General features: G+C 37.5%; 6 protein-coding genes, 3 long non-coding RNA genes and 1 pseudogene across 97 annotated transcripts, besides 12 other annotated features; 4 read left to right on the top strand and 6 right to left on the bottom strand.

Annotated features, from left to right (window-relative positions):
* On the bottom strand, positions 261–93,440 carry PMS1 (PMS1 homolog 1, mismatch repair system component). Of its 24 annotated transcripts, none has more exons than NM_001321045.2 (14): positions 93,297–93,440; positions 92,419–92,544; positions 85,949–86,100; positions 81,939–82,121; positions 72,136–72,238; positions 59,710–59,873; positions 33,810–33,926; positions 25,113–25,235; positions 23,808–23,951; positions 22,762–23,651; positions 13,662–14,147; positions 9,961–10,091; positions 4,234–4,394; positions 261–618 (listed from the first exon to the last, which is right to left on the bottom strand). In NM_001321045.2, exons 3-14 carry the CDS (start codon positions 86,078–86,080, stop codon positions 454–456), a joined length of 2,799 nt encoding a protein of 932 aa, NP_001307974.1. In that variant the 5' UTR covers positions 86,081–86,100; positions 92,419–92,544; positions 93,297–93,440; the 3' UTR covers positions 261–453. The 24 variants fall into 24 exon arrangements, 23 of the variants coding, with proteins under 23 accessions (NP_001307974.1, NP_001307977.1, NP_001307976.1 ...); NM_001321048.2 differs by having other exon boundaries at positions 93,326–93,440; NR_110332.2 differs by lacking the exon at positions 33,810–33,926 and having other exon boundaries at positions 13,916–14,147; positions 93,326–93,440.
* On the top strand, positions 13,262–25,419 carry LOC105373796 (uncharacterized). Its single transcript, XR_001739151.2, has 3 exons — positions 13,262–13,359; positions 15,712–15,931; positions 25,033–25,419. It is a non-coding gene; the product is annotated as an uncharacterized LOC105373796 (long non-coding RNA).
* Positions 14,535–14,792: a silencer, noted in NCBI's record as "fragment chr2:190727824-190728081 (GRCh37/hg19 assembly coordinates)". NCBI's record gives its function as "represses an EF-1alpha promoter that drives an FKBP-Casp9 reporter gene in an ReSE screen in K562 erythroleukemia cells {active_cell/tissue: K562}" and the evidence as "EXISTENCE:reporter gene assay evidence [ECO:0000049][PMID:32094911]".
* GNPNAT1P1 (GNPNAT1 pseudogene 1) lies at positions 54,790–55,789 on the bottom strand (annotated as a pseudogene).
* Positions 93,023–93,072: an enhancer, noted in NCBI's record as "active region_16857". NCBI's record gives its function as "activates an Ori minimal core promoter by ATAC-STARR-seq in GM12878 lymphoblastoid cells {active_cell/tissue: GM12878}" and the evidence as "EXISTENCE:reporter gene assay evidence [ECO:0000049][PMID:35858748]".
* Positions 93,378–94,264: an enhancer, noted in NCBI's record as "NANOG-H3K27ac-H3K4me1 hESC enhancer chr2:190648352-190649238 (GRCh37/hg19 assembly coordinates)". NCBI's record gives its function as "activates a minimal SCP1, AML or CMV promoter by ChIP-STARR-seq in naive H9 embryonic stem cells {active_cell/tissue: H9 hESC(naive)}" and the evidence as "EXISTENCE:reporter gene assay evidence [ECO:0000049][PMID:30033119]".
* Positions 93,433–93,482: a silencer, noted in NCBI's record as "silent region_12173". NCBI's record gives its function as "represses an Ori minimal core promoter by ATAC-STARR-seq in GM12878 lymphoblastoid cells {active_cell/tissue: GM12878}" and the evidence as "EXISTENCE:reporter gene assay evidence [ECO:0000049][PMID:35858748]".
* ORMDL1 (ORMDL sphingolipid biosynthesis regulator 1) lies at positions 93,551–114,031 on the top strand. Of its 13 annotated transcripts, NM_001371386.1 has the most exons (6): positions 93,551–93,621; positions 94,767–94,876; positions 95,288–95,468; positions 102,174–102,325; positions 105,988–106,116; positions 110,502–114,031. In NM_001371386.1, the coding sequence occupies exons 3-6, from the start codon at positions 95,295–95,297 to the stop codon at positions 110,521–110,523; spliced, it is 477 nt and encodes a 158-aa protein (NP_001358315.1). In that variant the 5' UTR covers positions 93,551–93,621; positions 94,767–94,876; positions 95,288–95,294; the 3' UTR covers positions 110,524–114,031. The 13 variants fall into 13 exon arrangements, 12 of the variants coding, with proteins under 12 accessions (NP_001358315.1, NP_001358313.1, NP_001358314.1 ...); NR_163942.1 differs by lacking the exon at positions 94,767–94,876 and having other exon boundaries at positions 105,988–106,182; NM_001371384.1 differs by lacking the exon at positions 94,767–94,876 and having other exon boundaries at positions 105,988–106,093.
* Positions 93,623–93,852: an enhancer, noted in NCBI's record as "active region_16856". NCBI's record gives its function as "activates an Ori minimal core promoter by ATAC-STARR-seq in GM12878 lymphoblastoid cells {active_cell/tissue: GM12878}" and the evidence as "EXISTENCE:reporter gene assay evidence [ECO:0000049][PMID:35858748]".
* Positions 93,863–93,922: an enhancer, noted in NCBI's record as "active region_16855". NCBI's record gives its function as "activates an Ori minimal core promoter by ATAC-STARR-seq in GM12878 lymphoblastoid cells {active_cell/tissue: GM12878}" and the evidence as "EXISTENCE:reporter gene assay evidence [ECO:0000049][PMID:35858748]".
* Positions 94,013–94,092: an enhancer, noted in NCBI's record as "active region_16854". NCBI's record gives its function as "activates an Ori minimal core promoter by ATAC-STARR-seq in GM12878 lymphoblastoid cells {active_cell/tissue: GM12878}" and the evidence as "EXISTENCE:reporter gene assay evidence [ECO:0000049][PMID:35858748]".
* Positions 112,334–115,110, bottom strand: OSGEPL1-AS1 (OSGEPL1 antisense RNA 1). The gene is made up of 2 exons (NR_102429.1): positions 114,898–115,110; positions 112,334–113,035 (listed from the first exon to the last, which is right to left on the bottom strand). It is a non-coding gene; the product is annotated as an OSGEPL1 antisense RNA 1 (long non-coding RNA).
* Positions 114,423–115,169: an enhancer, noted in NCBI's record as "H3K27ac hESC enhancer chr2:190627447-190628193 (GRCh37/hg19 assembly coordinates)". NCBI's record gives its function as "activates a minimal SCP1, AML or CMV promoter by ChIP-STARR-seq in primed H9 embryonic stem cells {active_cell/tissue: H9 hESC(primed)}" and the evidence as "EXISTENCE:reporter gene assay evidence [ECO:0000049][PMID:30033119]".
* Positions 114,692–131,230, top strand: OSGEPL1 (O-sialoglycoprotein endopeptidase like 1). 29 transcript variants are annotated; one of them, XR_002959323.2, is made up of 10 exons: positions 114,693–114,725; positions 116,230–116,470; positions 122,330–122,717; positions 123,545–123,749; positions 123,826–123,974; positions 124,911–125,041; positions 125,166–125,237; positions 127,234–127,340; positions 129,809–129,955; positions 130,722–131,230. XR_002959323.2 is itself a non-coding variant. In NM_001376101.1 (10 exons), the coding sequence occupies exons 4-9, from the start codon at positions 122,706–122,708 to the stop codon at positions 127,310–127,312; spliced, it is 648 nt and encodes a 215-aa protein (NP_001363030.1). In that variant the 5' UTR covers positions 115,098–115,205; positions 116,230–116,470; positions 122,330–122,510; positions 122,608–122,705; the 3' UTR covers positions 127,313–127,340; positions 130,559–131,230. The 29 variants fall into 29 exon arrangements, 25 of the variants coding, with proteins under 25 accessions (XP_024308808.1, NP_001341276.2, XP_024308809.1 ...); NR_164768.1 differs by lacking the exon at positions 114,693–114,725 and adding an exon at positions 115,098–115,205; NM_001376101.1 differs by lacking the exons at positions 114,693–114,725; positions 129,809–129,955 and adding an exon at positions 115,098–115,205 and having other exon boundaries at positions 122,330–122,510; positions 122,608–122,717; positions 130,559–131,230.
* ANKAR (ankyrin and armadillo repeat containing) lies at positions 114,831–203,220 on the bottom strand. 24 transcript variants are annotated; one of them, XM_011510676.3, is made up of 23 exons: positions 203,060–203,220; positions 200,799–201,434; positions 187,926–188,363; positions 185,472–185,635; positions 184,713–184,816; positions 182,729–182,909; positions 181,521–181,740; positions 172,666–172,867; positions 170,744–170,952; positions 166,737–166,841; positions 158,077–158,318; positions 157,103–157,271; positions 149,793–150,067; positions 149,470–149,623; positions 149,069–149,230; positions 147,289–147,395; positions 144,661–144,783; positions 140,049–140,207; positions 139,208–139,325; positions 136,439–136,548; positions 134,416–134,615; positions 133,102–133,148; positions 114,831–115,129 (listed from the first exon to the last, which is right to left on the bottom strand). In XM_011510676.3, exons 2-23 carry the CDS (start codon positions 201,397–201,399, stop codon positions 115,047–115,049), a joined length of 4,173 nt encoding a protein of 1,390 aa, XP_011508978.1. In that variant the 5' UTR covers positions 201,400–201,434; positions 203,060–203,220; the 3' UTR covers positions 114,831–115,046. The 24 variants fall into 24 exon arrangements, 22 of the variants coding, with proteins under 22 accessions (XP_011508978.1, XP_011508983.1, XP_011508979.1 ...); XM_011510677.3 differs by lacking the exon at positions 114,831–115,129 and adding an exon at positions 116,571–116,792; XM_011510673.3 differs by lacking the exon at positions 114,831–115,129 and adding an exon at positions 131,240–131,510.
* Positions 115,456–115,615: an enhancer, noted in NCBI's record as "active region_16853". NCBI's record gives its function as "activates an Ori minimal core promoter by ATAC-STARR-seq in GM12878 lymphoblastoid cells {active_cell/tissue: GM12878}" and the evidence as "EXISTENCE:reporter gene assay evidence [ECO:0000049][PMID:35858748]".
* Positions 202,835–203,094: an enhancer, noted in NCBI's record as "active region_16852". NCBI's record gives its function as "activates an Ori minimal core promoter by ATAC-STARR-seq in GM12878 lymphoblastoid cells {active_cell/tissue: GM12878}" and the evidence as "EXISTENCE:reporter gene assay evidence [ECO:0000049][PMID:35858748]".
* Positions 203,145–203,564: a silencer, noted in NCBI's record as "silent region_12172". NCBI's record gives its function as "represses an Ori minimal core promoter by ATAC-STARR-seq in GM12878 lymphoblastoid cells {active_cell/tissue: GM12878}" and the evidence as "EXISTENCE:reporter gene assay evidence [ECO:0000049][PMID:35858748]".
* Positions 203,605–204,770, top strand: LOC105373793 (uncharacterized). The gene is made up of 2 exons (XR_923692.3): positions 203,605–204,059; positions 204,497–204,770. It is a non-coding gene; the product is annotated as an uncharacterized LOC105373793 (long non-coding RNA).
* A 2,288-nt stretch (positions 204,771–207,058) lies between these two features.
* Positions 207,059–216,431, bottom strand: ASNSD1 (asparagine synthetase domain containing 1). Of its 2 annotated transcripts, NM_019048.4 has the most exons (6): positions 216,280–216,431; positions 213,936–213,989; positions 212,439–212,514; positions 210,294–211,849; positions 209,945–210,126; positions 207,059–207,449 (listed from the first exon to the last, which is right to left on the bottom strand). In NM_019048.4, the coding sequence occupies exons 4-6, from the start codon at positions 211,755–211,757 to the stop codon at positions 207,164–207,166; spliced, it is 1,932 nt and encodes a 643-aa protein (NP_061921.2). In that variant the 5' UTR covers positions 211,758–211,849; positions 212,439–212,514; positions 213,936–213,989; positions 216,280–216,431; the 3' UTR covers positions 207,059–207,163. The 2 variants fall into 2 exon arrangements, with proteins under 2 accessions (NP_061921.2, NP_001340426.1); NM_001353497.2 differs by lacking the exon at positions 213,936–213,989.
* On the bottom strand, positions 211,489–216,431 carry ASDURF (ASNSD1 upstream open reading frame). 2 transcript variants are annotated; one of them, NM_001353493.2, is made up of 4 exons: positions 216,280–216,431; positions 213,936–213,989; positions 212,439–212,514; positions 211,489–211,849 (listed from the first exon to the last, which is right to left on the bottom strand). In NM_001353493.2, the coding sequence occupies exons 1-4, from the start codon at positions 216,367–216,369 to the stop codon at positions 211,779–211,781; spliced, it is 291 nt and encodes a 96-aa protein (NP_001340422.1). In that variant the 5' UTR covers positions 216,370–216,431; the 3' UTR covers positions 211,489–211,778. The 2 variants fall into 2 exon arrangements, with proteins under 2 accessions (NP_001340422.1, NP_001340423.1); NM_001353494.2 differs by having other exon boundaries at positions 212,439–212,468.
* Positions 216,184–216,373: an enhancer, noted in NCBI's record as "active region_16851". NCBI's record gives its function as "activates an Ori minimal core promoter by ATAC-STARR-seq in GM12878 lymphoblastoid cells {active_cell/tissue: GM12878}" and the evidence as "EXISTENCE:reporter gene assay evidence [ECO:0000049][PMID:35858748]".

Raw genomic sequence — 243,793 nt, 5'->3', positions numbered from 1 at the left:
TACCCCCTAAATTGAAGTTAAAGGAAGGATTTCTGGTTTTCTTCTTCCTCTAAACTTCGTTTTCTCATTTTCTCCCACTCTGACTCTCCATTGTACTTTAAAAAATATTGACACTGTTTGTCAGATATGCCAGTATGTGTGATGTTTGATTTCTCCCTGCACAGAGGACCTAGTAAATAACCACCCAAAAATACTACCTATTTTCCAATTTTGAGCCTACAACTCATAATTATGATGATGGTTGGTTCTTGAGAATCAAATGAATAGTCTATATTAGTTTATTTACGTTTTCTACAATACGTGGAACTTTTTTCAATATAAAAACAAGTCAGTGAATCCTCATTTAAAAAATAACCATGTGACACATAATACAAAGATAATTTAAAACCAGACTCATGCTGTTTTATGACAGAACCAATTTCAATGGTAACTAATCTTCTTAAACATATTTAATCATGTAGTTTCTGGAAGATAGGTTAAATGATGAAAAAATGGGCGACCATGAACACACTCTTTAATTTCATTTCCAAACTGGTGCTTCATTCTGTAGATAATGTCTTGGATGTCCTCTTTTGATAAGTACATGGGTAATTGTCTGGATAGACGCACTGCTTCTCCCTGTCCAAAGGGAAAGTCACACATTTTACCATGATATACCCTGAAGCTGAAAACATGTTATCCTGGCAAAAAGGAAGACAGAATCTTGATTATTTTCATTTTATGAATTCACTCAACAAATATTTATTAAGTATCAACTATGTTGTCAGCTCTCGGGATGTAGTGGTGAACCAAAAAACAAGACTTGCTCTTGTGCAATTTACATTCTAGTGCAGAGAAACAGAAAACAGACAAAAGACAGAACATTTTAGTCAATAAATAATGCGTAAAATTAAACTGGGCCACATGATAGAGTGATTGTAGAGTTGGAAAAAGATTACTTGAGGAGATGACTTTAAGCTTGAATTTAAATAAGGAACCAGGCTGGGTGCAGTGGCTCAGGCCTGTAATCTCAACACTTTGGGAGACAAGGCAGGAGAACTGCTTGAGGCCAGGAGTTCGAGACCAGCCTGGGCAACACAGTGAGACCCAGTCTCCACAAAAAAAAAAAAAAAAAAAAAAGTGGGCACGGTGGGGCATGCCTGTAGTCCCAGCTACATGGGAGGCCGAGGCAGGAGGATCACTTGAGCCTGAAGGTCAAGACTGCAGTGAGCTGTGATCATGCCACTGCCCTCCAGCTTTTGAGCAAGACCTTGTCTCAAAATAAATAAATAAAAATTAATAAATAAGAAACCTTAATGGAAAGATCATGGGCAAAGAAAAGCATCTCACGCAGACAGAAGAGAAAGAACTAAATGTTCAGTGTGGGTGCATCATAGTTGTTAAAAAAAAGAGGAACAAGAAAAGGAAATTAGGCAGAGGCCAGATCACCCTCTAGGACAGGGTGAGGAATTGGTGTTTTGATTTACCCTTGGACAAATTCTACTGAGCATCGTTGAGTCATAAAACTGTCCTGGCTGGATCCAATACAAATGTTAACTCTTAAGATCCCTCAGTGACACCTGGAAATCTTCTTATTCCTCTCTAATTAACCTTCTCTTATAGTACCTACAGCTCTTATTTTCAGATCTTTGTTACTGTACTAAAATTACCAACTCCTTCCCACAACCCCTCCACTCTCAGCAGGTAACTTCTACTCTTTCACCACATATATCAACATGACTTCTCTCAAGTTCCCCTAAAATTTCACAGGTTCTAATGATTAAGAAATTTTTTTTTAAAGTTTACGTAAAAATATTATTTTCATTTTTCCCCTTTTCTGTTTTCTGCTCTTGATTCAGTTTCTTCTTTCTAAACCTTAAATTCATATCCTATCTTCCCTCTTGCCTTTTGGGGAACATTTCCCCTGCAATTTTTTTTTTTTTTTTTTTTTTTTTGAGACAGAGTCTAGCTCTATCGCCCAGGCTGGAGTGCAGTGTGCGTCCTCAGCTCACTCCAACTTCCACCTCCTGGGTTCAAGCAGTTCTCCTGCCTCACTCAGCCTCCTGAGTAGCTGGGATTACAGGTGCGCACCACCACACCTGGCTAAATTTTGTATTTTTGGTAGAGACGGGACTTCACCATGTTGGCCAGGCTAGTCTCAAACTCCTGATCTCAGGTGATTCACTCACCTCAGCCTCCCAAAGTGCTGGGATTACAGGCATGAGCCAGTAAGCCTGGCCTCCTCTGCAATTTTTTATTGTCAGTCTTCCACCAGTTCAACACAGACATGTTTAACATACTCTTTCCTTCCTTTCACTATTCACTATCATACGACTTGCTGCCTACTTTTCCACTACTACACTCTTTAACTACTGGCAAATGTCGTCTATTCCTACCACAGCAGACCCTTGAACAACACTGGTTTTAACTGTGTGGGTCCACTTATACATGGATGTTTTTCCGACCCCAACTGTGATAGAAAATACAGTACCATGGGATGCGAAATCCATATATACGGAGGGCCAACTTTTCATATATGTGGGTTCTGGAGGGCTGACTGCAGGACTTAAGCATGCCTGGATTTTAGTATCCACAGGTGGTGCTGGAACCAATCCACTGAGTATATACAAGGACAATTGTACTTTGCCATTACGATTCTCTTCAAGGTTACCAATGTCATCTAGTAGCCATATCTGATAGTCTTCTAGCAATTATTACCCTATACAGAACATGATACTACTTATTCTTAAATTTACTTCCTTCCTTGACTTTTACATCCACCCCTCTCTTGGTTCTCCTTTCACTTTCCTTTCTCTCTGATTCATCTTATTGACCTTAAATGGAAGCATCCCCGTGGTTTAAGTTCTCTCTTTTTTTTTCCTAGCCCATTTTTCTTAACACTTATACCACTATTACCTTAACATACTGAAAGGTAAAGTATTAGCAAAAAAATATTTAAAACCAGTCCCAATTTACTTTATTCCTGTTATTTCTGAACTCTTATTTCTCCCCACATGGTTCTTCCAACCCACAGCTCCCTCAACCTTTAAGTTCATACTAACTCTTTCACAAGAAAATATTCCCTTGAAGTCTCTAGAAACTATCAATGTTAAGCTACCCGCACAATAGGCTGGGAATTTCCACATGACAAAGTTCCTAAAGGATTCACAGAACATTACTGAATACATTCTTCAGAAGGTTTAACAAGCAGACTTTCCTGTTAAGGAAGTCCGACCTTCAGAATACAGCAGGCACACTACCAACTGTAAACAAAAATGGCTCATTTTTAAAAAGGGAGAAAAACTTCATTAGAGTTCAGGTTTGTTTTTTAAATAATACCAATCTTGAGGGATATCTAGAACAAGATATATAGATGGAAACACTATTGTTTTCCTGCTACTATCTTATATTTTAAAGTTTATAACCTTCCTTAATCCTTTTCTTTTAACCCACTCTTACATTTCTCTTTTGTGGTGAATACTGTCACAAAAATGAAAATTTCCGCTTATTCAAAGATTCCCATCTTTCACTTTCCTTCCCTTCTACTCCTCTTGATGAGATCAGGACTTAGAATTATATTACAATACTTTTTAGACAAGTATGTAATATAAAGGTAGCATTAGTTTAAACCCCTTCTGAGGGGATTATTTATGAAATGTTTTTAAAAAAGAACTTCACTGCAAAATATCTCATTTATAAAGTCTTTCCTCAATATGTACCCAAGAAAATGTTATGGTAAGAATCCATGATAGAGTTTACCACAGTCAGTCTATGATGTGAAACTTAATAGAGTGTTCTTTTTTTTTTTAATAGTGTTCTTCTTGCAAATACATAATAAAACTTACAGATAATATTCTACTATTTGGAAATAATTTACTATTTTAAGAAATAAGTATCTTAAAGTCTGGCCAATCTATAATACCTCTATATATAGAATCAGCAGCAGTCCCCAAGCTTTTTGGCACCAGGGACCGGTTTTGTGGAAGAGTTTTTCCAGTTGGCGGGTGGGGATGGTTTCAGGAAATTGTTCCACAAGAAGTGCACAACCTCGATCCCTCGCATACACAGTTCACAATAGGGTTTGTGCTTCCATGAGAATCTAATGCTGCCACTGATCTGACAGAAGGCAGAGCTCAGGTGGTGATGCCCGCTAGGAGGCCGCTCACCTCCTGCTGTGTGGCCTGGTTCCTAACCGGCTTGGCCCGGGAGTTGGGACCCCTGTATACAATAACATATATATAAAATAATGCGTACCTCTAAATAACTTATCACTTTGCGAGGTCTACATTCATAAACTTCCTTTGCATTTCTGTTTAATATAGCATTAAGAATTTCTTTTAAATCTGCTACTCCATAGAATGGGAGACAATTAGCCATTCCTTCTATTTCCAAGTAATTTTCAGTAATTGAAACTCCTGAAAGAAAAAAAATAAAAACACATAGTTAAGTTCATATTCCAGAACATGTCCATTAAAAACAAAAATTGCTGTTAAAACATTTAGTGAACCCTCATTCAAATTTAATACAGTCAGGACAAAGTTTTGTTCCTTAGTTGGAGAACAAATAGTAATTTCCCATAGGGTCTCACATTAAGTCATAAGTGCTCACTGACACCACATGTGCTTTATATAATTTAACTTAATCCCAGTTATTGCTGTTCTGTTCCTTAAATTTGTTTAGATCATTTCTTGCTTTGGAGAGAAAATGGAGTCCCATGATATTTATGAAAATAAAACTGGTTTAAGTGTTTTAACAACTGCTGCTCTTCAAATTCTACCCTACCATTTCAATATCTAAACGCCTGAATTATTTCTGTGATTTTAACTTACGAATTATAAAAGCAGTCACATAGTAATTTATGGAGATATTATTAATTAGAAGAAAATACTGTTTGTTCAAAATATTTTAATAGGACAAATAAAACTGACATGTTAACTGTTACTTAAATTACTCTTAGTAATTAAAATAAAACTAAATGGCTGGGCATAGTGGCTCACACCTGCAATCCTAGCACTTTGGGAGGCCGAGGCAGGCAGATCACAACATCAGGAGTTTGAGACCAGCCTGTCCAACATGGTGAGACCCTGTCTCTACCAAAAATACAAAAAAAATTAGACGAGTGTGGTGGTACGTGCCTGTAGTCCCAGCTACTAGGGAAGCTGAGATGGGAGGATCACTTGATCCCAGGAGGCACAGGTTGCAGTGAGCTGAGATCGTGCCACTGCACTCCAGCCTGGGCAACAGAGCAAGACTCCATCTCAAAAAATAAAATAAAATAAAATAAAACTAGAAACTAGCTAAAGGATTGGATGTATAACTGGGTACATAATCCATAACAGCACATATTTCAAAGCATCAGATTTGGCTTTAGAATGCATATTTTTGGAACATAGCAAAGATGTGTCTTCTTTGGCTGTATCGGTGTAACAGTGTTCTTTCATGAAGTCTACATAATGCTACCTGGAATTAAAGGAAAAGAGACAGTCCAATCTTGGATAAGTAGTAGCTATCAATGGATTAATTTAAAAAAAGAGATGTGATATAACTTGAAGAGTTTCAGATCCTGAGACTTCAATAATCCAATCCCTTACCTGTTCCCAATTACAGACTACATCCTTGACCTGGTTGGCAGATGCAATGCTGGTAGACTACAGAGATGGTATCCTAAACATTTTTCCCAGAGAACAACTGGAGAATAATATATAATATTATATTATCAAGCATTAAGGGATGAGATACAGAGTTCAATGAAGTGAGATGCTATGGTTTAGATGTGTGTCCCCTCCAAATCTAATGTTGAAATGTGACCTCTACTGTTAAAGGTGGGCCTAGTGGGAGGTGCATTGGGTCATGGGGCAGATCCATCATGAATGGCTTGGTGCCATCCCCATGGTAATGAGTGAGGTCTCTGTGGTAGTTCACACAACAGCTGGTTGTTTAAAAGAGCCTGGCATCTCTCTCTTGCTCCCTCTTTCACCATGTGACATGCTGGCTCCTTGTTGCCTTCTGCCATGATTGTAAGCTTCCTGAGACCCTTACCAGAAGCAGATGCTAGCACTATGCTTCATGTACAGCTTGCAGAACCATGAGCCAAATAAACCTCATTTCTTTATACATTACCTAGTCTCAAGTATTCTTTTATAGCAACACAAACAAACTAACACAGAAAATTAGTACTGAGGAGTGGGGCACTGCTATAAAGATAACTGAAGATGTAGAAGTGGTTTTGGAGCTGGGTAAGAGCAGAGGCTGGAAGAGTTTGAAAGCTCAGAAGATGACAGGAAGATGAGGGAAAGTTTAGAACTTCTTAGAAACTGGTTAAATGGTTGTGACTAAAATGCTGATAGAAATACGCAGAGTGAAAGGCTCACAAAGTCTCAGATGATATTGAGGAATTTATTGGAAACTGGAGTAAAGGTCATCCTTTTTATGTCCCCGCAAGGATTTTGGCTGCACTGTATCCATGCCGCAGGGCAAGCTTGTCTAACCTGTGGTCTGTGGGCCACATGTGGCCCAGAACAACTTTGAATGCAGCCCAACACAAATTTGTAAATTTTTTTAAACATCATGAGATTTTTTCTGCAATTTTTTTTTTTAAAGCTCATGAGCTATTATTAGTGTTAGTATATTTTATGTGTGGCCCAAGACAACTCTTCCAATGTGTCCCAGGGAAGCCAAAAGATTGGACACCTCTGCCCTTAGGATCGGTAGAAGTTTGAACTTAAGAGTGATGACCCAGGTCATCACTATTTAATTTCACTATCTAGCGAAAGAAGTTCCTAAGCAGCAAATCATTCAAGAAGTGGCATGGCTACCATCAGAGCAAAGAAATGACTTAAACTTGGAACTTATATGTAAAAGGAAAGCAGACGCTGGCACTATGCTTCATGTACAGCTTGCAGAACCATGAGCCAAATAAACCTCTTTTCTTTGTAAGGAAGGCTTGTGGTCATTTCTTTTAGTCTCAGGTCTACCTGAGTCTTACACAGTCTCAGGTATTCCTTTATAGAAACACAAACGAACTAACAGTGGAAACGAAATGAGTTTGAGCAATAGGGGAAACGTAAATGAAACTCAAAACTGTGTGTGGTAGGCAAAAAGCAGTAGCAGAATATTCTAGTTCACATCTCTTTTAACTATTTATATAGATATGAAAATTGCCAAAAATATCAGTCTAAGTGATTTTTCACTATTGGTAGTTTTAAATCTTTTACAGTATGATTAGAATGAAAAGTCTAATACTAACTACATTTGCCCTGGAAAATGATACACATTTCACAGAATTACTAGTGGAAATGGGTAAAAGGTACTTGGCAACGAATAAGGAAATTGAGCAATATTTTAACTTCTGTGTTTGTAAAATTCAGATATGGAAAAGTTAGAGACATTGGAACTATGTAACAATAACCCTTGAAAAGTTTCCATAAAATACTGTGAAATGCTTACCAATTTTCAGGGAAAATACATCAAATGAGTAAGTGGTTTGACAAGTTTTCACTTCCTAAAATATGGAATTCTTATTGATGCAGGACAAAAAGCTATTCCTATTAGCATGCAAAGTTCTTAGAGTCACATTGAGAATCTTCTCTCTCAAAGCCAGATGTATTCCTTCTCTTTCAAATGTTTTTATCCTTATCCAAAGAAGTACTGTGACTACAGGCAAACTGTTGATTCAAAGTTAGTAAAATACAATACTCTCACACAAGACAGAACTGTTAAGAAAATACAACCTAATTAAAAAAATAAAAAAACAAAGAAATGAAGAAAGAAAACATAAATATCTTTAACTTGCTCTGTTATTGACAAGGGAAATAATGCTGATGATAATCTAAGTAAAGTTAATTCCAATCAAATCAAGTCAGTTTACAGGTGACTTAATCATTTTTGCATCTTTGATGCTATGGAAAGTATTAGGCATTCAATAAGATTTAAAAAAATACTACTTACAAGCTAAGAGCTGAAAGCATCTGTGAGATATAAACTTACTGGGTAGTTAAAAAAAAATGCTCTTGGAATTGAGTGGCAGGTAAGAAAGGACAGTTATCCTTAAAACAACAACAACCTGCAGTTTAACATCTTTTTTTTTTTTTTTTTAAGATGGAGTCTCACTCGGTCATGCAGGCTAGAGTGCAGTGGCGTGATCTTGGCTCACTGCAACCTCCACCTCCTGGGTTCAAGCGATTCTCCTGCCTCAGCCTCCCAAGTAGCTGGGATCATAGGCACCTGCCACATGCCCGGCTAATTTTTGTATTTTGTAGTAGAGACAGTATTTCGCCGTGTTGGCCAGGCTGGTCTTGAACCCCTGATCTCAGGTGATCCACCCACCTCGGCCTCCCAAAGTGCTAGGATTACAGGCATGAGCCACCGTGCCTGGCCTGTTTAATATCTTTCATGAAAAAAACCAGTACCTGCCACCAACGCCATATAATTAGAAAAACAGATTAAGTTGAGAATAAAACACATATACCCCCACCCATCCCTTGCTTCAAGTAAATTCACTTCACATAAATTTTAAGATGCCAGGGACCCTGAGCAAGAAATATTTCTAGGAAGACTAAAACAGATGACTGCAAGCCTGCTAAAGGGGGCTAATGGATGGTAAGAAAAGAGAATATGTGAGCATCTCCCATTGCCAAGTACCATGCTCACTGATTTAATTGTTACTTTGGTTAATGCTCACCAATACTTCCTGGAGTAAATATCTAAATTTTGACAGGAAGGCAATATAATAAATGAGTTAAGAGCTAGGCTTTAAAGGCAGATTGCCTAGGTTCAAATTCTGGTTTTACCAATAACTGTGTCCCCTTGAGCAAACTTAACTTCTGTGCCTCAATTTTTCCATCTGTAAAATGGGGACAGTAATAGAACCTACTTTACAAGGATATTAGGGAGATTAAATTAATACATTTAATACTTAGAATAGTGCCCTGTACATAATAATTATTCAATAATTATTAGTTGTTTTCAATGAAGACACAGTGAGGCCAGGTGACTTTCCCCAAAACACATTGTTTTTAAATGGCAGTGCTGGGATTTGGACTAATAGAATTGAGGTAGGAGGTAAGAAGCTTAGGTTAGGTATCCTTAAAAATCACAAAAATCAAGTAAAATTAGTTTATGTTTGGGACACCAAAGTATTTTCTGTATATACCCAGCTCCATGCTTTTGTACATTGTTTTTACTTATTTTCATATCTCAGTAAAGCATTCCTTTAAAAATCTTCAAACACTATTTTGGTCGAGCTCTGTTTTTCTATACTTTGGGCATGACAAGTTTAGAGGCAGGAAGGGAGACAGTGGAGTCCTTCCTCATGGTTCCAATGTACCTCTCTGATACCAGATGAAGAGAAAGTAACAGAAGATAGGGCAGAAGGCAGTTGAGTATGGAAACTATAAAGGAACAGAGAAGGGGCCAGCCAGGAAAACTGAAGTCTCTAGCCAGATGGATTTTCTTTTTTCTTTTTAAATCCACCCAATGAATTTCCATACTGAGCAAAGAGGGTTATCAGTCTTTTACCAAAGCCATGGAACCAAATCATCCATTCTCCATATAGTACAACTGCTGATGTTACACGTCTAATTGGCAAAACAAGCAAATGTTTTTTGAAAAGCAAAGATGTCCATTTTTGTTAGGCAATTCCAATATCCTACATGTTTGTGTTTTATCATTTAAAGGAGTATTTTAATAATTTAAACAAAGCAGGCAGTTTGAATATTGTGTCAAAGGATGACAAAAATTACAATAAAACTATTTGATTAGTTATGAAAATGCAAATGCAAAGCATTGGACTGAAAGAGATGCCAAACTTACTTGTTTCAGGCAGAGGTGATGTTTTGAAAAAAATGTTTTAACATAGCTGACACTGTACTTATAGTGAGACAAAAATATACCACCATATCTGTAAATCATGAAACCCAAATGTAACTCTTGGAACAAGACTAATTTTTCCACATCAGAAAATATTAAACCACACTATCATACCTGGTATCAATTTTATCTTGAAACCATTCGCTGTAAGACGAGGATCAGACAGGTAAGTTGATCCACTGTATCTTTGGTCATCTGCTGTCATTTTATATAAAACGTCTAAATAATGAGATCCATTAAAAAGACTGAAAAAGAAATTATGGCCCTTTAACTTATTAAAAACACAAAATAAGGGGGTTTACGGGAAAAAGTTAATCCTAGGGCCCTTTGACAAGTGTTATCATCATTAACCAAAATACAAAGGTATAAGTAGCCCTATGAGAAATCACTGTTTTACATTTCTGTTAATATTTTATTAAATACCTACTGCACACAGTATACAGAAAGAAGATAATCTGTCTTCTAGAATGTTACAAATTGAATGTGAAATTTTAAAAATGGCTCTCTCTAATACAAATGAAAACTTTATAAATAATTCCATTTTATTCCTTCAAAACAGACACAATAATACACTGTCAAGTTAGGTGGTCCACCCTGCCAAATTTTCAACTGCTATTCAAAGTTTCTTCTGTAACAAAAAGATAAACATGTAATCTCTTTCTTCTAGGAACTAATAAATTAATCAATTTAGAGCTTGGGAGAGCTTCCTTCAGTCTACTGCAGGTCTGGCATGTTTGCCAAAGGTGGTATATGAAATGATTCTGAGTGGTGCAAAAACTTGAGGAAGCCAAAGATCACCTAGGGTACAAATCAACCACACATATTGGTTTTAGGCTTGGTCAGGACGCGTTATAGTCATTGCAAAAAGGTGTCTGTCGGGGTTGATGTGAATAGTTACCATCTTGCCACTCCTTCAATGAATATTTGAGTGCCTACCTTGTGGCAGATATTGTCCTAGGTATGTATGCAAGGCACTGTTCTGTGTTCCAGTACGCTGATATCTTTGCTTATCAGCTCTGAATGGTTGAAGACCCCAATGGCTGTGAGAGCTAATATTATAGAGAAGAGAGCTTTGGCTATATATCACATGTACTCTGTTTCATCTAACCAATATCCTAAAAATCGATCTGAGAGACAGTAGGGATGGTGGTGGTGGTGATGATTATGATACTGTATAGCAATTAATGGTGCAGGCTCCACAGTTAAACTGTCTAGATTGTAATCTTGGACATACAGCTTATTTACTGTCCGTGTGAGCCTAGTTAAGTTATTTAACCATTACATTTCAGTTTCCTCAGCTATAAAATGTGGATATTATCTACCTCATAAAGTTGATGTGAAGATCATGAAAAAACTTTGCCAAATTCCTATCATACAGTAAATGTTCAATAAATATTAGCCATCATTAAGGTTATTGTTATTGAGCCCTTACTTTATAGGTACCTAAATTATTCCACTTAGAGGTAAGTTACACAAACAGCATTAGAACTCTGGCAAGAAAACTGAGCCCAACCTACAATTACCCTGCCCACATTGTCGCATTGTGGGATAAACTAGTCCCTGACTCAGTTTTGAAAAACTTACATCATTAACTGTGATGGGGATGCCACATTCCAAAAGAAGGAGGAAAAACTATTTTGAATTAATCTTTATTCCTGTTTATGCTCAATTAAGAAAGATTTTTTTTTCAGGCCAATATGGTCCCACAATAATAGTTTTTAATGTATTTGTTTTTTGAAGAACAGAACATCACATAGAAAAATATTTTTAAAAACCTATCATTTGAAAAAGCTCAAAAAGATTTTTGAAATTTAAATGAAGTTTACAAAATGCCATTCAGAAAAGCAGTCAAGTCTAAAAATTCAGATGTACCCTAGCTCTTTTAGGTAAGAAAGAGAAAAGCACCATCAGATGTTTAAACTGTTTGAATGTAGCCTAAGACACTATTTTCTAATTGTTCCTCTGACAGTTTCCTAAGCCAATCTCAAGAGAATACTATGAAACATACTGGATTTTGGTTAATGTGGTTGCTGTTTCCTTATTTAAAAAGACAGACTTAACAGATGTTTTTCTGTGTTCTGTCCCTGTTTTTTTCTCCTCCAATGATGGCAGTGTCTTTAACAAGAGTTTTAACACATTTTATAAATGATTTCTGCTTTATTCTTGGAAGTTCTGAAACAGAATTATCTAACGATGTGTCCTAGGGAACAAATTATCTTTTTAAACTTCAGGTTTTTATTATTTTTGTCATGATTCTCTTCTACCTGTGTCTGACTGAAAAAGAAATATTAAGTTAAAAAAGGGAAATGTTAATAGGTTAGTCATTATTTATTTTTTAATCTTTTTTATTTTTGTTTCCCCAGGCTTTGTCATCCAAGGTTATTTATTTTTACAGAAAGCAATTTGCTCATATAGAATAAGAAAAGGAAATACCCTATATTACAACCAATAATAAAATTATTTCAGGCAAAAATCATCAATGATTGGCACCATTGCATGGAAAGGTTGATGGGAAACTTTCCAGTGAAAGACAGGCTGTCATTACCTGAACCTAGTGATAGTGCCTTTTGATGTGATGAAATATGAAGCATATAGCCAACCTATTAAGTAGATTCATCAGAAAATAGAATCTAAATCTATTCAGCCCTCCATGTTTAATTAACCCCCAATTAAACATAGGGGAGAGAAGTTGAACAACATAAGAAAGCAAATACAGACAACAGAACATTCCACTGAACAAATGACTCAGAATCTACAATAATAGAGTGATTTTTAAGATATATAAACAAGATAACCAAATGTAGTATGTGGATCTTGTTTAGATACAAATTAAATATAAATTTTTTAAAAAACTGGAAAAAAAGGTATTTTGAGATAATGAGGAAAAATTCCAAGGAATTATTATTATTTAAGGTATGAAAAAGGTATTGTGTTTAGTTGAGAAAACAGCCATTTTTTGAGAGAGAGATATTGAAAGATATAGGAGGGGGAATTGTTCTAAACTAATTTTGCGAAGGAAAGAAAATGTACGTGTATATACTGTATAGAAAGGTAAAGCAAATGTGGCAAAGTCTTGGATAATTACTGATAAAGGTATGCATCGTATACTTCTATTTTATTATGTGTTTGAAAATGTCAAAACAATGAGTACATAATGGAATAAAGACATGGCAATCTAACTTCAAAATTACCCTAGAGAAGTCACTAATGTACCAGAGAAATGAGCTTCATACTTATTAAATGTAGAAGTGAACTATCTAGAGTATTCTGATACTATTTCTAAACAATTCCATTAAAGATTAGAAATCATATATATATATATATATATATATATATATATATATATATATATATATTTTTTTTTTTTTTTTTTTTTTTTTTTTTTTCTGAGACAGACTCTTGCTCTGTTACCCAGGCTGGAGTGCAATGGCACCGTCTCAGCTCACTGCAACCTCCACCTCCCAGGTTCAAGCGATTCTCCTGCCTCAGCCTCCCAAGTAGCTGGGACTACAGGTGCGTGCCATCACACCCGGCTAACTTTTGTATTTTTAGTAGAGACAGGGTTTCACTATGTTGGCCAGGCTGGTCTCAAACTCCTGACCTCGTGATCCACCCACCTTGGCCTCCCAAAGTGCTGGGATTACAGGCATGAGCCACTGCGCCCGGCCTAGAAATCAAATGTTTAAAAGATTAAAATAAATAAATACCACTAATCCTTACTAGGAAACATTCCCAACCTTCTACCTTCGATTTTAATCTAGTATGAACTATTATAATAAATATTTTTACTCTTAAAAAGTATTGTATCATCATACCTCTCTGTTAACATAATTGGCTTTTCCAGTGGCTCTGCAGGAAGTTTATGATTCTCAAGAAGTCTTTTAAATAGCAGGGCTTCTTCTACTCTATATGGATTTAATAACATTACCTCTGTTTTGGATGTCATTAGCCATGCATCAGGAAACCTGAGATTGTGGATCAAGCAAGGTTCATCCTTCTCTTCTAAGTCAACTTTGTTTTGTTTCTTAAAATTTATTTTTAAGTTTTTCATAGAAAAGGGGATCTGTACCATTTTAATATTTTGACTCCTTCTTTTTTCAATTTGGGACTGAAGGAGTTCATCAAGTTTTGGTTGATTAGATAATGAGGTTTTTAACTTGTGCTTCTGGGCCAAATTCCATGCGCTGGTGGGTTTTATCTTTTTTCTGCCATCTTTTAGTGACATTTGTGACTCCTGTTCAATGGCTCTCTTCATTTGACTATTGTATCGTTCCAAGTCTTTAGTAGCCTTCTCTTCATATCTAAGAATAGAAATAAAATAGAACTAATGAGATCATAATCAGAAATATATTAACCATCTGAAGTAAATTTTATAAAAATAAAGTACTGGTGTTCCAGATATAGTAATGACAAAGGAACATGTATTAGACTAACTCTCCTGCATATAACTATGACAAACACTGAACAAAATATAAAAATCAATTATTGGCCGGGCATAGTGGTGGTTCACACCTGTAATCCCAGCATTTTAGGAGGCTGAGGTTGGCAGATCACCTGAGGTCAGCAGTTCAAGACTAGCCTGGCCAAAATGGCGAAACACTGTCTCTACTAAAAACACAAAAGTTAGCCAGGCATGTTGGTGTGCACTTGTAGTCCCAGCTACTCAGAAGGCTGAGGCATGAGAATTGCTTGAACCCAGGAGGCAGAAGTTGCAATGAGCCGAGATCGTGCCACTGCACTCCAGCCTGGGCGACAGAGCAAGACTCTGTCTCAAAAAAAAAAAAACCAAAAAAAAACACCAAAAAGAAAAAACAACAACAACAAACAAACACACAAACAAACAAACAAAAAACCCTCAATTATTTAAAGTAGGCACTGAAGAACAGCCAAAAGCAGGAAGAAATTAGAATGGATTCACTCCTTGAGGGGTGAAAAAAATAGAGACCCACATTTATAGGACTTTTAACCAGAGGGCAGTCCTCAGTATTAATGGGGAGCAGGGTGGCCAGAACTCAGTCAGAAAGTTGCACTCTTATTAGCCTGAGTCACCAGGACACAGAGCTGTCTGCTTCCAGAACAACTGAAAATTGAGAAAGAAAATCCCAGAAAATTCCATGTGTGGGAACCCAAAGAAAAACAACCATTAGAAGGCTAAATGAGCTGAACAGAGATTTCAGCTGCTGCCCATTGCAGGGAAACAAAGTTTGGAATCTGAATTCCACAGTTTCATGGCCGGGTGAACACTTTGGGCTTTCAGTTAAAACTGGAAGAGGGCCACATCTTAGGATAAAAAACCTACGTCCTAAACTAAGGAAGTTGCCCTGGGTCCAAGAACAAAATTGAAACAGCTTCTCCCTAACAAAATATAAAACAAAACCTCTACAAGCTCAAGGTGATCTGTCAGTAATTTAAATACCTGGTAGAACAAAAATCAGCACTTTTCAGAAGAAGATAACAGAATCCAGAGTTTTAAACATATCACCCACAATGCCTGCTATACAATCAAAAGTTATCACTCTAACAAAACAGGAAAATGAGAGTCATGGTCAAAAGAAAAAGTGGTCAGTAGAAGCCAACCTCAAGATGACCCAGATGTCAAGATTACCAAAAAACCACTTAAAAACAGGTTTAATAAATGTTTAAGGTCTTAAAAGATTATCATAATGAGAAAATAGAAGGGGGAATCTCAACAGATTAGTGGAAATTATAAAAAAAATACAGTGGAAGTTCTAGACCTAAAAAATACAATATCAGAAATTAAATATTCACCGGGTAGGCTTAACAGCAGATAAAAGATGGCAAAAGAAAGGGTCAGTAAAGTTCAAGACAGATCAATAGAAATGATAAAATGTGTTGTTTTTACAGAAAAGTGAAGACAACTGGAAAAGCATTGCAGTGACCTAAGGCAAAACAAACAATCTAATATATATGTCATTGGAGTCCCAGATAAACAATGGAAAACTGGGAAAGAAAATAAAATGTGAAGAAATTAGGGTTGATAATCAGCAAATTTGGAGAAATACAACTTACAGATGCAAGAAGGTCAGCAAACCTCCAAAGAGAATAAATGCAAAGAAATTTACAGGTAGGTATATTAGATATATTTATATCTAATATACAGGTAGGTATATTAGATAAATTTACAGGTAGGTATAATAGGCTGAAAACCAAAGATTAAGATAAAATCCTGAAAATAAAGAGGAAAAAAACAGTACAAATAGGAAACCGCAAAAATAATGGATATTGTAAAGAGCAATGCAGAGCCAGATGACAGTGAAATCTTTTTTTTTTTTTTTGAGACAGAGTCTCTCTGTCTCCCAGGCTGGAGTGCAGTGGCACGATTTCAGCTCACTGCAACCTCTGCCTCCCAGGTTCTAAGCGATTTTCCTGCCTCAGCCTCCAGAGTAGCTGGGATTAGAGGGGTGCACCACCACCCCTGGCTAATTTTGTATTTTTAGTAGAGATGGGGTTTCGCCATGTTGGCCAGGCTGGTCTCAAACTTCTGACTTCAGGTGATCCACCTGCCTTGGCCTCCCAAAGTGCTGGGATTACAGGCATGAGCCACTGCGCCTGGCCAACAGTGAAATCTTTTCAGTGGCAAAAGAACCCAGAATTTGGCTATATCATTAAAAAAAAAAAAAAAGTCCTTCAAAAATGAAGATGAAATAGATGTTTTCAGATTAAGATGAGAATTAGTTGCCAGTATATGTGCACAATTAAGGAAAGTGACACCAAATACAAGTGAAATTATACTTACAGGGTTTTTACATTAACTCCAAGTAGATTATAAGGATGCATAATGTAATCACCAAAGCAAAAACTAATGGAAACTCAATAAAGAAATTAAAATTAGATACTGAAATATATTCTTTTAACCCTAAAGGGCTCCTCTCCCCCCAAAAAGGAGGAACAAAAGAACAAAATAGAGCTAGGACAAACAGAAAACAGGAAAATGGCAGACCTAAACCCAACCATATCAATTATTATATTACATGGACTAAATATTGCAATTCAAAGGCAAAGATTATCAAACTGAATTTAAAAAGTAACAACGAACTTTGTCTACACTTTAAATGTAAAGACGAGGATAGTCTAAAAGACTGAAAAAAAGATATACCATGCAAATAGTAAGCATAAGAAGCCAGAGTTGCAACAGTATATACTCCTCCCTCAGTAACTGACAGAACTAGAGATCCTCCTCCTCAAAAAAAAAAAAAAAAAAAAAAAAAAAAAAAAAAAAAAATTCCTCAAAGATATAGAAGATTTTAGCAATATTATCACCTACTTAAGACTTAACTGACATTTTGGAACACTACCATCTAGCAACTGCAGAATCCTGATTCTTTTTAAGTGAACATGGAACATTTGTCAAGACAGAACATATACTGGGCTTTAATTCTCATTACTTTTCAAAAGATTGAAATCTAACTTAGCATTTTCTCTATCCATGAAACACTTAAATTAGAAATAAAATATCCGGAAAAGCCCCAAATATTTGGAAAGTAAACAACACAATTTTACTCATAATAGCCCCAAACTGGAAACAACCCAAATGTCCATCAACTGGAGACTGATTAAACAAATTTTGGTATATTTATACAACTGAATATTATTCTTTGATTTAAAAAAAAAAACTACTACACATAGATTCAACAACATGGATGAGTCACAAAAATATCTTTGTTGAGCCTAAGAAGCCAGATATGAAAGAGTATACATCACATGATTTTATACACATGTGAAGTTCAAGTACTGGCAAAACCAAACTAGTGTAACAAAACTCAAAAGAGTGGCTGCCTGTGGAGACTGGCTGAGAGGTGGCATGAGGAACCATTCTGGGATGATGGAGATGTTCTCTATTTTGTTTGGGGTGATGTTTATGTGTGTGTACACATGTATGAAAATGCATCAAATTACACCATTAACATCTCTGCAATTCACATTAGGTAAATTTTACCCAGTTAAAAAAACCATTTAAGAAAGTGTGGGGCCACAAACAATCAGAAAAAGAGAGGATGAATAAAGAAATGGATCAATTCCAGATCTGAAGCATTCCTTATATATCTGCTTTAACATCAACATGGAATAAACAATTTCCTGAACAACATTAAGGAAAATTTTTTGTATATAATACTTCATTTGGTAACTGCTAGTGAAATTATAGTCACTACAATAATCACAAAACAGAAAGTATGTGATTAGCTAATTGTTAGTTTTTTTAATTCTCATTTTAGTCATCAATGAAAAGACAAATTTGGATAAATTAAACACACCCAAACCATCTAATTTAACTCAATTTCAAAGGTAGAAGATAATGGATGTTCGAAAAATTATACTGGATAGATTCTAAGAACTCAAGAATAAAAAAAAATTACACTGGGTAGAAAGTTAAGAGATCTTTTTGTCAACAATATGAGAAAAATGAAACTTCCAGGGCCAAAGACCTAGCACAGCGGTTATGTCACCCCTTTTCTTAAAAAGTGATACCTGGATCCCATCCTCAGAGCTTCTAATTCTCTAGGCCTAGGTTGAGATTGGGCAGCTGCTGTCACAGAGCTCCATAGGTGATTCCAGTACATACCCAGAATTGGAAACTACTGTAATTTGTTCAGCAAAGTGTGGTGATTAATAACACAGACTCTGAAGACAGCCTGGCTTGGTTCTGCCATTTAGTAGTTCTGTAAACCTATGAAAATTATTTAATCTTTCTGTGTCTCATGCTCAACTGTAACTTATGGATAATACACATCTACTTCAGTTTTGTTGTGAGAAATAAAATGAGTTAAAGTGTGCCAAGTACTTAGAATATTACTTAGCACAGAGTAAGTGGTGATAAATGTTTTGCTCTCATTATTTTCTACCAAGAAACACAAATCTCACAACAAAGGGGCGAGTAATGGTTGGAAATTAAGTAACTTTGCTAAAAGATTACTTTTTAAGAAAGTTTTAAACTTGGGACTAGAGAATTAAGGTTATTTCTAGTCTCATACTCTTCAAACACTAACTGAATTTCATTATCTGCATATAATAATCTCAAGGAAAAATATGGAATGTGAAGAAATAAAAATATTATTGAGAGAACAGTGCTGTTAAAAGTGAGATTTAAAAGACAGGAGATCACAGCATGGCATGTAGTTTGTGCTCAGTACCTGTCTGCTGAATGAAGAAATGTTACCTGAATAAGAGTGTTAAAAAAAGACCTTATTTCACTGTAAACTACATTAAAAAAATGGCTCCTTTGGTTACTTACCTTGCTATATTCACAATTTTAAAGTTATTTTCTACTTAGAATCTGAGGTTCTGGATTAGCTATACAAAACACATGATTTTCAATAGTTTACTTTCAACAGGTCCTAGAAATAGTATTTTTAGCTCTTAGACATTCAAATTAAAGATTTTTCCTGTGCAGTGGTAAAATGAGTTCAAAACAAAGGTCCCCATTTGTAATTAATTATAATGTGCAAATTTTCACATATGGTACTCATCTTTGGGAAATATAAAAAGTTATGTCCAAAGGAATATTAAGTAAATGTTAAGTAAAAGCAGCTGCTACTGTTGTACTTAATGTCAAGAAGGGATTTAGTAACTTGAATGGAAAATATTAATCCTGATTTGACCAGAAGTCAAGTCAAATAATGTTCTTGCGACTAAACATTGCATTTAGTTATAAAGTTTATCATTTTCATAATACCCTAGTTGCAATTTTTTTTTAGTTTAAATAGCAATATATTCATAACTACTGCAAATGAAAAGTTCAAGCTAACGTCAACTGAGTGAGACCCCAGTGGTAGGGCACATGGCCCAAATCTGGATTTTAATCCACTAGAAGAAAGGCGAGGAAGGAAAAAAACAAAAAACAACAAACAAACTCCAGAAAGGAAGAACTAAAACAATGTCAGTAACTCCCTGACTCCAAAATCTGTCCCAAGCTCTCATCAGAAAACTGAACAATCCTGATCCTACTCCTTATTCAAACTCTTTGTTATAGCTTTGAGAACCTTCCATTATCCATCCCTCACCTTCCCCCAACTTTCTTTACACATACTCCCTCATATTCTGTTCCTGTCATAGAATCTTATTTCCTTAATAACACCATGTTCCTTCTAGCTTCTGGGCCTTCTCATATACTGTTCCTCCAACCTACACAATTCCCTAAAATCCTTCTGGCTAATTTCTATGCAGGGAAGCATTACCTGTCCCACAGATAATATTAAGTCCAACTGCCAAGTTTTCCCCTAATTCCTTATATTTAAAACTTGTATCTTAAAGCTCATCACATTCTTGTTTAACTGAATCTTCCTTACTAGCCTACACCATTCATGAGTTGGGAAAGTATGTTTTATCTGTGACTAGCTAGAGTACCTCAGGCCTTATATGCAGAAAACCCTTAATATTTCCTAGTTGAAAGAAGGGAAGGGAAAGGAGGAATCGAGAGAAGAAGAAAGGAAAAGGAAAAAAGGAAGAAAAAAAGAAGAAGGAAGAAAAGGATGGACTGAAGGTCTATAGAAGAGGCGTCTACTCTCATATCTCTTAATATACCTTAGAGAATTTAGGATCATGGACAGAACTCCAAGATAAAGACAGGAAGAGAAATGGTAGCTAGTACGATTCTTGGGTGTTGTATCATTTTTGCTCTACCTTCTCACTAATCATGATGCAACTAGACTCAGCTGATCATGGTCCCAGGAACCCTGGCTCTGAAAGGTTCTAACACAGCACTCTGTGACATACAATTAGAACTCTGATCCCAAGATACCTATATTTTCTTCATAGGTTTCTATTTCTGGCCTCCAAATTCAATTTAATCTTGACTCAACAAATGAGAAATGTTCTTCTCAACAGAAAAATTCCCTTTCATAGATTAAAAACTGATCATATTGACATTGTGAGCAATCATTTACTATGTGTTAGTAATTGATCTTGTATCATAACACACAATATCTTATTTAATCCTCACAACAATCCATGAGAGACTGTCCACACTTTTAAATACAAAGCTAACAAAGAACTGTGATTAGAATCCAGGTGAAGCTTCAGAGGTCTTGACCATCAAAGCCTCTTTTGTCTACTTTATGGCAATGTGAGAGAAAGTAAGCTTGATTCCAGAATATTACCTGGAATATTCCGGTAATTGATGGTAAATGGATTTTTAGATGAGGCCTATTAATCATAATCCTAGTAACCTGACACCTTGGGACCCACAAGGAGAAACAATGCAGACATTCCCCAAAAAGCAACTGGAATGATACCTGCTGTTGTGAGGCTGCAAAGGAACAGTCAGCAAGATAAGTTTCCATCATAAGCTTGTACACTGTCCCTATTTCCATGAGAACTTGAAACATCTATGGTTTTTTCCTATTCTCAGACAATTCTCAATTCATTTCCCTGGGCAATGCAATTCAACTTTTGTGGGCTTACTGTATTTAAAAGTTAAGTCCCCTCACCTTTAAACTGCATAGTTGTGTCATTTAGGTAAAACTAAAGACAATCACAATTGTGTGAACCTTATTTGCATCATAATTCAAAACAAATCTTTAAAAATCTGACATTTATGAAACAATTATAAATTTGAACACTGAGTATTTGATATATTAAGGAATCTATACCTTTAAAAAAGTTATGACAATTATGGTTATGTTTAAAATATGAATATCTTTATCTCTTAGAGATACATACTGAAATAGATGATATGCCTATGATTTGCTTCAGAATAATAAACAAAGGGAAAGAAAGTGAATGGAAGTATGGATGAAACAGGACTAATAGGGCTGACTATGAGATGATTGGTGGTGAAATGGGGTAATGGCTTTATACTTCAAAATGTCTACTTTTGTGGATATTTCCAAAAGAACAAAATATAATAACCATTCCCACTTAAAAAAAAAAAAAGATGACAAAAAAGGCTGAAGAGAAAAGCTTTATGGAGGCTTTTCATTTTGGTGTTAATAGTGGTCTTTATCATTTTAAATTGATATTGTTTTTATAAGACTGAATAAGCTAAGGAAAGAATGAAAAAAAAAATTGGTCAAGTATCTAGGTAGTTTATCACCAAATATAAACTCCAGATGATGGATTACGTTTAAAATTTTTTCCACACATTTGACATAATATTGAGATACTCAGATACCTGTATATGATTGGAGGTATAATTTCACTCTCATTTTCTGCTGGATTAGATCACCAGAACATAATATTTTGTGTTTATATTAAGTGTCCTAAGTCAATTAAAAACATTCATCATATTATTTTGGAACATTTATTCAGAAAATCTAATTTAAATATGGCAAATACTATTTTAATCAAAGACAGATCAAATCACCTATTTATGTAATAAAAATACCCACTATAGTTTATAAGTTATAATAAATAATACATCTTAGAAGCAAGCCTTAAGTTATACTGAATAGAAACAGTATAAATGAACAACACTAAATTGAATCGCCAATAATACAAATTTTTTTGTGTTGTATTACATATTTTGGAGACCAATTTAAGAAAGGGAATAGTTAAGATATTAAAAACACCAGTTACAACTGTTCCAATGCAAAAGCTTTTTTAAAAAGTTCTACAACAGAAAAGTTATTAAACATAAAACAAAAAAAAAATAGAAGATAAATGGTGGTTTGAAATTGAGAAGATGAATGGAAAACCTTTAGCAAAAAATTTAATAATATCAGAAAGCAGTTAAGGCTTAAACAAAAAAAAAACAAAATAATACAAGCCCCCGCCCCAACAAAAAACCTAAATTAGCAGAAAAAAAAAGTGTTACCAAAAAAGGTACTCTATCCAAGCCAAAGGTATTTTCTGATCTGCTTTTCCATAAATAAGAAGTGAAAAAAATTCTTTTTAAACAGTGAGTCATATAGAATGGAAATAGCTGAACATTCAAGTCACATGCAAGCTCTGGAAACTTACTTCAGTTTTTCCTCTTCACTCAATGTCTTCCACAGTTCTTCAATTTGTAGTGTTGCATCCTCTAAACTAGTCTTAGGATTTTCTATGAGAAACTGAGGACGATGATCTTGAACAAAAAGAGCACTTGCTGACATGGGTTTCTTGATTACTCGATTGCTAAGTAAATCATAAGCTGTAACTTTTCCAGATTTATTATCTATTACATTTGATTTTTTGTTACATGAATCTTCATTAAGATTCATTTGTTCAGGGATTGGATAATTATTATTACTTACTTTACATGGTAAACTTTTTTCAGGCACTAAAATTTTCACAGGTTCAATATTCTCTCCCACTGAATTTTTAAGTATATTTCCCCTGCTCCACTCATCTGCAGAAATTTCCGAAGAGTTTTCAAGACCTGCTTCTTCCTCATTTTCCCCACTCTCATCTATATGGTCTTTATTGCCATTTTCTGACTGGGTGTGCTTAACGGAACTTATAAAACAAGTTTTACTATATTCCGTCTGAGAGTTCTCCCATGATACATTACTCATTGAAATGTCCTGAAATGCATTCTTAGTGTTTTTATCAATGTTAGAAATTTCACTACTACAATGACCATAACCAAAGTCACCAATACTTATCTGGTGATTTAAACAATCATCAGTGTTTTTTCCAGATTCATCATTATGCATATCATTTTGGAATGGAATGACTGAAGTATCAACATTTGAATAATTCTTTCCAGATGATTCCACTTTATTAAAAAGCACATCTGTTTCTGCTGTTTTACTAAGAACGATGTCAGCTGCGGAAACATCTGTTTTATTATTTTCATAAGAATTTGTACTAGGTAATGGTCCATAACAAGTCGTCATCAGATTTTCAAGAGCAATTAAAACAGATTCCTAAAAATACAAATTAACAAATGTTAGGGGAAATTATGAAAATAATAGACAAGATTTTAAATAATAAAAAAGATAAATATAAACAAATCTTTTTATATGAAAACAGTAATATATGTTTATAAATAGCATAAGAAAAAATTATCTGAAAAGAGTTACCTTATTTTGTAATAATACTTGGCTTTTATCTGGTGTTAAATTTACATCAACATCAGCTGTAGGAACATCGATTTTCAGAAAGAAAACAGGATACAAACGAGTAGATTCCTTTAGGCATTTCAGATTGTAATGATGTCGGATTAACTAGAAATACATGTAATAAATAAAAGAAAAAATAATATGTAATTAAAAAGTACAATAAAACCCAGCAAATTCAACTGAGAAATTGAGTAGATGCAACTGCTTATTAGGAAAAGCATTATCATGACCCGGCACAGTGGCTCATGCCTGGGATCCCAGCACTTTGGGAGGCCAAGGTGGGGGGATCACTTGAGGTCAGGAGTTCAAGACCAGCCTGGCCAACATGATGAAACCCCATCTCTACTAAAAAGTACAAAAATTAGCCGGGCATAGTGGCAGGAACATGTAATCCCAGATACTTGGGAGGATGAGGCAGGAGAATTGCTTGAACCTGGGAGATGGAGGTTGCAGTGAGCCGAAATCATGCTACTGCATTCCAGCATGGGCAAAACAACAAGGCTGCATCTCAAAAAAAAAAAAAGAAAAGAAAAGAAAAGAAAAGCATTATCTGTAATACTCCTTTGGAGGCCTTGAACCTAAATGAAGCACAAGCATTCAAAACAAGTACAAACATGCAATAAAACTGGCTTAATAATTAAACATCACAATGTCATGGAAGTTCTGAAGGCTTAGGGTTCAAATCAAAACTCTGGCATGGTGGCTCTGGCTTGTAATCACAGCACTTTGGGAGGCCGAGGTGGGCGGATCACTTGAGGACAGGAGTTCGAGACCAGCCTGGCCAAATGGTGAAACCCCATCTCTACTAAAACTACAAAAAAAATTAGCTGGGCATAGTGGCGGGTGCCTGTAATACCAGCTACTTGTGAGGCTGAGGCAGGCGAATTGCTCAAACCCAGGAGATGGAGGTTGCAGTGAGCCAAGATCACGGGACACGCCATTGCAATCCAGCCTGGAGAGCGAAACTCCATCTCAAAAGAACAAAAACAAAAACAAAAAAAACTACTAACTCTCTAATTTCCTGGCTATGTGGCCTAAGAGAAACATTGAACATTTGTTTCCTCACTATAAATGGGGATGATAATGCAGTCCAGAATTGCCAGGAAGAATAAGAGAGACATCATATGTCTTTCTATCATGCATAATGTTTAATAAATGACATTGTATTTCTTTTTTTTTATTTTAGAGCAAATTCTTGGAAGCAGTCCTTGTTACAATGTGACAAATTTCCAATTCAAATAATTTTTTTTTTCTAAAGCATACTACCTTTAAGATATCTTTTTGATGTACTGGTCGACTGTTTATGAAGATGAAACTTCTTTCTGGTGTTGAAAGACTAGTGAAAGAGTGGTCTGCATCACACTTTGGAAGAAATCCACTGAGATAAATCTATATAATAATTACAGAATATGCAATGTCAACAATGTAGTTCCACGGGTCTGGCTATATATAACACTTTGAAAGGTATAAAAAAATTAAAAAACAGATTTTCATCTTAAGGTCTAAAAAGCCATATACTTCCTGATAATCATGTCTTAAGTATTAACTTTAAATAAAATAGTAAAGCATGCTACACTGGTGCTGTCTGCCTCTTTTTGTTGGCAACTCTAAGGAAAAATTGGCATTTATAAAATCTTCATGAATGGTTATACTTTCAGATATTTAACTGTCATAGGACATAGAGCATTCAATCTATACTCAACCTTTTTTCTGTCTTTTAAAAGTTTCTTTCCTCACATTGTGACTTTTCTCTGGCTGTTTGTCCTTTTGTCTTTAACCATCTTTTCCTATAAAGAAGTTGCTGTTTCTATCTTCATTCTGAGTATGCTATATAAAGCCAATCTTACTGGGTTTTCATTTCTGAGTTAAAAAAAAAAACTCTTTTACTCTGTATTAACTTCCTCAGGGCTAAATACTGATTGCACTGTTGTACTTTAGCTTCATTTTTGTTCAGAAAACTCTTCTATAAAAATTTTACTGAATATTTATATGCTATCTTTCTCTACTTTACAAATGTATAAAGAAGAAAGAGAAAATGAAGAAGGATACTAGAAAAGAATACCAGAGAGAAGAGAAAGATATTGAAGGGATAGGAAGCAGAGAACATGCTCCCACTTTTATCTTTAGTTAATGAACACAGCTAAAGACAACATCCTATACTGTTAAGAATATAAGACAGAGCCAGATTGACAAGGTTTGAATCCCAGTTCTACCACTAGCTATGTGATTTTTGTTAAGTTATTTAAAATATAGGCTTAAAATCTCTTATCAGAAACAACTAGAACTAGATGTGTTATTAATCTGTCAAGGAACACTCATAGTAAAATTTTAGCTTAGGTTGAGAAAAACAAGCAAGTCACTGGGGGTACTATTTTTAGTTAAGCAGGAACCGTGGGGCTCCTTATTAACATAGCCTGTAAGCCACCACCTATGTCTATGGCTATCCCTGCCCTTGGAAATAAGTGTTTAAGGAGATGCATTACCAGTTTTAGAACACTAAGTGCATTATTGTCACAATGCCAAATTGTGCCAATTTGAAAAAATAAATTAATCTGTATAATCCATTATAAAATGATACTACTTAATTAACTGCAAAACTTCACAGCATTTAAAAATGGTTGTATAATTTACCAGGTAACATGAGACCCTTCTTAAAGCACCTGCTGGGCATCAGGGAGAACCTGTTTAGCCTCTGAAAGACTTATTGGGTTTGTGACTTTAAAAAAAGTCTGCCCTGAGAGGATAAGAATAAATAATAAAATGAAGAAGAAATATGTAATATTGCTAGTGATTTCCTTTCACACCACCTTGGTTGGCCACTTAATAATTACTATTCTAGATACTGAGCTTTAAAAATGGTTTAGGATAATCTTAAGAACAAACTATGTTTAAGTTACATGGCAAAGTAAAATAAAACAGTAGACTCATAAAATGCTGTAAAAAGTGAAAATCAGGCCAGTTCATGGAAAAATAACTTGAGACACCAAATCAGTGCAACAAAATTGAAAATTAGATAAGACTTTACAAAATTCTGTACCCAAATGTATTCCTCAATTTCCTAAAAAGCATAACAAAAATTGAAGGCAAAATACAAATACCTCTCCTCCCTAATTGCTTCTCAACTATGGTCCGCCCCTCTCTTCCCTTCATCTCTAATCCCGTATAAGCAGGCTTCTACTTCAATAACCAACTCCAAGGGACACTAAAGGGACACTACGCAGCCCTTCTCTTATTTGACTCCCTGCAGCCCGACACCCTCACAATTCTCTCATCTGGGAAGTGTCTCACTGAATGAATTTGTTTCATCCTTCTCCTTTGGTCTTTCTGCTTCCTCTCTAATGCCTCCTCTTCATTCTGGTTTGCTGGTTTCTCTCCTTTTCCTTATCCCGTATAAATGATGATGGTCCCCAAGTTCCATTATCAGCCCCCTTTTTCCTGCTCTCTAGTTACTCTTCCTAATTTCATTCACACCTATAGTTTCAACAACTACCCATACACCAGTGATGCTAAGATATAGCTGTATAGCTGCTATTTATTTCACTCCCCAGTGCTTACCATCTTCAACTGGCTGTCACAAAAATATTCTCAATCTCACCACATTCAAAACTTGGTAAAATATTTCATCCTACTTCTATCCTGCTAGCTCATCCTATACTCCTTTACTATGATAAGGGCTCTGCCAGCTACCTAGTCTGTTAAACCCATCTCCTCTTCTTAACCCTGATTATATTGATGTAACCCTGGCTGGTCTCCTAACACTAATCCTTCTCCTCTTTCAGTAAACCTCCACAACACCAAGAAGTTACATTTTTACAGTAGTAATTTAAGCACTTTTGTTCAGGACAGTGAAACAAGTTCATGTGAAATCCCCTTCTCTGCCATTCCAACTGCAAATATATAACAGTGATAGATAAAATACAAATTTTCAAAAGGCCACCCACATAAAAGTAGTTAAAGATGTTATGACTGCAAAACATTTAACAGGGAGTGACGGCTAAGGTCAAATGTCCTATGTGGTCTAGGATCAGAAACAAGATGTGTCAGCTGGAAATTAAATTCTGGTACAGAAATAAGGACTGAAAACACCCCATTCAAGACAGGGGACTGAAATCTGTCTTTCCATTTAAAAAAGGGGGCTCATATAGCACCTCTTCTCCAAAAAAAAAAAAAAAAAAAGTTTAAAAATACCGTGGCCACTGTCTGGAGCTGCTTGCCAGAGTCACAAGAAAGAACAGAGACAACTCCAAACCAAGAACAAGGCTGAGCCAAACTGGCTAAGAAAAGGGGCCTGTAAAAGCTTGGCAGGATGAGGCATGCATTACTAATATGATACCTGGTGTCAAATTGGGGCTGGCGAGTGAATTATCTGCCAAACTATGGGAAAGAAGTGGAAGTTGGGGAAAGCAAAAACAAAGCAACAAAAACAATAAACCTGCATTCAAGATGATTTTGAAATTAAATTTTCAAAGCATATGAAATATCAGAGAATTAGATAATTTTGTCTCAAGAAAGCAGAAATGATAGAGCAATATGAAAAGGACTTTGAAATTATTAGTATATGTAACATGCTTCTTAAAAAAGAAAAGTAGCGTACACTTAAAAAAAGGTAAAGAAATTAGAATTGGTAGCTATAAATCAAGTTTAGAAGAGAAGAATATGAAAACAAATAAATTGTAAATCCTAGAAACAAAATATATAGTTTTGAGAATTAAAATCAGGCAATGATGAGGAATTTATTCAGAACTTAGCATAAACTAATGCAGAGATGGAAATTTCAAAGAGAAGACAGATGTCAAAAAGGATAACTTCAGGAGCTCCATCAAGCCCACAAAGTCACGATGGGAAATGCCTCACAAAAGCCACCAGAGCAGTGGCCCTGTTGAGATCACCACCAATAATTAGTTCTTCCCATGTGGGGTCCCTGCAGGAGGAAAAAAAAAAAAGTTACCCTCACATTATGGGAAGAGATATATAAAGATTCTCCACATCCAAGGTTCCTTAATGGCCAATAGCACTGTCATCCCAGACTAGTCAAGAGGCCTTGGTGGCCAAGTTGCACAACTTAAAGGCATATAATGGGGACAGAAGTGAGGTGAGTGAGGACAACCACTAACCAGCAGTGGCAAATAACTTAAGATTGCTTTTGGCCAGGGATGGAGAAAGGGCTCAAAGAAACTGTGATACAGGACCATTCTCCTTCAACCATATAAGCCCAGAAAGAATGGAGTGATAATGGGTAGCTGGTGGCAACATAAATACAACACCTTAGACACACAGTGCAATAACAGAAGAGGGATTTGGTTAGATGATCACTCTCACCAGAGAGACACTCAAAAGTTTATCATTCTGACAGCCCATGGAACTGGAACATTAACACATGCTTACCAAATTCCCTCAATCCACCATGAAAAAAAAACCACATAGAGGTGCAGCAAAAATTCTCATATCTATGATGGATTACTAGGACTCTTTATGCAATTCTATCTGTGCTTGCCCATTGAAAATAAAAATTCAATGGGTAAGCACAGATCTGGCAACACATCTCAAAACAGATGGGAGGAAAAGATTTCCAAGTACAGGACTGATTCATGCAATAGTCTCGTTCACTCATGAAATCATAGCTGACCAAAGTCTAGATCAGTGCTTTTCACACTTGAATGTGCACCTGGGGACCTTGTTAAAATGCAGATTCTGATTCAGTCGATCTGGGATGAAGCCCAGGATTCTTTATTTTCAATAAGCTTCCAGGTGATGCCAACACTGCTAGTCTTCAGACTAAATTATGATAGCTAGAATATCCAGGGCATGATGGTAAAGGTATCAAGTCTAGATCTCCTGCCATAAGCTGCCTGGGTTACCACTGTAGGCAACAAAGTACCACGAAGCTACGAGGAATCCAGCAGAATTCAGACAGTACCCTTGCCATCCCAAGTCAGCGACCGTAACCAGTTTGAAGTAGCACTGGAGTGTGTCAAAACTAGAAAACAACTCTTCAGGGAGCTCTGAAAAATAGGACCCATGTCACATCATGGCTAACACTGTAGCTGGCCACTAAGGTTGGCCTGAATTTTCCCCCGGCCAAGAAAATCCCAAGCATTACCTGAGTACAAGCTTCCATCCAAGATTTTAATAAAATGATAAGCAATATTAAGAACTCAATACTACAAAGAGAATGGGAAGGGACATAGTAGCAGAGGAGGTTTCAACAAATTATGAAAAAAAATGGAAGAGAAGAAAAGAAGCCAACTGCTTAGCACAACTCCAGGAACAGAATTAGGACCTTAATTACTCAACACTCAAGTGGAACCTGACAGTGAATAAGCCCAGCCACAAACACCCTGTTCCCAATTAGATTTCCTATTCATGGAGAAAGACAAGAGAATTAGAGGACTGGAGGAAAAAGACCTGACAAGTAAAACAAAACTGACCTCCTAATAAACAGAAATTATTAAAGGAACAAATAATTTAAAAACAAAAACAATTATCTTTAGAGAGACCCAAGTTTTGTATCCATAAAACAGTATGTATAAAAAAGCAATAAAAAATACTCTTGGAAATTAAACATAATTAAAAAAAAATCCATAGACAGTTTAAAAATCAGATCTCTCAAAACTTATGGAAAAAATTAAAGACGGGAAACCTGAGAAAAAACAATAGGAGAAAATTAACAGGAGGTCTTAATAACAATAGGGAGGTTCATAAAAAATAGAAATTATCGAAGTGATAATGGATGGAAGTATATAACCTGGGGCTGAGAAAGAAATGACCCTTCAGATTCAAAAGATCCACATCAAATGCTCAGCACAATAAACAAATAATAAAAGACACACACTTAGACACATCCTTGTAAGGATAAAGGACAGATCCTAAGAACTTTCAAATAGAAGAAAACATATCATCTAGAAAAAAAGAAATGGGCGCTTTGGGGGGCCGAGGCGGGTGGATCATGAGGTCAGGAGTTCAAGACCAGCCTGTTCAACATGGTGAAACCCCATCTCTATTAAAAATACAAAAATTAGTCGGATGTGGTGGTGCGCACCTGCAATCCCAGCTACTCAGGAGGCTGAGGTAGGAGAATCACTTGAACCCGGGGGGCAGAGGTTTCAGTGAGCCGAGATTGCACCACTGCACTTCAGCCTGGGTGACAGAGCAAGAGACTGTCTCAGAAAAAAAAAAAAAAGAAAAAAAAGAAGTGGAATGTATTGTTTCCCATTAGCAAAAATGGATAGTAAAAAAATACTCAAGACCTCAAAAATTAATTTCAATCTAAAAGTCTATGTCTGCCAGACTATCAACAAGCGAAAGTGCAAGATGAAATCATTCTCAGGCATGAAAATTTGGACTTATTTTTTACATTTGTTTGTTTTGAGACACGGTCTCTTTCTGGCCGAGGCTGGAGTGCAGTGGCATGATCATAGCTCACTGTAACCTTTAACTTTTGGGCTCAAGGGATCCTCCCACCTCAGCCTCCCAAGTAGCTGGGACTACAGGCACGTACTACCATGCTTGACTAGTTTGTTTTTTTTTTTTGAGACGGAGTCTTGCTCTGTTGCCCAGGCTGGAGTGCAGTGGCAAGATCTGGGCTCAATGCAACCTCTGCCTCCTGGGTTCAAAAGCAATTCTCCTGCCTCAGCCTCCCAAGTAGCTGGGATTACAGGCACCTGCCACCATACCCGGCTAATTTCTGTATTTTTAGTAGAGATGGGGTTTTGCCATGTTGGCCAGGCTGCTCTCAAACTCCTGATCTCAGATGATCCACCCGCCTTGGCTTCCCAAAGTGCTGGGATTACAGGTGTGAGCCACCACACCGGGCCAATTTTTGCATTTTTATTTTTAGAGACAGGGTCTTACTATGTTGCCCAGGCTGGTCTTGAGCTTCTGGCCCCAAGTGCCTCAGCCTCCCAAAGTGTTGAGACAGGTGTGACCCACCACGCCCAGCCACAGACATGAAAAATTACCTCTCATGTCCCCTCTTTCTGTGGAAGTTACTTAAAGATATGCCTCAGAAAAATGAGCATGGGGCCAGATGCAGTGGCTCACGCCTGTAATCCTAGCACTTTGGGAGGCCGGGGTGGGCAGATCACTTGAGGTCAGGAGTTTGAGACCAGCCCGGCCAACATGGTAAGACCCCATCTCTATTAAAAATACAAAAATTAGCCGGGTGTTGTGGCTGTAGTCCCAGCTACTCAGGAGGCTGAGGCAGGAGAATCATTTGAACCTCGGAAGCAGAAGTTGCAGTGTGCAAAAACTGCGCTACTGCACTTCAGCCTGGGTGATAAAGCGAGACTCCATCTCAAAAAGAAAAAAAAGAAAAATGAGTATAAGTGCCAAGAAAGAGGAAGGCATGACATACCAGTAATAATGCAACCAACCATCATTCCTATAAAAAGATATCTGAAGATGAGAGTTGTGCAGAAGGCCTAAGATATGATCCAAATAAGAAATAAGTGGGGTCTAAGAACAATGACTTCAAAAAGACGTAATGAACTGGATTACCAACTACAGTTAGGATGACTAAGAGTTGGATTTTATTGCTAACATGATGAAGAAAACTTTTTCATTAAAAAAAAACTTTTGAAAATCCCAGAAAAAGCGAAAAACTACATAAGATAGTCCATTTATTAAGCAAAGAAAAACATGATAAATTTTGAGCAACTGATGGGAGTACAAGAACAGAGATTCCATTTAATCAGGGCTCTAGGAATATTCTCATTTGCATGGCATAAGAGATACAACAATGGATCTTTAGAGGTAAAATGTAATCCCACTACAATACTGGGCTTTTAACGAAGATTGTTTTATAGTCCATACAAGTTTTCAACTTTTAGAATCAATCTTCAGACAAAAGATAGAAGACTTAAAAAATGGCTACATAAGAAATTATGAGGCTGGGCGTGGTGGCTCACGCCTATAATCCCAGCACTTTGGGAGGCTGAGGCAGGCAGATCACCTGAGGTCAGAGGATCGAGACCAGCCTGGGCAACATAGTGAAATGATGTCTCCACTAAAAATACAAAAATTAGCTGGGTGTGGTGGCATACCCCTGTAATTCTAGCTACTAGGGAGGCTGAGGCATGAGAATCACTTGAACCCAGGAGATGGAGGCTGTAGTGGGCTGAGATCCCACCACTGCACTCCAGCCTGGGTGACAGAGTGAGACTCTGTCTCAAAAAAAAAGAAAGAAGAAAAAAATTATATATATAATTAAGCTTGAAAATATAAAACTATTGCTGATATGACTGAAAGAGGAAGGAGTAAGAAGAAAAGTTTGAGTTAAGAACGTCATCCAGTATTAGGGAGTAAAAAAGTACTATCTAAACTGATAGATCAAGAAAAAGTTTTAAGTACATATTTGGAATGGGAAAGGTGGGGGAAAACAGTTTTTTTTTTTTTTTTTTTTGAGATGGAATCTCACTCTGTCACCCAGGCTGGAGTGCAGTGGTGCAATCTCGGCTCACTGCAACCTCTGCCTCCTGGATTCAAGTGATTATCCTGCCTTAGCCTCCCGAGTAGCTGGGATTACAGGCATGTGCCACCACACCTGGCTAATTTTTGTATTTTTAGTAGAGACAGGGTTTCACCATGTTGGCCAGGCTGGTCTTGAAGTCCTGACCTCACGTCATCTGCCTGCCCCGGACTTCCAAAGTGCTGGAATTACAGGCATGAGTCACCATGCCCAGCCAACTATTTTTCTTTTATAGTAGAAAGTAAACAGAAAAGATTCTAAATTGAACATAATTTTTTTGAAAATCAATGTAAGCAACAAACAGAAAAGATAAAAAGGGAAGCAGGGCTGGGGAAAGAGGTTTAACATAAGCTCTGTATTGACTGTTTTACCTTACACACATATTTGATTAAAATATTAAAAGACTAACCTCTTGCCACTGTAACTCCCCCAAAGGGAAATATGTGAACAGCTTCATGAGTAAATCAGAATTATCTGAGAATGTTTTTGCAGTATACCTGAGATTCTTCAGAGTGGTACTGAAAGGATTCCATATTGTTCATAACAGCAGTCCCCAGAACTGACATGAGAGCCATCTTGTGATCTGATACTCTGCTTTTCTGCCAAATAACTGCCTAGGGACAAAAATGATATAGATAACTTTTAATACAATTTAGATTTACTAAACTCAAGAAGTCAGTATTTTATTCCTATATTTTGCATTCATCCTCAGCTTAAAATTTCAGTATCACTTAGAAGAGATTCATGAGCTATGAGGTCTGACAGAAGAAACTCTGGTTCTGAATTTTAAAAGCTGTATATGTTGCAGTGTACCATCTATTTAACTTCCCTTTACCTTGGTTTTCTCCTCTTTACAAGATTTCTCAGAGTTGTTGGAAGATAAAAATCCATATGGAGACAAGCACATATGCCTGTGCCTGGCATAAAACAGTTTCACTAAATATCGATTCTCTCTCCACCTCCAATCCTCACATTCAAAACATAGACTTCCGTGTATATTTAAAAACAAATTGCTGCTTCAAGTAAGGTATTACTGTTTTACTGAGGATGATCAGCTATGTTACAGGATTTACATAAACAGTCAAACAGGTATAAAAATTTCGGAAAGAGCATTCTTAATTAAATCATAATTTAAAATTACCTTTGTACCTTTGAAATAGAGAATTCACAAAATGTTAACTGAATCTGTAAACATAAAAGCTGAATAATGAGGCTGGATTTTTTCACTGCGAGTATGTTGGAGATGAGAGAGAAACAATAGGTTGTTTGCAGTGACTCACACCTGTAATCCCAGCACTGTGGGAGGCTGAGGCAGGCGGATCACTTGAGGTCAGGAGTTCGAGACCAGCCTAGCCAATATGGTGAAACCCTGTCTCTACTAAAAATACAAAAATCAGCTGTGTGTGGTGGCATGCCCCTATAATCCCAGCTACTTGGGAGGCTGAGGCAGGAGAATCATTTGAACTGGGGAGGCGGAGGTTGCAGTGAGGCGAGAACACGCCACTGCACTCCAGCCTGGGTGACAGAGCGTGACTCTGTCTTAAAAAAAGAAAATAAGAAAAAAATATATATATACACACACACATATATGTGTGTGTGTATATATATATATATAAATACTTTGTATCTGCAAAATGTGAGCCCTTTTAAATTATCAGGCCCAGAGAGGCATTAAAATGATAGTAATTTCCCCCCTTGAGCTAAGTATTTATTGAAAACTGCTTGCTATTGCCACAAGTAGCCACTGACCTAACAATGCCACACACCAGACACCATAATCCATGCCCTATAGCTCAATGATGTATAGCTAATTACTAATCAAAATTCCTGACAAACAACTCTATCAACTCACTCTTTGTCTCCCTTTTTGCTTTTAAAAACCTGCTTGTAACAGAAGCCTAATGGAGCACTCCCCAAAGTAATTTGGAAGTGTGTCTGAGGCAGCTGTCCTCAACACTGGTTCAAATAAACTCTCAATATTAATTCTGCCTCAGCTTCTTCCTTTTAGGTCAACATGGGGTAGATTTTAAGACAATCATGGTCCAGAGAGACTAGACCAAGGTTTGGCTGTGAAGTACATAATCAGATTTGACATACTGCAATTTCTTCAGTTCAACAAGGTCCAATTACAGTCAAATCCCTTGAGAAATCATCAGTACAGGTAGAATTCAACAAATTCACTTAGCAATTCCTAAGTCTGGAGGAAACTGTCCAAAGGGCTTGGGAGAAAACATCAATATCAGCATTAAAGGGGCAGGCACAAGAAGAAAAGGAACCTATAAGGAGTGGTCACAGAGGCAGAAAGAGCAGCAGCAAAGTGTGGTACACAGAATAAGGACGTTTTTGAAGAAAGTAGTCATCATATGTTTCCAATGTTGAGTGAGTATGGTAGGAACAGACGTGGCTGGCTAAACGGCAATCAAGAGTGTGAGAACAGTTCTAGAGAAGTAAATGGAACCAATTTGGATAGTGACTATGGGGAGGATATAAAAAAAAGGACTTTTCTGAAACAAGTGTTTCAGAAAGTCTGGCTGGGAAATGCAAGCAGACAGGGAAATAACGAGGCAGGAATAGGACACATTTGACCAGGAAACTGAAGGGGAAGAATGGGTACACTAGCAAGCAGGTTTGGAGACTCAGTGGCTGGAGGCTGAGACAGCTCCCCTTTGTTCTAAAATGCAGAAAGGAGGTCTTTTGTTGAAAGCAAAATAACAGTGATTTAAATATTTGATGATTATGGAGGAGGTATAAAATTCTGCTTCCCATTCTACATGTGTGAAGTTGCATTGTTTAACCATTTGAAAACCAATGATGTCCAGCACACTCTTGGGAGAGTCTTGTTTTCCTACAGTCTAAAAGAGGCAGAAGTCTATAACAGAGAAAGAGAGAGGAGACTGGACCAAAGGATTCTGGCCAAAGGAACTCCTTAACCATAACCAGGAATCTATGTAGTCAGGAAGTAGTGGTAATGATATTACGTATAATAAGATGAAAGGTGAAGTAAACAGACTCATGTTCTCTAACTAGCACATCAGGAATAGAAATGAAGGAATGCACTCTCCTGGAAAAGGTGACAATAATCAATGACTCTGCTTGCTGATCTGTGCCATCTGCAAACCACTTTGTTTTTAGAGTCTCAAACAGCAACCTGCTTGGGAAAGCAGAGATAGTGTAACAACTACTCAGTAAGACAAATAACTCAACATTTAGTTTAACAGGAAGATCTTTTACCTATTCCTAGAGTTGTATTGATACCAATCAGATAAGAGCTGAAATTTATGAAAACCTTATTCTTTGTTAGGTACTACTGTTCTAGAAACTACTGTTTATTTTCACAATCATTTCAGGTAGGTATTATTATCTCATTTTACAGATGAGGAAACTGAAACTCAAAAGAAATTGTTACACCCAAAGAAACAAAAATAGTAGGTCATGGAACCAAGATCTATACTCAATCTTTTTGGCTCTAAACATTCACTCCTTTTACTTTGCCAATATTTATCCCCTGTCTAGTCAATGACAACAACAATTTAGAACCAACTCCAGACTCTAATTGGGAATTCTCAAAAAGTAAAGGGTCTGACTGACAAATGCATTTTTCATGTATGATTATCCCCCATGGCCTTGTGATACGCTGTGTAATCTCCAATTGAGGGTACCAGTGAAGACAAAACAAAATTATTTTTATCCTATTCAAATAAATAATCTGCTTTTAGGAGGGCAAGGAGTACACTGGGGTTCTCAACTCAAAAAAAGCACATTAGAATAGTAAAGTCCAAAAAGATTGAAAGCTACTATTCTAGCATCCTAAAGTCTGAATATTTTTGAGAATATAGTTCTTGGTAACAACCTTAATCATATTATGCAGATCCTTATACCTAAGGATTTATAAATTCTCAAAAATTTGCATTCATTTTCATACAGATATGCAATAATTAGTATCATAATGCACAGCAAAATAGCAGAGCTAAAAAATAATTCAGGTATTTCTCCATCCTAAATTTCAACTTTTCACTATTATTGCTTTCAAAGTGACCTGTATAAGAAAAAAGACATAAAGTATGTTAAATTAAGTTTAGCCTAAAGTTGCCTCCTTGTATATTTTACATTTGGCCTATAAGTTTCTCCATACATAGTGAAATGTAACCTAAATGGATGTGTCAACAGGCTGTAACCTACTCTTGTACCAATCACAAAGTTTCGGCCAATCACAGGCAGCCAGTTGTTCAAACTGTGTTCAAATAAGGCAAACACTAAGTTATAACCGATCCAGCTGTTTCTGCACCTCACTTTGGTTTTCTGTCCATCACTTTCATTTTTTTTTGTCCAGAAATAACATCTGACCATGCAGCAGCCCTGGACTTGCTCTGAAATTACTCTGGCTCTGGGGGCTGCCTGATTTGTAAACTGTTATTTGCTCAAATAAACACTGTTAAATTTAGTTTATCTAAAGTTTTTCTTTTAACAAGTATATGAAATCAAAGTATAAAAATAAATTGTATACAATTTTAAATATAAGGTATAGGTTCAATGTGTATATTGCATTTCTAAACAAAATTATGGTGTGTTTTGTTAATTACATTTCAAGGCCAATGAAGTAGACTATTTAAATTTGGAATTGCTCCAGGAAATGGGATGTAGAGTCACCATAAGCATATTTTAATCCCTTAATTTCGTCTCATACTATAACATATTTTGGTTAAATAAAAAATTTTAAAGTAACTAATTTTGAGTTTGTTCAACAAATACATATTGAGCATCAATTTTGTTCCAGATTCCATACTAAAATCTGGGAATATAAAGATAAAAGGACAAGGTCCCAGCTCTAAAGGAGCTAAAAATATAAAAAGAAAGCAAAATCTTAAAATAATTATAATACATTATAAAAACTACTATTACATAGCACAGTGGGAGCATCATAGAAGAAACCTAAGTCAGTTGCACAGAGAAGCCACAAGTACAATCAGACTTGACAGGAGTTTGTCTCTAAGACAAATCACAAGAAGTGCATTCCTGACAAATAGGATAGTACATGCCAAATCATGAACATATAGAGAGAATGCCTTGCTAGAGATGAAACTAGACAGATAGGGGCTAAATCACGAATGACCTGGCACATCGTGCAAAGGGGTTTATAGTTTCCCTTACGTGCAATGTAGAGTCACTGGATAAATCTAATTGGGAAAATACCATGATCAGAGATAGATATTAGAAAAAGATCTTTGGCAAGAATGACTTAGTGAGAACTGAAACTATAGCAATATGATTTTTATAAAATGTGATCATAGGCCAGGTGTGGTGGCTCGTGCCTGTAATCCCAGCACTTTGGGAGGCCAAGGCGGGTGGATCACTTGAGGTCAGGAGTTCAAGACCAGCTGGCCAGCATGGTGAAACCCCATCTCTACTAAAAACAAAAAAATTATCCAGGCATGGTGGCGGGCACCCATAATCCTAGCTACTTGGGAGGCTAAGGCATGAGAATCACTTGAACCCAGGAGATGGAGGTTGCAGTGAGCTGAGATCGCGCTACTGCACTCCAATGTGGGCAACAGAGAGAGAGACTCTGTCTCAAAAAAAGAAAAAAAAAAGTGATTGTATTCCTCCAACTCAGAGACTCTCAGCTTTTACGAAAGACATGCAAAACTGAAAGTTCACATTCAAAAAATATTCCGATAGGTGACCTGAGGACTATGTGTAATTAATTCCTAATATACTAGCTATCATGCTACAGCTTTCTCTTCCTCTTGCAAAAGTTCGGTGGAATGCAAGTCAGTGAAACTGATGTTGACAGGATTATTCCCTTAGGTTTTTTTCGTTTGCTTTTTAAGATAAACCATTTGCAAACTTTGGTACTTTACTAGTATTAATATACTGCGGCTGAGAATTACTGGGCTGTGTTAACAGAACCAACACTCTGGTAGGAGGAAAAGAGAAAACGGACAGACTAAAGGGTACGAAATGGGCTTGATGACTGACTCCATGTGGAGAGGGAATAAAAAGAGAAGAATCAAGAATGCCTCCCAGATTTCTGACCTGGGAAACTGGAATGGTGGTAGTAACACTCAACAAGATAAGAAACTCAGAAGAGCAGGATTGGTGGCAGGAAGATGATGAGTTCAGCTTGTTCAGTGTTGAGTGTTGAGTCTCTGGTACCAAGAACAGTACCAGACACCTAGTAAGGCCCACTAAATACTAAATACTTTCGTTAAAGGAATGAGCAAATAAACACATTTTTTTTTCCCTAGGGAAAAGTAACCCCAGTAGAGTTGAAAACTAGCTCTTTGTTTTCAGAGATAAGGCTGCTAGTTGTCACACCACCATACCTGTTAAAATTACACTTTTTGTCTACTACTTGACCTAAGGAAATCCAAACCAATCTTTGCTTTTCTTTCCTCTTAACATAACAGTTTAAGGTATAATTCATATACTCTACAATTCACCCACTTTAGATTTATAATTCAATGGTTTTTATTATTCACAGAGCTGTGCAACCAACAGCATGATTTAATCTTTGAACAATTTTATCAGTCCAAAAAGAAAACCTATATCCATCATCAGTGACTCCTATCCCTTTTCAATCACTAATCTATCTTCTCTCTATATAAAATTTGCCCACTTAGGATGTTTCATATAAATGGAATCATACAATATATGGTCTTTGATTGGATTCTTTCACTTAGCATAACCTTTTCAAGTTTATTTATATCAGTACTTCATTCCTTTTAAATGGCTGAATAATATTCCATTGTAGATAATACATTTGAATTATCCTTTTATGAGTTAATGAGCATTTGAGTTGTTTCTACTTTTTGGCTATTATAACTGATGCTGCCATAAACATGCATGTTCATGTTTTTATGTTGGCATATGTTTTCATTTCTCTTGGGTATAGATCTATGAGTGGAACTGCTGGGCCACATGGTAGCTCCATGTTTTTTGAAGAACTGCCAGACTGTAATCTTTGCGTGCACATGCACTCTGGAAAGGCAAACTACTGGCTTCTGCTATTATGGCTCTAGTTTTAAGCCAGCCAACAGCTAATAATTTAAGGAACAATGTTCAAAATTAAAGGAAGTAAATAAGGTTCTGAATAATCTGCAATTACAGGAAATGAAATGTCCCCTGCTTCATACTTTCCACATCAGAAGTTCCTTATGACAAAGAATAGCTGAACCATAAAAACTTATTCACAAGGCTAAGGTGGGAGGATCACTTGAGGTCCGGAGTTCAATACCAGACTGGGCAACATAGTGTGACCCTGTTTCTATAAAAAAAAAATAAAAAATTAGCTGGGCATGGTGGCACATGCCTGTAGTCCCAGCTACTCAGGAGGCTGAGGTGGGAGTGGCTCACCCTGCACTCCAGCTTGGGTGACAGAGCAAGACCCCCTCCCTAAAAAGAAAAAAAAAAAAACACCAAACTTATTCACAAAAAGTGTACCTCTTTAAAGGAATGCTAACTCTCTGATATTGACATTTTTAAAATAAAGCATTCAAGGAAATATTTCAAAAAACTAATGTTTTAAAATTCCTGCACTGAATATAGCTAAAAAGCCTGCAGTGTTACTAATGTAAACATCATCTTGTTTATTTTAGTTTATATTAGATGCCTTAGATACAGATATAAATCTTAGCTGCTGATTAATGCAAGGATGCTATTTCACTGCCTGACCTGCTGAATAGTTAGTATACACAACCGTAAAAAGATCACTTCAGGAAATCGGTCCTAGAAAAAGCTGTGAAACATGAGAACTATGCAATGTGATTTCACTTTAAAGTAAACATGCTAGGAGTCTGGGAGCATTATTTCACACTAGGCAATTTTTATTGCATCAGATCGAGGGGCTAATTTAAGAGCATTTTCTAAACTAGTTACACTTGGGCTAGCAATAAATAATAGCGGTCTGCCAACAAGTAAAATCTTCTCATTGGGCAACTAAGATTCATTTTCAAAACAGGACCCATCACTAAAAAACTAAACTATAAAATGTGATGAATAAGAACTGGGAATACTGGGAATCCAGAATACAGTATTCAGTTTGCTTTCTCTACCGTTTCATCAATTCTATGTTATTTTCAAAAACAGAGATTTTCTTTTCACTTCCTGAAGGTTTTTGTAAATCTTGCCCTTAGGCCGAAAGCTTAACATGTGCTAAAAATACACACAAACCTCCATATGTTTTCTATCTAGGTCACACAAAGTTGGAGCACCTGGATGTGCCAACTAAGAATCTGACTCTAGTCAGTATGATGACAGTGCAAAAACACCTCAAAAATATATTATTACATGCACACCATCTTAGGTTTGAAGTTAGCCAAATATATCTTGCCCCTAATTCCTACCTCACTGACATACGCTACTTGAAGAAAATGAAGTTAGATGAGAATACTCGATATTTAATTAGTAAACCTCAATTGTTTGTAAAGGCAATTTGTGATAAAGAGAAATGTAGGCTGCACACAGATGATGCATAGTTAAGTGAATAGTACAATGCTAAAACTGCTTGAGCAAAGTCAACTCCTTCTAAATAAAGAGGATATATTATTGGCCTAGACTGCAGCCAAAATTCTTGCAAATTGTAGGCACAGATGTACTAAGCTCATATTTGGATTTTTTTTTTTCCACCAAACAAGAAGCAGCACCAATGAATTTTTTTTTTTTTTTTTTTTTTGAGACAGGCTAGAGTACAGTGGTGTGATCATAGTTGACAGCAGCCTCAGCCTCCTGGACTCAAGGATTCTCCTGCCTCAGCCTCCCGATTAGCTGGGACTACAGGTGCACACTACCACGCCCAGCTAATTTTTTTGTACGTTTTGAAGAGAAAGGGTTTCACCATGTTGCTTAGGCTGGTCTTGAACTCCTGGACTCAAGCGATCCTCCCACCTTGGGCTCCCAAAGTGCTGGGATTACAGGTGTGAGCCACCATACCCAGGCAAATTTCTTAAGTACCATAAGTTTACTTCTAAGATCTTACAAGTTACTATAAATAGATCTATATCTATTATTATTTACTCCTGCGTATGTACTTGCACTGACTCTGACTCCAAAAAGTACAGAGGCACAAACACAATATTTAAAAGGTTGTTTTATTTCCCACATTGGCAACACAGGAACAATATGAGCCACAGCAGCTTACCACTAAGACACTGCTAAATGTTTTGAATTCAGTATAAAATTATAGATTATTCCATCACAGTATCAATACTACTGTTAAAAGAACAAACCACATTCTACTGACATAATAAACATTAATATGAATTGATTATTGCTAAGCAGCCTCAAACTTTCAAAAATGATTGTCTTGGTAAAATTTATGCAGTATAAATGAGTTCTAAAATCTCTTACACTTATTTAATTTTATATTCTTTTCTTGAAAGAGAACATGCATAATTATTTTTCCTGAAGGTTGCAAAGAAATTAATAGACATTTTACCTAAAGAAGGGGCAGTTTATAGGAGCTAGGCAGATGAAAGATAAAGAAAAGAATAATTTTTTCATTCTACCTTTTCATACATTTTTGGGTTTTCAACCATGTAAAGGTATGATCTTTTAAAAAATTAAATAATAAGCTGGGCATGTTGGTTCAGGCCTGTAATCCCAGCACTTTGGGAGGCTGAGGCAGGAGTTCAAGACCAGCCTGGGCAACACAGTGAGACCCTGTCTCTACAAAAAATTAAAAAATTAGCCAGTTATGGTGGCATGCACCTGTGTTCCTTGCTACTCAGAAGGCTGAGGTAGGAGGATCACTTGAGCCCACGAGTTTGAGGCTGAAGTGAGCTATGATCATGCCTCTGCACTCAAGCCTGGGCAACAGAGTGAGACCCTGTCTCTAAAAATAAAATGAAATAGAATAAAACATTAATAAAAATGTAAAGGTATAAAGTTAATCTCTGCATAACTTTCAAAGGGATATTGTTGAGACTCATTTCTTTGCAGTCTTTAAAAACAAGAAAGATTATTTCCAATTCGTAATCAAATCTTATTTACATCGGAAATATTTTTCTTGCCTAGACCCTCTTCTCCATTCCTTGTGTAACTTGCCAGACAACGAGATCATTTTCCACATTCTTAACAACAATTAAACATAATTTAGTCCATCCTCCAACTGCAATGAGAATTATCTTATTTTGTTAGTCTCCTACTGAAATGTCTCATTTAGTTCCCTCTTGGTCACTTCAACAAGAAGTACACATTCCCATGTAAGATACACAAGGTCCTTCAGAATCTGGCTCCAAGCAAGCTTCGTAGCCTCATCTCATTTCTTAGACAAGCTTTCTCTGACCTCTGATGACTCCCTGACATTGCACATGCTGTTCTCCCTGCTTTGAATACCTCTGCCCACATAGTCTTTCCGAAGAACCAGTCTTAAGGCCACTTCCTCTAATAATCCTTTTTGACTCTAATCAGATTTTAAACAATATTCACATCAATAACAATAGCAATTAACCTCTACTGAGTACTTATGGAGCAGGCGCTGTGCTGTGAATGCTCTCATTTAAAAACCTTACTCTGTAAGGTAGGTACTATTATTCCATTTTAAAGAGACAAAGAAATTGAAGCCTAGACACGTAATGTAAGCCAGTTAGTGACAATATGTAAGGTCAGAACTGGAAACTATGCTCCAGAGTCTATTTTATTGATATGTAGTTAAGTAAGTTCTTCCTAAGGATGAAAGGAAGATTGTGGTGGTCTCTGAAAGTTCTATAATTTTTTCCTCAAAAGTAAAAATCTTGAAGATCTAAAGCACTTCCTATAACAAATAAAGGAAAAAAGATTAATTAAGAATTATTCTCATCCATCAAGACAAGTCTCCCACATAGTGCTGCTACAGGTATGGTTTCTTCCAGCAGGGAAGTAGGGGGGGTTCAGGTTTTTAAAAATAATCATATCATTATAACATTTAAAGTTTATAAGCAAAGCCTAATGAAAAAGTATCAGTTGGTATATATGAAATATTTAATTACCCAAATGAAAATGAATTTACTTCTTTTTTGTTTTTGAGACAGTCTCACTCTGTCACCAGGCTGGAGTGCAATGGCGTGATCTCAGCTCACTGCAATCTCTGCCTCCCAGGTTTAAGTAATTCTCCTGCCTCAGCCTCCTGAGTAGCTGGGACTACAGGCGCGTGCCACCATGCCCAGTTAATTTTTGTATTTTTAGTAGAGACGGGGTTTCACCATGTTGGCCAGGATGGTCTCTTGACCTCATGATCCACCTGCCTCGGCCTCACAAAGTGCTGGGATTACAGGTGTGAGCCACTGCACCCGGCCATAAATTTACTTCTTATATTAACTATATTTAAATAACTAATGGAAAGCAAATTTTGTTTCTTATACTAGCCAGCTCAAGCTTTAACTTAAATATAGGTCACTGCAACTACGAGAAAAGGTCAACACTATTCTATGAGAAGCAAATCAACAGTAAGTTTACTCAAATTTCACACAGAAAAGGAAGAAGAAAAAGAAGTTAATGTGTGTTTTTAGACATTGGGGATGAATTTTAAAAACGTACCTTTTAGAACTCTCTTGGCCCACTTACCACATTAAAATGTGTAACATTCTGTTTTCAAGAACAAAGCTGGCAGAGGGAGATGGTTGGTCTTGACACTAGTAATAATATTCAGGAGCTGTTCAATACAGTAGTATCCATTTTGTATTTTATTATTTAAAATACATAATAAAATGATTTAGGAATAGGAGACTACTATTTAAGTAACAAATATTTCAATAACTGGCCTTCTAAAGTTCACTACCTACCTTTCAAACAGCACTAAAGTTAGGTAAATACGACAATATTTGAAGCTCTCTTCTCTGCCTCTATATTATCTGTACTTCTTAATACTGTTTAAAGAAAACGTGACCAGGTGTGGTGGCTCACACGGTCAGGAGATCAAGACCATCCTGGTTAATACAGTGAAACCCGGTCTCTACTAAAAATACAAAAAATTAGCTGGGCATGGTGGCACGCGCCTGTAGTCCCAGCTACCCGGGAGGCTGAGGCAGGAGAATCGCTTGAACCCAGGAGGCGGAGGTTGCAATAAGCCGAGATTGTGCCACTGCATTCCAGCCTGGGCGACAGAGTGAGACTCCATCTCAATAAAAAAAAAAGAAAACCCTTCTGGTCAGCCTTGCTGATAAGTTCTTCAGTCTTTGAACCCTGAGGCAATTGCTCATTTCTAACATATTTGACTTTACAGAAAAGGTTACTCACAAATCAAGCTGCTATTGCTTTGTAACAACATAGCAGTATTTGATTTCAGCCTTTACTATTTTCATTTAATAGAACACCCTATAGATTACATTGTTTTTCATTCAAAATGAAGCCATCCCAATCATCTCTTCTGCATTACAACTCCATCCTCTACATGATTCTTAAGTTATTCTCCTTCAAATTAAGACCAAACACACAGACACTGAGCTTATAACACTCCCATCAGCTAGCTCCCTGGTACCTAACCAATGTTATTTCCCTTCCCATACAACCTATTTTGTTCAGGCAAACATCTCAACAATATGGTTCTTTATTCTACTTCTGGGCCTTTTTTCAAAACAAGCAACAAGTTTTAAGGGTAACAAATAACATCCACTGGGAGGCCGAGGCGGGAGGATCATTTGCGGTCAGGAGTTTGAGACCAGCCTGGCCAACATGGTGAAACCCCATCTCTACTAAAAATACTAAAAATAACCAGAAATTGCTTGAACCTGGGAGGCGGAGGGTGCAGTGAGTTGAGATCATGCCACTGCACTCCACCCTGGGCAACAGAGCAAGATTCTGTCTTAAAAAAAAAATTTTTAAATTTTAAAAAATAAATACTATCCAGCCTAGAGCTGATTAGCTTTTCTCTCTGAATTGACTAACAACTCTCTACTGGTGCAGTAATGATTTCACTTTAAAAGTTTTGTTTCTATAAGCTTCTTTTAGGAGTAAAATCAAAATTATGTCAGTGTAATTCATGAAGGTAATACATTATAGGAGAAACTCAAATGTGTGCATTCAGGGTTTAAAAAAGGATGCAGTATTATTTCCTTAGGCATATAAGTTAAATAAATCAGTTATCTTCAAACCTTTTCTGGTCCTTTGCCACTCACAGCTAGTCCCATTGATTCTTCCTCATAATAGCTATAAAAGAAAATAGACACTTTGTGCTTTTCACACCTAATGTGTTTGTCTGAATTCAGGCCCTTAAAGCCTACAATTTATAGCAGCTTCCTAAATGTTTATGGTCTCCCTAGCTCCTCCCTGTAGAGTACTGCCAAACTGACTTTCAAAGGTAGCAGCATCTTGATCATGTCAATTCCCTACTTAAAAACTTTTAATGCCTTCCAATTTTCTCATTTAAAAAGTTTAAATTGCTGGATTTATCTTCCTCTATTCTCTCATATTAAATACCAACTCATTTAAAGAAACTTCTTCACTGCCTCTAAATGTGCTCTCCTGCCTATGTATTTTATGTTTAAACTATTTCTCTATCTCTACTTAGAATAATCTTGACCATTTTATCCACATAACCAAATTCTGCTGTAACAAAATTTTCCTATAACCCAACCACCTGGGGGTCCTAGATGAAAATCACGTTCAGAGTTGTTCCTACTCCACTGAATGAATACCACCCACCTACCAAGTGGCCAGGCTCACCCCTCCCTTTTTGGTGACTTTCTAGAAGTCTCCCAACCAATAGAAGTGGGAAGTGTCTAGAGTATGAGAGCTAATACTTGCTGTTTTGCTATCTCTCTGTCCAGTTGTTACCTTTAATCTACACTGATACCATCTGCTTCTGGATCTCAGGTGCTTTAAGGCCTACGCTTACAGTCCAGCTGGGCTGGTGCCACCAGCATAATGGAGTGCTCCTGTTCTCAGCCCTTGATCCTGTTGTCAGCCCTCATTCATTTGACATGTTTTTTGAGCACCCACTTGAGGCACTACTGTAAGCACTAGGGATATGACAGTGAAAAAAGAGCCAAAGTCCTTCCCTTCAAGGAAATTATATTCTAGAGGAGGAGAGAGAATAAATCAAGACAAATAAAATATATAGCATATTGGATACTGATAAGTTCAAGAAAAATAAAGCAGGAAAGTGGGGAAGCGGGGGGACAGGGGAAATGGTTGCAATTTTAGGAAGGCTAAAGAAAGCCTCACGGAGAAAGTTTAAGTGAAGACCTAAAAGTTGAGGATTGAACCAGTTACTTGAGGGAAAATGTTCTAGGCAAAGAAACTACAAATGCGACAGTCCTGAGCTGGAAGCATGACTCGCAGGTTCCAGAAACAACTGAAGCAAAATGAGCAAAAGGAAAAAGATTAATGAAATCAGAGGTAAAGGAGGCATCAGATCTACGGAGGTCAGCAAACTACAGCCCATGGCCTTCCTGTTTTTGTAAATAAAGTATTATTGTTTATGGCTACATTCACACTACAACAACAGGGCTGAACAGCTGTAAGAGAAACTATACGGCCCTAAAAACCTAACATATTTACCATCTGACTCTATACAGAAAAAAATATACTGACCCCAATAGAGAATTCACAGTCCGCTTATAAAGGCTTTGATTTTACTCTGAATGAGATGGGAACTAATTAAACATGAGTTATATGATCTGACACATTTTTACAGAATCACTGAGCTGAAAATACACTGAAGAGGATAAGAAGTAAGCAGGGAGAGTCCATTAGGATACTATTACAAAAATCCAGGTGACAGATAATGGTGGCTTGGACCACAGTGGTAGTCACAGACATGGTGAAAAGTCGTTAGATTCTGGATATATTTTAAAGATAGACCTACGGAATTTACTCTGGAATCAGATTAGAGTGTGAGAGAATCAGTAGCGAAGAATAACCCTAAGGCTTCTGGTTTGCTGACTGGAAAAACAGGAGTATGACTGTCTGGCAGCATGAAGATTAATGCTCATGAATTTACAGAGGCACTATTCAGCATGGGTGTGGGTTTTCTTCCCCTACATACTGGCTCAGATACCAAAATGATGACCAGATGGATTTAATCAGGATTTAGTCAAACAAGTACAATTAAGTGAGAAAGGACCAAGAGAACTGACAGAGTGCCCAAGAGAAGGATGATAATGATGGACCACAAAATTTAAGCAGGGTAAGGAGAGAACCAAGGACACCAGGGGGCAAGAAACAGTTAAAAAGCAGTAGGAACAAGGGATCACAGGTCCAACAGAGTCTAAGGATTGTTGAAGAGAGTAAGATAGAGAGGCATCAGGTAGTGATTAGAGAAGGAACACATTAACAGTGAAATTATGGAGTGAGTGTGGTTTTGGGCAATGACAAGGTCTACGGTATATTTATGTTATGTTTACACACTTTCACATCTTATCTCCTCATTTACATCGTAACTTTCTTCAGAGTGCAAGCCATCACTTAACCCTTCCAAAGCACCTACTCAGTACTCTGAGTATAGTTGGTGGGAGGAAGCTACAGTAAGGGAGGATGAATGATGCATTAAAAATTAAGATATGTGAACTGTAGTTCATCCTCTACTATATTCAATGTTTAAGTCATTGGGCAATCCACTAAAACTCTTGGGGTCACATAAAGGTAAAAGGGGAGGTGGACAGGATTAAAAACACTATTTGCTAAAAGATTTGAGGCAGGACAAAAAACATTTTCAGTGGTCTTTTCAGATGTAAAGATCTAAGGATCCTTCTACGTCCTCTTTTTTTTTTTTTTTTTCAGAGACACACTTTGAGCTGCTTTCTCACAGTGAATTAAACTGTTTACCAATCAGTGAACTCTGTCATCAAATGTTTAGAACATGCTTTCTAACTATGGTTTTGACCATTGCGACTTATGGCAGAGTTTATATACAAAGGTTGAAAAGCTAAGTTTGGGCATGTTTCTTCAGAGATGCATTGTGAGCTTATTTATTACAGTGAACTTAATGTTTACCAGTAAACCCTATAATCTAGTTTTTTCATCTAGAGCATGATTTTTAACTATTTTAATTTTACCACTGTGACACTGTGAAGAGTTTACATATACAGGTTGAAAAGCTAAATCTGAGAATGTTTCTTCAGAGATACATTGTGAGAGATGCTTTATTACAGTGAAGTATTTACCAGTGAACTCTGCAATTGAGTGTTTAAAGCATTTGATTTTAAATTTATAATTGACACACAATAATTACACATTTATGAGGTACAATGTGATGTTTTAATGCATGTATACATAATACAATGATCAAATCGGGGCAATTACCCTATCATTTCAAACATTTCTCATTTCTTTGTGATGACAACATTCAAAAGCTCTTCTAGATATCTTGAAATACACAATACACTGTTATTTGCTATAGTGTCCCTACGGTGTGACAGAATATAAGAACTTATTCTTCCTGGGCCGGGCGCAGTGGCTCACGCCTGTAATCCCAGCACTTTGGGAGGCCAAGGTGGGCAGATCACGAGGTCAGGAGATCGAGACCATCCTGGCTAATATGGTGAAACCCCGTCTCTACTAAAAAAAACAAAAAATTAGCCGGGCGTGGTGGTAGGTGCCTGCAGTCCCAGCTATTCGGGAGGCTGAGGCAGGAGAATGGCGTGAACCCGGGAGGCGGAGCTTGCAGTGAGCCGAGATCACACCACTGCACTCCAGCCTGGGTGACAGAGCAAGACTCTGTCTCAAACAAACAAACAAACAAACAAACAAAACCTTATTTTTCCTAACCATAACTTTATCCCCATGGACCAACCCCTCCAGTTTTCCTCCTTCTCCCTCCCCTCCCCAGCTTCTGGTAACAACTATTCTGCTCTCTATTTCTATGAAATCAACTTTCTTAGATTCCACATATAAGTGAGATCATGTGGTATTTGTCTCTCTGTGCCTGGCTCACTTCACTTAACATAATGTCCTCCGAGATCATCCATATTGCTGCAAACGACAGGATTTCAGTCTGTTTTATGGCTAAATGGCATTCTGTTGTATATACAGTGGATACACATGATATTTTCTTTATCCATTCATCATTTGATGGGCATTTAGGTTGAAAATCAGTATGTCAAAGAGATCTGCATAACCATGTTTATTGCAGAACTTTCTACCTTTTATTATTTTATGATTTCATATATGAACTCAGTAGAACTTCTAAGTAAAAATGTGAAATTCCAATTTTCTAAGAAAGAAATGAAGTGCTCAAGATATACATATGTAAACATCCTTAAAAATCAAAGAGTTTTAGAGTTAAAAAGGGCCTTAGAGATCATGTCATTGACTTTCATTGGCCTAATCTCAAAAAGCTACATTTGTACAGGATTCTCTGGGTATTATTGTTTGGAAGAGAAATCTACAGTGTTGGAATAGAGAAATGTGTGTTTGGGTTAATAATAAGTATATAAAATGTATGTGGTTAGAGGATCAGTAAAGGAACAATTATGTTGTTCTATTTGACTGTTAATAGCAACAAAATACATTAAATTGACAGCTCTTAGAGACTGTCCATCAAGTGTTTCCCCTCAACTGCCCCATCCATGCAGTCTTTATATGATTCTTTATTAGTTCTAAAGAAGATGTATCAGTGACTTAGCTTCCAGGAAGGGCAATGGACTAGAATTGTATATGTGAATACAAGTGAAAATATACTCCCTAAATACATAAGAGGTCACCAAGGAATTCAAAAGAATGAATTTTATTAATAAATATTATGAATAAGGTCTGAGAGAGGCCAGAGTGTTTAAAACTAGTGTTTCATACACTTACTATTTTGGCTTTAACACTACCTAATTAATTTAATATTCCATCCTGTACTATGCACTCACTATTAAGGGGAATATAGATGAACTAGATGCAGCCCTCCCTCCTATAAAAGGCTGTCAAATAGGAAAGAAAGAATGCAAATCACTGCCACTGAAGCAAAATGACATAACAGAAATACGTGGAAAACAAAATGAGAGCAGTTGAGGAATAATGTCCTACTGAGGGATAATGGAAGACTTCAGAGACTCCTAATAGTGCTTACAAACATAAAACTACACTAAAACTTGACTTATATGTCTTTCATCTTTTCTATATTTCACAAAATTTAGGTGAAAAGTAATCCTTAACAAAAGAGGAACACATGAAAACCATTTAATAAATTTAGTAATCATTAATTTGTAAGTAGCAAAAAAAAAAAAAAGACCCCAAACCAAACCATATTGATAATCAGCCCCAAGCTAATCTTAAAATATATCTGAAAAGATGTCCGCCTTCTTTAATTAAAAAAGAAACAAAAACAAAACACACCCAAACTTTCCAGATTGGCACTGGAATAATTCATTCCTAAGGAAGGGGCATTTGAGCCACACTCCTGAATTAGAACCTCTCTCTGATTATACTGACTCCACATTCCTGGCTGGGATTGCGGGAGGGGAACTGACCCTTAACATTGGTCCAAATGCGGCAAAAGACTTTTCTTTGATTCCCCATAGCACAGGCGAAACAAACCTGGGACATTCAAGATGATCACGTAAAAGGTTAGAGAAGGATAAAATGACCATGGAGAATATCATGAGTGCAGGGGATATATATTATAGGGCATCACTTATTTATCTTCATCTTATAAACCAAATCTTCAGCCACCACTCACTGCCAAATCTCCACGGCCAGTTTTTTGGGTCTCTGTTCCTGGTTAAGGGCCTGCATCTTCCCAGATTAACTGAATTCAGAGATATTCAACACTTCGGAGCTGACATCATTCTTACAGAGCACAAAACATACAAAGAAACAACAACAACAACAAAAACAAAGACAACACTGAAAACCAACATCTCAATAAGCCTTAATGCTCATGTGATATAGAAGTGGGAATAGGAAGGAAAACATTCTTTAATTCATGTCTCTCTTTCGTAACAGTTAAAACCTTCTTTTATCAATGACATCCAATTCAGCTTTTGCAATACCAGTGGGCCTCTAATTATCAAAACAAAATTCAATCAAAACAATTCTTAAAACCACAAATAATATTTTTGGAAAAGCAAGTACACACACAAATCAGCAATTATAATGTATATAGGAGTAGCCCTTATTTGAAATCATACATTTCACATTATGTTCTGAACTAGTGGTCTAGGAAATTATGCATTGTCATATGAAATAGCTAAGAATACTAAAGTGGTTTCAGATACTATAATATTGAGAAAAAACTGTTAATTCTGCAAAATAACTACTTTATAAATAAAAATATTTACAGTAGGACCTCACAGGGATTCAGTTATTACAACTAAAGCTTCTGTAGTGCTCATCTAAGGAATGGCTCTAGCAGTTCTCCAAATAATATCTACTTTAAATAAACTCACTGAATCCACTTGTAAATTATTTCCCTTTGGCTGTGTCATTATTCACTATGCTTTCAAGGAACATGGTGATGAAAGAAGAAAAATACCTCTTTCTAACATAACCATACTGGCAAGAACATCAACATTATCAGTATTCAAAGAATGTCTTGGCAGGTTAAACCTTCATAAAAAGAAAGAACACTATCTAATCCAAGTTATCAAAATAGCAATAGTACTTCTCGTATTATGCGCAATATGATTGTTTGTCTCTAATGCAGAAAAAAAATAAAGACAACAATATCGTCAGGTTTAAATTCTAAGCAGACAAAAAAATTCTTTACAAAAAAGTACATATAGAATGATGAAAGTAGGCATGCTTAAAAGAAAAAGGCTAAGAGCAAAGTAGGACTCAATGTTCAAAGAGATTTATAGTAACATGTCATTGCTATTTTGGGAGGTTTAACAATATATTTTAACATTTTAAAGGTGCAACAGCACTATTAAGAAATATAAAAATAAAAAAATCTACTATGAGAAAAAAGCTTGAACATAAATAGCTTGTTCTAATTCAGTCCATGATTTCTCTCTATAATAGCTAATACTTAATTTTACAAAAAGACTTTTAAAAACTTTATATTACTTTCACAGTATAATCATTTCAACATACTCTCCAGGATTTGAACTGCATCTGAAATTACTGAAGGCTATAGAGGAACTTGTGTTTGCTAAATATAAGTTCTGATACAGTGTCCTCCGAAAATAATAAAATGTAGTACACTATAAATACTGCTTTCCAATTTCTTTTATTTCCTAACAGAAAATTACTCATCATATGAACAGGTTTAATGTAACATGGAATGCAAAAAATTAGAACCATTAAACTATTTAATTCTTCAACTTTAAAAAATAATTAAAATAAATAAAATAAAAACAGGATAATGACCAGAATAGTGCCATTATAATCACACTAAAAAGTAAAGCTTCCATCAACATTTTATGAATTTGACAAATCTGGTACAATATATTTTTAAGTATTGTTTCAGTATTGTATTTCACTCAATTTTGTGATACTCCATTTTTGAAAAACCTGTTACTCAGAAGGGAGGCTTCAGATACCCATGAAAAGAAAAAAATCAAGGTAGAAACACATATGCTGAGGTTTGCTAATTCACTGTTTAAAAAGTACCTTAGATGTCCCACCATAATTGCTCTTAGGTGTTTTTAACAAAGGAACAGTTATAATTCACAGATAAGACAAGTGGTACTTTTTATCTACATAGACCTATATAAACTTTTAGTAAAACATTTAAATTGTTTTACTTTTAATCTTGTCAAATAATTTTCATTTCTTCTACTTCTTTAAAAGGCTGACCAGGTTATTTGCCTGTATTGGGATCAACAAATGTTGGACTACACTGTGTTTAGTTATAATAACTAATTTATCCAGCCTGACTTTATATGTGGGAAACGATACACCCCTAAGTGTACTGAGATGTTTCTTTGAAACAAAAAGATTAAATTTTATGCCTGTGATAAAAAACAGCCTTATTCAATAAATACTTTATATGTGGGAAACGATACACCCCTAAGTGTACTGAGATGTTTCTTTGAAACAAAAAGATTAAATTTTATGCCTGTGATAAAAAACAGCCTTATTCAATAAATACTTTTTTTAAATGAGCAACACGGCAGACATATAACTCCTTATTACCCATACTCTTAACTACCAAGAAATGAAGCCAAACTTTTGGAAAAATACAATGCAAGAAAAGATTCAAGTTTAAAATATATTCCCTTGGTTAAAAATCATCCCCTTAATCGAACAATGAAAACACTTGGACACAGGGTGGGGAACATCACACACCGGGGCCTGTTGAGGGGGTGGGAGGAAGGGGGAGGGATAGCATTAGGAGATATTCCTAATGTAAATGACAAGTTAATGGGTGCAGCACACCAACATGGCACATGTATACATATGTAACAAACTTGCACATTGTGCACATGTACCCTGGAAGTTAAAGTACAATAATAAAAATAAATTAAAAAAATAAAAATAAAATCTAAGCAGAAAGCAAAACAAAACAAAAAAACAAAACAAAAAAACCCAAATCTGTGAGTTTTTTCAGTTAAATTTTAGGAGTAACGGGGTATTTGTTTTTAAAGATCCAAAGTTTTAAAGGTGACTGCCTAGTTTTAGAGATCAAGACATGAATTATGTAAAATAAAATAAAAAAAGAAAAAAGAGATGAAAAAAATCCCCTTTATAATATTCATTTGTAATCTAAATTCACAGCATTTCCCACCAGCCCAAAGTAATCTCGTAGATGTCATTATACTTGTAGTATTACAATGTTTTCTCAGTCTACTATTTATGGAGGTCACTCTGCTGCAGCAACAAAATATTTTAACTCTAGGAAGAGTGGAGCCTTGTAGCATTAGCTCCTTTGACAATTTTCTTATAAGATTTTTACTCTAGAAACAGACACATGTAGTTTTCTTCAGATACAGTATATCCAAACTTTTTATAGAAACCAACATTTTGTGGTAGACATTCAAGGGTAATCTTGTAACAGTTCAGTTTCTTGCTTAGCAAAGTAAGGGTTGATACTAACAATTAGCCGAGCTGCTTTCCTCTGCATTCATCACTAACGACAACATCTTCTACTCTTACTCTCTTAGCACAGGAATGGATGAATTTATGTTCTATTATCAGAGTTGCTGTAGCAACAATCTGTCCTAGAGTCACATCTTCTACAACTGTAACATAATCCCCAGATTTCTTCATATACTCAAAAGATTTCATAAACTGTTCAGGGCTGACAACTCCAGTCTCGATCAGCTGACCCAATACCTTAAAAAAAAACCCTCTATTTAAGTCAGCAGTACAAAGAGGCCACAAAATCAAGCCTTCTCCAGGATGTGTTGGGGAAATGGCTGGAGAAAATGTAGCTGTATTCTGCCTCCAGTCCACTTCTTCGAGTAGACTTGGGTCAAACATAAGAGTTTCATCAGGTTTCATCTTTCTAGTAAGGTCGGTAGAGGCCCCGCAGTCGGTGCTCCTACCCAGGCGCATCGGACTCTCCCCGACCAGGGTGCACAGCAACGGATCCGGATCCGACTTCAGCGCCAGCCCCGCCTCCTCCTCCACTGCCCGCGCCACAGTCGGCAACCGCGGCCCACATGTCCCGTGCCAACGCCTCCACCCTGCCTCTGCCCTCTCACGCAGGACACGCGCAGGCAGGGGGAGGTGGAGGCCCGAGGCGCCACCCGCCCCGCCCGGAGAGCGAGTGGCGGGGCGCCTGCTTTCCAATTTCTAAAGAAAATACCCACATTGATAATCTTACATTGGTTGGGAAAATGATATAAACCTCTCAAAAAAACTTAGAAGATACATATTTGACTTGAAATAAGAACTCTGTCATTTCAAATATTTCTAATATATTCATTTTTATCACGTGAAGTAATAATCTTGTTTTTACCTATTATTTATTTATTTATGTTTTGGAGATAGATTCTCACTCTGTCGCCCAGGCTGGAGTGCAGTGGTGCGATCTCGGCTCACTGCAACCTCTGCCTCCTAGGTTCAAGAGATTCTCCTGTCTTAGCCTCACAAGTAGCTGGGATTACAGGCATCTGCCACCACACCCGTCTAATTTTTGTACTTTTAGTAGAGATGGGGTTTCACCATGTCGGCCAGGCTGGTCTCCAACTCCTGACCTCAGGTGATCCACCCACCTCGGCCTCCCAAGGTGCTGGGATTACAGGTGTGAGCCACCGGACCCAGCCTTCACTTATTATATTTTCTAACTCGAAAGATTTCTCTTCCACTCACTTTTCTTTCTTTTTTTTTTTTTTTGAGACGGAGTCTCCCTCTGTAGCCCAGGCTGGAGTGCAGTGGCGCAATCTCGGCTCACGGCAACCTCCCTGCTTCCCGGGTTTAAGTGATTCTCCTGCCTCAGCCTCCTGAGTAGCTGGGACTACAGGCGCATGCCACCATGCCTGGTTCATTTTTGTATTTTTAGTAGAGACAGGGTTTCACCGTGTTAGCCAGGATAGTCTCGATCTCCTGACCTCGTGATCCACTCACCTCAGCCTCCCAAAGTGCTGGGATTACAGGTGTGAGCCACTGCGCCCAGCCCACTTTTCTTTTACAAATATATAATTCCTATTTCTCTTTATATTTTACCTTTTTCATCTATTTTTCCTTCCTAATTATTATGTTCCTTCTGATGTTGGTCTTTTTTTAATTTAGGGACAAACTTTTTATTACTAAATATCCTCTGGATCCAGAGGTCATAGGGTTATTTTTATTAATAGGATGAGCCTCCATCCATCAACATCCTAAGGAATCATAGCACGGTGGCACTGGAAAGGATCTCAAGGTATCATTTGGTTGAGCTCTATGCCAACAAGAACAGGTTGCTATTCTTATTTTAAATGATCAAAGATTTTGATCAAAAACATTCTACCATAGCTTTAATAAAGAATCTTCCTGACAATAAGAAAACTGGATCAAAAAGGGTTCTGACCTCAGCACTATTACTGTAAAATATAAAACAATTCCATTAGTTGCTCTGAGCTTTAAGTTCCCCCATATAAACAGAGATAATGCTTTCTATCTCACAAAGTTATTGTAACTGTTCTGAAACATGGGAAAAAACTATATAAATATAAAGTAGTATTAAAATAGGAAAAAGGGCCAGGCATAGTAGCTCACACACCTGTAATCCCAGCACTTTGGGAGCGTGTATTGCTTGAAGAGGGTGCATTGCTTGAAAGCTCAGAAGTTTGAGACCAGCCCAGGCAACATAGGGAGACCCCCCATATCCCTACAAAAAAAATTAAAAATGAGCCAGGCATGGTGGTACACATGTGTAGCCCCAGCTACTCAGGAGGCTGAGGTGGAAGGGATTGCTTGAGCCTAAGGCTGCAGTGAGCTGTGATCGTGCCACTGCACTCCAGCCTGGGTGACAGAACGAGACCCTCTCAAAAAAGGAAAGAAAAAAAAAAGGAAGAGAGCATGGTAGAGAGCAAAGCACTCTGAAGGCATGTTAAGTTTCAAATCCCATCTCAATTTACTAGTCGCACAACAATGAGCAAAGTATTAAACCTATCTGAATTCCATTCAGAGAACAACTGCAAAACTGATATAATCCCTACATCACTTGGTTGTTGCTGTGAGGATTACAGAAAACTAATACACCTAGCACAGGTCCTGGCATTGTGTAGGCCCTCAATAGATGTTAATTCCCTATTTCCCATCAGGTTTCCACATTGCTGTGTAGTTTGCTTTCCTGCAGGATACCCATGTGAAATTTCATTAGATAAACAGAATAATTAGAAAATATATAAACCTTTCTTTCCTTTAAGATTCACCAAGCAACAAGATGACTACCTTCTCTTATCGGCGCTTTGAAAAATGGAAAGAAAGCTGGAGTTTTCCTTAAACTCAAAAGCTTCTGCACAGCAAAAGAAACAATCAACAGAGTGAACAGACAGCCTGCAGAATAGGAGAAAATATTTGCAAACTCTGCATCCAACAGAGATAACATCCAGAAGGTATAAGAAGCTCAAAAAACAAAAACAAATAATCCCATTAAAAAGTGGGCAAAGGACATGAATTGACATTCCTCAAAAGAAGACAAAAGGCCAGCAAGCATATGAAAAAATGCTCAACATTACTAATCACTAGAAAAATGCAAATTAAACCACAATGAGATATCATCTTGCCTTAGTCAGAATGGCTATGATTAAAAGGATGAAAAATAACAGATGTTGGTGAGGATGCAGAGAAAAGGGAACATTTACTCACTGCTGATGGGAATGTAAATTAGTATAACCTCTATGGAAAACAGTATTTTTAGTTCTAAAAAAACTAAAAATAGAGCTACTATTTGACCAAGTAATCTCCCTACTGGGTATCTACCCAAAGGAAATCATTATACCAGAAGGACGCCTGTGCTCATATGTTTATCACAGCATTATTCACAATAGTAAAGATACAGAATCAACTTAAGTGCCATCAACATATAAATGGATAAAGAAAATGTGTATGTATACACAGTGGAATACTATTCAACCATAAAAAAGAATGAAATCACATCTTTTGCAGCAACAAGGATGGAAATGGAAGTCATTATCTTAAGTGAAACTCAGAAAAAGACAAATACTGCATGTTTTCACTTATAAGTGGAAGCTAAACCACATGTATGGACATAGAGTGTGGAATGATAGACAATGGAGACTCACAAAGGTAGAGAGGGAGGAGGGTGGATGATGACAAATTATTTAAAAGGTAAAAGGTATGTTATTCTGGTGATGGATATACTAAAAGCTCTGACTTCGCCACTACACAACATATCCATGTAACAAAATTACACTTGTATCCTCCTGACACACACACTCTTCCAAAGAATCAACAGTGTAGAGGGTGAAAAATGTCACTAAATTGTGAAGTCTTTAAAGGAAAAGAACCAGTCTTACTCATTTTCATATTTTGAGAATCTATCACAGCACCCGATAAAAGGAAGCACTCAAGCCATTTCTTAGATGAAAAACGTCTGCTGGGGGAATCCCTGATTTCAGAGATTAAGAAATGAAAAGTTCAATCAGATCATATAGATATTAGGCAACAAATTAAAGACACTCTTTATGTAATAAAGATAAAACTAGATAAATGTGGACTAACATTTTGAAAAAAAGACTCTTTACATGTTGTCTTTGGGCTGCTATAGCAAAATACCATAAACTAGGTGGCTTATAAACAATAGAAATTTATTTTTCACAATTTTGGAGGCTGAGTAAGTCCAAGATCAAGGTACCAGATGACTTGGTATCTAGTGAGGTCCCACTTTCTGGTTCATAGGTGGTGCCTCTGACTATGTAGTGGCCTCCTCACATGGCAGAAGAAGGAAGGCAGCCCTCTGAGGTCTCCTTTATTTTAAGAGCATGAATTTCACTCCTCAAAGGCCCCATGCCCTAATAACATCACATGGTGGTTAGGTTTTCAACAAATAAATTTTGTGAGGGCACACAAACATTTAGTCATAGCCCATATCTAACTGATTTATAAAGTATACATTGTTTATTATATCATATACCCAGAAACTTATAAAGATAAAATAATGTTTACCTTGTTATGTACAAAGACAATCCTTAAGTCAGGTTTAAGGATACCAAAGCTCATGAGGAGATCTTGGATCTTTTTTATTTCATCTTTACATTTTTTTGCAGTTGAGTAAAACTGCTTTCTTACAGGTAGATTCTTAAATAATCTTAAAGCAGTTACAGTTGTACCTGTTGGCAGACAAGAGAAAAGCACATTTAGATTTGGAAGGAACGTCACAGATCTTCAAATCCGTATACAATTTGTAATTAACCCCTTCTATAACTGAAGGTCTCCTCCTCCAATTCTAGAAACCCAAAGGCTCAACTTTGCAAACTACTCTGATTCCATGCTAGACTCTTCTATTTGTAACAAGACTGACCTACGAAGTATGACCTCGTCTATGTGGTCTAAAGAAGTATAATCTTACTTCTATCACTGCGTAGAAACATGGGCTTACAAGAACGCAGTATCATAAGAAATCTGCTGTGCTCAAACTACCTGGGAATGGTGCTTATTCTGGACTTTAAAATATAATTTATAGGAGATATAATATTACAGTTTATATAATAACCTTATGTTACTGGAAATTCTTACCTGAAATAATATCTGGTAACCTAGTTAAATTTACCTCATTTTCAACAACATTCAAAAACACAGGATAACCTAACAAAAGAATTTTTTTAACTTATAGTTTAACTGGAAAGCTGAATAAAGGTGCAAAAATTATACTGCTGAACTATCAGATTAACCACTAGCTTTTACTCAAAAAAACACCACTACCACATAAAATTAGGACTGAATGTTTGTCATAGCCATATACGATAGGTACATAGGTACATATTTTTAAAACACTGAAGAATGAAACATTTAAAAACTACTAGTCACCAGTTAATCTGAGTTATGAAATCAATCTCCCCATGTGATTCTTATGAATGTACAGTCAGAGTAGAGAATCATTACACTGAGGAGTAATGAAATAAATTTATAGTGTAGTGCTTCTCAACCTTCGCAGCATTGACATTTGGCCAGGTAATTTGTTGTGGGGGACTGTTCTGTGCATTGTAGAATGTTTAGCAGCATCTCTGGCCTCTTACCCACTAGATGCCAGTAGCATCCTCCTTAGTTGTGACAATCAAATATCTCCAGATACTGCCAAATGTTCCCTGGGAAACAAAGTTGCCTTGGTTGAGAACCACTGATTTAGTATTTAAAAACTACCATCTTTTTTTTTAAAAATAAAATAGAATAAAAAGATAGAATAAACTAGAAAAATAGAGTGCATCACCTATAGTTAGGATAAATATTATGTCATGACATTTTGTTTTGATTAGCTGTGTGTGAACTGGGTTGCTATGTAAAATATATTTATTACCGTGAATCAGTCAAAAAGGCTGAAGTTGCTGCAATAGGTCAATTTTTGTCCTACTGCTTATAACACAGAGCAAAAACACAAAGAAAATGGCAATCATAAGGAACGTATAAGACTTTGAAACTGTAGTGTAAAATTTTACGTAGTTTTAAAGTTCCAAGAGGAGAAAAAGAAATTACTGGTAGTTTTAAAGTTCCAAAAGGAGAAAAAGAAACAAATGGAGATGTAATTAAATAAATACTAGAAGAAAATTTTTGAGTTAAAGGCTTAAGTGCAGATTTCAAGAGCTTACTTCATTATAAGGAGAAATATTTTAGGAAGAAAAAAGAAAGTACATTCTACTGGAAATCCTAAATTTTGAGGACAAGAAAAGAATTTTACACATTGTCATACAGAAAGAACAAGTTTCTTACAAGAAAAGACTAACATCAAATTTCTCACCTATAACACTAGAAGACAAACAATTTACTAACTATTAAGAAGAAATTAAGAAATTGACACCCAGTTAAGATAGGTATAGGGCAAAATGAAGACATTTTTGGACTTGCAAAGATCCAGAAGTATAGCACCCAAATGTATTTGATGAAAATAATGGAAGATAAACTCTAACCAAATGACTATAATATCAAAATAGAGATTTCACCAGGTGTGGTGGTTGCACCTATAATCCCAACTACTTGGGAGCCTTAGGCAGTAGGATGGCTTGAGCCCAGGAAGTAGAGACCAGACTGGGCAACACAGTGAGACCCTGTCTTTAAAAATAAAAAATTAGTCTGGCATGGTAGTATATGCCTATAGTCCTAGCTACTTGGGAGGCTGTGAGAGGATCCCTTGAGCCCAGGAGTTCAAGGCTGCAGTGAGCTATGACTGTGCCACTGCACTCAAGCCCGGGTGACAGAACAAAACCCTGTTTCTAAGGGGGGAAAAAAAGACATTTTGTGACAACAAGATGAGAAAATAAATGTGGTGTGCAAAGCATCTTAAAAGTTTGACTGTAAACAGAAGATGCTAATGTGGGTGGGCTTTGCAACATAACTTAAATAAAGATTCATGAGATATAATGTAAGTCTGAGAAGGCCTAACAGTAGCTTGTAACTCAATGTTACAAACTGTTATCAGTAACTGTATTAGTCCGTTCCTTCTCACACTGCTATAAAGATATTACCCTGGAATAGGTAATCTGTAAACAAAGGAGGTTTAATTGACTCACAGTTCCACATGGCTGGGAGGCCTCAGGAAATTCACATTCATGGCGGAAGGGGAAGCAGGCACCTTCTTCACAAGGCGGCATGAGAGAGTGTGAGTGTATGAAGGAGGAACTGTCAAATACTTATAAAAACCATTGGATCTCGTGAGAACTCACTATCATGAGAACAGCATGGGAGAAACTGCCCTCATGAGCCAATCACCACCTTCTCTAAACACATAGGGATTACGGGTCCCTCCCTCAACACATGGAGATTACAATTCGAGATGAGATTTGGGTGGGGACACAGAGCCAAACCATATCAGTAACACTGGTTAACTGGAGAAAAGGGGTGGGAATTAAAGCTTACACTGTCCTACACAACCTGTTCCATGGCTATCTTCTCTCCTACCGATGTCCTTCCTTCTGTTCCTAGAGGACATCAGAATTGTTTCCACCTCAGACCCTTTGTACATGTTCTTCTGTCAACCTTTCCACAGCTAACTCTTTCAGATCTCAGCTTGAGTATCATATCTTTTTTTTTTTTTTTTTTGAGATGGAGTCTCTCTGTTGCCCAGGCTGGAGTGCAGTGGCATGATCTCGGCTCACTGCAAGCTCCGCCTCCTAGGTTCATGCCATTCTCCTGCTTCAGATTCCTGAGTAGCTGGGACTACAGGAACCTGCCAGCCCGCCTGGCTAATTTTTTGTATTTTTTTGGTAGAGACGGGGTTTCACCATGTTAGCCAGGATGGTCTCGATCTCCTGACCTCGTGATCTGCCCACCTTGGCCTCCCAAAGTGCTGGGATTACAGGCGTCAGCCACAGCGCCTGGCCCAGAGTATCGTATGTTTTGAAAATCCATCCTTAAATGCCCTATCCAAGGCTGCTGCTTCTACAGTGGAACTATGTTTTCTTTCTTTTTAGAAAATGTCACTACTTGAAAAAACTTTTGTCTGCCTCGCCTCTTAGAATACAAGTATGAGAGCAAAGAACTACCATGTTTGCCATTATATCCCTAGCACCTTAAACAACAATGAATAATCTGTAGGCATTTAACAAAAAAGTCTTAAATGAATACTTAAAGAAAATAAGAGAAAGTAATAAAGTTTGTATTTGTCTGAATTATTTATTTATGGAAGACACATAGTACTTGCAATTTTTGAAAGGAAATTTACTATAAGAGAAAAATAAAAGAAGATTGGGGGGAAAAGATTTTTGTGGAAAAAGACTAAAGGAAGTGCAATATTCCTATTTTGCTCACACTTGATGTTTTTCTGCTTTTTTCTTGATCTGGTGCCTCATTAGCATATAACATTACTAATGATTTTTTTTTGGGGGGGGGTCTTCCTCTATTTTTATATAGAGCATTTCCTTGGCTTACCTGCATACATCACTTCCAGAGGCAGGATTAAATTCCTTGGAACACCATGTTCTAACATGGTGAGAACACATAGTTCTCACTAGTAACACTTTGGTGCTACTATTCTTTGGCGCTACTATTCTTTGGCTTAGGAAAGTAAAAAGGTCACTGCCAAATTTTGGAGCAAAAGCTGATGGAGATCAAGAAATGCATGCATTTAGCAGTCAGAGCAGGTATGCATTCTGCCTCTACTGCTAAATGGAAAATACACACACACCAGAATCTATACCAGATCCTATTCACAGAGACCTCACTTCATTCTTTGTTCCCCTAGATGTTTCCTCCATTCCCATGTCTTCAACTACTACCTATATGCCAATGATTCTTTTCATGGAAGTTGTAAGCAGCACCATACTTTTATAAATCTCTAAAAAAGAAAAAAACACTTCCAATTAAACTATGATACACTGCCTTAACAACAGTCCCGTGTAACACATGAAATGGACACATCAGCCTCTCATTCCTTTGAAATTTCTTTACTCCCATGAATATGGCAATTTCTTCTGGTGCCATCAATTTCAATGCTTTGCATATGACAGCAATCCTTTGGCACTTAATGCAGCTTCATTTAGTTGTGACTATTTCCCTTTTTAACTCTCATAAAGCAATTGTTGCAATAAAATATGAAGTTGTTTATTCCTCCAATCAACACATGAATTATTAATATTGCACAAAATTCAATTGATACAACAATAAGAACATCCAAAACTGCTGCTTTTCCAAAAAGGATTTTGGGAGGCCATTAATTATAAGCCACAATCTGTTTCCAGGGACGTCAAGTGTGACAAAATGTGCATCTTAGAATTGGTTAACTAAGACACATATCTGAGACCTACACTACTCTTTTAAGTTTTATAGACAGATGCTCACTCATTAACTCCACCTGGCTATCCTCAAGGTATATGAAATCGACCACACTCAGGCTGGAACTCATTATCTTCTTCCTTGGGTTTGATACTACACCTAACCTTCCTTTCTCATATAACACCAACATCCAATGGTTTCCAAAGGCAGATACTACAGAAAGAATTGATTCTTCCCTCTACTTCTTACTGCAATATTGCATAAGTCTTATAGGTCTATCTATTCTATCCTAGGAGTCTCTCCAATTTATGTCAAGTCCTTTCCCTCCCCTCAAACCCTAGTAGTTGAAGACAGTATCTTACAGTAAGACAAAATTTATAGTAGAAATTACCAGTTAATCTTGTAAATAACATATTAATCCTACTAGTTAATTTTGTAAATAACATGATATCAATCGTCTGCCTAAAATAAATTCCAGTGGCTCATAATGGTAAGGTACAAACTACCTGGTATGATATAAAAGGCCCTTCATAATCTAACACCTACGCTACCACTTTCTAAGCTAAACCTCCTGCTTCTACTACTCCAAAATCCTTACACTGAATTCTGTCATGTCATTCTCAGTACTCCATTTTATATGCTTTAATTGGCTTTTTAGCTATATAACTTTGTATTACTTTCAGTGAGTATAACATATATTCTTAAATTATCAGTTTACCTTGATTACCATGAAATAAATTATATTTCACAATGTAACAACTTTGTAATAGTGTACCTCATTTACTCTTACCTTTTGTAAAGTTTTTGTCATGCGTTTTACTTTTCTGTGTGATAAACTCCACAATATACTGATTTTGTTTTTGTAAAATAAGTTTTTAAAATACTCGTCTTTCCATTTTTTCCACACATTTTCTAGTGCTTTTCTTTCCTTCTTGCAGATTCAGGTTGCCATGTAGAATCATTTTCCTTCAGCTTAAAAACCCTGTTAGTATTTCTTGTAGTGCATGGTGGGAGATTCTCTGTTTTATTTGTATGAAATTGCCTTCACTTTGTACTCATTCTTTAAACATTTTTACTGGTTATAGAAGTCTAAATCAAATTTTGTTTGTCTTTTTGTTTTGTTTCATTTGAGAGTCTAATTCTGTCACCCAGGCTGGAGTACAGTGGCGTGATCTCGGCTAACTGCAACCTCCGCCTCCTGGGTTCAAGCAATTCTCCTGCCTCACCCTCCCGAGTAGCTGGGATTACAGGTATGCACCACCACACCCAGATAATTTTCGTATTTTTAGTAGAAACAGGGTTTCGCCATGTTGGCCAGGCTGGTCTTGAACTCCTGACCTCAGATGATCCACCTGCCTCGGTCTCCCAAAGTGCTGGGATTACAGGCGTGAGCCACCGCACCCGCCTGTAATTTTAAATTTAAAAACTTAAAAGATGTCATTCCATTTTCTTTGGACTTCTATGTTTCCAATGGGAAGTCAGCTGTCATTATTTTTATTGTTCCTCTGAATTCAATGTATTTTCTCCTCTGGCTGCTTTTAATATTTCATGAAAGCTGTAAATAGCGCCACACTTTTATGAATCTCTAAAAAAGAAAAAACACTTCCAATTAAAGTATAATACACTGCCTTAACAACACTCCTGTCCAACACATTACTGGTTTTCGGTAATTCAATTATGATGTAGTTAGCTGTGGTTCTGTTTATTTTTTTTCCACTTGGTTCTGTTCACTCTTTGGTATGTGGCTTTGTATCTTTTCAAAAATCTTGAAACATTCTCAGACATTTTCTTTTTTCAATCTTAATTATGTTATTAGTTTTTTTTGTTGTTGAAGACAAGAGTCTCACTCTGTTGCCCAGGCTAGAGTGTATGGCACAATCTTGGCTCCCTGCAACCTCTAATTCCTGGGTTCAAGAGATTCTCCTGCCTCAGCCACCTAAGTAGCCAGGATTACAGGCATGCGCCAAAACACAAAAAAATTGGGTAATTTTTGTATTTTTGGTAGAGATGGGGTTTAACCATTTTGGCCAGGCTGGTCTTAAACTCCTGACTTCAAGTGATCTGCCCACCTTGGCCTCCCAAAGTGCTAGGATTACAGGTGTGAGCCACCGTGCCCAGCCCTCAGACTTTTTTTTTTTTTTTTTCAGATTTTGTTCTGCCCCATTCTCTCTCCTGAGATTCCAGTCACAGGCATGTTAGACCATTTAATGTTGCCCCACAGGTCTCTGATGCTCTTTTCTCATTCTACTTCCGTGCTTCTGTTTGCATATTATTTTTACTGACCTGACTCCAATAAGTCCAACCAATTAATTCTTCATAGTACTTTTTGTTCTAGAATTTTCATTTAGTTTTTTAGTTTCCATTTCTCTGCTGAAATTTGCTACCTTCTTACCAGTTTTGACCATCTTTTCTTCTAAATTCTTTAACATAAGTTTTTTTTTTTTTGTCTGTTAATTCAAACATCTGGGTTATTGATGAGTTTATTTACACTATTGTTTCTCTTGATTACGGATCCCATTTTCCTCTCCTCAAGTCTCTCAAAATTTTTATTTTTGCTAAACATTGAATATAAAAGGATACTAAAGAAGAAAATATTTTCTCCCAGAGAAAGTGCTTTGTTTCCTGCCAAGAGTAGAGTGAAGAATATATCTCTTCAATCTAACTAGGAGTTTATCTGAGTTGAACCTTTTAGTTCCAGTTCAAATGTCTTTGGTTTCAAATGTCTTGAAGATGGAATCAGGTCTCTTTCTCTAGCAAGGTTTTAAGATCCTTCTTTCTCTAGCTCAGTCCCAATTTTCTTAATCACTTTTTACTCAACAAAAGTCCTGCTGAGATTCAGTGTGGGGGTTGGACTAGCTCTGTTTGAGGATCCCATATTCTAATCTGTCATGTCTGCCCACAAGTGGCTATAAAAGTTCAGCTGGTTTCTCCTTGTACCATAAAAGCTCCCTTATTTGTAGAAGACTTGTTCCTTTATCTACCTATGACTCAGTTAATGCTCCCAGGGATGCAAATGGCCACCAGGCACTTCTTTTCTAGGAGGATGTAGTGTTTCTCTTGAGCTTTGTTCATTTAAACTTCTCTGTGACACAGGTCTTCAATGAGTTTAAAGACTACAAGTTTTTAAAATTATGTTTTTTCCCCTCATTGCTACGCAGATAGCAATGGTCTCTTGAAAATCTGTATCCATCATTTTTCTCTTGCCGAAAGGTTACACTCCATGTCTTCTTATCTATCATCTTCAAACTCCTACCATCTTCAAACTCAAACGTCATCTTTTCTGAAAAACTTGCTAACCTCTCTCTAGGCAGTCAGTGGCTTCATTTTGTCATTATTCACTCACCTGTGTTCCCCACTAGTCAGTAAGTTCCTAGATGACAAATATAATGGCATGCACTGTAGCTCTAGACAGAAGGAAGACAGAAATCAAGAGGGCAAAATATAAATGTGTATATGAAAGTAAAAAGAGATACCTGTTGATTTTTAAATATATGTATCTAAGACCACATTATACCTAATCTGTATATTGATAAATTATTGCTTCAGCACCTCAAAATATCCTCTGAAAGTAAAATGAGAATTATCATTATTTTGAGATGGAGTTTCACTCTTGTTGCCCAGGCTGGAGTGCAATGGCACAATCTCGGCTCACTGCAACCTCCGCCTCCTGGGTTCATGCAATTCTCCTGCCTCAGTGGGATTACAGGTGCCCGCCCCCATGCCTGGCTAATTTTTTGTATTTTTAGGAGAGACAGGGTTTCACCTTGTTGGCCAGGCAGGTCTTGAACTCCTGACCTCAAGATCTGCCTGCCTTGGCCTCCTAAAGTGCTGGGATTACAGGCGTGAGCCACTGTGCCCAGCCAATTGAGATTAATAAGAATTATATGTTTGAATAAAACATACTTATGGAAAAGTCTTTTCTGATTCCAAATGAACCCTGTCTCAAAAAGCAAAAAAAAAAAAAAAAAAAAAAAAAAAGAAATGTGCTTCCTTAAAAGCACCAAGTAATATTGGCCAATAATAGGGAGGAGGCCCCATTATACTATCATGTTTTACAAGAAAATCATTCAGCTCTCTAACTTTAGCACATCCTACAAACACCAGAATTAAACTGCAGTGTTGTAATATGCTCCCTGTTATATTTTTACATGACCCTATGGTATGCCATTTATTATAATGGCAGCTATTTATATTCCTAATGTAAAGGTATGGTTGCTTGAATATATCAGAAAGTTTTCTTAAAATATTTAAGGAATAAAAGGTCCATTCTTAAATTAAGATGAAAAGATCTTTTAATACACGCACAATCACACACCGTAGGAATTTACAAAGAACATGATGTTCTGAAACTCTAGTAACAGGGTAGGAAAATGATCACAGCCCTTTAAATACTACTTTTGATATATGAGAAATTTCTAAGGCAGAAGTACTGGAAGATCTTAAAAGAATCTGACTAGGAGGGTAAATCAATTTGGAAAGCTTAATACTGATTATCTAGGGTAAAGGGAATAGAAGTGATGACAGAAAATGATAGGACTAAAGCTATTAATTTACTCCATGTTCTTGGTACAATAATTTAAAAGATAGAGATGTATTTCTATTTTTCTTTTTAGTTTAAAAAAATGCTTTAAAATGGAAGTGAACAGAAGGCAAGGGCAACTTAGGGTGACATACTGTTAAACACATAAATCATTTTAAATGGCTGAATTAATCCATAAAACAAATATACACCTAGAAAAACCAGAGCTGGAATTTCTAGTAAACTATTTTTAAACATTGTAAAATATGTCTTTTAGGCTGGGCACAGTGGCTCACGCCTATAATCCCAGCACTTTGCGGGGCTGAGGAGGGCAGATTTCTTGAGGTCAGGAGTTCGAGACCAGCCTGGCCAACACGGCAAAACCCTGTCTCTACTAAAAAAAACACAAAAATTCGCCAGGTGTGGTGACACACACCTGCAATCCCAGCTACTTGGGAGGCCAAGGCACAAGAACTGTTTGAACCTGGGAGGTGGAGGCTGCACTGAGCTGAGATCACGCCACTGCACTCCAGCCTGGGCGACAGAGTAAGACTCTGTCTCAAAATAAGAATAATAATAATAAATTACGTTTTTTAAAGGGGTAACAAATTTTCCAATGCCTAAATAAAATTATGTTGTAAGTTGTTCCCGTACCTACAATTATGCCACCCACAGGTATCATTATATCAGATGACATGAAGAGTAAATGCTAAGCAGGGATGTTCACCTCACAGCAGAAATTAGTCCAAGAACCCTACATGTACAGGTATAAATTAGGATGGTTGAACTGTAATTTTATCTTACGCAGAAAATATTTAAATGGAAGCTAAATGACAGCTGGTGAAATATGAGTATGTGATTCAATCACTCAAAACCTATCAGCACTAAGGCAATATAAACATAAAAGGCTTTTGAAAGTGTTTGTAGATATATATAATATGTCCACCAAGAACAACTTAAAATTAAGACTTTAACTTTCTGCTGTTTTCCTAACCAATCAACTATAATTAGGTGAAAAAACTGAGTTATGAAAAGCAATTAGTAGTTTTGCAACTACTGATCTTCTAAGTATTTATTCTTGTTTCTTGAGATAAAAGAAATATACTAAAGAAAGTAAAGTTCATTTGTTGACTACAGAAATTCCTTAATATGCATACCTGGTCTCACTTACTTAAGGTATAAGACTGAGGTCAGCAGGAAAAGGAAAATCAACAGCAAAAGGGCAAAGATCAGATGGATTCCATATCTAAGGATTGTTATTTCATAGTTCCCATGGAGATGAATAAAGAAAAGCATGAGAAGTATGAGTGATGCAAAGCCATTGGCCATCCAGATTAGACTGGTCACTACTAAGACAAAAATAAATTCCTTTAAGTTTTATAAGGCGACTAGATTACTTCAAAGTACTCTACTGGATAGCCACTCAAATATCTCCTAATGGTGTCCTAATTTGAACTCGTAAGAACTGGGGTCAGAGTATTTCTAGAGAGGAGCCATATTTTAAAAATGCCTTCTGTCTGTCCTAACCTTTGATATACAGTAAAAGAATTATAATCTATTATTTTTAATTAAAACATATATAATATTTGTATCATTCTACATCAAATAAAATAGCTGTTAGACTTGAGCTCATTTTCATTAACTGAATAAATGAGGAAAAAATGTGCATTGTCTTAGGAGTTTCTATTAACTCTCTCCTTTATGTGGAACAAAAATATCAATTCCTAATGGGCAAAAGTAATCAGTAATTAAGCTAAGGATTTACAAAATAAGTGAATGAGTGAGAGAATTTGGTACCAGTATTAAAATATAAGAAATTTATATTTTATACATGAAATGAAGACAGAAGTCATTTGAAAAAAAGAATCCAATAATTTAATATTAAAACTGAAGGAAAAAAACCACAGAAAATATACAGAATGTACTTTGATAAACTGCAATGAGGGAACACAAAATTAAACATGAATTTACAACACAAATTGGAGAAGCAGAAGGATAAACAACAACAACAAAACCCACAAGTCCCTTTTCAGATCTAATAATTATTTTGAACATGACTCTAAAGAGGTAATAGCTTTAATAGTCTCTTAATCATCCCATCACTAGAAATTATTAAAAAAAGATTAAAGGAGATATGTGAAACTGAAGCCTAAAGAGATCTTTTTTACCTTTATAAGTAAATAGTTTTTAGAGAAATTTAAACACTTATCAGCTGAACACAGTGGCTCACATCTGTAATCTCAGCACTCTGGGAGGCCAAGGCAGGTGTATCGCTTGGGCTCAGGAGTTCGAGGCCAGCTGGGCAACACAGCAAAACCCTGTCTCTACTAAAAATACAAAAATTAGCCGGGTGTGGTGGTATGCACCTGTAGTCCCAGCTACTGAGGAGGCTGAGGTGGGAGGATCACTTGAGCCTGGGAGGCAGAGGTTGCAGTGAACCAAGATGATGCCACTGCAGTCCAGCCTGTGTGACAGAGTGAGACCCTGTCTCAGGAAAATAAAATAAAATAAAATAAAAAACATAAGATATCAATTAAAATGTAATAATATTACATAAAAGTATATAAAACACTAACTACATTACAAGTAGAAACAATACGTATTTGCTTCAAAGTAATATAGAAAGGGAAGAAATGGGCGAGGGTATTACATGAAAGAACTTTAGCAATGAATTGATAAATTATTGAAACTGAGTGATAAGTACAGTAACTTCTTATGCATGTTTGAAGTTTTCCATCAATTAACAAATAGATTTTAAATTATTTAATCATATCTTGATGGTATCGTTTATTTCCACTATTACCAAATCAATTATGTTTTATATGTTTCAATAAAATTTTAATCTTCTTCATATATGAAGATGACACTGGTAATCCAGCACTGGTAAAATAAATACTCTTAGTTTTTACAGAGGAGTAACTAGTCCATGGAAGTGTCCAGTCTCTCATACAGTTCCTTTTGAGAACAATTCTAAATATTTAAGAAATTGGTGGCTAGAATAAAGGCTGAATGTTTACTTGGAAGTTAACTAGCCTTTATCAGGACCAAGCCCAAAGCAATATATTTGTATTCACCGAGTAACTTTTTTTTTTTAAACCAACAATTAAGACAGAAAAGGTAAAGAATGTTTGTATACAAAGCTACTTTCTTACCTTGACCAAGATGTGAAGGTTTCTGAGAAAGTATGTGGCCACTGCCATCTAAAACATACTGGGTGCTAAAATTATCAGCAGCCGTTCTTGTTGTAATTAAAACCTGGGGGAAAAAAACATCTAATAAAACTAACACTTTAGATATTGCGATGGGTTCATTATCAAAGATTTGAAATGATTATTGCATAATATATTTACTCAATAGCGTATTTTACCTAATAAACATTTGTGACCAGTTCTTTTGTAATATTCCTTAGAGTTACACAAATAAGCAACAGGCCAGCTTGTATTTTTTTTATGTTGCAAATTACTGTTTTGAGTATTTCACTTTATTAAAACACTCGTACACAAACAAGTATACCTGAAATGCCATTTGTATTATATGCATTATATGACTTATGTCTGTAAAAGCAAGTACTTCAACTGTATTAAGGGAACTTGCTTTTTAACAGACTATTTCCATAAATTTGTTGGTAAATGAATAGTTCTTTGGTAAAGTGATCATTCCCTCCCCCTTCTTTATTATGTGTAAAACTGCACTTCTGTATTTCAAGATTATGGTCCAAAAAAAATTAAATTATATATATATTTACAGATTTTTTTCTTAAAACTGAGCTTTAAACTCATTAAGGCTAAATTTTTTATTAATTAAAAAAATTTAAAACATGTAAGCATAAGTGAAGAAGACATTTCATTCAGCATGAAAATATTTCCTCAGATGTTAGTCATAGAAACACAAATTTTGAAGTGTCTGCCCTCTTTTGAGCTAGCTTCATCCTCAGCTTTCTATTTACTTACCCCATGAGGTAGGTATGAAAGTACAATAGTAAAATATGCCATTGTCAGAAAAAAAACAAAAAAAAAGTGGGGAGTGGGGATGCTGGCAAGGAAAGCATTGGGAAGAAGGTAGCCTCCTCACATGTCTGGTGAGCCAATGATGACCCAAAATTGGGAGTAATCTTTCTTGGCCATCTTTATACGAAGAGCTGAATATTCTAAAGTAAATCTATATAATTTAGACACCATAAGAATCCAACCCCACTGTTGGAACTCATCTGAATCCAAGTGGGTCTATATTTGAAGGTTCTGTCACCCTGCCCTAACCAAGCAGATTTACTGTAGGGCCTACAGCTCTGTGGAACATGTTGGTAGCATGCAGGGAATATCAGAGCAACAAAAAGAAACGGCTTCTCCAGCTCACAGTACCAGCAGAGGACGTTAGATTCTCTCTGAAAATGAAGTCTATGAAACTCTTACTAGGGGCGCTATGTCAAGCTATTACTGTGATACTATCCCCCAAAAAAGCAGAACCTAAAACAAAGTTGGGAGTTTCTGAGTACTCTTAAGGGATCTACCTCTTCCAAAATACATTCCATGGTTCAAAAATGGTGTAATTTAGAGGACAGAAAGTGCTAGAGATTTTCTTTTCTGTGGCTCATTATTCCATAATTATCCCTTTGAAGACAATTCTACATTTAACCAACTGATTTTCCAAAATGCTAAGGTCAACTGAATTCTATTTCTCTACTCCAAAGAACTAGCCACCTGACCTAAAGTTGGTGTCACTGAGCAAAGGCGGCCCTGGAACTCTGAGTTCCAGGACTAACCCTGCCAGTGGCTTCTAGATGGTCCTGAATAAATGATTACACAGATCATCTTTAAGGGAAGGGTGATGATAAGATGAAGATGATGCTAATACTTTATAAGGTTACATGGGATTTTGTTTTAACCACTTTATCTTACAAGATATTAATTTGCTCATCCTTTAAACATATATACTCCAGTCTAGACGAAGAAACTGAAGTGCTAAAAAGCAAAATAAGACCTTAGTGCTCATAATGTAACATTTATGTTAAAGTAAAAAAAAACCCTCTATTTTCCAACATTAAAATTTTGTAAAATTACAATTTGTAGAATACTACGAAAACGTATTTAGATATGAAATGCTTTGCAATTCATGGCTAAAGACAGTAAAGCATAAAGCAAACACATAAGTGTACTTCATAAATTTATGAAATACAGTGTGTTCCACAGAGGAAGGAAAGGGAATTGTATTTCGAGAGTTTGTTTCATCATATGACCCTGTGTCTGGAGCAGGAAACTTTTTTTTGGACCGGGCACAGGTTCAGAATTCATTAGCTGTGCAGGAGCTAGCATTTGAGCCTGCAGTAACTCCACCATCAGGAGCATCTCTAACAGTACACACTATTACTGGTGATTCTTACTAGAGACATTGAGGAATGGTGGCAGAGAGTGAACCTAGTGGTGTCAAGAGAAGAAATAAAGAAAACCAGTATTTTAAAAGGAAAAGTTTTACAAGTCCTTAGAGGACCTTGGAGGCTATATTAGTTATCAGTTATTAAAAACTGACTCTCTGGTCCAGTTTACTGAGTTTCAAGAAATCGCAGTATCATTACAAAATTAAAATTACATAAAAGCATTTAAACTTCAGATAAACATAGTTTTTCTTCAATGTTTAGATAAAAAGTAAAGAAAAAACTTAGAATATATCCTGATAATTCAGGTAAAAATCCTCTTGACAAAAATTCATTTAAGGTAATTATGATAAAGCCTTTTGAGTTTTTGGGGGGGCTAAGTTTTAGATGAAAACTGACACAAAAACGAGTTGAAAACGCACAGTCTTTACGATTCAGGTGAAATACAGACTTTTGCCTGAATGGCTGAAATGTTTTCTTTTCTGCATGTGAGTATGCCTGCCTGCCTGTGCAAGTATTGTGCACTAATTAAAGTACTCTGACTGCAGGACTTGTTCCCAGATACCCACTATGGGGAGCCTAGCAACAGGGAGATCTTGGCCCTGGCTTTTCTCCTTTCAATAGAGTTCCATCACCTGTGATGAAGCTGCATTTAGGAAGTAAAATATTCCAACTGCTTCAAAACTTCCCAGACGTATTTTGACTAAAGCTCCTCCATCACAGCTATAAAAAATATACGAGACAACCCTACACTGTGGAAAAGGAGTCAGAAGTCCTTGGTTTAGAACCATCATAATGACATTAGGGGCTTCCCCTGACCCTTTTATAGTATGTGGGCCCACAAATAAGTGAGTCCCAACTTCCATCTTCAAAACAAAATGACTCAGCTTCTCATTCTGCTCCTCTAAGCCCTGGAGGCTTAATGTGAGGTGATACAAAAACAAACCTACAGATCCTATATTATCTCATCACAAAATTATGTACAGTTGACCCTTCCACAACACAAGTCTGAACTGTGCAGGTCCACTTAACACACAGATTTTCTGCCACCAGAGACAGCAAGACCAATCTCTTCTCTTCTACCCTTTCCTTAGCCTACTCAACATGAACACTTAATGAACAGCTTCCACTTAATGAATAGCAAACATATTTATTTTCTCTTATAATTTTCTTAATAACATTCTTTTCACTAGTTTATTATAAGAATACAGTATATAATACATGCAACATACAAAATATGTTATCTTCCGGTCAACAGGAGGCCGGTCAACAGTAGTTAAGTTTTAAAGGAGTCAAAAGTTACATGTGAATTTTTGACTGCATAGCGAAGTGGTGGGGTCAACTGGGTGATGTTCAAGGGTCAACTGCATAATGAGCTTGATAAGGTGAGAATAATATTCAGTACACTGTAACCATTTAAATGGTGGATGAATGAATCAATAAATGTAAATGTTATGCAGAGGATGACATTTATTCTTCTGAGGGAAAAACGAGAGAAAAAAATGAACTAACACTACGGGATGAAGACATTTGGTGAGAATTAGAAGGAATTTACCTATGAATGGCTATTACATTTTAGAAAGGATTTCCCCAAAATGTGGAATAGCATACATAGAATGCGGAGGTGAAATACTATTTGCAGAGGGGAATAAGCAAGTCTAATGATCTTATCCAGATGCATACTACTTTTCACATACAAGTCCAAAGTAGAAATAACTTGCATCTGTATGTACACAATATTCAAGACACTGTAAGATGTATTATTGTATTTGACCCTCACTTGATAAATGAAAAAAAAAAAATTCTCAGAAAACTTAATCTGACTTTGGCCTTTGGCCAGGTCTCTTATTCAAACACTCAGGATTTAGAATTAGGCTTCTGACTCCTACTTCAGAATTTGTTCTTTAAGAAAAAAAATAAAATAAAATAAACTGTTCTGTATTTCTAAAACCAGCCTCCATGTAAAATCCAGTTCAAAAATGTTGTTAGTTTCTTAAACATTTCTTTGATAACACATATAAAATATCAACCTAAAAAGAAAAATATTTTGTGTTTTTTATTATGTGATAGGAATAATATACACAATCTTTATAAAAATTTTTATGAGACGGTCAAGACAGGATTTTCACTCTCTCTATTTCAACCCAGTCACTGTGCTTAGTAATTAGTACTAGTAATTAAACATTGAAGATGACAAATTTCTCAAAATTATTGCTCTACAAACAATAAATTTCAAGAAGTTATGCTTGCTGTTATGATTTTAAAGAAAACCATTACGAGTAAATTTGTGTCAGTTGCTGATATACTCATCACAGATCATGAAAGCAATAATTCCATTTTAAAATACCAATAGTTTACTCTGCAGATATAAAAAGAATGCCTGCAGGGCACAGTGGCTCCTGCCTGCCAGCAATTCGGGTGGCTGAAGCAGGAAGATTGCTTGAGGCCAGGATTTTGAGCCCAGCCTGAACAAGAGAGTGAGACCCTATCTCTACAAAAAATTATAAAAATTATAAAACAAAACAAAACAAAAATAATGCTTTACTTCTTTGGACTGTTTAAGGTTGGAAGTTATTTTATAATTGACAAATTAGGAAAACTGACCATTCAAGTATATAAATAAAGAACAAAGAATTAGATGTATTTTAGATTTCTCCAGCCAATTTTGCTGAAAGTCTAACTTAATTTTTCTTCTTAATAACATTTTTTAAATAAACAGAAAATAATGTCAACAACTAGAGTTATAGGTGATGGCTGTTTAATAGTGTGCCCAATTACATATCGATCCACTGAGCCTAGGATGGTTTACAACTCTATGACTTTAAAATTATATGCATCAGTTAGTTTGGTAGATAAAATAACCAAATTACTAATTTTTATTGCATTCACTGTAATTTTCATCTAAAAAGTTTCAAAATAAGCTAGTCTTGAAAATATATTTTTTCTATATATGAAACCTCAATTCTTTCTGAGTGCTAAGGAATATTCCTTAAGATTAAAAAGTGAACTCCTTTCCCCCAAAATGCACCCATTAAGTCTTATTTAAAAATATTTATTTTTAAATGTAACTGACTTCAACAAACATACATTACTTCCTGTTTTTCTCAAATACTATTCACAGTCCTCACATATAAGTTTCAACTCACCTACTCCTAACAACTTATCTATTGAACTTAGCACTGCAGGCCTGGGTATATTTGTAAATAATTTAATATTTAATATGGAAGTATTTTTAAACTTTATAAATACATTTCTAATCATGCTAGTAAAGAGGTAATATAACCTACCACGGAAAATACATTACTGAAAGGCATGAAATTAGGACTGAATTCTGGGCTTTGCCTTGAACACACTATGTATACCTGAATAGGTTACAAATTTCATATTTCACTGTGTACAATTCCTCTGAAATCAACTACCTAGTGCAGCACCCTGCATGCGTAGACAATGAACATTACTTGAGTTATTAGAGACAGTGTTTTGAAGTTGGGTAAGAAGACTTGGCATTTGGCTTCAAAAGACCTCAGTTTCCTCATCAGTACTATGAAGAAACTGAAGCACAGAAGACCTACATTGTAGGCTGGCTAATCCATGAAGCTCATTCTGAGATGGAGATTAGTGAGCAGTCAGTTTATTGGGGGGTTCTTTGGGATGATCACCAGTGGGCATAGGGCAATGTTGTCCTGAACTGGGACGTTTATAACACCTCAACCAGTCACTGGATTCATTGGATGCAGGTTGCCCTGCATGACTTGGGTAAGGCAGCTGTCTTCAGCTGCGGTAAGGGCAAGCTCCAGATGGAGACTCAGGGGTGAGTCACCAACACTCTTGGCAGCTGGGGGCTGACTGCTCAGTCCTGAAGTGGGGGATCTAGATGGTGTACTAGGGTCCCCTACTACTATAAAAGTTCCTTCCAGCTAGCTCTGTATTTCCTTTAGTTTTCAGGTACAATCAAACCTAAATCATCATCAAAAACTCTGTGCCAAAATAATACATACCATATGATTTCATTTATATCAAGTTCAAGAACATAAAGAACTAATCTGTGTTGACAGAGGTCTGAATAGCAGTTACCTTTGAGAAGTACTGACTGGGAGTGGGTATGAGGGAACCTTCTGGGGTTCTGATAATGGTCTAAATCTTGATCAGGAGTATACATATGTAAAAATTCATTGTGTTGTTAGTGTAGGTGTGTGTGTGCATGCATACACACACACATCTATATGTGGTTTTCCCAAAGACTTGTAAGAAAGGAAACTCCATAAAATACTGTTAATATTTTCTAAGATAAATGCTTGGCATTGCAAACATTTTTTTAAAAACTTTATAGTTTTCCACTATTGTGATACTTTGACAATTCTTTTGTAATTCTGATGAGCAAAATTATTTTATTTATACTCAAGGCCACTTGAGTGCCTCAAAATAAAACAAAGACAAAATGATAAACTTGCCTATCAAGTGGGTTTAAGTAATCAAATAAGGAAACAAGATAGAAAGTGACCAATGGAGAAAGACTTACAAAACTGCCATCTAAACTCAGAACTACAGTGAAGATTTGAATAAATCATACAGCTCATGTGAAACCTATTTCTAAAAACCAAGTATAGTGCTGCCACCTAGTAGGCAAAGCTAATTATGACTAATTTCAGCTCTGAAGGGTTACATATATATCTTGCAGAAAATACAGAAATGCCAAATTATCTTTTTGATAATCTACCAAATAAAGCTTAAAGCCTATCTGTCAAGTTTGAACAACAGCTAAAAAAAAAAAAAAAAAAAAATCAAATACTTATGCTCTAAAACAGAAAAAAAAAAATGACTTCTAGAGTAGTCACTGACAGCTAAATAGTACTGGCAGATTCAGAGGTTCCCTGATGCAAACCTCGTGCAATTTTAAAGACAAACTCTTTGTACAAGATCCAGGGTTGTGGATTCCCATTTATAGTCTTGAGGAGAAAAACGGACAATGCCCAATTGAACCCTCTAGTCCCTCTTCCCCAAAATCTATTTGAAGGCTCTGTGAACTCCAAATAAAGCGAGTGCTGAGGAAAATAGAGAAGTACACAGTGTGCTAGATTTTGGACAGCGGTTTTAAGAGTACACATGACAATTTCCCTTTAATGATCTCTAAACATCTGGATTCTAATAAGCAAGGCCCCCTAGTCCTCTATGCTCCAACAGCAAAATCTCCCACTTAAACTTCATCTCCTTTGCAATTTCTCTGGCCTACTTAAGACATGTTACACAGCCAGAAAAGCCCAAAAGTAAAAAACTGAACCCAGAGGGTCACCAATTTAACAACGGTGCTACTTAGGATTTTTCGACTTTACAGTGGCGCGGAAGTGATATGCATTCAGTAGAAAGCAGTGGATAAGCTAGCAATGCTGAGGCAGTGACCCACAGCTCCCAGTCAGCCATGTGACGATGAGGATAAACAACAGATCCTCTCCAGTGTACTATGTTGCCAGATAATTTTGCCCAACTGTAGACCAATGTAAGTGTTCTGAGCATGTTTAAAGTAGGTTAGGCTAAGCTGTAATGCTCAGCAAGTTAAGCATATTAAATGCATTTTCGATTTACAATATTTTCAACTTACAAAGGTTTAATCAGGAATGTAATCCCCTCATAAGTCAAGGAGTATCTGTACTGAGCTGGAATCCTAGCCACAAAAAATGGAGAAAACCTACACTATCCTATGCCAGCACTTCAAAAACAGAAGGGCTGAGGGAAGACCACAATGAACCTAGAGAATATATCATTATTCTTGGCAAGACTGGACTACTAAACAGATGTCCAAAGACCAGAAGGGGAGACAGCAACAGTATCTCATTTCTGTGCCACTTTTCCAGAACAACAAGTATGAAGTCCTATCATTTTACTGTACTGGAACATTCTTGCCTAAATAGGGTCTGCCAGCCTAAGCACAAATGAAGGATTACATGGCTACTGGGCAAATTTCAATAACTCAAGAGACCCTCACAATCACCCTGTCACCTGGCACATAGATACTGTCACACAATAAGAGCCCAACATCCACAGGGTAATAGTATAGTACAAAAAAAGTAGTACAGAGTCACGTGATCAAACACAACTGAGATAACAGAAATGAAGAGATCAAGGTTCTAGACGGGCTTTGCTACAAACTAGTTATAAGATCTGGGGCAGAGGCAGCGTAGTATAATTGGTACTATGCAAGTGAATGTGCCAAGCACTGAACTCAGGAGTTCATAGACACTGAGCACCTAACTCACAGTCAGAAGAGTAAAGTTCTTAAATCCAATCTGCCCTTAACTAGTTAAGGTTTAGACCAAGTCAATTCACATCTCTAGAGCGTAATCTCACTAACTGTACCGGTTAGAGTGGTATTTCTAAAGTGTAGTCCACAGAACAAGCAAACAAACAAACAAAAATGATATGCTTTCTCAATAAAAGAATTTCATGGTCAAGTAGGTATAGGAAAAAGTGCGTATATAAACCACCAACCTTAGAGATTTACAATGTGCTTGAATATAGTAAAGGCTCTGAGAAGTGCTATAGTTAAATATCTGCTTAATTTTCTTAATACAATTTTTAAATGCAAAACACACTTTGCTGCTCCTCAAAAAATTAGACACAGAATTATGATATGACATAGCAAGTCTACTTCTGGATATATACCCCAAAGAAGTAAAAGCAGGGACTCAAACAGGTATTTGTACACCAATGTTCACAGAAACATTATTCACAATAGCCCAAAGGTGGGTGAAAGTAACCCAGGTGTCCACCGATGAAAATGAACAGATAAACAAAATGTGGTATATACACATGATGGAATATTATTCAGCCTTAAAAAGGAAGGAAATTCTGATGCATGTTACAACATGGATGAACCCTGAAGACATTATAAGAGAAATAGGCCAGATACAAAAGAACAAATATTTTATGAGTCCACTTATATGTGATACCTAGAATAGTCTAATTCATAGAGACAGAAAGTAGAACAGTGAGTACTAGGGGATGGGGGGAAAAGGCATTATTGTTTAATGGGTACAGAGTTTGAAATAATGAAAAGGTTGCGGAGATGAATAATGGTTATAGATACACGACAATGTGACTGTAGCTAATGCCACTGCCACTGAATTGTACATTTAAAAATAATTAAAATGATACATTTTATGTTATGTATATATATATTTTTTTGAGACAGAATCTCACTCTATCTTGCCTAGGTGGGAGTGCAGTGGCATGATCTCGGGTCACTGCAGCCTCTGTTTCCCGGGTTCAAGCAATTCTCCTGCCTCAGCCTCTCAAGTAGCTGGGACTACAGACGTGAGGCACCATACCCAGCTAATTTTGTATTTTTAGTAGAGACGGGGTTTCACCATGTTGGCCAGGCTAGTCTCGAACTCCTGACCTCAGGTGATCCACCTGCCTCAGCCTCCCAAAGTGCTGGGATTACAGGCGTGAGCCACCTCGCCCGGCTTATGTTATGTATATTTTACCATAATAAAAATAATTAAAACCATACTTCACCAAATACTGGGTTAGTTTTAACTGTAATGTTCAGTGAATATGAAATCACTAAAATAACCAATATAATTACCTTACCTCAGCTATACAACAAATTGACCCCAAGGCTTCTCCACGAAAACCGTAAGTTGTCAAATTTTCAAGATCTTCATGACTATTTATTTTTGAGGTGTAGTACTTCATTGCCATTACAGGTGCATCAACAGCCTTGATACCCTCCCCGTTATCTCGCACCTCAATTTTATCAAATCCATAGTTCTCCTATAAAATGTCAAAAAACACTTTTAATATGTAAAAATATTAAACTGTTATCACACTTAGAAAGAAACACAAGTGAAAGAATTTTGACATTTATTTACTTTTATGGAAGCATAGCATTATGGATATAAGAGTTTAAATTCTTCAGCTCTACTAATTTCTAGTTATGGTGCAACAGGCAACTCCCTTGTTTTCTCTGGACACAGATTCAACTGTTGAATAAGGAGGTTAGGCTGATCTTTAAGGTTGCTTTTCACTGTTTCATTATCATGGGTATTTACAATAAACAATAATTTATGTTTAAATTTGACTAAAAAAATTCTTCTGAATTACATACACCTTTGGTATGCATGGCCCCAAAACAAAACAGAACAGAACAGAACTCCATCAGCGACAAAGTAACACATGTTCTAGTCAGGCAGAACCTAGCAAGTATCATTATTCAACCTGATTTTTATTTATTTATTTTGTTTTTTGTTTTCTTATTTTGCTTTTCTATGGCAGGAATCAACCTAATATTTAATACTTTCTCCCTTACATAAAAATCTATGTTTACTACATTATAACTTTCTAAATCTTTTTCTGCAAACAGCCATCTAACAGGAAACTGCTGAGAAAACACATCTAATTTAGCAACCACAGTAAGTTTTTAATTTGAAAAAAAATCAAGACTTTTTTTAGATACTTTGTCACTCAGGCTACATACAGTACAGTGGCATGATCACAGCTCACTGTAGCCTTGAATGCCTGGGCTTGTGATCCTCCCACCTCAGCCTCTTGAGGTGCTGGGACTATAGCTGCATGCCACAGTGCCTAACTATTTTTATTTTTATTTTTTGTACAGGTGGGGTCTCACTTTGTTGTCCAGGCTGGTATCAAACTCCTGGCTCCAAGCGATCCTCCTGCCTCAGCTTCCCAAAGTGCTGGAATTACAGGTGTGAGCCATCATATCAGATGAAAATCTTTTCAAAATCTCAATTCATAGCTTAGTTTTATATTCTTATACTAAAAATATACATATATAACAAAAACAAAATTTAAATTCCCATAGTGATCATACTTTCTATGAACACCATATTCTAAATTTGGCAGCCAACTTCCATAATAAATAAGTCTGACTTTACTCCACAAAGTCTTATGTGTATGACCACAGATGCAAGTTACAAAGGGGGAAATAAAATCTTTCTATAATTATACTGACTCTGGTATTTAAAATAAAATCACATCTTTTTAATAACCTAAAATGATATAATACTGTATATGTCGGCAATTTTTAGATAAATTAGATATACAAAACATTGGAGAGAGATGCCTAAGATTTTGTTCCTCACACCTCTCTCAATCTAAAATTCAGTTTGGCTGGGCACAGTGGCTCATGCAAGTAATTGCAGCACTTTGGGAGGCCAAGGCAGGCAGATCATTAGAGGTCAGGAGTTTGAGACCAGCCTGGTCAACATGGTGAAACCTCGGTCACTACTAAAAATACAAAAAATTAGCCGGGCATGGTGGCACACACCTGTAATCCCAGCTACTTGGGAGGCTGAGGCAGGAGAATCGCTTGAGACCGGGAGACGGAGGTTACAGTGAGCTGAGATCGCACCACTGCACTTCAGAATGGGCAACAGAATGAGACTGTCTCAAAATAAATAAATAAATGAATAAAGTTAAGTTTACATTCTGGGAACTGTCGGTCTTCTATATTTTAAAGAAAAATCAGGCCAAGTATGGTGGCTCACGCCTGTACTCCCAGCAATTTACGAGGCTGAGATGGGTGGATCACTTGAGGTCAGCAGTTCGAGACCAGCCTGGGCAACATGGTCTCGAAATCCCGTAATAAGAACACAAAGATTTGTTTAAATGTTCAAAATAGTACCATCACGTTTAATTAATTATGAAAACATATCTAGTCAGGATAGCTATTATAGCATAAAACCATAATGAAACAGGTCTTATCATGTAGAGCCACACATTTAAGGTGTATATCTTAAAATTCTACAAAGCAAATACTGGTAAATGTCAAGAGACTAAAATTTACAGCCAGATTAAAATATTTAACTTAGTTTATACAGGACTTCTGTTGGCTTTGTAACACTGTTTTAAAAACCAGTTTTTCTTCCAGAAATGTTTAAGAAAAAGATGTCTGCCTGCCAAAGATTCTTAAGTGAAGTCTGTCAGATATAACTATCTAATCCTGTTTAATTATTATCAATTATACTCTAATCAGACTGAACTGACTATATGAAATGCCTAAGAAAAACAAATTGTCTTTCTTTGGGTATAATTTAATATACTTGTTTTCTCGTTTATAAAGCTTATAGTGTATTCAAAACAGAACAGAGGTTTGATATAGAAGAATGGTTCTCAAAGTGTGTTCCATAACCCACCAGCATCAGCATCAATTAGAAATTTACTAGAAATGCAAATTCTCAGGCCCCATCTAGACTATGAAGTTGTATGAGTAAGACCCAGTAACAGTTTTAACAAACATCCTAAGTTATTCTGATGCACCCAAACATCATGAGAACCACTGGCACAGAGAGAAGATCAAGAATGGGTTTTAAGAGTCAGAAAGACCTGGATTCTAGTCTTAGCTCCACTACTTACTAATTATGAGACTTTGGGAAACTTCTCAGAACATTATCTGTAAAATGGGTATAGTATGGCTGGGCATGAGTGGCTCACGCCTGTAATCCCAACACTTTGGGAGGCCGAGGTGGGCGGATCACCTGAGGTCAGGAGTTCAAGACCAGACTGGCCGACATGGCGAAACCCCATCTCTACTAAAAATACAAAAATTTGCCAGGCGTGGTAACAGGTGCCTGTAATCCCAGCTATTCAGGAGGCTGGGGCAGGAGAATTGCATGAACCGGGGAGGGAGAGTGCAGTAAGCTGAGATCGCGCCATTGCACTCCAGCCTGGGCGAAAAAGCGAGACTCTGCCTCAAAAAAATAAAAAATAAATAAATAAATAAATAAAAAATAAAATGGGTATAGTAGTAGTTAAGTCACAGTGTTTTATGAGAAGTGATTTATAGAAGGGATTTTATTTTACATATATATATATATATATATATATATATATATTTGTGTCCATATATATATACATGTTTATCTCATAGAATCTTATCTGGTAGATAAGAAAAAGTTAGGTCCCTTTCCTACAAATATATTTCTATCAGCATTGTTTCTAGTTCTATAACACTAGAAATAGCATAAATATCTGATAATTAAGAGATTTTAAAAAATGTATTCTTACATTCAATCAGATTTATTTACCTTCCTAGTGCATACTAGGTACTAGCCAGGTACAGAGGACACAAAAATGAATAAAATAGACCATATCTCTATGTGTTAGCAATTTAGAACAGGGGAACTAGTCATGGAAACTAATTGCAATAAATCATAATGAGTGATATAGGCCATATTTACTCAAATGATTTAATATACAGCACTTAAATTTTAAAATGTGAAAAAAGTAACAAGGGAAATGGTTTGAAATTAGATTAGATGGAAAAAATAAAATGCAAAAGTAAATCCCTAAAACAAGGAAATATGAATAACCAATATTTGTAGAAAATACAAACATTAGATGTCTTAGGTGATGGAGACCTAAAGAACATGTTTTCTTTTATATTTCCTTTAGTGTTACTATAATGTTAATTTAAATTAAAATTTATTTTTAAGGATTTACTCTTAAGACAAAGGGTCCAATGTCCTAAGAATAATTTATTGGTGTAAAGAAATAAAATAAAGGTAACAGTTTAAGGAGAAAACATGTGTCCAGACCCTTTTCTTTGTCTTAAAGGTATTTGGGTTCTCAAGGACACTCACCAGTTTAACATCTACGCTTGTGGCACCAGCATCCAAGGAGTTTTCAATAAGCTCTTTTACAACACTGACCACCGAAGTGATGATCTGAGAACTTGAAAGGAGTCGAACTGTTGCCGCAGGCAATTGTTTCATTTTCGCTTTTAACAGAGCAGCTAGAAGATAAAAATGCAACTTGTAAGAATTGTTAAGCATTCCTGACCAACAGGACAAATGGCAATAATAATGACAGATGAAAATAGATCATCTTCACTGAGACTTACTGTATGCTACGCTCAACTGTTAGCACATACAATATTAAGTCTTCTATTTCTTCTTTTTTTTTTTTTGGAGATGAAATCTCGCTGTCACCCAGGCTGGAGTGCAGTGGCGTGATCTCGACTCACTGCAACCTCTGCCTCCCAGGTTCAGCCACCCCTGCCCCAGCCTCCAGAGTAGCTGGGATTACAGGTGCCCACCAGGACACCTGGCTAATTTTTACATTTTTAGTAGAAATGGGGTTTTGCCAAGTTGGTCAGGCTGGTCTCAAACTCCTGACCCCAACTGATCCGCCTGCCTTGGCCTCCCAAAGTACTGAGATTACAGGCGTGAGCCACCACGCCCAGCCATAAGTCTTCTATTTCTTATTATTACCCTATGAAAATAGGTGCCATTATCACCTCAATTTTATAAAACTACTAAGGCATAAAGAAATTAGAAAACTTGTCCAAGGTCATCCAGTTATTAAGAGGCAGAGCTAAGGCAAGTCCTTCAACAATTCCTCTATTGATACCTAATATATGAATACATATAAATGCCTATGAATAAAAATAACCAAAAATGGGTTCAAAAAATCCACAATATTCTGCCACAAGCACCTAAAAAAAAAAAGTCCACAATAACATTAGAGGAAGAAATTGCTTTTTTTCTAATTTCTTCCAGGATTTTGTGTGACTAATTATATTCTGACTTTTCTTGCAAACTCGAACTCTGTATTTCCAACTGCCTGCTGAAATAATCACTAGCTCAAACTCCGGGTATAATTACCAATCCCTACCCTAAACCCACAACTTTCCTACAGGAATTATCCATTCACCCTGACTCAAATCTAATCAACTCCTAAATCCTATCAATTCTTTTCTCAGTATTTCTCACATTTAGTTCCCAATATAATTTCCTAATTAGCCTCAATGACTCTTCACCTTTGGTCACCCAGTCTATACTGCCGTTTATTAAAATGATGATTACAATAAGAACAGCAACTACTACATTAAATATATAGTATGCTAAACACTTTACATATAGGATTGCATTTAAACCGCTAAACCATAGAAAGTAGGTACTATGAATAAAACATTATACTTATTATTATGGACATTTAAGAGGCTGAAAGCTGAGTAAGTAACTGGGCCCAGGTACTTTTGAGATTTTTATTTCAAATATATTTCCTTAAATGTCTGTGCCAACTACATCTTGGTCCAAACTCATTACAGTAGATCACCGAAAGCTCACAGATACTGGAATCAAGACATGCATGTTCTAAAAAGATTTCTTAAAAACAAATGCTATGGTAATAACTGAATAATGATAAGAACAATTGTGCTATAATGAGTGTAATGTTGGCTGAGAATGACCAAGTGATAATATAACTTTGGGAAGTGGATAATGACAATCAGTTATGTGCCTTACCAACAGTCTCATTTAAACATCATTAGTCATCCATACATTCTGATGAATTATAATGTCTTTTTCAATCACTGAGCTCCTTTAGAGTTAGGATTACTGTTAATCTGAACTGGTCTCATACCAGACATGTCAGATAACTATCCTCTATATTATTCTGCCTACGACATTATTTTAATCATGTGGCTCCTCAAAGCCAATAATATAAAGCTCAAATCTCTAAGTTGGCATTTGAGGTCCTTTATAGATCCAACCTGCAGATCCAAAATCTCTGTTGGTAACTGGAAATCCTTTGTTCAAACAAACGAAAAATCCAAAAACGTCCTATGGAAATTCCATCTGTAAAGCATGCAGGGAGGGGGGTGCTTTTTGCATCTTATTGCCTAATTTCAGAAAAGATTACAGGAAAATAAGCACAAGCTTGACAACATGCAATTCCTCTGCAGAATCAAGATTTTATTGGACCAAAAAAAATGGGGGCTGGGGGTGGACTCAAGGTACTTTGTTTCCCATGACTAGTTACATGCTCCTATGATGATTTAATCCTATGCAATCTAGGTGCAAATAAAATAGCAACACCGAAAACAAACACAACAAAAAGTCATCAGTTTAGGATTATTTCTCAGGCAGCATAAGACAAAGACATGTAAAGAAAGACTCAGTAATTGAGTAGGAAATGGAGTACAGGCACTATAACAATTACACAGGAGTTTAAGGAATGCACTTCTGGGAAGAGGCCGACATATTGGGTTCTGAGAGTGTTAACTGATCACAGTTCATAAATACAGTATATTTTGCTATATAGAAGGCAAAGGTGATTGGCACAATGAAAAAAATGTAACAGACCAGAGCCTATAAAATAGGTATTGGGGGTTCACCTTTATTACACATAAACTCAGCAAATCACTGAAATCCCTCCATAAATCAATTTGTCATCTATAAAAATGGAGCAAATCACTCAAATCCCTCCATAAATCAATTCATCATCTGTAAAGATGGAGCTAATACCTCACTGGTTTACTGTGAAGAATCAAATAAGGAAGAATATATAAAGTGTTGTTCTACAAATGATAAGGCCTTATAAAATGTAGAGTATTATAATAAGAGATCATTATGTAAAGGAATGCTGAGAATTCTTTTTAAATACTAACTACCCTCTAATTAATCTATATATTTGATTTAGTTTTGGGGTACCCAGTTCTCAGGAGAGCAGCTGTGAACAACTACCTTTCAATAGTTGTTTTTGTTGTTCTCAACAGCTGGGAGGCTTTCCTGTCCCAATCAAGCAGGGAAACAGTGGACTATAGGCTACTCCATCATCATAACATTCACACAAATTAGTGCTGTCACAAGCAAAAGGCACCTCTGCACTTTTCCAAAGCTTCAGAATTACCTCGATCTAAGGGACAGATCTGCACTGTCCAATATGGTAGCCATCAGTCATATGTAGCTTACTGAACACTAGAGCACTAGAAACGTGGGTAGTCCAAATTGAGATGTGCTAATACACACTCAATTTCCAACTCAGCATTAATAAAAATCATATCAATTTTTTACATTGATTATAGGATGAAATGATTTTATCCTATTTGGATACACTAGATTACATAAAATATATTATTAAAACTAACCTTTTAAAAAATCTGTTTAATGTGACTACTAGAAAATTTAAAATGATAGATGTGGCTTATAGTTCCATTGAACAGTGCTGGATAGAGCAGTGGTTAAAATGGCAGGCTCTGAAATCACACTACTTTGGTTTTATCCTAGCTCTTACACTAACAGATATGTAACACTGAGGAAATTAAACTCTCTAAAATGCAATCACCTAATCTATAAAATGGATCTAATAATGATATCATATGATTGTGGTGAGAAGTAAATAAAGTAGTATATATAAATAATGTATTACAGTGTTTGGCATATAAGTGCTAAAAACATCCCAGGATACTGGGACTAAACTGAGCTCCTCTAAACCCCTAAATGAACAATCCCCCCACCTCTAACCCCTACCCCAAAGGGGCTCACACATTAGGCCTGGGTTCAAGAAGTCTTCCACCTCAGCTAGGAAATCCCAAGGATCTAAGAAAAACACTGATCAACAAAACTTTGGGGTATAAACTTAGACTGACTCCTTCTGAGCAGTCTTAATCTCATCATCTTTGTCTCGTTTCCTATAATACCTCATCTCCTACAATGCCAAATCCAAGATCTTTTTTTTTTAAATCTCTATAATTGCATCCCAATATTCCTCATTCTTCTAGTTTACTAAGATCATGGCAATTCATAGCATGAATTCTGTCACACTTTATCTACCCCATCCCATTGCATCCTCTGGTCTTAAGATGTCTGCATCTCTTTTCATACTCTTCTTCCATGTCATGTCATCTTTCTTCTCTCCTAATTGCTACAGTCTGAATATTTGTGTCTCTACCAAATTCATAAGCATATGATATCTGTATTGTCTCCATTTTATAGATTAGCTGATTGAGTTTTAGAAAGTTTAATTTCCTCAGTATCATATAGCTGTTAGTAAGAGCTAGGATAAAACCAAAGTAGCGTGATTTCAGAGCCTGCCATTTTAACCAGTACTCTATCCAGCACTGTTCAACAGAACTATAATGTACATACATCATTTAAAATTTTCTAGTACTCACATTAAAAAAGCTAAAAAAAAAATAAAAAAGTGAAGTTAATCTTAATTACGTATTTGGATAATCTAATATATTCAAAATATCAAATATCATTTTGTCCTATAATCAATGTAAGATAACTGTAAAGATTAAATTAATTAAATTGTATAATTAAACCTACTACATCTTTGTCCTGAACTGTAAAACTTTTTTTTTCCTGCTGTACAACTTTTGAATGTAGGAAATTATGTATTATGTATCTCTGGATGCCAGGCAGAACAATCAAATGCTTCACCCATGGCAAGCCCTTCACTTCATGAATATTAATGAAGGACCACTAAATATAATTTATCAGCATCTTTCTTATGCTAACGCAAACATTAGAAAAAGTATCCTCCTTCCCTTTATATACATAATTTCAATTGGCTTCCACACCATCCTCCAGCTCACCTGTATCTCACACTTTTTTTCTGGACTTTAGGGCCTTACTTCCATCTACCTTCTAAATATCATCATTTAGATGACCTGAAGGCAACCTAAACATAACATGTCCCAAACTGATCAGAGAATCTTTCTCTTTCTTTTTTTTGAGACAGAGTTTCAGGTTTCGCTCTTGTTGCCCAGGCTGAAATGCAATGGCACAATCTCCGCTCACTGCAGCCTCCACCTCCCGGGTTCAAGCGATTCTCCTGCCTCAGCCTCCCGAGTAGCTGGGATTACAGGTGCCCGCCACCACACCTGGCTAATTTTTTGTATTTTTAGTAGAGCCAAGGTTTCACCATGTTGGCCAGGCTGGTCTCAAACTCCTGACCTCAGGTGATCCGCCCGCCTCGGCCTCCCAAAGTGCTGGGATTACAGGCGTGAGCCACCACGACTGGCCTCTAATCAACTTTCTTCCTATATTTCTTGTTTGATAATAAAAGTAATAGCCAACATGAGAATTTTATATATATTATCCTATTTAATCCTCACAACAACTCTACGTATTCTATCATCCTTTATCACCAAATAGGATTTAAAGGCATGGTAACTTGCTCAAGATCACAAAACTATTAAGTGGCAGATGCACACCTTGGCATGTTTGACTCCAAAGGCCATGCTCTCAAACACCTTCCATCCAAGCACATAAAGCAAAATTAGAAACCTTGAAGTCATCCTAGAAATTCTACTCGCTCTCTACATCCTGCCACCCAGTCATCTCTCTCCTACTATCTAAATGTTTCCCAAACTAGTCCTCTCCTCTTTGTACTGCCTCCATTCGGCCTTTCTCTCCTGAACTACTGCAATAACCACCTAATTGATATTTTGACTCGAATCTCAACCACCTATAGGGTTCTTTCTGTATTTAAATTTCATCATGTTGCTGCCCCACTTAAAATTTTTATAAAGGTTTCCAATTGCCAACCAGGTTAAGTACAAACTTCTTAACAACTGGATTTTTGCCTCCTCTCCCAGTCATCCCATCGTTGCCCAAATGTGCTCTAGGGCGATCATACTGCACAGCTCGTCTTTTTTTATTTTTTATTTTTTGTGACAGGGTCTCACTTTGTTGCCCAGGCCAGAGTGCAGCGATTTTGGCTCACTGCAACCTCTGCCTCCCAGGTTCAAGCAATTCTCCTGTCCCAGCCCTGCAAGTAGCTGGGATTACAGGAGCGCACTACCACGCCCGGCTAATTTTCGTATTTTTAGTAGAGACAGGGTTTCACCATGTTGGCCAGGCTGGTCTCGAACTCCTGACCTCAGGTGATCCGCCCGCCTTGGCCTCCCAAAGTGCTGGGATTACAGGTGTGAGCCACCGTGCCCAGCCAACTTGTCTCTCTTAACATGGTGACACTCACTCCTTCCTCAGCTCACATGGTTCTCTCTCAGCTGACTTCTAATCATCCTTCCAGATTTAGTTCAGTATCAACTCTTCAAGCCTTTCTTCCCTGCTGCAGCCTCCTTTCCTTCACCTGCCAACAGATTAGGTATTCCTTCCCCTGCAGTCCCCCTTTACCTCATTTCTAATTAACCTCATCACAAGTTACTCTATTAATATGTGTTTCTGTCTGTTGCTCCTGACTCAGAGTTCTTTGAGGACAGGGGTTTTATATCAATCACACATCGCTAGCATAGCCCCTGGAATATAGCACTCTATACCATATGTGTACCAAATGGAAGGGTTTATATCGGGCTTACAAATCACAGCAAAGAATGTCTGGGAATATCAGGATAGTCAGTCTTCCATATTTGCTGGGAGGGAAAAGGAACACTTCTGAAGAAGTGCTGATGACCCGGAAAGTCAGTTAAGGACAACAGGTGTGCCTAAAAAAGAAGTAAAGATCAGAGAACTCACAGACTTCCATTAGAGAGAACACAAAGAAATCATTTATTTAAAGATCAGACTAAATCCAAAACAATTAGGTTCACAAAGCCAACAGAAATGCAAGATACAGACATACACAGCCAACATTCTCTTAAGTCAATTTCAAAATGTTGAAAGCTATTTCGGCAATAAAAATCACAAACTTTCTGCACTGCCAAGGTGAGGGAAATTACATTTCAAAGGCGATTCCAAAAAAACCTAATCAAGACTTTCCTCAGGATCAATTTTTGGTATTCACATTTCCTTAGCATGTAATACAGGTGCCTGTCTTCGGCGTACGGATAAACCCAGAAGGCCAAGAGCAAAAATCGTGATTAACTTTAAAGAGTTTAACTTGCACCCCTTGTATGATGCCACAGGATACAATACTATAAACCGCCACTCACACAAGATGAGTTACAGTTGCCATGGGTTAAATCTGCTGCCTGGAAAACAAATTTTAAGTCCTCCACCCAGAAGGGTCTGGGGAATGGGACGCAACAAAGACCAAGCCAGAACACCCCGGAGCCCAGACCTGCTCAGAAAACGCGTTCCACGTGTGCGCGCCCGCAAGCCCGGCTTCGCTTCCCGCCCCGCGGGGAGCGCCCTTAGCTGCCCTATAGCGTTCGCGCCCGGACCAGGACGAGTAGAGGGGACGGGGCCCTCGAGCCATCGAGGATATAATAAATACCCGTTAGTCACACCACACTACCTTCCTGCTAGCGCGAGGCAGGCAATTACCATCCACTAGCCGCAAGCAGCCAGCGTCTCACCCGATGCGCAGGCCCAACCCCGCACCCGCACCCGCACCCAGCACGCACGCGCGCGGCAGAGCGGGTGCAGAGAGCGCGGCACTGAGTCCCGCCTCGCCCGGGGGCAACGTGAGATTGGCGCTGCTCGCAGCCAATCCGCTGGCAGCGAGTCTGTCCGGGAAAGCTTCCGCAAGCTGCGCAGCGCCGGGCCTGAGGGCGTGTATCCGCGGCCGTAGCAGCCGGGCTGGTCCTGCTGCGAGCCGGCGGCCCGGAGTGGGGCGGCGGGTAAGTGGGCACGAACGCGGTGGACGCTGTACAGTCGCCTTCGTCGGTAGGGAACTGCTGGCGGCCTAGGGGTCGTCCTGAGAGGGAAAAGCGGGCTCCGGCTGCATCTGCGGCGCCCTGCGTGGCCGTAAGAGCCAAGTGGCCTCAGAGGCTCGCCCCCTACGCAAATCCTCGTTGTCTTGCCAGGGTCCTGACGTGACGTGCGGCCGCGAGAAGGAAGGGGCGGGTTGGGGGAGGCGCTGAGGTGGTAGCAGCGGCGGCTTTTGCTGAGTTTTCTCTGGCCCAGAGCGCTCGGGCTGTCGGTCTAGCAGGGGGGACTCCCCTGAGGGGCCGCTGCGGGTCGCCGTCTTCGGAGGCACCGGCGAGGGCAGAGCCAACAGCCTCTTCACGGTCTGTAAGGTCATTGTTTGCCAGTCGTGGGCAGCGCGGCAAACCTGCTGGGAAAAGGTTTTCTGGTTGGAATAGGATGAGTACCGCACCAGCTTTGCCTTCCAGCTGAGATGTAAATTTCAGGCCTCCATCCTGTGGAACGTGGGAAAACTATCTTGAGTGTTGGCATGTTCTAAGTATGACATAATAGTTTAATGTATGATAAATCATGGGTGTTTAGACGAAAGATTTACACATATAAATTGGAGGCTTTAGCGGTCTTAGTGTAACTAACTTTTCGTCCCCTTAACCCTTGATGCCTGTTCTATGGGTCTCTAGAGCGGAAGGAGCATTATACTCCGGAAACATTTGCTGGAAGGGGTTATGAGAAATTCCTCTCTGTATGCTAACTCCGTAATACAAGCGTTTGTGTATTTTAAAATCACAGCTGTTCCAAATATAATCTAGCCTCGTTTTCCCCCTCCGTCGGATGATAGGTGTTCTTCAGGACAGTTTTATTTTAAGCAATTCTTAGTCTCAAGTAAACACCATCATTAAAAGAACTGAGAACTATTATCAATTCTTCCTTTGGAGTCCATCTTCAATGGAAAGGAGAAGGGAAAACCTTTTTTAAAAAGAAGAAAGAAAACTGAAGTTTTTGATTTGACTAGAGAAATATTCAGAAGACTCCTTATTTTCACCTAGTTTAATCACAAAATTGAGAAACAAACATTATCCCTTGACCATGTAAATTTTACACCACATTATGTCAACAGCATGTACCTTCCACATTGAGTATTCAGAAAGAAGTGATCTGAACTCTGACCATTCTTTATGGATACATTAAGTCAAATATAAGAGTCTGACTACTTGACACACTGGCTCGGTGAGTTCTGCTTTTTCTTTTTAATATAAATTTATTATGTTGGTAAATTTAGCTTTTGGCTTTTCACTTTGCTCTCATGATATAAGAAAATGTAGGTTTTCTCTTTCAGTTTGAATTTTCCTATTCAGTAAAACAACATGCTAGAAAACAAACTTTTGGAAAGGCATTGTAACTATTTTTTCAAATAGAACCATAATAACAAGTCTTGTCTTACCCTAAAGTCAAATGCTGAAGATTCTTTACTGCTGTCATCAGCATCTACAAGTAGCATATTTTGGATGGTGTTTGTGTGCTACTTCAAAGTAACTAGGAAAAAATAATCCTCGCAACACAGGTACCTTGTCATGTCAGAATTGGGGGTGTTAGGTTGCCAGTTGTATCAGTGTTGATTCATTTCATTACTTCCTACAGAGCAAACATGAACGTTGGAGTTGCCCACAGTGAAGTGAATCCAAATACCCGTGTCATGAACAGCCGGGGTATGTGGCTGACATATGCATTGGGAGTTGGCTTGCTTCATATTGTCTTACTCAGCATTCCCTTCTTCAGTGTTCCTGTTGCTTGGACTTTAACAAATATTATACATAATCTGGTAAGAATTTCACATTATACTAAACACTTAAAAGTTTTAAGTTTAGTGGTTGCCGGAAATTAAGGGGAGGAAGGAATGGAAAGTTATTGCTTAATGGGTACAGAGTTTTTGGTTTTGCAAGATGAAGAGAGTTCTGGATGTGGATGGTAATGGTGATGATTGCACAACAATATGAATGTTTTTAATACCACTCAACTGTACATTTAAAGTCCCAGCACTTTGGGAGGCCAAGGCAGGCAGATCACAAGGTCAGGAGTTCAAGACCAGCCTGGCCAACATGGTGAAACCTCATCTCTACTAAAAATACAAAAATTAGCCGGGCATGGTGGCGCATGCCTGTAGTCCCAGCTACTCGGGAGGCTGAGGCAGGAGAATCGCTTGAACCTGGGAGGCAGAGGTTGCAATGAGCCGAGATCATTCCACTGTACTCCAGCCTAGGTGACAGAGTGAGATTTCGTCTCAAAAAAAAAAAAAAAGTGTCTAAGATGGTAAACTTTATGACATGTGTGTTTAAACATAGTTTTTAAAGAAGCTTAAGGTTTTGTGTTGTATACAACTTAGTTTTTTTAACAGCTTTTTTGAGATATAATTCACATGCAATAAAATCCACCCATTTAAAGTGTATAGTTTAGTAGTTTTTAGTATATAAGACTTAATTTTGAAGAATTCTAATCTGGGATAGAATTTTCTTTTTTCTTTCACGCTTTATTTCAACATTGGTCCTTTTTCTAAGTAAGACTTTTTTTTTTCTCATTGTATAGAATCTAGAAAATAGATCATTTTAGTTTCAATCCTTGTTAACTTATCTATCTAAATAGTGTAAGTATACTTCACTGTTTCAGTATTTAAGTTTTGAACTTAATCATCTTATGTGATTCAGGATCTTATGGTGCCTTAGCTGCTGCTTGTTACTCTCTTGTGTTAGCTCTACAGAGTATCAAAGTTTTGATTGACTGTACTGACCATATTATGCAGCCCTGGAAATTGCCTTTTACAAAAACAAAAAATCTTGACAGCGACTTTTCTTGTCTTTAATAACCCATTAAAGTAACGTGAAAAGGAGGAAATACAGTTAGTTGAGGATTTTAATTGAATCCAGTTTAGCAGTACATTTGTTGAAAGATATTTTTTAAAATGAACTTAAAGCATTAAGACAGGAAAACAGGAGAAATTGATTTTTAAAAATTAATATTTATTTTGGCCAGTCACGGTGGCTCATGCCTGTAATCCCAGTGCTTTGGGAGGCTGAGGTGGACAGATCACTTGAGCTCAGGATTTCAAGACCAGCCTGGGCAACATGGTGAAGCCTGAAATTCTGTCTCTACAAAAAATACAAAACCTTAGCCTGGCATGGTGGCAGCACATCTATAGTCCCAGCTATTCGGGAGGCTGAGGTAGGAGAATCGCTTGAGCCTGGGAGGTGGAGGTTGCAGTGAGCCAAGATCGTGCCACTGCACTCCAGCCTGGGTGACAGTGAGACCCTGCCTCAAATAATAACAATAATATTTATTTTCTATCTTCTGGAGTATATTTGAAGTTGACTGGAGGAGGATAAGAATGATGTGCTGGTAGACATGATAAATATGTGTCCATTTAGTCCATTTTATGTGATAGACTTTGTAAGAGCAAACGATGTTTTCTTTTAAATAGTGACTTCTCTGAAATATTTTACACTAATCATCTCACTTTTGTTGAAACTTCCTTTGGCTTCTATAGGATCACTTTCACCGGCATATATTTCTGACCTTCTCTTTCTTCTTATGGGGTCTTCCTTCTCTTTTCCTCTCTTAAATATTTCTATTCCCAAGGTTCTTTTCTTCATCTCTTCTTATGCTATGTATTCTACCTAGGTTACTTCATCTACCCATATTTTCAGTTTCTACCTGTAGAATAAGGATGCTCCTATTTATTTTTATCACCAGATTACTTTGCACCTTAAACCAAACAAGTATAAATGGAACTTATCTTATTCCTGATTACTCCCTTACCACCCACAATCTGATCCTCTGGCTTCACTACTAATCTTATCTAAAGGCCAAGCCAGACAGCTGAATGTTAATGGTAAAGCAATTAATATACAGGTTGAGCATCCCTAATCAGAAACCCAAAATAGAAAATGTTCTAAAATTAGAAACTTTTTTAGCACCAGTGTTGTGCCACAAGCGGAAAATTCCATACCTGACTTCCTGACAGGTTGCAATTAAAATGCAATCAAAACTTTATTTCATGCACAAAATTATTAAAGATACTATATAAAATTATCTTTAGGCTGTGTGTGTATGATGTATATGAAACATAAATGAATTTCATGTTTAGACTTGGGCCCTGTCCCCAAGATATCTCATTATGTATATGCCGATATTCCAAAATCCAAAACAATCCAAAATCTGAAACACTTCTGCTCCAAAGCATTGTGGATAAGGAATACTCAACCTGTAATGTATAGTCCAAACAGGCTGTTTAGAGAGTAAAATGGAGCTTTGGTAATAACTACTACAAGAGATTAGGTATAATCAGAACCATCGTATGCAAACAAGAATACAAGGTCACCTAAGTCTTAGGATAACTTCTTTTCCTTTATATTCCATATCCATTTGCTCAGAGCACTGTCTTCTACTGCTTTACTCTCAACTTGATCCCCATACCCTCATTTTTTCCTCAAGTAAATTACTCAGATAAATCAAATAGTCTTCTTGATGCTTCTCTACCCTTCTCCATTCCAGCTTGGCAGAGTGATGTTTTAAAAATGCATGTTTGCTCAAGTCATACTCTAAGTCATTCAGTGATCATCCATTGCAGTCATGGTAAAATCCAAGTTTCTTGTGTGACATATAAGACCAGTTGATAACAGTGCAGAAACAAGGAGACTTCACCTTGTCTCAACCATCTCTAAATAGAGGCTATACACTAGCAATAAAGAAAATCATCTTGCTCTCATTTTATTGTTTTGGCTTAAGCTTTTCTACTATATTTTCTTTTCACCTGGACCAAGTACTCTTTTGTTTTTAAGAGACTGGCGTGATCATAGCTCCTCCCACCTTAGCTTCCCAATAAATTTGAGGACTGCAGGCACATGCCACCACACCCGGCTAATTTGTTTTTATTTTAATAGTGATAGGCTCTCACTATGTTGCCCAGGCTGGTCTTGAACTCCTGGCCTCAAGCAGTCCTTCTGCACCATCCTCCAAAAGTGCTGGGATTACAGGCATGAGCCAGCATGCCCAGCCATTTTGTTTTTCTTACAGAGACAGGGTCTCACTCTGTTACCCAGGCTGGAGTGCAGTGGCATGATCATAGCTCACTGCAGCCTCGAACTCCTGGTCTCAAGTGATCTTCCTGCCTCAGCCTTCCAAGTAGCTAGGACTATAGGTGTGTGCCACCATGCTCAGCTGATTGACTGATTGAGATGGGGGTCTTGCTGTGTTACCCAGTCTAGTCTCAAACTCCTGACCTCAAGTGATCCTCCTGTCTCAGCCTCCCAAAGCATGAGTGAGCCATAGTACTCAGGGTCTACTTTTATTTTTTTTGAGATGGAGTCTCTCTGTGTCATCCAGGCTGGAGTGCAGTGGCGCAATCTTGGCTCACTGCAACCTGCACCTCCCAGGTTCAAGCAATTCTCCTGCCTCAGCGTCCTGAACAGATGGGACTACAGGCATGTGCCACTACACCTGGCTAATTTTTGTATTTTTAGTACAGATGGGGTTTCAACATGTTGGCCGGGCTGGACTTGAACTCCTGACCTCAGGTGATCCACCTGCCTTGGCCTTCCAAAATGCTGGGATTACAGGTGTGAGCTACCATGCCCGGCCCAGTCTCTACTATTTTAATACCTCTCCCTCCTTCCTGCTCTGCCTGATTTCCTACAGCAAAACTGTCCCTCCAGGAATCTACACAACTCCCATGCTGCATTCTTTTATCATGTGTTTGTCATTGTTTTATAATTAGCAGTTTATCTCTTTATGTTTTAATTTTTGTATCGCTAAGAACGTATTTAAATGTTTGCCGAATAAGTTAGTCCTTTTTTTTTGAGACGGAGTTTCACTCTGTCACCCAGGCTGGAGTACAGTGGCACGATCTTGGCTCACTGCAACCTCCCCCTCCTGGGTTCAAGCGATTCTCCTGCCTCAGCCTCCTGAGTCGCTGGGATTACAGGTGTGCACCACCATGCCTGGCTAATTTTTGTATTTTTAGTACAGACAGGGTTTCACCATGTTGGTCAGGCTGGTCTCGAACTCCCAACCTCAGGTGATCTGCCCGCCTCGGCCTCCCAAAGTGCTGAGTGTGAGCCACCACGGTTTAGATGCCATCCCTGTACCACCACCACCCCCTAACCGTGTTTCAAGTTGGTTGACCATGGACAAATGATTGGTAATTGACATTGTATAGAAAAGCAAACTTCTGATTTATTTGTTATTAGTTCACCACACTAAAAACTTAATTAGCCATCGGAGTTGCAATTACATGACTCCAAATTTAAGTTTCCTTTGAATATAGCCACATTAAACCAATTAAAAATCTGAAGTACATATTGAATGCCTTTAAAAATGAGAAAATGGACCTAATTGTTACACCCGGTTAGAAAAATACAGTATATTTGCCTTTCTGAACCGTACAGTAGAAACCTACAGTGGTTGCTTTATTAAGTGCTACCTCACCCTTAGAGGTATTAATGCTTCACAGGATTCTTGGCCCAGCTTTAAAAATGAATGATTCATTTTGATTCAGTAGGTATTTAGTAAGGACTAAGCATGAGCTACATACTTTTGTTCTCTAATTCTTTTAATGGAGGAATAATAATCACAAACATTTTTACATAAAAACAATTTAAAAAATATTGGGGCAGTAGATATATGGCCAGATAAGATTTTATTATTTTTCACTGAAAAGATGTATAAAATAAACTGTTTTGATATTCTAAACACTAGTTAAGTACATATGGTTTGAAGGAAATAATGAGAGGATGATTATTCTCTTATATTCTAATATCTATGTGGTCTGGAATAGATGTTCTTAACTTTTTGGGGGTCCTATACCCCCGATGATTTGAAAACATATACTTTCTGTTTTATAATTCACTTTAAAGTCCATATGAAAATGGTTTCGTAGAGCTTACAGAATAAATACTCCTTGGCGTAATGTCATCTTCCAACATTTCTAATGTTGGAAGTGTCCAATGTCTAATGTCTTGCGGTGTCCCAGTGCTTATTCCGAGTGTATTCAGGCTAATGGGAAAACAAACATCATGCAAACAACTCTAACATGATATATTGTACTGTAATCGTATTTTCAATAAAATTGTATACAACTACATAAAGAGGAGATTAATTATTACTAATGAGGTAGGTTTTTCTAAGGAATTGTTATTTGAGCTGAACCTTTAAGAATGAGGTAATGAAGTAGCATCAAGACTTTTGGCACAGCAACAAGGAACCTTTCCCTCCCCTGCCATTTGCTGAGTATTCTGATTGTACCTTTGATAGCAATTTCTGCCCTACTTTCTAGCTGTTTATGCATTTTTTTTCCTTATCATCTCTTGGAGGATTGAATTTTTCCAAGGCTTGGGTACATCTCATTCAATTTCATATGTGCATATATGTCCTATGTCTTGTACATATAAGCCACCTATTAAATGTTTGATGGGTTAAATCCAATTGAACATGAGTCCTTTCCTCCATAGCTTACGTGTTATTGTAGCTAAACGACTTCTGAATTGCCTACTGGAATAACTAGGAAGTAGACTAAGCCTTGAAAGGAAGGGCTTGGTTAAGTTGGTATCATATAAAATTTCAAATCCCTAATTTTTCTATATAATCATTAAAAGTAGAGGTAGGAAAAATGACATCACATTGTGGCGTCTAGAAGGAAAAACTTTGTGTCATGATAATATTTAGGCATTATCCCTTTACATAAAGTGCCTCAAGCAGTGATCCTGAATGAAACACTGCCTATGAGTCTAAATGGGTATCATAATCTCAAGGAAACCAAATCTATAGATTGGTTTTTTTCTACCCTATTGATAAAAAAAATTATATGTTTAGACATATGATCTGACAGAATGGCTTTTAGTAATGTTATTTGCTTTGAGTTTTTAAAACTGACTTCAGAAGAAATGCTATTGAGGCACAATAGCGATTTAAAAAGGGAATTGAGTGGAACATTATACCTATTATATCAAACTATTTTTATTGCTTTGGAAGAGAACTATTAAGGCAAAGGCAGTCATCATATTAAATATCTCAAAACTATTTTTCCCAATAGATTTTAATCATTTTATTGTTTTCTACCACTTTGTATGTCTTTATCATTTTTTAAGTATCATCAAATTTACTAATATACCCTGAAGAAAAACCTCCTGTACATTGGGGAAAAAGTAATCCTATTTCCTAATAGGAAAAGTGTAAGAAAATCTGAATGTAAAGATATGAAGCTACCCTGATAATTATTTTTAGTTTAACGAATAGAAATGCAAACAGGTTACTTTCAGTTGACCTTTTACCAATTCTCACTTAATATTTTTATACCCCAGAAAGTTCTATTTTATTATAAAGAAACTGGCTACAGCCTTTCACTATTATATGAAAGCTTAAAACGAACTCAGTTAAATCACACACTCTCACAAACAGCTTGGAACCTCGTTAATGCTACTGACAAAGACTAATTTTGTATTTAATATTGATCATTTATAACCCCTTGCTTGTTTTCCAGGGGATGTACGTATTTTTGCATGCAGTGAAAGGAACACCTTTCGAAACTCCTGACCAGGGTAAAGCAAGGCTCCTAACTCATTGGGAACAACTGGACTATGGAGTACAGTTTACATCTTCACGGAAGTTTTTCACAATTTCTCCAATAATTCTGTAAGTGGCAGAAATTTTTAGGTATGAGGAGGATTGGATAAGAGGAAGATATCTTTTCATCAGATTGAATTGGAATTAGAAACATATTTTGTTGCAAACTTCTATCAATAAGTAGCACCTCGGATAGAACATAAAATATAGACAAAATTTTTAACAAGTTGATAATAAACTAATTTTCACTTCAGTCAGTACATATACGGAGACAATATTACATGCTAATCAGTGCACCTAGACATTTAGGATATACAGGTCAAATGTATTCCAGCTCCCGTCCTTAGGTTTCATATAAGGACACAAAATACATAATCATATTCTATATTGCACTGTCAGATTAATCTCCTTAAGCAATGATTTAGATAATGAGAAGAATTTCACTGGCCACCTATCCTATTAAGATATTCAGACTCCTTGGGAAAGAGTATGGTTTCGAAAAAAGTAGGTCAGGCTTTCATTATAGGATAGACCTGGGTGGAGTCCTATATATATCACTCAGCCAGCTTGGTTTGCTCATATATAAAATTCTAGCTAGTGATACCTAATTCAATCCTAATGCTGTAAGAAATAAATGAGATAATAATCTACCTGGATAGCATGTAACCTGTATCTGGTATCTAATTTCTTTCTCCTATCTGATGTTCTGGGCCTTCCAGAAAATAGTTCTTACCTCCTTTTCCCTTGATGTAAATATTTTATCCCCACCCAACTCCTACCTGGCCTTCTAAGCAGCATTTCTTGAATATTTCATGTGTAGTCCTATTTCTGTCTTTGTTCAAATCAGTTCAAATCATATCTCCTACCTGAAATGCCTCCTCCTTTTTTCCCCAGCTTTACTGAGGTATAATTGACAAATAAAAAAATGTATATATGTTTTATTTTGTCTCTCCAAAGAATTTATAAGTGCATGGATTGCTTTGAATCCCACAGTAAGTACAGTGGCCTACACATAATAGAGGTATTGCTCATATATCTTAATACTCTGTACCATCTAGCCTATACATAATAATGTCCATGATAGAGTCAGTGCAGCCTGGCATAGCACAAAAGACTTCTTGGAGGTGTTGGAAATCCTTATGTTAGAACTTAAGAGAGACTAGGTTTTAGATATTTAAGTAAGGGAAGGCATTTTTAAAGTGAAAGGAATAAACTGATCATAAAATAATGGGGTTCTTTTTCCTTAATTTATAGCCCTTTGAGGAAATTTTGAATTGATTTAGTCCCATATAATATTAACCTCAAAGAAAAGTGTCAGTGTAGTCTGATAAAAATAAATGTAAGCTACATGGGAAGCTGAGGCAGGAAGATGGTTTGAGCCTAGGAGTTAAGAGGCTGCAGTGAGCTGTAGTCACACTGCTGTACTCCAGTCTGGGCAACAGAGCAAGACCCGATTTATTAAATAAATAAGTGAATGAATGCATGCATGCATGTAATAACAAAAATATTGGTTATTCAGATGGCCCTGAATTTGGATTTTGGCTCAACCCCTTTGAAGCTCTGTGACTTTTGGCCGTTTTCTTCAAAAGCTCAGTTTTCTCATCTGTAAAACATTGAGGATTGCATTATAATACATGTAAAATGCCTGACATTCAGAAGTTTTAATCACAGCTATCACACAAAAAGCCAACTGAGATGTACCTGTATACAGTGTCCATATTTCTCAAAATGTATTTTTGACCAACAGGTATGATTTCAAATATTCTGATTAAATTGCTTACTTAACTGAAGAAATAGCATTAAAGCCATCTATATAGCATTAGGACTTTTCAGTGCTTTCACATTTTCTTATTTGATTATTTGTCAGGTAGGTGTGACATGGAATGTTATTCCAGAATTTTTTTTTTTTTTGAGACAAGAGTCTTGCTCTGCTGCCCAGGCCGGAGTGCAGTGGCATAATCTTGGCTCACTGCAACCTCCGCCTCCCAGGTTCAAGCGATTCTCCTGCCTCAGCCTCCCCAGTAGCTGGGACTACAGGCGTGCACCACCGTGCCCAGCTACTTTTTGTATTTTTAGTAGAGATGGGGTTTCACCATGTTGACCAGGCTGGTCTTGAACTTCTCACCTCAGGTGATCCGCCTGCCTTGGCCTCCCAAAGTGCTGGGATTACAGGGTGAGCCACCATATTCCAGATTTTTAAGTAAAGAAACAGACTCAAATGCATTACCTTGTTGAAGATCTTGCACCTAGTTGGAGTTCAGAGCTCAGGTTAAACCCTAAACTACTATCTTGTAATACAGGTCTCTTTCCAATATAGCTGTTGGCAAATAAATGTTGTCACACTGAGTCCCACCTGGGTTTTGCATACCATCAGAGGATTGCCTAAGTTTTTGAAAGAGTCAAGTAATTTTCATATAATCTACACACAAAATTAGTTTTAATTAAAAGACAAAAAGGGGACATATGCTAGGTTATAGTCAAAAGAACCCATTATAAGATTTATTATTTCTAACCTATCAGATTATAGATTCAACCTGTAATGATGGTGGGAAATGAAATGAGTTTGCTAAATGCAAGTGATGTCCTATTTTGTTCAGTAAAGGAAGTATAAATTTAGTCTTCAAATATATGAAAACAGGAAGAAAGAATTTCAGAATTGAGGAATATGGTTTACACTAGAGAAAGAATTTTCTGACTGTAGTTTGCAAAATAGGTGGAAGATTGTAGAATTTCTCAATCTAGATGGTTTTAAAAATGTATAAAATTCTCTTGTGATGTTTTTTGTCATACTTGGAAGTAGCTCCTCTCTTCTAACCATGTTACACAAGATATTTATTTTCCCTTATGAGAAACTAATGTCAGTAAAGGCTATTAGAATACTTTCCTTGCGTACTGCAAAGACCTAAATAGAAACTAACTTCTTAATTATGAACAAATAAGATATGATGTTTTATTCTTTACATCTTATCTGTATTATTCTGTTAGTAATCAGATGATGTGTCTGCACCTTGATATGATATACCTGTAGGTAAAACTAAACATTCTGGACTTGGTGATTTATGATTTTAAAGGTGCTTTTTAGGCTTGGGGCTTGTTAAAACAAATTCTCAGTTGGATATCCAAAAACATACATGCATTTGATTATTAAAAAGCAGCTGGAATGGTACAACAGTGTCTTTCAGGTTACCGGTTAAACTGGTTATAGAGCTGCTCAACTACAGTATGAAAATGAGAACATCAAAAGGGCAACCAAATATTTATTTCCTTCAAAGATAGGAATTGTACTAATGCACTAAAACCCCATTTTTTGGAGCTTTACAGTACAGGTTCTTAACCTGTGAGTCACAAAACTTTTTGAGAATAAGATGAATGCTTTGAATCCATATCTTTTTCAGAAACATACATGGAAATACAGAACTACACCTGTAATTACAGAGGGCATATGAACCCTAGTTTGATAAGCCTTGCTTTAAAGGATGCAGTGTGTTCTATTAAATGTATTTAATACAATTGCAGAAATGGAAAATGTGGACCTCCATTAAACAAATTTTTTAGTTCCTAATGAGATAAACTTGGGACCAAACCGATTCCTCTTGTTTTAGTGCTCAAAAATAGTTTCATTTTTAGGTATTTATGCTTTAGTGGCCTTTTTTTCTACCTTTAAAATTGTTTAAGTTCCAAGTAATTTTATTTTTGGATGTTATATATATTCTTAACTTTTATCTCTACAGATATTTTCTGGCAAGTTTCTATACGAAGTATGATCCAACTCACTTCATCCTAAACACAGCTTCTCTCCTGAGTGTACTAATTCCCAAAATGCCACAACTACATGGTGTTCGGATCTTTGGAATTAATAAGTATTGAAATGTTTTGAAACTGAAAAAAAATTTTACAGCTACTGAATTTCTTATAAGGAAGGAGTGGTTAGTAAACTGCACTGTTTCTGTGATAATGTGAAATGAGAAGTATTTACATTGGAGGGCCAATGGCTGGTCCTTCAAGTGCTGTTTTGAAGTGCAGATTTCCATTAAATGATGCCTCTGTTTAATACACCTGGTACATTTCTGAAGAGGGGCTTTATAAGCAGGCTGGGCAGGCCCAGCTTATAAGTTAAAGGGCATCACAGTGAGGGTGTAGTAGATAAATTCAAGGAAATAAGAGATTTGTAAGAAACTAGGACCAGCTTAACTTATAATGAATGGGCATTGTGTTAAGAAAAGAACATTTCCAGTCATTCAGCTGTGGTTATTTAAAGCAGACTTACATGTAAACCGGAATCCTCTCTATACAAGTTTATTAAAGATTATTTTTATTACCGTACATATTTCTCGTTTTATGTAAGCGGATGTATATCCTCTTGTTTTATACAAGCCAGTTCCCACTTATGAGGGTACTTTTTTGGTTTTGCTGGCTTAATATTGTGTATTGGTCAATGAGGCCATTTTTACATTTATTACGTTACAGAGTTCATGGAGGTTCACCTTTGTGACTGATTGGTGATAAAAGATAGCCAAGTGTCTTACAAGCAGCTTCTGAGTCAAGTGTTCTAATTTTGGAACAAAGCAGGTTTTACTGCTTTTCCAGACACAAGGCTGCTAAACCAATTAAGAAAATAATTAATTTCTTTCAAGCAACTAAAAAATATATGGTAATTTAAAGGTGTCTGCTTATTTGGTTGAACAATTTAATTGGGAAAGTTTGTCATCATTTGAAAAAGGAAATATAAAAGGAACAACCATATAGCCAACCTGTGGTCTGGCAGAAACAACGTCTCTAGCAATAGTACCAAAGTAAGTAATGGAGTCTTTTTTTTGGCAGGTCTGCAGTAAAAGATAACATTTTCTTTTCTTAGTCCTCCTGCTCTCAACCCCCATATTTTGCCTTTGAATACGTGGGTTTTAGTATATATAGCCCAAAATGGTAACTGTCTCCAGAACAGCAACCACATTGAATTCTTGTGACTTAGGAAAGCTTCTTATAGTTGCTGACATTAATTGCAAGAAATAACTATATACTACTTTGAGAAGTAAACATGTCAAAAAAAACAAAGTTCAGATATGGGACAAAATTTAAAAATTCAGTAACATTTATAAACAGAATTGAATGAAAAGAGTTACAGACCAACTTAAACATCAATTCGTGTCAGTAAACTGACTTTTGGGGGTAATGATCATTGTTTTGTATCTCAAAAGTATTGAGTTTAGAAATCAGTTGTATGATACTACCTTTGTATGTCTGTCTTTTCCCGTGTATTTTTAAATAACTGGTGATCTATAATTTAATAAAATTTTTCGTTGGTGTAATATTATTTCAAAAGCCCTCCAAATTTAGTCATCAAAATTAAAATGACATTTTTCAAGTTTATTTTTAAGCAACTGAATTCGTAAAATTAAAGTAACAAAAAGCATTCATTTTTCTTTATTTTAAAGTTCCTCTCAAAAGGCTTACATTTTTTTAACATACTTCAGAGATAGAAGTCTCCCTCTTAGACATGCTTTCTTCACTGCTTTCTCCCGTCAATGTTTTAAAAATATTTACTCAGTAGATATTTGAAGGGCCCACTCTGTAACAGGAATTATGTTAGGTATTGAGGATAGTTTGTAGACAAGAAAAACCAACTCCCTTCCCTTTGGTGCCTACATTCCAGTTTAAAACAAAATCTAAAAATGACTATTACTTGGAACAAAATAAATTGCCATGCCATAAATGCTCCTGACTTCAAGTCAGGAGACATAATGGCAATTTCTAAGGAGTCATGAGCTTAGAAATGCCACAAATTTTAGCATTCATTGGTGGATCTTTCTTGCAGCAATTACTATTGTGGAGTTCTAGTGATGATTTTCTGTTTCCCTTATTCTATAATTATTTATTAGAATCTTTTTATAAGGAAGATTTGTCCCTTCTTTATTTACTTATTAAATCACTTATACTCTGGGCTTATGGATATTTCATTCTTTGGGTTATAATCCATTATTATGATTTGTTGCTCAAATTGTCCTCCAGCTTTGACCATTAGGAGCTCTTACAAGCTGACTGCTGTGTCCCTTTGACCTGCCCCCATCCTTTTTCTAGGTTTATGGTGTTATTGTCTATTGAATTATAAAGATCCTAAGAGGCATAATAATATCTCCTTCACTAATACCTATATGAATTAGCTTATAGAGCTATATGAGGCTAAGTTAGAGAAGCCCTTAGACACCATGTAATTCAACCCCCTGCCTTAACTTTTTTTTTTTGAGATGGCTGGAGCCGGGTTTTTTTTGTCGCCCAGGCTGGAGTGCAGTGGCGTGATCCCGGCTCACTGCAACTTCTGCCTCCTGTGTTCAAGCAATTCTCCTGCCTCAGCCTCCTGAGTAGCTGGGATTATGGGCGTGCACCACCATGCCCAGCTAATTTTGTATTTTTAGTAGAGATGGGATTTCACCATGTTGGTCAGGCTGGTCTCAAACTCCTGACCTCAAGTGATCTGCCCGCTTCAACCTCATGTTGGTCAGGCTGGGATTACAGGCATGAGCCAACATGCCGGGCCCCCTACCTTAGCTTGAATCTTTATTAATTACCACCCTTCCATTTAGTTCTGTTTTAATAATAATATTAATAGAAGAGGACTTATAAGACAGTATATTCTATTTTTGTAATAGAATTTACAATTTGTTGTATATCGAGTCAAAAATCTAATCTTTACATAACTCTTCAAGTATTTAAAGATAACTTTTAAATTGGTGTCAACAGCATGGAATAAATATTACTAGAGCCTTCACCATTTTCCATATGATATGGTTTCAGATTTCTCCCACTATCCTGGTAATTCTGCTCTAAGTTCCAGTTTATTACTTATTATATAGCACAAGAGTTAAATACAAGAGGTGATCAGATATGCTGTGAAAGAGTACCACTTCCCCTGTTCTGGATGCTTTTTTTTAATGCTGCCTAATACCACTTTAGTTTTTTATTTTGACAACCACATATCACTGATTCACTTTATGTCACTAAAACCTTAAATCTTCAATATGTAGTGCTGTTAAATTATGGCTTACCCTTCACATATGAAATTGATTTATTAAACCAAACTCTTAAGACATTTTTCCTATAGAACTCCATCTTGTTAGATTTTAGTTTATTGATTCATCTTGTCTAGCTAAAGCTGAATCTTGATTTTCATGCAGTATATTTCTCCTGTGTCTTCTATATCATATATGTCATCAGTAAGTATCACCCAAAAATAGCCTCATGCTAGTCATGAAGAACACAAATGGAGTAACCCAGTGTCAACCAGTGCAATTTAATAGTCTTTCTAACAGGATAGACAGAAAAGAGTAATTCCTAAAACAATAACATGGATAGTACATGTCGATGTGAGCAATGTGAACAAGTTCAGTACTGAAAAGACCTATCTAGGTAAAATACCCTAAAAGGAGGTTTGGAGTAGTGCAGCGCAGGGAAGGGGAAGGTAAGTAGAATAGCAGAGATAAACTCTCCTTTGTTGTGTCAAAAAGAAAAGAATGAGATGTATCACATTTTTATTTTACTGCCTAATTTCAGTTCCAGGTAAAAAAGATCCAGTGATGTAGCAAGTAGTTTGTTATGTTGGGTTTAAAAATTTTCATATAGCTACAAATGAATGCATGAGAATTATAAGCATCAAAGTCAGAATCCTGAATGTATCAAGTATATAGGACACAGGGCTTCAACTGTATTGGATGATTTTATCTCAAGTTGAATGTTGGCCTCACAGAAGTTGTTTATAGTATTTAATTTTTTCAAAATCTGAAATATTTCATAATTAGAAAAATAGTAAAAAAAGTTGGGTTTTCAGTGTAGCACTGTAATTTATTTCATTTCTTGACTAATTATTCAAGCCCTTGATAAACAATGGTTATGGGATGACTTACGTGTAGCTCTCAAGTTCTAAATAATGTTAAGTTTAGCAGATAAGGCAGTTTATCACAGTGTCCGTTCACTCAGACAGCATAAGTATGTGTTGATAAAATAATCTTAAATACAAGAACTTTAGTAAAGAAATAAGCCACTTCATTAACATTGTAAAATAGTTTTAAGATATAAAGTATGAAAGGAATTTTACAGTGTATAAATTTTCTGACTTTCCAATTAGCAATTATAAATTTTTATTGACAATCTTATTTTGAAAACCCCGGAGTTTTCAAATATTCTGCATTTATGTTGACCATTTTACCAAGATGATAAAACATGCATTATTTTCTCCATTTTATAATTTTTACAGGGGGAACAGCGAAGCCAGATGATTTATTAGTTATTGCCGGTGAAAATACAGAGATCCTTTGAAACATTTGTCTCTCCTAGAATTCTCATCAAACCATATGCTTCTAACACAGCACTTAACAGTCATGGGGAGTATGTGGGAATAACAGAGACTCGCTTCCCTGCCAAAACCACACATAGACCCACACACTTGAAAAATAAGGAAATAAGATCATCTGAGTATGGAGATTCCTCAAAAATTAAAATTATATCCAGCAATTCCACTTCCGGGTATATACCCAAAAGAAGTAAAAGCAGGAACTTGGACAGATAATTTGTACATCTATGTTCACAGCAGCAGCATTCACAATAGCCAGAAGGTGGAAGCAATCCAAGTGTCCATCAAGGGATGAATGGTTAAAAGAAATGTGACATATACACACAATGGAATATTACTCAGCCTTAAAAAGGAGGAAACTTCTGATATATATTACATCTTGGATGAATCTTGAAGACTTTATGATAGGTGAAATAAGTCAGTCACAAAATGACAAATACTGTGTTACCCCACTTTTATGAACTCCTAGAATAATCAAATTTAAAGTGGAATGGTGGTTGCCAAGGGCTGGAAGGCAGAAGGAATGGGAGCTTATTGGTTCTTGTTTTTGTTTTGTTTTTTTTTTTTTGAGACGGGAGTCTCCTTCTGTTGCCTAGGCTGGAGTGCAGTGGTGCAATCCCAGCTCACTGCAACGTCTGCCTCCCAGGTTCAAGTGATTCTCATGCCTCAGCCTCCCACGTAGCTGGGATTACAGGCATTCATCACCACAACCAGCTAATTTTTGTATTCTTAGTAGAGATGGCCATCATGTTGGCCAGGCTGGTCTCGAACTCCTGACTCCAGGTAATCCGCCCACCTCAGCCTCCCAAAGTGCTGGGATTACAGGCGCGAGCCACTGTGCCCGGCTGGGAGCTTATTGTTTAATGGGTACAGAATTTCAGTTTGAGAAGATGAAAAGGTTCTGGAGCTAGATGGTAGTCATAGTTGCATAGCAATGTGAATGTACTTAGTTCCTTTGAACTTAAAAATGGTCAAAATGGTAAATTGTTATGTAAATTCTACCACAATAAAGTTCAGAAAAGTTAATTTGTAAAATAAGCATAATGGTTCAGCAAACAAAACCCAAAATATCTTCCAAAGACCTGATTGACAGTATTACCACTAATGAAAGAACGTTCCACATCAAGAGATACTGGTCAGCAAAGAAAATTTAAGAGGAGAAAGGATGGGCTGGGCGTGGTGGCTCACGCCTGTAATCCCAGCACTTTGGGAGGCCGAGGCAGGTGGATCACGAGGTCAAGAGATGGAGACCATCCTGGCCAACATGGTGAAACCCCGTCTCTACTAAAAATACAAAAATTAGCTGGGCGTGGTGGCGTGCACCTGTAGTCCCAGCTACTCAGGAGGCTGGGGCAGGAGAATCGCTTGAACCCGGGAGGCAGAGGTTGTAGTGAGCCAACCTCACACCAATTGCAATCCAGACGTCGTCTCAAAAAAAAAAAAAAAAAAAAAATGGAGAAAGTAAAATGGCAATGTATTTTTAGCACTAGCCAAGTCAAAGAATGTAAGACAATGTGACTCAAGTGGAAAGGGCTGCATCAGGCTTGAAATACTAGCCATTAAAAGCACCACACACATTTCTATTGTTTCTGTTCTGTATTTACCAAGCAATCTTCTGATTATAATTTGGATTTAGCCTTCATTGTAATTTGGTCAATACAAGGAAGATAATGACCAGCAAACTCAACTATCCTAGCTTCCCCATAATTGTGTTTCTCATAAATAATACATTAGTATTAATGGCTTTTACACAGCATTTTATTAGCAGTTTGTGGTGGGTAACTCAGTACTCCAGAGTCCAGTCACTTCCAGACCTGATAAACCAATTTCAAGCCTATAAAAGAATCAGATATTGAAACTCAAGTAATCACACTATGGGCCTGCCAGGCTGGCATACATCTGTGGCACGCCAATGTGGCTTTTCCCAAGCAATACCCCTCTCTGAATGCAGTTTCCATTCACATTTCCATAATTCTGTACTGCATTTTGTCTTCTGCCTGTAGACTCAGATTCTTGAGAACAGAGAATGGACCTTATCTGTATCCTTATACTAATAAAGTTCCTAGCATAAAGGAAATAACCCAATAAATATGTAACAAATGAAAATAAAACCTAACCTAGTAGGACATAATTAGGAAATAAATATTGAAAAATAGGATTTGGGCCAGGCGTGGTGGCTCATGCCTGTAATCCCAGCACTTTGGGAAGCTGAGGCAGGTGGATCACGAGGTCAGGAGTTCAAAACCAGCCTGGCCAACATAGTGAAATGTCATCTCTACTAAAAATACAAAAATTAACTGGGAATGGTGGCAGGCACCTGTAGTCCCAGCTACTCGGAAGGCTGAGGCAGGAGAATCGCTTGAACCCCGGAGGTGGAGGTTGTAGTGAGCTGAGATGGCACCACTGCACTCCAGCCTGGCAACAGAGTGAGACTCCATCTAAAAAAAAAAAGAAAGATTCTTATATGTTTTAATATATAATATGTATTAATAATAAAATTTTCCTCTGAAGGCTACAAATGGAAAGCTAGACACACAATATCTGAGACCAAATAAGCATATCTAGATTCAGCTGGAACTCTCGATTTATGTTGAACTTACATAGGCCATATTTTTTGAGAATGCCCATGAGTGGCATTCTAACTATCTGCATAAAAGTACAGACAGGCCTCAGAGAGCATACATGCCTTTCCCCCAATAACCCTCTCCTATGTTACAATAGAGAACATAAAAAATGTATATCTTTGCTAAATACATGGGACTTGTATAAGTGCCACTTTACATATATTCGGTCAAGGGAAAGATAAAATTCCATACTAATGTGCCCTAGAGTTCTCCTGTTTCACATAATAACAGCATTCGGACTCAACACTGGCCAAGAGTGCCTAGACGAGGAATCTACCAATGATAGCACACACAATAGGATCTTGCTTGTCTTGACAGCACAGAAGAGCATTGGGATATACTTGCTGAACATAATTGGAATTGTAAGAAAAATAATACCTGATGTGAAAGGTTTTATGTTCAAACTGGATTCCAGTGTATAACAGAAATAAGCTCTGACCTCTCTAACCGTATGACTAATTTTTCTTAACTTTTAGGTTTTAATTTTTCTTTTTTCCCTTGTTTAGGCCAACAGTGCACCCTAGAGAAAATGTGAGTTATTTTCTCTTCTAGCAGTTAAGAAAACAGACTCCAGTGCCAGATGTCCTGACTTCTAATCCTAGCTTTGCTTTTCCTAGTTGTGTGACCTCCAAAGCACCCAAACTCTGTGGCCCAGTTGCCTGTAAAATGAGGACAGAAACTATTTCATGGGATTTTGAAAGAAATTAATCTACAGCAGGTGCCTGGTACATAGTGCCACTTTATCATTATTGTTACACATAAATGAAATTTTTGAAAAACATAAGTTCCAAATAAAAAACCTCAACCATATTCTGGTAATTATTTACTTATTTATCTGTATCCACCTCTAGACTGTACTCTGTGGCTTCCCAACATGTTGTTATGGGATTTACTCATCTTTTATACCCAGAGCTTCACAACGTGCAAAGTGCAGGTATATATGCCAGCCCTGTACAACAGTGGATTCTAAGGTCCTTGCTTACTAAAATCTTAAATACCAGCAGGGGAAAAGCCTGACTCTTGGAATAAATCTGTCCAATGTTCAAAACAAAGTTCACAAACCAATAAAAGAAAAAAAAAAAAAAAAGCAGGTGCAAGACTTTGAAAACATACCATGCTGAATTTCATGTACATAGTAAGGAAGGACAACATAATGCATTATGAAAATAGGATGGTTTAAGGCAACTGAATATTTACCACAGCCTTTTTTTTTTTTTTTTTTTTTTTTTTGAGACAGAGTCTCGCTCTGTAGCTCAGGCTGGAGTGCAGTGGCGCGATCTCGGCTCACTGCTACCTCCGCCTCCCGGGTCCCAGTTCAAGCAGTTCTCCTGCCTCAGTCTCCCGATTTTTTTTTTTTTTAATTGTAAAAATAAGCCAGCCCCTTTCTTCCTAGTGAAGTGGGAGAAACGGTTTACACTGTCCGATGAGAAACACTTCCGTTCTTTGGTAACCCTGCTAGGGGGCGCCGCTAGATTCCATCCTATTTCTCCGATGAAAGTATCAGGTACCTCACCCCTAAGTTTAGATTTGATGATAGTTCCCTTAAAAATGAATGACGAATAATCTACCCCATCCTTTTCTCACAGTAGCAACCAAATTCCAGCCAAGGGCAAAAAAAAAATTTCTTTTTAATGTAGCTTAGTGTTTGGAACTTGATGTTGTGTAGTCAGACAAACCTGTATTCGGCCTCCGCTGGATCAGTCACTAGCTGTGTAATTTTACAGAACTCTCATCACCTGCAAATCTGGGGGAAATGCAGGTGCGCACAGAGAGCGTTTTGGGCAAAGACGGCCTTTAAGCTTTTCTTCACTAAGCATGCCGCTCGCTAGCGGAACAGCAGCCAGCTCTGGACGGGACCTTGCACAGTTCCGATGACATCACTTCCGGGCGCCAGGTTCGGGCTTTCTCCTGCAGCGATAAGGGCAGTCGACAGTCTTTAGTAGGGAAAGGAGACAAGTGCTAGCTACTGCCGCCCAAGTGGAAGGTGGGTGAAATTGCTCACTCTTCACCCCACTGACGCTTTTGCGCACCTGGAAAAGCGGTTCCAGTTTGCGCCCGTCGCCGCCTTACAGCCGACAGGAGACCAGCGCTACCCAAGTCACGTGGGTTCAGCCTGCAGCTTTCTTGGCCCGAAAGGGTAGTGCTTCGTACAATCCTCCTTGTCCAGATTTTGTTAATGCAAATCTAATTCCTCTAGGTTGTGTCTGTCTGGGCTGCACTGCCCGCAACTGCCTTCTGCAAATAGGTCGCTCATCTCTAATCCCTGGGATGCCGTGTCCCTTTAGTGTGGTGGAGAAAGGCCCTGCTTTAACACCCAGAAAGTTTTAGAACGGATGATCTGGGGGCATAAAATTAGGTGCTTCGCAGTGTGAAAATACTAGTGTGCTTTAGTGATGGGCTGCTATTATTTTGGGGGAAAAGGATTTGGGAAGATCCTTGTTATGACAAAACCTGTAGCAAAAAGTGGAGATTTAATTCCAAAGATTGCAATTAAGGATAAAATAGGTGTTAGGTTGCAGTTGGCGTGTGTGTGTTTATGTTAACTCTTGTTTTTGAACCAAATGATCCAGTTTTATTTTGAAAGATGTTTTTAGGAGATGGAATACATTAACAGTATTTTTATCTGTTCCATCTGCCTTTGTTGTTTGATTCTTTTTAGAAAATCCACATTTTGTCTTAATTTTAGCTGTCAAAAAATAAATAGCACTTTTCAGAGGACTCTATCAATTATTGTACTTTATATTAGCTGTCTTAATAGTAAGTCTTTTGGTAGGAACAGCATGCAAGTAATAATAATACTAAAAAATTTTATATCTGACCCCTGTTTTCCCCCTTGGAGAACATTATATTCATTCATAATATTATTTATATTCCCATGTTGCTATAGCCTTTACAAACTTTTGGTGACTTTTACAAACTTTCCTGTAATTCTGTAAAACTATATATTGAAAAATAAGCTGGCTAATGTCAGTTGCAAATAATAAGTTGTTTCTGTAATTCTTTTTCAGGAATTATCTATAGAGTAAGTATGCTAATCTTGACTAAGACTGCAGGAGTTTTTTTTAAACCATCAAAAAGGAAAGTTTATGAATTTTTAAGAAGTTTTAATTTTCATCCTGGAACACTATTTCTTCATAAAATAGTATTGGGAATTGAAACTAGTTGTGATGATACAGCAGCTGCTGTGGTGGATGAAACTGGAAATGTGTTGGGAGAAGCAATACATTCCCAAACTGAAGTTCATTTAAAGTAAGTAGACATTATCTTAGTCATTTCCACTTTTTTGGAAAAAGTAAAATCATTCTTTTGTATTTGTCATATATAAAAGTTTTCAGGAGCTACTGTCTTATTCCTTTTTGCAAACACTTTTAATAACTGCTATAGAAAACCTCAAACACTTCATCCTGGCTTTTAAGGGTCTTCACAATAAGGTCCCAACCTTAACTAATCCTGTTGCCAAAAGAAACTGAGCTCATTCCCAGCTTCCGTATTTATTGATTTTCCTTCAGTAATGCATTCCTTCTTTTCTCCACTTCTATGTTTCATGGTCTCAGCTGAAGTCCTAGGAAAACTGTTAGTCATTGAAAAAAAAAATCCTATTCATATTTATACATATAACTTGTATTAGTACTTAAATAATAATACACTGTTGTATTAAAGCATAGAATGGTGCAAGGATTATAAACTGTGATGTTTATAGAGGACTACCAGGCAGGTTACCTAAATAAATGGACAAGATAAAAAGTGGAAAATGTCTGGAGGAGGTCACTACTCAGCTCTAGCCAGTTGTCATGTGGGAATGCAGGACCTGTGTTATTAGATTATTATAATTTTCAAGGGAAAATGGAAATCCAGATTTTTTTTTTCTTTTTTTTTGGTGAGACAGAGTCTCACTCTGTCACCAGGCTGGAGTGCAGTGGCATGATCTCGGCTCACTGCAATCTCCGCCTCTCGAGTTCAAACGATTCCCCTGTCTCAGCCTCCCAAGTAGCTGGGATTACAGGCACGTGCCACCACGCCCAGCTGATTTTTTGCATTTTAGTAGAGACGGGGTTTCACCATGTTGGCCAGGATGGTCTCAATCTCCTGACCTCTTGATCCACCTACCTCGGCCTCCCAAAGTGCAGGGATTACAGGCGTGAGACACCGCGCCGGGCTGGAAATCCAGATTGTTAATGTATTTGCAGATTTTTTACATTAGTAGCTAATTTAGAATATATTAAAATACTCTTGGGAGGTGGGGGGCGCCCCCGCCCAGCAGCCGCCCCGTCTGGGAGGTGGGGGCGCCTCTGCCCGGCAGCCGCCCCGTCTTAGGGGTGGGGGCCCCTCCGCCTGGCCGCCACCTCTGGGAAGTGAGGAGCCCCTCTGCCCGGCTGCCACCCCGTCTGGGAGGTGTACCCAACAGTTCATTGAGAACGGGCCATGATGACAATGGCGGTTTTGTCGAATAGAAAAGGGGGAAATGTGGGGAAAAGAAAGAGAGATCAGATTGTTAATATGTCTGTGTAGAAAGAAGTAGACATAGGAGACTCCATTTTGTTCTATACTAAGAAAAATCCTTCTGCCTTGGGATGCTGTTGATCTATAACCTTACCCCCAACCCCGTGCTCTCTGAAACATGTGCTGTGTCAACTCAGGGTTAAATGGATTAAGGGCGGTGCAAGATGTGCTTTGTTAGACAGATGCTTGAAGGCAGCATACTCGTTAAGAGTCATCACCACTCCCTAATCTCAAGTACCCAGGGACATAAACACTGCAGAAGGCCGCAGAGTCCTCTGCCTAGGAAAACCAGAGACCTTTGTTCACATGTTTATCTGCTGACCTTCTCTCCACTATTGTCCTATGGCCCTGCCAAATCCCCCTCTCCGAGAAACACCCAAGAATGATCAATAAATACTAAAAAAATAAATAAATAAATAAATAAGAATAAAATACTCTACAGATGAGTATACCTTTAAGCTATCAATTTACAACATCTGAATAGTGAAAAAGCCTGGTATTTTGGAATCACAGTCCTGTATTTGAATCCTGAATTAAGCACTTGGTATTGGCTCTGTAACTGTAGGCAAGTTCCATATCCTCTCTGATTCTGTTTTCACATCAGTAAAATAGGAAAATTGGCTGGGCGCTGTGGCTCACGCCTGTAATCGCATCACTTTGGGAGGCCGAGGCAAGTGGACCATGAGGTCAGGAGATTGAGACCATCCTGGCTAACATGGTGAAACCCCATCTCTACTAAAAATACAAAAAAAATTAGCCAGGCGTGGTGGCGGACGCCTGTAGTCGCAGCTACTTGGGAGGCTGAGGCAGGAGAATGGCGTGAACCCGGGAGGCGGAGCTTGCAGTGAGCAGAGATCGCGCCATTGGACTCCAGCCCGGGCGACAGAGTGAGAGTCTGTCTCAAAAAAAAAAAAAGGAAAATTAACATCTGCCTCATAGAATTACGGGAGGGTGGCATTAGAAATAATGTATGTAAAGAGGCAGATTGAGCCTCAAACAATAACTATGTGAAAGGGACTGTGTTGGATATTAGTAAGGCACTGTGAAGTACTGCAAAGTCCTTGGTTTAAGGAAGCTTAACTTGATTATGGAGACATGATGTCTAGACCTACAAGGAGAATTAATAGTGCAAGGCAGCATAGCATAAGGAAAAACAAGTGGTGCAGACAGTAACTATTATTACCGTGCCTCAGCTTCACAGTCCTTTCAGTTTTTCCTGAGTGCACTGAACTTTTGAACATGTAAAAGTTAATGGCACAGAAAGGACTACCCTGACCACTTTATCTAAATTAGGTACTCCCATCCTATTTATTCTGTATCATCATACCCTGCATATTTTCTTTGTAATACTTTCACAATTTATACATTTGCTTGTGTATGTATAATCTCTCTCAGTAGAGTCTAAGTGCCAAGGTGACAGGGGCCATGTCTATATTAATCACTATGCTATGCCTAGTGCCTAACACAATGTTTGACACATCACAGGTGTTCAGTGGCCTTTCGTTAGGCCTTCAGTGAATGGAGATGGAAAGAATATTATAACCTGTGTTAGTTCATTCTTGCACTGCTATAACGAAATACCTGAGACTGGGTAATTTATAAAGAAAAGAGGTTTAATTGGTTCGTGTTTCCACAGGCTGTGTAGGAAGCGTGGCAGCATCTGCTTCTGGGGAGGCCCAGGGAGCTTTTACTCATGGCGGAAGGCAAATTGGGAGTAGGCGTCTTACATGGCAGGAGCAGGACCGAGAGAGGGGGGGTGAGGTGCTACACACTTTTTTTTTTCTTTTGAGATGGAGTTTTGCTCTTGTTGCCCAGACCAGAGTGCAATGGTGCAATCTTGGCTCATCACAACCTCCGCCTCCCGGGTTCAAGCGATTCTCCCCCCTCAGCCTTCAGAATAGCTGGGATTATAGGCATGCGCCACCATGCCCAGCTAATTTTGTATTTTTAGTAGAGATGGGGTTTCTCCATGTTGGTCAGGCTGTCTCGAACTCCCGACCTCAAGTGATCCACCCACCTCGGCCTCCCAAAGTGATGGGATTACAGGCGTGAACCACCACTCCCGGCCCACACTTTTAAACAACAAGATCTCATGAGAACTCATTGACTATCGCGACACAGTACCAAGGGGAAAATACGCCCCCATGATGTAGTCATCTCCCACCAGGCCCCATCTTCAACATTGGGAATTACCATTCTACATGAGATTTGGGCAGGGACACAGATCCAAACCATATCACTAAGTGAGCATTGTCAGCAAAGACAAAGAAGTGAGAAAGTACTAGACATTCAGTTTAGCTAGAGCATAGGTCACTTGAGGAGACTACTGGGCAAACAGGCTTCAGTGATACCATCCACCTGGCTCATCTCAGCATTTTTTGAATACCTATAGCTGCCAGGCAATACTTAGGGCATTTGGGATACAAATATAAATGAGACATATGACTCTTGCCTTTGAACAGCTCACCATATAAGTGGGTTAGAGTGTAGGCTTATATTCTGGTTCAGCCATTTACTAGGCTTATATTCTGGTTCAACCATTTACTACATTTGATACTGTGCACAGTTTTTTGTGCCTCAGTTTCCTTATCTGTAAAATGATAATAATGACCACTAACTCAAATTAATGTTGTGAATATTAAGTGTGAATTCCTTTAAAGCTTTTAGGGCATTCTTCTTGAATAGCAAGGGCTGAATACAAGCTAGCTCTTAGTAACAATAGTAGTTCTACTACTACCATCAGTAAAAATGAAGAAGACAGTAAGCAGATCATTGTGAAACAGCATGGAAAATGCAATAATAGAGGATTACTTGGCAGGAGGAGTCCCTTCTTCCAAGCCAGAAACCTGAAGGACACCCTTGACTTCTCCCTCACCATTCCACATCCAAATCAGTCATCCATTCATAGTAAATCCATCTCCCAAATATTTTTTGCAACTTTCCTCTCCCTTCTCACTGACTGAGTTCAATCCCTTATTGTCTTTTGCACAGACTCTTGGCTATAGCTTCAAGCCTCAGTGGTTTCCCTGCCTCTTTGTTAGCTTTGTTCCATAATCCACACTCCATACTGTCTACAAATCATAGACAAAAATACATTGTTATTATTAATTCTTTGAGAATAAAGCCATGTTCTTATTTGGCCCTAGTGTTTAGCATAATCCCTGGAAGATAAAATACACAGAAAAGGCATAGAAAGGAAAGGAGGGAGGCAAGACAGAGAAGGAAGAAATGAGTTGCAGGGAGAGAATTTGGATTTGATGTCTCCCAAATTCCATGAAACTAAAGGTTTTGAGTAGGGGAATAACTGGTAGCATGTGCTTTAGAGTATTCTCTGGCAGCAATATAGGATGGGCTCTAAGGATCAAAGGACAGAGTTAGGAAAGTACAATTAGAAGACTGTTGAACAGACTGAGATGAGGGCTTTTGAGACTTGGCAGTGGGAGTGGTGATAAACTTAAATGCGGAGAGTGAGGGAGAGAAAGGAAGTAAAGATGAACTTTGAAACCCAAGGGTTATTTGATGCCACTAACAAAGATGAGGAATATAAGAGAAAAAGTAGCTTTGAAGAATTAAGGAAAATTATATTACAATGTGGATGTGTTGAAATCAGATCATTTCATTTATATCCCCCTCATTGCCTGAAACAATATTTTAATTACTCAGCAAATATTCATTGAATGCACTTACTGAGGATTTTCATTTCTACACATAGAACTAGTAGATCTTGCAACATCAAATATTGGAAGATGATTTTTTTTTGAAACTAGCAGTGCGTTTTGCAGACTCTATTTTATTGCTCCAGTTCTCATATTGTAAATCAATCACATGGTAGCAAATTTGTTGCTAGCAAATTTGTCTCTTAGTTCTTTACACTTGATATTTGGAGTGGCCATCCACCATCCTACATGGACCAAAAATCCAAATTACAAACTCTGAGCACCAGATTCCCAAACTGTATTTCAGGATTGCAAGCTATCTGCTATCCTGCTGTGACCTCAAGTGGAATGTGTTTTAAAATAAACTCGTCGTCTTTATAAAACTGTCTTCATGTTTCTCTTTTAGAATTTCTTTTCTCCCGGTCATTCCAGCTGAATAGCTGAACAAACTTTGATGCCTTAGTCCCCCTGTCCCTTTATATTCAGTTAGTTATTATAGTTCTTAAGGTTCTCTGTCCCTTTCTTTCCATTCCCACAATCGCCCAGTTTAAGATATAATCATTTTACACAAATACTTTCGCAGTAATCTCTCTTAAAATCTTCTGTCAGCAAGGAAATTAATTTTCCTTAAATACAATTTTTTCCTGTCCTTCCCATGCTCAAAACTTGTATGGAATGCTTTACAAGATTATTTTGGTGATTTCATTTGTCAACAAACAAATCCATGGGAGTCTGTTGTGCATAAACTGAAAAAGTCAGAAACATTATCCCCTTAATTACTGCTTACTGAGTTTTAACCATAGTGTGCTATGTTAGAAGGCACACAATTAGAAAATACTTGACTTACTCAGCTATATAATGATTAACTTGAAGACATGCTTTTAGCTGTAATATCATTTTTCTTCATTTTTACAATCTTAAAACTACAAAATGCTGTCTTTCTTTCTTTCAGAACAGGTGGGATTGTTCCTCCAGCAGCTCAACAGCTTCACAGAGAAAATATTCAACGAATAGTACAAGAAGCTCTTTCTGCCAGTGGAGTCTCTCCAAGTGACCTCTCAGCAATTGCAACTACCATAAAACCAGGACTTGCTTTAAGCCTGGGAGTGGGCTTATCATTTAGCTTACAGCTGGTAGGACAGTTAAAAAAGCCATTCATTCCCATTCATCATATGGAGGCTCATGCACTTACTATTAGGTTGACCAATAAAGTAGAATTTCCTTTTTTAGTTCTTTTGATTTCTGGAGGTCACTGTCTGTTGGCATTAGTTCAAGGAGTTTCAGATTTTCTGCTTCTTGGAAAGTCTTTGGACATAGCACCAGGTGACATGCTTGACAAGGTAATTAAGAATTAATTTCTCCATTCTTTTTTGTTATGTTGTCCATTTCAACTAAGTAGCAATAGATGTGCTACCACCATTCACCTAAATATTTCTGAATTTTATCTTAGTAAACTGAAAAAAATTCACATATGGTGAGAAAAAATAGAAAGAGTAGTACACAATTTTATAATTCTTAGCCTTTCTTAATAAAATGGTAAGAGGTTCATATCTGTACATAAAGGCTGAAATAGTTTGCAGATACAGTTATGTATTTTGCCAAATAATGTATGTGAAAGAACGTGCTTCGTAAACTAACATACTGCAAAAAAGGTAAAATAAGAGAATATATATAGATTAACATAAGGACATTAAAGATGCAATGCACAGAATTAAATCACACAATTACTTACACCACAGACAGGGTCCCCCCCCACCCCCCTTTGTTTTAGAATACTACAGAGGCTACTGCCATATATAGGAAAACAAACAAACAAACAAACAAAACACTGCTTCCCACAGTGAAATAATAGGAAGTATAGGACAAGTTCTTATTATTGACGTTCATCATTAAGCAGTTATTGTCAACTTCAAGCCCATTTTCCAACCAATAGAAGAGCAAACATAGACAGGGGCAGTGATTGGCCTCTTATTGTTCGGGTCATCATAAGGAACAGGGTTGTCTGCTTACCTGAATATCAGCTATAGTCTATATTTGCCAAAGTATAGCATGTTTTATTCATTCAGGGGTTTTTTGTTTTGTTAGTAATTTTCAATTTATTTCCTTTGCATCTTTTCGTTTCACAGTATTTAATTTTATGACTCTAAAAAATATGTTTCTTTGATAGGTGGCAAGAAGACTTTCTTTAATAAAACATCCAGAGTGCTCCACCATGAGTGGTGGGAAAGCCATAGAACATTTGGCCAAACAAGGAAATAGATTTCATTTTGACATCAAACCTCCCTTGCATCATGCTAAAAATTGTGATTTTTCTTTTACTGGACTTCAACACGTTACTGATAAAATAATAATGAAAAAGGAAAAAGAGGAAGGTATATTTCTAATTAGTAAAGTTGAACAGATAAATATTCCTGGATTGTGCCTAAAAATAGCTGCTCATTTCTGCAGGTATTGAGAAGGGGCAAATCCTGTCTTCAGCAGCAGACATTGCTGCCACAGTACAGCACACAATGGCATGTCATCTTGTGAAAAGAACACATCGGGCTATTCTGTTTTGTAAGCAGAGAGACTTGTTACCTCAAAATAATGCAGTACTGGTAAGTTTTATCTCATTTTATAGTAATAGTTACACTTTGCAATATGTTACTTTTTTCCCAAGACCTTGACCTTGTGTTTAGGATGAACAGATCTTTATGCCTTATGCTAGCCCTGACAGTATGAAATTATGCAGGATAGGAAAGACTAACAGCCATTTCTTGTACTAGTTTGGTAGCTTTATGGGACAGCTGTATAGCTTCTATGGCACATAAGTCTAATTTTGCATCTTCTTGTTGGATTTAAAAGAGGGCTTACAATAAAGAAAGTAAATGCAGTAACTGCTATCACTATTTTTAGAAAAATAGGTGGATTTCCTTCATCCTTTGATGAAATCCCTTTGTTTGTTTGTTTTTTTAATAAGCCAGTCAAATTTAGCAGTGGGAGGTGGTATACCAACTTTCGTGACACTAATGTTGATAAAGTTCTGATAATCCACTATATTGTACCAGCCAAAATCCCTTTAATTGTGCTTAAAAGCCTTGACAAACATCCTGTTTAACTGTATCTTAAACTTTATTCATTTAAAAATTATAAACTAAAGTGGGAAAATGTTTAAATGGTAGTAATTCATAGATGGAATTTTACATGGATATCAAAGAATAATTTTTTCAGAGTTATGTAGTAAAATGCACAAAATAATAAAAATTTCAGGGTCTAAAATAGTGTACTATGATTGAAATTATATTAAATAAATATTTAGATGAAAGGTTGGAAGAAAATATACAAAAATGCTAGTAATGTTTGTATGCTATTAGAATTATTAGTAATTTTTTTCTTTCCAAATTTTTATTACATAGATATGTCATCTGCCCATTACCCATCTCAAAATGGGATAGTTTATTATTGTTTAATGCTGATATTTTTCTCCAGGTTTAATTAGCAGCTTGGTTCATATCCATATATGATAGTTATTTTGGTTTTCTCAATTCCTTCAGGTTGCATCTGGTGGTGTCGCAAGTAACTTCTATATCCGCAGAGCTCTGGAAATTTTAACAAATGCAACACAGTGCACTTTGTTGTGTCCTCCTCCCAGACTATGCACTGATAATGGCATTATGATTGCATGGTAAGCCACAGGATATACGTGCTTCACTCATAACTATGTAAATATTAATTGCCATTTTATCATACTAAGCCTTCTTCCTTCAGATCTTGGAGCTATTGATTTTATTTTAATGCTTCTTATTTAGGAATGGTATTGAAAGACTACGTGCTGGCTTGGGCATTTTACATGACATAGAAGGCATCCGCTATGAACCAAAGTATGTGGTATCATTCATGATCTTTATGCAAGTTACATTACTTAAGACAAAGCCTGGATTTTGCCTTTATATATGAGGTTTTCATTGACATTCTGGTGGTACTTGAAGGAAAGTTACATAAATTTCTTTCATGAACCTAGTTAAGGTTGATACCATATGAGAAATATTTTTGCTACAGTATCAAATTATAAAAATCTTGGCAAGTTTAGGTGAGTTAGAAACAGGTCATGAGTAAGGGTGATGAATTCCCTCCTTTGGAACTAGAATGTAAACTATGTCCATGACCTGGACTTTTGCAATGTCAAGAACATCTCAGAACCAGCAAGTATGCTGGGAAATTTAAGGAAAACATGCAGAAAGCATTCAGGTGTGAGAGTGGGTTGTGATTATGCTCTTACACAGGCAGTTGAGAATTGGCCGAAAGATAGCTGTTTCCTGCAAGCCTTATTTCCTCTCCCAAATCAAAGTTCCAGTGAATAGCACAGTTTTTTCTTTACTTTTTTTCTTTTTTTTTTTAGAGTCTTAGTGTCACCCAGGCTAGAGTGCAGTGGCGCATTCTCGGCTCACTGCAACCTCTGCTTCCCATATTCAAGTGATTGTCATGCCTCAGCCTCCTGAGTAGCTGGAATTACAGGTTCACACAGCTGTGCCCAGCTCATTTTTTGTATTTTTAGTTTTTGGGTTTTGCCACATTGGCCAGGCTGGTCTCGAACTCCAGGCCTCAAGTGATCCACCCACCTCGGCCTCCCAAAATGCTGGGATGACAGGTGTGAGCCACCACACCTGGCTGGTTTTTCAAATTACTATCAAATTCTGTTTTAATTCTGGAATAGTAAAAGACAATTATTTTCATAAATAATTATATTTTGAACACTGTTTCATCTGATGTTTTAAAACTTGTCAGCATTGGCCAGGCATGGTGGCTCATGCCTGTAATCCCAGCACTTTGGGAGGCTGAGGTGGGCAGATCATCTGAGGTTAGGAGTTCGAGACCAGCCTGGCCAACATGGTGAAACCCCGTCTCTACTGAAAATACAAAAATTAGCCAGGCGTAGTGGCAGGCACCTGTAATCGCAGCTACTCGGGAGGCTGAGGCAGGAGAATTGCCTGAATCCTCGAGGTGGAGGTTACAGTAAGCCGAGATCACGCCACTGCACTCCAGCCCGGGTGACAGAGTGAGACTCCATCTCAAAAAAAAAAAAAAAAAACACAACTTGTCAGCATTATATTCCGTAACTTGACAGTTGTGCTATATATGAATTACATGTATGCTGATGATGAATGAACTGAATTGAGTTAGTAGTACCGGAAGGCATCCCTTTGATACCTTGTCTCAGATAGAGTATATCCTCTGATTCAGTTATGCCCCCTTGTGGCAGTGTTGAGGCTGGAGATAATGGCTTTTTCCAGGTTGGGATTCAGTCAAAGCAAAGCCTTATCTTGGACACCATGGTAGAAAAGCAGAAATCTGAAGCAAAAATTAGTTACTGAGGAGGAACAGAAAAAGACAGCAGGAACTAAGACCTCTTTGGCTAGTAATGGCAAAGGATGGTAGAAAAGGGGCAAGGCAGCTTTTGAAACTTCAGAGAAGAACCTATAGAAACCTAGGACATTTCTAAAATGTGAATGGATACAGGTTTGACTTTAGCTGTGTGGCAAAAATGTTTTTACCTTTTTAGCTTTGTAGAGAATTATAAGATATTTTTCATTATTTTTATATTTCATTTTATGTTTTTAACTTATTTACAGTATTTGAGAACAGCAAAACTGTTTCTTTCAAAAATATCTCAAAATTTAGATTTCTTATTAATGAGACTAGCTTTCATTATCCTGACTTGAGGTCCCAGTATATTTGTAAGTATTTAAGAATCATCACCACATATGATGAATTAAATATTTGATATTTATACCATCAGAATTCTAAGCAAATAGTCTGCAGAACTAGTGATGGATCATGAAGCAAATAAATAATACGATTTGTCTGCTTATGATGTAGATGTCCTCTTGGAGTAGACATATCAAAAGAAGTTGGAGAAGCTTCCATAAAAGTACCACAATTAAAAATGGAGATATGATTTCTGCTGTTCAAAAAAGTCCCTAAAGGTAGTATTAAGGTTAAAATTAAGTTTTTATTGTTTTGTGTATCAAATTGTAGAAGATATATAATATTAATTATTCATCAAGATTTTATTTTTTTTTTTCTATTTGATGTTTTACCTGCTCTTCTGAGATACTATAATGTGTTAAAAGTCTTACAAGGGAAGATAGTTTTTTTCTTTTAATTATTAAAAACCAAAATAAAACATCTTTTGAGAAAGGAATGTATTGATGCTGGCAGGTAGAAAGGAAGCTTTGAAAGAAGCACAGTAATTTTGCTGAATTCTGGCCCTGTATCATACAGGCCTAGGACTTTCCCCCACTTCCTCAAATCAGGATAGGAGAAGCTATTTTTTAACTCCTACTGAAACAAGAACCTGACTTTATAATGAGAGAGCAGTTTAATTTTTTTTTATCATTATTATTTTTTGGAGATAATCTCCCTCTGTCACCCAGGCTGGATTGCAGTGGCGTGATCTCAGCTTACTGCATGCAACCTCTACCTTCTGGGTTCAAGCGATTCTCCTGCTTCAGCCTCCTGAGTAGCTGGGACTACAGGAGCCCACCACCACGTCTGGCTAATTTTTTGTTTTTTTAGTAGAGATGGGGTTTCACCATGTTGCCCAGGGTGGTCTTGAACTCCTGAGCTCAGGCAATCTGCCTGCCTCAGCCTCCCAAAATGCTGGGATTACAGATGTGCTCAAGAGAGCAATTTTAGATCAGTCATGTCAAAGCAGACATTTCCAAATCAAGACAAAAGCTGACTTTCTCTAACATAATATGTTATTAATTTTAAGAGTTCGTTATTAGGTATCATCTCTGGAGTAAATAGGATGTCTATGCATTTTTTAAAATCTATATAATTTGAGGTTTTACAATTTTAACATATAAGTAATCCCTCAAGTATGTATTGTACGCTTTAGTTGTCCACATACTTTCACATCAGTTATTTGAGAAATTGTATATAATCAGATGGAAATAAATGAGGGAGTTTTTTTGGATTTTTTTTTAATCCAAACTTTGTACTGCAAATATTATAAGCTTATCACTGTTTTTCTGCCTTGATTAAAGTAACTAAATGTACAATTCTTTGAATGTAACCCTCTATATCTGGAGGCCTTTCTCATACATAATTTTTTATTTCGATTTTTATAGACAGCATCTTGCTATGTTGCCCAGGCTGGAGTAGAACTCCTAGGCTCATGTAATCCTCCAACTTCAGCCTCCAGGGCCTGACTTTTCACACATTGTTTAAAAAAAAAAAAACCGTGGAGTAATAAAAATAATCTTTTTTTTTTTTTTTTTTTTTTTAGACAGAGTCTCGCTCTGTTGTCCAGACTGGAGTGCAATGGCTCGATCTCGGCTCACTGCAACCTCCGTCTGCCAGGTTCAAGCAATTCTCCTGTCTCAGCCTCCCGAGTAGCTGGGACTACAGGCAAGCACCACCATGCCCAGCTCATTTTTTGTATTTTTAGTAGAGATGGGGTTTCACCATGCTGGCTAGGCTGGTCTCGAACTCCTGACCATGTGATCCACCCGCCTTGGCCTCCCAAAGTGCTGGGATTACAGGTGTGAGCCATCATGCCCAGCCAATAAAAATAATCTTTATAGGGGAGATTTATAGGAGAAGTAGTATAAATTTTAGGAGTGGTAGGATGGTCTGGCTAGGCCAAGATACTCAGGAAATATCTGGCATTGAATGCAAAGAAACTCTGATAACCTGAAAATAGTCCTAAAGTATAGTCTTGAGCCTACCTGAAACCAGTTTCAGAGCTCAAAAGTTGCTCTCTAAAGGCTTTTAAAAATATCTACAGAAACTTAATATTTCCATTGTTATAAATTCTTATCCTTAATGGTGCTGGATAACACAATTCATCACTTGAATATGTATCCCTTTCTAGTATAAAATAGACCATTTCCCTCCGCATTTCCTATATTTCAGTCAATCCACCAGAAAGTTGTGACTCAGCACCATTAAGATAATTTAGAAGTAAATATGAAGATTAAAGAGGTCTCTTATTTTTTAGTGGTTAAGAACACAAACTTTGCATGGTAGCTCATCCTAATGCTTTGGGAGGCCAAGGGAGGAGGATCACTTGAGGCCAGGAATTCGGGACCAGCCTGGGCAACATAGCAGAGACCTCAGCTTCCTGAGTAGCTAGGGCTACACGCCTGTACCACCACACTCAGCATAACAAAGACTGAGAACCTGTAGCCCTAGCCACTCAGGAGGCTGAGGTGGGATGATTGCTTTGAACCCAGGAGTTATAGGCTACAGTGAGCTATGATTGCACTATTGCCGTCCAACCTGGGTAACAGAGCAAGACCCTGTCTTAAACAGACAAATAAATAAATAATAATTCATTCACCCACTCACTCACCCACTGACTTTGGACTCTAGCACATAGAAAGCCCTAAGTACATATCGGGGAAAATAACCGCTAATTAATATATACTTTCAATGCTTACTGCAGCCCAGGTAGAGAATGGATTATAGCAAGACCCTCAGACTGTATGGAGGCAATTCAGCAAGTGGATGGAGAAAAGGGGAGCTTTAAAGTACACAGTGAAGCCAGGCGCAGTGGCTCATACCTGTAATCCCAGCACTTTGGGAGGCCAAGGTAGGCGGATCACCTGATGTCAGGAGTTCAAGACCAGCCTGGCCAACATGGTGAAACCTCATCTCTACTAAAAATACAAAAATTAGCCAGGTGTGGTGGCAGGCGCCTGTAACCGCAGCTACTCAAGAGGCTGAGGCAGGAGAATTGCCTGAACCCAGGAGGCGGAGTGAGCCAAGATCCTGCCACTGCACTCCAGCCTGGGTGACAGAGCAAGACTCCATCTCGAATAAATAAATAAATAAGTAAGTAAGTAAAATAAAGTACACAGTGAAGCCAGGTGTTTGTATCATATCTATCTGCAGCTATAAAATAGGAGAAGCAGACATTGCTATTTGAGCAAAGACATCATATGGTTCTAAGCCACAAAGACTATTACCCTTTCCAGTTGCAAACCAAAGACACTATAAATATGGAGAATGAGCAACACTGTTAGCCACAAAAGCCATACTCATGTACTTGATGGGCAATGATTTCAGATTTTATTTTTAAATAAAACTTTTTTTCCCTTTTAAAAAATTTTTGTTTTATTTTCTTTTTTAATTTTTCTTTTCTGCTTCATCCACTGACTCTCAGACTTTTTTTTTTTTTTTTTTTTTGAGACAGGGTCTCACTCTCTGACCTCAGCTGGAGTACAGTAGCCAGATCACAACTCACTGCAACCCTGACTTCCTGAACTCAAGCAATCCTCCTGCCTTAGCCTCTTGAATAGCCGGGACTACAGGTGTGCATGTCCATGCCCAGCCAACTTTATTTCTATTTTTTGTAGAGACAGGCTCTTGCCATGTTGCCCGGGCTGGTCCTGAACTGCTGAATTCAAGTGATCCTCCCACCTTGGCCTCCAGAAGTGCTGGGATTATGGGTGTGAGCCACCATGCCTAGCCAAAATGTTTCTTAAGGTATACATTTTGGGTCTTAGAAGACTTATACATTTGTAATATTTATTACTAAATATCTCAAAGTATTACAATAAATGTTACCATGTGAGCTACTTTGAATCAGGCTTCTTGCACACCAATTTAAAAATGTTAACTCTTGATATATACACTAGTTATACCACTCATGTCAGTCAATAAATTTTAAGGTTTAAGTGCAGGCCTTTGTTTACAGAAATCCTAATTTTTTGAAACCATAACTCTGACCTGACACTAAATTCCTGTAGACATGCTAAGGAAAATCTGCTTAGTATCGAGATCAAGAACTTTCATTCAAAAAGATTATTCAGTTATGTTATTTGCATATTACCATTATTAAAAATAAAAAAATTTTTAAAAGATGGCTCAGGAATCCTTTCATTCTAAAATGTTTTATTAGCCTTCTGCAGGCTCTGGGTTGGCTTTCTGGACATGTTTCCCAAGTTGGTTCAAACACACTATTCTTGGTCTTGATACATTTGTGATATCTGATGTAATTGTAGATGAAAAAGAAAAAATATTATGGGAATCCTTGGTCTTTTTTGTTGCTTTGAAGAGTCCCATGAAGTTAGTTACAGGAGGTAATAAAGTCAAAGAATCTTTTGGTTGAATTTTAGGTTTTAATTTTCTTCGGTGCTCCTTCCCTAAAAATTAGCCACAATTAAATGTCTCTCCTGAGAGCCCTAGGTATAGTCTCATTACTTCTACTTCTATGTAGTTCTATTTTCTTTACATAACTAAAACATACTAAGAGAACAGATCAGTACTTCCAGACATTTAGATGTCAGGGGCCAAAAATTTGTGGGGACCACTATATGGTTTGCTAGCTTGTTATGTCAAGTTAGCACCAATAAGAGAACGAATACTACTTTAAATATCATTATGTAAAATAAAGAATATTTTAATACTAAAAAAAGTGTAAAAGGCATTATCTCAAAATGATGGACTTGATATTGAATGAAATTAATTTTATCAGAAACGTGCTACCTTGCCCTTATTTTTTCTTATGTTACTACAAACCTGTGAAAACTTCATCAGATCATGACTGATAAACAGGTTGTTGTTTAGAAACCAGTGTTAAAGTGAAGAGTGAACTGACTATTCTTTTATGTAAATTACTCTAACATTCAAGAAGCTATATAAAAAATGGATGCTTTTCTACCCATGATATTCTATATATATTTCTATATAGCCTCCCCACATACCTAGCTTCCCTCATATACTGGCTGAATACATGAAATTGTTTCCTCTCCTTTTACTGTCTTTTTAAATTCTCTTCCTTTCTGTTTGTGACTCTAGCAAACTGATCTTGACTTCTGAATGTTTCTATCCTTGATTTTCGTGATAGGACAACGTATCAAGACTGATTTTGGTCCTACACGAACAAGCACTAAGCAGATATGTGAAATTAACAAGTAATTTATATTCCCTATTACATATCTAATAGGAAGGGATAAATAATATGAGATCTGGACTCTGATCTCTGCAGATCTAGTCCATTCAAGTGTAATGTACCAACTATGTACAAAACTATATAGAGTATCAATGGAAAAAATGTGGTCTCTGCCCTGAGAATTCAGATAGGTAAGTTGTTTCAGATATAAAACAGCAAAGTCATATTTACAGGTTGTTTAAATAATGACTTACTTCTATGCATGGTTTGAGAAAAGCAAAATAAGACAGGAGTCACTTTCAAGTGATATAATAGGGAAGGCCTTACAGAAAATGATCAATATGGGCTTGTAATTAGGAAGATATTTTAGGTAGACAGAATTACAAAAGAGAAGTATGCAGGTAAACTTTTTTGTGGGGGTACCCTCTACTTTTTTTTTTGAGACAGAGTCTCACTCTGTCACCCAGGCCAGAGTGCAGTGGTGCGATCTCAGCTGACTGCAGCCTCTGCCTCCCAGGTTCAAGCGATTCTCCTGCCTCAGCCTCCCAAGTAGCTGGGATTACAGGCACGCGCCACCATGCCTGGCTAATTTTTGTATTATTAGTAGTAGTAGTAGTAGTAGTAGTAGTAGTAGTAGTAGAGATGGGGTTTCACCATATTGGCTAGGCTGATGTTGAACTCCTGACCTCAAGTGATCTGCCCACCTCGGCCTCCCAAAGTGCTGGGATTACAGGCATGAGCCACTGTGCCCGGCCTACATTTTGAATTTTTAGAGATGGAATACAGAATTATAAAGTGTCTGGGCTAGAAGGTACTTCATAGATAAAAGAAAAATCAATTACCTCTTTTAAAGATAGGAATTATGGATGGTCCTCCATTCTTCTCCAGACTAAAAGGAAAACATTTTTGTCATTAAAATAAATGAAGACATAATGCACCCAGAAAAAATATATGAAGAAGTATATGAAGACTTACAGTACCAGGTTTAATGCCTAATGGCCTAATTCATACATGTTACCTCCACTAACTCTGCATGTTATCTGTAAGTATTTTATATTCAGTCACTCATTTACTCACTTATTTACTCCAAACATTTGGAACATTAAATCTGCTTGAAGTGATGAGGGAAGGTGTTACAGAAGAGACACTTCAGCTGGGTTTTGAAGAAGATAGGTCTGAGAAAGGGGTATATTTTTCTAATTCCTACAAAGTCGTCACATGGGCTAGCTGTGGGAGTGACTGTGTAAAATACTACTTACATTATTTATCTTAATTCCTTGAACCAATGAAAATTATTTAGAATTATCAATTATAATGTTACAATTTAGCTTCCCTGGCTTATAAAATTAGGTCACCCATTTTAGACTTTCGGCTTTTCAAAGAATTAAAGTGGCTCCAAAGATGTACTCATCATTCTCTGTACTTAAAATTGATGTAGAATCTATGTTTGTACATGGGTCCTATTCGGATGCACTATTGGATCCTATTCTCTTCCGTTATCATAGAGTTAACGTATCTTGAGTAGTTCTATTTCCTATGTATGAATATCACTACTTGGAGAGAAGACTTGTAATTCAGCTACATTTACAGAAGAGAAAATATACCCATAGTAGAGATTCTCTTCTCCTCCCTTTTTGGGGGGAGTTAAGTTTGTGATGAAACCACAACATTGAGTCAAAATCCTCTGAATACCTGGCAAACTTCACTGTAACTAACCACTAAGTCTAATTTAGCCCTGTTTCCACCCTGGGAATTTGGCCTAGCTTTGGATCTGGTCCGGAAAACCCATTTGATGCTAAGGTCAGGTGGTGGTCTTGTCTCAGAACTCTCAAATGTATCCCTAGTCTGCTAAAAAGTGACTTCTTGAATCAGATGTTGTGGTAACCAGTCTCCCCAAAACTTTCTAAAATGTGAATAATCCTGGCCAGAGAGGATCTCTAAGATCTAGATGTGTTCTTGTCTGCACCCACAACTCTGGTGCTGAGTTGGAATTAAAACAGGTTGTGGCAGTGGTCATTTAGAATAAAGTTTATCCTCTGCTATACAGGAGATATGTTCATATCAAGAATAGTTCCTCTTGTTGGATCTTACTAAACCTCATTAAAGTCTCCTCTATCGATGATTTCACTACTGCAACTTCTAACATAGGACCATACCTTAAGGAAGGAAGTCCCACCAGTGTTTGTTGCATTTGAAATTCCTTTAAAAATGCTGGGTTAATACTTGCATCTCTGCTGATATTATTTTTTATACGAATGAACTGATTAGGTTTATTCCTGCATTCTTTTAATAGGATGCGGAAAGCATTTGCATTGTATGTTAAGTAGCCAAGAGCAGAGGAACAAGCTGCACGAACCTAAATGAAGAAACAATTCTTTCTTAACCAGTGGGCTTTGTTCTTAAAATATCTTAATGTTCTAATTAGCTATTTCATAGGAAAGTCTCTGTAAGGGAGGGAGCAAGTGTAAGCAAATATGTATGCAAACAAATGGCAGTGTATAGACGGAAGCTTAACTGCCATATTTTTACAGAGAGCTGTCAACTGCCATTGATTTCTAGTGGTTGTTCTCAGTCTTAACTGCATTTTAGAACCACCTGGAGTGTTTAAAAAAAAAAAAGCCCACCAACTAAATCAGAATCCTTTCAGGGGTGTGTGTGTGTGTGTGTGTGTGTGTGTGTGTGTGTGTGTGTGTGTGTGTGTGTGTGTGTGTGTGTGTGTGTGTGTCAGGTAATTCTAGTGTGTGTGTGTGTGTGTGTGTGTGTGTCAGGTAATTCTAATGTGTGTGTGTGTGTGTGTCAGGTAATTCTAATGTGCCACCAAAGAAAGAACTTGAGTTTGAACTAAGGTAGTGGATGCAACCCTGACAATGCATTAGCATCACCCATATAACTTTGACAATTATGCCTGGGTTCCATCCCTAGAAACTCTTATTTAATTATTTTGTTTATCATTCTCAAAGGAGTAGGAACAGACACTTTGGAGAATAGCTAAGTGGTACACATAGGAAAGCTGAACTCTTGGTAACAGAAATCTTAGAGAAAGCAACTTATTTATTTATTTATTACTTTAAAAAAATTTTTTTTTAACATTCAGACGTTACAAGAGCAACTCACTTTTCCACTGGCAAAAACAGAAAGAAGCACAAGTGTCAGGCCACAGGACTCTAGAAAAAATAGTTCTTTGAAGAAAATACCCTCTGTCTATGACCCATAGATTGGTCATATGATTAATTAAAGTATGTTCCTGGCCAGTTGTAGGGAATATGATAGTAGCATAAAAAGTTTCATAGAATGAACATATTGGTCTTTATGTTGGCATCCGGTTGCTCTGTATGCTCATATGTCTTCTAAACCTTGAACCCTGGACCTGTAGTTCAGCTGCTGGGAACTTGTTCGAAATGCAAATTCTAGGGCCCACCTCAAATGTATTGGCTCAGAAACTCTAGGAATGGGGCCAAGCAATATAACAGGCCCTCCAGGTGATTCTGATATACCCTAAAGGTGGAGTAACACTGCTTTAGACCTTAGTGGAAGAGAGTAGGGGAACACTCAGAGGCAAGCCACTGCTGTGACCAGCACGGCCTCTTTCACACACCCTTACATCTAACCCTGCTTGACACATAAGGAAAGCTATCCTATGAATTCCATTTTCATTCATTTCAAATCATAGAAATAACTTAGATCAGAGTCACCGGTTTTCATTAGATACTTAGTAAACAATTATAAGTTTCTTTGTCATCAACGTACTTATAGATTGACTCTTAATTCCAGGATTAAGATGACTTATTTTGTAGGGTTTTGTTTTTGTTTTTTAAATCAGAAACTAATTTGAACAGGTAGTTCTTTTTAAATCTTTAATTGTAGTCGTTTTATACTGCTTTTGTGATTAAAATCCTAATTTTAAGTCTTAGGGTTAAAACAAATGTATATTTTTATAGGAATTAAAATTGTGGATGGCAGATATGTATGACTAATTAGTATTAGAAAAGTCATGTAATTTTGAGTTAGTAACAAGAACTATATTATATATATAACACAGTCATGTAATTTTGAGTTAGTAATAAGAATTATATTATATCTATAACACAGTCAATCAGTGGAAAAATTAGTCCACAGAGGGAGAGGTAAATTATATTTTTAGCATATTTAATTTTAGAATTAGTTTTTGCTTGTTTTTACCTCTTCTATTCCCGAGTACAAATGATAGCAGAGCCGTTGGATTGTTCCTAATGTGGTAAATGCTTCTGGGATACCAGCTCTAGAATGAGCCAGGCTTGCTATTAAATTCCCTATAAATTAAACAAGAAAAATGCTTGTGTTATTTAATTGATATAAACTTATAATACTTTCATTAATTGCACATAGCACTGAAAAAAGTTTGTGTCACAAGACATCTCTGTCAATGAAGCAGCACTGAGAAAAAGCATGCATATGTAAATATAGAATAAACTCCCCAAAATTACAGTTTGGTTTTCTGTCACAAATAGTGTAAATTAAATAGGTTTATGTAAGGGTGAAAAATTTGAAAATTAGAGGTTTTCTTTCTCCCATATCTTCAGAATATATTTTGTTTTGAAGTTTTTAGGGTTTTAAAAATAACTATGAACATAATGATTTAATTATCATAAGAAAATTTAGGCCGGGCGTGGTGGCCCACACCTGTAATTCCAGCCCTTTGGGAGACCGAGGTGGGCAGATCACCTGACTTCGGGAGTTCGTGACCAGCCTGACCAACATGGAGAAACCCCATCTCTACTAAAAATACAAAAATTAGCCGGGCGTGGTGGTACATGCCTGTAATCCCAGCTACTCGGGAGGCTGAGGCAGGAGAATCGCTTGTACCTGGGAGGCAGAGGTTGCAGTGAGCAGAGATCGTGCCATTGCACTACAGCCTGGGCAACAAGAGCGAAACTCCGTCTCAAAAAAAAAAAATTAATATGTCCTTTTTGCGGTTGAAATGGCTTTGAGTTAAGCCTTATTAATACTTTAAAATCAATCAATGTATTGCTTATTGAGGTTTAAAAATCACTGAAGTTTTTACATAAAAGTAAATGTTTTCAGATTTAAAATAATAAAGTGTCCCAATAATTAAATGTGCAGCTAGCAACTGAATATTATTTCATTTATATTTGTTTGAAGATAAAAATGTATTTTCATATTTCTGTGTGGAGTATGTGGATACTTTATTGAGATATGACGTGAGTTTTTGTTCTCCTTATATTTTTGTCTGGCCTCTATTATAAGCCAAGAAATTCCTTGTGTTTATTGCCTCCGAATGGGGAAAATTGGTTGTATCATCTAAAGCAAAAATTGTCTAAAGGTAAGCTCTATTTAAAGTTAAAAAGACCCTTTAAAGATGGGAAGTTAGAAATGGAAACAGACCAAGGGAGCAGCTAAGAAAGAGAACTAAAGTTTATAGTTCTCAAAGGAGTAGAAGGAGGAACTCCGAGTAGAGAATAGCTAAGTGGTATAAATAGGAAAACTGAATTCTTGGTAACAGAAATCAGTTTCCTAAAAACTTCTGTGCCTTTGGAGCATCTTCTGGAAACCATGTCAACTTGACACCAAGCACATCAGTTATTTTACACTATACCTGAGGCCTGAATATCAAGCTTTGCCTGAGATACCCTGGACATGCATATGACTGGTTGTGGAGTGCAGAGAAAGTCCAGTAATTTCTGAGATTCATTTCTCCTCATCCTGGAGGAATTAATTTAATATTTGAAAGCCAATGTAATATGGCATTTCTTTCCTATAAGAGTTTGTGGAGGCCAGGTGTGGTGGCTCATACCTGTAATCCCAGCACTTTGAGAGGCCGAGGCGGGCGGATCATGAGGTCAAGAGATCGAGACCATCCTGGCCAACATGGTGAAACCCCATCTCTACTAAAAATACAAAAACTAGCTGGCCTTGGTGGTGCATGCTTGTAGTCCCAGCTACTCGGGAGGCTGAGGCAGGAGAATCGCTTGAACCTGGGAGGCGGAGGTTACAGTGAGCTAAGATCGCACCACTGCACTCCAGCCTGGCAATAGAGTGAGACTCCATCTCAAAAAAAAAAAAAACTGTGGAGTCTAAACCCACTACAGTTGTTTTTCAGAGTCACAGAATTACTATAACATTGAATTAATAATGTTATTTAGATTAAAACATATTTAATAACTTCTTTAAACTTTTTTTCTAGCTAGTTTCCATCAGAAAGTTTTCATTGCTTCATTTTTCCTTCCTTGCCATGCACATATACTTCATAAACATGTAATTCTATGGCATCAAGTAAAGTTTCCTTTAGTGATACATTTTAATTAAAAAACAAATACTTATTTGTTTATATTGGTAGTAGTCACTGCATATTACTCATTCTGACCCTGCCTTATGTTACTTTAAGAGTGGCATAACAAGTCAATTAAATATTACTGATCACCTATTATGTGTGAGCTGTTGGGTTAGGTCTGCAGTAGACACAGTTATACAATAGCAATAAATGTGTTGAGAACGCTATGGGACCATCTTGCTTTGCTTTGTTGCACAGCGATGTAAAGAACTTTTCAGTGTTAGCAAAATGTGCACAACTGGACAAAAGGAAACCAGACAGAGGTACATCTGTGTAAATCTGCCACCACTATTATAAATCAGTTTTTTTATTTTGCTGTTTGTAGGTCATAGGTGAATTCTCATTTATATCTTGGAAAAAAAAGTTAAGGGTTTGAAAAAGTAATTAGGAAAGCAAAAAGTCTGTATTCAGAGTTACTCAGCTTCTGTTTGGGGTACAGAGTAGACACCCATTGTTTCGTGTAGACTTGCTGTGGAGTTCCATGTAGATATAAACATAAGTTCGTTCTTTAAACTTGTGGCAGTGTATCAGGCGTATTATTTTATTATTATTCAGATTACAATAAACTGTTTTTGAAAATAGTTTTATGTGGCTAAAATTAACTTCTAGTCATTTCTTACCTGTCAAGACAATAGTAGAAGTCTGAACTGAATACAGACTATCAACTAAAATAGTAACACCTCTTGCAGACAAAGTAATATGGTCCATATCTCTAATGACTTTAGCCAGTACAACAATCTGAAAACAGAAAAGAAGCAGAGAGTCTTTGAACATTTTCTACTCAGCTTCTCTAATTACACGTTTGTCATTTTTTATGTTTTTTTTTTAATTCTTTTGATACTTCTTAAAGGGAGTGTTTAGAGGATTCAATAGAAGCAGCATGTGGTGGTGGGGAGAGTTAGAGTATTTGTCCCTGTCTGGTCATAGCAGTGATCATAGGGGGTACTATTATTCTTCCTACAATGTTTGCAACTTTTGCACCCTTTCAATATGGGTTCATAGAAATTACTTCTCTTAAAGGGCACAGGATAGAAAATGAAGAGAGAGAATAAGACTTCCCAGATACATACAGTTGTTACTAGGTTGAAGGATCAGTGTGATCAACTAAAGATTTGCAGTTAGAAAACCTGTCTTGGATGCTAACATGTTTTTCTACCTATTTACTTTTAATATGGGGGTGATGAAAATAATACTACCTGATTGTCAACCTTACAGGCTTGTTATAAACATCAGATGAGGTATAAAGGCATAAGCAAGTGTCTTATAACTTGTAAAATTCTGTATTAATGAAGAAATCCTCATAGATAATGGAGTTTTTATGAGGTAGAAGGGGCTTATGTGCAAAGTACTAAGTTTTTACAAATAAGTAAACGTTTTTCTGGGCCTCCAAATTGTTGTAATTTTCAAGTTTTCACAAAATGACATATTTATTAATTTGAGGTGTTAATCTCAATTTTATACCTGAAATGCTGCCATTGCCTTCTCAGTTTCAACTGTTGATTCAAGAAAACGTTCAAAAATAGATATGGTCATTATTCCACTTTCCAATATTAAGTATTGTTGAAAGCGATTATTGAAGGCAAAAAGTGTTAATGCATAGCCTGCTCTTAAGCAAATATCCTAAAAATAGGAGAAACAGGCATTATGGTGAACTTCATTTATCATGTTACTCAACATAATAGACTTTAAGTTCTTGCTCATTAAAATATATTGCATTCTTATCACTGGGAGTAAAATATGACATTACTAGGGAAAAGAGATAATAGTTACTCTAGAATGTTGTAACTTTCAACATTTCAAAGTAGAGTTGATAAATCAAAACTACCCTTGTATATAACATGTTATCTATTGCATTCCATACATTGTTGGGTATTCCATATCAATCTCTTAAATTCATTTGTAAAATTCCATTGTACTATATTTTAAGGAAGAATAGGAGAAAAATAATGTATTCTGAAGAATCACATTTTAACATTCTGAGGCTGGGCAAACAGCAAAAGCTAGTTTCTTCTGTAGAATTAGTCTGCTTGCCAGAGATATATAAGTATGGCAGACCTTCCAGAAAGATTCAAAAGATAAAATCTTATTACTAAATCTTATTTTTAATATTAAAAATAATTCAATATATTGTATTATTAGTATGTTATTTGAACAATGTATTACAACAGAAAGAACTCATTCATCTTGGTGAATTTTCTTTTCTTTTTTTTTCTTTTTCTTTTTTTTTTTGAGACAAAGTCTCCCTCTGTCACCCAGGCTAGAGTGCAGTGGCGTGATCTTGGCTCACTGCAATTTCCACCTCCCAGGCTCAAGCAATGCTCCCACTTCAGCCTCCCAAGTAGCTAAGACCAAAGGCGTGTGCCACCACACCTGGCTAATTTTCTGTATTTTTTGTAGAGACAGGGTTTTGCTATGTTGCCCAGGCTGGTCTTGAACTCCTGAGCTCAAGGTGTCTGCTCGCCTTGGCCTCCCAAAGTGCTGGGATTACAGACATGAACCACCACACCTGGCCCTGAATTTTCTTCTGCCACTGTTAATCATAATATTAAAATGCTGCATGTACATACTGAAATATTTATAGATAAAATTATATGATGCTTGAAATTTGCATCAAAAATAATTTAGTAGAAATGAGTAGATGTATAGATGAAATAAGATTGGCCATGAGATGATGACTGCTGAAGCTGGGTGGGAACATTTAGGTTCATTATGCTACCCTGTCATTTTATATATATTTGAAATTTTCCATAATAAAAATCACATACACACACACACACACACACACACACACACACACACAAAACCCAGTCACCTAAATAGGCAAAAAGAAAGGTATTAGGTACAGTCAAAGGCTTGAGAAACTAGGTCTCATTCATAGTCAAAGCGTGGATTAACAGACAGCAAAATAGAACCTAGAGCCAAGTAGGAAAGAGTGGCAATGGGAAATGAACCAAAGGGGCATGCTTTGTGTATCAAGGTCAGATAGAGCGAAGTGAGAGAAATATGCTAAGACTTGACTGATTTCCATTTCTTTTCCATGTAGGGTTCACTCCTGCGGTATCACTGTGGAAGTCTACAGTAAATAGTTTAGATTATAAAGTGGCTATTAATGTTTCAAAATGAATCCCATAGTTTGACTGCTCCCACCATGCCAGGTAGTATCAGATACAGGACAAGAACCAAGTTGGCTATTCCCAGTTCAGAAGGCTAAAAATTAATGCTTGAGGAAAGACATGTGTTTCCATACTTTTCTTCCCCAATGTCAACTGTCTTAAACTCTTTACTTCATATATATTTTCATTTACCTATCTACCAGGGTGGTTATACCCACTGGTTACTTATTGTTACTTTATACCCACTGATTTATAAATGGGAAAAGAGTGCCTGTTAATTATGCTCACTAACCTCTCTTCAAAAGTATATTCATAATTAATTAGCCCACATATTTGAGTTAATTAAAAAGAGTAGAATAACAGTAACTAAATTAATGCAACTAATTTTATGTGGCTTGTGAAAATCAATCTCAATGGTCCATTTCATATATTATTCTAGTTTGGTAGCATGAAAATAGTTAAATTATAATTTAAAAACAACACATAACCTATTGCATCTCCATGTAGACAGTATCAATGTGGCTAGGAGTTACAAGAACCTGGGTTCCTGACTTAATTTTTATTGCATTCCTGTCATTATCCATAAGATAGCTATTCATTCAGTGACATATTTAATGTTGCTGAACATCCCTCCCTCCCCTCTAACTTCTACAACACACCTGTGTAATCTGAAGTCTCCCACTATAGGTTTAATGAAGGATAGTTGTTCAGTACTGTCTCTAAAGCCCTAAGAGCACTAATGTGCCTCTGCAGGGCAGGTAGTTTGAGGCAAAATATAGTACAAGAAACCCTGGAGGACTTTTAACTTGCCTTGTGATGAGTGTTAGAATTAAAAATTTCAGCCAAGGCCGGATAAATCCTTTGGTTAAACCTTCTAGTTCTCTAAGATTCCCTACCATTTGTAGAACTGATGCACAAGAATAAATCTATTATAAGCCAAATGCAGGGTCCAGAGAGTGAAGCAGGTGGTAACAAACTGGGAAGGAAGGCAGAATACTTGAGAGTGGAATGTGTAACAAAAGGGAGAAGAAGGGTGCACATGAGGAGTAAGGTAATGGGAGTAAAAGCTAGAAGGAACAGAGTAGAGGGGCAAAAGGTGGCTTAGAGAGTCAGGTAGACATTCATTTAGTCTCCTCACCCTATTAGTTTCCACATATATATATATTTTATATATATATTTTTTTTTACTCTACTGTAAATATATATATATATATATTCTCTTTTTTGAGATGGAGTCTAGCTCTGTCACCCAGGCTGGAGTGCAGTGATGCAATCTCGGCTCACTGCAATCTTCACCTCCCAGGTTCAAGTGATTTTCCTGCCTCAGCCTCCCAAGTAGCTAGGACTACAGGCATGTGCCACCACGCCCGGCCAATTTTTATCTCTTTAGTAGAGATGGGGTTTCACCATATTGGCAAGGCTGGTCTCGAACTCCTGATCTCAAGCGATCTGCCCACCTCGACCTCCCAAAATATTTCCCATATTTTTATAGCAGCACTTCTCTTTTGTGTACCACAGTAGAATAAAATTTTGTATTAAAAAAATAACATGACTTAATTCCCACCCACCTCCTGACCCTCCTTGATCCCTCTAAAACCTTACAGAACTGAGAGAAACGTCGCTGGCAATTTTCTTCCTGGTTGTGAAATGCCCTGTAGAAAATAGCTCTCATTTCCTTAGGGTAGTGCTGTTGAAAGTGTGGCCCGTGGACCAGTGACAGTCCACAAAATCATTAACAGTGGGATAACAAAACTGAGAATAAACATTGAAAAGAAACAAATCTTCTTTATAGTTGAATACCAACTAATAAACGTAGAAGGAAGAAGGGAATTTTTTTAATTGCCCTTAGGCAAATGTTACATTTATTATTGTTGCATCAATGGATGCTAAGATTGGTGAGCAAAAGTGTGATGCAAGACAAAATATTTGCATAATCTCAAAGTGTCTCACCTTAAGATACTTATTAACTACAAAAGGAAAAACAGCGAAGAACTATGGCAGACCCCATTTTAACCGAGTAATCAAAATTAAGATTACCAGTAAAATACATCAACGTTATATACCTCATGCTATGATGTACTGGGAAGGTGAGTGAAGAAGACCACATCACTTCTGTGATATTCTTGCCAAAAGGTGTAACTTCAATTTAATTAGGGGAAAACATCAAGGTCAAATTGAGGGATATTCTATAAAATAACTGGCCTGAATTCATCAAAAATGTCAAAATCATGAAAGACATGAAATCATGAAAAACAAAGAAGGGCTGAGCTTCACAAACTGGAGGCTAAAGAGACAAGACATTTAGATGTAATGTGAGACCCCGATTAGATTCTGGAACAAAAGTAGACATTGAAAAAAATAAAAATAATTTTTTAAATTAAATAAAAAAAACAAAAAAGGGACATTGCTGAGAAAACTGGCAAAATTTAAATAAGGCGTGCAAATTAGTTAATAGTATTGTATCAATGTTAATGTTCTAGTTGACATTTGGGAAAACTAGATGAAGGATATACCAGAATTTTGGAAAGTCTAAGATTATTTCAAAATTTTTAAAGTTAAAAAAAATTATCCTTCCATAATAGATTGCTGGGAAAAAGCTATTTCTTCATCATAAATAGTTTGAGAAGCACCCCTTTAGCATATTGGATAAGTGAATGACTGAGGGCTGAAAGGGCATAAAATTATTGTAAAGGTTTGATTTGGGACATAAGAGATTTGTTTTTTGACTCATCACCAAACATTAAAATTACTGCATTTCAACGATGAAGTGGGACAACTCAGAAAAATATGGAGCTGTATTATTACATCATTACAAACTAATGACCTACAAAGAGATCTTTTACATGTCTTTTCTTAAACAATACATTGAATATTGCCATGAAGAAGACTTGATAATTTGAAGATGTGGTATAAAAACCATTTTTTTCAAAATGAACCTCAATATTTTGTAAAGGTATTACCTTTTCTGTTGAGTGAAGAAGATAAAGGACATCAGCATATTCAAATCCTTCATTTTCATGTAAGTCTTTCTGTAACACATCATTCCCTAGGACAATGCATGCCAAGGAAAATGCCACTTCAACCTAAACATGTGGTTTTCAGAAATTACTTTTCAATTATGCTTTATGAAATTACACATTTCATTGTGCAGGCATTTATATAGAATACATTGTGGAAAGATACTATAAAATCTGCTAAAATATAATCCATTGATTCCAGTTATCTTACTAGCGAAAGAACTGCACTTACAACTCCCTCATAATTTTTAATAGCTGAGAAAATATCCTTTCTGTGTTCAGGGACCAACCACAGAGCTCCATTTGAGGGCACTGGAGAAAGGAACAAGGGCGAGCAGAGCATGTAAGGAGGTATTATCCTAAGTACATAGTTGTATCCCTTCCATATTAAAAAAAAGTTCTTTTAATTTTTTGACATGGATTAAAAAGCTATTTTGAACTGCTTGTTAACTACTGACCATTGAGTTGTAAGGCTTTAATGCAGCACCTTTTTTTTTTTTTTTTTTTTTTTTTAGATGGAGTCTTGCTCTGTTGCCCAGGCTGGAGTACAATGGCATGATCTTAGCTCACTGCAACCTCCACCTCCTGGGTTCAAGCGATTCTCCTGCTCCAGCCTCCCGAGTAGCTGGGATTACAGGTGCGCACTACCACGCCCAGCTAATTTTTTGTATCTTTAGCAGAGACAGGGCTTCACCATGTTGGCCAGGTTGGCCTCGAACTCCTGACCTCATGATCCGCCTGCTTTGTCCTCCTAAAGTGCTGGGATTACAGGCGTGAGCCAAAGCACCTGGCCTGCAGCACCTATTAATTTAAGCAAAACTTTGGGGAGTAGTACTAAGAAATAGTACTACTAATTTTTCCTCCTCTAGTTCTGGAACCATTTAATGTACATTCTGAAGCCCATTAGGAAAATGAACTTTGCATATTATTGGGACTCAGTAGATAAGTTTTTAAAGTGTTGTACTATGCATTTCTATGAAAAACATTATGAATTTGAAAAGTATGATTATTGAATTATTGCAAAATGTTTTATCCATTATAGAATCTTTTGAGAAAAAGTATTGAAATGTATTTATGTTCTATTTAAACAAGTTTCAAAACTCATTGAAAATATGTACTGAAATATAGATGGATACATTTTTTATGATAAGACACACATTTGTTAAAAGAATGCACCAGATGTGGTGGCTAATGCCTGTAATCCCATCACTTTGGAAGCCAAGGTGGAGGATCTCTTGAGCCCAGGCATTCGAGAACAGCCTGGGCAAAATAGTGAAACTCCATCTCCAACAAAAATACAAAAAATTAGCCAGGCATGGTGGTGCACTCCTGTAGTCACAGCTACTCAGGAGGCTGAGGTGGGAGGATCACTGTAGCCTGGGAGGCAGAGGCTGCAGTGAGCCAAGATTGCACTACTGCACTCTAGCCTGGCTGACAGTGAGAGACCCCATCTCAATATTTAAAAAAAATTAAATAAATAAATACAGATTAAAAAAGAAACAGCCTGGGTGCAGTGGCTCATACCTTAATCCCAGCACTTTGGGAGGCCGAGGTGGGAAGATCACTTGAGGTCAGGAATTCAAGACCAGCCTGGCCACATGGTGAAACCCCGTCTCTACAAAAATACAAAAATTAGCCAAGCGTTGTGATGCACACCTGTAATCCCAGCTATTCAGGAGGCCGAGGCAGGAGAATCACTTGAACCCAGGAGGTGGAGGTTGCAGTGAGCTGAGATGGCACCATTGCACTCCAGCCTGGGCAACAGAGCGAGATTCTGTCTCAAAAAAAAAAAAAAAGAAAAAAGAAAAAGAAACAATGCTATTTACTTAGATATTGTCCTCCTATGTTATTTCTATTTTCTCATCTCCAGTAGCATGCATACCAAATTTTGAAAATAAAATTTTTTTTGATGTTATAATTTCTTGCCTGGCCATCTATAGATGTCCTGAATTTCTAAAGCCTGGGTAAGAGTATTTGAATAGATGTAAATGTCATTTTATTAAAGGCATTTTAGTAGAAGTAAATGGAAGACTGAATGACTCTTCAACAACTCACAATAATTCTTTGTAATGTCCAGCCTTGAGAAAACTATTACCTCCAGCCAACAGAGGCTGCTTGACAGAAGGCAGGGCTGGTCTGAAGTGTAGTACTGACAAGATTCACTAATATTTGAGAAATATTCCCATATAAGTCACACATTCCCACTATCGCCGCCCAGTTTTAGCAACTGATGTCTGGGGAGGTAGAAAAGAACTTTTGTGAATAAATAATCAAATATCTGAGGAAAATCTTATTTGAAGAGTAAAAACATAAGATTTTCTTGTCATATTTGAAGAAACCCTATTTTAATAAAATTTACTAGTATCTTATGGTTTGCAGCAACCTTTTTAAAACTTCTAGGATTTTGTTTATTTTTATTTTTATTTTTGGCTTATTTCTCCAAGAAAAATAGGATTTAGTTTAAAAGATTAAATATTTTTATGTTTATGAACTTGAATAAAGATACAAAATTTTCTTAAAATTATATTTGTTAATTTTTACCATATCAGAAAACAATGTAAACCTTTATACCTTAATGTTAGGAGAAGGGTGATTTCTTAGTAGTTGGATAAGTACTGGAAAGGCATTTTCATCTACAACCAATTGTTGACTGACAGGATTGCTTGTATGGGCTACACCTGTAAGAGTCCACGCCAGTGAGGTAATATTTTTTTCCATCTTACAAATGGTAAAGTCAAACATAGCTTGATATTTTGGGTTGACAAAGCATTCTAAGGTAATACAGTTAGTAAGTTACAAAGGGGTATGCTATATTGACACTATTTTAATAGTCCTGAATTAATTTTTTAAAAGACAAAGTGAATAAACATGGAGACTTTATTAGAATTGTGAGTGGCTTCCTAAAAGTCACAAAGCAAAGGAAATTAGAAATATTATACTACCAAGGAATACTAATAGCTATCATTTATTGAAGAAATATTATGTGCGAGGTACTTAAGTTCATAATTCTGTTGTTTTCCATAAAAAGTTTACTTCTACAAAAATGAATAGAGTAAATCACCAAGTTAAAATTTCTTGGTTTCTTAAATTATACACGCTAACAAGATAATCTTACTATGTCTCTTTATAACATACTACTTTAAATTGCAGGCCTAAACTCACCAGAGAGACTCAACTCTCTCTTTTTTTTTTTCCACTCCTTGCAATTTCCTGTTGAGAAACTCATTTCTTTCTAGTGAACATGGACAAAGAATTTTAACTCTGTTCTTTTGCTAATATTAAATGTCACAATAAATATACAGTGGGTTTATGTAAATGGGTTAACCCTAAATAAATGGGTTAAATATAAGATTGAGCCTCTCAGTGAACAATGAAGAGAAGTCACCTACATATTGTATCTAGGGAAGTTTGAAGGAAAAAAGAACACCTTTGTCCCCACAAACCCCCCACCCGCACCACACACACACACACACACACGCACAGCTGATGTGGACAGATTTGAAATGAACTAATGCGAAGAAATTTGATTATGTGCATGTGTATGTATATCAGGCAACCTTGCATATATATTATCATTTACTAGAACTTTAGAAATAACTGTAATTTATGTCAGAGTCTCTGGCCAAAAAAAAAGAAACATCTTCTCTGGCTGATTATCTTGGAATTGTGAATGAGTTTCTGCAAGAAACTTTTGGCAAGCAAAGAGAAAAAAATGTGAGAATCAATTCCTATTATACTTCATTCAGCTGGACTATTTTTGAGGAAATTCAGTGATCTGGAAATAAAGATTTTTCCTCTTGTTTGCAAGAAGCAGTCTACAATCAGCACCCTGCATTCATCAAGGTCAGCAAGAACCCAAATTTTAACTTTTGGTGGGTCACAACTGACAGTTCCACATTTTCTCAGGTACCCCAAAATGTCAATTCCTTTGCAATGAATTCTATGTTATATAAACAAATGATCATTACAGAGACATTCAAGAATGTGCTCCAGCATTAGAAACTCTTCTATATCTTCAAAAACATATCGTTCTTGAGATTCAAAAGAACTATTTTTCTCTTAAACTTAAAAAAGAGATTGCTTTCAGTCAAAATAGTCAAGGCTTATTGTCTTAATTTTCCTTTCTAGCCATTGTTCAAGAGCAAGACTGATATAAGATTCTTAATTATACCACTTTTACTGACCAAGTTCTTAGACAAACTTTAAAAGTTATAATAGTCTTTCATACATTAAATACCATTTAGGGCTCAAACAGTGGGGATAGAGAGGAAGAGAGATTAATTTCCACTTCTCTGCGCAATCTGTTCTTGTTCTTACAGATATTTAAGAAATTGAGAATAAGTATACAAACCAATACAAATGGATCCCACTGCTCTGATGACACTGAGAAGTGTGCCTTCAGCAATCGTACTAATTCTTAGTAAGCGAACCAATGGTGCAATTCCATTCCCTTCACATATTTGATTTTGATGCATCCTGCTGTCCTTACTTAGAGCTATGACAGCTTCACCTCCTGATAAAGAAAAGCAAGATACATGTATGATACTCCAGTGCCCTGTTCTACATTATGCAGAGGACACGGTGGCTGACACTTGTAATCCCAGCTACTTGGGAGGCTGAGGCAAGAGGATCACTTGAGCCCAGGGGTTTGAGGCTGCAGTGAGCTATAATTGTGCCACTGCACACCAGGCTGGGCAACAGAGCAAGATCCTGTCTCTAAAAAATAAAAATAAAATAAGGAAAATAACTTACCAACATACTGCATTTTAGCTGATGGTGACAAAAGCATATTTATTATAAAGCTGTATCCAATTTGTTCTGCCATATATTTTTGTTGTTTTAGTGTTTGTCCTGCCAAGGCCCAAAGTGCAACAGCTCCTTGTTCCTTAACATCTATTTGAAATGCCTATTTTTAAAAATATTTCATTAATTCAGTGAACATTTATTGAACATTTTAGGAATGCATATTTTATAAAATGTTTATTCTAGAATTGGTTTAGTTTTTCTATTCACTTAACAATTCAAAATAGAAAACATCATCTAAGAAAAATGACCAGTAATCATAAAATTCCTACCTTTAGGAGTTTTAAAAGATATTTAGTTAACGATTTTTCCAGAAATGCTTTCTGTATAAGAGCGTTGTGACTTGCCAGTGATTCCACAGCCATTGCACCTTTCATTTGGACACTAATTTGTTTCCCTTTAAAAAGAGCCACCAGAGGAGGAATCGCTCCCTCCATAGCTATAGCATCCTGAATTTCCTTATTGTCACGCCCAACCTCAGCAATTGCAGCAGAAGATACAGCCTTCAACACATCTTCAAATGAATTTAAGAACAAGTTAAATAAACCTTATGAAAAATAAGAATATCAAAGTGCAGCATATCATTAGTTTCCCATATTATAAAATCAAATTTATAAAAAGCTTAGAGAAAATAAAGAAAAATAGAAATAAACAAAACTGGCTAGATTTACCACCTAAACACAATCAAACATTTGGCATAATCTCATGTACTATTTCTTATGAAGATAGATTTAGATAGTTATAGATGTATTTGATATAGTTGTATTTTAAAACAACAGCCTGCATTTTTACTTACAATTAAAACATTCCCTCCCCACCACCCTTTTTTTTTTTTTTTTTTTTTTTGAGACAAGGTTTGGCTCTATCACCCAGGCTGGAGTGCAGTGGTGTGTGTGATCTCAGCTCACTACAACCTCCACCATCCTCCCACCTCAGCCTCCTGAGTAGCTGGGACTACAGGTGTGCACCACCACACCCGGCTAATTTTTGTGTTTTTTGTAGAGGAATTACCAGAATAACTCAGTACATCTGAGTAAACTGCTTATCAAAAATGATAATAGCATCTTAGCCTTCCATAATCAGAGTTCAAAAGTATCAATGTTACTGTGTTTGAGTATGAGTATTATCATTAAAAATAAATATGTAAACTTTGCTAATTTGATAGCTGTCTCATTTTGTTTTGTATTTTTGGTACTGGTGATTCTAAACATTCTCCTATATTCTTTTAACCACTTACACTGTGTTTTTTTCAATATGGGTATTATCATTAAAAATAAATACATCAACTTTGCTCAAATTTGATAGAAAAAATGCTGTCTCATCTTGTTTTGCATTTTTGGTATTAGTGAGTCTAAACATTTTCCTATATTTTAACAAGTTGCATTTTTTTAACTTATAGAAAAGTTGTAAGAATAAGTCAGAGAATTCCTGTATACCTTTACCTGGATTTATAAATTTTTAATATATTGCCATATTGGTTTTTCTATCCATTTATCTATATAATTTACTTTTCTAAATTTGAGGGTATGTTGCGTGCATACATCGTGGCCTTTTATCTCTTTAATAGTCTAGTGTGTATTTACTAAAAACAAGCCTATCCTTTTATGTAACTACAAGGCAATTAGTAGATGCAATACTTTAATCATATTGTGTTGATTTTCCTAGTAATGTCCTTTATCACATTTACTTTCTTCCAGTACAGGATCCAGACCAGGACCATGTATTGCACTTAGTTATGTCTCTTTAGTGTTCTATTATCTGGAACCTTTTCTCAGGGGTTTTTTGGTCTCTTATGACATAGACATTTTTAATGAATATGGGTCATTTAGTTTAGAGAATTTTCCTCAGTTTGGGTTTGTTTGATGTGTCCTCATGACTCAAGATATGCACCTCCATCCAGAATATTTTTAAAGTGACATTATGGCTTGGGTGCAGTGGTGCATGCCTGTAATCCCAGCTATGCAGTAGGCTAAGGTGGGAGGACTGCTTGAGCCCAGGGGTTCAAGATCAGCCCGGGCAACATAGCAACCTCATTTCAAAAAAAAAGTGACATTAGGTTCTGGGGATATCCTCTGTGGAGTTATATAATGTCCATCTATTCCTCATTGGTGATGTTAATTTTGATCACCCAGTTTCTCTACTGTATAGTTGCTATTTTCCCTCTTGCAACTAATAAGGAGCAAAACACTTTAAGACCATGTAAATATCAAAATTTGCCCCCAAGATTTAGCAACCATTTATAATTTTTGCCTGAACCAATCTTTACTATGCTGTTTGCAAAATACTAATTTTCCAAATCTACCACCCCTTCACATTTGTCAATTGACATTCTGCTATAAGGAAGAGCCCTACCTTATTCTCTATTTATTTGTTTCCTTGTTTATCCAGTTGTTATCAGGATGAGGGCACAGGCTCCTATTTTATTCAACCCTTTACTTTTCTTTTCTTTTCTTTTCTTTTTTGAGACAAGGTCTCGCTCTGTCACCCAGGCTGGAATGCAATGACATGAACTCAGCTCACTGCAACCTCTGCCTCCCAGGCTCAAGCGATCCTCCCACCTCAGCCTCCCAAGTAGCTGGGAATACAGGCATGTGCCACCATGCCCAGCTAATTTTTGCATTTTTAGTAGAGATGAGGTTTTGCCATGTTGCCCAGGCTGGTGTTGAACTCATGAGCTCAAGCTATTTGCCCGTCTTGGCCCCGCAAAGTGCTGGGATTATAGGCATGAGCCACTGTGCCCGGTGTATTTTCTTACTTATGTTGGTACCCAAAATTGTCTAAGATTTGGCCAGTGGGAGCCCCTTCAGGTTGTCCTTGTGTCCTATAGATATGCCTATAGATATAGATAGTAAAAAAAAGGATTTTATTACTTTCTGTCACCATATGATGATGTTCCTGACTCACCATATACCTTCTCTGCCCCTGCCCCAGAATCAACTATTTCTCCAAGAAGCTCTGGTTCCTTTTAATGAGGGATGATATTTAGAAACCAAGATTTGGGTGCTCGGTATGCTCATTGCTACTGGAATATCATTGCTTCTGGATCATATATATGTGTGTGTGTGTGTGTGTGTGTGTGTGTGTGTGTGTATAAATCCATATATATAAAATATGTATACATATATATGTATGTGTATACACACACACTCATACATACACACATACATTTCCAGTTCCAATCCAACCCCACAGGGTTTATTGTTTTCCTACATTCTGCACATTTCTTTGCACAGTAAGAACCCAATAATATCAACACATTTATTCATTTCTTTAGTCCTATGGTACTTATCATATGGGTTCAGAATTGTTCTACCCATATCATTATGACATACAAGCTCACTAAAAAGAACTCAAAATCTGTGTGTAGTTTGTTTTGTGTTTACCCTTAGAAAGATGGTATATAATGCACTGTGTTTAAAATTATTTGTATTCATTTTTTCTTTTCTTTTTAAATCTAGTTATACAATTTATTTCAGTTTTCATTTCCCCCAGCCTTGTAGATTTAATTTTTTTATTATGTAGAATATCAATATATTTCCAAAAGCAAAACTAAATAGAAAAGTGTTTGTGCATTCATGTAGCTAACTATATCCTTTAGATGCTCTATAATCCAGCATTTGTTTTTTCATATACTATCAAGGTTAATTATCTCTCTATTAAGGCCTTATTGTTCATACCAACTTCTATACCCACTTTATATCAATTTATGTCAAAAATATTAACTATTTTTATTGTTATGAGTATGTTATTCATTTAATCATCTAATCATTTATTTAATGCATATTTATTGAATAGCTATGTGCTAGACACTGTCCCAGGCACTAGGGAAATAAAGGTGAACCAACAAAACAAGGTCCTTGACCTTGTCGAACAAAAGGAAAGGCCAGAGTAAAGAACAAAGCAATAAGTTCAATATTACTTGAGAGTAATATCAGAGAAAAAGGGAGTGACAGGAAGGTCATTTCCTCTTGAAGTAGGGAAGTAAAAAGGGCTATAGGCCATGCTGGAAACATGGATCATATCCTAGGTGATAGAGAGTCACTGAATAATTTAAAGAAGAAGATATGATCAACTTTACATTTTAGTTAGATCACTCAAGTAACACTTGGAATGTTAACCCTGAAAGATTAATAAAATTAAGAGAGTGTGGGGGAAACCATTCTTTCCCTTACCCACTATTCCTGAATCAGTACAAAAAGTAGAAATTCCTCTACCCATGGCCAACTCAGAAATGTTAAGAATAAAAATTTACCCCTTACTCATTCTTCCCCATGAGAAGAATAGTGAGTTACATAATTTTTTAATTTGAAGAATGAGTCATTGCAAATGCATGGTTTACGTTCTTTTTGGCACTTTTTGTTGTTTTCTCAAAGCAAGCTTTCCAACAATAATGCTGAAGTTTTGATCTTTATTTGATTCCTGTCTATTTCTCATTTGGACCCAAATTCTGAAAGGAATGGAAGTGTCTTTACTAAGCTATTCAGTAATCCAAAGTAGCTCTAAAGCTCAGGGAAGACGTCAGGGATGTGGATAAAGAACTGGGAAGAATAGATTGTAAACCTAGTAGAGTTCCTTTGGAGTGAATAAGAGGTAAAGAAGAGTATGCTGGATGAAAGCAGCAGTATGACAAGAATGGAAGCTTAAGGAACTCCAACTTTTAAGAGTTGGCTAAAGGAGGACTAATGGTGAAGGCAGACTTTACAACTTTTGGGGTCATAATTCCAAAGTTTTCAGATTTTAGAATGTAAGGAGTACATAATACTACATATTGTATAACATCACAAAGGGTCTGGAGAAAATCAATTTCTGCAGAAATATGTGAATAATCATTCCAAGAAAAAAAATGAGGTGATCTTTTAAGTTTTTCTCAGTTTGAAACTGAAAAAGCATTTTGTATGCTTTTGTTACATATTTGAGTTTCTGTGGTGGTGTCATATAAACTTTTGTTATTAACACAGAACAGGAAAGTAGGGTACCATATGAAATCAGAAGCATTGTAGGAATGAAAGCATGCATACATGAATATATGTATATAAGAATGTGCATACAAGCAGCTAAATGGGTGAAGGAAAGGCCTAAAACAAACCAAACTTAGCAAGGGTAGCCTTGCTCTGGACATAGAGACTCAGACCAAGGAGATGTTAACAAATCCATCTTTTCAAGAAACTGTATGTGAATCTACTTTGGGGCCATTTTAATACATGAAATCTTAGAGTAGCTCACATGGTAAAGAAGACACTGGAATTAATAATATGCCTTTGTGATCTCCTATACCTTAACAACCCAGCTAACATCCAAGAGGACTATTTGCTAAAGCACTGAAGTTATATAGGGAGGCTTACCTAAAAGGAAAAAATAATTAAAATTTATTTCAAAATTAAGTTATCTTCCTTGGAGTGAGGACATAATGTAGATTATGGTGTAGGAAAAAATACTTTTATTTCAATAATTTATTTCATACTATAGTTTTCTTTTCTTTTTTTTTTTTTTAGACAGTGTCTCTCTCTGTTGCCAGGCTGGAGTGCAGTGGCATGATCTCGGCTCACTGCAACCTCTGCCTCCCAGCTTCAAGCGATTATCCTGCTCAGCCTCTCAAGTAACTGGGATTACAGGCACGCGCCACCACACCCAGATAATTTTTTTGTATTTTTAGTAGAGACAGGTTTTCACCATGTTGGCCAGGATGGTCTTGATCTCCTGACCTTGTGATCCACCCGCCTTGGCCTCCCAAAGTGCTGGGATTACAGGCGTGAGCTACCACACCCGGTGCTATAGTTTTCTTTCATGAACTCATTTATTATTTATTTATTCAAATTGTTGCTACAATTTGTACTTTGTTACAGCATCTGGGATTGAGAAAAGGAAAACAGAAAGAGAAGACCTAGTCCCTATCTTTAAATTTTAATTAGTTAGATAAAACACAAACAAAAAAAGAGATAAAGAATGACTATAAATGAGTAAAAATTATATGTTTAAAATATACATAAAAGCTGACCCTCTCTAATGCTATTCTTTTTTCCTTTTTTTTTTTGAGATGGAGTCTCGCTCTGTTGCCCAGGCTAGAGTGCAGTGGTACAATCTCAGCCCACTGCAACCTCCGCCTCTCGGGTTCAGGCAATTCTCCTGCCTCAGCCTCCCAAGTAGCTGGGATTACAGGCGTGCACCACCACACCCAGCTGATTTTTGTATTTTAGTAGAGATAGGGTTTCACCATGTTGGCCAGGCAGTCTCGAACTCCTGACCTCAGGTGATCTGCCTCAGCCTCCCAAAATACTGGGATTATAGGTGTGAGCCACCACGCCTGGCCTCTGATGCTATTCTTAAAGGATAAAGTAGAGCATAGTAAGCGATGGAAGAACACTTGAACAGAGAGAGCATAAGGAATTTGTTATGAAGGAAGAGGGCTTTCAAATGATGTCACCACACGATAGAGGTTCTTAGAAAGTGACACTTGCTTAAATTTGAAGTTTTAAAGTAAAGGAAAGATCGCTTCTACATTCCCCTTATTCTTAATCTTGACTTACATTTAACCAATATATTTATTTTGTATTTATTCCTGGTGAACTGGAAGAGGAAGCCAAATGATATACTGAGCAGGAAGAAAATGAGCAAGTTCTTCTCAATTTTCTCTTCCCCCAAATTTGGGGAAAACCGTATATTTGGAACTTACCTGTTAAATGTGCTAACTGGAATGAAATTATTCTTACAGAACCCAGGAGACCATTTGCAGTAGCTGCTGAAACTGCCTCATGGCTTTTGATGTTCTTGGTACTGAGACGCACTTTAGGAACTGATAATTGGCCTAATGCTTCCTGATAACCTTGAATTTTGACGTCAAATATCTAACAAATCTGAAGCCCTTGTTGTCACTTGCAAAATAGCTACCCATGATCAATATGTTACTATCAATATGTACTATTCACCCAAGGTAGCATATACTCTCCTAGGCATATTATATGTATTTTTAAAATCATCCATGCCAATATTTCCATTGATAAACATGTCTAATTAAACTTTTTTAAAGAATATGCCTTTGAGAGTCAATTATTTTTATAAGCCCAGCAGTTTAAATTTAATCATTATCTGCCAGGCATGGTGGCTCATACTTGTAATCCCAACACTTTGGGAGGCTGAGTCGGGTAGATCACAAGGTCAGGAGTTTGAGACCAGCCTGGCCAACATGGTGAAACCCTGTCTCTACTAAAAATACAAAAATTAGCCGGACGTGGTGGTGCATGCCTGTAATCCCAGCTACTCAGGAGGCTAAGACAGAAGAATTTCTTGAACCCGGGAGGCGGAGTTTGCAGTGAGCTGACATCACACCACTGCACTCCAGCCTGGGCGACAGACTGAGACTCTGTCTTGAGAAAAATAAAATATAAATAAATTTAACTGTATCTACATAGTTTAGCAGTTAGGAAAAATAAATAAATTGTGTTTTGGATATTAAGGTTATATTACACGTTTAGATCTATTCAAACACAGATTCGGGACATCTATTCATATAGGACAAGTCCAATCCCATGTTTGCTTCACTTAATATATCTGGTCATTATAAAATAATACAGAGATAGAAGCTCACCTGAATCAGAACTCAGAAATCTGATAAGATATGGGAGGCCTTTATGTTCTCTCACAGCTCTTTGATTGTTTTCATTTCCTATACACAATACCCGTATACAGTTCATTACATTTACTAGCACATTTTCTATGTTTAAGTTCAATAGATTTATCAGGCTTGGGATTCCATTCTAAAAATAAACAAAAAAAATTACATTTGAATTTGTTTAAGATAAATGTAATCTTTATTTAGAAATACAAGTTGGCCGGAAGTGGTGGCTCACGCCTGTAATCCCAGCACTTTGGGAGGCCGAGGCAGGCGGATCACAAGGTCAAGAGATCAAGACCATCCTGGCCAACATGGTGAAACCCCATCTCTACTAAAAATACAAAAATTAGCCAGGCGTGGTGGCACGTGCCTGTAGTTCCAGCTACTCGGGAGGATGAGGCAGGAGAATCACTTGAACCCACGAGGCAGAGGTTGCAGTGAGCCAAGATTGCACCATTGCACCCCAGCCTGGTGACAGAGCAAGACTGTTTCAAAAAAAAAAAGAAAAAAAGAAACACAAGTCTGTAATCTTTCTTGCTGTAAATAACTATTTGGGAGAGAATGAGTGCCACAAACAAATGTGTCTACTGATAAGATACATTATGTGACAGTTAATATAGCTATCTAAGTGAAGCAAATGAGATTAATTGAATATATTGCCCCATTAGGAAATATTTGCCATTGTAGACACTGCACTGTAATTGGTAAACAGCAAGAAGCAATCAACATACACTAACTTATGAAAATACTCCCTCATCTACTTCTGGACCGTACTCAAATGCCAACTTTTCGGTGGAGTTTTCATCAGGCACCCTCTCTCCCTTTTCCCTGCTGTATTCTTCCCTGAGAGTTTTGTCACTGAATAGTAACGTGGGTTTCTATTTTTGTAACTTCTATATGAGGGAGTTATTGTCAGTCAAAAATAATTGTATATGAAAGGAACTTACATATTTGGCAATAACATCCTTGTTTTCACATTGAGCAATATCATATAGAATGACAGCACAGCGAGAGTGTACTTCAGGCTCATCACAAACCAGTAGGTTGATTAGAGATGGAATGCCTCCCGCTTCTACCAAAGCATGCACTGCACTTTTGTGGGTTGAGATATTACTCAATAACCCAACAGTTTTGCACTGCAGTTTTATTTTGGAACTTTTTAATAGATTGATTAAGGCAGGAATGGTGCCTGTAATGACAAGAGCAAAAAAATTAAAAAGCATGAATTATTGGTAACCATTTGTAGTCAATTTATCATGGCAATATTTAAATAATATTTATGGGCATTGCAATATAAATAATTATGAAATAATTCTATAAAATATTTATAAAATTATCATTTGAAACTACATGAAGAAACCTTCCATCTTGTCTTTGGTATGGGCAGCTCTCATTGTTCATACATTTGATTTTCACAGAGCATGATCAAACATTTTATATTAGTAACCTTAAGCCACCATTGAAACACTGAATTCTGGCTTCAGATTATTGATAAATAAATTCTTTGTGCTACCATATGGTACAGGTCAGTTTTGGTTATTGCATCAACTTCGCATGGCACTGCTTATGCAATTATTTGAGTATTTTATTATATTTTATCCTTATTTTATACAAGGATGTGAAAAACAAAAAGTGCTGAATCTAGTAAAATGCAACATTAGTCTCATTAATTACAATAGGCTCAAAGATAGAAATTAGCCATAGTGAAAATAGGCCGGGCGCGGTGGCTCACGCCTGTAATCCCAGCACTTTGGGAGGCCGAGGCGGGTGGATCATGAGGTCAGGAGATCGAGACCATCCTGGCTAACAAGGTGAAACCCCGTCTCTACTAAAAATACAAAAAATTAGCCGGGCGCGGTGGCGGGCGCCTGTAGTCCCAGCTACTCGGGAGGCTGAGGCAGGAGAATGGCGTGAACCCGGGAAGCGGAGCTTGCAGTGAGCCGAGATTGCGCCACTGCAGTCCGCAGTCCGGCCTGGGCGACAGAGCGAGACTCCGTCTCAAAAAAAAAAAAAAAGAAAATAGAAAATCTGGCTTCAGGTGGATGCCTGTTATACTTACATCAATTTAATGATAAATAGAAAGCACCTTATAGGACATGCACAAAATGACAGAAAATATAATAGATATAATAAAGACCTTATTTATTTAGCTGTCTGAAATGAAACATCCCTCATGACTTCTTTAAGTTCACCTTTTGGATACAGAGCTTTTTGTACAGGTTTTCAGGAACATATCAGGGGACTATCTATGATCAATCAAATTTTAATTTATTCATTTAATATTTCTGGAGCATCTCACGTGAGTTCAATAACCACATTAGGGTAGTGGCTACCATATTGGACATTTTCAAATAGAACATTTTCTTTGTGTGTGTGTGTGTGTGTGTGTGTGTGTGTGTGTCTGTGTGTAGATAGATAGCTAGACAGACAGATAGACAGACAGATAGATATATAGATAGATATAGATAAAGACAAAGACAGGGTCTCACTATGCTGCCCAGACTGGTCTCAAACTCCTGGGCTCAAGCTATCCTCCTGCCTTGGCCTCCCAAAGTGCTGGCATTACAGGCATGGGCCACCATGCCCAACTGAACATTTTCATCATTTCAGAAAGTTATTCTGGACAGTGCTATTCTCAAAACAATCCTATGGGGTAGAACTATTTTATTTTTTTATTATACTTTAAGTTCTAGGGTACACGTGCACAATGTGCAGGTTTGTTACATAGGTATACATGTGCTATGTTGGTTTGCTGCACCCATTAACTTGTCATGTACACTAGGTGTTTCTCCTAATGCTGTCCCTCCCCCTGCCTCCCACCCCAGAACAGGCCCTGGTATGTGATGTTTCCCACCCTGTGTCCAAGTGTTCTCATTGTTCAATTCCCACCTATGAGTGAGAACATGTGGTGTTTGCTTTTCTGTCCTTGTGATAGTTTGCTCAGAATGATGGTTTCCAGCGTCATCCATGTCCCTGCAAAGGACATGAACTCATCCTTTTTTATGGCTGCATAGTATTCCATGGTGTATCTGTGCCACATTTTCTTAATCCAGTCTATCATTGATGGACATTTGGGTTGGTTCCAAGTTTTTGCTATTGTGAATAGTGCCACAGTAAACCTATGTGTGCATGTGTCTTTATAGCAGCATGATTTATAATGCTTTGGGTATATACCCAGTAATGGGATTGCTGGGTCAAATGGTATTTCTAGTTCTAGATCCTTGAGGAATCGCCACACTGTCTTCCACAATGGTTGAACTAGTTTACACTCCCACCAATAGTGTAAAAGCATTCCTATTTCTCCACATCCTCTCCAGCATCTGTTGTTTCCTGACTTTTTAATGATCTCCATTCTAACTGGTGTGAGATGGTATATCATTGTTGTTTTGATTTGCATTTCTCTGATGGCCAGTGATGATGAGCGTTTTTTCATGTGTCTGTTGTCTACATAAATGTCTTCTTTTGAGAAGTGTCTGTTCATATCCTTTGCCCGCTTTTTGATGGGGTTGTTTTTTTCTTGTAAATTTGTTTAAGTTCTCCGTAGATTCTGGATATTAGCCCTTTGTCAGATGGGTAGATTGCAAAAATTTTCTCCCATTCTGTAGGCTGCCTGTTCAATCTGATGGTAGTTTCTTTTGCTGTGCAGAAGCTCTTTAGGTTAATTAGATCCCATTTGTCTATTTTGGCTTTTGTTGCCATTGCTTTTGGTGTTTTAGTCATGAAGTCCTTGCCCATGCCTATGTCCTGAATGGTATTGCCTAGGTTTTCTTCTAGGGTTTTTATGGTTTCAGGTCTAACATTTAAGTCTTTAATCCATCTTGAATTAATTTTTATATAAGGTATAAGGAAGGGATCCAGTTTCAGCTTTCTACATATGGCTAGCCAGTTTTCCCAGCACCATTTATTAAATAGGGAATCCTTTCCCCATTGCTTGTTTTTGTCAGGTTTGTCAAAGATCAGATGGTTGTAGATGTGTGGTGTTATTTCTGAGGGCTCTGTTCTGTTCCATTGGTCTATATCTCTGTTTTGGTACCAGTACCATGTTGTTTTGGTTACTGTAGCTTTGTAGTATAGTTTGGAGTCAGGTAGCGTGATTGCTCCAGCTTTGTTCTTTTTGCCTAGGATTGTCTTGGCAATGTGGGCTCTTTTTTGGTTCCATATGAACTTTAAAGTAGTTTTTACCAATTCTGTGAAGAAAGTCATTGGTAGCTTGATGGGGATGGCACTGAATCTATAAATTACCTTGGGCAGTATGGCCATTTTCACAATATTGATTCTTCCTATCCATGAGCATGGAATGTTCTTCCATTTGTTTGTGTCCTCTTTTATTTCATTGAGCAGTGGTTTGTAGTTCTCCTTGAAGAGGTCCTTCACATCCCCTGTAAGTTGGATTCCTAGGTATTTTACTCTCTTTGTAGCAATTGTGAATGGGAGTTCACTCATGATTTGGCTCTCTGTTTGTCTATTATTGGTGTATAAGAATGCTTGTGATTTTTGCACATTGATTTTGTATCCTGAGAGTTTGCTGAAGTTGCTTATCAGCTTAAGGAGATTTTGGACTGAGACAGTGGGGTTTTCTAAATATACAATCATGTCATCTGCAAACAGGGACAATTTGACTTCCTCTTTTCCTAATTGAATACCCTTTATTTCTTTCTCTTGCCTGATTGCCCTGGCCAGAACTTCCAACACTATGTTGAATAGGAGTGGTGAGAGAGGGCATCCCTGTCTTGTGCCAGTTTTCAGAGGGAATGCTTCCAATTTTTGCCCATTCAGTACGATATTGGCTGTGGCTTTGTCATAAATAGCTCTTATTATTTTGAGATACATTCCATCAATACCTAGTTTATTGAGAGTTTTTAGCATGAAGGGCTGTTGAATTTTGTCAAAGGCCTTTTCTGCATCTATTGAGATAATCATGTGGTTTTTGTCGTTGGTTCTGTTTATGTGATGGATTACATTTATTGATTTGCGTATGTTGAACCAGCCTTGCATCCCAGGGATGAAACCGACTTGATCATGGTGGATAAGATTTTTAATGTGCTGCTGGATTCAGTTTGCCAGTTTTTTACTGAGGATTTTTGCATCGATGTTCATCAGGGATATTGGTCTAAAATTCTCTTTTTTGTTTTGTCTCTGCCAGGCTTTGGTATCAGGATGATGCTGGCCTCATAAAATGAGTTAGGAAGGATTCCCTCTTTTTCTATTGACTGAAATAGTTTCAGAAGGAATGGTACCAGCTCCTCTTTGTATCTCTGGTAGAATTCGGCTGTGAATCCGTCTGGTCCTGAACTTCTTTTGGTTGGTAGGCTATTAAGTATTGCCTCAATTTCAGAGCCTGTTAATGGTCTATTCAGAGATTCAACTTTTTCCTGGTTTACTCTTGGGAGGTTGTATGTGTCCAGGAATTTATCCATTTCTTCTAGATTTTCTGGTTTATTTGTGTAGGGGTGTTTATAGTATTCTCTGATGGTAGTATGTATTTCTGTGGGGTTGGTAGTGATATCCCCTTTATCATTTTTTCTTGTGTCTATGTGATTCTTCTCTCTTTTCTTCTTTATTAGTCTTGCTAGTGGTCTATCAGTTTTGTTGATCTTTTCAACAAACCAGCTCCTGGATTCATTGATATTTTGAAGGTTTTTTGTGTCTCTATCTCCTTCAGTTCTGCTCTGATCTTAGTTATTTCTCACCTTCTGTTAGCTTTTGAATGTGTTTGCTCTTGCTTCTCTAGTTCTTTTAATTGTGATGTTAGGGTGTCAATTTTAGATCTTTCCTGGTTTCTCTCTCTCTCTCTTTTTTTTTTTTTTTTTTTTGTGAGATGGAGTCTCACTCTGTCGCCCAGGCTGGAGTGCAGTGGCATGATTTTGGCTCACTGCAAGCTCCGCCTCCGGGGTTCATGCCATTGTCCTGTCTCAGCCTCCCAAGTAGCCGGGACTACAGGTACCCACCACCACGCCTGGCTAATTTTTTGTACTTTTAGTAGAGACAGGGTTTCACTGTGTTAGCCAGGATTGTCTCCATCTCCTGACCTCGTGATCCGCCCGCCTCAGCCTCCCAAGGTTCTGGGATTACAGGCATGAGCCACCATGCCTGGCCAATTCCTGCTTTGTCTTGTGGGCATTTAGTGCTATAAATTTCCCTCTACGCAGTGCTTTAAATGTGTCCCAGAGATTCTGGTACATTGTGTCTTTGTTCTCATCGGTTTCAAAGAACATCTTTATTTCTGCCTTCATTTCGTTATTTACCCAGTAGTCATTCAGGAGCAGGTTGTTCAGTTTCCATGTAGTTGTGTGGTTTTGAGTGAGTTTCTTAATCCTGAGTTCTATTTTGATTGCACTGTGGTCTGAGAGACAGTTTGTTGTGATTTCTTTTCTTTTACATTTGCTGAGGAGTGCTTTACTTCCAACTATGTGGTCAGGTTTGGAGTAAGTGTGATGTGGTGCTGAGAAGAATGTATATTCTGTTGATTTGGGTGGAGAGTTCTGTGGATGTCTATTAGGTCTGTTTGGTCCAGAGCTGAGTTCAGGTCCTGAATATCCTTGTTAATTTTCTGTCTTGTTGATCTATCTAATATTGACAGTGGGGTGTTAAAGTCTCCCACTATTATTGTGTGGGAGTCTAAGTCTCTTTGTAAGTCTCTAAGAACTTGCTTTATGAATCTAGGTGCTCCAGTATTGGGTGCATATATATTTAGGATAGTTAGTTCTTCTTGTTGCATTGATCCCTTTACCATTATATAATGCCCTTGTCTCCTTTTTAATATTTGTTAGTTGAAAGTCTGTTTTATCAGAGACTAGGATGGCAACCCCTGCTATTTTTTTGCTTTCCATTTGCTTGGTAGATCTTCCTCCATCCCTTTATTTTGAGCCTATGTGTGTCTCTGCACATGAGATGGGTCTCCTGAATACAGCATACTGATGGGTCTTGACTCTTTATCCAATTTGCCAGTCCGTGTCTTTTAATTGGGGCATTTAGCCCATTTACATTTAAAGTTAATATTGTTGTGTGTGAATTTTATCCTGTCATATGATGTTAGCTGGTTATTTTGCCCATTAGTTGATGCAGTTTCTTCCTAGCATCGATGGTCTTTACAATTCAGCATGTTTTTGCAGTGGCTGGTACTGGTTGTTCCTTTGCATGTTTAGTGCTTTCTTCAGGAGCTCTTGTAAGGCAGGCCTGGTGGAGACAAAATCTCTCAGGATTTGCTTGTCTGTAAAGGATTTTATTTCTCCTTCACTTATGAAGCTTAGTTTGGCTGGATATGAAATTCTGGGTTGAAAATTCTTTAAGAATGCTGAATATTGGCCCCCACTCTCTTCTGGCTTGTAGATTTTCTACCAAGAGATCCACTGTTAGTCTGATAAGCTTCCCTTTGTGGGTAACCTGACCTTTCTCTCTGGCTGCCCTTAACATTTTTTCTTTCATTTCAACCTTGGTGAATCTGACAATTATGTGTCTTGGGGTTGCTCTTCTCGAGGAGTATCTTTGTGGTGTTCTCTGTATTTCCTGAATTGAATGTTGGCCTTCCTTGCTAGGTTGGGGAAGTTCTCCTGGATAATATCCTGAAGAATGTTTTCCAACTTGGTTCCATTCTCCCCTTCACTTTCAGGTACACTAATCAGACGTAGATTTGGTCTTTTCATATAGTCCCATATTTCTTGGAGGCTTTGTTCATTTCTTCTTACTCTTTTTTCTCTAAACTTCTCGCTTTATTTCATTAATTTGATCTTCAATCACTGATACCCTTTCTTCCACTTGATCGAATCGGCTATTGAAGATTTTGCATGCCTCACATGGTTCTCGTGCCATGGTTTTCAGCTCCATCTGGTCATTTAAGGTCTTCTCTACACTGTTTATTCTAGTTAGCCATTCATTTAATCTTTTTTCAAGGGTTTTAGCTTCCTTGTGATGGGTTCGAATATCCTGCTTTAGCTCAGAGAAGTTTGTTATTACCGACCTTCTGAAGCCTACTTCTGTCAACTCATCAAAGTCATTCTCTGTCCAGCTTTGTTCTGTTGCTGGCAAGGAGCTGTAATCCTTTGGAGGAGAAGAGGTGCTCTGGTTTTTAGAATTTTCAGCTTTTCTGCTCTGGTTTCTCCCCATCTTTGTGGTTTTATCTACCTTTGGTCTTTGATGTTGGTGACCTACAAATGGGGTTTTGGTGTAGATGTCCTTTTTGTTGATGTTGATGCTATTCCTTTCTGTTTGTTAGTTTTCCTTCTAACAGTCAGGTCCCTCAGCTGCAGGTCTGTCGGAGTTTGCTGGAGGTCCACTCCAGACCCTGTTTGCCTAGAAATCACCAGCAGTGGCTGCAGAACAGCAAAAATTGCAGAACAGCAAATATTGCTGCCTGATCATTCCTTTGGAAGCTTCGTCCCAGAGGGGCACCCGCCTGTATGAGGTGTCAGTCGGCCCCTACTGGGAGGTGTCTCCCAGTTAGGCTACAAGGGGGTGAGGGACCCACTTGAGGAGGCAGTCTGTCCATTCTCAGAACTCAAACACCATGCTGGGAGAACCACTGCTCTCTTCAGAGCTGTCAGACAGGGACATTTAAGTCTGCAGAATTTTCTGCTGCCTTTTGTTCAGCTATGCCCTGCCCCCCCAGATGTGGGGTCTACAGAGACAGCAGGCCTTGGTGAGCTGCAGTGGGCTCTGCCCAGTTCAAGCTTCCCGGCCGCTTTGTTTACCTACTCAAGCCTCAGCAGTGGCGAATGCCCCTCCCCCTGCCAGGCTGCTGCCTCGCAGGTCAATCTCAGACTGCCGCGCTAGCAGTGAGCAAGGCTCCATCAGTGTGGGACCTGCCGAGCCAGGCACGAGATATAATCTCCTGGTGTGCCATTTGCTAAGATCATTGGAAAAGCACAGTGTTTGGGCATGAATGCCCCGTTTTTTCAGGTACAGTCTGTCACAGCTTCCCTTGGCAAGGAAAGGGAAATCCCCCAACCCCTTGTGCTTCCCAGGTGAGGCGATGCCCTGCACTGCTTCAGCTCACCCATGGGCTGTACCCACTGTCCAATCAGTCCCAGGGAGATGAAGCAGGTACCTCAGTTGGAAATGCAGAAATCACCTGTCTTCTGCGCCGATCATGCTGGGAGCTGCAGACCGGAGCTGTTCCTATTTGGCCATCTTGGAACGGACCCCAGTAGAGCCATTTTATTAGTGAGTAAAGTAAACTAAGAGAGGTTAAGCAATTTTCTTAAGTTCTAAATGCAGAGGTAGTTACAAACCAGACCTGACACTAAATCTGCTATTTTTAATTTCAAAAGTAAATTGTGCAAATTACAGAATAGGAATAATTTCTAAATGAAAGTAAGTATAAAAGTAGTGTGGTAAAGTAATTTAACATTTAAATTAACACTTAACATTATTTTTTAATTTTTCGAGCTTTTAGACAAATAGAATTGATAAAGTTTTTTGATCCTGTGCAGCTTCCATGTGGAAAATAAAATATATGGTTGACAGGTAAATGAAGTGATCTTAGCAAAAGAAACTGAAAATCAACTAAAATTTTTCCTTTACAATTAAAAATATATTTAAAAATGACTGATGAATAAAATATAGCTCTACATAAAATAGCATAAAAAGTTATTAATAGAGTTTGCATCACCTGCATCCAAAATACATCTCCAGTATTGATCATTTGCTAAGCAAATTACTTCCAAGGACATGACGGCCATCATCCTTCGTTTATAGCTTTCACACTGTAACATTTCTGTTAAGTGTTCAACAGAAAAACACAGCTGTAATTTGCACAAAAGGCAATGAAATGCTTGATTCTGTTTTTTGTACCAGCTAAATAAAACCAACAGTTGAGGTCACCACTATTACCACCAACTGCATGCATTAAATTCCCCTCTGTGCACAGCTCCCTATGAAGTACTGACAAATTCCATCAGCCCGTGATCTTTGAGGTTTATAGTCTATATAATTAGTGAAAAAATCCTGAAATTTCTTTTTTTGAAATGGGGTCTCAGTCTGTTGCCCAGGCTGGAGTGCAATGGCATGATCACAGCTCACTGCAGCCTGGATCTCCCTGGGCTCAGGTAATCTACCATCTCAGCCTTCCTAGTAGCTGAGACTACAGGTATGCACCACCACACCTGGCTAATTTTTGTATTTTTTTTGCAGAGACAGCATTTTGCCATGTGGCCCAGGCTGGTCTCAAACTCTTGGGTTCAAGCAATCCACTTGCCTTGGCCTCCCAAAGTGGTAGGATTACAGGCATGAGCCACTGTGCCTGGCTGAAATTTTTAATCTTTGGTCTGAATGACTTAGATTGGCTGGTCACATACTTCAAATTCCGTTGGAAAATAATACAACTCCCTCGGCTAAAATTAATTGTTAAATAAAATTTGAATGTGGGTTTTCAAGAATAGCAAAGTAATCCACAGTATTGTCAATAAAAATTTCATATCCATTAAATTAGGTATGAGGCTTTATACATTTCCCGAGTATAAAAAAGATACTTTAAATAAAATCTTGGATGAACTTGTACTACAGACAGAGGATATTACAAATATACACACAGGAAAAAACACACAGACTATCTTTTCCTCATCTCTTTAGCCAGCCACTCTATTACCAAATCTGTCCTGAATCTAGCTTGGCTATATCATTCCGTGACATCCTCTTTTAAAATTCAGCTTCTACTCCAAGAACTAATCCTGAGACCTCTAATAAACTGATTTTTCTTTTATGCGTAGTGGAAATGGGCAGTGTGAGGAGGGAGAGCTATTGCAGGGCCCAAGGCAAAACAGCAGTAGCCAGATGCTCACTGTTGTTTGTTCTGTTTGTGTCATTGTCAGGACTTCCCCCACAATGGCTGTAGGAAGCAGCAGCCCTGGTGAATTTTTATGCGCTTTTAGGCCATTCCTGTTAGGGGGCAGAGCTTCCTACTATTAAGGTAGGTTTTTACAATGATTTAGTTTAGTAAAAGTAACAGGATGGTCCTCTCACTTCCTCCTAACAAGACAACGAAATGATACAAATGCATGCAAATAAACACTGAAAACACTTTCCAATATCTCTTGGGGCTCATATCCAGTATCTGGGATATGTTCCCAGTACCTAGTAAATTCCAACGTCAGGTATTGAGCCAGACTTCTTGAATCAGTAGAATGGGGTTGAAAATCTTAAACATATTTTATCCCATCCTAAAATGAGTTGTTGGAAAAAAATCATTCTCATTCTCCAATTCATTTCTCTTTTTTGGCTTTAGTTTTTTATTTTTATCAAAGTAATGCATGTGCATGATTCAGAGTTAAATGTTATTAAATGGCCTATAACAAAACCTAGTGGTTCCTGGGCCCCACCCTCCCCACTTTTCTGTGTTCATCACTCCATATACAATCGGTTTGGACTCTTCCCTATAACCTTCTATGATTTATAAATCTCCTTATTTCTACATATTTATATACACTGCTGTGTTTTGCTACATTGATTTAGACTTCATTGACTTCATGTTATGAAAAATGGGAAATTAACTCTTTCAACGTTGCTCTTTCCTCTTACTTCCCTTTCTCCATATTTATAGCTTTTAGTTAAATACATGATGATGTCTATACAATTATTATTCACAGCTGAGCACTGTAATGTACTATGGTCGTGTCTCTTTTTTTTTAAACAGGTAATTTCCTTATTTATTTATTTATTTATTTATTTTGAGACGAAGTCTCGCTCTGTCACAGGATGGACTGTAGTGGCACGATCTCGGTTCACTGCAACTTTGCCTCCCAGGTTCAAGTGATTCTCCTGCCTCAGCCTCCCGAGGAGCTAGGACTACAGGCACGTGCCACCACGCCCAGCTGATTTTTGTATTTTTAGTAGAGACAGGTTTTCACCATGTTGGCCAGGATGGTCTCTATCTCTTGACCTCGTGATCTGCCCGCCTTGGCCTAATAATTTCCTTATTTTACAATAGTCTCCCCTTATCTGCAGAGGATACATTCCAAAACCCCCAGTGGATGCCTGAAACGGAGGATAGTACTGAACCCTGTATATACTATTTTTTTTCCTAGACAGATGCTTCTCAACTTACGATTTGGTTATTTCCTGATAAACCCATTGTAAGTTGAAATATTGTAAATTGAAAATGCATTTGTAAACCTAATCTGCCAAACAGCATAGCTTAGCCTAGCTTAACTTAAATGTGCTTGGAATAACTACATTAGCCCACAGTTTGGCAAAATGATCTAACACAAAGCCCATTTTATAATAGAGTGTTTAATAACTCATGTAATTTATTGAATACTGTACTAAAAGTGAAAAACAGAAATGGTTGTATGAGGACTGTAAGTACAGTTTCTTCCGAATGTGTATCACTTTTGCACAATTGTAAAATCAAAAACCTTAAGTCAAACCAGACTGTCTGAACATACATATCTATAATAAAGTCTGTAGGCATAGTAATAGCTTAACAATAACTAATAATAGATTACAACAATATATAATAATAGAAGTTATGTGAATGTGCTCTATGCCTCTCTCTCAAAATATCTTTTTGTACTGTACTGCAGGTAACCAAAACCACAGAAAGATAAACTGCTGAGAAGGGAAGACTGCTGTATTTCATCTGCTTAGTTTTCCTTGTACCTACTGATAATTCCTCCCATTTTTTTCCTCTAGACTGGATGCACAGTTCCATTCTGGAACTTCCCCTTGCTGTCTTCCTTGAAATTCCCTATGCTTTACGCTTGGGTAAGGCTCCCAGTTTCCCGGGTCCCTCTCCTTTCTATTTCTGAAGGAGAATTCTAGCCTTGGCATCTTTAGGTCTTTCCTAGTTAGGCTTTGAGGAGAGCACTCCTAACGGGCACTGTCAGTTCTCAAGCCTTTTGAGGATTTATGGTATGAGTCCAAGGGGTTCTCAGCTTTCCCACTGTTGGCTTGGAATGATTTTCTCTGGCTGGCTAAGTCCTAAGTCTTGCCTATCTGTTTCCATCTTCCAATAGTTTATTGCTGTTGTATCCTTTCTTGTTTTCCCTTGAATGCTTGTCTTCTGCTGGTGGTATTAATAATGTTTAATCTCCATGTAATTTTAGTGAGGGCCTTGAAAGGGAGTAAAATTAGACATGTCCATATAATTGGCCTAGTGACCCTTACCCTTATTTTGGCTAGACTGAATGCAAATTTGAAAAAAAAAAAAAAGAAAGAAAATAAAATCTCCAGCAGAATTCTTCACAAAACATTCATCAAAATATAACAAAAGATTTTGCTAAATTTGTCTCTAAAATTAGGAGGCAAGGAATAAGTTGGAGGGAATATTTTTCACTTAAAATTTCCTCTTTCCTTTTTTTTTTTTTTTTTTTTTTTGATGAAGGAGAGGATGTTTGAACTTCTGGAGAAAGTTGGAAAATAAAAATAAATATAATTGTGTAAAATATAGTCTGGGTCACAGATCTTTGATTTTAACATGGAAATAAAACTACGTTTGCACACACAAAAATGCAGCTCTTTATTATTCATATTTTTATTTCTGGTCTTAATAAAATGTTTATTTCATGATTTTTAAATATTTAAAATATAATGCATGTATTATTTTATTTTCTCTCTTTCAGAGTATCAATAACTAAACTGAATAATAATCAGAACATGTATTTATAAAGAGATTATACTCACCTACCAAAGTTTTCCACACTGGGAGTTCAGGAATATTTAATTTTATTATATATTTGAGAACCTCTGTATGAAAGGTTAACACTGATAAATGGATTATATTATTTCCTTTAATATCTGTTTTTCTCCAGTTAGCACCGATAGAAAACAGGTATTGAATAGTGTCCAGTGCTCCTGAAGTGGCAGCAAGTAACAGTGGAGTGCACTGATTCCTAAAAATTAAGAAACATAACAATTAAACACGCATAGAGTGTCAAATTTACTTTTTGTAAAACTATTCAAGCTGCAATTGGAGGTAGTCTGACTTACACCACCACCTTCTATTCTTAGGAATTCTCATCTTCCGTATTCTACATGTAAATGGATTTGCCTCCTTTGCCATGCCATCCTTACTATGGGACCCTACCCACCTCCCCAACTTAATTATCATGCCTTATAATTTGTTTGGAGGATGATAACGCACAAAGTTCTTACAATACACTATCCTATCTAAGCCTTACAACTACTCCGTAAGTGAAGGAAAAAGCAAGGCAAATATCATCAGCCATTTTGCAAATCATGTAACTGAGGCTCAGGAATTAATTACACCCATTACTTCATGTCCAGTTTTCAAATCCCAGCTTCCTCATTGTGGCAGAAACTAACAGTTTTGCTCGAAAACCCATTATCTGATTTTTAGATAGTAAAGATATTTTGTTTGGCTATCCAGTGCAATATTACATTTCCCAGCTTCTTTTGTTGTTGTTGTTGTTGTTGTTGTTGTTGAGATGGAGTCTCACTCTGTCACCCAGGCTGTAGTGCAGTGGTGTGACCTCAGCTCATTGCAGGCTCTGCCTCTCGGTTCAAGTGATTCTCATGCCTCAGCCTCTTGAGTAGCTAGTATTACAGGCATGGACCACCATACCCGTTAATTTTTGTATTTTTAGTAGAGACGGGGTTTTGCCCAGGCTGGTCTCGAACTCCTGACCTCAAGTGATCTGCCTGCCTTGGCCTCCCAAAGTGCTGGAATTACAGGTTTGAGCCACCGCACCTGGCCTCTTCTTTCTTCTCATGGCTAGACATGATGGTGAAAGCAGGAGTTGCCATCTGAGGGACACCAGCTTCCTCTGGTGGCTTCCACATGTTAAGAGCAACAAGAGGAAGCTGGTGTCCCTCATACTGTCAAGCCATCATTATACTAGCCCTAGACCACTGAATAATAGTGGAAAGGTTACTCAAAGACCTAGAAAAACTTGAATGAAACTATGCCTAAATCAGGTTCAGAGATCCAAAGTAATGACCTGGCCTTTAGATTTCTAGCCAAGGATGTACCTTCAGGAGAAGTTACACCTTTACCCTAAATACTGATCCGCAGCTAAAATGTGAAACAAAAGATTGTTGGGATTTTTTAATTTCAAAGTTATTTTATTCTTTTTAATGTATTTCTTTTCCAGATACCACTAAATATTTCTCCTGTAATCCAAAGTCCATCCGCTTTGATCTGAAGTCCTAGGGCTGCCTCCTGGTTGTGTAGGATCCAGTTTGGAGCAACCCTCTCCTCCCTAGTCTCAGGCTTCTTCCAGGGCACTAAGCAAAGCATTTAACATGAAAAGTTAATCTGCAGAACCATACTACTGGAACAAGGTTAGGAAAAACTCCCTGGGGATTAGTCCTTATTCTTCCAGAAAACATGCATAGGTTAATAGAAGCTCTCGCCTTTATAAATTCTAATGATAAGTGGTTAGGACGAGACAGTGAGTAGAAAGGATAGCAGAGTAAGCCTTACATACCTTTCAGATCACCCACACCTATCACCTTTTAGTGGCAGTGTGTGTGGCAAGCCATGAAAAGCAGAAATTTATATTCTATTTAATTTTCTTTCTTCTTTTTTTTTTATTATTGCCTAGACATCAACCTCAACCTGATATAAATGCTTAATGACTTACTCAGCTGTTGCCTCAGCTTCTAGCAAACTAGGATCCTTCCTACAGAGAGCAATAATGATGCAAACGTTGTCATAGAAAGCGGCAAAGTGAATCGGCATCCAGCCTCTTTTTTCAGAAAGCGTGTAATCAGCTTTGGAACACAGTAGACAAACTGTTGTTTCTAATGAGCAAGCCTGTGCAGCAAGGTGTAGAGGTGTTGGACCTAGAATGGATGGACAATTACTTCAGTGATCACAGCACTACCATTCCTAAAAAAAACCTAAATGCCTTATTGATATCCAGCCACAGAGCTTAGTATTGTATGATATAAAATCTCCAAAGTAAGCATTAAAAAAAAATTTAGACAACCCTATATTCCTTTATTTAACTCAGGATTAAAAATCCCAACCACTAAAAATCCATACTTGGAAACAAAAAACAAAAATTTTTAAAAATCCATATTTTTTTATAAGCAAAGAAAAATGAGTAACATTTAAAATATTAAATATTTAAAAAAATAAAATAAAATGTTAAGTATTTGAAAATTTAAGTCAATGTGTAAAATAGTCTTATGGTAAACTATTTCTTGTTTATTTTCCATTTTACTCATGTTTTTTAGTTGAAGATAAGATCCTTTGAAATTAAAATTATATATATATATATATATATATATATATATATATATATATATATATATATATGTTAACAAAGGCCTCAATGTCACTAAATCCAATGGGCATTTTTCTTTTATTTTTTCCATTGTATATAGATATTTATTATGTGGGTAGAGTCCCAAAAATGGGCTGGGCGCAGTGGCTCATGCCTGTAATCCCAGCACTTTGGGAAGCTGAGGTGGGTGGATCACCTGAGGTCACGAGTTTGAGACCAGCCTGGCCAACATGGTGAAACTGGGGTCTACTAAAAATACAAAAAAAATTTAACTGGTCATGGTGGTGCGTGCCTGTAGTCCTAACTATTTGGAAGGCTGAGGCAGGAGAATCGCTTGAGCCTGGGAGGCGGAGGTTGTAGTGAGCAGAGATCATGCCACTGCACTCCAGCCTGGGCAATAGAGCGAGACTCCATCTCAAAAAAAAAAAATTCCCAATAATGAGAGTTACTGGGTAAAACTGTATAATTATCAACAGCATCATTATTACTGGTAATATATATTGCCAAATTATTCTCCCAAAGCATAATAGCAATTCATACCTTTACTACCTGATATGGTTTGGCTCTGTGTCCCCACCCAAATCTCATCTCGAATTGTAATCCCCAAGTGTTGAGGGAGAGAGGTAACTGGATCATGAGGGCAGTTCCCCTATGCTGTTCTCATGATAGTGAGTGAATTCTCACTAAAGTCCAACTGTCATTTTTCAATTCTCATCTTACTTATTTCTCAGTAGTATTTTACACCATTGACCACTTCTTCCTATTTAAAATAATTTCTTCCCTTGGCTTTTGTGATATCACACTCCCAATTTTTGTCCAACCCTACTGGTTACACCTTGGCAGTCTCCTTTGGAACCTTCTCATTGTCCTAATATCCAAATGAACTTTAAGGCTCAATCTTGGGCCTTTTTCTCTTCTTAGTGGCTTTGCTTACCATATACAACTTGATGACTCCAAGGATTATGTCTCTAGATCTGATTTCTTCTGATTTGCAGATCTATATCTTTGACATCTTGTAAAGCATCTTCACACATCCCCTCAAACTTAATGTATTCAAAATTGAACTACTATCCTTCCCTCCAAACCTGGTTCTCTTTTATTGCTTCCTAAATCAGTGAGAGATATGATGATCCAGCCAGTTGTACAGACCACAAATCTGGAAGACTCTTTGGCACCTCCCTCTTATTTCCTTCTCCATAACCAGCCCATCACCAAGTCTAAAAATCTCTAGAACCCATCTCTACCACCACCACCATCCTAATCCAAGCCATAATCATCTCCCAACTGCTATCCCCATCTTGTTTTGCCCTTATCCAACCCAGTTTTTCAAAACATAAATCTGATCTTTTCATCTCCTTGTTCAATGGCTTCTCAAGGCCATCTGATTATGAGGAACAGTGACAGGATCCACTGGCTCCAACTTAACTTGAAGCACCAGCTACAACTACCTTCTTCATCTACCTCCCAATAAAACCATTCATACCTTGTTCTCCTCATTCTGGCTTTCTTGTAGCTCCCCAAATGTAGCATAATCACACGCCCCAGGTTACCCAGGAAAGTACTGGTCAATGTCTGTTGCACTAGCATAATTATTAATAGTGCACTTTCACTTTCAAGTCTCCTTGATTTGAATGATGAATTATCTGTCCACCCTGGACTATTCCTGCTCTCTGACACCTTCCTTCTCCCAAACAATTCCTCCCTTACCGATCTAGCTAACTCCTAATCATTTCTCAGTTTAAAAGATATTTCCTCAGTGAACCACTGTTTTCATTACATCTCTCCCATCAGAAACTTCCAGTGTCCTCCTACCTGCCTTCATAGTGGGAGCTTGATATTATAGCCTTAATAGTCTATAAAATCTGACCCAAATCTATTTATTTAAAATTATTGTTTAGTCTTCCAGTTTCTGGTCCGGCATTTAAGGAGCTTAGAAGTTACCATTTCATCCTAACAACAAGTAAAAAGCTGAACCAACCCTAAAGAAATCAACAGCCCTTAAGTTTGTCAGAGAAGTGAGGTAATGGGCAAACTGATACCCTCAAAATTGGAGAGACAAATGGATTCAGAGAATCATAACTCAGTAGAGCAGAAACTCACAAGCAGGAACTTCCTAAGGAATCATTACTGGAGTAAGAAAACCTTAACATTAATTCACAATTGCTAGAAGCTCAATGTGGACAAGTATGAGAGTTAAAAACTCTAGAAGGATCCATCATAGTGGGGCCCCATGCTTTCATGTGTTTTACCTCTAGGAGTTTTATCAAGTCCTCACAGTGAATATTGAAGAAAAATCCCCTCATACTTCCAGCAGGGGGAGGGAGAAAAGGAACCATTTTGAAATACTCCAGGGCATTCTGTTCTTAACAAGACCTGCTCTCAAGAGAAACTACTTTACCAGAGCCTAACCTATTGGGCTTTTATCAGACCCTAACCTGCTGGGGTTTTATCAGAACCTAACCTACCTAGGCAAGGGAAATGCCCAACTCCAGTCCCCTCTAACCATCCTGGCTGGCCTAAGGGACAGGGGGAGAGGACTGAGAAGCACTGGTGAAGTTCAAAGTACAGGGACGCAGGCTCACCAAGAGACTGAGATATAATCATAGGATGATAGAATGCTTCTCCCCCCATACCTTACCATCACATTATTAAAGGCCTATTTAATATAGTTTCTTTTACCCAATACATCAAGTTCAGCTATCAAGAAAAATTTAGAAGGCATATTTAAAAAGCAAAAAACACAGTTTAAAGAGACAGAGCAAGCATCGGAACCAGACATGGCAGGGATGTTGGAATGATCAGACAGGGAATTTAAAACTATGATTAATATGCTAAGGGTTCTAATGGATAAAGTAGCCTGCAAGAACAGATGGGCAATATAAACAGAGAGATGGAAATCCTAAGAAAGAACCAAAATGACATGCTACAGATAAAAAACACTGTAAAAGAAATGAAGAATGCCATTAATGAGCTTATAAAGAGATTAGACGCAGCAGAGGAAGAAATCTCTAATCCTGAAGATATATCAGTAGAAACCTCCAGGCCAAGGCACAGTGGCTCACTCCTGTAATTCCAGCACTTTGGGAAGCCAAGGTGGGAGGATTCCTTGAGCCCAAGAGTCTGAAACCAGCCTGGGCAACATAGTGAGACCTCATCTCTACAAAAAAATAAACAAAATTAGCCAGCCATGGTGGCATGGGCCTGTAGTCCCAGCTACTAGGGAGGCTGAGGTGAGAGGGTCACTTGAGTGCAGGAGGTAGAAGCTGGAGTAAGCTAAGATCATGCCACTGCACTCCAGCCTGGGCAATAAATACCCTGTCTCAAAAATAAAAATAAAAATAAATTAAAAAGTCTAGGGGGAAAAAAGAACAGAAAGAGAAGAAAGAGAGAAAGGAAAAGAAGAAATATTTAAAACAATAATGATTGATAATTTTTCCACATTAATGTGACATATCAAACCACAGATTTGGTAAGCTCAGAGAACACCAAGCCAAATAAATGTCAAAGCAAACAAAAAACTACACCGAGGCATATCGTTTTCAAATTACAGAAAAACAAAGATAAAGAAAATAATCCTATTTACTGCAGCACTATTCACAATAACAAAGATTTGGAAGCAACCTAAGTGTCCATCAATAGATGAGTGGATAGAGAAAATTTATCCATTCAGATGGATACACAATGGAGTAGTATTCAGCCATGAAAAAGAATGAGATCCTATCATTTGCAACAACATGGATGGAATTGGAGGTCATTATGTTAAGTGAAATAAGTCAGGCAAAGAAAGACAAACTTTGCCTGTTCTCACTTATTTGTGGGAGCTAAAAATTAAAACAATTGAACTCATGGAGATACAGAGTATAATGATGGTTACCAGAGGCTGGGAAGGGTAGTGGGGGGAAGTGGGGATAGTTAATGGGTACAAAATAGAAAGAATAGATAAGACCTAGTATTTGCTAGCGCAACAAGGTGACTATAGTAAAAAAAATTAATTGTATATTTTAACATAACTAAAAGAGTATAACTGGATTATATGTAACACAAATAAAGGATAAATGCTTGAGGTGATGGATACTCTACTCTGATGTGATTATTATGCATTGCATGCCTGTATCAAAAAATCTCATGTACTCCAAGTATATATGCCTACTATGTACACACAGAAATTAAAAATTATTTTAAAAAGAAAACAATCCTAAAAGAAGCCAGAGGAAAACACATTACTAATAGAGAAGCAAAAATAAGAATTATACCCAAGTTCTCCTCAGAAACTATGCAAGCAGGAAGTGTGCGGAGGAAAATAAAGTGTTGAGATAATGGAACCACTAATCTAGAATTCTGTAACCTGTAAGATTATCCTTCAAAAGTGAATGAGGAATAAAGACTTTCTCAAACAAAAATTGAGGGAGTTTGCCACCAGTAGACCTGCCCTGCAAGGCATGTTAAAAGAAGTTGTCCAAAGAGAAGAAAAATGATATAGGTTAGAAACTTACATAACATAAAGGAAGGACGAGCATCAGAGAATAAAAAAAAAAAAATGAAGGTCAAGTAAAATGTTTCTTTGTCTTAATTGAGCTAACAGAGAACAGTTTGTTCAAAATAACATTATCAGGCCCGGTGCAGTGGCTCACGCCTGTAATCTCAGCACTTTGGGAGGCCGAGGTGGGTGGATCACTTGAGGTTAGGAGTTCGAGACCAGCCTGGCCAACATGGTGAAACCCTGTCTCTACTAAAAATACAAAACATATACGGTGTAGTGGTGCACATCTGTAATCCCAGCTACATGGGAGGCTGAGGTGGGAGAATCGCTTGAACCCAGGGGCCGGGAGGCGGAAGTTGCAGTGAGCCAAAATCTCACCACTGCACTCCAGCCTCGGCAGCAGAGCAAGATTCCATCTCAAAATAAGTAAATAAATAATAACATTATCAACAAAGGGTTTGAATATATAGATACTTATATGTGCTTATGCATAAGTGAAATGAATGACATTTATGAAATGAATGACATATATATGCTTATGCACAAGTGAAATGAGTAAATGAATGATAGGTGGGAAGACTTAGGAATATGTTGTTATTATAAGGTACTTACACTACAGGTGAAGTGGCTTAGTGTTATCTGAAAGTAGACTTGGAATAATTGTAAATGAATGTGGTAAACTCTAGGGCAATCACTAATAAAAATGTAAAAAGAAATATAATGAATATGCTAAGATAGGAGAAAAAACCCTAAAAAGGAGAAGGAAGCTGATAAGCTGGCTGAGGAGCATTAATCATGAGGGGTCCTTGTGGCAAACTAAGCACTTGTCCTCTATACTGTCCCTCTCCTTGCCTCTAATCTGAAAAACTTTGGTTTTCTGTGTAGAATACCTTAGAGCCTTAATTGAAGACATGTTCTGTTTGAAGAGTATTTAAGGTTTCCAATAAAATGTACACCCCTCAAGAAAAATTTCCTGAGCACCTATGAAGGCCAAGCGTTTTTCTGGGTGTTAGGAAACTGTGGCTAACAAAACAGACCAAATCCTTGTCCTTTATGGAGCTTTATATTCAAGTGAGGGAGACTAACTAACTAAATAAATTTATATAAGGTAGCCATAAGTGATACTTAGAAAAGAAAAAGAGAGAGCAATAATGTAGGAGGCACACTATTGTTACTCAACTGGAAATTTCTACAGGGCGGATGGGACAGGTAAGCTTCCTTTTTTCCCGCTCCAGTTCCACTCACCTCCTTTACCACCCTGGCTCTCCTGCACCTGCAGAAAAAGCAACCTGTGTCCTCTGGCTCCTTGTCAGTATCTGCCAATGGATAGCTCTGGCAGGAGATTGGAGGAGGAAGAATGAGGTCGGGCTCCCTCTCTGAGGTCATCTCAGGTTTGCTGTGCTCCTCCTCTAACGGAAGATGGCCAATTTGAGTAACTATCCCCTCCCCCTTGACAATTCAGTTCGTTGTACGTAATTTCTTTAAAACAAAAGCCTTTCTGAATTCTCTTATACAGAGTATGAAGGTATAGCCTCTTAAATATAGACAAAGAAAGTATAACCTCTTAACATTTTGTTTTTCTCCATATCCAACATTGAGGTTAAGTCTACTACCTCAGTCAAAAACGACTCATTCCTCAGACCTCACAGATTGTTACTGCCACTAGATGGCAGCCTATCTAATTTATATTATAATAACTTTTTTTTTTTTAAGTTGTAGAAACCACTTGTGGGCCTGAATTTATAAAAAATAAAGGTGACAGCAAATTCCACAGGAAAAAAAGAGAAAACTCCCCAAACTGAAGAGGAATACCAATAAATAACTATGAGTAGAAAGTAATTTATGCTTCAAAATGAATACAAAACATCATTATGCAACATTCTGATGCAACAGTATTTTAGAGATTATATACTATAAGAAAAGTTCTAATATATGCAATAGCCTTTTTAAATGCACCAAATACTTTATTTATGTCTTACCATTTCTTTCCTTTTTTACCTCTACTTTGGATGACTCTGTTTTAAAAGGGAATGCACATAGAAGTATGATCATTAATATACAGCAGTTTCCTAAGTTGTTCAAGAAGACTCATATGAATAAGAACAAAATGACTATGTAGATGTATCTGGCAAGATTACATCGAACAGTGTTGAGAATAACTTTTGGTCAAGTCATCCAGGCATGTCATATGCAACCTGACAACGCATTAAAAGCAGACCTGGAAACTCTGCCCCCCAAATGGCTGCTTAAAACTCACAGGTGGGACAATTTTGTGTTGGTTAAGCAATAATATTGGAAGTAGAGTACTATGTTTTCCACACTTCAAAATCTACCTAATTCTCAGCAAATGGAAACTCAAGCAGTCAGAGGGCGCATGAGAAACTTTTAATTTATCAAAGACTTTTTCCACACTAAAAAAGGCTTAAAGTAATACATCTTTAAATAGTGTTACCTATTGCATTTAAATGTGATTGAATTGTGTCTTATTTTAATTAGGTTCATTATGTATTATGTATTGAATATTTTCAGTAACAGAAGAATCTGAATATCAAAACATTTTAATCATACTGATAGAGTACAGAATTTATGGATATTCAATACGGTTAAAGCAAAACATTTTGTTTTGGCGTCTGTAAAAATTTAACATAGCTTATTAAGATAGCTGACTTCATTAAATATAAAATCACCACTTCTTATTGCCAATATTGTTGCATTGGCCATTCCTGACAATTTACATATATATGTACATATATATGTGTAACCTCAAACTCCTGGGCTCAAGCAATCTTCCTGCTTCAGCCTCTCAGAGTAGCTAGGACTACAGGCGTGTACCACCAAGCCTGGCTAAGTTTTTTTTTTTTTTAATTTTATGGGCAGGGGGTCTCGTTATGCTGCCCGGGCTCATCTTGAACTCCTAGTCTAAAGTGATCCTCCAGCCTCAGCCTCCCAAAGTGTTGGCAAGACAGTAGTGAGCCACTACACCTGCCCCTGACAATTTATCTATATTTTCCTTTCCAGTTATGGAGGGCCACCAATTTCATTTTCAACTCTGTTTTTATTCTAGCTAAATTTATTTCAATGATTATAAAATATCCATGCATATTTAATAATCACAAAAATAGCTTTTAAAGTTTAAATGAGGTTAACCTTAAAGGGGCTATTAATGCTAAACATTATTATGATAAAGAAATTTTTTGTTATTAAATGTAATTTAAATATATGTAATATAAAGAAACTATTCCCTGTTTGAGGATCCTGGAATAAAGAATGATTGTTCTACTGGGACCTGACAGTCATATCTATTGCTGTTCTCTGAATTTCTATAGTATATCAGTGTATATTAATTTTGCCAGTGCTTATCAAATGATATCCTGCCTTCACCCATCCATGCATTAACTCAACAAATATTTTCTGAGCAACCATTAAGCCACACTTTCATCTGGACATTAGTATACCACGGCAAATAAAGTAGGCTAAATCTTTGCCCTCTTATAGAGCTTATACTCAAATGAAGGAGACACAATGAGCAAATATAAAACCATATAAGCTAGCTATAAGTGATACTTAGAAAACTAAAAGAAGCCTTTCTTAGATAAATGAAACAAAAACCTCAACTTTGCTCTAGTTAATACCAAATTTTAACCTGCTCTAAAATCAACGTGCATTCCTAATGCTGAGTAAGGGTAAATAAAATAACAACATTTTAGGTTAAAAAACTTTATGGTACCTTGGCTGAACGTAACAAAGCGCCTCTGGTTGACCTTGAAGTTAGCATTGCACAGTTGACATATAATAGAAACTCTGTTGTGCAGGGCAGCATGATGAAAAATAGTATAACCTGCTTCATCTGAAACATTGATTGTTGAGCTTGAGGTTTTACGGCTAAATGTGTGGAAAACTGCAGACAACCCTCTTTCAACAGCGGACTTCATACCAAATGGAATACTCTAAAATTAAGAAGGCCAGAATCAGTTTATCAAAATGCACCTAAAGTTTGGTTTAAGGAAAAAAATACATGAAGTGTATTAACAGAATCACATGAATGCTGTTAAAATTAAGTAGAATTTTCACAAGATCCATGCATGGAAAGTTTCTTACTGGATAATGATTAAAGTAGTTAGAGCTATAAGCAAATATTAAGAATTTAAAAAATATTTTGGGGAATTTTTTATTATTAATTTTTTTCTAAAATATTTTAAAAGCAAATGGAGATCATTGGGTTCCTTCTCTGATTTAAGAAAAACCTAATTCAGAAGTCTAGAAATTTGAAATATATAGCTGTAGAAATACAGTTTGTCATCCAAAGGTAAAAATGTCACCCTCTTTAGACATTCTGACTAATATTTAAAAATTCAACTAACAAATTTTTGAGGTTTTAATTTGTGGACGTGAAAACAAATAAATGGAAAGTAAATACCAGTCTAACCTTTGAAGCTGGTGAGCTTCTTTGCTCAGTTCCAGAAGCTGTACTTCAAGGCTTGTTGAAACAGATGTGGAGATTTGATGATGCTAGGTCTGCTCTTTAGGTTTTAGTTCCCAGGACTGAAGCCTGGCTCTGCCATTTACTATATGATTTGTGAAAGATCCCTCTCTACACCTCAAATTTCTCATTTGTATAACAGGAATGATAATAATAGAACTAGTCGTACCTTAAAAGAGTTCATTGATTTATAATATTGCCTAACATACAAAATAAGCAATCAATACGTATAAGCCGTTATTGAGATTAATCACAATCCAGTGCATTAACAGGTACTCTGCCAGAAATTTATAATCCAGAATTGTATAGCCTTTCAGCTACTAAAATGTGGCATTTTATTTCATGTTGAAGACTTTAACCTATTATTATCCCTAGGATAAACATCTGTTTGAGACACATACTTATCAATAATACATAACTTCATATACTAAATTATGTGGTAGTCACTGAAATACCTTGCATTTCATAGCTCTTTTGAAACCAAGCTTTTTCTTAAATTGTTCATGTAATTGAGCATCTGTCAGTGGAAGTCTTTTCAGTCTCAGATTGTTCACTATTTCATTTATGGCTCCCCACCACTGTGTCTTATATAGTTGCTGATAGAAAGTTTCTAGTTCAAAATAGATCACATAGTAGCTATAAAAAATAAAGAAAAAAAAGATGTTTCTCTAACTTTGAAGTGATTTGCTACTTCTCTTTCTATGCTGGCAAAACTTTTATTTTTCTGTAACAATTAAATACAAAATGGTAGTTTAAATTGTAGTCAACTGTAAGTATATTAATAAGATAGTTATCAACTGTTATTAATCAAGTCTTTATATAAAAATACCTTCTTCATATTGTATTGACTCTGTCCTTTCCATGTCAGTGATCTGGGGCAATGTCTAAAAGCTCCTGGAAGGCCTAACTCTGGCTGAAGTTCTATGTCATCTAACTGTCTGCTTACCTACCTCTTATTCTTTTAAGCTAATTATGTCTATATCTGGCTCCTCGAGAGTTTACCTTGAATGTAATATGGAATGATGCTTTGGGCAATGGCTCCTTGGCTTTTACTCACTGCAGCAGTGGACTAGAGAAACCCCCCTCCTACCAGGTCCCTGGAACATAGGTGGGGCTTGAAACAGCCCTGATCCCTATCATTCTGGAATGGAAAATTGATAAAATTTTGAGTAACTCTGTTCCCTGGGTTTGCTTATCATCACAGGTGAGGGAAAACGGCGACCTTCCTCCCCTTCCCCCCATGAGGTACCCTTCCCATGCCCGGATTTCAGCGGTGAATACTTCAGCTGCTGACCTACCTCTGTCAGTGGGACACCTCTTAATATTACCTGGGTTTCTCCTCCAAATGCAACTATTTATTGCTGTAAATACAGTATTCTTTTTTCTTGAGACAAGGTCTTACTCTGTTGCCAAGGCTGGAGTGCAGTGGCGCAATCACGGGTCACTTCAGCCTCGACCTCTCAGGCTCAAGTGATCCTCCCACCTCAGCCTCCTGGGTAGGTGTGACTACAGGCATGTGCCACCTAGCCTGGCTAGCTTTTAAATTTTTTGTAGAGATAGGGTCTTATGGACAGGCATGGTGGCTCATGCCCGTAATCCCAGCACTTTGGGAGGCTGACGTGGGCAGATCACTTGAGGTCAGGAGTTCGAGACCAGCCTGACCAACATGGCAAAACCTCTTCTCTACTAAAAATACAAAAATTAGCCAGGCATGGTGGCGCATGCCTGTAATCCTAGCTACTCAGGAGGCTGAGGCAGGGGAATCACTTGAACCTAGGAGGTGTAGGTTGCAGTGAGCCAAGATTGCACCACTGCACTCCAGCCTGGGTGACAGAGCAAGACTCTGTCTCATAAACAAACAAACAAAAACAAAGATAGGGTCTTACTCTGGTGCCCAGTCTGGTCTCGAACTCCTAGGCTCAAGCAATCCTCCCACCTCAGTTACTATTCTCCAAAGTTCCAGACTTGGTCCTATCCTCCCAACTGCTTGCATGCCTTAAAAGCAAACAAACGAACCAACAAGCAAAACTTCCTTATTTGTTTTTAAATCTTTGCCTCTAATTAAAATGTTTCCTCTGAGCTCTACTTCCCATATTTCCAAATTTCAGTGTCCAATATTTAAAAATCCAAGAACCACAACACATAAAAGACAAATAGGCTGGGATTTGATCCCCATCTCTACCCCTATTTAACCACTCTGTTAATTATAAGAACTAATTACAAGCTCTAAGGATTGTTACACAGACTATATCAAATACATGAAGTAATAACTATAACATTTAATATTTTGTTGAGTCCATAAGTCATTCATGGTGGTTATTATTGTGGAATCGCCATTGTAAAGGTTTACATTAACCTTTGCATTTTGTCATTTTCTTTGTTCTCTACTAACGTGCAAAAAATTGTAGTTAATGTCAGTAATTAGTGAAAGCTCCGTACCTTTTTCCATGAAATTCCATGACTGGTATTGAGTAATATTCTTTATATCCTGAATCTTCTATAAATGTATTAGCAGCACAATCTCGTATTTTTTCTAAATTTTTCTAAAATATGAGTTATGTTACTAAAGACATATCCTTAGACACATCTAAACAATTATAAGAATTCTTTGTATGAAAGAGTATACATGTAAATGACAAATTTTAAATTTACTATTCCAGAAGACCCGGATAGCAGCTGAATATATCTAATCCTTACTTTGAGAATGAGGAAAAAATACAAAAGGAAAGACACATAGTATACAGAAGGTAGAAAAGCAATAACAATTGAAATGTAGAATTTTTATACTAAATTCCAGGTGAAGAATTACTGTTCCAAAATTTTAAAGGATCTCTGTTCTAATCCTGATTCTTTGAGGAAAATGGAAGAATGTGTACTGAGTGTCCAGAGATTTCTACTGCACTCTTTGGTTACCTGTTCTGGGACAAATATAGTCCATTAGAAGTCTTTAAATTCTGTGAGGGTGATAGATGTACCTAGCTTATTTATAATTTTATCTCAGATATCCAACACAGTACCTTACATATATCTGCACTTAATTCATTGATGTTAAAATAATGTATGAAAAAATTATTGAGTTGTGAGAATAATCATTTGGAGAGCTGTCGAGTGCCTGTACCAACAGAGGCTCTTTTTGGTTGGAGAATAGGATAAAAGAGTTGTGAAATGATAAATTGTCTAAGGAATGATCATTTAAACCTGAAAATCTTCCAAGGCATTCTCAATTGAAGGGGTGCTGATATCAAATTCAATTCCTCCATGAACATGAAAATATTGATTCTCTTTGTAGTGAAAATTCTGGCATTTAAAATCTCTTCCATAAATAAATGGAGGCAATTCTCGCTCTGTCTTGACCTTGTCATCTCCAAAAATGAAAACAAATTTTTATTTAAAAAGTGAACAGCACATAAAGTCATATTTTAAGAGATCTAGCTTCTCATTCATGTAAACAAAGTGAGAAAATTCCAGATGAAATTAAAATCTTGGCAATTATAGTGCATAAAATTATTTATGCTGTTAATGTATATAAATAGTTTAACATTAAAATATATTTTTGAGCATGCACAGTGCCTCATGCCTATAATCCCAGCATTTTGAGAGGCTGAGGGGGGCGGATCGCTTGAGCCTAGAAGTTCAAGACCAGTCTGGGCAACATGGTGAAACCCCGTCTCTACTAAAAACACAAAAACTAGCTGGATGTGGTGGCACATGCATGTAATCCCAGTTACTTGGGAGGCTGAGGTGAGAGTATCGCTTGAGCCCAGGAGGTAAAACCTGCAGTGAGCTGAGATCATGCCACTCCACTCCGGCTGGGTGACAGAGTGACACCCTGTCTCAAATACATATATTACAGTGCCAATACTGCCCTCAGTTAATTACTGTTTATATATTATATATATATATATCTCAAATATATACATATATATGTATGTATATATACAATATATTTATATTTTGAGCACTTTCTGTAGTTTTATTGTACAGACATTTCAAAAGTATGCTCAAAACATTGTTCCAGTTCTTGATTTATTGTAAGTGAGCTCAAGATTAGTATCTTACTCCCAATTATAAGAAAGGACCAGAAACTCTGTGCCTAAGAGAATCTTTGTTTAATATACAAAAACTTATCTCAGCTAGTTTAGGTAAAAGGAGACATTATAAAGAAGCAGATGAGTATATCTCACATATAAAAATAACCATCCCATATTTCTGGAAAGTAATGAAACTACACAGATAACTTATTTTTAAAAATAATTTTCTCTCCCGGGCGCGGCGGCTCATGCCTGTAATCCCAGCACTCTGGGAGGCCGAGGCGGGTGGATCACCTGAGGTCAGGAGTCCGAGACCAGCTTGGCCAACATAGTGAAACCTTGTCTCTACTAAAAACAGAAAAATTAGCTGGGCATGGTGGCAGGTGGCTGTAATCCCAGCTACTTGGGAGGCTGAGACAGGAGAATCGCTTGAACCCGGGAGGTGGAGGTTGCAGTGAGTCGAGATCGTGCCACTGCACTCCAGCCTGTGTGACAGAGCAAGACTCTGCCTCAAAAAAAATTTCTTTTCTCAAATTCCAGCAAAGACTAGGTTTTTTCAATATTTTGACTGGTTAGTAGAATATGGTTTAATCAACATAAGGGACATAATGTATTTTGAGAAATATAAAAGGTAAAGAAAAGTACAAATAATAATATACACTATACACCCTGATCTCAACACCTAGAATTAACTATTAACGTTAGTCATATTTGCTTCCCATAGTTTAAGTAATAAGATATTGCAGATATAGTTAACGTTCTCTTTAAGCAAGTCCCTCCTACTTCTATACATGCTCCCCACCACCCAAGAGCCATGCCCTGTCATAATTCCATTTCTAATAGTTCACAGATACTGAATTCTCATGATACAAACTTTCACTAAAACACAGCACCTGAATTCTCATGATACAAACTTTCACTAAAGGATTTGCAAAATTTCTGCTGAAAATTTGCCATCTGAATAGAAAGCCCATTATAATAAGCCTACATGCTTGGAAAGCAATGAAAATGTATAAATTGTGTGCTAATCAGTGTTGAATGAAGAGTTTATACTGAAGTCCCATCAAATTCCATTAATCATGGCCTGTTTCAGTTCTCTATTCTCTTACATTGCTCTATTTGTTTATTAAAGTGCCAATACTGCCCTCATTTAATTACTGTAGTTTTAATATGTTTCCATCTATTTTTCAGAAATGAAAGACCATTATTAACCCCTTGCTGCTCTATATTAATTTTAGAGTAAGTGTGTATACTTCAATGAAAAATATCATCAGGATTTTGAATAGAAGTACACTGAATTTATAGAGTAATTTGAATGAGATATGATACATTCACAGTGTTTTCCCATCATGGATATGGCATATTTCCCTATTCATACAGAACTTATTTTAACTTACTTTAAATCTTTCAGTAGCCCTTATAATTGGTATAAATATATACAAAGTACTATATACATACACTGAGTCTTTTTAATTACATTAGAGACATTAAATTGTTTGTTTTCTCTAACAGGTTATAGCTAGGTTACTGCCTGCACCCATATACTAGAAACAAAATTGCATTTAAACATATATTTAATATATACCTATATTTTATATTTGATTTTTGGTGATACTCTTACCTGAAAAAGGCTGAAGCAGACTACTTAAATATGGAACTTTCATTTTCTTCTTTAAACTCAGTAGAAATGGAATCAGAAAACATATTAACTTTAGGTATCCTATCCCTCTTCTGATATCTTTTTTCTTCTCAAAGTGTTTTTGAATAATCTTTTTTTGAAGATATAATCTTTGCTGTAGTCTCTGGTAGGTACAGATATCAAGATAATCCTGATTATATTTTATAGCATTAGTAAGCCAATAGCCTGTTTCAAATATAAAGACATTTTCATACTGTTGAATTTGTGTGGTACTGAATGTTAACTTTAGCATAATATTTTCAGCATATTTCATAAATACAGCTGTTTCTTCAGGGCTGTTGGGATCATATGTTGGATCTTCATTCACGTCTTCATCATAGATTTCATTAAAGTCTGGATCCTTTGTAATATCAGTCAAACCTTCATGATAAAAAAGGAAAATTTTAGATAGTGAAAATTTCATATTTGGCTTCTGGATAAATACAGAAGATTGAACACAGGATTTTATCATGAAATCCTACTATCACGACAGTAAAGGAAAAATTAGATGCTGTAAACCAAATATATAATTCTAAGCACTCCCTACAACTGACTGAACAGACCCGTTTTGGGCAAGGGGACCCCAAAGAAACCTTAAAAACTAAGTTCTTGGCCATGATGGGATGGGAGGTCAGACATACCTCATTATACCCCTTTCCTTTTGTGGTTTAGACACAATAACTGACCAGCATTAATGTTAAAATACAGATCATAAGACTGACAGAACAGACTCTTTGTGGCAATAAGATACCAAACTATAAAGAAAACCTAGGGCCATGCCAGGCAATGGTGAAGTCACAAACCCCTCTACTTAAAGAATAAACTGTGTTCTAACTGCCACAAGGTTTTTCTTTTTTCTCTAACAGTTAAACAAACACTGTCCTCAAGATAAGCAATTTTAAAAGAATTACGGCCCGTTCACCAACAGATGCTGAATAACTGATCTTCCTGTCCCCTACGCCTAACTAGAGCTTTGACTGGACAAGAGACTGATTTCAGTAACTTTCTCCTCATAAGACTACTGACCACGATGTGGTTCTGGCCTGTTTACAGAGGCTGTACACGTGAATGCCTTCAAGTCCCTGCTTCACTTTCTGACGTATAATAAGGGCCTAATTGTAATGCATTTATATGTTAAGTCTCCACCCCAAAGTGAACATGGATCATATGTAACGTGCATGTTTGTTCAATACGCATGTTAGAACCCACTTCATGAATGTTCGTAGCTCTTCCTATAACTTGTTACATATCTATACCTGAATATGTATACTTGGCCAAACAGTTCAGCTTAAATTCCTGTCTTGCTCCTCTCTTCCTCGAAATGCCTGTCAGAATGGCCAGCTTGAAGACTGTAACCCTTTATAAGAAATATACAGATTCATTGCAATCCATATCAAAATAGCAGTCACTGTTCTTCATAGAAATAGAAAAAATAATCCTAAATATATATATGAAACCACGAAAGATCCAGAATAGCCAGTCATCCTGAGCAAAAAGAACAAAACTGGAGGAATTACATTACCTGACTTCAAAGTATATTGCAGAGTGATAGTCACCCAAACTGCATCGTACTGGCATAAAAACAGACGCCTAGACCAAAGGAGGTCAGAGAACTCAGAAACAAATCCATACTTATACAATGAACTCATTTTCAACAAAGGTGCCAAGAACATATGCTGGGGAAAGAACAGTCTCTTCAATAAATGGCACTGGGAAAACTGGATATCCATGTATAGAAGAATAAAACTAGACCCCTATCTCTCACCATATACAAACATCAAATCAAAATGGATTAAATACTTAAATCTAAGACCTCAAACTACGAAACTACTAAAAAAAAATTGGGTAAACTTTCCAGGATATCAGTCTGGACAAAGATTTCTTGAGTAATACCTCACAAGCACATTTTGCAACCCAAGCAAAAATGGACAAATGGGATCACATCAACTTAAAAAGCTTCTACATAGCAAAGGAAACAATCAACAAAGTGAAGAGACAACCCACAGAATGGGAGAAAATATTTGCAAACTATCTATCCAACAAGGGCTTAATAACCAGACTATATAAGGAGGTCAAACAATTCTACAGGAAAAAATTCTAATCTGATTTAAAAATAGGCAAAAGATCTGAATAGACTTTTCTCAAAAGGAGACATACACATGTCAAACAGGCATACGAAAAGGTGTTCAACATCTCTGATCATCAGAGAAATGCAAATCAAAACTATAATAAGATATCATCTTACCCCAGTTAAAATGGCCTTTATCCAAATGACAGGCAAAAATGAATGCTGGCAGGATGTGGAGAAAAGGGAACCCTAGTACACTGTTGGTGGGAATGTAAACTAGTACAGCCACTATGGAGAACAGTTTGGAGGTTTCTCAAAAAACTAAAAATATAGCTACCGTATGATACAGCAATCCCACTGCTGGGTATAAATGCAAAAGAAAGGAAATCGGAATATCAAAGGGTATCTGCACTCCCACGTTTGTGGCAGCACTGTTCGTAATAATCAAGATTTGGAAGCAACCTAAGTGTCCATCAACAGATGAATGGATAAAGAAAAAGTGGTACATATACACAATGGAGTACTATTCAGCCATGAGATTCCGTCATTTGCAACAACTTTGATGAAACTGGAGGACATTATGTTAAATGAAATAAGCCATGCACAGAAAGACAAACTTTGCATATTCTCACTTATTTGTGGGAACTAAAAATTAAAACAATTGACCTCATGGAAATAGAGATGGTTACCAGAAGCTGGGAAAGGTGGCAGGGAATGGTGGGGCAGGAGGGAAGTGGGGATAATTAATGGATACAAAAATATAGTTAGATAGAATGAATAAGATCTAGTATTTGACAACACAACAAGGTGACTACAGTCAATAATTTATTGTACATTTAAAAACACTAAAAGAGTATAATTGGATTGTCTGTAACACAAAGAAAGGATAAATTTGTGAGGTGAAGGATACTCCATTTACCCTGATGTGATTATTAGGCATTGTATGCCGTGTGAAAATATCTCATAAATATATATACCTGCTATGTACCCACAAAATTTAAAATAATTCAAAAAAAGAAAGAGTCTCGTTTCCAAATTTATAAATCTCATGATTCTTAAGTTAACAATGCCAATAAAATTGTGTAAGATAAAAGCAGACAGATGAGTAGGTTACTAAGGAAAGTGAATACAGATACAATATAAGTCCCAGCTTTGATCAAGGAAAATATGAAACAACAAGAAAACGTGATTTTTCTTTAACCAGGGTATCAGCTTCTCACTTGGGCCAAAAGCATAGTTTGTTTTTTCAGGCTAGTACTATAAATTTCTTTTTTTTTGCCAATAAGAAGCTAGACATGCATAATAAACAAAGAAACTGCCAGCTAAGTAATCATCATTTAATAAATAAGAATTAAAACTTGATTTTACTCTATCAAAAAATGACAAATTTCCCGTGCTACATTTTCTTGCCATTTACAAAGAAATTGAGGACTTTCTTCTTGTCAAATAGTCTTTTTAAGATAGTTATATCTACAATGTTACCCTTAATTTAGGCTTGAGAAAACTGCTTGTAGTCGTAAGACATGACTGTAGAAAATGTGGCATTTGTTTGTAATATATATGCTCTAAAGTGTAAATGATATGTCAATGTATCCCCTCCTTTCTTTTTCTTTTTTCTTTCTCAAATCTTTTTTTTAAAAAGGCCAGAATACTCTTGGGTTTTTAAAATGGCCACTATAATTCATCTCTTTTCTGCAAAATAGTTAGATAAATTACAAAGAAATGAAAGGGATTCTGGCAGTTTAAAGAAGTCTAAAAAGCCAGAGGGATTGTTGATAGCACTAAAACCTCATGGCTTGGGGTGGCTGGGAGCCAACAAAAACCACAAGAAGCCTTAGAGACTGAAAGCATTATGTGGAGGCTGTGAAGGACAGGCCATGGTGCAAGAATTTTTTTAAAAGAAAAGGTGTAGTGAGATCCCTAGATCATCTTCCCCAGATAGCACAGCCCTTCTCCTCTTCCTCACTAAAAGGGTACAAAGCACAGCTGAGGGTTGGGAGGAGCAGTTGTGCTGAAAACTAGTTAAATGAGAGTCTGAGTGCTGAACCAAGATATCCACAGTTCAGCACTTCCCCTCCTTTGGCCCCTGACTCACAGCCCTCCCTCCAAGCAGGATACTGGAGGAAACACACCTGCAGATACAACATCTGGGGGACAGGCTTCCCAGTGGAATGTCAGGGGTTCCTGCTCATCACTCTACAGTGAAGTCTGCCAGCGTTCCTGCCTCACTCCTAAATGAAAACAAGCAGCAAGGATCGCCAGGCAGGTGAGGAGAGCCTCTCAGATGAAAGAAGCACTGGAATTACTGGGCCAGGGGCAGGGAGGGGTGCTAAAGGAAGGTGAAGTGGGCTTAAAGCAATGAGTTCTGACAAAAGGAAGAGGATGAAGTTATCAAGAGAGACATCTCTAAGGAAAAAATGGAACTTCATATCCCATTTTTTTATCAAGAAGAATTCAATATTTCCCTTTGAAAGACTGGAACTGAATTAGTAGTAAGTACATGGAGAAGTTAGCTACTGGAAAAAAAAACCACGATTGTTCATATCATGAAAAATAATGTTCCCTGAATCAAGGACCAGAAGCAAAAAAAAAAGAAAAAGAAAGTTATTAAAGAAAGGAAATGTCCCAGCCGGGACAACATTCTACAAAAAATAAAAAACAAAAAAATTAGCTGGGCATGGTGGCAAGTTCCTGTAGTCCCAGTTACTCAGGAGGCTGAGGCAGGAAGATCACTTGAGCCCAGGAGTCTGAGGCTGCAATGAGCTGAGATCATGCCACTGCATTCAAGCCTGGGTGACAGAGTAAGAGCTTGTCCCTTTAAAAAAAAAATTCAGAAAACAAAGTGCACATTATGTAAATTAGCTGGAAGGAATATGTACAGTCATAGGAAAGTAAATAATAAAAAAGAATTTAATAAAAAATTGGATCAAATGAAATTTGGAGGATGAGGGGAATGAGGGGAAACAAAAGTTTCCACAGCTTTAACCTCTATTTTTTTTTTTTTTTTTTTGAGACAGGGTCTCTGTCACCCAGGCTGGAGTGTAGTGGTATGATCTTGGCTCACGGCAGCAGCCTCAACCTCCTGGGCTCAAGTGATCTTCCCACCTCAGCCTCCCGAGCATCTGGGACTACAGGCGTGCACCACCATGCCTGGCTAATTTTTGTATATTTTGTAGAGCCTGGTCTCGAACTCCTGAGCTAAAGCGAACCACCTACCTCGGCCTCCTCAAGTGTTAGAATTACAAGTGTGAGCCACTGTGCCCAACCAATTCCCTTATATTCTATTATTACCCATTTAATTTCTATATGTATTGAAAGTTTACTATAAGTCATGCACTGTATAAGGTGCTGAGAATTTAAAATCAAACCAAAAAAGACACAATTTTCTGTGCTCTCAAGAATGAGCTTAATGTCTAATAAGGAAGAAAGAAATGAAGCCAATAATTTCAATTCAAAATACAAAGTATTTTTCTGTGCACAGATAAAAGAGTCCAAATAGAGTAGGCAGTATCTGAATCAAGTCTCAAAAAATGAGTAGCAATAACCCTAGGAAGAAAGTGGACAGTGGTGTGGGGTGAACAGGAAGAAGGCATTCCAGATAGAGGACAGGGAATGAACAGAGAAAAAAACAACCCAACTCACATTACTCGCTTGTGATAATAAATAAGTTCCCATTTTTTCTCAATATTTCTATTAAAAGTTCCCTTCTCCTATTTTGCTATCATGAGATGTTTTCTTCTTTCCTTCCATCCTCCTAGCCTTCTGGAAAGAGTCTAAGAATTTATGAATTAGATGAAGGGATCCACCCTAACTAAAATGCCTGCTGAGAAAACTGGGTAACATGGCCAGATTTTTGGTGTGCTCTATTCTCTACTATTGCTACTGTTTTTAAAGAATGATGTTGCTGGTGGTTTGTAGAGTGCAAAGCTATGTGAGAGATAAAGGTTAACTTGGCCAAGACGGATTCCCAGCAGTCTGCCCTCTGAAAAAGAGTTGGCTTTCTGCACAATTCCTTGGAAATCCACTGTAGCACAGTGTTTAAGGTAATCACATGGTCAGTTGCAAGGTGTGAACACAGTTTCCCAGTCATGCCAACAGAGGAGCTGCTGTTTTCCCAAACGTGAATGGTGATATAACAACTTACACTGCTGCTAGCTTGACACCATGTACCTGCAATTACAAAGCTTGGACACCAGCTCTCTGATCATGCCAGGGGAGAGGTGGTACACTCCCTCAATCTCTAACACTAAGCTTGGAAGAAAGGGCTGCAGCCAAGTTTCCATGAGTCACACTGTGTATCAGACACCTTTTGTTCCCTACCTCACATCCTTTCAGACCACATTTTTAAACTGTAGTTTTTGCTCCACACAGACTTGACCTGACTGTACCTTGCCTCAAGTGCACCACAGGATTATTTTTGCCCTGAGGCTTCTCTGCCACTGCTGTTAGACTCCTGATGGAACCCATCCAGCCATTCTGGTGTAGGAACAAATCTGAAAGCATGAGCGAGTTAACCCTCCATTCAAACTTCGGCTAATGAGAGACAGCAGCCAGCGGATACACTTTTCCCTCATCTATCCTGTCTTAATCATTTAGAGCTACTGTAAGAAAAAAGCACAGACTGGGTAGCTTATAAAGAATAGAAAATTATTTCTCACAGCTGTAAAGGCTGGGATATCCAAGATCAAGTTAGATGTGGTGTCTGATGAGGACCCATTCCCTGGTTCATAGACGGTACCTTCTTGCTGTATCCGTACAGGGTGGGAGGGACAAGGCAGCTCTCTGGGGCCTCTTTTATAAGGGCATTAATCCCATTCATGAGGGGTCTGCCTTTATGAACTAATCACCCTCCAATGGTCCCATGTCCTAATGCCATTGGTGATTAGGTTTCAACATTTGAATTTTGGGGAGACATAAACATTCAGACCATAGCACATCCCTTAGGCTGGCAATTCTGCAGTGTATTCTATATGACTCCTCAGAGTGTCCCAGCAAAATAAATCCCAATTGCCCAAGTGGTGAAAAAGCTCGACAGCACATTCTTGGGTTGATGCTCCCTCCTTTTCTATTCACTTTTCCTGTCCCTCACTCCTGTTCCTTGGAATCATTTCTCAAAAACTAACTTGACTCACGTCCTTGTTTCTGATGCAATTTGGAGTGTAACCTAGGCTAAAACATCTTGCTATTGTATCCTGTCCTCTGACCTGATGCTTCTTTAATCATGTAGCATAAAAGCCCTGTAGCCCAATGGTTCAGGTCCCTTTCTTAGAGTCTGACCATTGGCCCTGTAGGATTTCACAGTGGTGCTCCAGGTGTGGTGCATGATGGGGAAACCTGTGCCTATTCCTGCTACTGCCACCGTGAGATTCCCCCTATAAACTACTTCAGTAGGTCTAGTATGTATGCTGGTGGTCATTTACCACTGCTTGCACCACACATTGTTGAAGTTTCTGAAGCAGACACCCAATGTGCAGTGGAGAGAGAAAAAAATATTTCTACTAGGTGTAATGCTCATCTTTTTTTCTTTTTTTTTTCCTAAAAGATGGGGGTCTCACTATGTTTCCCAGGCTGCAGAGTGGTGGTTATTCACAGGTGCAAACATAATACACTACAGCCTCAAACTCTTGGCCTCAAGTAATTCTCCTGCCTCAGCCTCCTGAGTAGCTGGGAATAAAGATACATTCCACCATGCATGGTTTTGATGCTCATCTTTGATTGGCCAGGAGCCAACAGTATTAAGCACTCTATTGTAAACACACCCAGCACTATCCCCAGGCACATGATAGTAGAGTGACTGGATTTGTTAAGGTTCCCAGCCTCATTTAAGAACAATTTTTAAAAGGTTTGAGGCAGAGAGCAGTCAGAATGCTGTTGCAGTGGAAAAGGGTGTTCTGTACTACAGTGTTGCAGTAGAGATAAGCCAAAGTAGATGATTTTGAGAGATATTTTAAAAGTAGAATCACAAAACTCAAGACATAAGTTTCATATCAGGAAAGCACTGATATTTAGCTAATATGCAACAATAACACCACATTGTTAAAATACTGAACCCTCAATTGGCAAACTGAATTGCTGCAGCCCCAAGCTCATTGAATACCTCCCTCCCCAGGGATCACCTGAAAAGCTCCATGATCCAGAAAAGGGTAAATATGACAAGCAGGAGGTCTCTGAGACCCTGCTCCAGCATTATGGCTGACGTCCATTCTGATTGCTCAGTGCCAATACTGTGCTGGTGGTTAAGTGTTTTGAGTATCAACCCTGAAAATGTAGGTGTAGAAAGCAGACAGCATTAGTCCTTTGGTGCTCTCTGTTTCCACCTACAACTTGATTAGAATGTTCCTATGTGTCTCTGATCCCCTTACCAGGTGCACCATTGCAAGGGAATCCTCATAGAGGGTGGCAACCTCAGATATGACACACAGATGGGTGAAATAGACCAGATCCTGGGCCATGAAGTGGCTTGATGTAACTAACTTTGTCATCAAGTAAGCAAGAGCCCTCTTCCCTTAGTTACACAACAGGACATGTGCTCCTTCCTGCCATGATCAGGTCTCTACTGGTGCTCTAACTGGATGATCCAAAGGCTCTCGTGGCTTTAACATGTGGATGATTAATCAATATGTATCTAACCTTTATCACTTTCTAGAATTTGACTTCTATACTGAAAGTTTCCATCTAGATATCTGGATCTAAAAAGAGCTTGTTGTTTCTTTACCAGTTTGGCATATGCCCATTCAGAATGATGGCTCATCAGTCCCACGTCCTCTCAAATGAGAGCCTCAGGTAAATTTGTAAAAAGGGAAACAAAAGTAAACACAATTTCGTCAGAATGTCAAGGCTCTACCGCTGTTGGAAACTACCAAGCACTCTTGCTGATCCTTAACCTCCGTGGACCTCAGATCTTCACAAAGCTCTTGGCATCACCTTGATCCAGATAAATTACCTTTAAATTTAAAAAATGGCTTAACATTCTCCAAGATAGATCATATGATAGGTCACAAAACAAGTCTCAATTAATTTAAGAAAATCAAAATTATATCAAGTATCCTCTCAGACCACAGTGGAATAAACTGGAAATTAACTCCAAAAGGAACCCGCAAAACTATATAAACACACGGAAATGAAATAATCTGCTCCAGAATGATCTTTGGGTCAACAATGAAATCAAGATGGAAATTTAAAAATCTTTGAACCAAACGATAATAGTGATATCAAAACCTCTGGGATTACAGCAAAAGTGGAGCTAAGAGGAAAGTTCATAGCAGTAAATGCCTACATTAAAAAGTCTGAAAGAACACAAATAGACAATCTAAGGTCACACCTCAAGGAACTAGAGAAACAGGAACAAACCAAACCCAAACCAAGCAGAAGAAAAGAAATAACAAAGATTAGAGCAGAACTAAATGAAATTGAAAGAAGAAAACAATGTGAAAGATAAATGAAACAAAAAGCTGGTTTTTTGAAAAGATAAAATTGATTCACCATTAACTAGATTAACCAAGAAAAGAGAGAGAAGATCCAAATAAGCTCAACTAGAAATGAAACAGGAGTCATTATAACCGATACCACAAAATACAAAAGATCATTCAAGGTTACTATAAACACCTTTATGTGCACAAACTAGAAAATCTAGAGGAGATGGATAAATTCCTGGAAATATACAACCCTCCTAGATTAAATAGGAAGAAACAGAAACTCTGAACAGACCAATAACAAGTAGAGAGCTTGAAACAATAAAAAATTGCCAACAACAAAAAAGTCCAGGACCAGATGGATTCACAGCTGCATTCTATCAGACATTCAAAGAAGAACTGGTATCAGTCTTACTGAAACTATTCCAAAAGATAAAGAGGGAATTCTCCCTACATTATTCTATGAAGCCAGTATCACCCTAATATCCAAACCAGGAAAGGACATAACAAAAAAAGAAAACTACAGACCAATATCCATGATGAACATGGATGCAAAAATCCTCAAGAAAATACTAACGGAATCTGACAGCATATCAGAAAGATAATACGCCATGATCAAGTGGGTTTCGTGCCAGGGATGAAGGGATGGTTTAACATATGCAAGTCAATATATGTGATACATCATACAGACAGAATCAAAAACAAAAATCATCTCAATAGATGCAGAAAAAGCATTTGACAAAATCCAGCATTGCTTTATGATTAAAACCCTCAACGAAATGGCCATAGAAGGGACATACCTTAAGGTAATAAAAGTCCTCTATAACAAACCCACAGCCAACATTATACTGAACAGGAAAACACTGAAAGCACTTCCCCTAAGAACTGGAACAAGACAAGGATACCCACTCTCACCACTTCTATTCAACATAGTACTGGAAGTCCTAGCCAGAGGAATCAGACAAGAGAAATAAATAACAGACATCCAATTTGGTAAAGAGGAAGTCAAACTGTGGCTTTTTGCCAATGATAAGATCATATGCCTAGAAAACCCTAAGGATTCATCTAAAAACCTCTTAGATGCCATAAAGGAATTTAGTAAAGTTTCAGCATACAAAATCAATGAACACAAATCAGTAGCACTGCTATACACCAACAACAAACAAGATGAGACTCAAATCAAGAACTCAATCCCTTTTACAACAGCTGCAAAAAACAAAATTAAATAAAGTTAAATAAAATAACATAACATAAAATAAAATACTTAGGAATATACCTAATCAAGGAGGTGAATAATTTTTACAAGGAAAACTACAAAACACTGCTGAAAGAAATCATTGATGACACAAACAAATGAAAACACATCCCATGCTCATGGATGGGTAGAATCAATATTGTGAAAATGACCATACTGCCAAAAGCAATCTACAGATTCAATGCAATTCTCATAGAAATACTATCATCATTCCTCACAGAACTAGAAAAAATAATCTTAAATGTCATATAGAACCAAAATGAGCCCACATAGCTAAAGCAAGACTAAGCAAAAAGAACAAATCTGGAGGCATCACATTATCTGACTTCAAACTATACTACAAGGCTATAGTTAACAAAACAGCATGGTACTGGTATAAAAATAGGCACAGAGACCAATGGAACAGAATAGAGAACGCGGAAATAAAACCAAGTACTTATGGGCAACTGATCTTTGACAAAGCAAACACAAATGTAAAGTGGGGAAAGGGCACCCTTATTCAACAAATGGTGCTGGGATAATTGGCAAGCCACATGAAACTGGATCCTCATCTCTCACCTTATATAAAAATCAACTCGAGATGGATCGAGAACTAAATCTAAGACCAGAAACCATAAAAATTGTAGAAGATAACTCGGACAAACCCTTCTAGACATTGGCTTAGGCAAACAGTTCATGACCAAGAACCCAAAAGCAAATGCAACAAAAACAAACATAAATAGATGTGACCTAATTAAACTAAAAAGCTTCTAAACAGCAAAAGAAACAATCAGTAAACAGACAACCCACAGAGTAGGAGAAAATATTTGCAAATTATGCTTCCAACAAAGGACTAATATCCGGAATCTACCAGGAACTCAAACAAATTAGCAAGAAAAAAACAAACAATCCCATCAAAAAGTGGGCAAAAGCCATGAATAGACAATTTTCAAATGAAGATATACAAAAGGCCAACAAACATATGAAAAATGCTCAACATCACTAATTATCAGAGAAATGCAAATCAAACCACACTGAGATACCATCTTACTCCCGCAAGAATGGCCATAATTTAAAAATAAAAAAATAATACATGTCGGCATGGATGTGGTGAAAAGGGAATACTTACACTGCTGGTGGGATTGTAATGTAAACTAGCACAACCACTATGGAAAACAGTATAGAGATTCTTTAAAGAACTAAATGTAGAACTACCATTTGATCCAGCAATCCCACTACCAGGTATCTACCCAGAGGAAAAGAAGTCACTATATGAAAAAGACACTTGCACATGCATGTTTATAGCAGCACAATTCACAATTGCAAAAACATGGAACCAGTCTAAAGGCCCATCAACCAATGAGTAGATAAAGAATACGTGGTGGCCAGGTGCAGTGGCACATGTCTGTAATCCTAGCACTCTAGGAAGTCAAGATGGGATGATCATATGAGGCCAGGGGTTCGAGGCCAGCCTGTTCAACACAGGGAGACCCCATCTCCAAAAAAGAAAAAAAAAAAAAGAAAGAAAGAAAATATATATACCATGAAATACTACTCAGCCATAAAAATGAATTAAATAATGGCATTCACAGAAACATGGATGGGGTTGGAGACCATTATTCTAAGTGAAGTAACTCAGGAATGGCAAGCCAAATATTTTATGTTCTCCCTTATAAGTGGGAGCTAAGCTATGAGGACGCAAAGGCATAAGAATGATATAATGGACTTTGGGGATTCTAGAGGAAAGGTAGGAAGAAAATGAGGGATAAAAGACTACACATGGGGTACAGTGTACACTGCTCAGGTGATGGGTGCACCAAAATCTCAGAAATCACCACTAAAGAACTTAGCCATGTAACCAAAAACCACCTGTTCCCCCAAAAACTATCGAAATAAAATTTAAAAATTTTAAAAATGGCATTGAATAAAAATAATTAAGAAGTGGCCAGGTGCAGCGGCTCATGCCTGTAATCCTAGCACTTTGGGAGGCCTAGGTGGGTGAATGGCTTGAGCTCAGGGGTTCGTGACCACCCTGGGTGACGTAGTAAGACTCTGTTCCAAAAAAAAAAAAAAAAAATTTAAGAAGTGTTAAATTCTCTTACCTGCTGAACTAAACTCTGAAAAAATGTCTTTATTTGTTTGAGGTTTTCCATCAGGATCAATGTCCATGATGGCACGCCACAATTCAGAGAATCTAGCTCGTTTTTCTTTGGGCATATATATTCCATGCCATAGTGCTTTCAGCATGTAGTCAATATTGATCAGAATTTGCCCAATTCTGGTATCATAATAAGCTGGAGGTAATTGACAAGAAGAACTCTGATCATAATTAGCTTCTAAACTGATGGAAGGGATTTGATTTAGGCAATAAATTCCAATAGCCAACTCTCTTATCATTTGATGGACCTCTCTATAGTCTAAGAGGGCAGTAGGGTCCACGGGAGTCAGTAGGATTGCAGTGGAGAAGCCTACGTTATTCATTTGACTCATAATTCCACATGGGAGGTCTACTTGAGAGCGCACATCCTCTTTGGCAGACAACCAGCTAACTAGTGCAGTAGTTAGTAACTCTTGTATTTCACTCCGATCATATTTTTCAAAAAAAGCAGATGCATTTCTTTGTATTGCTAAATTTTCCAGGTAGGTGTCTTCATCCTGAACTTGCTCAAATCTAGGTAATCCTTTTTTGGGCAATCTTAACATTTCTAATTAAATCTAGTGTGTCCTTTTTGAAGCTTCTGCAATGAATAAGAAGGAAAAGATTATCAATAAAATCTGACATGCCAATGAAACTGGATTTGTCTAGAAATAAATCTGTACCTTTCACCTACATAAGATTAATTTTTCATGGTCAACCATTATAGTTTTCAAATTAAAAATAACTGCAGTATATGAAAACTGAAATTTGAATTAAAATAATTAAAATTATAAAACCTTTATCATTAACCATGTTCTGCTTTTCAAAGAATTCAAAAGACAAGAAGATGTATGTCAAAAAGAAACGTTAAGTTTATCTGTGAGAAGCTACTGTTACATACCTATTTTGTTGTTGGAGAGGCATTCTTTTGTATATGTTCGTGTTAGTCTGTTTGTGTTGCTATAAAGGAATACCTGAGACTGCATAATTTATAAAGAAAAGAGGTTTATTTGGCTCACAATTCTGCAGGCTGTACAAGCATGGCACCAGCATCTGCTCAGCTTCTTGTGAGACCAAGCTTACAATCATGGCGGAAGGGGAAGGGGAGCCAGTGTGTCACATGGTAAGAGACGGAACAATAGAGAGAAAGGGGAGGTGTCTACTCTTAAACAACCAGATCTTTCATGAGCTCAGAGGTAGAGTTCACTCTGCCAGGAAAGCACCAAGCCATTCATGAGGGATCCACCCCCATAATCCAAACACCTCGCACCAAGCCCTACCTCCAACATTGGGGAATCTATTTTAACATGAGATTTGGAGGGGATAAATATCCAAATCATATGGATATTTATTTTGTTTTCAGTTTTTTAAAGCAAGACTATACTGACCTGCATGAAAGAAAAGAAAAGGGTGGGGCGCAGTGGCTCATGCGTGTAATCCCAGCACTTTGGGAGGCCAAGTCGGGCAGATCAACTGATGTCAGGAGTTCGAGAACAGCCTGACAAACATGGAGAAACTCCGTCTCTACTAAAAATACAAAATTAGCCAAACGTGGTCGTACATGCCTGTAATCTCAGCTACTCGCGGGGCTTGAGACAGGAGGCTGAACCCAGGAGGCGGAGGTTGCGGTGGCCTGGGCAACAAGTGTGAAAAACACTGTTTCAAAAAAAGAAAAAAAAAAGAAAAAGAAAAGGAAAGAAGCATTTGCTTAACCTTCAATTTCTGTGCCAATGAATGCCTGTCTATTCCTGAAATAATAATAACCACAACTACTATTTATTGAGCCAGGTTCTTTACTATATAATGGTTTGATTTATTTCATCTGATTGGTCTCTATTATATAGTGGTTCTCAAAATTTAGCTTGTATCAAAATCACCTGGGGCTTGTTCAAATACAAATCGCTGAATCCCACCACTGAGTTTCTGATTCAATGAGCTGTAGTGGGGCCAGAAAATATGCGTTTTAGTAAAGTTACAGGAAATGCTGATAGTGCTGGTTTGGGCGCCACACCTGAGACCCCAGGTCAGTGAGTCAGACCTTGTTATGCCCACTTTATAGAGGCAAAAACGGAGACCAGGAGGTTGCAGGACAAGTCTGAGGTTTTACGCCTTTCAGAAACAGAACCCACGTCTGTCCAGTCAAGCCCGGGACCCACGTCCAAAAGCAGCTCGCGTCAGCCATGGGCACGGGAAAGGGGAAAAAACAAGGAAAGGGGAGGAACCTACTCTAGAATGGCTGTTTTCTTGTCCGGGAGAGGGACGCTGCGTCCGCGGCGTTCCCGTGGGGCTGAGAACAGTCGTCGCCGCCTCAGATGGCTTCTCGCGGGGCCTTGAATCCGCCCTCAGGGCCTCCGCAAGGGCGAGCGGGAGGCGCACCGGAAGGAACTGAGAGGAACTTTCAGGGCTTTTCGCCCCACCGTGGCGGCCCGGCCCTCCTCGCCTCGCCGGCCAACACTGCCGCCGCCCGGGCGCGGGTCGAAGCGGTTGGTCCTCCGGGCCCTGGGGTGGCTGGGCTGCTCCTCGGGCGGAGCCTGCGGGCGACTAGGCCTGGTGCGTCCCGCAGCAGCCGCAGCGCCCCCAGGCGGCGCCCGGCCCCTTGGCTGGCTCAGACCCCCCGCGTGCGCATCATCCCAAGCCCGCTTAGCGCTTAGTCCAGCGGCATGCCGTGGGCACTGTGCCGCCCTCACTATCTGCCTCTGCTAAAACACCGAAACAGAGTAGCAGAGGAGACAGCGCCGGGCGTTGAGGCAGTCCCGAGTTGGAATACCACCTCCATCATCATTCTTTCATTCAACAAGCATTTATGGAACACCTATTATGAGTCAGGCACCCAGCTACAAGCTGGAAACCCTAGAAAACAGGGCAGACACGAAACCCCAAGGAGCTTACAGTTGAACAGATCATCTCACAGCTATATTTAACAGTGTGCCAATATTAGATGGAATGACAGCACTCGAATGAAAGCTAACCTAGCCCAGGGCTAGGAAAGGCTGCCTAAGGAAGTGCCCTTTTCCCCTCCGAGCCTAGAAGATGGAAAAGAGCTACCCAAGCAAAGGACTGGACAAGTAGCTTTTCAGGAACAGGGAACAGCAGGAGAGAAAGAATTGAAGTGAGAACAAAGTTGAAATGGTTGAGAAACCGCAAAACCCTGCTTAGAGAACAAGAGAGATGTGGGCACAAACCGAGCTGCTGAGGTGCGCGATGGACAGATCATGCAGGCTGCTGAGTAATGATTTTGAATTTCATCCCAAAGGATTAGCCTACAGTAGTGGCAGTGGAGGTGGGGCTCAGGGACTGTGGACAGATTTGAAAAATAATGAGGTTGCCTGTTGGTGACAGATTGGGGATATGTTGAAAAAGAAGGTTGTGTCCAAGTCAGAACCACATTTCTGTCAGGAGCAACAGGATATCAGGGCAAGATTAAGAGTTCAGTTATGTACTAATTGACCTTGAAGTACCTGTGAGAGAAATTGAGATGTGAGATATGCTTTAGATAAACAGTTCTGGGCTAAGAATGGCAGTAGGGGTTAGATGTATAAATTTTGGCAGATTTATAGTAATTGAAGCCAGGAGTGGGGTTGAAATCACCAAGGGAGAGCGTGCAGAATGAGGAGTTGAGAACCAAGGATTAGAGACCTGAGAAATTTAACATTTAAACGTCAGGTAGAGAGAGTGAAGTCAGCAAAGAAGACAAAAAGAACAGCCAAGAAGGCAGGAGGAAAACCAAAATTGGTCACAGAAGCCAAAGAAGTGTGTGGAAAAAAAAAAAGGAATGGCCAACTTTATCGGATGCTGCTGCTCGGTCAGGGGAGATGAGAACAAACTTCCACTGAATGCAGCAGCTTGGAAGTTCTTGGTGACTGTTTGGGGCAGAATTTCTCTTCCAGTAACCATGTCATTATTTTAGCTACTATGGAAATAAATATTAATAAATTTATGAGGACTATTCCAGGGCTTTTTTTTTTACAAAGATTTGCATGTTTGCACTTAAGAAATATGAACCATATATGTACATTCTCCTACTTCAAGGATTGTTTCCCCCTGGGTAGCCAAATGGTTTGTTCCATGTGTCTCAAATCTTCGGAAAGAGATGCCTCATTTTTTAAAGGATCAACACAGAACTCCATCCCAGAGCTAATGGGATTGAATAGCAGAAGGTTGTAAATGCCCAGGCCCTCTTGGGGTTCACACACATGCATGTGTATCCTCTCTCTGTCTCTCTCAGTATTCTGGTGGAGCAGATGACCTGGAAATTCCTTATAAAAGTTTGACTGATTAATACATTTAAATCTCATAGAGTAGAGTAGCACCTGGAATATAGCATTATGTAAGTTATAGCTATTTTCAGTATTAAACTGTATTGGTGTTATAATATTCAATTCTAGGCCGTGGGGCAAACCTCTTAAGTTCATCTACTCCCAATATAAGCAATGTCAATTTAGTGCTCAGGCCCACACAGACACTTGAAGTTGTCTGCTTTCAGATTGAGGGATGAAAGCTATGTAGGCAGTATCTAAATTTTGGTTGAACATTGCATCTTCCAGGGAATAAATTCGGGGCATGTGAAAGCCTTTGCCAGGTTACTGACCTGTTTGTCCGGATCCTAAAATTTATTTGCTACTGTGATTAAAGAATCAAAGGGTGGCCAGATCCAGAAATGGTGTCGATCCTAATGGACAGATTTCACAGTGACACTGGTATGGCAGTTAACAGTTGAGTAATGTGGGTGGATGTCAGGTTGGAGTAAATAGACAAAAAGGTGGAGAGAGTGACTGTGGATGAGAGGCAAGACATAGTAAGTAGAGGAAGACGTAATTATTCTTGTCTTCAGGTTGAGTAGGCTGAGGAGGAGAAGGGGCTGTCTCGGGGTGGCAGAGGCAGAAAATCCACATATAAGTGGAACTGCACAGTTCAAATGTGTTGTTCAGGGGTCAACTGTAGTCTTTAAAAGTTACTGGGGTGGGAAAATGAGCTGCCTAAAAAGATGTAATAGAAGTAACAAGTACTGTTCAGGAGGATGAACCTCAAGCAAATTGTTTAGCTTCTTTAAACCTGTAGTTCTTTTATCCATGAAACAGGACCCTGTCTAAACCATGGTCCCTGAAGAGAGGGAACTGAATCATTTCTGGATGGAGTGATCAAAGAGAGTGAGTCTGGGAAAACAAACTGTTTCTCTTCACTCTCACACAACACTTCTGACACCAGATGTGTGGATTTTTTCCACCAGATGTGTGGAGAATTACCAAGCAATTCTCCAGCTCTCTGAATACCAGCTGGGTATCCTACAGTTTAATCCTGCCTCTATCTACCTGGAGTGAGTGTCAGATCCTTCCATTTAAGGGCTCAGTGCCATAAGGTGTCTCTGCTTTAGATGGCAATTTCAAGTCTGGATCTCTGGTACTTCTGATTGACCAGCTACATAAACTGGGGGTTTTCATGACCCCCTATTCAGGTTCGATAATTTGCTAGAATGGCTCACAGCACTCATAGAAATACTTATGTTTACTGGCTTATTATATAGGATACATCTCAGGCACAGCCAAATTGAAGAGATGCATAAGGCAAAGTATTAAAAAAAATTAAGATGAGAGGGAGCTTCCTTGTCCTCTCTGGGCATACCACACTCCCAGCACCTCCACATGTTCAGCAAACCAGAGGCTCATCAAATCTTGTTCAAGAGTTTTTATAAAGTTTAATAGACCTTAATTTTCAGCACCACTCTCCCTCCCAGAGGTTGGTGGGTGGGGATGAAATTCCAACTCTTCTAATCACTTGATTTTTATTTTTGTTTTTATTTTTATTTTTAGAGACAGGGTCTCACTGTCGCCCAGGCTGGAGTGCAGTGGTATGATCCTAGCCTCACTGCAGCTTCAACTTCCTGGGCTCAAGTGATCCTCCCACCTCAGACTCTTGAGTAGGGAGGCACATGCTTCCATGCCCAGCTAATTTTCTGTACTTTTTTTTTTTTTTTGGTAGAGATGAGGTTTCATCATGTTGCCCAGGCTGTTCTCAAACTCCTGGACTCAAGAGATCCCTCTGCCTTGGCCTCCCAAGCTGCAGGTGTTAAAGGCTATTTAGAGACCTCACCCTAAGTCAACGCATTAGCATAAACTCAGGTGTGATCAAAAGGGGCTTATTATGAACAACAAAAGATATTCCCTATCACTAAGGAAATTCCATGGTTTTAGAAGCTCTGTGACAGGAAAAAATGAAAATTCAACCAAATGAACTTTAAAACTACTATGTTATACAATAGTAAAGCAGCAGAGTATCTTACTTTTATATAATTATATAAAAACTTATTTTTATATTGTTACATTGTGAATCACATTACAATTTAGTCTCCTTTTCAATAGAAAGATTTTCTAAGGACATGATTTGGAGCCGTCCACATTTATCAGATGCCTTTTCATTAATTTTTTCCATTTTTGCAATTCTTGATCCAAACTGCATGGCCCGTTTGGGCAGAAGAGCAGAGGCTGTAAGACCAAGTTCCACAGCTGCAAGGCGTAAAAGTAATTTTTCACCAATTCCTCGGGGTAAAGTCAAGTTTGCTTTTTCCCAAATCGGCAGAGAATTTAGAAAGGAGACAACATTTTCATCCAGGAAAGGAAATCTAAAATAGACAGATAATATAACCACTATGTAAAAATAAAATCAACCTGCTTTGATTTATACACAGTTTTATAGCTAAAATTTAACCAAATTGTTTCACAACATGACTAATTTTAATACATATACTACAAAATAGTCTAAATCTCAATAAATAAATTAGGTTTATTGTGTCCAGAAATAATTTCAAATTGTTTTACAAGGTATCTTTGTGGAGGCCTTGAAAACAAACATGATTTTTTTTTTTTTTTTTTGCCTAGGTGAGCACTACCGCACCCAGCTAATCTTTGTATTTGTTGGTAGAGATGAGATTTCGCCACATTGCCCAGGCTGGTCTCGGACTCCTGAACTCAAGTGACCCACCTGCTTTGGCCTCCCAAAGTGCTGGGAATACAGGAGTGAGCCACCGCACCTAGCCTACGAGCATGATCTTAACTAACTATTCAATCTGTGTCTGATCTTTATCAGGTCTAAAGAAATGACACTTTAGGGATATGGAACCAATATAGAAGGGCTCCACAGTCCTGAACCTGCAAAACACTTATGGTAAAATTTTGTTACTCAAAATTGTTTAATTATACTTAAACCAATTAAATGGTGATAAATTACTGTAACAGAACAAAATATTAGATTTTTTTCCCCTAAATTCTGGGATGACCTAGAAACAAAATATTCGATTAAAAAAAAACTTTCTGCCCTTTTCCTTCCCCAATTTCTAGAAAATTATGTTCTTTTTCTGTTTAAAATACTTTAACACCCACCATCCCACATCTCAAAATGCAATACAGTTACACTAGTGTTTCCGTTTTATTACATCCTATTCTAGGTTAAGAGATTGGAAAGGACAAAGACATTTGTTATCTGGAATATTACATAAAAATGAATGAGTTGCAAAAGCAAATTTAACTAGAGAATCAAATCAACACACTACTGTTAATATGTATGTCAAGATACGTAATAAATTATTTAGATCTAGCCACTATATTTGTTATATCACAATTCTGTATTAGCTGCTTTAAACATTCTTCATATGCATTTTTATTTGAGCATAATATAATACTTTCATAAGTAAGGGCTTTTACTAGACAAATTCCTTTCTCTATGACCTAGCTGAAATAACAGACTGAATTTCTACCTCTCTCATGTCCTTCAAAGAGAAAACAGTTTAACAGTTTACGGACTTTATTATGGCATTAGTTATCAGTTTATAGTGAAATCTTGAAAATTATGACAGAATAATGACATAGTAGCTAAACTTTTACATGGGCTAGGACCAGAAACTTAAGAAAGACAACTGTGTAAAGGCAACTACAAGTCAGTGGAAAGAGGAAAAGACTGAAGTAGAGACAAGAAACAATGAAGTCAAAGAGAGAGAGAGAGAGAGGGAGAGAAAGTGTAGTATGTTTAATTCTCATGAAGCTTACTTGGACTTCCTATTCTTGGATGCTTGCACCCTTGTAATAAACTACCACTTAATCAATTAGCCTACTTGAATGAATTTTTGCTCTTTATAACTAAATGTCACATCTTCCTTTATCCTTACTTAATGTTTTAGAAAGTTTTATTCAAATACTGTACTTGTTCACTACCTTCAGAAATATGATATAGGTAAAAATAAACCTGAAAAGCAAGAATACATACATGAAAGTGCCTTGGTTTCTTTGAAGGTTTTAGGTAATCTGCAATATGTAACTAAATTGTGTTCAAAAAACGTGGCAGAGGAATATCCAGTGTAAGGACTACCTTCAAATCAGCATGGATCTGTACATACAGAAATGTCTATAGAGACAAAGCCAGTTTCTATAACACTGGAGAAGGCTTGCAGGTGGGGCTTATGCCCTTACTGGGAGGAAAGCAAACATTAAAAGCTGAACAAAACCCTCTAAATACCTTCTCTTAGTATTTCACTATCTCAGTTTTACTCTGTTTTTTTGTGGAAACAGAGTCTCGCACTGTCTCCCAGGCTGGAGTGCGGTGGCGCGATCTGGGCTCACTGCAACCTCCACCTCCTGGGTTCAGCCATTCTCAGCCTCCCGAGTAGCTGGAACTACAGGCATGCAGCACCATGATCAGCTAATTTTTTTGTATTTTTAGTAGAAGTGGGGTTTCATCATGTTTACCAGGCTGGTCTTGAACTCCTGTCCTCAGGTGATCCACCCGCCTTGGCCTCCCAAAGTGCTAGGAAGACAGGTGTGAGCCACCATGCCTGGCCTACTTTGACAGTATTTTTCACTATAGTCTTAAAAACAATCCTGTCATTATGTTACCTTTGAAAATTACTGAAAAGACATTTCTTAGAGAATGAGTTCTAGAAAATAAATGCTCTCCTGGCTCTTCCCAGCTCTGTTTCTGACTTTGTTTATAATACAAAGCCAAGCTATTATTGCTGCTCTTATTCATGTGAACAGTCTCCAAAGAGAAAACAAACTTTAAAGTCTCCATTTACACTCTGCTGTTTTTATAAAAATACCGTAAGAACACTCAAATGATTAGAATTACCTTGCTTCTTTTCCATGATCACCAATAACTCTGTCATCACGACCAAGATTTCTAGAAGAAATTCGACCCAGTTCCATCATTATTTCCTTATTCAATCCTTCCAGCCCATGCGACTGAAAGCGGACACGATGACGAGAATAACCTGCAAGTTGCTCATCTGCACCAATTCCAGTGAGAACTACCTATGAGGTTTAAAGAAATCCGTATAAAAATGTTATCAACTACACAGTAAAGAAAATAAGATAAATGCACCTAAAATATGCTATATTCTTACAATCAAAATGCTAAAAGCTTTAAGGGTCAAAAATAGGTCTCAGGAATTCTCAGGAGAAGAAACACTGTGTCATACCTTTGCATTGCTCTGATAGGATTTCACTCCTTCCTGGGCCACTAACCAACCAATTCCTCTAGAAGCAAACCAGACTGCACAGCCAATGCTATCATCCAAAACTGTATCCAATGGCCGAATTAAGTGACATATTCGAGTTCTTCTTAATTTCTGCAGTTCTTCCATAGAAACATTAATTTCAACAAAATTCCAAATTCGGGAAGGGCTAACAGCTTGTAGTTCCTTTAGTCCCGCCCTTCCTGTGATTCGATCTGGTACACTGACATGTTTATTAGGACTGTCAGCAGCAGCAGCAGCAACATCTTTAGAGAATTCTTCTGAAGGTATTTCACATTTATTTTTCTGTTTATTCCCTTCTCTGTTAAAGGTAGTTGGCATGGTCTTTTCTTCAGCTATGAAAGCTACATTAAGAAGATCAATTGGTTCATCTAAAGGAATATGACGGTCAGCAAGGGTTGCAATAACCATGGAATCAATGCCCCCAGAAAACAGGATTGCAACATTTGCTTTCCTATCACACGTTTTCAAAACTTCATTTGCTGTCAGGTTTTCATCCCTAGGTAAACACAAGACACGTTTCTTGACTGCTACACTCAGGACATCAATGAACTGCTGAATTACTTCCTTCATGTGTACATCAGTAAGAAAGACTTGAAGTATCTCTCTTGTAGGTGGCACATTGGAAATATTACTGCAATGAGTCTCCAATGCAGCTTGTGGCAACATCATATTTAAAGGAACAACAGGTTTTTCAAGATACAGTTTGGCTTCATTTGCTACCACTGATACAAATGCTGGTAAGTCTGCTGAAATTTGACTCAGGCTATTAACATTTTCTTCAATAATATTCTCCCTAGAAATATATTTCCAAGGATACAGTTGTAAAATAATGCATCCGGAAATGACAGTAGACTTAAGATCAATTCTGAAAAGTCCAGATGCTGGAACTTCTTGCCACTGATTTGCCAATCCAGATGTTTGGGTGCCAACTGAAGAGAGGCAGAAACTCTTGCCCAAATTACTAAAATGCCAAAGCAAGCTACGGCGACCAAAAAAATCCCTACCAAACCATAAATAATGACTAGATGCTTGATAATATATAAATGACCAGGGACCTTGTACTTCTGAGAAGAGTGACAAAATCTCAGATTCATTCTTACAGGAGGAAAGATAATTAAACAAAATTTGAGTGTCATTCTCTTCAGCTTCAACCTTTATTCCACTAAAAATTTCTCCATTCCATAGAAACACATTGCCTCTTTCATCTTCCACAGGCTGGGTAGTCAAAACACCCCTCAAGTGTAGGACGTGAGCAGAAAATAAACACTGGTAGTTAACATCAGACTTTAACAATTGTTTACTACTATTGGGTCCCCGCTGTTTAAGATTATATAGTAAGTCCTCTTTTAAATCTTGACTGAAATGCTCAGCAGAAAAGTTTACAGAACAACAAATGCCACACATTGTTATGTGAAATCAGGTTGACTATTTCTTGATTTTGGTCTTGTCTAAGTTTTCTATTTCTTGGTATTCTTTTTTCAGTTCATCCAATATATCTGTTGCAGGGAAGGAGAATAAATATTAAATAACATAAAAATTCTTGGACTTTTACCTAGCAATTCAGAGGGCAACACAAGCTGTTTACCAAAATCAAACCATATAAACACACACACTGTGCCAGTACCAATGATAATTAACAACAGGCTACTAATAAAGAATGTTTATCTTTTAGAAAAATAGCTTCTGTTTTGCCGAGTGCTGATTTTGGCCCAAGCACTTGGCTAAGCACTTTTAACATAGCATCTTATTTAGATCCCACAATACCTTGGAGGCTTAAAGTATTTCACCCAAAGTCACAAAGGTAGAAAGTGGTAATGGTTTGTCATACTTAGACCTGTTTAAAATTCTAAAGCACATGTTAATAACTATTGCTTTCTAAAACATTTATAATATATATATATATATATATATATATATATATATATATATATATATATACACATATATATATAACTGTTGACTCATCTTCGGAAGCCTAATTTGAAGAAAATCAAACTGCTGCATTAATCTTTAGATATATATTTTAACACTCAGATGAGTATAATTTAGGCACCCCCCAAAAACCCCAAAAAAGAAAAAACTTACTCTTGCTCTCAGACAGCATTTCTGTTCGGTCTGCAAGAAAGAATATATTGCTGTTCTGTTGTTGCCTATATACTTTCTGGAAAACATAATTTAGGCTAATATCAAATTTTGATCTAAAAAGTAGATATTAAAATCCTTAAACCCTATTATCACTAATTCTTGAAAATCTATTCAGTACAATACTTTAGCAAATACAGACAAGCAAAAAGACAAATAAAAGTCACCCACTGCCCAACTACCAGAAATTGCTACTACTGAAATGAAACTATTTTCTCTCCATTTTAACAAAAAAGGTTCTTACTGTACCTGCAGATTTATGCTTTTATCAATGAGCAATATATTGAGAATACTTTTTCTTATCAGTAAGTGTTCTTTTACAAGAACACCAAAATGCCAAAGCAAGCTATGGTGACCAAATTATACCTACTGCTATATAGATATAATATATTACAGTTTATTTGCTCAGCTTCAAATACTAGACATTTAAGGTGTTACCATCTCTTTGCTATTGTAAATCAAGGTTGTGATGATTATCTTTGTAACTAAATCTTTGTGCACTACCATGATTCTCTCCTAAGTATCAACTACTATAAATGGAACTGCTGGGTCAAAGTGTTATAGTTTTGAATTGTTGAGACTTTTTGCCAATTTGCCCTCTAGAGAAAGTCTGTATTAATTCTGCCTCAACTTCTTTTTTTTTTTTTTGAGAAGGAGTCCTGCTCTGTAGCCTAGGCTGGAGTGCAGTGGTGTGCTCAGCTCACTGCAACCTCTGCCTCCCAGGTTCAAGCGATTCTTGTGCCTCGGCCTCCTGAGTAGCTGGGATTACAGGCACACGCCTGGCTAATTTTTGTATGTGCCTCAACTTCTAATATTCCATAAGTGACAATATCAGAAATATCTAACCAGCCAGTTATTACATAATCTTTACAAAGCTTTTAAGAGCTCAAACTCATTTCTTCCTGAATGTTAAAATGCAATTTGACACTATAACCATACACAAAGCAGTAGCTTACTTGTTTGTAACATATTAATGGAAATGGCATTAAATAACCATGTTACACATTTAGGAAAATCTATGTAAAAATTTTTTGGAGGGAGGGGAAGCAATGTATCCTTTTTTGTTCAATAATTATCCACATTCATTTAAAAGAAAAGTTTCTTCTCATCTCAATATAAAGTTCGTTTATATCAAAAGAAAACATCAAATTCAGGTATAAAACATCATTAGTGATTATAGCTCCAAGATACCAAAATACAACTAGTATCATTTGTTGCAAAGGCAATGTGAATGGCATATGATAGAAAAAAGACATCTTCAGCTATGAGATCTATCCATTTAAAAAAAGAATCTAGACACTTGCAATTTTAAAAGATGCTGAAATACTATACATTTTATTAAAGTATGATTAAATCTTATATATACTTCTTATAACTTTAATATATAGTTAACATAAATAAACCTCCCACATATTATTCAGAATTCCTATAATAACTCACCCTATTCTTCTTAAGGTTAGAAAGTTCATCCACCACAATTTTTTGTTCTTTAATCTATTGAAATAAAGAAAAACTCCTTAAGTCAGATGTTTTCAAAGTATGCTCAATGAAAATCCCTTAAGGGGTTGTTTTAAAATTAGAGATGGGATAAGGGGCTATGATGTACTGGTTTTCCAAACGGGCAGTTTGTGAATATACAGATCATTTTCAACAGGAGTCTCTGTGTGGGGGTACAGTTCAGGAAAAGCTGGAGGAGAAAAAACAGTGATTAGACTTGCAAAATGTTAGGTAACCCATTAAGACCAGACAGGGATTTTCGTGTTCATAACCAGCAATCATGCCAAGGACTACAGTTACTAAACAAGGTTTATACCTTTTGTTAAAAATATATGATATACACCAGGCCGGGTGCGGTGGCTCATGCCTGTAATCCCAGCACTTCGGGAGGCCAAGGCGGGCGGATCACCTGAAGTCGGGAGTTCGAGACCAGCCTGACCAACATGCAGACACCCCATCTCTACTAAAAATACAAAATTAGCCAAGCGTAGTGGCACATGCCTGTAATCCCAGCTATTCGGGAGGCTGAGGCAGGAGAACTGCTTGAACCCGGGAGGCGGAGGCTGCAGTGAGCCAAGATTGCACCACTGCACTCTAGCCTGGGCAACAAGAGTGAAACTCCGTCTCAAAAAAATAAATAAATAAATAATTTAAAAAATATATATATATGATATACACCAAAAGGAATTAAGTTGTGATTTAGATTGAAAATTAAGTTGTGATTTAGATTTAAAAAAAAGCAAATTGAATGAGGGGTGGGTTACTTTTTTCAATATTTTCATGATTTTATGTACTAAGTGCTGCAGTCAAACATTCAAATCAAGCAATGCCCTATTTGGGGACAGTAAGACCTATCATGTTCCATCTTGGTATTTTTCCCTCTTTTTATCTCAATGACTAGCATAGAGCTGGCACTGTTGAACTGGGCTTTTTTTTTTTTTTTTTTTTTGAAACAGGGTCTTGCTCTGTTACCCAGGCTGGAGTGCAGTGGTGCGATCACGGCTCACTGCAGCTTTGATCTTCCCGGGCTCAGGCGATTCTCACACCTTAGCCTCCGAGTAGCTGGGACTACAGGCCTGGGCCACCATGCTGGCCTGGGCTTCATTTATTTGTAGGGGAGGGCTCAACTAAGTGAAAACTAAGTTTCTTTTTAACTCTATTTATTTTGTGAACATGACTGATTACATAGTATCACAAGAGCCTCTAAAAGCAGCTTTTATCATATTTGTGCTACCTCACACACACCTCAGGGATCTGTAACCACCAGTATGCGTAAGTGGCTTGCTATGGTGGTAATCAGAATGGGCTGTGTGTCTTTTGAAAATTCACCCCCAATCCCCATGAATGTGCACCTTTCTGTCTCCCCCGTTGGCAGAGCTGTAGTAATGAGGTTGAATTCCAAGGCCAAATTTGTAAACATTCTTTGAGACTTAACATTTATACAGGGCTTTCCCATTTTAGGAATGACAGGTGTACATTTCACTTTACTTCAAAGAAGGTAACTGATACAGAAAGATTAAAGAGACTTGCCCAAGATGTCATTGTAAGTTTGGGACAGAACCAAAGTAGAATCTAGGACATGTAATACCTGAAGGGCTATAACCCTCGCCACCCCCATTTATCTTTAAAGGTTGTTTGTTTATGGCAGTTAAGGCTTATATTATATTGGCTTCCTCTCTCCCCCAGTTTGGTATGAGTGACAACCCAATGCGTGTTTTAGGACCATTGCTCTGGTTAACGGAGAAGCAGCAGCTAACAGGTGGATGAGGAGAGACCGCTTAGGAAGGCCTTGCCGGGGGCAGGGGTCCCGATAGCAGATGACGGTGGCTTATTTGGGGTGGTAAGAGTGTTCACGGTGATAAAGGGACATATTTGAAATGAGCTTCAAAGGTAGAACTGATAGGCTTCCATGATGGGGGTCAAGGATGGACCCCGGGTTGCTGGCATGGTTAACTGGATGGAGAATATCTTTGATGGAACAGATTTGGGGTGGGCGGTATTTCCAAAAGTTTAAAAAGACTAGGGAGGAAAACACCCAACCAAAACTCCGCCCCACTGTCACCTGGGTCCAGTCTCGGGACAAATTTCAAGATCTCCCTTTTCGCAACTGTTTTCAGAAAATAAAAGGACTAACTGTGGCTGTCAAGTGCTATGAATAAAAAGAGCAAAGTAGCAGGGCAAAGCCGAGGCCCAGGCAGGCCCCACGCTGCCCGCTGCGGACCACCTTCAGGGTCCAGTGGCGCCCGGTCCCGAGTCCAGGAGCCTTTTCGTCGCGTCTCACACTCACCTTGCTGCTTAGATCCTCCTTGTGTGGGGTCGAATTGTCGGTGGGGATCAGCACAGAGCTGTCCTCTGGTCGCGTCCCTCGGCTGGGCATTTCCACCGAGCGCAAGACACGCGGGATGGCTCAGCCCTGAAGGAGCCTACGGCATTAGCCACAGCGCATGCGCGCTTCCAGCCGCGCTCACCCTTTCTTTTCCCGCGAGTCTTACCAATAGCGTCTGCGCGCTCACTTGAACGCATGCGCAGGCCGGGTCTGGCCTGGGGAGGAGTTTCGCGCCTGCGCATGGCTGCTTAGGGAGCGAGTAAACAGTCTGGTTGCAAAATCTGAGGTTCCTGTACTGGCCTCTTGTGGTTGAGATGCAGAAACGCTCAGGTGGTTTCTTCATGACCTCTTATCTAGTATACTACGAGTTCTGTGCGCCCTCCAGTGGTAAATATGAAGAATAGTCGTGCAATAGAAACAGCGCTTAATATGATATTTATTATCTAGGGAAAGATGAAGCTAAGGAACAGATTTAAGAGATACCGTGTTGGCAAAAGAACTGTACAGACTTGGTAAAGTTTTGGTTAACTCGTGGTTAGGGTTGCCGGATAAAATACAGTATGAACTTCAGATGAATTAATAGTTTTTTAGTGCATCTATGTCCCGTGCAATATTTGCAATATCTCATTTCTGTGGAAAAAATGACTAAAACTTGGAAATAGGCAAAAGAGATTTATTTACTGGATGCTCTTTCAGTGCTGCTCTGGACTTGACTTTATTATATTGACTGGGCTGTTTTACAATTCTGTAGGGGCAAAGGTTAACTTTGGTAGAGATTTTGGTTTGGTAGAGATGCAAATAATTTTTTGTTGTACCAGATACCAACACAGGTTATGATTTATTGTTCTGCAACACATTAGTCAGTTTTGTATCTAACCCTGCATTCTGTCCTAACATTTCTTTATTAACATATGCCTAGCTTCTCTAATATTCTGTATTGGTTTTAAAGTCATCGGTTCCCTCACTAACCAATGAGTTGAATAAAAGTTTGACATGTATATATTTTATGTTCACATTAGAGACATGATTTTAGGTTTTTGATAATTATACTATATTATTGGAAATCTTAAGTTTCCACAGAGATGCCCAACTGGATTTATGTGATGAATCAAACTATCTGGCGAAAGAAATGTATACATCATGGGTTGTTTAAGGCCAGGCATGTTTTTTATTTGCTCTTACAGAAAACCCAAGTGGTTATATATTTTTCCTTTATAATTGATTTTTAAAGATTGTGTTTTCATTTCTGATTTGTACATTCCTGATAAGTTATTCAGGTATAACTTATACATTACTGATACATTGATAGCAGCAATGATTGGGAGTTTGGTTTTGTGGTCTAACCATTTGGTGGTATCTGTTGGATGATGGACGTCTAGTCTCATTGGTAGAGAGGTAGATAGGTGCAGTGGCTCAAACCTGTAATCGCAACCACTCGGGGCTGAGGTGGGAGGATTACTTGAGGCCAGGGGTTCAAATAAATAAATAAGAGAGGTGACAGAGAAGCGAGTTTGTAAGTCTTTTTGTTTATTGTTTGTGAGCTCAAATTAATTAATTACTTTTGTGTCCACTGAGAGGGAAGGAGGACAGCTATTTGAGATGTGGGCTAGTAAGGTTTTGTTTGTTTGTTTTAACATAAAGGCCGCTCAAGCAGAAGAACTGGTGAATTTTTGTGGTTTTGTGTTTACTTTTGACCTGAGATTGAAGTTGTAAGACAGAAGCAATAACCTCTTTATGTGTCTGTGTGTCTGTAACTTAGAACAGGCTTTATGTCTCCCTTTGTAAATATGAAATATTTCCCTACTTCTGGAGTGTATTAATAAATCCCACTATAGTATCTCTAATTAAAGGGCCTCTGTTCTGACTAGTTTATAGAGAAAAATAAGCACTGGTATAATCCCAATATTTTTAAAAGCCCAGAATTTCCAATACTTTAAATGTGCCAGATTTTTAAGGAAAAAAGTTCTTACAAAACTGCTAGCTTAGAAACATTTTAAGAATCCAAGTTTAGGAAAAAGAGAGCTCCAAAGTGAAGTATCACTTCACTTTGTTGTTGTTGTTATTTTGAGACACAGTCTTTCTCTGTTGCCCTGGCTGGAGTGCAGTGGTGCGATCTCTGCTCACTGCAACCTCTGCCTTCTGGATTCAAGCTATTCTCCTGCCTCAGCTTCCCAAGTACCTGGGATTACAAGTGTGTGCCACCATGCCCGGCTGATTTTTGTATTTTTAGTAGAGATGGGGTTTCAGTATGTTGGCCAGGCTGGTCTCAAAGTCCTGGCTTCCAGCTATCTGCCCGCCTCAGCCTTCCAAAATGCTGGGGTTATAGGTGTGCGCTGCCAGGACTGGCTTCCACTTTGTTTAGAGGTAATAGTGAGGCTTATCTGTAAAGCTGATGAGACTGAGCATCCTAGCCTATTGGTCTTCTTTGTACCCCACCTTCTATTATAGTGTCTGGCAGAGTGGGAGCTCTGGTTAAAGTTTGAATTGGTTCTGACTCACAATCATGTCCACATCGAGTAGCCGGAAACACCCAACACCGCTGATTGGTCTACAGCTGTTCACCCCGTTTTGGGAAGTGGGCTGTTGCTTACGGCTCTGCCAGGTTCTGATGTTTTTGTTTATTCACAAGGGCTGCCCAAGACAACATAGTACTAAACAAAATAGTACTAAACAAAGTGGTGATAATAATTTTAGTATGGTGCTAAACTGTCTTAAAAGTGCTTTCACACTTTGTCTTATTTAAAAAATATTTATCTATTTGCTTCTATTTCCTCCTTCAGCTGCTCTAACTTCTGCATTGCTTGAAGTCAGCTTTGGGGTTAGCTAGTACCATGTGTCATGCCTAACTGGCTCAGGACTGCCCATCTGCAGCCCACCATACAACTGGAAACTATGTCTTCTCTTCCAGTGATTCTCAACAGAGCTAGGGGTTTCCCTAGCTGATGCTTGAAAAAATGTTTGGAGGTACTGTTGGTTGTCACAGTGATTGGATGGTTCTGTTAACTCTGATGGGTAGGACAGACTGGAAGTCATTTGAAAGGAGACAGACTCAACTACAGACTCTTCTAAGAGGCGTAGACTAGCAGACCAAAGGGAAATCTCAGCAAGTAGACAGTGCTGGTAATTGCCGGTGGGGGGAGGGGGTTGGAGAGGGGGAAGTAAGGTAGGCTGTAGGACCAAGGGGGTGAAGTCAAAGGAGAGGTAATATCACAGTCTAAATAGGTGATTTATATCAATAATTCTGCCAGAAGGTGACAGGGCCTGAGATATTGGACTGATGTTTTCCACAAGGCTCTAGGATCTGGGAAAGGAACTACTGGATCCTTACCATAAACTCTTTGCAGGGAGAACGCAGGGAGAATGCTTTGTCGCCCTAGTAACAAAGCACATCAGGCTGGTCTTGGTCTCTCAAGGGAAATGGCAGAGTTTCCAAGTACTGGTCTAGAGATTAGTAAATCCTTTTTACTTGAGATAAGGCTGGTTCTCAAGCTTTGCTTCAAAGCTGTGGAATGCGGACATCAGGCCTCCCTGACGCTTGCAGCCAACTTCACTTTGGAGCTCTTGTGCAGGGCTGAAACAGGATGTGGTGAGTGTGGTAGGGTGCAAATTTGAAGATGCACTGACTCTCAGGTCCTGCAGTAAGTGCTCTTTAAATTTTCTGCCCAGGTGCCTCACATGCCTCATCTAAGCATATTCGTCTTCTTTCCAATCCACTGCTCTCCTGCCAGTTGGATTTGAAAATTTCATTGTTGGTAGTTCTGTTTTACAATCTAGAGGTCAGTGTGGTTTGTGAATGTCACCAATGAAAGATGTTTTATATGCTGCCCATGCCTGTTGTATCTTCACATAGTCTGACAGCTATAAAGAAGGTTAATCGAAATTATCTTGGCTTCTTCTAGAACTATTCCATATGAGTGCCACTGTCCACCTCTTTCCCAAAGATTCAAATATGGATGCAAGGCAAAGAAAATATTTGATTGGTTAAAGTGGACCAGTAGCCTTATTTGGATCATTCCATTGGAAAATCCCTAGTTAGAGGTTAGTTGTTGGTTTCTGATTGGTTAAGCTAAGTTCTGTTTACCTAGAATATAACCTTTTAGCTTTTGGTTTGTTTAGGTAGGCACTCAGCTCTAGAGCTGCTTCAGTGTAATGGCCTTCCGATTTATTATTTTAATACTTCCTTTCTATGTTTTGGAAGAGTTTTTGTAGAATTAATGTTATTTCTTCTATTAATATTATATAGAATTTTCCAGTGAATTTATCTGTGCCTAAAGTTTTCTTTGTTCAATGGTTTATAAAAACTATTATTTTTCTTTTTTCTTTTTTTTATACTTTAAGTTCTGGGGTATATGTGCAGAACGTGCAGTTTTGTTACATAGGTATACATGTGCCATGGTGGTTTGCTGCACCCATCAACCCATCACCTCCATTAGGTATTTATCCTAATGTTATCCTTCCCCCATCGCCAACCCTCAGACAGGCCCTGGCGTGTGATGTTCCCCTCCCTGTGTCCATGTGTTCTCATTGTTCAACTCCTGCTTATGAGTGAGAACATGCAGTGTTTGGTTTTCTGATCTTGTGATAGTTTGCTGAGAATGATGGTTTCCAGCTTCATCCATGTCCCTGCAAAGGACATGAACTCATCCTTTTTTTGTGGCTGCATAGCATTCCATGGTGTATATGTGCCACATTTTCTTTATCCAGTCTATTATTGATGGACATTTGGGTTGGTTCCAAGTCTTTGCTATTGTGAATAGTGCTGCAATAAACATACATGTGCATGTGTCTTTATAGTAGAATGATTTATAATCCATTGGGTATATACCCAGTAATGGGATTGCTGGGTCAAATGGTATTTCTAGTTCTAGATCCTTGAGGAATCACCACACTGTCTTCCACAATGGTTGAACTAATTTACACTCCCACCAACAGTGTAAAAGCATTCCTATTTCTCCAAATCCTCTTCAGCATCTGTTGTTTCCTGACTTTTTAATGCTCTCCATTCTAACTGGCATGAGATGGTATCTCATTGTGGTTTTGATTTGCTTTTCTCTAATGACCAGTGATGATGAGCATTAAAAAAATTATTTCAATTTTATATAGTATATAAATATGGTTTTATATAATTATTACATATAATAATTATATTTATAATTTTATATAAATTTATAATAATTTTTATATAAATTTATAATATTTATATAAATTATGTGTAATTTTATATAATTTATAAATATGGTTGCGAATTCCCCTTGTATCTGTGGCTCCCAGGGCTTCTGTACTCTCACACAAGCTTACCTCTGACTTTTAGCATTCATTAAAAACTTTAGCTGAATTTTTCTTTCTGAGTTGTTTGACATCTGGTGGCATATGTTGGCGATAAGGGATCAAAGGCATAAACTCAGTTTTTTGATGTGTTCAAGAAAAGCTGTGATTTTGCAGATCATCCATTTTTTTGTGTGTGTTTTTGAAAGTGGGAGACTGATTTTTTTTTCTGGCTTTTTATACCTTAAGTAAAAACTTGATGTCTAGTAATCATTTTAAATGTATTATTTTATTTTTGAGACAGAGTCTCACTCTGTTGCCCAGGCTGTAGTGCAGCGGCGCTATCTCTGCTCACCGCAACCTCTGCCTCCCGGGTTTAAGTGATTCTCCTGCCTCAGCCTCCTGAGTAGCTGGGATTACAGGCACAGGCCACCATGCCCAGCTAATTTTTGTATTTTAGTAGAGATGAGGTTTCACCATGCTGGCCAGGCTGGTCTTGAACTCCTGACCTCAAGTAATCTGCCTGCCTTGGCCTCCCAAAGTGCTGAGATTACAGGCGTCAGCCACTGTGCCTGGCCATGTATTTATTTATTACTGTTTATTTAATTATAATTATTTATAATTACAATGTATCACTTATATTATCTTGTATTTTTACTTATAAGCAAATGCTTTTTAAATATATATTCATATAATACCCTTTTGTTTAGACAAATGACATACTATACATATTTTCTGCCACTTTGACTTTCTTATCAGATATTATATACTGGAGATCATTCCACAGTAGTGTATAGTAATATTCTTCATCCCTTTGACAGCTGCATGGTATTATATCATGTATTCTATCATTGTTTATTCAAACACCTTTCTATTTCTGGACATTTGAGTTGTCTCCATTCTTTTAGTGTTACAAGTAGTGCTAAATACATGGTTACATATTTTTATTTGTCCCATGTGGTAATTCTGCTCTTTAGTTCCTTTTCATATTTTCAATACAATATTTGTTTTTAACTTTTTTATGGCTGTACTTTCTGGTGCTTAGCATCTAGAGTCCCATTATTCCTTCTTGATGAGTTTGATGCCTAAGCTAGAGACTCCTAAACTTTTCAGTTCACAGCATTCTTATTGTCCCCATAATTTTTCATGGTCTCTGAAGCCAAAAACAAAAACAAAAAACAAACAAAAAACCCAAATAAGTCATTTTAGTAAGTAGTTAAATCTAAACAACTTAGTATTTGTGTTCTAACAACTTAGTAGCCATTAAAAAAATACATAAATTGAAATAGAATATAATGTTTTTATTTTATTCTTAAATTAACACGATTGCTAATGGGATATGTATGCCTGTTAGGCACTATATAACTTCTCAAACCTTGGAATCAGATTGGACATCATAACTTTCATTTTCTGTTCCTCACTGATTTTCACAAGGTATTTGTACTTTATCCTAGCAACCACCAAAAGTATAACGTTGCAAAGATATGATATCATCAAAAGAAATACAACTTGACCGAATGTTGAAGTGGTTGTTTTTATTTCTGTGGGGTCAGTGGTAACATTCCCTTCATCATTTACAATTGTGTTTTATTTGGATCATCTCTTTTTTCTTCTCTATTAGTCTAGCTAGTGGCCTATCTATTTTATTATTTTTTCAATAAACCAGCTCCTGGATTTTGTTGATCTTTTAAGTGGTTTTTCATGTTTTGATTTCCTTTAGTTCAGCTCTGATTTTTGTTATTTCTCATCTTCTGCTAGCTTTGCAGTTGATTTGTTCTTGCTTCGTTTTGTTTTTTTTGTTTGTTTGTTTGTTTTTTTTTTGGTATTTATTGATCATTCTTGGGTGTTTCTTGGAGAGGGGGATTTGGCAGGGTCATAGGACAATAGTGGAGGGAAGGTCAGCAGATAATCATGTGAACAAGGGTCTCTGGTTTTCCTAGGCAGAGGACCCGGCGGCCTTCCGCAGTGTTTGTGTCCCTGGGTACTTGAGATTAGGGAGTGGTGGTGATGACTCTTAACGAGTATGCTGCCTTCAAGCATCTGTTTAACAAAGCACATCTTGCACCGCCCTTAATCCATTTAGCCCTGAGTGGACACAGCACATGTTTCAGAGAGCAAGGGGTTGGGGGTAAGGCCATAGATTAACAGCATCCCAAGGCAGAAGAATTTTTCTTAGTACAGAACAAAATGGAGTCTCCCATGTCTACTTCTTTCTACACAGACACAGCAACAATCTGATTTCTCTTTCCTTTCCCCACACTTCCCCCTCTTCCACTTGACAAAACCGCCATCGTCATCATGGCCCGTTCTCAATGAGCTGCTGGGTACACCTCCCAGACGGGGTGGCGGCCGGGCAGAGGGGCCCCCCCACCTCCCAGACAGGGCGGCCGGGCAGAGGCGCCCCCCACCTCCCGGACGGGGCGGCTGCCGGGCGGGGGCTGCCCCCCACCTCCCTCCCGGACGGGGCGGCTGACCGGGCGGGGGCTGCCCCCCACCTCCCTCCCGGACGGGGTGGCTGGCTGGGCGGGGGCTGCCCCCCACCTCTCTCCCGGACAGGGCGGCTGGCCGGGCGGGGGCTGTCCCCCACCTCTTGGACGGGGCGGCTGCCTGGCGGAGATGCTCCTCTCTTCCCAGACGGGGCAGCTGCCGGGTGGAGGGGCTCCTCACATCCCAGATGGGGCAGCGGGGCAGAGGCGCTCCCCACATCTCAGACGATGGGCAGCGGGGCAGAGGCGCTGGGGAGCGCCTCTCAGACGATGGGCCTCTCATCTCAGAGGATGGGCGGCCGGGCAGAGACGCTCCTCACTTCCTAGACAGGATGGCGGCTGGGAAGAGGCGCTCCTCACTTCCCAGACTGGGCGGCCGGGCAGAGGGGCTCCTCACATCCCAGACGATGGGCGGCCAAGGAGAGACGCTCCTCGCTTCCCAGACGGGGTGGCGGCTGGGCAGAGGCTGCAGTCTGGGCACTTTGGGAGGCCAAGGCAGGCGGCTGGGAGGTGGAGGTTGTAGCGAGGCGAGATCACGCCACTGCACTCCAGCCTGGGCAACATTGAGCTCTGAGTGAGTGAGACTCCGTCTGCAATCCTGGCACCTCGGGAGGCCGAGGCTAGCAGATCACTCGCGGTTAGGAGCTGGAGACCAGCCCGGCCAACAGGGTGAAACCCCGTCTCCACCAAAAAAATACCAAAACCAGTCAGGCCTGGTGGCGTGCGCCTGCAATCACAGGCACTCGGCAGGTTGAAGCAGGAGAATCAGGCAGGAGGTTGCAGTGAGCCGAGATGGCGGCACTACAGTCCAGCCTCCGCTGGGCATCAGAGGGAGACTGTGGAGAGAGAGGGAGAGGGAGAGGGAGACCGTGGGGAGAGGGAGAGGGGGACGGGGAGGGAGCTGTTCTTGCTGCTTTGATTCTTTCAGTTGTGATGTTAGGTTATTAGAGATCTTTCTAACTTTTTGATTTGGGCATTTAGTGTTATGAATTTCCCTGTTAACATTGCCTTATCTGTGTCCCAGAGAATCTGGTATGTTGTATCTTTGTTCTTGTCATTTCCAAAGAACTTCTTGATTTCTGCCTTAATTTCATTATTTACCCAAAAGTCATTCAGGAGCATGTTGTTTAATTTCCATGTAATTGCATGGTTTTGAGTGATTTTCATAATCTTGACTCCTATTTTTATTGTGCTATGGTCTAAGAGTGTGTTTGGTATAATTTCAGTTCTTTTACATTTGATGACATTTGTTTTTTGTCCAATTATGTGGTCAATTTTAGAGTATGTGCCACGTGAGGATGAGAAAAATGTATATTCTGTTGGTTTTGGGTGGAGAGTTCTGTAAAGGTCCATTAGATCCATTTGGTCCAATGCTGAGTTTAAGTCCTGAATATCTTTGTTAATTTTCTGCCTTGATGATCTGTCTAATATTGTCAGTAGGGTGTTAAAATTTCCCATTATTATTGTGTGGGAGTCTGTGTCTCTTGCTAGGTCTCCAAGAACTTGCTTCATGAATCTGGGTGCTCCTGTGTTGGGTGCATATATTTAGGATAGTTAGGTCTTTTTGTTTAATTGAAACGTTTATCATTCTGTAATGCCCTTCCTTGTCTTTTTTGAACTTTGTTGGTTTGAAATATGTCTTGTCTGAAGTTAGGATTGCAACTGCTGCTTTTTTCTGTTTTCCATTTGCTTGGTAGATTTTCCTCCATTCCTTTATTTTGAGGCTATGAGTGTCATTACATCTCAGATGGGGCTCTTGAAGATAGCATACCATTGGGTCTTGGTTTTTTATCCAGCTTGCCACTCTGTGCCTTCTAACTGTGGCATTTAGCCCACTTACATTCAAGGTGAGTATTGGTATGTGTGGATCCTGTCATTGTGCTGTTAGCTGGTTATTATGTGGGCTTATTTGTGTGGTTCCAGCATATACAATTTAACAATTAGCCGGTTTCAGAAGGCTCCAGCTGCCGCTGACCCTAAGGCTACATTTTTACTAGAATAATAATAGAATAGATAGAGTTAAAGGGTCAAAGGGCATGGGAAGTTTTTGGCTCGTATTTATCTTGTAAGATTGTTGCTACTTGTTAAATTTCGCTTTGTGATCAATATTGCTCTTGGTTTGATTTCTATTTATTTATTTGAAAAATAAGAATGGTATATATTTGTAGAGTACAATGTGATGTTTTGATATATGTATATATTGTGGAATGGCTAAATCACATTGATTAACATATCCATTATCTCACATTTATTTTTATGTGGTGAGGACACTTAAAATCTACTCTCTTTGCATACATGAAGTATACAGTACATTGTTATTAACTATAGTTTCATATTGTGCAATAGATCTCTTGAACTTATTTCTCCTGTCTAACTGAAATTTTGTATCCTCTGACCAACATCTCCCCAAATCCTCCCCATGTCCCTTATCCTCTGATAACTACCATGCTACTCTCAGCTTCTATGAGTTTGACTTTTTTAGATTCTATGTGTAAGTCAGATCATGAGATGTTTGTGTTTTCATGCTTGGCTTATTTCACTTAACATAATTTCTTCCAGGTACTCTTGCCTTGATTTTGATTTAAGTATTTGAATGCCCATTGGAGCTTGAAATTGGCTATGGTTATGTGTCTGGAGTTGGTTACTTCTGGTGGGTTCTTGGTCTTGCTGACTTCAAGAATGAAGCCATAGACCTTTGCAGTGAGTGTTACAGCTCTTAGAGTTGGCACGGACCCAACGAATGAGCAACAGCAAGATTTATTGTGAAGAGCAAAAGAACAAAGCTTCCACAGCATGGAAGGGGACCCAAGCCAGTTGCCACTGCTGGCTGGAGTGGCCAGCTTTTATTCCCTTATTTGTCCCAGCCCATGTCCTGCTAATTGGTCCATTTTACAGAGCACTGATTGGTCCATTTTACAGAACACTGATTGGTCCATTTTACAGAGGGCTGATTGGTGTGTTTATAATCCTTTAGCTAGACACAGAGCGCTGATTGGTGTGTTTTTACAGAGTGCTGATTGGTGCATTTACAATCCTCCAGCTAGATACAGAGTGCTGATTGGTGCATTTTACAATCCTCTAGCTATACAGAAAAGTTCTCCAAGTCCCCACTCGACCCAGGAAGTCCAGCTGGCTTCACCTCTCAGTTGTAGTATGTACACTACATAAGCTGGCAAATGGGACAAATTGGGGCTTCTCCTGTTCCTCCTCTCCTCGACCTCAAAGATGGCAGTTGTTAAACATTGCTGGCATACCAATATTTGGAATATAATTTAAAAGTGAAACAAAAAGCTATGTGCAAGGAAATGTTCATAGCAGAATTAATTTTAAATGCAAAAATCTGAAAATACTTTAAATTTTCAATTATAGGTCAGTACTTATTAACAATTTATGGTTTTATTTCTGTGAAACACTGTACATTCATTATAATAAACATAAGATAGCTAGACATGTGGAATGGTATAGAGATATAAAATAATGTTGATTAAAACTATTATAATTATGTGAAAATTATTTATTTTAAGGGATAAAAAATGAGAAATGTCACAGAAAAGTTTAAAAAGTTGTTTAGGTGAAAGCATTTTATTTAGAAATTATTTTAGTTTTAATGATCGCTCATTTCGTTTTATATATTGAACCTAATGTACCTTCTTTAACTATAAGTAAACTCTTTTGTATTTATATCATGTTATAATGCTGTTTTAGAGAGATGAATTGTGGGATTAGAAAACTTCAGTGTTTTTGGTAGAAGCAGCATATAATGACCCTGGAAATGAAAATAATAATAATAATAAAAATGGCTACTTGTAAAACACTTTTCAGTTTACAAGCATTTTAATATGTGTCATTCCATTTAATCTTCAGCAATCCTGTGAGATGGGTATTCTTTTGCTTGTTTTATAGATGAGGATTCTATAGCTCAAAGAAATTAATGACTTATTTAATTCCACACTGCAAGGGAGTATGAGGCTAAGCCTTTTATTTTCTCCAGGAAAAATTATTTATTTTTTATTTGCAAATATAGGGCATACAATTATGCATTCTACTGATGTATTCTTATTGGTGACTAAACTCATAGTGTGAGCATATTTTAGGGAACAGATAAATGTCTACATTGATAGAGGAACATGTTAGATATAGCCCTAAATTAGCAGATGGAAAAGCAGTAATTTCAGAGTAGTAGTATGTCTGACAATTTGGCACAGGAAATGAATAAAGTTTTGGTACCACACATACCTAGGTTTGCATCTAGTGTCTGGATGACTTACTTGCTGTGTCAACTTGGGTAAGTTGCTTAACCTCTTTAAACCTAGGTTTTCTCCTTTGGAAAATGGGAATAATAACTCTTAATTCATCATGTTTTATTTGATTTCTTAGTCAAATTAGACATTTTTGACCATCCCTATCCAATCTCTAAATGTTGAAAGTAATTGAGAATTAGTTGTAAGCATTCCTCTCTTCTTAACTCACACTCTGGTCTTAGGCAACTTCATCTACTTCTGTGGCTTTTAATCTGTTTAAATCCCAGCAGCTCAACTTGATCTTGCACATGCCTTTCTTCTGAGATTCAGGCCTGTTATATCTAAATCTTCGTTTGACCTTTCAATATAAATGCCTTACAAACATCTTACAGTACACATATCCCAAATTGAACTCTATGTAATCCCCTTGAAAATCTACTTCTTTTTTAATTTTCCCCAGTTCAGTAAATGGTGCCTCCATCCAAAAAGTTGTACATGTCATAACCTTTGAGTCATCTTTAGTTCCTCCCTCTTTCTCATCCCTCTTTTTCAAACTGTCAGAGTCCTATTATTTTACTTGTAAAATAAAACCCAAACCTGCTGTCTTCTCTCCATTACCTAGGCACCATCCAAGGCCAATTCACCATCTCTTGCATAAACTATTGCAATAGCTTCCTCATATTGAGAGAGGCCTTTCCTGACCTTCTGAATTTAATTAGAAAATGTTCCTTCTCATTTGTAGCAGTTTGTAACTATGTATTTATTTATATTTACTTAACTTACCTCAATGAGGGCAGAGATTATGACTGTTTTGTCTGGCACATAGGTCACTATTAAGTATTTGCCAAATGTATGGGTGAATAGTTTTATTTTCTAACCAGTCAGAATGTTATACTCGTAGCCCTGGGAATTTGGAAAAAAGACAGGTTGGTGGGAGAAATAAAGCATATATGAAAAAAAATTCCAGCCAGGCATGGTGGCTCACGCCTGTAATCACAGCACTTTGGGAGGCCGAGGCGGGTGGATCACGAGGTCAGGAGATGGAGACCATCCTGGCCAACACGGTGAAACCCCATCTCTACTAAAAAAAAAATACAAAAAATTAGCCGGGTGTGGTGGCAGGCGCCTGTAGTCCCAGCTACTTGGGAGGCTGAGGCAGGAGAATGGCGTGAACCCGGGAGGTGGAGCTTGCAGTGAGCCGAGATTGCGCAACCGCACTCCAGCCTGGGCGACACAGCGAGACTCTGTCTCAAAAAAAGAAAAATTCCAGAGAGAACCTAGAGCCTCTGAAACAAGTTATTAGGGTATGTTTTAAAATAATCAATCAAAACATTTTCAGGTACAGTTGAATAGATTCGGTATACCAATATGACATCTAGGAAAATAAAACCTAGATTTTAAAAGCAACTTACAGCTTTGGTGTTGCCATAATTAATGTATTTGAATAAAACAATAAGTAGAAGGGATGGAAAAAGACAGAAGGAATAGATTTGTCCACACAGGTGCAAACATATTTGCCATTTTTATTGTACACCTGGTAAACAGTTGAATTCCAGTGTTTCCATACTTTTTTTTCTGACCTCATCCTTCCATTACATGGTATTTTTATACTTAATAGCAAAGGATCATGTGTATCACTAAGATTTTACTGTCTTCTCTTAGTACAGAAAGAGTAAGATAATATCATTTTGTCAGATATTTCCACTGTTCTTTGGAATTACATTTTTTCTAATATAAAACTAAATTGTTTTATATTAGAAAAACAACAGATTGAAAAATAATAGGGATGCTATTGTTGGAATAGAAAAATATTTATTTATAACCTTTTTTTAGAGTATAATCTTTATTTTCAAGATCAAGTTATCATCTATTGTTATAACCAAATTAAATAATTGGAAGTGTAATATTGTTTAGTGTTAATTTTTCTACTTGGTAAACAAAATATGATAAAACTCCTGAGCAACTATTACAGTTAACTCTTATTTATCTGTTCCAATGAAACCACTCAAAGGCAACCGAAGATAATTAATGATACTACACAATTGAAGGTACGTGCTTTTATACTTGGCATTTGAACATGAATATATGAATAAAAACAGCAGCTAAATTTATTGGAAACTTATTACTACATACCAGGCACTGATTTAATAACTTTACATATTTTAACTCACTTAATCCTTGTAATAACGTCATAAGGAGCAAGCGCAATTAATATCGTCTGCATTTTATAGATAAGGATGCATAGGGAATGGTTAACTTGCCCAACACTACACAGTCAGTAAATAGTAAAGGTGGGACATGAATGAAGGCAAGCTGGCTCCAGGACCTATGCTCCTGATATGGTATTACAGGTTTTTTTGCCCATTGTCTTCAGAACTCAACTAAAAACTGGTAATAAAGCAATGTGAGAAAGGCCTAGTTGGGAGGGACTAGGAAGCAGTTAAATTATTTCTCAATGCCTTCTCTCTTCATTCCTTTTTACATTTTATTCTATTGTAAGAAGAAGGAAAAAATGGTTTTCACATGGTTTCTGGGAAGGTTGCTAAACTTTCTGGGAATGTTGCTAAGTGTAATAATGGGATAATTTGTACAAGAACACTTTATTACATTGAATATATTTATAGTGAAAACAAATTTTATCATAAATACAGAAAAAGCTTTGAATATTAACAGTTATTAAAATAAATTCATACCATCTGATATTTAAGAAAATGGAGTTATATGTCAACTATGCCATAATTTTTGGAATGAACAAAGAATGAATTGTGTTGGCTTTTGTAAGCACCAGAAAAAACCCCAACAACATAAGAGAGCCTGACTTGACATCTTTCACTTCACATTTGATTTGCCTGAAATGACCAAAAAGTGCTGATTTTCCAAAAATATTTGCAAACTTCATACTTCATCAGTTTTCCCAAAGTTAACTCTAAGTATTTTGGTATTCAAAATATTCTCTCTTGAAGAACCTATTGTATTATATATAAGCCTTCTTGAATTTGTCTTTAGTCAAAGGCTTTTTCAGTAATTCCTGAAACATCACTTCACAGCTTTGTGAGATTTGTAATATCACTTTGAAATAGATTTTCATTTTATTTACACTAAATGTTTCCAATATCCCACAGTTTAGCCAGAAATTAACCGTCCATGATTGGGCATAGATGCCAGTGTTCATGGGAACAAGAAGGGATGGAAATGTTCGAGTGGAGACAAATTTTATAGTGGGTTGATTATTGAATGATTGTGAGAGATGAAGATTTTTTCTTCCCTACCCACCACAATTTCTGTGGGACCTAAGATAATAAATCACAAATTTAAAAATATGCTGATTGTTTTGTTTTTCTGTCAAACTACAGAGGCAAGATAAGATTATATTTTGGCAAGAAGTCAAATGACAAAGAAAAGTACAAAGGAAAAAATGGTTTTTTTTCCTCTTTTCCCCCTCCCACCTGAGTGTTTAAAACATTTGCTTATTTTCAAAACAGGTACATATGAAAACATGTGATTTAAAAATTCAAATGAAGAGACTGAAAAAGAGAGCAACAAAACAAAAACAAGTAGGAACAGAGATTTAATGATGATAAATTTTGAAATTGCAAAACAGATTTTTAAAGTTTTTTTTGTTTGTTTGTTTGTTTTTGAGACAGAGTCTCACTCTGTCACCCAGGAGTGCAGTGACACCATCACAGCTCACTGCAGCCTCCACCTCCCTGGGCTCAGGTGATTCTCCCACATCAGCCTCCAGAGTAGCTGGGACTACCTGCATGTGCCACTGTGCCTGGCTAATTTTTTGTTATTTTTTGTAGAGATGGGATTTCACCATGTTACCTAGGCTGGTCTCAAACTCCTGGGCTCAAGCAATCTGCCTACCTTGGCCTCCCAAAATGCTGGGATTACAGGCATGAGCTACCATGCCTGACCAAGCCTAGGTTCTTAGAAAAGATTAGTAAGCCTGATTAACTAAAAAGGAAAAAAAAAGTAAAATATATAAATTCAGGAATGAGAAAGGGAATATAAACACAGGCATGGAAGAATTAAAAAGAAAACCTTTTAAAGAGAAGATTATTTGTAATTCAGTGGCAATAAATTTGAAACTCCAGATAAAACTGTTTATGGCTAAATATGAATTAACACAAGTAACTCAAGAAAAGGAAGTAAACAGTGAAAGACTAATGAATATAGAAGAAATTGAAAAGATTGTTGGAGAAATACTATTTTAAAAGGCGTAAACCTGAGTGATTTTTCGACTGCTGACATTTTTCTAACCTACAAAGAACTGACAATTTCACATATTTGAACTGGTCTAATTCATAGATAATTATGAAAAATTATGGAAAACCTCCAATTTTTGAAGCCAGCATGGTTTACATACCAAAACTTGATAGAAATAGCCCCCAAAACTCATGAGTATAGATGCAAATAATTAACTAAAATATCGATATACTGAATCCATCACCATACTAGAAGACCCAAAACAAAGTAGAATTAATTCTATAGTTAGCAATGATGCATTTCCTTGTTGATGATCTAAACAATAAGTGATTAAGGCCAAGATGATGATAGAAGAAGAACTAAGCCACAGTGTCCAAAGGTTTAAGGCAAGTAATTTAAGTAACTCCTTTACTATTCTTGCAATGAAGAATTACTCTGAATAAAGTCTAATTCCTTTAAATTTGCCAAGAATATTTAAAAGAGTTGCCTATAGTTAAAAACTAAAATTTGCTATTTGGTAACAGAACATTTCTAAACCTCATAACCAGAAGTGATATAAATAGATGTCAAAATCTGGTCTTTTAAGGAAAGAGTAAATAGTATATTTCAGATAGTACACTTAAGTTTTAAGCTTTAACTAAAATATAACCAGAAGAAATAAGACCATTTTGGGAAAAAAAAAATTGATAATGGCTTTAATGTATTTTTTAAGTTAAAATTAATTTTTAATTAACATATAATCACATTTTTATGATTTTTTTTTTTTTGGCTGGAGTGCACTGGCATGATCTCGGCTCACTGCAACTTCTGTCCCCTTGGTTCAAGTGATTCTTGTGCCTCAGCCTCCCAAGTAGCTAGGATTACAGGCACACACCATCACACCTGGCTAATTTTTGTATTTTTAGTAGAGACGAGGTTTCATCATGTTGGCCAGGCTGGTCTTGAACGCTTGACCTCAAGTGATCCGCTCACCTTGGCCTCCCAAAGTGCTGGGATTACAGACATGAGCTGCCACACCCGGCCACATGTTATGAAAATTTTAACAGCTTTTTTACATTGATGAAATATTCAGTTTAGAGCTTTAAAATTAAGAAATTTGCCCATCTGGACATGGTCATAATTGAATTATGAATATGAGAAAAGTGTGGCAAAAGTAGTTTTATTTTTTCATTTAGAACTCAAGGAAAGTTCCCCACACATTAAAGTGATAAAACTTAAGCCCTTCAATTACTGCTGCCTAGCAAAATGCCTGGCACCTATTAGGCTTTCCAATATTTGTCTAATTCAACTGAAATCAGTTTTGTAGCCACTGAAGACCATTCCACAATTTTGTTCACTGAACGCTTCGAGATAAAAGGTCAGTGAGAAAATAGAAGTCCTGAGCCCTAGAACCATCTCTGTACTGATCTATGTGACGTTGGACAAAACATTACATTCTTTGGATTATTGATCTATGACCAATGTATTCTCAATATCTTTTAGGTCATGTGAGCCCCCCGCTCCCCCACCCATTTTTTTTTTTTTGGTAAGGCGAATGAATTTCTTTACTTATCAATGTTGGATGAGTTTAGGAACTTAAGATAAAGGCCTGAAATGTTAGCTAACCAACAAAAATTTGTATGAGATAGGCACTATTATTCTGGAACAGAATAGAAATGAGTCAAAATGTGAACATCATATATAATTTTCTAGTAGCCATATTAAAAAGGTAAACAGAGACAGGTAAAATGAATTTCAGGAATATATTTTACTTAATGTATCAAAACATTACCATTTCACCATAAAATCAATATAAAAATTATTAAGATATTTTACTTTTTTATGCTATTTTCAAAATCTGTTGTGTATTTTACACTTACAGCACATTTCAATTCAAATTTGCTAGATTTCAGGGGTTCAGTTGCCACATGTGTCAGTGGCTAACTGTATCGGTCAGTACAGGTCTAGGCCTGCTAACTTAATAAAATAATACAAAAGAGTGTCTGTCATTATTATGTGAAATCTAGCATGATGGCCAAATAAGCCTTAAGATGATTCTCAAGCATAACAGTGGGATAGAAGTTTTCCTTTTTTGATTTGTAAAATGGGTGAATTGGGTAAGATGATCCACAAGGACTCTTCAGTTTTTAATACTGATGCTGTAGTTCTGTCAAAGTGCTTTACATAGAAGAGGTTGCTTAACATTGCTGTATTAGGTGTGTCGATTTTATATATGTGCTCTGTGTCATTCCATAAAAAGCTTAGAAGCAGAAACTGTGGAAAAAAGAGAAAAATAGAAAAAAAAGGAGAAGGAGGGAGGATGAAAGGAATGAAGAGAGGAAGGGAAGAATTAGGGGAAGAAGTGGGAGAAAAAGAGAAAGGAATGGAGGAAGGAAAAGGGATAATTGAGTCAAATCTCAAAAATGTCAATCTTCATTAGGTTAATTGGTAATTATTTATGATATCAAGTGAACTTTCAAACAGAAACCTTAGCTGTTGCATGCAGTGCTCTTTTAAGCTACAAAATGCATTTTAAAAATAGACTTTGTCCCGAGAACCGCCTTCGACTGTGAACAGACTTGCATATGGCACAAGTCTAGCAGACCTTGGGCTTCATAATCACAGCCTTGTAAACTGTAAAGTTCACATCACTACGAGAGTGACCACACACAAAATCTGCAATCTACTCCCTTTATTTTCTTGTTCAATGATTTAGAAAAGCATGATATCAATGTAAATATATTTCAACTTGTAAATTTTATTGTTAAGAGTTAACTGGGCCGGGCGCAGTGGCTCACACCTGTAATCCCAGCACTTTGGGAGGCCGAGGCAAGCGGATCATCTGAGGCCAGGAGTTTGAGATCAGCCTGGCCAACACGGTGAGACCCTGTCTCTACGAAAAATGCAAAAGTTAGCTAGGCCTAGTGGCGCGTGCCTGTAATCTCAGCTACTCGGCAGGCTAAGGCAGGAGAATCGCTTGAACCCAGGAGACAGAGGTGGCAGTGAGTCAAGATCGCGCCGCTGCACTCCAGCCCGGGTGACAGAGTGAGACTCCGTCTCAAAAAAAAATAAATAAATAAAAAGGAAAAGAGTTCACTGAAAGCTCTTAGTGGCTCAAGAGGTACTCTCTGTTGAAGCCTACTTGATTAAAACAAAATGGTGGCTAGTTTACTTTTAGATGCATTTCTAGTTTTGAGTTGAATTGGGAAATATACCTCCAGAGGGTAGAACAGAGAAGGGGTATACCTATAGTGATCAATAATAGGGCTTTTCAGTGTAGTTTTCATAGCAGTTGAACTAAAATTCTGGCCTTGTTCATATGTGGCTGCACTTGTTGGACTGTGAACCACTTGACAGTGAATAGGTCTACAGGTATACAAGTTTAGCTCCAGCACCTTCCATAGTAGGTGCTTTCATCCACCTCTAATGACTTCCATTTTTATCTATATGCTGACAACTCTCAATTTGTAACTTGAGTTCAGGTCTTTCTTTTGAGTTCTAGTCCCATTTTACTCAAGACCTGCGCCTGGTTGACTCACAGATGTTTCACACTCAATGTGTCCCAGACTGAACTCATTATGTTTCCTCTTCCAGGGTTTCTTATCTCAGCAAATGACATGGCCACCCACCCAGTTGCTCAAATCTGAAACCTTGACTCATGGATTCCTCTACCTCTCACAGCCCACCAATCATTAAGCTCTTCTGAGTTCCTTCAGATGGATTTCTTAAATCCATTCACCTTACTCCATCTCTGCTGCTATCACTTTAGTCCATCGTATTTCCCCTGACTACTGCAACAGCCTGTTTTCCCTGTACCCACTCAGGCATCTCTGCCTTCCAAGCACTTTGGGGACTTTTAAATATGTAAATAAGATTACTTCAGCCCCTTGCTTAAAGTATTCAGTGGCTCCCCAGTGCTTTTAAATTCTAAACTCTCTTACCTGGGCCTACATGGTAGTTGCTTGTGCCACTGTCCCCTTCATTGACTATTTCCAGCCTTTTTGATCTTATTTCTCTTCCTAGTACTCTCTAAGCTCTTTCTACTTCAGGTTCTTCCAACATGCTGTTTACCTTGCCTTAACATACACGCTTAATTCCAATTAACTTCTCAGGTTTCACCCTACTTGTCACTTGTCACTTCTTCCTGCAAGCCTTTCCTGAGCACAGGAGGAGGTTAAGACTTTCTTTATTTTCTTTATGTGTTCTTGTAGCTCCTTGGATTCCTTTGTGATCCTTATCAGGTTTGTTTTATTGACAGTATGCTTATTTTTCCAATGTGGAATTGGACTGTTTCTCATGTATTGTTATATCTCTAGTAACTATCACTGGGGCTGATAAATTAGCAGGCATTCAACAATAAATATTAGTCAAAGTACTGAGGGAATGGATAAATATACTCCTACCTTTGATTGGATTAACAGCTAGGTTGTTGCTATTCACATGTCTCTTGGCTTATATATTTTAAAAGATTTCATTATACTCCTGAATATTTTTGTATAGTAATAATAACTCATACAAATTGTTTAGAATTATTCAGCCTCAGGCTGGGTGCTGGGGTTCATGCCTATAATCCCAGCACTTTGGGAGGCAGAGGCAGGAGGATCGCTTGAGCCCAGGAGTTCTAAACCAGCCTGGGCAACATAGGGAGATCCCATCTCTTAAAAAAAATTTAAAAATTAAAAATAGCTGGGCATGGTGGTGCACACCTGTGGTCTCAGCTTCTTGGGAGTCCGAGGTGGGGGGATCACTTGAGTTTAGGAGGTTGAGGCTGCAGTGAGCTGTGATCAAGCCATTGTACTCCAGCCTGGGCAACAGAGCAAGACCTTATCTCAAAAAAACACACAGAGAGAATTATTCAGCCTCTCTTCTACATAAATGTCAAACACTTAACAAAGATGATATTGAAAAAATGGAATAAAAAGTATATATATATTTACATATGGTGTGAAATAAATGTCTAGAATTGATACAAGTATTTACAAATAATAGAGTTATTAAATCAAAGGATTATTTCAGAGCCGTGAGTCATCTTAAAAATCACCAGTTCACTTTATTTTAACCTCAATTTTACAACAGAATTGTATCAATAAAATTAGAATTCCCAGGGGTGAGTCTAAGGGCAAATGCAGTGAGTATCCATAAAAGAAAACTACTGATATTGTCCAACCCTCCCTTTTTGTATAAGTTAGGAAATTGAAGTTCAGAATTCCTAGATGACTTGTTTAAGGAGCCACAGCTAGTTTTTATATTAGTGGTTCATTAATAGAGCATACTTCCTGATATGGTTTGGTTGTGTCCTCTCCCAAATCTCATGTTGAATTGTAGGTCTCATAATTCCCACGTATTGTGTGAGGAACCCAGTGGGAGATAATTGAATCATGATTTTCCCCATACTGTTCTCATGGTAGTGAATAAGTCTCGTGAGATCTTAAGGTTTTATAAGGGGTTTCCCCTGTTGCTTGATTCTCATTCTCTTTTTGCCTGTTGCCATGTAAGACATGCCTTTGTTCTTCCCTCACCTTCCACTGTGATTGTGAGGCCTCCCCAGCCACGTGGAACTGTGAGTCCATTAAACCTCTTTTTCCTTACAAATTACCCAGTCTCAGGTATGTCTTTATCAGCAGTGTAAAAATGGACTAATACACTTCCTTATATTAATAGCTAGAAGAATGGAAGTTGATGAGGAGGAATGCTGCCAGGCTCCTGATATCAATAATTTCCTTCTCCAGGATGCCTATTTTCTGATTGTCAATTGAAACCGAATATCTCATCAGCTGAGTTGGTAAAATATTACCCAGTAGCTGAGATCAGTGCTTCCTTAACTCATCTGAGCATAAGAACCACCTGGGATGCTTGTTAATCTCTCCAGTTCCTAGGCCTTTATCCTGGATATTCTGATGCAGCAGGTCTGGAGCAGGGCCTGGGAATTGGATGTTTAATAAGCACACACAAGTGATCTTATCCTCAGTTGTTTTTGGGAATCATAGGCTCAGATGATGTCGTAATTTCCATTCCTGGAGACACCAGTAAAGAGGCCATAAAGCACAATCTCAGAGTGATGATTTAGGTTTACTCCCCAGGAAGAAGGTCAGTGTCAAAGACCATGATACAGAAGTAAGTCAAGGTGTGCTGATAAGAAAAGGAGACCAGGAGTCTCGAAAGCTCAGGGCTGACGAAGGGCCAAAGCTGGAAATGAGTTGGCAGGTGTGCTGGTAGTAGTGTTTCCAAGTAGCAGTGAACATAAGGTGACCTCATATTGGGTGGAGCCCCAGACATAAAGATAAGATTAGGGGTTTAGATTTCTCTGAAGTATTCCCTTTATTCCTACAGCAGCAGGAGAATTTTATGGATTCCATTTGTGAGGGCTCACTGGGGACCTTCTCTGAGCATAGTCCGTAAGTCTGAGATACAGTACCAACATGCAACAGAATTATAATCCATCTGGGCAAACGTGAAACTCCAGCAGATACCGGAGAGTTAAAATTGAGATTCTAGGTGGTATGGGTTAGACAGTCAGGGCTGTGAATATCTTTAAAGGCCTTGATGAGGCTGCAATAGTCAAAATGCTCTCTGGAGGGCCTTCAACTGAGCTGGGCCTACAAGAGTGGCCAGGATTTTGACACAGAGATGCAGAAAAGGGATGGCATTGACAAGCAAGGAAGCCATAGGATGAGGGGCTTAAAAAGGCAGTATTCTCCTCAGCAAATGTGTAGGATAGTGAGGAATTTGGTGCAAGGAGGAGAGACAACATGACTAAGGGATAGACACAAACAGCATTTGAAGGGCCTGGAATGTCAATTTAGTGAAATTTAAACATGATGCTTCAGAAAAATGAGGATTTATTAGTGGTTTTCTGAAAGGGCAGTAGCCTGGTGAATTTAATTATTGTGAAAGATTGGTCTGGCAGCAGGATGCTGAATAAACTGGAGTGCCATACAGCCTCGTGAGGGTCAGGGATACAGTGAAGTTTGTAGGAACAGAAAAGAGAAGCTGAGTGGAAGAGCCATCCATGTTACTTGATGAGGGACTTGGCAGGGAAACTGAGGAAGAGGGAGGAATTAAAGGTGGAACCTTATACATTTAAAGTTCATATTCCTGAAACATATTTTTGGAATAATGCCATTTTTCCTTATTTACCCACTCCGGGTAAGATTTACCAAAATTCTGTTGCTCTGCATAGAAATACTGTGGCTGAAGGTTTTGGGGCATAATATGAGGATTCCTGAGATCATCTCACAACCCTGTAGAGATGAGATTTGTCTTCATTGTTATCTTCTGAAGGTTCTTCTGAACCTCTGCCTACAGGTAGTACCTTTGTGGGTGAGAAACCAAGAGAGAGAGACACAAAACCAAACATCACCTACATTAAAGAAGTGGCAATGCACAGTCAAGACCATGGGGTCAGGCCAGGCACGGTGGCTCACGCCTGTAATCCCAGCACTTTGGGAGGCCAAGCTGGGTGGATTACCTGAGGTCAGGAGCTCGAGACCAGCCTGACCAACATGGTGAAACCCCGTCTCTACTAAAAAAAATACAAAATTAGCTGGGCATGGTGGCAGGACCTGTAATCCCAGCTACTTGGGAGGCTGAGGAAGGAGAATCACTCGAACCTGGGAGGCAGAGGTTGCAGTGAGCCAAGATCGTGCCATTGCACTCCAGCCTGGGCAACAAAAGTGAAACTCCATCTCAAAACAAAACAAAAACAAAAAACATGGGGTCAGCTGACCCTGGGCAGGTTGGGTCCCCTGGGCCAAGTTGGTAGCATCCCTGAGTTGCCATTTTCTTATCTGTAAAATAGAGACAATACTATTGGCATGTTTGTCAAATTGTTTTGAGGAATCAATAAGACATTTGTAAAGAAAGACCTCAGTTTGGTGCAGTGGCTCTTAACCAGGGATGGTTTTGCTCCCCAGTCATGATTGTCATGACTGAGGATACGCTGCTGGCATCTGGTGGGTAGAGAGGTTGGGGATGTGCTAAACATCTCACAAGGCACTGTGCAGCCCCCAACAAGAAAGAATTATCTGGCCCAAAATATCAGTCGTGGTAAGGTTGAGAAACCCTGTTCCAGTGCCTGACACAGACTAGGCACTCAAAAACAATAGAAATATAAGCTTCTTATGTCTTCCTCTTTTCTGAATATGGATAAGCCAAATTGAAGACTTGTGGCTATCATTCCAATGAAAGGTTTCTGAATGGTGACCATAGTGGTAACAGTGGTACTGAATGGAGAAAAATGTTTTTCTCTATCCTTCCTGAGATTCTTGCTCAAATGCTGTTATTGTAAAAATTGTAAAAACTGTCACTGCTGACTTCCAATCTAGGTTGTGATTTCAGTTGAAAGTGTCAGAAGCTTTTATGCCCTCAAGCTGGGTGTTATTCTCGAACAACTGGACCAATTATACTAATTAGAAAAATAAAGTTTTTGATTTTTCAACCCTTGTATTTGGCATTAGCAAATGAAGCCTAAAAATTTTTACTATTTTTCAGGATCCCCAAATTTAGCTTGCTGTGATTATTTGTTAGGAAATGTTGGGAATCTCCAACTTGACTTTTATACTTATAATAATGCCTCTTATTAGATATTCACCTCAGTTTCTTGCATTTTTTATTTGTAAAGGGTTTTCACCTACTTAATTAAAGATAGTCTGAAAGTACTTAATACTAATCAGTGTTGGCCAGACCTGGTGGCTCACGCCTGTAATCCCAGCACTTTGGGAGGCGGAGGCGGGTGGATCACCTGAGGTCAGGAGTTCGAAACCAGCCTGGCCAACATAGTGAAACCCTGTCTCTACTAAAAATACAAAAATTAGCTGGGCACGGTGGCGCATGCCTGTAGTCCCAGCTACTCAGGAGGCTGAGGCAGGAGAATCACTTGAAACCGGGAGGTGGAGGTTGTGGTGAGCCAAGATCATGCCACTGCACTCCAGCCTGGGCAACAAAAGTGAGACTCCATCTCAAAAAATATATATACATAGTATATTATATATAATTACTTATATATAATTATATATATAATAACATATATAATTATATATATAATAAATATATATAATAACATATAATTTTATATAATTATATAAATACTATATATAATATATTATATAAATGCTATATGTAATATATGTTATATAAATGCTATATATAATATATGTTATATAAATAATATATATAATATATGTTATATAAATAATATATATTATATATGTTATATAAATAATATATAATATATATAATATGTATTAATTGGTGTTATACTAGGTAATTTGAGAGAAAAAAACCCTTAAAAAACTTAAGCCTAGATGAAGCGACAAAAAATAAAAAAATGGAGCTACTTGAGAACAATTTCAAAATGATTCACTATCATAAAAAGTGAAATAAATGTTACTAGCCTATTACATGCAAAAGCGATACTGAAAGAGAAAATAAGTTAGGCACATAGGGTCAAGATATATGGAGAGTAGCTCCATGGTATGGATATAGGACCCACCAAGTCCGGAGTGAAAATAGGCTGGAGGATGGGCCAAACTGACTAGACCAAGTCCTGGCTACCTGTTTACTAGATAGGTGACCTAAGGTAAGTGACTTCCATCCTCTACACTTACACTTTCTTATTTGTGAAATGGGGATAATCATAGTGGCTACTTCATAGGATTGTTATTAAGTACTTGAAATCCAGGCAGTCTGACTCCAAAACTTGGACTATAAACCCCCAAGCTGCAGTAGCCTAGAATTGTCAGTATTATAGTTGTGGTTGTTATTATTTCATTGTCAAGTAATAACCTGAGTGGAGCAGGGAGAGACTAAAGAAAGATAAGAGACCTTTGAGGTTGTTACAGAAATCTAGAAACAAATGATAAGGACCTCATTAAAGCGGTGGCTTTAAGAGCAGGGATAAAAGGGAATAAACTGGGCAAAGGATCAAATCGAAAAGATACTGTAGGATACAAATCCAGAGGGTAGTTGGATATTGAGGCTGAAGTGTAGAGAGTGAAATGAAAGATAATAGAATTATGAGCCTAGGTACTCAGAAATTGGGTGATGCCATTGAAAATAATTTAAGAGCTTCCATTTCATTATGGAAAAATGATAAGTTCATTTTTTGAAGTGTTACACAGGTTAAGTATAATTTGAAATGCTTGAGACCGCAGGTGTTACGTATTTCAGAGTTTTTTGGATTTTAGACTATTTGCATATACATAATGAGATCTTGGGGATGAGATTAAAGTCTAAACACAAAATTCATTTATGTTTCGTATATACCTTATACACATAGCCTGAAAGTAATTTCATACAATATTTTCAATAAATTTGTGCATGAAACAAAGTTTGTGTACATTCAACCATCAGAAAGCAAAGGTACCGAGTGTGGAATTTTCCATTTGTAGGGTGATATCAGCACTCAAAATGTTTTGGATTTTGGAGCATTTCAGATTTCAGATTTTCAGATTAGGGATGCTCAATCTGTATTTGTATGTCAAAGGTAAATCTAAGTGAAGCCCACCTGTAGGTTGTCAAAATATGGTCAGTAACAAGTTAGAGACAGAGGTAGAGATTTTGTTTTGCATCACATTCCTATATTGTCACTGGAATAAGGTAAGTAAGTTTGAAGTGTTGCTATTCTCACCATATTCTTAACATATATTCTGGAATCTGGGTGACAAGTTAAGCTTAGTTTTCATTATTTAGAGTACTTTCACATTTTCTGATTCTGCTTTGATGTATTTTCTGATTTTTAAACTACCCTAATCTTGTATGCATTGCTGAAATGTTACAAAGGTTGGTAAGCTTATTGCTAAGTAGCCAAGTGATTCTTTCCAAAGTCATCATCCATTTTATCAGCAATAATGCTTTCTTTAATGCTTATTAATAATTACCCAAATGTTTTGAGATTGAATATGATGTTTATTATCATCTAATTGTTTTAGCAGAGTTCAAATTACTACTGATCAAATGTTGAACATGATACCCAGCCCTTCACTTTTCTCAAGATTGATATTTCCCTGAGTTCAGAGTACAACATTTTACAATTATTTTTAGAAGTTGTACATTCCTAGCAGTTGACTAGTGAACCAATTACATTCCCCTAAGAACCCATCATAACTTCAATGTCATTATAGTAATTTGCAAAAAAAAAAATTATAGTTTCTTGAGGTAAAAGGGTTAGGTCAGAGTTTTTCAACCTTGGTACCATTGACATTTAAGGCCAGATAATTCTTTGCTGCGGGGTTTGTCCTATGATTTATGGCAGCTGCCCCCAGTCTTCTTGGGACCAGGGAACAGTTTTGTGTAAGA

This window comes from Homo sapiens, chromosome 2 (assembly GCF_000001405.40).
Source record: "Homo sapiens chromosome 2, GRCh38.p14 Primary Assembly".
Lineage (NCBI taxonomy): Eukaryota > Metazoa > Chordata > Mammalia > Primates > Hominidae > Homo > Homo sapiens.
The sequence above is the reverse complement of the archived record's forward strand: the minus strand, read 5'-3'. Positions and strand labels throughout refer to the sequence as shown.

What these genes read in the sequence shown, in the direction of transcription:
- PMS1 (NM_001321047.2), bottom strand. Translation starts at nt 86,080, where the DNA reads ATGAAACAATTGCCTGCGGCAACAGTTCGACTCCTTTCAAGTTCTCAG. An exon ending in TTGTCTTTGTACATAACAAG is followed by an intron (nt 33,927 to 59,709) that starts GTAAACATTATT and finishes TTTTGTCCCTAG; the next exon opens with GCAGTTATTTGGCAGAAAAG. An exon ending in ATCAAAAAGATATCTTAAAG is followed by an intron (nt 23,952 to 25,112) that starts GTAGTATGCTTT and finishes ATGTATTTCTAG; the next exon opens with TTAATCCGACATCATTACAA.
- ORMDL1 (NM_001371385.1), top strand. Translation starts at nt 95,295, where the DNA reads ATGAACGTTGGAGTTGCCCACAGTGAAGTGAATCCAAATACCCGTGTC. An exon ending in ACAATTTCTCCAATAATTCT is followed by an intron (nt 102,326 to 105,987) that starts GTAAGTGGCAGA and finishes TTATCTCTACAG; the next exon opens with ATATTTTCTGGCAAGTTTCT. An exon ending in CGGATCTTTGGAATTAATAA is followed by an intron (nt 106,117 to 110,501) that starts GTATTGAAATGT and finishes TAATTTTTACAG; the next exon opens with GGGGAACAGCGAAGCCAGAT.
- OSGEPL1 (XM_024453040.2), top strand. An exon ending in CAAACTGAAGTTCATTTAAA is followed by an intron (nt 116,471 to 122,329) that starts GTAAGTAGACAT and finishes TCTTTCTTTCAG; the next exon opens with AACAGGTGGGATTGTTCCTC. An exon ending in GGCATCCGCTATGAACCAAA is followed by an intron (nt 125,238 to 127,233) that starts GTATGTGGTATC and finishes CTTATGATGTAG; the next exon opens with ATGTCCTCTTGGAGTAGACA.
- ANKAR (XM_011510673.3), bottom strand. Translation starts at nt 201,399, where the DNA reads ATGTTAAGATTGCCCAAAAAAGGATTACCTAGATTTGAGCAAGTTCAG. An exon ending in TTCTTCACTCAACAGAAAAG is followed by an intron (nt 140,208 to 144,660) that starts GTAATACCTTTA and finishes TCCTATTTTTAG; the next exon opens with GATATTTGCTTAAGAGCAGG. An exon ending in GTGGGACTTCCTTCCTTAAG is followed by an intron (nt 133,149 to 134,415) that starts GTATGGTCCTAT and finishes TTTTCCTTTTAG; the next exon opens with TCTGGAGAAGAATGGAGGAC.
- ASNSD1 (NM_019048.4), bottom strand. Translation starts at nt 211,757, where the DNA reads ATGTGTGGCATTTGTTGTTCTGTAAACTTTTCTGCTGAGCATTTCAGT. An exon ending in CCTATCAGAGCAATGCAAAG is followed by an intron (nt 210,127 to 210,293) that starts GTATGACACAGT and finishes TAAACCTCATAG; the next exon opens with GTAGTTCTCACTGGAATTGG. An exon ending in GATCATGGAAAAGAAGCAAG is followed by an intron (nt 207,450 to 209,944) that starts GTAATTCTAATC and finishes TGTCTATTTTAG; the next exon opens with ATTTCCTTTCCTGGATGAAA.
- ASDURF (NM_001353493.2), bottom strand. Translation starts at nt 216,369, where the DNA reads ATGCCCAGCCGAGGGACGCGACCAGAGGACAGCTCTGTGCTGATCCCC. An exon ending in AGGAGGATCTAAGCAGCAAG is followed by an intron (nt 213,990 to 216,279) that starts GTGAGTGTGAGA and finishes TTATTTCAATAG; the next exon opens with ATTAAAGAACAAAAAATTGT. An exon ending in AATGCTGTCTGAGAGCAAGA is followed by an intron (nt 211,850 to 212,438) that starts GTAAGTTTTTTC and finishes TCCCTGCAACAG; the next exon opens with ATATATTGGATGAACTGAAA.